Source organism: Pseudonaja textilis, chromosome 3 (genome assembly GCF_049901715.1).
Source record: "Pseudonaja textilis isolate UNSWEBS1 chromosome 3, rPseTex1.2, whole genome shotgun sequence".
Classification (NCBI taxonomy): Eukaryota; Metazoa; Chordata; class Lepidosauria; order Squamata; family Elapidae; genus Pseudonaja; species Pseudonaja textilis.
The window spans coordinates 186,805,474-187,093,831 of NC_141992.1; the positions used below are offsets into that span (position 1 = coordinate 186,805,474).

The 288,358-nt window shown below is 41.4% G+C and overlaps 5 protein-coding genes across 30 annotated transcripts; 2 read left to right on the top strand and 3 right to left on the bottom strand.

Annotated features, from left to right (window-relative positions):
* Positions 1-2,045: 2,045 nt before the first annotated feature.
* Positions 2,046-23,707, bottom strand: TMEM65 (transmembrane protein 65). 2 transcript variants are annotated; one of them, XM_087931686.1, is made up of 8 exons: positions 23,113-23,684; positions 13,007-13,087; positions 9,510-9,554; positions 8,813-8,880; positions 7,136-7,190; positions 5,294-5,336; positions 4,360-4,465; positions 2,046-3,620 (listed from the first exon to the last, which is right to left on the bottom strand). In XM_087931686.1, exons 1-8 carry the CDS (start codon positions 23,435-23,437, stop codon positions 3,522-3,524), a joined length of 822 nt encoding a protein of 273 aa, XP_087787812.1. In that variant the 5' UTR covers positions 23,438-23,684; the 3' UTR covers positions 2,046-3,521. The 2 variants fall into 2 exon arrangements, with proteins under 2 accessions (XP_087787812.1, XP_026559415.1); XM_026703630.2 differs by lacking the exon at positions 13,007-13,087 and having other exon boundaries at positions 23,113-23,707.
* A 21,859-nt stretch (positions 23,708-45,566) lies between these two features.
* On the top strand, positions 45,567-56,029 carry RNF139 (ring finger protein 139). The gene is made up of 2 exons (XM_026703647.2): positions 45,567-45,966; positions 53,956-56,029. Exons 1-2 carry the CDS (start codon positions 45,783-45,785, stop codon positions 55,770-55,772), a joined length of 2,001 nt encoding a protein of 666 aa, XP_026559432.1. The 5' UTR covers positions 45,567-45,782; the 3' UTR covers positions 55,773-56,029.
* A 517-nt stretch (positions 56,030-56,546) lies between these two features.
* On the bottom strand, positions 56,547-70,320 carry TATDN1 (TatD DNase domain containing 1). Of its 3 annotated transcripts, none has more exons than XM_087931699.1 (12): positions 70,203-70,320; positions 66,503-66,568; positions 64,684-64,733; positions 64,464-64,527; positions 63,042-63,185; positions 62,912-62,954; positions 62,642-62,727; positions 62,510-62,550; positions 60,675-60,751; positions 59,682-59,752; positions 57,377-57,503; positions 56,547-56,691 (listed from the first exon to the last, which is right to left on the bottom strand). In XM_087931699.1, exons 2-12 carry the CDS (start codon positions 66,540-66,542, stop codon positions 56,589-56,591), a joined length of 846 nt encoding a protein of 281 aa, XP_087787825.1. In that variant the 5' UTR covers positions 66,543-66,568; positions 70,203-70,320; the 3' UTR covers positions 56,547-56,588. The 3 variants fall into 3 exon arrangements, with proteins under 3 accessions (XP_087787825.1, XP_026559433.1, XP_087787826.1); XM_026703648.2 differs by lacking the exon at positions 70,203-70,320 and adding an exon at positions 68,812-68,944; XM_087931700.1 differs by lacking the exons at positions 63,042-63,185; positions 70,203-70,320 and adding an exon at positions 68,812-68,945.
* Positions 70,321-70,415: 95 nt separating this feature from the next.
* NDUFB9 (NADH:ubiquinone oxidoreductase subunit B9) lies at positions 70,416-77,949 on the top strand. Its single transcript, XM_087931702.1, has 4 exons — positions 70,416-70,550; positions 73,154-73,346; positions 74,979-75,092; positions 77,584-77,949. Exons 1-4 carry the CDS (start codon positions 70,465-70,467, stop codon positions 77,713-77,715), a joined length of 525 nt encoding a protein of 174 aa, XP_087787828.1. The 5' UTR covers positions 70,416-70,464; the 3' UTR covers positions 77,716-77,949.
* A 1,255-nt stretch (positions 77,950-79,204) lies between these two features.
* MTSS1 (MTSS I-BAR domain containing 1) lies at positions 79,205-234,326 on the bottom strand. 23 transcript variants are annotated; one of them, XM_026703639.2, is made up of 16 exons: positions 233,721-234,326; positions 212,925-212,986; positions 202,250-202,323; positions 129,376-129,460; positions 128,154-128,245; positions 124,825-124,899; positions 116,168-116,179; positions 107,746-107,903; positions 105,364-105,471; positions 102,774-102,871; positions 98,280-98,406; positions 93,329-93,451; positions 91,276-91,473; positions 86,847-87,011; positions 84,139-84,301; positions 79,205-82,623 (listed from the first exon to the last, which is right to left on the bottom strand). In XM_026703639.2, the coding sequence occupies exons 1-16, from the start codon at positions 233,790-233,792 to the stop codon at positions 81,935-81,937; spliced, it is 2,301 nt and encodes a 766-aa protein (XP_026559424.2). In that variant the 5' UTR covers positions 233,793-234,326; the 3' UTR covers positions 79,205-81,934. The 23 variants fall into 23 exon arrangements, with proteins under 23 accessions (XP_026559424.2, XP_026559419.2, XP_026559417.2 ...); XM_026703634.2 differs by having other exon boundaries at positions 98,280-98,487; XM_026703632.2 differs by having other exon boundaries at positions 93,329-93,448; positions 98,280-98,490.
* Positions 234,327-288,358: the final 54,032 nt, after the last annotated feature.

The following is a 288,358-nucleotide window of genomic DNA, read 5'->3' on the forward strand; positions in this document are numbered from 1 at the left end:
ACTTTAGCTGTTTTATGTGCCCCTGCACTGCATATTTGGGAGACCCATATCTGTTGCAGTGCCAATGAAAAGTCTGGCCCAATTTAATTGAATAGTGAATTTCTGTCAAATGAAATTTGTGACTCTGATTCTACATTCCCGTTTTGAACAATGGCACATTTTTTAATAGCACAATTCAAATTACTTAATGGACCCATCGTGATGACTGGCACTATTCATTATAATGTATGACAGCAAGGGGCACCTCATACAAGAATACATGCTGTGCAAAGGTGGGCAATTAATTTTCCCAAGATGCCATATGAGAAACAGGGATTGTTGTGGAAGGCCAAACAAATACGGACCGTGAAGGTACGTAGGCATGCATGCTAAATTGAATAAAAATTGCAGTCACCTTCAAAATAAAAGCAATGCAGTTGTATTGCATGCATGGCCCATGCTTATATTTGATTTCTAATTTCCGACTGATCTCATGTAAACCCAACAGGGACAGCCAAAGGGCTGGATGTGGCCCAAGGGCCATAAAATGCCCAAGTGTGCTGTGCAGTATCAAATAAGTAGTTCATTTCCTTTGTTAAAAATGTTTTCCATTTCAGTAAGTTGCAAAATGAAGATTTAAGTTATATGTTTCATGAACACAAAATATTGCTGCCTTGTTGGTTAGGCTTTGTTTTCTTGTGTAAAGGGTATGGGATGTTGTGTCCAATCAGTTTGTCAGCTCATATAAATGTATTATCTATCTGAAGGAGATTTCCAATGCCTTCAAAAAATATAATATAAAAAATTAAGCCAAAGGTTAGGAAAAAAGAAGCAAAATATTTCAACAGAAATCAAAATAAAAACCACTAAATGTATACATACTATTTATATGCAATTTCTTGAAACCAGAATGAAAATTCAATGTGAAACAAGGAATATATATGCAAGTATTGATGTAAAATTAATGTAGAGCTACCAAAAACAATTGTACTATTCTATGAACAACTCTTGAACATTCTGAAAACAAATGGATAATGAAAATAATATTTAACTACCATGCTCAGCTGATTAATCATGGCTTACTGAACAAACCAAACCACAGTAGCTGGTTGCTACAATTCACTAAAGAGCCATGGTTAGAATGCAGTATTGCAGACTAATTCTGCCCAATGCCAACAGTTTGATTCTCACTGGCTCAAGGTTGACTCAGCCTTCCATCCTTCTGAGGTCAGTAAAATGAAGACCCAGATTGTTGGGGGCAAGAGGCTGACTCTGTAATTCTTAGATGGGGCTGTAAAACATTATGAAACAGTATATAAGTGTTATTGCTATGTATAAGGTAGCTTTGAAGAGATGTAGTATTCTTTGGCCTCAAAGACCAAAATATATCTCAGGCCAGGCAGGAGTCTCCATGTTATCTGTCTACTAGTGTTATTTCATCATCTGTTTTTCCCTAGATTGTGCAATGACAGCCCTCAGTTGTTTCCAAAATGCTAAATGCACAGCACTCGAGCTTAGTGCTTTGCGCGTCTCAGCCAATGTACATGGTTAGAGGCAAGAGGGGAAACCAAAGGATTTCCATTTTTATTTCAAGGCAATAACCTCTTTTTCACTATCTTTACAGATTTTTTATCTAGTTTCACCCAGAAACTAAAAGTATATGCAGATGACAAGTTGTTTCACCCACTAGAAGGAACTATATGGAAGTTTAAGGTGGGGATTTATTTAGAATAAGTGGTTGTATTTTAAACATAATTTATAGAGGACTAGAATAGGTTTCAATGTTGTTTCTCTACATTTTTGTGTATGTTTAAAGCCAACCCAAATAATCTTCCCCAACTTGTTTTCCTTTTTCGGGCTTGGTTCCTTCCTCTATCAGCAATGAATTGCAGTGTTCCTCCGATGTAGTAATTTGTCAGTCATTTTAGCAGTGCAATTCTTGATATTGGCAGCTGGGAACTGCATTTGCAAAATTTCTAGATAGCAGAACACAAGGCACCTGAATTTTTGTGATCAAACAGGCTATTTAGGTCTTTCAGTATATATATTTCACTGGAAACATCAGATGAACAAATGGTCCTCTTTATTTAATGAAAACAAAATGCTTAGAATATACCCACCACATAATCAAGAAAACATAATGCTCTTTAGGAAGTTTCAGTTCGTTTGAATACTGCACATTGAAACTGCAAGCACAAGGCAAAATGAAAAGAAACCCTATTAAATGAAAAGTAAACAAGTTTATTTCTGTAAATTAAACTCTGCACAGACTAATCACTCGTCCAGGCAGGGTCAATTTTAAAGCACCTGATTACCATTCTCCCCCACGGACATTCACAGACAAGGATACAAATATCATTACTCCTGAATTGCTAAAGCGCAAATACATGCAACAGTGGCAGGAATTTGTTTTACACTAAAATCAGCGGATCTGTGGGGAGACAGCCATGTAAGTCGAGGCTTAATATTTTGCTTTGTTTTTCTTCTAAACTCTCCTTCGCTCTCATCTGTGTCAACTACTTCCCTTCACGCCACTCTTCTGTTCGGCATCATACTGGCCCAATTCTCTTCCGCATCCAACAGAAACTTTACCCCATTTCCTAATGCCTTCTGATCAGGAATGGAGTTTGGCCTGATTAATATTATGCTTGTTTCTTGTTTAGAAAGACAAACGAGGTTGGAAGTTCACGGGTCGAATGAGGAATAAAGCCCAATTTTCAGATATACTATGGCAAAACAAACATGCACACAAACAATTCGGTGAGAATATTTGGTACTGGAAATCTGAGAATGAAGATGGCCAATACTTGCTGATGAAGCAAGGTGCTTTGGACACTTTCCAGATTTGCTGCATTGCATGCTATCTACTATTGGTGATATCAACTTGTAGGGTTCACTTTGATCTAAGCTGCCACCTGGGTAATTTAGTGACACACACTGTCTAGAGTGGGGGGGGGAACCTCTGACCATAAAATGGGATCTGTACATTGGCCTCACCAAAATCTCTCTCCATCATTCCTTTCACAGTCCACATTTGTTCTAACTGGCTTTGCTCCAGTCACCTGGGTACGAATTATGGCCCAAAGACAAATAAAAGCAAGAAAGCTACAGCATGGTATTTCCTAGGGCAGCTGTCACCTAACTACATTAAAGTCTGGAGTGGAAGATTTTGTGGGTATCCAGAGGCGATTTGTGCCATGCGTTTCCGAAGGCTAAGAAAAATGCAAATCCCAACGCTGTACACCACATCAGACAGGTAATTAAAGGAACAATCCAGGTGAAGGAAACCAACAAAGAGGGAGATACAGTAAAGGTCAACCATTAGTGTTAAGGTGAGATCGCATGTCAACAATTTACATTTAAAAAAAGGAAAAACCCCTTATAAAAAAGATGTTACTAAGACACAGCCACAATAAGTTAAGTGCTTCTGTAAAATAGCATGCTGCTTCTTATTGTCTCTAAATTCCTATATACTTCGACAGCATAGTTGTATATCTGAGGTACATTAGTTTATATATGTATAGATAAACATTGTAAAAAGGTTATTTTTTTCCATCCAGTTTTTTGTCTTCTTCCTCTCCAAGGAAGAACAAGGGAAACATTCCTAAAAGGCAGCCAATGGTCACTCCAATAGCTTTACCCTAAAAAGAAAAAAAAAAAGAGGGGAAAAAACAAAGAGAATGGGATGTTGATTTAGGATCAAATCCAATACTGAACATCCAATTAACATCAAGTTATGTACAGGTGGTCCTCGACTTACGACTACAATTGAGCCCAAAATTTCTGTTGTTAAGTGAGACATTTGTTAAGTGAATTTTGCCCCATTTTACTCCCTTTCTTGCCATAGTTGTTACGTGAATCACAGCAGCTGGTAAGTTAGTAACCTGTTTGTTAAGTGAACATGGGCTCCCCATTGATTTTGCTCGTCGGAAGGTCACAAAAGGGGGTCACACGCGCCTGAACTTTGATCACATGATAATAGGGAGGCTGCAAAGGTTGCGACTTTGAAAAGCGGTCATAAAGCCACACTTGTCAGTGCTGTTGTAATTTTGAATGGTCACTAAATTAACTGTTGTAAGTCGAGGACCACCTGTGGTTCAGGCTGAAGTTTTCAGGTTAAGAGCTTATCACTTTGCACAGGAAACAACGTGCAATTGAGTAGATCAGAAATCCTCTTGTTAGAATCAGTGGTGTTCAGATTATGGTGCATAATAATCTACCCTAAAAGATTCCGTTTCTATTTTTACCCCCACAGGAATAAGAGATAATAATGCATATGTAGTTCGTATCCAAAGTCTCGTGCTTAGGCACTATTGAAAGTTGCTGTTTTTCTCTGTCTTGGTTTCCCTTGTGCTGCCACCCATCAATACACATACTCACCAAGTGTGCACTAAGACGTGTTTGCCACATATCAGCTTGTTTGGGGGTGAGATCAGGAATTGAAAGGCCTAATCTGGAGGCCACAGCTTCAACATAGCCTGCAAGACTTGGGAGAAAAAAATACAAATACATTGAGCACAGGAATCTCTGAAACATACCAATTTTGCTTAAAAAAATAGTGAGCAGTTAAAGAGTCATGTTGTATAATATTCTGCACTGACAACCCAGCACCAATAAATACAATAGAAAAGGGACCATTTTAAATCTTAAATGTAATATTTTGCATGATTCATAATTGCATAAACGTTCTAATTTAGGTATAGCAAAAATATAAGCCCGCTCCTTTCCCCTTTGGTATTTTTATCATTCTTGCCTTTTAAAAAAATAATGTGAAATATTTTTGGTTCAAATCATTGCATTCTTGTATCATGCTAAATTTATTAAACCTCCTTAAATGCCCAATTTTCCCTGGAAAAGCAGAATATAAATTTAATAAAAATACAGTTCCCTGCTAGATTATTCTTTGGGTCATACTACAATGTCAACTCCTGAAGTTCCCATTCTTCTTAACGTAAATACCGATTCTTACTTGATTTGTGAACTGGGTTAGAATTCAAAACAGAATGAGGAAATATGAACTTAAGTTAAGGCAGGTACTAATCTATGAAATTACATCTTTTGCCCCAACACCCTAACTTGAATTGTAGTTTCAAGCTTCATTACTCTATACCAGCCTATCCTCAAATCCCAATAAATATATCAAAATTTAAAAAACAAAAACAAAACATTTCCATGGTCAAATCAGATTGTTAATTACTCAAATTGTTATGGTGCTTTTCCAGCTACCATTCTGAGCTAAGGCATTTTGAGCTTCAAATGGTGGTGTTATAGAAAAATACTGCAAGTTCATGAAAAAATATATAATTAAACTTACCCCAATCCAGCTAAGTCTGAGACAAGATTTCCCAAGGCAGCAGCTAGATAGATTGAAAATTATATTATATAAATTAGTAACATTGCAGAAATACCCAAAAATGTTTTATAACCATATTATCGCTTAAAACTAAAATTCTTCTGAAGACTATTATTGGATATATTTATATACCTCATAAAAGCTGCTTTTCAACATAGTATAAAAATATAACATCAATCAGCCATCATGATTTTTTTTTAAAGTATGAAGAACACCACAAATTTAGCAGGGTAATTTACAAAATTGTTCAGTAATTGGCCATGGTTGATCCCTAGGACAGTAAGCATTTCTGGGTTATTGCTATTAAAAGTTAAGTAGCTCTCTCAGATTTTGGGGAGGTACTCAGAGAATCAGAAACACAGTCCTCAAAAGAGGAACTTGAGGGGGGAAAATTCTTTTAAATGGGCCTAAGAAGAGGTTTTAAATAAAAAAGGGACTTTGATTTGTGCCCAGGAACAAATTGAACCAAGGAAATTAATATAACAATAACAATTGTAAAATACTTTATATGTCTCACAATGATTATACCTCCGTTCTCCACTCTTTAGTATAAGTATGTGTAGATGATTAGCTCCAACTAGAAATCAAGCATCATGAAAGCTACACGTTATTTTCTGCAGGTATCCCATTGGCCTCTATAGAAAGGGAATGCTGATATGACAGATCTTTTATCTGCTCCAATAATATACTGTTTATATTCTCTAGAGCAAGATCATGGCAAACTTTGATGTACAATAAACCAACACTCAAAACTCAGTTTAAAACTAAGTACAGTAGTGTTTATTTTATTTGAAGAAAGCTTATTCTATTTCTCAAAATTATACCAAGCTTTCTAAAGTCAAACTATTAAATAATACGTAAAGACTAAACCAAATTTCTTCAAAAGCTGGAAGCAAAACGAAGAGGCCAGTTCTTCATATGGAGAATCTGGGTGTATATATTGTATCACGCTAAACCACAGACTGTTAAACCGTAACAGCAGACTTAACCAAAATCCAACATCACAAAATGGTCTTAATGCCAAGTGACTCATCCTTTAATCTGTTTTAAGAAAAGCAATCAAAAAGCTGAGTCCAAACAGAAGGACAGGTCAATAGAAGCTCCTTTCCTTCAATAATACGTATTTTTCTTTTCCTCACTTTTTCCTCTCCTCCCCCCAAAAGTGCAAGATCTGCTTCTTTTCTAATGAACTGACAGTTGATCCATTGGTTGCAATGAGAATTGATCAACTGACTTGTCACCTGAGGCTGATATTGTAGGTTGGCTCAAAATCTCCCAGCTATTTTTCATGCCTAAGACAAAACTAGAATTCACAGTCTCCTGGTTTCTAGATAGGTGCCTTAGCTACTAAACCAAACCACTGTTTCCTCCAAAGACAATAATAAATCATCCAATTATTGTTCAGACAGTATGTCATAATTGTTTCCCCTTTGCAAAAAAAAAGAATCCATACTCTTTCAATTACTTCTACAAAATAAACTACCCCATATTTTTGTATCCATATAGGGAAATGGCTGTCAGATAAAGCTATTTTTAAAAAAGAATAGAAATGCCATCTTATTTACGGATACAATTTCCCCAAAATTGTGTAGGAAGAAGTAGAAGAAAAATATCAGGAAACTTCAGACAAAGATGTAAGTGTTCCTAATTTTATCTCGTGATAAAAGTTTCCACTGATGTTAAGCACACGCTTTCCTCAAACAGCAGCAAAGGGTTCTGTGAATTTCACTGTGCACAGATACTTCAATGATAAACAAACAGCTATAAAAATCCACATAAACAGCAATGACCTTGATTACTTGCCTGCCATGGTAGAAATTCCAAGCACAATCCCTATTGATAACTCTATCTGTGTGCCCTAAAAATAACAGAGAATTTCATTATCACCCACGCATTATATGTAGACAAAGCTTCAAGAATGCGAGTGTAAAAAGGGGGAGTGGGGCACACCTGCTCACCAGTTCCTTTAGAACAGCGGTTGCCAACCGGTGGGCCGTGAGAAAATTTTGGTGGGCCGCAGAGAAATCTCACCCCCAGCGCACCCCACCCCCCAAAGCAATTAATCCAGGCTGCACAGAAACACAAGGCTGCTCCGCCCACATGGCCTGCAGGAACCCTCCCCGCCCACTCACTCCTTACCCAGCAAACTTGTCTGCTAAGTTGGTATTTTTCCTTTTTCCGACCATCATCTGTTCTGCTGTGCCGGGAGATTTAGATTAGCTAGGAAGCAGGAAATGGTTGGATTTCTTGCTTTCTAGCTAAGCACAGCCAAACCTCCCTTAGGACTGAAGGTTTGCTTGCAAGCAAATTCAGTGCAGACTCGCGGCAAGCAAATTTGAGAGACTGAGCTAGCCGATGGCAGATAGATAGATCACTGAATGATTCTGTGAGCAACTCAATCTGCCTGCTTTGCCTGATTTTGGATAAAAAGTTTCTTTTTTATAAAAAAATTCAATATTTACATACGTGTTGTGAGTTAATTTTGTGAGTTTGCTTGCAAGCAAATTTTATGTGACAAACTGAGCTAGCCAATGGCAGATAGATAGATTTCTGAATGAATCTGTGATTCTGTGAGCAACTCAATCTGCCTGCCTGCTTTGCCTGATTTTGGGTAAAAGTTGCTCTTTTTTTTTATAAAAAAGTTCAATATTTATATATTTATATTTACATACAAGCCATGCCCAGCCAGTCACATGACCAAGCCACACCCACAAATTAGGTCACACCCACAGAACCAGTTAATGGTGCCTGGGATCTAAAATTATGAATTTGGTGCTCCACGAGGTCCAAAAGGTTGGCGACCCGTGCTCTAGAACAGGCGTGTAAAACTCAAGGCCCATGGGATGCTTAAATGCTTAGAACTGGCCCGTGGAGCCTCTGCCAGTGAAAACGGAACTTGGGAGGGTCGCTCCCCCCACAAGCTCTGTTTCCACTGGCAGAAGGTTGAAGGAGGCGGTCGCAGCTGAAAATGGGGCCCGGGGGGGGCATGTGCAGCCCTCCCTGGCTCATTTTTTGCCGGCAGAGGGCTAGCAAAACAAACTAAAAACAAACCAAATGGAGAAACATTTCCCCTTTTGTAATTCATGCAAGAAGGGACAGGAAACGAGAAAGGGAAAGAGGAAAGACAGCAAGGAAGGAAAAATAAGGAAAGAGGAGTAGGAAGAAGGAAGGAAGGAAGATTATGAGAGTGAGGGAGGGTCTGACAGAAGTCCTGTCTTAGTACCTAGTCACCACAGGTGACATCAAGCTGGCCACATCCACCCTGAACACACCTCCCCCCCTCGAGGTCAAACACAACCCTGATGCGGCCCTCAATGAAATCCAGTTTGACACCCCTGCTCTAGAAGACCCCAAAGCAATATGCATGTTACTGCATTGGTATAACGGTGTGTTAAAGCAGAACTGAAACTAGCAATGCTTCATTGCTGCAATACTACAAATATTTCAGTATACATAAAGATTGGTATCAAGATGACTTACCGCAGCAATCATAATGGCATTATCAAAAAATCCAAAGCCTACAAAAGGTATTGCATTGTGGAAGAACACTAGAACAAAAGAGAGATGTATAATGCTTGAAGTACTTTAAATTGCCGTTTGCAAAATTATATTAAATAATATGACAATGTTTGTTATTTATCCAAATAAGGGTCGAAATGTGGTTAAAATCCCAGGCACAACACTGTTTCTATAAATAACCCAAACCAGGAGGGGCTTTTCCTAGTCTCTTGAATACAACTAACCTCCAGCAATCTGCACGCAGCGATCGCCAACCCCAAAATGACTATCTCTGAAAAGCCAGATCCATTCTGAATACTTTCTAGATAATTCCATCTGCAGTAGGGTGATGCAGTGGAAAAAGCAGCACATACATCGAGGAAATAGTAACAATCACTGATGGAATTGCTCTGGACACAGCTAAAAAAGTGATTTTAGCCAATCTGTAAGAGAGATAGATGAGGAAGAATTCAAAGAGATCCTCATCAGAGAAGAGACCTCTGCTATAGACCCTGAACTGGCATGGCTAATACTGTCCCCCCCCACAAAAAAGTGAAAAGTAATAGCCAAATTCTAAGAGTGGCCACACTGCAGTTCTTGGAGGCTTTCAATCCCTTAACCCACGGAAATATCTGACAAACAAACAAACAAATAACACAAAACAGACACTAGCATTTACCATGTTTCAGTTGTCCAGTGGATGGTGGTGCAACTTCCAGCTTCTCTAAATTTAAAAAAAAGGAATTTATAAGCATAGAAGTATTTGGCAAGTACACAGCAGTGTTTAAATGTGAACACATAAAATAATAATTCTGATGAAAAAATATAGGTAAGGTAGATTCTCCACAAACTTCATTGGATTTTTTTTTTAAAAAACCCTCTTCTGTTACCAAATGTGACACATTTTTACTGAACTTTGTTATCACTATAACTTTGTTGTCACTTTGTCCCACAATTTAAAATGGCTTTTTGTATTCAAGGAACAGGTAAGATGCTTTGAAAAGCACCTTCCCCATTTGAACAAAAAAAATCGTGTGTGTGTATATATATATATTTGGGGGGGGGGAATCATTTATATTTTCATTATCTAGATAAAACCCATCCTTAGCCAGGAAAGGCAGAACTACTTTTACATCTGAATTAGCACTATAAAAAATATTAAACTGCCCAGAATAATTTTGTAATGTTTGTTTATGGCTGTCAAATAGTTCCATGTCAGAAATCTTTATCAATTTCCACTGACTTCAAGGATTATTCAGAAAATAAAAATTATTTTAATTAACAATGAAAAAAATTGCTTAAGGAGTAGATCACCAAAAATTGGCAGCGTAACTAATATTTACCAGCCATAGAGAATTAAGGATGTCATGAGGAGGTATCTGGCAACCGTATGGTAAAATTTATCGTAATTTTATGAAGTTTAAGGTTTGGGGTTATTAAATAAGATTTTATTTTCTGTTTGCAATGGGTAGTATATTTCTATTTAAGCTGCTTGGATTCACTTGACTGAAAATATACAGACCTGCACCCTGAATCCGTTTTTGTGAAAAGCAACCTATGGGTAGTTGATTATGATTTAACAAAAGTACTGATCATGGTTGGCAAAGAATTACAGCAAATGGATATCATTTAATCATGTTTCAAACAAGTCAGGTGTCATGAGTAATATTAAGTTATGACTCCTGGTTTGCAAATCACAGCGGCTGCATTCACAAATCACATTCAACAACACCCACAGTCCACTGCAGTTTTGAGTAATGGGCACACACAATTATATATTGCATCGAAGTTAGCTCTTACTGGTGACTATTTAGCACAATCTAACCTGTTTCTCCATGCAAAGCTCCTGGAGTAAGAGGAGGAAACAGAAACAATACAATGCAAAATAAATACTGTATATGCCAGTTCAGAGCCTCTGAGAGAATGATGACCTGACATAAAGAAATCTACATAGACAGAATGAAGGATTTTGTCTTCCCTGAATTTAGCTTCTGTGCCTCAAATCTGATACTATTTCAGAGTATATAATATGTATTCCTTCTGCAATCTGTTTGTTAAGAAAGTTGCTTGATGGTGAAAATCTTAAAATGCTTACAAAAAGGCATTTTTTCTCCTCTTTTTACAAAGATTTTATTCAAGAATCCTTTAAAAATGGCACAGTACAATAAAAGATGTTTGCGCTGCTGGATAAGAGGCACAGGAATCAAATCAATATTTTAACCTTATTTTAATAAGTGGAATATTCTCTCAGAAACAGATTATGAGAACTAAGGCTTCAATTTAATGTTTCATTTGCAGGTTTTACATGAATATGCAGATATTTATCAAAACATACTTTTATCAGTAACTTCCTGCCTTTGGCCTCATTAACACAAAAAAGTAGTTATCAAACATGGATAAAAAAATCCCAGGAGCTCGGATATGTACTTTCCTATGTAATATTAAATATTAAAACTAACCCACATTCAAAACGTATAAACAAATGTATCATCTTCTATGTTTTCAACCTTTCTTACAAATAGTCCTAGACTTATGACCACAATTGGAATCGGAACTTTCATAGCTATATGATGCAGCCCTTAAGTGAGTCATGCTTGATTTTGTGACCTTTTTTGCTGCAGTCGTTAAGCGAACCCGGCTTCTCCCATTGATTTTTCCTGTTGGAAATTGCAATACCACTTAGACTTATACACTGCTTCACAATATTTTTATAGCACTCTATTAAGTGGTTCTAAACAGAGTCAGCACATTGCTTCCAAACAATCTGGATCCTCATTTTACTCATCTTGAAAGGATGGGAGACTGAGTCCGTCTTGAGCCAGTGAGAATTGAACTTCTGGCAATGGGCAGAGTTAGCCTGCAATGCTGCATTTTAACCACTGCACCACCCTGGCTCTATAAACCCTCCAGAAAGGTTGCAAATGGCAGTTATATGATCCCAGGACTCTGCAACCATTGTAAATACATGCCATTTGCCAAGTGTCCAAATTCTGATCACCTGAAAGTAGGGATGCTGCAATGGTCGTAAGTGTGAGGACTGGTCATAAGTCATTTGTTTTCAGCACCATCACAATTTTGAACCATTGTTAAATGAATGATGGTTAAGTCAAAGACTACCTCTATTTTCTCTTCTGTTCTGTGCTACAATCACATCAACACTTTGGTGTCACACCAGAACCTAAGAAGTATAGCATGAGTGTCGAGTTTGCTGCGTCACATTGCCATCACGTGACATTTCGCGACAGTTTTCCCATTTGTGGAGCTGAGGGCGTGGACTGCATGTGATGCATCCGGCCCATGGGCCGCCAGTTTGACATCCCTGAACTATATAACTTGCATTTGTGTTGGATCCCTAAATGGAGGGGGATGAGTAAGGACATGCTTGTGTTATCAAGTTGTAAACCAGTCGCCCACATTTGAATCATACTTTGTCTGGAACACATGCTGGAAAATGTAAGAAAATTATCAGGTGGGCAGGAATACCTTGACTGGGGGGAAAAAAGGATAAATGATGTAAGACTTTCCATTCATAAAAAAAAAAAATACATCAGAAATGAATGAAATTTCAGCCAGTGCAGAAAAAGCAGCTGTTTTAATTATTACAGTAATAATTGGAAGGCCAGCAGTAACTTTTCTCATATGAAGTGAATCACATATGCAATTAATTAGTTACAATTGCAAACAACCATTTGTTTCAAATGCAAAAGAGCACAGTAAGCGACTGGGGGGTGAGTTTCTAAATCTCATGCAAATAAACGCTGTAGCTTAACGTTAGATGTGTTCCAAAGCCAAATGCCTCTTCAAAAATATCTTTTAGAGTAACAATATTAATAAAATAAAGACAATCTTGCAAGCAAGCAAACAGCAGAAAAACACTGCTTGTTCTCACTTGATCTAAACTAAACTGCAAGCAAATTCTGGTTAAGAATTTGGCTAATGATTCTTTTAGAGCAGTTTGGCAGTTAATTGGGATAACTGTTATTTTAGAAGCAAAAAATCCTTATCTTCTTACTGTTACTCTGAAAGAAATCAAAAGCTGATACAGAAGAAATAACCAAAAGCATTTATATCAGGACATGCGAGATCATTTGATGGGGAAACATGTATGGTTATGTGACCAGCACCATTTTCTCACATCATGCCTTATTTATCAACAAATAGCAAAATTTACTGTACCCAAAGCCCTAGGTATTTCTGCTGATGCTACCTGTTTCACTGACATCTTAAATGGTACCAGCGGTTTAGGAAATCTGGATGCTAAAAAGTTTTCATACAAAAGAAACATCACGTTATTTTACTTTCAGCTGAACATTTTAAATTCTCATTTAATCTGGTCCACTGCACTTCATAAAAAACACTTGTACAAACATATGAATTCTCATGCAAAAAAAATTGAAATATTTGTGATTTACAACAGGAAATAGCTTAACTGATAGTGAAGATTTTCTGACTTGAATTGTAAGGCAGTATTACTTCATTACGAAAATAGAGCACAATCCATGGCAGTACAGTCTGTTTTTTCATGCTTCCAACCCATCTTGTTGTATTGACCAGGTGATGATGGGACATTTTCACACACCATTTTCAGTCCCACCAACTCATCATAGACGGATTCCCAATATCCTGTGGTTTTCCTTACCAATGCCATTCTTGCAATGTTATAAACAACTCGTGCAACAATCAGTCCACCATTCAACTGAGCAACAGTGTAGGAAAAAAACTGCTACCCAATAAAATCTACACTCCCAGGGTACCTTAGAGCTGCATGCTCTCACCACATCTATTCTACATGTACATGAGGCCATTGGGTAAGTCCATTGCTGGTTCAAGGTTAACTAGCACCAATATACTGTTGATACACATTTATGTATCTTGTCCTTTGACTGGACCAGCCATGCTGTTGCAATCACGTCCCAATGCTTAGACCCTGTGAAACTTTGAACATGAAAGAACAAGCTCAACTCAACCAGGCAAAATTGAGTAGCTGTGGGTGTCTGGGCCGCTTGGTGCTGGGAATCTTCCAACTTTGTTCCTGAATGGAGCTAGATTGCCTTGTTTAGGTCTTATTTGCAATCTACGGGCTCCACAGCTGCAGCTTGAAAAACAGATGGTAGCTGTGGCCAGGAGAACCTTCCCATGGAATATCTGGCACTAGCTGCACCCTTTTCTGAGTCAGAAGGCACTTCTTACAATCATTTATTTGGTCGCTTTCAGGCGCATCTTTGCAATGTGCCCTTGAAAAGCATTTGGAAGATACAGAATATAGCAACACAAGGAATAATGAAGCCTGCATCGTGCCCCTGTTATTGGTTGACTTCCAGGTGCAATTTAAGCCAGTGGCTGACATCTTTAAAGCCCTACATGACTTAGGTTATTTGGGAGACTATCTGTTTCCTTTTTTCTTTTTTTTGCCCATCTCATAAATCTGACAGTTGGCTCATTCTTTGTTCCATCAATTCAACATTGTCCCCTAGCAGGACTCAGGTAGCAGACCTTTTGTCCCCACCTTATCAATTTTAAAAGAGCCTTATAAAAACATGCCTCTTTTCCCCAGCCCTTGAATTAGGCTGACTGGAGGACTTCTTCGCCTGGGAAAAACCTTGTAGCAGTAATTTGTCAAGAAGTCCACAAGGCAAACAGGTGCTTTAGCTCCCTGCCAGCAGGCCAGCAACAACCATCAATTTTACTCTCAAACATTTGGTTCTTAAAAAGCCCAGACTACGAACTACAGAACTCTCCTCAAATATTGTCGCATCACAGTCTTTAGAGAATAGAACTTCAATTTCCAGATGGAATATGAATTCGTAAGAATTTCATGTAAATAGAGCAAGGATTATTTTTGCAAGTACTGGAAAAATGAAGATATACCGCGAGATGAAGAAATAGTCAAGAAAATACTAGATTGTGCAGAAATGGATAGATTGACATTGAAAATTAAACAGAAAGAGGATGGAGAACATTATCAAACATGGAATTTATTTTACCAATGGTTGGAAAAAAAGGGGTGGAGATTCAGAATGTGATTTGTATTGTTAAGCAAATTAACAGACAATGATGATGTTTATTAAGCACTAAGAAATGTATTTAATAGAAAACCAATAAAATTAAATAAAAATTAAATATAGAATTCCATATAAATACACACTGCATTTTATAAACTCTTAGTGCAAAGCTGTACTCAAGGTTTCTATTTCTGGTCTTATATTAAGTAAAATAATAGCCCCTGTCTCCCTATAATGCTTATGATGTGATGGGAAGTTTCCAGAAAGATTTTGGACAATAATTAGTTGCAAGATTTGTGATATGCATGTATCCTAAATGCAAAAATAATCACATAAATCACAGTTTAAGACTGGATTTAAGACTGTGGATTTCAACTTGCAGAATTCCCCAGACAACCATCCCAGGGAATTCTGGGAATTGAAGTCCACAAGTCTTAAAGTTGCCAAAGTTGGACACCTCTGAGGTAAGTTTTTGCAAGTTGGAATAGTAAAGCTCTGTAGTTTTCTACATTATTCGTTGTAATTTTTTTGTAATATTTGTAATATTATGGTATGATTCACATGTGGATTTGTGTAGCATTTAATCATGTTAATCTAGCATGATTAATATCACATTATTATAACAATTAACATAAAAAGAATTATGTCTGATTCTGCTTTGAATAGGTTTTTTTTAACCAAAGTAAGGGACACTTGTATCTGCAATCAAATTTTTTATTTCTGAGTTGCTACCATGTCTTCCCATATAACATCTTTTTCAGGAAAGCTGTTCAACTGTTCCTATTTTTATACTTTATGTTATATAAGCAATTTATTTGTTAATCCAATTTAAGTCTTCATTTCATCTATTTTAATAATTTCTGCTCTTCTTTGGGCATTATGAGAGAAAATTATGGAAACTGTTTTACATGTCCTGGTTGAAAAATGTGTGACCTACTTTGATTCCTCCATGTAAATGTACCAAAGGAATAATCGTGGTACAACATTAAAGCACAGATCACTGAATCAAATCTAGCTATAGAAAGAAATCTTTCAGCCACTACTACTCTGTTTCTAGGAACATTACTGGATTATAGTGATATTTCGGAATAATGGAAGCATAAAAGCAAATGCTACTATACAAAATTCTATCCAAAATCAGAACTGCATGATATTTGATTGATCATAAAAGTAAAGTAAGAGTTAGCATGTTTTTTGTTTCAATTATATTCAGACTGAAACTAAAATAAGGAATTAAAAAAAAAATCCTTTCCAGTAGACTTGTGTGTCATGTGCTATTCATTATCATCTTACCCCTTTGAATGGTCTGTGGCTTTCTCAATCTCAGGCCCTTTACCAGATGCGGATTATGTGCAATGCCTTATATATTCCCAACATTGGAACAGCTGGACAGAGAGCTCCAATATTGTTCCAGTGTTCTGCTGGAGCCACTTTCCCAGCTTAGGAGTCACAAGGTGGCATGGTCCTACCACCATGGGGATAATTTTGACCTTTACTTTTCCACTTCCTCTCTAATTCCTCTTTCAGGCCCTAGCATTTCTCCAGGTTTTTCATACTCCTCCTTCCCGGTGTTGCTGTTTCTTGGCATTACTACATCCATCAACAACTGCTGCCTTCTATTCTTACAGATGTCTGGTTCATTGGCCAGTACCTGGCCTGTCTGGATCCAGAAGACTCACATAGTCTTAACTCTCTTAAATCTTCACAACCTTCTGTTGAATCTCCCATCTGGAGTTGGGAAGATTTAGACCAGGGGTGTCAAACTCACATCGTTACAGCGGCGTCACGTGACATATCGAGACTTTTTCCCCCTTCAGTAAACCAGGCATGGGCGTGGGCAGCGCATGACCCACCCAGCTCGCGGCCCAGGAGTTTGACAGCATTGATCTAGACGAGGTGTCTCCAACCTTAGCAACTTTAAGACTTGCGGACTTCAACTCCCAGAATTCCTCAGCCAGCTTTGCTTAAAGTCTTAAAGCTGCTATGTTTGGAGACCATACATTGTGCAAATGTTTTTGTACACAATGCCAGAGTGTTCATTGTGCCATTCAAGTGTATGCTATGCTTGTCTGCATTTTACACCCAGCCAATATGTGTTGAGACTGTCTTTGTGGCCTCTTAGCCTAGTCTGCACACCGGATCCTGTCCACTGTGGTAGACTGGTCTTGTGTTGCTGTGAGCAGTGCTGTCTTTTAGTCCAACCCCTGGTAGGATTTCCTATCTGCCACCTCAGCTGTCTGTTGATGCAAAGGCTTTCTGGTCTTGCCATGGCACTTCCTCTGCGCGATCTTCCTCCCATGTCTGCTGCTGTCTCAGGCATTCTCTCAGCAGCTCACCTGTAGGTGCCATCTTACTCATGTACTCCTGGGATGCTTTGGGCTTCATCCAGGACAGTGGCTTTGACACTCACCAAACCCACCAGCTCTCTCTCTCCTATCTATTCCAGAACAAAGAAGGAATACACTTATAAGGGTTTTTTTTAATTTCACCTTCGTTATTTTTACTTAACTCAATGCTGTGAAGTGAATTCACAATTCTGTTGTTCTTATTCCTCTGTGAAAAAAAGCAATACCCTCTTTAATACCATATATAAGACTGAGGGCTTACTTCAGTTTCAAATTCTGACAGGCTGAAAATCCAAAACAACATTTCTAAATCACTACAAATGAAAAATATCCATTAAAAAAATAATAAATGCGGACTTTCCACCACAGGGAAGGTACAGGATTGAGGCAAAATCAGACACAATTTTTTCAGCAGAACTGATTTCTGAATACCCTAGAAGAGAGCTAGCAGTAAGAGTCTTCTTATTCTAGCACCTTTGTTGCATATTTTTTCACTAAGGAAAGTGTGAGAAAACATATAACAGAAGTGCTGAAATGAAAGCCCTCTCTGAACAAGAAATAGCAATTATAAATCACAACAACCCATTAAAAAATAGCAACATGCACATGGTAGTGCATCACAGAAATTATGCACTTGTTGCCTGGTATCTGATACAAGTTTCAATATTTGTGTCCATTGTCCCACAATCCACAAACACCAATTTAAATAGGCTTCAGACTTGCAGCATATTAGCAAAACTGGCAGGTAGGATTTTAAACTCTAGGAAAATTACTTAACGTTCTACTTAAAATAGCCTGTAATTAAGAAAATAAAACACATAAACATACATGAAAGGAGATGGAAAGTATTTGTTCTAGACTTAATAATAATACCCCAGTCTCATATCCCCCAGGCTAGGATCAGTCCAAGCATTCAGTTCCTTCAAGGATACCATTATATGGATCCAGGTCAAATGCTAGCAACATCCTAAATACATAAAATACAAAACTTAGGCGTAATAGTTTGCAGTTAATAGTCTGTAACAGATGAAAATAAAAAAAGCAAAGCAAGCAGTTTTGATATTTTCCATTTCAAAGGTTGACATAGCTGAAGAATTGCTAAAGAGTGAAAAATCAATGTGAAAATAATAGACTCATAGTTACTTTAGACTTCAGCACAATCACACGTATGCAGACTGAAACTCATAATTAGCTGTCATTTGTTTTGGAAAAAGCTGAGTAGGCATTATTTGTACTATGATGCAACTCACATATGTAACTGGCAATTTAATGCAATTGCTCATCATTAAGATTAATTCACACACCATGCCATGCCAGCCAGTATTCGCTTTAATTGACATTTGTTGATTAAGGCAGGACCCTATTTTATTTATAATCCAAACCTATAAATCACAATGATTTGATATCAATATCAGGCTATTTCAAAGTGAACCAAACTACATTAAGCAAGATTTAGCATAAAGTATGAACACAACTTAAGCACTTTGACGCTGGAAATATCTAGTCATATTCTGCAAAAATAAATTTGTTCATTTTAAGATGCTATTAGACTATCTTTGCTACGTTACACTAACACAGCTTAGAGGTATGAATTAATGTATCTTAATTAATTAAATCTGTGTCAGATTTCTTCTTTTTAGCCAGTATCTGTTAATACTAGTTGCACTTTTCTTCCCTTTTTGTTTCTCCTGATGTGAATAATATAGCTTGTAAGCAGTTAGAGATGTATATTCTATTTCTTTGTAAAATGTTATTCATAGAGGCTGAATTTATATAACATAATGTTTCAATCCAGGCAACACTGTAAGCCAAAACAAAAACTACATTATGATGTAACATATGTGAAGCCAATCTCTGCTATAAACTTTAAATAAAGCTGCCCCAAATTGCCCCAATTAAAGTCTCAATATAAGATCAATCTTCAATGAGGTATGATATTTATATTCTATTCCTTTAAAACTTAAGTGGTTGCTCTATATTCATAAGCTCTCATCCATTTTAATAGTCAAGACATTTACAAATACAGGTAGTCCTTGACATATGACATTTGAACCCAAAATTTATGTTGCTAAGCAAAACATTTGTTAAGTGAGTTTTGCCCCATTTTATAACCTTTCTTGACCCAGTTGTTCAGTGAATCTGGCTTCCCCATTGACTCTGCTTGTCAGGTGGTTTCAAAAGGTGATCACATGACCCCAGGACATGGCAACTGTCATAAATACATGCCAAGTTAAGAAGGATCCAAATTTCAATCACATGACCATGGGGATGCTGCGATGGTCGTATATGTGAAAAACAGTCGTAAGTCACTTTTTTCAGAGTTGCTGTAACTTTGAACAGTCGCCAAACAAATGGTTGCAAAGGGCAATGACATGGCTGGATGTAAGTTGAGGACTAGCTATAAAGGGCACAATCCAATGGCAGTCTTTTACTGAGATAATTGTTCTCAGCAAAACTAAAGGAATTACAGATAGTCCTTGGCTTACCACCATTCATTTGGGGATCAAAGTTACAACAGCATTGAAAAAACTGACTTAGGACTGATCCCGACACATATAACCATCACAGCAATCCCACAGCACACGATCAAAATTTGGGTGCTTATATTTTTTGTAAGCCGCCTTGGGTCACCACGTGTGAATAGGCAGCCATATAAACCTCCTAAATAAATAAATAAAACAGCATTTATTTATGATGGTTGCAGCATCACAGAGTCATGTGATTGCCATTTGCAACCTTCCCAGCTGGCTTCTGACAAGTAAAGATAATCGGAGAAGCTAGATTTGCTTAATGACCATGTGGTTCACTTAATAACTGCAATGAGTTGCTTATCAACCATGGCAAAAAGGTGATAAAATACAGTGCAACTCTCTGAAAAACTACCTGGCTTAGCGATAGAAATTTTGGACCCAACTGTGATTGTAAATCAAGGAGTACCTCCACATCACGTAATTTTTACTTGAAGGATATACAATCTTCCAGAACATCATATATGTCATATAAATGTGTAGCGTGGCAGTTCTCTTCAAGTTCCACTGAGACATGTGCATCTGTTAGCTGCTAATTACAAACTGCTAATTAGCACACACCAAAAAAAAAGAAGCTAGGAGTAACTGACTGTATCATCACAATGCAATGCAACATGGTTATTTCGTACCACTCTACAGAAGAATGCCTCCTTTCCAGTTTTGTTTATGGGGCTAAAAGTTATTGAAGAAACTTGTAGTCTACGTAGACTTTCAGAAACAAATAGTAAATAGCTCAATTGATTACATTTGAAGGAGAACCATAATCAACACTGACAATGAACATGAACACTCAGGTGTTTTGAACATACACATTATATTTCCTTTTGGGGTAGGCAACATTATGCAGAGTGCAGAAAAAAAAATAAGCCAAAGAAATCGAAGGTACACAAATCTTGGGTCAAAATACTACTTTCCCCTATATTTTTGTGCATATTTTACCAACACTTGACACAATATTCTTCAATGTCCTAGCTCACATTTTTTTAAAAATATCCCTTTGTTTGCTTTGGCTTTGATTCCTGACTGAAATTAAGCCAACTCTGTGAATGCTCTAGATGGTACCTGTTTAAGTTCCACTGCTTAAAACATCAACAAACCAATGGAGGCTTCATCGAAACATTGTTCTAGTCCCTGTATGCAAGCTGCAGTTGGACACTAACAGGCAGGGAGGATAAAAATTGATTTAAAAATAAAAAAAATCATATTTTTTATTTTTATCAAATTTATTTTAATAAAATGCTTTTGGAGTAAAAATCTATCTAAAGATAGTTTTCTATTTAAGATACATTAATAATGTTTATTCAGCATGAAATGGAGCTTAGTTATGTAGCACGAGGCTATATATTCTGCAATATTTGCCAGAAGGTACTACCTTGTTTTGCTAGTGGGCCTGGGGAACCCAGAGCACATGGAGTCCATTAAATAGCTTGTATGATCTGCTGTCATTGGGGCAAGAATTGGGGGATGATTTTGTTATATTGTATTTTATTAATTTATTTGATTCTTTGTTAGTTTTTATTGTTTTAAATCTGGTTTTATATTCTGTAAGCCACCTCAAGTTGCCATGGGCGAACAGGCGGCAATATAAATTCAATAAATAAATAAATATTGGGACTGTCTGTGAGTCAACAGAAGGTCAAAGAAGGAGCCACTGTGGGAGAGAGATGACTGTTGCTCTTTAAAAATTATGATATATATCGAGTTGATTTAAATCAAGCCTTTTTACTAGTGATTTAAACAGACTTGATTTAAATCAAATCCACTCTGCTATCAGGCACACCAATGAACCTTAAGAACCAGAACAGAGGGAGGGATATGCACATGTGCTGAAACACCAGAATTTTTTTAAAAAAATGGATGGAGACTAATCAAGGAGAGAACCAGCCCAGAACTAAGGAGAAATTTCCTGACAGAACAATTAATCAGTGGAACAACTTCCCTCCAGAAGTTGTGGGCTTTTAAGAAGAGACTGGATAATCCTTTTTTCTGAAACTATGTAAGATTTTCTCTGCTTGTTGGGGGGAGGTTGGATTAGAAGACCTCCAAGGTCACTTCCAACTCTGTCACTCTATTTAAAAAACAACAACATTCAGATTACAGATAATCAGAGTTGGAAGGGACCTTGTAGGTCATCTAGTCCAACCCCCCCAAGCGGGAGACCCTACACCATTTCTGACAAATGGGAGTCCAATCTTTTCTTGAAAGTCTCAGGCGATGAGACGCAAGTTGTCTCAAGTGATGTAGACATTCTACAGTATTGAAAACACTCTGCTCCTCTAGAAACCATTGTTTTTGTTCTTTTTAATAAAAGAGACCTGCCCAAAGAGGCAATCAAAGTTGTACACAGAGTCTCTTCTTGCACCATACTCTGAAACAGCTAAAGGAAAATATGAGAAGAGGCCCATTCAGATAACATTTAGGGCAAAGCAGCCAGCATGGTAACACTCATCTGGCACGGGATTCAGCTGGAAAAGCAAGTAGCAAGCAAAAAAAAAAAAAAAAACCTCACAACTGCACGTGCCCAGCCATCAGCTGCCACCACAGAGGATCCGCAGGGAGGAGAATATTTTCCTACAGCAAAATGCAGGCATGCACACACCTGCTCAGGATTTGGGAGCTTTGCTTGTTTCAACTGCAATTAATAAGCGGAATGACAGGCTCCCGAAGTCGGAATGGGACAACTTACCACGCCCAACTCTCGCTGCGAGACAATTTAACAATTCTATTCGTTTAAAGTAAATAATGTTAAGATTTGCATTTCATTCGTGGAATAACAAGAGTTGGAAGGGACCTTGGAGGTCATCTAGTCCAACCCCCTGCTCCAGCAGGGAGTGTCTATTCCAAGTATTAGCCTGTACCTATTCTGTCCCTTCTTTTACATCCTTTTTTTCCCCAATATGATTCGTTCCACCCCTGCATTTCTTTGATATTAGTCACTTTCGTCCTGCAGCGAGTTGTCCAGCAGCAAATTGGCTGTGGGAAGTTGTCATACACACAAACACACACATGCCCCGGACCCAGTTTGGTTAATTTGGATTTGTCCTAGGGAGAATCGCCAAAGCAGCCCTCAAGAGCCGATGCATACATTCCCAAGCCAGTCTCAGTCTCTCTCCCTCTCTCTCTCGTCTCCATCTCTGGCACCGACTGCGCGCGTACACGTGTTTTACTCGACTTCCCAAGAAAGCAAGCCTCGCACTCCGGCCCGCCTGCCCCCCAAAGCGCGCTTCACCCTCCCCTTTCCAAGAGATGCGTGTTCGCAATGACTCCTCCCCCCACCAGCCAAGCAGAGCCACAGCCAAAAGCGCGGCGCCCGGGGTCGGTTCACACGTGCACGGGGGTCATTCCTGGGTTTCTCCCCTCCCTCCCGTGGCGGTGGTTGTGGGGTACGGGGGGGTGGCCCTCCTCACCTTGTGCGATGGCGATGGACTCGAAGCGGTGCAACTCCCTCAGCAAGCAGCTCCGCTCCGTCGAGTGGAGGCTGTAGATGAAGTCGCGGGCGCCCTGCGCCGTGTTGAGCGCCTCTATGGGCTCCTTCTTGGGGTGCGTGCCCAGCGGCCGCGGGGAACCCAAGCAGGAGGCCGCGGGCGGCAGCCACAGTCCGTCTACGGGCCTGGGGGCGCGGCGGAGGGCGCTCAGGCGCCGGCGGAGGAGCAGGAGGCAGCGGCACTCGCTGAGGCGAGACGAGCCCAAGCGCAGCGCCAACCGGCAGCTCAGCCACGTCGGCGACGACATGCCGCCCGCCCGCCCGCCGGCTCGGCTACCGGCGCTGGGAAGGAGAAGGGCGGCAACGCCCGGCCGCGGGGAAGGCGGTGCTCATGAGTCTGTCCCGAGCCTTTTCTTGGCCGCGCCCTGCCTGGCGGTCCCGGCGACTCAGAGCCCGAGGACGGCTCCGGCCAGCCGCCGCATCTCCCCTCAGACAGCAACCGCAGGGGCGACGGAGACCAACCAACTCCTCCCGCCTCGCCTGTCAGGCGGGACTGAAAGGAGGGAGGTGGCCGGCCGGCATCACGCAGGCGCACTGGCTTCACTTTGCCAACGGCCGCGGCCCCGCCCCCCCCCGCCTTCCAACCAATGGGGAGAGAGAGAAGCCTTCTCTTGTCGTCTCCACCCTCTTCCCGCTACTCCTAATTAGATGCGGGGAAGGATGAGACTCCAGCCACGCCCACCTCCCTGCAGATCACCGCCCCCCCCACCTTTTGCTTCCTTTGATTATTGTAGTTGGCTGCAAAAATCCGGGTAGCCGTTGGGTGGCAGCCCAAAGCCTCCATTTGGGGGCGATCCGGATCTTTGCAACTCAAATCAGACAACCTTCCCATAGCCGGTGCCCGCTGTCTCTTGAATGCTCTCTCTTGGGTGTGGTGGTGAACTCACCTTCGCTCCTGCTGACTTCATGGAAACATCTATATTATTTTGTTGGGAGTGGCCCAGATGTTCTGCTAAAAATACAAAGGCAAAGTCTGGCATGTATGTACTGTATACATGTACATGACTATAGGGGGCAGTGCTCAGCTCTGTTTGCAGGGCATGGAGCCAGCACTGTCATTTCGGGCATGTGGCCAGCATCGCAGAGCCCTGTTATCCTCCCACCGAAGTGGTACCTATTTATCTACTCACATTTGCACGCTTTCAAACTGCTAGGTTGATAGGAGCTGCGGCAAGGACGGAGCTCATCCCATCAAGTGGCGCTCAGGTCTCAAACCTGGACAGCTGGCCGACAAGCCCAGTGCCTTAACAGCTGAGCCAACACACTGCCTATATGTAGGAAAGTGGTTTGTAATTTTTTTTTCTTTCAGAAAATTTTAATCTGGGAATGTACTAAAAAAAGCTCTGTCTTTTTTCCTATCTCCTTAAAGTTTTTTTTTTAAATATCAGTATAAATTAGTGTCTTCTTTATACTATTACATAGGGATCGTTTTTTTCTCTCTGTTGCAACCCGGGTTTAGAACAGGCTTTCTCCAATGAAGTATAGCTAAGCTATGCATCTCAGCCAAGCATTTTAATTGATACATTTCCATCTGCTTCTGTATTAAAAATCGTTAGCCCTCTATCATTAGGGCTCTTGGATAATAGTTTTAAAAGTCTGGGTTTTTAAAGTAATTGATTGTGTATGTAAGAGCCCACCCTGGTGTCCAATATGAGGAAAAGCAGAATAGAAGTATTTTGTAAATAAAGAAGGCATCACTCATGTATTATAGAATCATAGAATCATAAGGCAGGCAGGGACCTTGGAGGTCTTCTAGTCCAACCCCCTGCTCAAGGCAGGAGACTTTATTCCATCTCAGACAAGTGGCTGTCCAATCTTTTTTGAAGACGACCTTTAACGGAGCATCCACAATTCTGCTTTCTTGATAGTAAAATATGGAAGCGTGACTTGTATCCAGGGGTGGGATACAGCAGGGTTAACTACTGGTTCGGGATTTCCGAGCTTCCCTGCAGGTTGCGAACCGCGTGCCTGTAAATCGTCATCAACAGCTGCTTGCAGAGAAGCAGCCTTTGAAACAGCCCTCTTTTCTTGTTTTTTTAACTGCAGCTGTGCCTCATTCAGCAGCTGAAGGGAAATCAGGAAATAAAGATCAGGTAAAAGCTTGGGTGAACAGGTGGGCGAAAACATCAGCAGGCATAGAACCGGTTCTATGTCTGCTGCTTTTCAGAGCTACCGGTTCTACAGAGGTGGACAGAACCAGTAGAAACCCACCCCTGCTTTTATCTTCAAAATGACACCACTACGTTCTTCTTCTCTCCATTATTTCAGGGGTCCCCCACCCAGACCATGGGAGAAATGGGCAAGCTCACATTTGTGTGAGTGGAGGGCTCTTACATTTGTGTGCAAAGCTCTGCTCGTGTGTGCAAACCTCCATTCCTGTGCGAGCACAAATGCAGCTGTGCACGCACACGTGCGCCTGCCACTCACATGACACCCCCCCAATGCTAGGCTAAGCTGGAAATATTGGGGACCCCTGCATTATTTCATTGGTCCTCCTTATCCTGTCTTCTTCCCTACCTGCTATTTCCTGTGCAATGATAATTCCAGGGGTGGGATTCCGCTGGTATAACAACCGGTTCGGTGATCACGCGCTTTGCACACGCGCGCCACGTTAAAAAAAAAGAAGCTCTAACGCTTATCTTCTACAACAGTCCCTGTGAATAAAACAGCTGAAGTGTGGCAAACTGCTCTGCCGTACGTATCAGCTGTGCACTAACAAAAGGAAATAAAGCGCAGGAAAGAGCAGGGGCTGGCGGGGAGGCCCACATGATCGGTGCAGCGAACCAGTTCACTGCCAGCTGATGTTCAGAGCAAAGGATTCACCCGAACTGGTCTGAATCGGTAGAATCCCATCCCTAGATAATTCACAATTGTGTAAACAGAATTTAAAATAATTTGAGAAATGCTCCAGGAAGCAATTAACCATATTGTACAGAAATCAAGAAGATAACATGTTAATCTATGGTTGCAAAAAAAAAAAACAGATGGAGCCTGGTAGCCCCTTTTCTGACCAACAATTTATTTGGTTGGTTGGTTGGTTGGTTGGTTGGTTGGTTGGTTGGTTCCTTCCTTCCTTCCTTCCTTCCTTCCTTCCTTCCTTCCTTCCTTCCTTCCTTCCTTCCTTTGATTTATATGGCCGTCCAACTCAGGTATATGACTCTGGGCAGGTAACAATATTAAAAAACATTCCATTCTATTCTGTAATATATATATATAAAACAGCAGCTGGGGAAAAAAACTTGAAACCTTCACTTTCAAGACAGACAGGAGATGGGTTCCATCCCACACCCGAGGTTTAAGCACAGAGGTGCATTTCAAGGCTTTGTGGAAGGCCAAAAGTGATGGGGCCAATCCAGTGGTGGGATTCAATTTTTTTTTTTACTACTGGTTCTGTGGGCGTGGCTGGGTGGGCATGGTGTGGCTTGGTGGGCATGGCTTGGTGGGCGTAGCAGGGGAAGGTTACTGCAAAATCCCATTTCCTCCTGACCCCACTCACCTGTTTTCCAGCTCCCTTATTAAAGGGCATCAGCTTTTCTAAGCTGCAGCTCACTTCATTGGATCCATTAATTGGAAGAATCATTATTGCTTCTGATGAACTGAGTTGCAGCTTGTGAAAGCAGAAGCTTTTTAATTAAATGTCTTAGCTGGAAAAGAGGCTATCAGACTCCTCCTGATTTCATCAGCAAATGTTTCAGACAATAAGAGGAGACTAATTCCATACTACTGTTGATTGTTATGTTTGAATCCATCCAAAACAATCAACTGGGCCCTGCCTATCATTTTCTCTCTTAAAGCCATGCATAACCTAAAAGGTACTGGCAAAGCAAAACTACGGAATTGCAAGCAATTTAGGAAGATGAACAAGGTTAACAGAGATTCCAAAAATGCTTAGGACCCTATTGGTTTCCTTACTCTCATGAAGCAGTTTTGTGATGATTGAGCATATTCAATAATTAAACATAGTCCTTGACTTACAATCATTTGTCTAGTGTCAGAGGTGGTATTCAGCAGGTTCTGACCAGTTCTGGAGAATTGGTAGCAGAAATTTTGAGTAGTTCGTGGAGTAGCAAATGCCACCTCTGACTGGCCCTGCCCCCATCTATTCTCTGCCTCCCAAGTCCCAGCTGATCTGCTGGGTCTTCTTTGGTTGCCCTGCACAGGAGAACAGACATGGAAAGCAGGTTAGTGGGGTGGGAAGAGAATGGAGATTTTGCAGTAACCTTCCCCTGCCACGCCCACCAAGCTACATCCACCAAACCACGCTCACCAAGCCAAGCCATGCTACACCGACCAAGAAACAGAACCGGTAGTTTAAAAAAAATGTGAATCCCACCACTGGTATGGATGGAATGTCACCCATGGAACTCCAAACAGAAAATTCTTCCCATGTGGTGATGTTTTGTTGCTAGTCCTGTTTATACAATAATATTTTATATGCAATATCATCTCACTGGATGTACAGTTAATCCTCGCATAATGAGCAGTTGCTTAGCAACTGATCAAAATTATGATGGACCGCAAAAGTACTTACGATTCGTATTTGAACTTCCAAGAGCAGTCCTTCCTCCCACAGCCAGTTGTTGGAAGAAATATCCTTCTGGGTTCAGTTCCAAGTGGGGGAAAAGACACTGGAAACATGGAGGCTGTTTGGAAAGATGGTTTAATGGTAGACAGGACCACATGGCTTGGAGCTCCAAAGAAGGATGATCACATGCTCCAAGGTGAAGGAAAAGAGAAGGAAGGGCTGAGATGCTGAGAGTGCCTGGTTTTATACCCTCTATTGAGATTTGAATTGGAGCTTGTATTCTGATTGGTTGTCAGACTCCCATGCGGCCATGCAGGGGCAACTCTGTAGGCTGTCCTGAGTTCTAGGCTTGGTTGAGCCTTGCTGGATGATGATGTAATGAAAAAGGCTTTGGGGACTTCCGGGTTAAGCCCTCCTCAGCGACAGACAGGGGACCACGACTGTCTGGGGCTTCTGTGTGTTCTTTTGTTGGAGAGCCCCAATCATTGTGACTGAAGCTGTCTCAGAGGGGAGTGGAATAAGGGGAAGCACCAGCCAGGTCAAGGGGAGCCACATCTCCCCGCCCCAGGCTTGGCAATTTTTCCCCCGAAGATGACCAAGCAGTGGTCTCAAATGGCCACCCTGAAGAGGAGGACTTAGCTGGATTAAGATTTGTGCAGGAGTGAAGAAAGAGGTGAACAACCATAAGAATCGGGACAATTTGGCGCAACAACTAAATAAAAGGTATCCCAGGATTGATGTTATAAGAATCTTTAAGAGAGAAAAAGAAAGCGGCAGAATTATAAAGGGAAGGAAAAGAAAAGAAAAAATAACTTTGACAACTGAATGAGGCTTTGAACCGAGAAAGGAAGAAGCCGGAAGAAGAAACTTAAATAAATTGAATTAAAATATATTGGCAACAAACAGGCATAAATTAAAGCTGGACTTAAGAGCTATTAAAAAGAGGGGGGAATATACAAATTGGAGATTTGATTGTTTTGGAATATTGAGGCTCGGAAAACCCTGAACAATAAAATAGAGGGGGAGGGGGAAAGGTGAGGAGTTTATATAATGGAGAGTGCCATCTGTGGACAAAAAATTAAACTGAAAAATAAAAAGAAAGTTCCTGTTTCTCTATGAATCTGACTTGATACAATGGAAAGGAAATATTGAAACAATAACACAAGTAGCCCAGAAAGTTGAACTAGAATAAAAGAAAAAGTAAGAAAAGACAGATTATTGGACTAATTGGGGACTTTGGTATAAAGCCAGTGTTGGAATAATTGTGAATCTAGAAAGCCTGAAGAATAAAAAAGAAAAAGAGAAGTTGATTTGTGGATTTTAAAGACTATAAGATATAAGAGTGTGTGTAATGATGATATCTCTGCAGGAACTAAAAATGGAACTTAAAAATATGAAAGAACTGCTACATGCAAGAGGCGAATCTCTTGGCTCTGTGTTAAAAGATATGGAAATGGCGATTGAAGAACATGAAGAAGAAACCTCAGAGAAGGAGGAGTTAATTCAAGAAGAAGCCGTCTTCACAATCAACACAAAGAGCACTACAAAGAAGAGAGAAAAGAAGGGGGGGTTAAAATAGGAGATTCCAAAAAGTGACTAAAAAGGGGAATACCTGTAAAAATAGGAAAGACAGAAAGAAACAGCAGAAAAGTAAAAAGGGGAAGGAAGATAGAAAGAGGGAGAGGGACACAAATTAGAAGGAGAAAAGATTTGGAAAAATAAAAGGGAAGAGAGGTAATGAGGAACAGGAACAGGAAAGAAAGAAATATGGGAATTGTAAAATAATGGAAAAATTGTTTATTTAGAATACATAAGGATAATGGTTAATGAATTAAGAAAGGGGATTCCGCACTGATATGAGAGGTAATAAGAATGTAGTTGCAATTACAAATTATCTAGAAAATAGGGGAATATAGACCATTGAGAGGAGGGAGGGGCACTGATATTGTTTAGTAGATGAATGTATGTTCTTATTTTTATTGCTACAAGAAAGGTCAATGTTTATTATATACACTGCTCAAAAAAATAAAGGGAACACAAAAATAAGACATCCTAGATCTGAATGAATGAAATATTCTTATTAAATATTTTGTTCATTACATAGTTGAATGTGCTGACAACAAAATCACACAAAAATTATCAATGGAAATCAAATTTAGAAACCCATGGAGGTCTGGATTTGGAGTTACACTCAGAATTAAAGTGGAAAAAAACATTACAGGTTGATCCAACTTTGATGTAATATCCTTAAAACAAGTCAAAATGAGGCTTAGTAGTGTGTGTGGCCTTCACGTGCCTGTATGACCTCTCTACAATGCCTGGGCATGCTCCTGGTGAGGTTGCGGATGGTCTCCTGAGGGATCTCCTCCCACACCTGGACTAAAGCATCCCCCAACTCCTGAACAGTCTGTGGTGCAATGTGGCATTGGTGGATGGAGTGAGACATGATGTCCCAGATGTGCTCAATTGGATTCAGGTCTGGGGAACGGGCGGGCCAGTCCATAGAATCAATGCCGTCATCTTGCAGGAACTGCTGACACACTCCAGTCACATGAGGTCTAGCATTGTCTTGCATTAGGAGGAACCCAAGGTCAACCTCACCAGCATATGGTCTCACAAGGGGTCTGAGGATCTCATCTCGGTACCTAATGGCAGTCAGGCTACCTCTGGTGAGCACATGGAGGGCTGTGCAGCCCTCTAAAGAAATGCCACCCCACACCATTACTGACCCACTGCCAAACCGGTCATGCTGGAGGATGTTGCAGGCAGCAGAACGTTCTCCACGGCGTCTCCAGACTCTGTCACGTCTGTTACATGAGCTCAGTGTGAACCTACTTTCATCTGTGAAGAGCACAGGGTGCCAGTGGCGAATTTGCCAATCTTGGTGTTCTCAGGCAAATGCCAAATGTCCTGCACGGTGTTGGGCTGTATGCACAACCCCCACCTGTGGACGTCGGGCCCTCATTTCTCCCTGATGGAGTCTGTTTCTGACCGTTTGAGCAGCCACATGCACATTTGTGGCCCACTGGAGGTCTTTTGCAGGGCTCTGGCAGTGCTCCTCCTGTCCCTCCTTGCACAAAGGCAGAGGTAGCAGTCTTGATACTGGATTGTTGCCCTCCTACGGCCTCCTTCATGTCTTCTGATGTATTGGCCTGTCTCCTGGTAGCGCCTCCATGCTCTGGACACTACACTGACAGACACAGCAAACCTTCTTGCCAAAGCTCGCATTGATGTGCCATCCTGGATGAGCTGCACTACCCGAGCCACTTGTGTGGGTTGTAGACTCCGTCTCATGCTACCACTAGAGTGAAAGCACCGTCAGCATTCAAAAGTAACCAAACCATCAGCCAGAAAGCATAGGAACTGAGTAGTGGTCTGTGGTCGCCACCTGCAGAACCACTCCTTTATTGGGGATGTCTTGCTAACTGCCTATGCTTTCCACCTGTTGTCTATTCCATTTGCACAACAGCATGTGAAATTGATTGTCAATCAGTGTTGCTACCTAAGTGGACAGTTTGATTTCACAGAAGTGTGATTGACTTGGAGTTACTTTGTGTTGTTTAAATGTTCCCTTTATTTTTTTGAGCATTGTATATTGAAATAATTGAAATGAATTGTGAGAATGTTTAAAAATGAGATTAATATCAGTGACCAGGACTAGCTAAATGGATTAATTGTTTCTTTTTCTTCTATTTTTGTTTTGGTATTATAAATAAAACTCTGTGGAAGTAAAGAGGGAAAATGCACTGCGGAATCTGACTGAAAAGTACAATGTTATATAGTTCTTTTTTTAGGGAATGATTATTACTATAACTAATTAAAATAAATGTTTATTGGGAATTAAGATGAGGGAATTAAGGTATATCTAAACCACTGAAATGACACCCCCAAATTAGTAAAAGGAGAGGGGAAATTTATTTTCTATTTTATGTATAAAAGTTTGTATTAATCTAGAATCTATGGAAAGAATATGCGATGGAATTGCAAATCTGACAGATAAAAGAAGTAAAAGGTAATAAGTATGAAGATATGGGAATTATTAGTGATTTAAATGAGAAAAGAGTATCATGGAAAAGGTCATGCTTAAAAGAAACATTAATGCTTAAGAAATATATTTGAAATAAATTGAAATTAATTGAGAAGATGTTTACAATAAAAGTAATATCAGTGAACAGGATTAATTTGTTTGTTCCTTTTCTTATGTATGGAGAGGTAATAATAGAATTAAGTTAAAAATGGATAAGATAGGAAGTTGAACGTAGAAAATGAATATATAATTATTGTCATATTTGCATGTAAAAGTGGTGACCCGGAATTATATTGTACACTGAAAAGAGCTTTTTTCTTCTTTGTTTTGGAAAAATTGAATAAAACTTATTTGAAGAAAAAAGAACAAAGAGAAAAGGGCTTTGGGCAATTGCTATAGCTTTATCTGGAGATCTTTGTAATGTAAAATATTCTGGCCCAGGCTTTAATGGCCCACCCATTAACAAAGGTGGTGGTAAGCTTCTACTTCTGAGGTGAGTTTCTGCTTCTGAGTTTCTACTCTTTTTAAGGGAAATATTCTGCATTTTTAATATTCCCTGGGATATTTCAATTCTCTAGGAGAGGGATGGGTGCTGACTTCCTACACGTGTGACCGTATTTGGGGTGGTTCAGCAACTGGCCCTAATTTATGGCCATTTGCAGTTTCCCGTGAGCAATTTAGAACATTTTTGTCCGAAACTAGTGTTTCCTTCCAATTTCTGGAAAACAATAGGTTTGTTGTGTTTGTGTTGTGACTGTTTCTTTAAAGTTTTGCATCCATTTTATTATGCAATTTATTTGTTCTGTCTCCGTGCCCTATATGAGTAAGAGTTTATATATATATATGGATTTTTTTTTCTAAGTAGACAAGTGTACGATTACACTTTCAGCTTTTCGGAAACTCTCTGAAGCATTTAAAATGAGCAAGTGAATAATATATAAGACATTACTCCTTGTTAGCCTCTGGGAATTTTTTTTAAAAGCATGTAATCAAATTATTAAAGCAACTGGAGATAGAAATTCTATCAGAAATTGCAGCAAGAACACATCAATAGCAGGATTGCCTTGTTTAAAAGATGGTTTTTATTTGGTTCAGCGGGACCTGAAATATGTGCAAATTCACACATTTTCTCTTGGCAATATATTTCATTATATATGCAATAATTAAACAATTAAAAAATATTAAAATTATATATTCAATACCATAACAAAAATACTCTGGTTTAGTTGATTTCTAGATTAATATACACTAATTCATTTAGTGACCATTCATTGTTACAACAGCATTGGAAAAAGTGACTTGTGAAAAAGTGACTTTTCACACTTACGACCATTGCAACATCCCTGGATTGCCTGATCAAAATTGAAATGCCTGGCAGCTGGTTCATACTTATGACCGTTGCTGTGTCCCAAGATAATGTGACCCTCTTTTGCGTCCTCCTGGAAAACAAAATCAATGGGGAAGCCAGATTCACTTAACAACCAGGTTACTAACTTAACCACTGCAGTGATTCACTTAACAACTGAGGCAAGCAAGGTCATAAAATGGGGCAAAATTCACTTAACAGATGTCTCACTGAACAACAGCCATTTTGGGGTCAATTATGGTCATAAGTCAAGGATTGCCTGTACTTAATAATACTTTTTGTTCTAAAATGGAGGAGGCAGATGCAGATATTCACAGAAGTTAACTTCCCTTTTTTTTTTTTTGCTAGTAATACATGCTTGGAACGCTTCACAGAAGTGGCCTCTCTTACAGGTAGTCCTTGATTTACGACCACAATTGAGCCCAGAATTTTGGTTGTTAAGTGAGTTTGGCCCTGTTTTATGACCTTTCTTGCCACTGCTGTTAAGTGAATCACTGCGGTTGGTAAGTTAGTCACATGGTTGTTCAGTGAACCTGGCCTCCCCATTGACCTTGCTTGTGAGACACTGTAACCATCATAAATATGAACCAGCTGCCAGGCATCTCAATTTTGATCAGGCGATCCAAGGATGTTGCAATGGTCATAAGTGTGAAAAATGGTCACAAGTCACGTTTTCCAATGCCGTTGTAACAATGAATGGTCACTAAATGAATTAGTGAACATTAGTCTAGAAATCAATTAAACCAGAGTATTTTAATAATTAAAAACAAGTTCAAGTACAGAGAGCACAGGGAGAATCTGGAAAGCCGTTAATAAAGAATTGGACATGCAAACATTATTTCCTTTCTAGCTTTTCTGCATGGACCATGTAGGACAGAATTATTCAATAACTTTTTCTTAGAGCTTATTGGTTTTTCAGGGATTTCACCCAATAAAACAGAATAGCAAATTTGGAAGGAACCTTGTCCTTGGAGGTCTTTTAGTCCCTGTTCAAATAGAAAAATATGGCTGTCTAATCTCTTCTTAAAAGCCTCCAGTGAGGGATTTCCCACAAGTTCTGAAGGCAAAGCCGTTCCTCTGGTTAATCGTTTTCACTGTTTGGAAATTTCCCCTTAGTTCTAGGTTGCTTCTCTCCCTGATTAGCTTCCATTAATTTCTTCTTGTCCTGCCTTCATAAATTTCACTGTAATAGGGAACCATATTTATTTATGTGAATTAAATCTGCCATCTAGTGGCAAGCAAAGAAGAAAAAAGCAAGGGCACTTGAATTATGTAGAAACACCCAAACCTTGGTTTATATATTTATTCACCCAAACCTAGTTGGTGTATCAATGTTATACCCAACAGTAGTTATGGAAAATTATGGAAAATCTCAGAGCTCATTATTTGCTTTTGTTCGCTTGCTTGTTTCTTACACAATTGTTCTATACACAAGTCCTAAGTCTACATAGTTTACAGCCTCTAATAACAAGATAAAAACAGATAAAATAAAGTAAAATAGAACAATTAATCAGGGGAATGACTTACCTCCAGAAGTTGTGGGTGTTCCAAGACTGGAGATTTTTAAGAAGAGTTTGGACAAGCAACTGTCTGAAATGGTACAGGGTTTCCTGCCTGAGCAGGGGGTTGGACTAGAAGACCTCCAAGGTCCCTTCCACCTCTGTTATTCTGTTAAAATAAATACTCCAAGTGGGAGCTGATTCCTGAAAACAAGAATGTGAAACACTAAGATACAGGTGAAACTCAAAAAATTAGAATATCGTGCAAAAGTTCATTTATTTCCGTAATGCAACTTAAAAGGTCAACTTAATATATGAGATATACTCATTACATGCAAAGCAAGATAGTTCAAGCTGTGATTTGTCATAATTGAGATGATTATGGCTTACAGCTCATGAAAACCCCAAATCCACAATCTCAGAAAATTAGAATATTACATGCAATCAATAAAACAAGGATTGTAGATAGAACAATATCGGACCTCTGAATAAGCATGCATATGTACTCAGTACTTGGTCTGGGCCCTTTTTGCAGCAATTACTGCCTCAATGCGGCGTGGCATGGAAGCTATCAGCCTGTGGCACTGCTGAGGTATTATGGAAGACCAGGATGCTTCAGTGGCAGCCTTCAGCTCTTCTGCATTGGTCGGTCTCATGTCTCTCATCTTTCTCTTGGCAATGCCCTATAGATTCTCTGTGGGGTTCAGGTCAGGTGAGTTTTCTGGTCAATCGAGCACAGTAATCCCACGGTCATTGAACCAGGTTTGGGTGTTTTGGACAGTATGGGCAGGTGCCAAGTCCTGCTGGAAAATGAAGTCAGCATCCCCATAAAGCTCGTCTGCAGAAGGAAGCATGAAATGCTCCAAAATCTCCTGGTAGACAGCTGCATTAACCCTGGACGTATAAGAGAAAGAAAGGAAGACCTGCTGATGAGCACCCAAATTTTGATCAAGGGACCAATGGGGCCCCTGCAATGGTCATACATGTGAAACACGGTCCTAAATCACATTTTCTCTGCCATTGTAACTTTGAATGGTCCCTAAATGAATAGTTGTAAGTTGAGGATTACTTTTACATGATTTTGCTGATGCAAGATGGATAGAACTGCCCAATCATCGACTTTTGTTTATTTTGGCAATTGAGTAGATATTCAGGTAAGTGTCCAAGCGATCCTATTCCCAAATCAACCCCAGTATTATTGATCTACACTGAAATGACTCCAGTATGTACTGTACTTTCACATGTATTGGTAAGTATCCAAGGTGATAGAACACTTTTTCTTCTCACAAATCTTTTCCAAACTTCATTTGGATTGTTTATCCTTGCCAAATATGAATGCATTTCTTAAGATAATACTCTTCGTTATTAATGTCACCATGAGTCAGCAGCTTTGACTGAACAGAACAATGATTCCTATAATTATAGTTTATTTCCAGACAGCTAGACGTCCTGATTCATAGTAGTTTGTGTCCTTAAACTAGATATGCTCATTATTCAAGATTCACAAATCTGAGAAGAAACAAATTCCTGTCTTTAAATTAGAGAAATCCAGAGTGTTTCCAGACGGTTGAGATATGTTCTTGTTGCTAAACCTAAAACAAAAGCCATGAATAAAACTGGATATATGCACAGATGGGTACAAGAGAATTTGAAGAGGATTTGAATGTTCCGTGTATCATAGCTAGAAGAAGAGAAGGTGATGGAAGATAGCTAATTAGTAGGTTTACCGAAACTGTTCTGAAAGCCAAGTGATGTTTGGGCAGTCCAGATCACAGCAAATATAGCCTGCTAATGCATTTTCTTGGCTCACAATGATACTTTCTAAGTAATGAGAACATTGTCCAATAAGACCAAAGGACTGAAGGTCTTGGAGATACAGAAGCTAGGAGATGGAAAACCTTCCTGGAAGAGAATGGTGTGGTGGCAGGCGGTGCTCTTTGGGAATTTTTGCTGCTCTCAGACTTCCTGGTGCTTCTTCTACTCAGGTGGCTCCTGAGTCTTAAAAGATAAACAGATAATCAGAGTTGGAAGGGACCTTGTAGGTCATTTAGTCCAACCCCCTGCCCAAGCGGAAGACCCCACACCATTTCTGACAATGGCAGTCCAATCTCTTCTTGAAAGTCTCAAGTGATGGTGCTCCCACAACTTCCGAGGGCAATTTCTGTTCCGTTAGTTGATTGTTCTCACTGTCAGAAAGTTTCTCCTTATTTCCAGGTTAAATCTCTCCTTGTTCAGTTTCCATCCATTATTCCTTGTCTGCCCTACAGGCACTTTAGAAAATAGCTTGACCACTTCCTCCCTGTGGCAGCCCCTCAAACATTGGAAGACCGCTATCATATCTCCCCTGATCCTTCTCTTTACTAGACTAGCCAAGCCCAGTTCCTGCAACTGAAGCCTCCAGTCCCCTAATCATCCTGGTTGCCTGGTCTAGGGACGGGGCAGCAGAGAAGTGAGCTTTGGCTAGGGACAGTGGGCTGGGAGTCTGGGACTGCCTTTGGAAGGCAAGGAAGAGGAGCTAGTGTGGCTTCCCCACCATTAAAGTTTCTGCCTTTTAATCAAATTTCTTAGTTGGAAACAGGTGAATTCCTTTTTTGAAATGTTCAGGGAAGATTGAGAGAGATGGTGAGCAAGTAAGGAATAAGGAAGATCTCTGTGCAGGAGGGAGGGAGGGAGGGGAAAGAAGAGAAGGGAGGGAACAAGAAAGGAAGGAAGAGGGAGGGAGGGAGGGAGGAAGAAGATAAGGAAGGAGGAAGGGAGGGAGGGAAAAAGGGAGGGAGGAAGAAAAAGAAGGAAGGAAGGAAAAAGAAAGGGAGGGAGGAAAGAAGAAAAGGGAGGGAATGAGAAAGAGGGAGGAAGGGAGGAAGAAGATGAAGGAGAAAGAAAGGGAGGAAGAAAGAGAAGGGAGTGGGGGAAGGGAGGGAGGGAGGGAGGAAGGAAGGGAGGATAGATTCAGCCAACAAAAAGAGAAGAGATGCAAAAACAAAGCAGAAAAAGAGGGGAAGAGAGATTGGTGAGGAAAGTGGAAAAAGGTATAATTTAGATGGAAGTTCCAGACTATATCATCCTACATATGATCTTGAAAAAAATTATAGAACACTCCAGTGATGTAAGTGTTCTGGTTAATAAAAAATATTGCCAGCCGAGCGACCAAAGCAACATACTACTTTCACTACTCTGTCTGGGAATAAAGTTTTGAAATTATCATTTGTTTAATGACTTATCATGATACTCTTCATTTCGATCCACTAGAATTTTTTTTATTAAGATGCTTCAATGTTGCGGCTGCTTTACTGATGAACTGGAATCTCGTGGGAGACTTGTGACAGTTTAAGCACCTTAAGGTGCTCGTTTTTCTATTCCTTTGGTGGCCTACAAATTCTTTATTTTAATCTTGATCTTGATTTTTTTTAAAAAAAATCCTTTTAATTAGAAAAAGAATATGGGAAGTGGGCATGCTAGAAAGCAAAGAACAAACGTTAAGCATAATTGTTATCCATAAAAGTGCTTCTGGGCCAACAGACATTCCTGAAAAACAAATGTTGGTTGGCTGCAAACCATGTTTTGTTTGGAAATGTGCCTGCCTGTCAGAAAAAGTAAGAACTTAAAGTTGGAATATCATCAAGAGCTAGAAAGGGTGGCAGAGTAGCGTAACCATTTGCTTTCTGAACTGGCCACGGCTATCATAGCAACCATTTCTGAATAGACACTCCTGCCCAATGGCAGCTATTTTGTGAATGCTCTCAAAATGTCAGATTTATTCACTGGTATCATAAAGGATGTTTACCTAGTCAAAACATTTGACATTCTATGTCTTATAAGAAGTCATAACATTTAACTTATAAGAAGTATTTTATTACAAAAATAGATATATAGCGTTTACAAGATGCAATGTTAGTCTCTATTGGTTTTCTAACTCCACTGGAATAACCTGTATTTCTAGGAACCAGGAAGCTTAATTAACTGTTCAGATATTTGATTCTTGGATGAGATTGAGAGAACCTGACAAATCTCTACTATACAGGTAGTCCTTGACTTACAACAGTTCATTTTAGTGACTGTTCAAAGTTACCATGGCACTGAAAAAATTACTTATTACTGGTTTTTATATGATCGTTGCAGCATCCCCTTGGTCATGTGATCAAAATTCAAATGCTTGGCCACTGGTTCATTTTTATGACGGTTACACTCTCCTGGGGGGGTTCACATAATCAGCTTTTGCGACCTTCTGACAAGCAAAGTCAATGGGGGAGCACGATTCACTTAACAACCATATTACTAATTTAACAACTGCAGTGACTTCCTTAGCAACTGTGGCAAGAAAGATCATAAAATGGGGCAAAACTCACTTAACAAATAAACTCCCTTAGCAATATAAATTTCGGGCATGGTTGTAGTCATAAGTCAAGGACTACCTGTTTCACTTCATTAAGTAAGACTTCACAACTTTATCATGGAGAAACTATCTGGGGTGACTAGGCGTTGAAAACTGCATGATGGCATTTAATCAGTCAGTCAACCATTCACAGTACTTTAACCCTGATTGCTAGAGCAGCAAGTGAAAAGGCCAGATTGTTTTGTAGGAAGAAAAATCTGGTCTGGTTCCAAGCTGGGAGAAAGGTGCTGGAAATAAAATGGAGGCTGATTGGAAAGAAGGGTTCTGTTGATTGGAATCAGAATCACAACATGAATACATGAATCAATGAATACTTCAGCTTCAACCATAACAACACAAGAGCACACAACAGATACAAACTCAAGGTTAACCGCACCAAGCTTGATTGCAGGAAATACGACTTCAGCAACAGAGTGGTCAATGTCTGGAATACTCTACCCGACTCTGTAGTTTCTTCCCCAAACCCCAAAAACTTTAACCTTAGACTGTCTACTATTGACCTCACCCCTTTCCTAAGAGGTCTGTAGGGGGCGTGCATAAGTGCACCAACGTGCCTACTGTCCCTGTCCTATTGTTTCTTTTATTTTTCTTTTATTTTTCTTATATGTACCCATTTCATGTATTCATAACTATGTATACACTTATACTTATTATCTTGTAAACAATTGACAAATAAAATAAAATAAAAAATAAAATAAATAAAACATGCAGTTTTGGGACAGCTGACAAATTAGCTTGATAAGTACAAGGCTTTTTATGCTGTTTCTGAAATGCTGCGGGGGGTTATGGAATGTAGTGAGCCTGGTGGGTTTTTTGTTTTGCTATTCTAATGGTGGTGGGTTAATCCTATTGTGTACTAAAGGTGTGTTATGTCCTGTTCTTAGGATTTGGGTAGGGGGGGGTGTAGTTTTTAATCCCAACGTTTGGAGCTGAAGGTGTTTTGTTTGTGAATAGATTCTTAAAAGGCACAAAATATCCATTTCTAAAGACTTGAGGCTTCTTGCTGGGGGTTATTAAGAAAGACTGGGGTTGCTTTCTGCCTTTAAGAGCATGTTTTTTCTATTTCTCCTTTGGGGAAATATAATATTTTCCCTAATGTTCCCCAAAATATTTCATTCACTAGGACAGAGGAGGGAGGTACGTGATTACTTCTTACAGTTTGAAGAAATGCCTACCTTCCAAGTTTCTGCTCATCCAGTAAGTTAAAAATGACTTTATGCTACATAATCAATCAATCAATTGCAGTACTTTAACCCTGATTGCTGGAGGAGAAAAGTCTTGGAATATTTTATTCCTTACTGAATTCATTTTTTATCTGAAATTAAGAAAACAAGCAATTACATGAATTCTTACCTAAGAGCAAGGATAGCAAGGGTGTGAACTGAACATCTGCAAAGAACCCTTCAACCAATGCAGGTTAAATACACTAGAATTGGCCCCTCCTTTACAACACCACTAAGTGTGAAAATCTGTTGTAAGTCACTGTTTTCTGTGCCGCTGTAACTTTGAATAGTCACTAAATGAATGGTTATAATTCGAGCATTACCTGCCCCAAGTGCATATCTAAGTAAAGGGAAATATGTACAGAGTTGGTTTTATGTTATTTTTTTTAAATTCTCAGCACTCCTTTTCAGCTTAAGAATGGGACACCTAAATTCATCTAGTCATAATGTTCAACTGGCCAGTCATTATTTTTCTGCCTAACCAATATCAGAATAAAATGAGATGGTACAGACAGAACAGACATGCTATATCATAATCCTTGAAGGAAAAATGGAAGAAAAATAGAACAATAAACAGGTTCTATTGGCTCTTTTATATTTCACCTGTACATCCACCCCAAAATCCCTTCTTTTAATATATAGCGTACAAATTTTAACACACAACATATCACTTCTCACTTTATACAGAGTTGGGGAAACTGGGCTGAGGGACTCCAGATCCTGGAGAAGTACAATTCCCAGGACAGACTCAATGACAATGGCTAGTGCTGAGGGATGATGGGAAGTGTAGTTCAACAATAGCTGGAAACTGGATGCTCCCAAACTTTGGGTTAGATCTCAAGTAGTTAATGGGTGCTTTGTAGTGCTTTTGCCATAGCTGGTTTTTTAAAAGGCATTTTAATTAAAATCAAGTTGGAAACTAAAGGCTTCTGTGCAAAGTAAGAGTTCTAGCATTTTTTATTACAGTACTTTTTATTTATTAAAGAAATGTATATGGTCGCCCAACTCACTCATGATGACTCTGGATGGCTTAAAGGAATAAAACCCTATATAGAAAACCTAAAACAATCCCATCCCCTTGGTGACAATATTCAAACAAACCATTTGATGGCTCCATATCAGCCTAGGACAGCCATGTCCACTGGCAAAACCATGTCTTATGGTTTTCAGAAGAATTTCAACCTTTCAAAAGAATTTCAAGGTTGGAACCAGTCTTATCTCTGTGGGTTTGTGGTTCCACAGGGATGGAGCCATCATTGTTGTGATCACTCTGAGCCATCATTCTGCAGACACAATTTTATTTTCCTGAATGCCCCTGGATTCCACAAAGACGCCAAAACATTATCAGAAGATGAAAACAGTGAACATTTGCCAGTCTTTAGTTAGAAGACATAATGGTTCATGAGAAAGACCTTCGGAGACTGGGTGAAGAGACTCTGCCAAGGGAACACTCAGAGACAGCACAGCCTTCAGTTAGATAAAAGGTTCCTTCTTCCCTACTTTCTTGGGCTATAAAGGAGCTGGGTGAGGGGAGAATTACACTATCATACTAGCAAGACTGTCAGTTAGCTTTACAATACTGTAAGACAGTGATAGGATTCAGCCGGTTCGCACTGGTTCAATAGAACTGGTAACTAATTTTTTGTGGGGTTTCGCGAACCGGCTAAATAACATCCATTTCAATCCTTCTGGCCTGTGGTACTTTGGCCTGGCACGCAGGGCCTATGCATAAGGCAGCCAAGTGCTGCTGGAGCGCCAGAAGGTTGGGGAGGGTGCTGAAGCCAGTGGGCATTCGACCTGTAGCACCCATGCCAGCTGCCCCTTCCTGGCCAGAGCTGGAATGCCACCACCTTTAAGTGCCAGTAGATGCCAGCCTTACTTCCAGTGGGCCTGGCCAACTGTTGGAGAGGGACAGGCCTGTTTCAGCACCTGATGTCTAGATGCCCTCATTTCCCCCAAGCATTTCTTTGCCTACCTGAGTTCCAACTTTTTTCGCCGTGTTGTGCAGGGAAACAAATGTTTTTGGGACTAAAAAATAGTTCAATCAATCAATTCCAACTTCTCATGAAAAAAAAAAGATCTTGTGAAGTTGCAATCAATTGACCTGACCCTGGGCGAACCAGTTGTTAAATTATTTGAATCTCACCATTGCTGTAAGTTGGAAATAGCCTATCTGGTTATGGTCCATGTCTAATATACCCTGTGAGGCCAACAAGAGTATTTTTCTGGATATGGAATTGATTTAGAGAAATGGCAAAAATTGTGGTCTCAAAATTATAAAATGACAACGTAAACAGCATATAAAGAAAATTTGTATAAGATGTTTTACAAGTGGCATCTACTCCCCAACAAGAATAGCAAGAATGTTCAAGAACAAATCTGAAAAATGTTGGAAATGTCATCAGATACCTGGCTAATATTACCATATGTGGTGGACGTGTGCAGATGCTAAAAGATATTGCACTAAAATCCACACGTGGTTGGAAAAAATGACAAAAAACACATAGACTTGAAACCAGAGATATTTTTATTGGGAATTCTTACCCGAAATATACAGTAAGGAATTGAAATATTTGATTGTAAATGTATTAACAGTGGCTAGGATTATATTTACTAAAAACTGGAAAAATGAGAAAATACCAACGCAGGAGGAAGTTATTAAGAAAACAATGGAATGTGTTGAAATGAGTAGATTGATAAACGATTTTATAAGATTTGGGATTTAGTTTATCAATGGTTAGAGAATAAAACTTGGTAATGAAATATGTAGATTTTTAGAATATAAAGAATATATAAAGATGTATTATGATTACCATAATCATAATATAAATATAGTACAGATTTGGCATGATAATATGAATTGTCACAAAATAAATCAATTAAAGTATGGATTATCTTGCAAAACATGAATAATAGTATAGTCAAATGATTGATTAATAATGATATCAATGTATTTAGGAATAGTTAATAGATAATATGAGAATATATACAAGCAATAGTAATTGATGACTATGAAGTGGAAGCACAAAACAATTTGTAAACCAACCGACACACTGTATGTACATATTTGGAAGATGGCTTGATGTTTTACGTTGTGTTTGTCTATGTTTGTTTAAAAAAATAATAAAACTTTTTTTTTTAAAAAAGTATTTTTCTGTCTAGCTGTGATAGGACAGACCTCTTGTGGGGTGGAGAAAGGTAGCAGGAAGAGCTCTGGCTGATTAAACATCTGATAAATCATTGCATTACAGGGCTGAAAAGGATCTTAGAGGTCTTCCAGTCCAACCCCTGTCCAAGGCAAGTATAAATGGACCTAAGTGGTTATACAACATTTTCCCATACGCAAGAACTTTTCAATTTGCTTTATAGAAAATAAACATACAGATATCTGTACTGATTTCTGAGAAAACAGGAGCGCCAACATAAAATTTCAGTTATGTTGTGATTCACATGATGGACAATGATCACTACATGCTGAGTTCTGAGGGACTTCGCTAAGACCGGGCTGACTAGATGTGGTGGAAAATGAACCAGAACTCCTGTTCCTTTTTATTGTGGTGCACCAAATCACAACACAACTTGCGCTCCTGTGCCAAAATCCCAGGGTAATTTCTAAACAGGCTGTGTCTTCTAGACTTTGTTTTGGAACCATGGCAACTTCAATATGTGTGAACATCAACTCCTGGAACTCCCCAGCCAGTGGGAATTTCCAAATATGCTGCCCAGCTTCAAAGATGAGAAGGTTGTGGTTTTTTTCGAATGTATGCATTTGCTTGTAATTTTACCAGTTTGTTACTTACATGCACTCTCATGTGAATTGGGCAATAAGAGTTGCACTCTTGTTTACCACAAACAAGATTTGTGCAAGATTTCCTCTGTATTATCTATAATTGGAAATGACAGGACTTCTAAATTAGAAGACTATCTTTGCCCATCACTACACTAGATGCTGAATAAGAGTTCTGGTTGGATAACAGCAGGTTGAAGCTGTGTTTAACTATATGCTTTGCCACTGTGTGCTTGATGTTGATCCAACCACACTGCACATTAAGGCACAACAATATTGAACACTCTGGTTATATTGATTATGTAATGTTCAATTATTGCCAGTTGCCATTCTATGTTTTAAGTTATTTTTAATTACTTGTGTTTTACTTTGGTCCTATTTGTTTTAACTATTAGTAGCCCAGAGTCATGCAGATGAGATGGGCAATATGAACTAATAAAGAAAATTAAACTGACCAATCCAACTGATTTGAGATAATACATATGTGTACAAGTAGTCTTTGATTTACCACAGTTCATTTAGTGACCATACAAAGTTACAACCGCATTGAGAAAAAGTGACTTATAACCATTTTTCACTTATGACGATTGCAACATCCACATGGTCACATAATTTACATGGTTACATGTTTGACAAGTGGTTCCTACTTAGGAAGATTCCAGTGTCCCAGGATCATGTGATAATATTTTGTGATCTTCTGACAAATGGGGAAGCCAGATTCACTTAACAACCATGTTACTAATTTAACGACTGCAATGATTCACTTAACAAACGTGGCAAGAAAAGTCATAAAATGGGGCAAAATTCACTTAACAACATAAATATAATCAAGGAGAGAAGCAACTTAGAACTAAGGAGAAATTTCCTGACAGTTAGAACAAGTAATCAGTGGAATAACTTGACTCCAGAAGTTGTAAACGCTCCAACACAGGAAGTTTTTAAGAAGAGTTTGGACAACCATTTGTCAAAAGTGGTGTAGAGTTACCTGCCTAAGCAGGGGGTTGGAATAGAAGACCTCCAAGGACCCTTCCAACTCTGTTATTCTAATTCTGGGTTCAGTTATGGTTGAAAGTCGAAGAGTACATGTACAGCAGGTATGGGACAGTCCCATTAGGCTGCTTTCCAGGTGCCTTAGAGATTCACAAACAACAGAGGGAAACCTATCACTCCAGCGCCCATTGTTATCCTGCAAATGGGAAGGGGAAGCGTCAGCGCCCCCACCCGAGAGTCACCCTAAGGTCCCCTGAATAAGTGAGGAAAGTCTTCAAGGTGGGTTCAAGCGGAACCCGCGCAGCCGCAGCCGGAACGAAAAGGGGGAAAAAAAAAACCCCAACCAAACAGAATAATAATCTGTTATTCTGAAAAGTCAGCTTGGTAACCCCACCCTCCTCTTCCTCCTCCCTCCTCCTCTTGGGAAGGGGCGGGGCCTATGTTTGTGACGGAGGACGTCGAGGCCCCTCGCCCCCCGGACGCCGCCCTCGACGTCATTCGTGCCGCTGCCGCAGGTGGCGCGCACTGGCTGGTCGGCGGCGAGAGGCGGGGGCGGAGGAGGAGGAAGAGGAAGGAGAGGAGCCCGGCGCAATGGCGGCGCCGGCCACCCCACGCGCAATGGCGACCACGCGGGTGGGATCCCACGCGGCTGACGGGGAAGCGGAAGTCAGCAGCGGCCGCTAGAAAAAGCCAGCCGCCGCCCCGTCGCTGCCGTCATCCCCTTTCTCTACCTCTTCCCCGCCAGCCGCCCAGAGACGGACAGGAGGCGGCGGGGACTCGGGGATGGCGGCCCCGGGCCCCCTTCAGCCGCCGCCAGAACTGCTGGGCCCGCGGCTCCGGGTCGCCGCGGAGGTGATGCTGCGGGTGCCCACCCTCTTCCTCATCGACACCATCCTCAACTCGCCCCCGGTGTTGCCCTGGGACTCCCTCTGGGCCGCTCTCCTGGGAGGGCTCCTGCGGCTGCTGGGTGAGCTTCTCTCCGGCCCGGCTTCCTGGAAGTTGGGGTGGGGGGCGGCGGCGCGGAGAATCATGTCATCCTGAATGCCCCCCACCTGTCCTCCCCCCAAGTTCCACCGTCCCGTGTGAACGTGGGCACCCTTGCTGGCCCTTCTCCCCTTTTCCCTGGGGCAAAGGAGGGAGGGGCGAGACCCCCTTGCAGGCTTTCAGAAAGACCCCCACTTCACTTCCCGACCCACTTCAGCCCCCCACCTCAAGTTCCACCGTCCCGTGTGAATGTGGGCACCCTTGCTGGCCCTTCTCCCCTTTTCCCTGGGGCAAAGGAGGGAGGGGCGAGACCCCCTTGCAGGCTTTCAGAAAGACCCCACTTCACTTCCCGACCCACTTCAGCCCCCCACCTCAAGTTCCACCGTCCCGTGTGAATGTGGGCACCCTTGCTGGCCCTTCTCCCCTTTTCCCTGGGGCAAAGGAGGGAGGGGCGAGACCCCCTGCAGGCTTTCAGAAAGACCCCCACTTCACTTCCCGACCCACTTCAGCCCCCCACCTCAAGTTCCACCGTCCCGTGTGAACGTGGGCACCCTGCTGGCCCTTCTCCCCTTTTCCCTGGGGCAAAGGAGGGAGGGCGAGACCCCCTTGCAGGCTTTCAGAAAGACCCCCTCTCTACTTCCCGACCTCCTCCCCACTTCAACCCCCCCCACAGCTTCGGCCTGGCTGGCGGCAGCAGCACCCCCCCATTGCATTTCCCCATTCCCAGCGTCCCTATAAATAGGTGTTGAAACGGCAGTGGACAAACAAGCCTGCCAAGGGTTCATAGCCTTTTGTGATTGTGAATGTCAAGGACGCTCGGAAGATGACAACCTCAGGGGAGCCTCATCTTGGACACGTCTGGGGTGGGGCGGTGGAGGGAACGTTGTTTGCATTTAACCACCTTTTCTTAAGCAACCCGCCTTCAGGTCTCCCTATCGTGGCTTCTTGGGACGCTCCCGTTTTTTTTGTTTTTTTTTTGCCTACTAAAGAGTCATGGTTTTGGCAAAGGGCGGTTGAAGCCTTAGAAACTCTTTAACATTAGATGTGTTGTTTTTTTCCCCGAAGGAGGATTATACAGTCATAGGGCAAACTCTTTTAACATATAGAGGTGTTGTATCTCGGTTTCGGTTTTTATTAGCTGGGGAGGAAGTGGTGGAGTTATAAATCTTATCCATTATATGTCATTTGTACCATTAGGAAGCTTTGTCACAAGAGCTTCGAAATGAATTGCGGAGTAAATGAAATTTGCTTGGTCCCTTACTGGATAATCTTTGTGTTAGGAGCATGGTGGTTAAATGGTTAGTTCCCCTTGTGAACTATGGGCAGATAGTTGTTTTCTTGAAAGGATTAGGAGAGAAGTAGGGTCTATCTGTAAAGCCTTTGTAAGAGAGGGTGAGTAAGGAAAAATGGATGCAGCTTCTGTTGATAATTCAATTTAATAGGCTTCATGTAAGAGAAGAGAAGTTTCAACAGTAAATACAAAAAGCTCATTTACTCCTCTTTTTTTCCTATTTAATTTGAATTATCTGAGATTGAGTTTTTGAGAACTGATACTTGGTTTTTTTTTTAGAAGGCAAAGACTGTGGATGGTTACACAAGGAAATAGAAAGGCATAATTGTTTACGCCACAAAATATTCTTACCCTGACTTTGCTTGAGTTAGGGGATTGACTTATTCTCCAAAGCCCCAGAGGGGAGGATCAAAAGTAATGGGTGGAAGCTCCTTACATCAAACTTAGAATTAAGGAAAAATTTTCTGACAGTGAGAACTATTAATCATCGGAATAGTTTGCCTCTCGGAGTTGTGGGTGTTCCATCAATGGAGGTTTTCAAAAATAGACTGGACAACCATTTGACCCTCATATATAAAGTCTCCTGCCTTGTGTAGGGACTTGGGTCAACCTCCAAGATCCCTTTCAGCTCTACAATGTTCTAAATATGCCTTGTAGTACAAACTATCCATGTCTGTTCAGAAGTAACATCAGTTGGAATTGTCATGTAGGTAATGTGTAGAGTAGGTTGCAGCTGCGTTTGAATATAAACTATGTGTCAGTAAGAGACCTCATTGTAAAACCTCAGCATGTTTTGCTAGCTCTGAAATGAAGGGGGCAGGACTGAAGCGTGACTAGCTTTCTCTGAATTTAGATCATGATCTGTAAACTAACTTTAGCAAGTTTTGTTGCTGAAACTTCAACTTGTGGAAACGAAAGCCAGACTGCATTAGGTATTGCAGTTATGTAGTCTTCATTTGACCATTTGTTCAGTGACTGTTTGAAGGTGTGGTGGGGCTGAATAAATGGTACTAAGGGGCAGTCCCTAAACTTACAGCCATCATAGTGCCTACAAGATCACATGATCAAAATTTGGGCACTTGGAAGCCCATCCACACTTAACAATCATTGGGGTATTTCAATTCCCCCCCCCACCTATCTGACCTTCAATACTTTTGACGGCCCTGCTGTCCCCAGCTGACCTTCACTATCCTCCTCTGCTGCTGATGTGTACCTGGCTTGGCTTGGACCTTCACGAGGGAGCTGGTGGCTGCTCAAGGTTCTTGAGGCCGACACCCACAGCCTTCTCCAGGTCTCGCTAGGAAGATACCGGCAACCTCACAAGAAGGATGTGTGTGACTAGGAGAGGACATGCGAGACTTGGAGAAGGCTTCACGCTTCGTCAGGAAGAAAGGGCCAGGCTGGGCACATTGCAGCAGCAGCAACAGCAGGAAGAAGATGGAAGATGGCCAAAGTTAGCTGGGAAATGCAGGGCAGTGGAGGTGGCTGGCAATTGTACAGGCTGGAACTACCGGTGGTGTTTGTGGTGGCGGGGCTGAAGTAGAGGGTCAGTGATGGTGGCAGGTAAGACTGTTGGACTTTTACTTGAAGCCCAGCATTGCAGGCACCGCCATCCCTGCGAGGAACACCAAAAGGGCAGAGATGGCCTTACTGAGGCTCGAGGCTTGGACAGTCCAAGCTGGGAATAGGTTGGATCGGATTGGGTCTTCACCTAATGGCTGGATGGGATTCCCTGCACCACAGCAACGGGGGCTGCTGTGATTGCAATCCTGGCAGTCCCCATTGCGGTGGTTGTGTAATTGTGTAATGATGTGCTGCATGACAGCATTGCTTAGCAATGGATATTCCAGTCCCAGTTATTATTGAGGGCTACTGTATCTTAAGTATGGATGTTTCACCAGCTTTGATTTGGAAGGGTTATCCCTAGACTTCGTTAATCAATTGTGAAAGGCACTATTGAATTAAATTGGAACTTTTGGGTTCCAAGAATCTTTGACTTACAGCCATTCAAAGTTACAATGGACCCCACCCCACCCAAAAGATATTTACAACCTGGTTCTGAAGTTCCGATGGCCACCCCTCCTCAGCGATCATTTGACAGCATTTTGGGTGCTTGGTATCCGGCTCACATTTGCAGCATCCAGTGGTCACGTGCCACAATTTATAACATTTTTGTCAAAACCTGGCATTTATTCCTGACTTCTGGCTAAAAAATGCCCTTAGCAGACAATGGGTTTGCTTAACAACCATTGCAAAAAAGTTTGTAAAATCAAGTTGGTCGCACAATGATCCATTTGACAACCATTATGACTTAATTGCCAGCCTCCATTATGGTTGTAAGTTGAAGACTACCTGGGCACCACCCTCTTCTGGGAATTAATGTTCTGAAACTGACTCATGATACAAACCTGGATAAATTCCATGTACATTTTGTTCGGTCCATAATAGGTATTTGAGATTATTTCAATTGGCATTCAGAAGGCAGAAATATGGCGGAATGTAACAACACAGTACTTGGTAGTATCGGTTCACCCTTTTACCAGGAAATCAAAATTGTAGCACTTTCTATACTGTATTGTTCAAACTCTTTCTCAGGTATCTTTTTAAGAACATCAGACGTGTTCTTGTAGTTTCGATAGATACATGGAAGGCAAGTTTTAAGGCAAAAATCAGGTTGCTCTGCGAATGCTTCCTTCTGAAGCAAGATCCAGATTTTCATCTGCGGTTGTGTGTTGGGAAATCATGTTCTCTTCAAGGCTTATAGGAAATCTGAGTATGTTGCCAAGCCTTGCCCTGTTACAGCATGGTGCGTTGCAAAACGTGTAGAAATATATTCTTCCTGCTTCGGTCCTGAACAGTATAGGTTTATAATTGCCATGTTTTTCTTTCTCTTTTAGTTCTTTTTTTAGATTTGTCTTTTATGTAAAATCCTCAGTAACCATAAATAAATAAAAAATAACCATGTAAGTGAAAATTATTTTAAGTTAGAAGAGGCGCTAGCTTTTTATTTTCCAATTCTGATATTCTATGTTCTGTTGTGGTTTTATTAATGTTTAGAAATGCAAAGATAAAAGATTAATTAAAACTAAGGAAATATAAAAAGAAAGAAGTGGAAAGAGACGGAAAAAGAAACGTAAGAAAAATGTGTCTAAAAGATTGCTGCCACTTCCCTCCCTCTAGATAAGTATAAACAATTTAGTAACTTAACACCTTCTCTAATGTTTTTAAAAAAATCTCCTTTCCATATCTCATCCCTTTTCAATGGTCAAATTGTAAAAATTCATATAGTCCGTAAAAGTCCAGCTACCAGAAATAGTAACATATATATTTTAATCTTAAATAAATCCATGTTACAATCTAATTTATCACTTTCTCCAAGAAATCGTTGGAAGAATAAAAGTCCCTATGACACACACACACACACACACACACACACACACTTTTAACCAGGTCACCCAATCATCCCAACCGCCTCTGATCTACCTGCAACTTTAAATAAAGAGATGAAGAAATCTTTGTACTAGTATTGTTAGTTGGGTTACAACGGATTAAGCCTGGTCTCCAGGAAATCAGCAAGAACCAGCAAGGAAACATGAAAAGAATCCCCTCAAGATAAGGGGAATCTTTTATCACAATACTGCAGCCTGATACCAGATCCTTCATAAAATTCCAAATCAAAGAAGTAATCCAGGATCACATACCCCACAAGGCAAGAAACAACTCCTCCTCCCACCCCAATCTCGCTACTTCACACCAGATTTTTCTTCTAACAAAATAAAACAGAAGACATCTCCCTCCCCCACCCGCAATTATAAAAAGATCTTTAAAGCCGTGAGGTCCTTAATCCTCTATGATCTTGGTTGTTTTCTTGCAGACATTTCATTACCAACTTGATAATATCACTGGTGATGTTACCTGGTTTGGTAATGAAATGTCAGCAAAGAGACAACCAAGCTCAGAGCGTGCCAAGGATTCCGTAATCCTGAACTACAAATATTCTGTTCTGCTGATCTTTACAGCGTCGTCGTTTCAGTCCTGCTCAAAAACAAATTCCATTAATAACTACTAGAAAACGCAGCATATATATTTTAACCCTGGTCAAATGATTTCACAGTATAATCATTCTCTTTACTTTTAAAAAGCTTGATCTTTAATCCCATCAAATTCCAGAAATGGTTTTCTTATCATTTTCTCTTCTTCTTTCAGTAACAGCTTCAATAGTTTAACATGTCCCTTTTGTAAATCCAAGATAAGAAAGCTTTCCAAACCATTTATTATTTTTATCTTCTTTTGATTACAGTATACAAACATCAGCTGGCTTCATTTGTAAATCCCTTGTGTCATCCTTTTCCATGTCACTCTTATATTCTGGCATTTTAAAATCCATTTTTAGATCCACAGCATCTTTTTCCATGTCACTTTTGCAATCTGGCATGTTTTTAAAAGTCTAAATCCACATACAAATCAGCTCAGTCTCCGCTTATCTAATAAAATCTGTTCTTCTATATCCTCTGTTTTATGTTTTATGTATGTGTATGTATGTATGTATGCATGTATATATCAGACAAACTTGTAAGTAGTTTCTGAGTACATTGTTCCCAAACATCTTTGATTTCTTCTACAATCAAGTAATATTGCTTCGTTGTATTAATGGGTTACTTTTCCTTCAATTATACTTAATTCTCTCTGGTTCCTTCTAGTCAATCTTCAGAGTCCCCTCTTATAATCCGTTTATTTTCCAACCAGGAAAAGAAATACAGGAGTATTTCTCACAGTTAATTTCAAGACTTCATACAGTTGTTTTTTTAAAAAAAATTAAATACCCTTAAGAAAATATTCATTCAAATCCACCTAGTCCCTTAACTTTCCACATTCTAGTCCTCCTTTTCTGTTTTACAAAAATTAAAGCTGCTCTTTTTAATCTTACAGACTTGCCAAGAGCTTCTTTTATCCTGAGTAAAAGGAGATTCCCCCAACACAATAAAACTTGTCCTTTGGAACGTAGAATAAATAGGTTTGGAAACCTTGGAGGTCTTCTGGTCCAGCACCCTGCCCCATGGCAGGAGACCCTATACTGGGCCTGGCTAGTCCAGCGAAGAGAAGGACCAGGGGAGACAGGATAGCAGTCTTCCAATATTTGAGGGGCTTCCACAGAAAGGAAGGGGTCAAGCTATTCTCCAAAGCACCCGAAGGCCATACAAGCAATAATGGATGGAAACTGAGCAAGGAGAGATTTAACCTGGAAAAAAGGAGAAACTTTCTGACAGTGAGAACAATCAACCAATGGAACAGAAGTTGCCCTCGGAAGTTGTGGGAGCGCCATCACTTGAGACCTTCAAGAAGAGATTGGACTGCCATTTGTCAGAAATGGTACAGGGTCTCCCGCTTGGGCAGAGGGTTGGACTAGATGACCTATAAGGTTCCTTCCAACTCTGATTATCTGGTATCTATACATTTCTGGACAAATGGCTGATCAGTTTGTTCTTGAAAACCTCCAGCAATGGAGCTCCCACAACTTCTGGAGGCAAAGGTGTTCACTGATAAATAGTTGTCACCGTCAGGTGATTTCTTAGTTCTAGATTAGATCTCTCTTTGATAAGCTTCCACCCATTACTTTTTGTCCTGGCCTCAGGTGTTTGGAAAGTAAGTTGACCACCCCCTTCTCTGTGACAATCTCTCCAATCCTTCTCCTTGTTAGACAAAACATATCTAGTTCCTTCAGTTGTTCATCATATAACTTTCCATATCATATGGAAAGTTCTTAACCTAGTAAATCAGTAACAAACAATGTCCTAAATTAGTTAAGGAAGGAAGTAGGTGAATCCAGTATCTGAAGGCGCTGAACTGTGGCCTAGGCAAGATGTTTCCCTCCCCTGCTCCCAGAACCAAAGATAGCTATTTTACAATCACTCTGCAAGGAAATTCTGCACCGAGCAAAATTTTGGCTGATCTCTTTGATTTGGAGAGTAGTTCTAAGGTGGTTATAAGATGAAATGCTTTAGTAATTTGGCATACCCGATGGCCTACTGAATTGCATGTAAAATCAGTTATATATGTAATTTATAGACATAATCAAGCTTGGAAGCAAATATTCATATAAAATATATAGAATCCATTAAGTGTAGCAGGCAATTAACAGGATGTGATGTGAATCACAGTATAATTACTGCCTTGCATGATTCGTTCCAGTTTTCCATTTACCTTTCTGTAGAATCATGAAAGTGTCCTGTGTTTTGTATAATGCATATTATAGCAGCCTGTCATTAGATTTGTCATGGTTTTTTTTTTAAAAAAAAATCTGTTTAATATAGGCATCATCCAACTCCCAATTCACTCTGGATGGCTTAGTTTGGCCCAAGAGATGTCCCAGATTCAAACTCCTGAATTGTTTTCTTCTCATTTTTACTACAGCACTGGACTTGTTACATAGGTGTATCACAGTGGAATAGATGTATAATTACTGTACTTAAAAGCTGCCATCCATTTGTTGTTCAATCAGTATCATTGCATGCTTTTCAGTTGTTTGGAGGAAGCACATACATAATTTAAAATTCTGGTCTGTTGGGATTTGCTTCCCTGTTTGTTCAAAGTGAACTAAGTGTTCACTAACTGTATAATTACTGTTGAAAAAAGCGCACGTAAGTTTAACTACTACTTTCCTTTTTTTTTTTCCCCCTGTAGGAATCTTGGTATCCAGCGTTGTCCTGATTCTGTCACAACGATCGCTTTTCAAGTTTTATATGATCAGCTGTGCTTTCCTGCTAGCTGCAACATCAGTGTTGGTGAACTATTACGCTTTTTTGCACATAAACTTCCACAGTGCCTATTACACAACACCTTTTGGAGTTCAGCTCCTTCCTCATAAAGGACCTTCCTTATGGATGGCACTCTCTGTCCTTCAGCTTGCCTTTGGGATTGGTTATGTTGCTCTCTTAAATATCGATTCCATATATTCTCAGCTCATCATCTTGGATTTATTGCTTCCCATTGCGGGCTTGATCTTCGACTTACCTTTACACTTCAGGCAGATTTTAGTCTTAGCATCAGGTTCCATTTTGACGTTACACAGCTTGGTTATTTTATTTACTAAAATGAAATGGGTCTACTACTCTGCAAGGTACGTCTATCTTCTCATAAGGCATATGTATCGCATTTACGGATTACAGTTGTTACTAGAAGACACGTGGAAGAGGATTCGCTTTCCAGACGTGCTGCGGATTTTTTGGCTATCGAGACTGGCAATTCAAACTGCCATGCTGCTGTATGTTATTAAAGCAAGCGAAACGGACCCAAGCATGAAATTCTACGCGATTTCTTGGGACAATTTCTGGGAATTACTTTGCAGCCTTATCATCAGTGGATGCGATTCCACGTTAACCGTATTAGGCATGAGTGCTGTAATTTCATCTGTGGCTCATTATCTGGGGCTGGGTATTTTGGCCTTTATTGGGTCCACAGATGAAGACGATAGGAGGCTCGGTTTTGTGGCACCGGTCTTGTTTTTTATTTTAGCCCTCCAGACTGGCTTAAGTGGGCTAAAACCAGAGGAGAGACTGGTCCGCTTAAGTCGAAACATGTGCCTTTTGCTGACAGCAGTCCTGCATTTTATCCACGGGATGACTGACCCTGTGCTCATGTCTCTGAGTGCCTCCCATGTCTCCTCACTTCGCCGACACTTCCCTGTGCTTTTTGTCTCCGCTTGCCTCTTCCTCCTTCCAATTTTGCTTAGCTACGTCCTCTGGCATCACTATGCACTAAATACGTGGCTGTTTGCCGTGACAGCCTTCTGTGTGGAACTCTGCCTCAAGGTCATTGTCTCTATCACTGTGTATGTACTGTTCATGATCGATGGCTACTATAATGTTTTATGGGAAAAGCTGGACGATTATGTCTACTACGTTAGATCATCAGGCAATATCATTGAATTTATATTTGGAGTAATAATGTTCGGCAATGGTGCTTACACCATGGTCTTTGAATCAGGAAGCAAAATCCGGGCTTGCATGATGTGCCTGCATGCCTATTTCAACATTTACCTGCAAGCAAAGAACGGCTGGAAAACATTCATAAATCGTAGAACGGCTGTGAAGAAAATCAACTCGCTTCCTGAGGTCAAAGGGGAGCGATTGCAGGACATAGACGACGTGTGCGCCATCTGCTATCATGAGTTTACCACGTCTGCCCGCATTACTCCGTGTAACCATTACTTCCATGCGCTTTGCCTTCGGAAATGGCTCTACATCCAAGAGACATGTCCAATGTGCCATCAAAAAGTTGACATTGACGAGAAGGAGAACCCCAATCTCTCCAATAACAACGCCTTCGTGGTCCCCGATGAAAATGACCCTGATGAAAATCCCGCCTGGGGAGGAGGAGAAGGAGCAGCTGCTGCTGAAGACGAACTCAACGACGAGAATACGGAGAGCGAAGAAGAGACAGAGAGTTCGACTCAGTCAAATGCCACAGTACCCGAACAGCCCTCTGAACACCAGTCGTGACCCTGTGCTTGAGTTAAAATGGCGGATCCCCGAACCCTGCGGGTGTTTATGGAGTTCAGCATTGGAATAAAAGCGTCACTTCGTCAACTAAGCACAAGAACGCAATGTCCCAAAATCTGTGAATGAGTTGTCATTTTACTGTGATGTGCTACTGTAAATATGGCTGGTATTAATGCTGGTCTCTTTTGTGACCACTTTAAAACTTTATGTACATGATTGTACATGGAATAAAATGTTTTCACCTATTTTTTTAAGAAGTCGAACAAAACACTCCTTAATTAACATAAAATTACGGTGTGTACATTATATCCAAAACCTCTCACGTTTTGATAGTTTAAAAGCCAGGGGCTTTTAAGATAAGAATTGAATGCCATATAAAGAGGGATGTTTAAATCCCTCTTCATTTCAATCCTGGACAAAAATTTAAAATGCTCTGTTAACAACACATTATCATTTCTAGGCTTGACAGCTAAAAATGAAAGCTTAGGTTTCCTTAAAAGATACCATTCCTTCTAGTATTTATAGAAGAAAACGTAACATTGGGAAATGAAGGAAATACATTTATTTATGGAACTCTGTTATAACTTTTTTGAGCAGAAGTCTGGTTATTGTGCGGTTGCACAATTACCTGATTATCTGATTACCGGGAAGGAAAAACATTTCTAAAATATCAGAAAGTTCACAATAAAGGTGAGGATTTCCACACACACATTTTTAACTATGCCATCCTGTATGGCAAACATACTTTTAAATAATGATTTCAGAATTAGGGAGTAGACTTAGATTATTTTATTTTATGAATAGAATTAACTGGATTTACATATCTGGAAAGAAAGTTTTAATAGTGTTGTTATACAAAATATTGGCCAGTTCTAATGGCTCCTCTTCACGAACTGTTGCTAGTATTTCCAGTATCTGGCTACAATGAAACAAACAGAAATGTTACAGAAAAAAGAATAATTTATAGGAATTCATGACAACTTTTGATAAAATTGCATGAAAGATATGTAAGCCATATTTGTGATTTTTTTTAAAAAAATAGCAGTTTTGGAGTTGCATTCACTAAATGCCACACTAAATGATGATCTAACGAAACAGCAACGAATCTACCCTAATTTGTATTCTTCTTGGTGGTCTTCTTATGATTGGGAAAGGGCTGGAAGTTTGGTTATGACTGACCAGTTTTTATCATGGAAGCCTGGAATGGTGGGTAATAGTGGTTAATTTAAAAGCATGTTTTATCAAGCCGTTTGAAGCAATTAAGGTTAGCCCGAATTTGTGGGATTGATACAATAGCAGATTAATACTTCTCAGTGCCATCTTGTTCGCTGCTGTTAAATTGCAAAAATAGATGGCATCTAGATATCAACAAAATAAATCTCATGTTATGTTGCACTGAAGAGACGGAAGTTCAGAAATATGTTTTATAAAGTATTATATTCTTTTGCTGCGACCTAGATAGACTTAGATGCCATCATGTCACATTTAAAGCTTTGTAATTTGAGCCTGTCATGCCTAACTCATTAGATCAGCTTCAAGGGGACTTAATCATGACTAATCTCTGCTGGACTGAATCTCTGACAGGAACAACAAACAGTACTTACATTATATGGCAAAGTTCATTTCTGTCCTTTAGGCAGTGTCCCGCTTCCCATTTCTTTTTGGTTGGAAATGTGGTTTTTACAAATTTTGAGCCTGCGTGAGTGTTTTTCACGCCACACCAGGGAGCATCTAATCGGAGAATAATTAAAAAAACCAAACTAGTAAGTTTTATAACTAATTTCAGAAACATGAACACTTGCGTCTTACATTCCCTGCTTGTCTCATGTCCTCCATATACATAACAGTATATACTTTCACATGGCACTTTGTAAATAAATCAAAAATTCTCATTTTGATTTTTTAAAAATTGTTACAGGTGGTAAATACAGGTAGTCCTGGATTTACGACCACAATTGAGCCTAATGTTTCTGTTGATAAGCAAGACATTTGTTAAGTGAGTTTTGCTCCATTTTACAACTTTTCCTGTTAATTGAAACACTGCAGTTGTTACTAACACGGTGAAGTGGGTGTGGCCACTTTGCTTGTCAGGTCACAAAAGGTGATCATGTAACCCCAGGACACTGCATCCATTTGAATGGTCATTAAATGAATTGTTAGTTGTAAGTTGAGGATTACCTGTATACAAGTGGCTTTTACTAGTAGCTGCAAGGACAGACTGAATATAAAACAGCAACATCAGTACAATTATTCCAAAGACACTGCACTCCTCCACTTAATGAACCATTTGGGGGATGGGGAAGGATATAAATTCTCAACTTGGTGACATCCAAAGGAAAATGTGCTATTTTATCTGAAGCTCATTAAACTAAGCTTTTACTATATCTGATTTTGGTAACTGATACTGAAGATGGTTGAAATATTTCGTTAACAAGCTGCCACCGAAACTTGTCTTACTACCCAGCCCTTTTGGAACAGTCTTTAGAATTTGCTGTCACTACAACAAAAAGTAAATAATAAGGCACTCTATTTGGTTAAGCTTGCTCCATCAGCATATTCATTTAAAATGTATTACATAAATAGTCTCTGGGATTATCGAGCACAAAGTTTGATGTATTTTTCTGCTCTTACCCAGCTTACAGTCATATGTAAGAAGGGCTGCGCATTGCAAGTTGATTGATGGAAAGAATTACATCCTACCAGATCATTATGAAGCCAATAAACCTTTTGTTTCATCTACTTTGAGGAAAGAATGAGTGGCATGTAAGGGTCACCACGTCTGATGCTCTTCCTCAAAAGCAGCCTTCATAGATTGCTGTCAAAACAAGAATGGTGATGTCATGGGGCAAACTCTGCCCTCACACATTTACATCACAAAACGGAAACAAGAACTTACTGTTCTTGCAGGATGAGACAGGTTTTGCCACTTGCCTCCCCCAAGATGGTACTTTCCAGAAACCTTGGCAATGCAATCCTCAACTTCAGCCTTATTTAGGATTATGAAAGTTATGGGCCTAATACCGCCAAAGGGTATCAGCCTGGATTTTGCTGATAATAGAGAAAAAGGTATAATCCAATATTTGACAAGGATCTGGCAAAATGCAGGCTTGGGAGCACAACAGTTTGGAGTTTCTTCTATGCATCATGCTATTTTTGTCTGGGGCATATCTTTATTCACCAGACTTACTTCCAGAAATCCACCGAACTGTCCCCAGAATGGCATGATCAGAACAGGAATGGAAAATTCCAGGTTTCTTTGGAATATTTTATTCCTGAATCTATGTTTTGTACATGGCTAAATATGACCAAAGGACTGACATTTTTTAAGGGCATTTCCCCTTTTTTTATAAATGAATTAGCTCTCTGGATAATCATGGTAAGCTAACCCAAAGGTGCTTTTCCAAAAGGCAACTGAACTTTTTGGTGTTTTTTTTTTTAAGTTTTGCTTCTTATCCAAAAAGCTTCTCCCATTCTTACCCAAGAAGCTTCTTGGATGACAGGTGAAATGTTTTCAAAGAAAAAACCCAAGAGAGTCCAGTTGCCTTTTGGAAAAGTATCCTTGGGACCAGTGGTGAGATTCAATTTTTTTTTTTTTACTACTGGTTCTGTGGGTGTGGCTTGGTGGGTGTCTCAAGGGAAGGACACTGTTAAAATCTCCAACCAGAGGTGGTATTTGCCGGTTCTCCAAACTATTCAAAATTTCTGCTACCGGTTCTCTAGAACTGGTCAGAACCTGCTAAATACTACCTCTGCTTAGGACAACCATGACCTGGAGAATCTCTATATACATACTAAAGATAACTTTGCAACTGGCCTGTGATTTGGATGCACACTCAAGATTACAACCCAAATATATCTCTGATCTAAAAGTTTTTTAAATGATAAATTAATGAAAGCCAAGTGGCTTACCTGTTTCTATCATTAACCTTTCACTGGGAATTGACTTCACCGTTTCTAGGTTGGCTTCAGTTTTCAGAGAACTGGAAATAATTGTAGACGTTTGTTAGATGAAGTTGTCTATCACTTCCTATTGTTGGGGAGTTCATAAAAAAGAAGTTTCTCCCAAAATTCAACAAATAAGTTTTTGGTTTTTGAACAAAAATATTGGAATGCTCCAATATTGTGCTTCTAACCCATTGACATTAGGCTGGTTTTTTTTCGAATTAAAAACTGGGAGAGCTTTAAATTTCAATGCCTGAAATTTAAATTTAATTAAAGTTGAATTCTATTGCATCTCTGGATACGTAGAAGCTCTAGGGCTTCTAAAGCTAAATGTGGCATAGTTTTATATCCTGTTCACTCTTTTCATTTTCTGTATTTTGTAAGGTAGGATTGAGATAAAGGTGGGTGACTTTGTATTCAAAATGATTTCTGAACCTTTGGTGAATAGGAGGACTTCCCAAGCTCTTGAACTGGATAACTTATCTGAGAATTAACTTAAGTGAGTTAAGACTAGTAGTATAACTGACTGAGATTTAGATTGTTGTATATTACTGACTTAATTATTTTTATTCTTAGTTATGAGTGTAACATAATTGCAGTGGTTTCGGAAGTTAATGTGGCCCATCAATACAGGACTGCTTGCCTACGAGCATCTTTTGTTGATGTTTCCTGTTTCAGGCTTCAAAAAATAAGGAGCTTATATTTTTCATGTCTCTGGCAAGACAAACTATTTCCGGGTGAGCAACTCTGGCAACTTTACCCGTGGACTTCAACTCCCAGAATTCCTGAGCCATTTGGCTCAGGAATTCTGGGAGTTGAAGTCCACAGGTCGTAAAGTTGCCAGAATTGCCCATCTCTTCACGACATGGTTAATGATCTTTTTATTTTTTAAAAAGTCACAATACCTACCAAACTAAAAATGAATGCTTGAGGGAAGAGTTAATGTTTAAAATAACTTACCAACCATTAATCCCTATATAAAGATCCAGATCTATTAGAGCTGCCGCTTCTTCTTTGGTACCATCAAAAGAGTGAACCTATAAAAATAAGTAGAAGCATACATATACATATACATATATACATATATACATACATACAGATCTTTGGTTATTCAGGTTTTCTCCCGTGTAAAATTGGAAGTATCTAGGTGACATTTCGACGAAACTTCATTTGTCATCTTCAGACTTGTGTCTTCAGCTTTGTGCTTCTTGGAGTAATGTGAGCTTGCAGCTGCTTCTTTTAACTGCTAGTGGGGGTGTGACTTGATTGGGTGGGGGCTTGGCTGTGTTCTGATTGGCTGGGGGTGTGTTCTCATTGGTTGGGGGTTTGGCTGTGTTCTGATTGGTTGGGGGGGTGTTCTGTTCAGGTGGGGGCTTGGTTGTGCTCAGGTTAGTCTTCGTTGCCGGGGGATTTGAGCTGGTGAGCTGTGATCCTGTTGTTTGGCTTCGCGTTTGTGGTTGTGCCACATCTTCATGGTGGGCGTCCGTTCACTTCATGTATGGGTCGGAGGGGTTTGAAGCGGGTAGTGATGCAGCTGCGGTACGGCTGCGGTATGACAACTAAGACTAACCTGAGCAAAACCAAGCCCCCACCTGAACAGAACACACCCCCAGCCAATCAGAACACAACCAAACCCCCAACCAATCAGAACACCCACCCACCCAATCAAGTCACACCCCCACTAGCACTTAAAAGGAAGAAGCAGCTGCAAGCTCACATTACTCCAAGAAGCACAAAGCCGAAGACACAAGCCTGAAGATGACGAATGAGATTTCGTCGAAACGTTGCCAAGATACTTCCAATTTTACGTGGGAGAAAACCCGAATAACCAAAGATCCACATACAAATACCCACGGGTACTTACATGAATGGTATTCAGCTTTGTTCGAGTATTTTCCCACGTTAATGTGGAAAATACCCGAACAAAGCTGAATAATATATATATATATATCATAAGACAAAAGGTAAATGTATGTTAACGCGGACAATCCTCAATAAAGGACCATGATGGAAGTCTGCCAATCACAGTCATAAAGTGAGTTGCCCCTGTAACCTGATCAGATTTTAATGACTTTGTTTGTGGTAGGAGTTAAGTAAACCAATTGTTTGCTTCGGGCTGAAACCTGGAAATGCTGATCACATGACTAGGTTGCTGAGCACCTGAAATGCAGTCATGTGACTATAGGGAGAAGGGATGGCCATTAAAACTTCAGAATGTAAGTATCCCTGAGGAAGTGTGTCATAACTTTGAATGTCACTAAAGGAGCGGTCATAAGCTGAAGATTACCTGTACTCAGTCATACAATTCCCTCTAATTATTTCTGTTGATCTTTCTGGATGCCATCTGGCAGCTGTGCATGCATGAAAAATGTGAGGAAAAATTTAGCAATTCCACCTAGGAAGATGTGGCTGTTCCCTTTTTCACAGCTGTGTCATTCTTTGTGCTACCCTACCAGATTCAGGTACCCCAGTCTATCCAAGTTCAACTTCTAAACACGGCTAGCAAGGCCTAAGGTTGACCAGGACATGGAAGGACACTTGCCAAATTTAAAATAAAAAGATTCAGATCACAGAAATCCCAATTCAAAAAGAATTACAAAATACCAATAACTGAAAGAAAAACTTGGCTTGATGCTAGATCCGAAATACAATTCCTCTAGTGTTTTACAAGGGAAGGTTTGGTTGAAGAATGCAAACACAGAGAGAAATGTCTAACCTATCTGTGATGGAAATATAGCAATAGACTTTAAATCACAAAAAAGTGTTGAAAAACATTATAGCTGCATTGCACCTACCACTCCTCCTGTACACCTCTCTCTATTTCGCCTCATTATATCTGGAAAAAAAGAATTTGATTTTAGAATCTTAAGAATTTTTGTTCCCTCAAACGTACACATTTGTTCTTCTAGTTTTCTAACAAAACTCACCTAGGAATTCTGGGTGTGAATTCCTGCAGTGCAAAAACATTGGCAATTTGGTTTGCTCAGATAGATCAAACTGTTTTTCAAAATACCTGAAAGAAAATAAAAATTGTATTGATCAATCATTGAATCCATAGTATTTACAGCTTCTCAATAAGATTCTGGACGAGAAGCAAGGCAACACTGAAAAACAAATCCCTATAGAACAGTATAACAGAAGTTTAAAAGACAGGATGGCCAGTAAAACATATTTGAAACAATAAGTACATTGCTTACTTGAGTTGAATGTCTTTGGGGCAGAATTCTAATCTGTCGAAGTCTGGGAAGGGGAAAACAGACAGTGAAGAGGCCTTCAAAAAACTGCCATGAAAAAACAATGCACTTATGCCAAGGGGTTAATACCTACCCAAGCCACACTCCCCAATTGCGACAACCTTCCCTTTGTTCTTCTCTGCTAAATCTTGTAACTCTTCTAAGTACCGGTCAGGATTACCCTGACTGAATTCCCCACAGCGAGTGGGATGGCAGCCAACAGTACTGTAAAACATTTCTGAAATCAGACCACAGGAAAGTGTTGATATAACTGAGGCAGACTCTATTAAAGCAAGAGAGTCCTGGACTTACGATCATAATTTCTGTTGCTAAGAGAAACATTCATTTTGCCGCATTTTACAACTTTTCTTGCCACAGTGAAGTGAAACACTGCAGTTGTTAAGTTAATAACATGGTTGTGAGGGGACACTGGCTTCCCCACTGACTTTCTTCTCAGAAGTTTGCAAGATGTGATCATGTGACTCTGGGATACTACAAATGCCATAAATATGAACCTGCGAATGTAAATACCGTGACCGTGGGGATGCTGCAATGGAGCAAAAGATGTGAGTGTAAGTGTGAAAAATGCTCATAAGTCACTTTTTTCAGTGCTGTCATTAACTTTGAATGGTGACTAAACGAACTATTGTTAACTCAAGGACTACCTGCATTCTCTTGGATCGTGAATGTTGATTATGTTTTTTGCTAGCGATTGTATTTGTAAAAAAAGCTACTATTCCCTGTCTGCAAGGATTTGTAAACAAAAGCATAAGAATTGAAACAGATTCATTCTTGTTTTAAAGCCAGTTAGAGAATCTTTTTCTCTGTGGCTAGTGCCTGAGGTAACAATTGTCAGCTGCTTCTCAAACATTTCCTGGAGAAACTCCCCACATACAAGCATGCAACACAAATACATACATGTACAGGTAGTCCTCGACATACGACCAAAATTAAGCCCAGAATTTTTGCTGCTAAGTGAGAAATTTATTAAGTGAGTTTTGCCCCATTGTATGACTTTTCTTGCCACACTTGTTAAGTGAATCACTGCAATTGTTAAATTGGTAACACAGTCATTAAGTGAATCTGGCGTCCCCATTAATTTTGCTTGTCAGAAGGTCACATGACCCTGGGACACTGCAACCGTCCTAAGTATGTGCCAGTTGCCAAGCGTCCAAATTTTGATCATGGGAATGCTGTACTGATTGTTAAGTGTGAAAAACCAGTCATAGATCATTTTTTTCAGCGTCGTTTTAACTTTGAACGGTCACTAAACAAATGGTTGTAAGTCAAGGACTACCTGTACTTCCTATCTCCCGATTTCTTTCCTCCCGTGTCAAGCTTTTGCTTTCATCATGTGACCACTGGATCCCCCACATATTCTTTTCTCAGTGAGGGCAAGATAAACAACTTTCCTAATTTGCAGGTGGAGGAAAAGTTTTGCTTCCTTTTTAAGTAAATACAAGTGTGGGATAATTCAAGCATTCCGCTTGAGGGTGACACACGACGAAAGAAATACCATTGGTTTGGGCCAGCTGCAAGGCATCTTTGCTGTCTTGTAAATTACCACCTGTGATGATGAGCTGAAATAAAGAAAAAAACCATGTAAATGCTAGTTTCCCAACACCAAGTTTAATATGCTTTGGGAGGGACATAAATTGAAAGTCAACAGCAAGGAAAAATGGGCAGTTCAGACAATAAGAAAGAACACATCTAAAAACATTTAATTCCCAAGTTACCTTTTGAACTCCAATTTTGATTGCTCTGTCTATTACATCCAAGAAATCATCTGCAAATACACACACACACACACATACATATATAAATATGTTAAAGTTAAAACCCGTATTTTTCAAACGCAGTGATGCTCAAACTTACATTCACAATTTCTATTTGCTGGGGGAGGTATTGTTGTTCAAAGCTTCGTAACAATAAACATTGCAATCATCTTATGCCATCTTAATTAAATTGTAAACCTGAATCCAGCATTCCTCTTTTCAACTTTTTGACAAGAAAAATATTGCTGTGTACAAATGCCATATATGTGGAGCACTGATATATTTTCCAACAGAATTTCAAAGGAACAGTCTTCTCCAAAATGATGGGATCACAGCTAGCAGTGACTGATGAGGATTTGGGACAGTATTTGAAATAACGAGCAACCCCAGCTTCCTCCATTGACTTTCCTTATTGGGAACCCCTTGGGAAAACCACAAATTGTGATCACATGATCCTGGGGTGTTGCAATTGTTGTGAATACAGATATCATAGCCCTGAACTTACAACAGTAAGTTTAGTGACCTTTCGAAGTTACAAAGCACTGAAAAAAGTGACTTGTGACCATTTTTCACACTTATGACCATTGTAGCATACCCAGGGTCATGTGATTTACATTCAGATGCTTGACAACTGCCTCACATTTATGACAGTTGCAGTGTCCCAGAGTCATGTGACAAGCAAAGTCAATAGGGAAGCCAGATTTAGTTAACAACCGTGTTACTGACTTATCAACTGCAGTGATTCACTTAACAAATGTGGCAAGCAAAGTCACAAAATGGGGCAAAACTCACTTAAATTTCTCACTTAACAACATAAATTTTGGGCTCAATTGTGGTTGTAAGTTGAGGACTACCTGTACAAGCTCGTTGCCAAGCATCAGATTTTGATAATGTGACTATGGGGACACTGCATTGGTTTTAAATGTGATAACTGGTCATAAGGCTTTTTTTTTCAGTGCCATCATAACTTCAAACAATTGTTAAATAAACGGTGTAGTAAATTAAGAATTGTCTGTATTAACAGAATTTATCTTCCCATGCTCAAAAATTCAGAACAATGTTGACCTTAGACATGAAATAGATATTCTTGTTACTTGAGAGAAGGTAGACCAAAACAGAGAGAAATTACACTGACAATAAAGGTATATTTTAATCAAAGCTGTGCTTTCCCCAGCTGAGTTACATAGCTGTAACACCAGGATCACAAGGAATGCTGAACAAAGCAAAATGGATGCCCCTGAATTGTGGTATATGCCACAAAAATAGTTATGAATACTTAGAAATTCATGATTTAGTTCAGGAGTGTCCAACCTTCAATCATTCAGTTCAGATGTGTCCAAGCTTGACATCTTTAAGACGTGTGGACTTCAACCCTCCACATGTTGGCTGGAGAATTCTGTGACTTGAAGTCCACAAGTCCTAAAGTTCCCAGGTTTGGACAGCCTGATTGAATTCATGAAATAAAACAACACTATTCTCTGGAGGCACTAATTCAAAAGCTAACACTTAAATATTTTGGACGTATAATCACTCAATGGAGAAGACCATGAAGCTTGGAAAAATGGAAAGCTGTTGAAAAAGCAGTTGTACCGAAAGTGGTTTCTCTTCAGTGATCAAGTGAACGAACATCAAACAAAATACATGGAGGCCTCCATTTTAGGTTTCTTTCCTCTTCAGGGTCCAGAGAAAATACAGCATGAAAAGGTCTACTTATAGTTATTATTATGCATCTATATACCCCAACATCTGGTGTTGGGAATAAACCAATAAAAAACTTTACCTTTATGTTTTTGGGTGCCCCTGTATATACCTCTGAACATAGGATCGGTTAAGTTAACACCAATATCTAGTTAAAAGAAAAAGCAATAATTAGCTACTAATCAGGTTAAGCACAGGTATATAATTTTGCTCCCTGCAGCAAATATAATCTTTGTTTTCAGCATCTTCTCAAAGCATCCCTCACTGCAGCTCCACGTTGACAGAAGAGACACTTCATTAAAATCCTATTAGCTCAATTCCTACGATGCCCTTCAACAGGTTCAGAAAAAAAAAAAAAGGTCAAAGGTCCAACCTCCCACCCCACCTGTCAAGCAGGAGAGACCCATTTCTGGCAGATGGCAGTCCAGTCTCTTTTTGAAAGCTTCCAGGTAATGAAGCTCCCATGACAAGCTCACCTTGATTAATGCTTTTGTGTGTGTGTGTGTGTGTGTGTGTGTGTGTGTGTGTGTATGCACGCATATGCAAACCATTTCGTTTGCAGGCAGATGTGGTTCAAGGAGTTGTGCCAACCCAGAACTAACATGCATTCCCTAAACCAAAACCAGCAGATTGTATGAAGGCAGCCCCCAAAATCCAAGCTGGGACCCAAAGGTGCTTTTTTCAGGAGGCAACTGGACTTTCTGGTTTTTCTTTGAAGACATTTCGCTTCTCATCCAAAAAGCTTTTTCAGCTCTGACTGGATGGTGGGGAATGGAAAGATTTATTTTCCTTGCAGACAGCTGGTCGTTTGCATCCTTTTTAAAGTGTAGTTGAGGCCACTTGGAGGTTTATGTGTGTCCCGAGGAGTGCTCCTGGTTCCTGTAGTCTGCAAAGAAAAACTAGAAAATCCAGTAGCCCCCCAAAAAAGCACCTTTGGGACAACCATGACCTGGATGACTGAGAAGCTCTACAGATGTTTAGAATTAGAATTGTTTATTGACCAAGTATGATTAGACACACCAGGAATTTGTCTTTGGTGCATATTATGCTATATAAAAGGAAAAAAAATACATTCATCCAGAATCATAAGATACAACACTGGGTGATAGTCATAGGTTACTAATAAGCAATCAAATCATACTAGGAAACAATATAAATCGTAAGGATACAAGCAACATGGTTATATCATAAGTGGGAGGAGATAAGTAATAGGAAGGATGACAAGAAGAATAGTGATATAGTCTTAGTTCAATTCAATTCAAACCTTTATTGTCAGAGTAGAATATGTGCACAATGAGTTTGGCTGAGTCTCCCTTTGTGCACTTCCCCTGCAACACAATACAACTTCACAGTGAAAGACAGAAAATCCCTAACCCATTGAATCCTACTAACACACACACAATCCTATTGCACCATGTGAACTTATTGCACGTTGTGTCGTCCTCGTAAATAGTAAACAGTTTGAGCATTTTGTGGGAATTGTTTGGCAGAGTGATGGCATTTGGGGGAAAACTGCCCGTGTCTAGTTGTTCCGGTGTGCAGAGCCTTATAGCATCATTTTGAGGGTAGAAGTTGAAACAATTTATGTCCAGGATGTGAGGGGTCTGTAGGTATTTTCACAGCCCTCTTTTTGACTCGTGCAGTATACAGGTCTACAGGTTTAGCTATACAATTCCGGATGAGCTCCCTTTGAATGGTGTGGGAGTAGGAATGGATTTCCAGAGGGGGAAAAGAAATTGCAGACTACAGGAACCAGAAGCATTACTCAGGTGACCCTGAGGACACAGATAAACCTCCAAGTGCTTCAAGGACCCTCTAAACAGAGCTCTCCAACCGTGGCCACTTTAAGACTTGTGGACTTCAACTCCCAGCATTCCTCAGCCAGCTTTACACTGCTTTGCTGGCTGAGGAATTCTGGGAGTTGAAGTCCACAAGCCTTAAAGTGGCCAAGGTTGGAGACCCCTGCTCCAAAACAGAGGTCTCCAAACTTGGCAACTTTTAAGTCCACAAGTCTTAAAGTTGCCAAGTTTGGGGGCCCTGCTCTAAAAGGATGCAGATGACCAGCTGTCTGCAAGGAATATAAATCCTTCCAATTCCCCACCATCCAGTCAGAGCTGAAGAGGCTTCTTGGATGAGAAGCGAAACGTCTTCAAAAGAAAACAAAACAAAACAGAAAGTCCAGTTGCCTCCTGAAAAAAAGTCATGGTTGGGACAACCATGACCAGGATGACTGAGAATCTCCATAGACCAAGCTGGGACCATCAAGAGGGAAGCGAGCTCCAAGGGCTTCCCTCAGGGACTCATTCCCACAGACACCCAACCCCGTATTCTGCCCCAGGGCTGCCCCTGGACGCCGCGCTGACCCCTTGTTGCTAGGGCAACCGCTCTCACCAATGAACTTGAAGCGACTCATGACGACAACGGCAGAACCCGCGCGCACCTTTCACGCTCGCTCCAAAGAGGCAGAGGAAGAGCCGTTAAAGCACCGCCCCTCACTTCCGGCTGCCTCGGGATCTGGCGGCTGTCTCACCACCCAATCCCCCTCGCTCCCCTGAAGGAAACAAAACGTCCGGAAACGAAACGTTCCAGGGAAGGAAGTGCCCGCCTTCTGGTGCTCGGTGGCGTTCTTGCCGCCGGGATTCCAACGAGTTGGTTTTGCACAGCGCACCAAGCCTCAATGCAAAAGCAAAATAAATAAATAAAAAGAAATAGCTATCGGTGTCAAGTCAGTCTCGTTTCATAACAGCAGACTCACAGCACCCTCTTTTCCTCCTGGCCTTCTGCATGGGCCGCTCCGTTTGTATTGGCCCATGTGTGTGTGTGTGTACAATCCTATCCTAATGTTATATTTATCAGAATAGAATAGAATAGAATAGAATAGAATAGAATAGAATGCAATGCAATGCAATGCAATGCAATTCTTTATTGGCCAAATGTGATTGGACATACAAGGAATATGTATTATATTTATATAATATATATATAATTCTGATCTTGCAGACACACCTCAAGCCCACACCTCACGGCACACAAAATGCGTTCACAAAAAGGTGAAGCAAAATGACATTACATTACAATTTAATTCACTCTACTGTATTGTACTATACAGAAAGGGTCTGCAACCTTGGCAACTGCTTGAGGCTTATGGACTTCGACTCCCGGAATTCCTCAGCCGGCAAAAACGAAGTTGAAGTCCACAAATCTTAAAGTTGCTAAGATTGGAGACCCCTGGTACACTTAGACTAGAGTAGGCTAGACCAGGGGTCTCCAACCTTGGCAACTTTAAGCCTGGTGGAGCCTCGTTTTTGCTGGCTGAGGAATTCAGGGAGTCGAAGTCCACAAGCCTCAAACAGTTGCCAAGTTTGCAGGCCCTTGCTGTACAGTACAGTATAGTACAGTAGCTTTGCTGGCTGGGGAATTCTGGGAGTTGAAGTCTTCCAGCCTTATTGTTGCCAAGGTTGCAGACCCCTGAGCTAGACTACACACTACACACTATATTATGCACTACTATACTATACACTATTATATTACTGTACTATACTGCACTATACTATATGCAATGCTATGCTATACTACCGGTAGATTTAAATATATTGTAATATTAATCTTCCATAACTTAAATATTCTACTCCCGCTGGGCTCTCTACATGCCGGCAGAGCGGTCCCTCTAATTATTATCTCTATGAGTCCATATCTAGCGGATAACGTCATATCCTACCCAGGAGGAGGAGGAGGAGGAGAAGATTACTCGTAGAGATAGGAAATTGAGAATTATGCTTTACAGAAAAACCGTTATAGATTCCCGAGGGTTATAAAGAGGCGCCCTTGCTGAGACCTTCTCTCCCCAGCCTTCGATCGGGCTCTTCCGGTATCGACGCGCAGGTCGCAGGAACCCGTGACGGATGCATCGATGGCGGCGTATCACTCTTGACTTCTTTCTCTCTCTCTAGAGGCCGTGAGCTTCCCGTCAGCCCCTGCGGTTCAAGCTGTCTCCCTCGCACAAACACCCTCCCCGGCCTGAAAGTCGACCGGGGCGCAGTCAAGATGGCGGGCTACCTGTCGCATCGGCAGAAGGTGCTGCGGCTCTACAAGCGAGCCATGCGGCACCTCGAGTCCTGGTGTATCTATCGGTGAGTCCCTGGCCCCTCCGGCCCCTTCCGCAGCTCCTTAACGAGCCTCCGCTCCCTCCTGGTTTGCGGGCGGATCCCCAACCCTCGGTGTGTCTGAGCGCTTGTAGTCTATTTAACCTGGCGGACGATTTCCAAGGTCCGAAGAGCGTTTCTCCTTCGGTTTACCGGAGCCTCTGCGCGTTTCCCTCCGTTGCGCGTTTCTTGCGCGGATCCTACGCCTGAGTCAATCCTCGAGTCGGTGGCCTCTGTTAGCAGGGCAGCTCTGGGGGCTCGGTCAGAAAGGTTGGGTGAGGGCTGGGATCGGGCATCCCGCAGGCGAAGCCATGGCTGGGATAGAGCCTTGCTTCTTTGCTGGATAAGGCAGATTGCCAGGGCAGAGGAGGTAGGGATGGACGTGGCAGTGGGATTCATGCAGGAAATACAGCTTGGCAAGAGTAAGGATAGGAATAGAATATAGAATAGAATATAGTATAGAATAAAATATAGAATAAGAATAGAATATAGAATAGAAAAGAATATAGAATAGATTAGAATGTAGAATAGAGTAAAATGTAGAACAGAATATAGAATAAAATAAAATATAGAATAAAATATAGAAAAGAAAAGAAAATAGAATAGAATAAAATATAGAATAGAATATAGAATAAAATAAAATATATAATAGAATAGAATAAAATATAGAATAGAAAAGAATAGAATATAGAATAGAATAGAATATAGAAAGAAAAGAAAATATAGAATAAAATATAGAATAGAAAAGAATATAGAATAGAATATAGAAAGAAAAGAAAATATAGAAAATAGAATAGAATAAGAATAGAATATAGATTAGATTAGAATAGAATATTGAATAGAATAGAAAACAGAATAGAGTAGAATAGAAACTTTATTGTCACTTTGAATGTACCCTAATTGGCATACGTTAAAATGAAATTTCGTTGCATACTGCTCTCAGAGGGTCACTACCTCCAATATACACTACATAAACATGACAAAATAAATATAAAATTATGCATATACCCGCATCTGTGACACAACACAGTATAGTCTGGATGTATTCATGTACATGGTGAGAAGAACAAATCTTGAGAGTTTACCAGATGGATGGCATAGGGAAAAAAGCTGTTGCAGAATTGGGTAGTCCTGCTAGAAATACTTTGAAATGTGGCAGTTAAAAATAATAATAAAGGCCTGTTATCCTCATTGGGATATTAGTAAAAATACTGTCAGATGAGCCACATTTGTTTATTAAGTGTTAAATGGCCAGCCACACTTGCATATTATGTCTGGTTCTTGTTGTTGGGCTCAACATATTAATATGCAAATATATATATTGGAATGGGCAAATTAGGATGATGGGGTGAGGTAGGAGGTTGCATTTTTTTTTCTATGAAGAAAAACAAGAATTTAGCTTCAGAAATAAGTATCATAGTCATTTCAGCCTTGCATAAAATTTATTAAATTTATATGCTGGCTGTCTCATCAAAAGTGACTCTGATCCCCAGCTACAAAGTTCCAGTGGGAAAAAATCCTATAATTGGATATATAATCTATTTAAAATGGAATGTAATTAATGGATTGATTACAGCTGGGTACAAATCATGTAACTTGATTCACTATAGTGCAATATTTGACTATTAGGGCCCTCTAGTGGCCATTCAACACAATTTTTCCACTTAACAAGTTTTTAAGGAGTGTCTGCACTGCTATTACTATTAATCTTCTCATCATTCCTTATCACTTATCCCCTCCCACTTGTGATTGTATGACTGTAACTTTGTCGCTTGTATCCTTATGATTTACATGGACTGTTTCCTAATATGATTTGATTGCTTATTATATATTAAGTTTTGTACCTAATGATTTTTGACTCTCGACGAATGTATCTTTTCTTTTATGTATAGAAAGAGCATTTGCACTAAGACAGATTTCTTGTGTGCCCAGTCACACTTGGCCAATAAAAGAATTCTATTCTATCAATTCTATTCTATTCTTGCTATATTTTTATCCCACTTTTAGTTATTCCCCGCAAGAACAACCCTTTGAAATGTGTTGGGCTTGAGTGACTCGCCCAAAGTTAGCCAGCCAGCTTTGAAGAAATCCGTGGCAAGCCTCTTCCATACTCTTGACATGATAGCAGTCTTCCAATATTTGAAGGGCTGTCAAAGGGAAGTGGGGGGGGGTCCATTTATTCTCCAAAACGTCAGGGGACAGGACAGGACAAGAAGCCATGGGTGGAAGCTTGTCAGAGGGAGAGCCAACCTTGAAACCAGAACGCAGCGAGAACTCTTAGTAGTGGAACCGTTCAGTAGTGCCTTTGGGGAGTTGTGGAGGTTTTTAAGAAAAGATTGGACGGCCATTTGTCTGAAATGGCATAAGGACCCCTGCCTTGGGCAGATGATTGGACTAGAAGACCTCCAAGGTCCCTTCCAGCTCTTTAATTCTTATCAAGAAAACTGAGCTGGTGTACCCTTGTCAACACCAGAAGCAGAAACAAGGAATAAAATCCCCCACTCGTTAAGGAAAATACGAAGTATTTGTCAGTTCTAAAGATAACTATGGTTTTCCGTTCTTGGAATAAATACTATCTTTAATATTCTCAGGGATCGTTATAGATACCATGCCTGTCTGCTGAGAGCAAGATTTGATGAGCATAAGGATGAGAAAGACATGGTTAAAGCAACTAAGCTGTTGATGGCTGCTGAAGAAGAATTTTGGGAAAAGCAACATCCTCAGCCGTACATCTTTCCTGACTCTCCAGGTGGCACAAGCTATGAGAGATACGAGTGCTTTAAGGTCAGGAGGTGACATGGCCGGCGTTACAAATAATCAGTTCCTTGATAGGTTGCAGAATATTGGCCTTCTGAACCCCAAGAGGTTTCAGGAACTTTTCATTAGTGAGTAGAAGGAGATTCCCCATCAAATGCAGCATTATTCGTCTAGTTCTGAGGAAGAATCCATGAATGAAGGCCACAGGGAAGCCGTCCAGGTCTCACATTAATGAGTGGCCAGCATCAGTGACCAGCCTCTATCTGCCTTCGCAAGACCTTAAAGACACAGGAGAAAGCTCGGGGGCAGGGCATGCTTTGCTTGGAGGAACACTTCCGCTTGACCTCCAGTTTGAAGAGACTTAATAGCAGGGGATGTGAGGGAACAGAAGGTTCTAGAACAGGGGTGTCAAACTTGACTTCATTGAGGGCTGCATCAGGGATGTGTTTGACTGTGCGGGGGGGCAGGGGGATGTGGCCAGGGGGGGCGTGGCTAGCTCGACGTCTCTTGTGTTGGGATGCCTGTGGTGGCCCAAGTGCTCTGGCAGCTAAAACGGGCTCCCGAGTGCCGTTTTTGGCTGCAACAGCCTCCTGTAACCCTCTCCCAGCGAAAACAGAGCTCCGTGGGCCTTTGCTGTTTCCAAGGCAGCCTTGCGGACCAGATCTAAGCCTGATCCGGCCCGCGGGCCTTGAGTTTGACACCCCTCCTCTGGAAAGTTGTTGTTACAGTCCTGGAGAAGTTCACAGGACAGTTTGTGTATTCAGCAATGTTTGTAACTAGTGCTTTAGACATCCAGAGGCAGCAGTTTGAGCCACACATAGTGATCTGAAGATAGTACGCTCTCCACATGGCTGGGCGGTGTTTTATGCACTGAATGGTTGCTAGGGAAGGATCTAATTATTTGAGGCATTCGGTTTCTGAGGCTTGCCAATCATCCCGCCATTAAAATGTGCCTTCTACCATTCCTTGATCCCATCCACACTTTTTGGGAGGCTAAAAGAGCCACTACATTCCTGTAGCAGCACCCAACTTTTTGAAACAGCAACCTTCCTGTGAGATCAGGCTGGATCAACCCCCATGGTTGGTTTCTCAGGAAATTTTGAAGATAAAACTGTTCTGAGACTCCTCATAGGTTGTTTCTACCTTATCTTTATTTTTGGTGGTTTTACTATTGCATTATTATATTGCCATTGGGTTTTTTCCCCACCAAACCATAGATATGCCTGTGTGAGCCTCCAGTTTTTTTGTTTGACACACACATCGCTCTTTATATATATCAAATGCCCTGATTCTGCCTTACCAAGATAATCCAGTAATTTTCTGGAATTAAGTCTTCCAATGCAGGAAATAGTATCTTTGGAATCTCATCATTTTGATTTTAAACAGTGTTTCCCAACGTCAGTAACTTTAAGATGTATGGACTTCAATCCCCAGAATTCTTCAGCCAGCATATTGGCCGAAAAGTTCTGGGAGTTGAAGTCCACACATTTTAAAAGTTGCTGAGGTTGAGAAACATTGGTTTAAACAGATCAACAACCACAATCTAGCTATTATTAGATGGAGAAGATACAAAATAAATTACATGAAAGAACAAGAAGAAGACTGTTATCCCTTTGAAGACGCAGTGAATAACCTTTTGTTTATGCTTCCACCCTGTAGTCACCTGAATGGATCCTAGAAATGTGGCACCCATCAGAGAAAGCAATGTACCCAGACTACTTTGCTAAGAGAGAACAATGGAAGAAGCTGCGCCTGGAAAGTTGGGACAAGGAGGTTGGTTATCAGACAGACTATATTTTACGACTGCTTTTCCATGAAATAATTTTGAAGCAAGTCACAAATCCATGGGGTGATACTTTGGGATATGGGTCTTAAAATGTGGCCTCATGGCTTGTCACCTTCTGTTTAGCGCCCCCCGCTTCCTGAGCTTGTGAGGGAGCCAGAAGCCTTGACTCTTTTTTCAGAGTGGACAGCTAAGGAGTGAAATGGGTACCTGAGAGGAGAAAAGCAAAGCACTTTTTGCCTCTTAAAAGCCTCACCAGAATGGTTGTTTCCCAAAGGAGCTTAATATTCGGCATGCTATCAACTTCTCTTTCTTTCTTTCTTTTCTTTTTCTTTTTCTTTTTCTTTTTCTTTCTTTCCTTCCTTCCTTCCTTCCTTCCTTCCTTTTCTTTTTTCTTTCTTTTTCTTTCTTTCTCTTTCTCTCTCTCCTTCCTTCCTTCCTTTTCCTTTCTCTCCCTCCCTTCCTTCCTTCCTTCCTTCTTCCCTCCCTCCCTCCCTCCTGTTTGTATGTCTCTTTCTCCTCAAGAGAACCAGGCTTTTCTGAGGCTCCTATAGCCACAGAAGCTCAGGAAAATAATGTACTTGCATGATGATAATCATACAATGACATACTTTGGTTTCTTAACTGAAGCACAATTTTTTGCTGGGATCACATGGCTGCTTGGGAAGTTTAGAACACGGTGTGACATGTTTTAATGCCCATTATCTATTCTGAGGGATGTTTTTGCCCATAGCACTGAAGCACGTGAGATCCCTAAAATCCCAAAGATACATCGAAGTGAACTTGATCAGTTGAGCTGGTTTAGCGTTAGATGCATTCATTCCGCCTCTGTCCATTTGGAGCCATTTCTCCCAACTTAGAACAGCTCTTATTCTTTTCTGTTCGTCCCTGAATCTCCAAAGAGGCTTTTAAATGGATGGAGTGTTGGGGGGCGGGGGCGGGGCACACTTTTTATAGAAAATATCACTATTTTTTTTCTAGATCTGTTGCTGGCTGAAATTGGAAATGAACTTTTAATCAGAACACTCAAAACGTCTTAAAACAGCCCATTTCCAGATTATAGGGACACTTACCGTTGATGGTTTTTAAAAACTGGATTCAGGGTGCATTAAGTTTATGAATTGCCATAAAGGGCAGTATTAAAGGCTTTTCATGTTTGAAAGGGACGGTTGACGTTAAAAATACTTCCATTGAAGTCTCTTCTCCCCTCCCCTCTTGCGACTGCCTTACAAAACCACACACACACACACACCAAACAAATGAGAAAATCCTGTAGATGTGCTGCTGTAAGCTTCTTTTTATTACAGATAGTCCTCAATTTACAATCACAGTTGAGTCCCAAATTTTCTGCTGCTAAGCAAAACAATTGTCAAATGAGTTTTGCCCCATTTTATGTCATCGGTGTTACGTGAATCCCTCACTGCAGTTGTTAAGTTAGTAACGCTTGGGTAGTGAATAACACTGGTTGTTCAGTGAATCTGGTTGATTTTTTTTTGCTGGTCAGAAGGTTGCCAAAAAGGGAATCATGTGATCTTGGGACATTGCAACCGTCATAAAGCATAAGTCAGTTGCCAATTGTCTGATTTTTGATCATGTGACCATGGAGGTGCTGCATCGGTTGTGGGTGTGAAAAATGGTCGTGTCATTTTTTTTTTTACATGACGTTGTAACTTTGAACGGTCACTAGATGAACTGTGTGGTCGTAAGTTGAGGACTACCTGTAATGCGGAAATGCTGCTTAAGACGTGTCCTAAATCAGGGGTCGCCAACCTTTTGGACTTCAGGGACCACCAAAGTCATAATTTTAAATCCCGCGGACCAGAGACCCTGGGAAAATCCCCCACCCCATTTTCCTACCGATCGATCGTTCTTTATTTGGGATCACAGGATGCCGTCTCCAGCTCTGTTCTCAGGGGGAGAGAGAGACTTTTGGCTTCATGCAAGGAAAGCAGCAGCAGCAGCAGCAGTCTTTCTTTCTCTCCTTCAAACTCTGCCAGAAATGAGTCTTTGTGAGACTTTTTCATGCCAGTACAGACTCTTGGAGCAGGATGCCTTGCACGGTCCCAAAGACTCGTTTCTGGCGGAGTTTGGGGGAGAGAAAGAGAGACTTGCTGCTTTCCTTGCATGCAGCCAAAAGCAGAAGAAAGAAGCGGAAAGAAGCAGCCCGGTGGCCAGGCCAGGCTTGTGGAGTGAGTGGGCAAGTTCCCCCCCTCTGCCCTTTCCCCTCCTTCCCTCATTACCTCGTGTTGTTCGCAATGTAAGTGACGCAAGCCTTGTGTTTCTGCGGCCCATGTGGGCAGTGCAGCCTTGTGTCCTCGTGCAGCCTGGATTAATTGCTTTGGGGGGTGGTTTGGAATGACATTTCTCTGCGGACCACCAAAATTTTCTCACGGACCACCAGTTGTCCCTGGCCCACTGGTTGGCGACCACTGTCGTAAATTAAGTTCTGGGGTGTGGGTTAACCCTGTTTCTCATTGACAGGTCCAGCAACTTCAGGAAGAAACCCCACCCGGAGGTCCCACTACAGAAGACTTACCTCCAGCTCGTAAAGAGGGACACCTGCCTCCGCTCTGGTGGCATTTCGTAACTAAGCCTCGCAGATACCCGTTGTAAGAAGCTCCACTCTAAAAGTTCTGTCTAACCCCAGAGGTCTCCAAACTTGGCAATTTTTAAGACTTGTGGACTTCAACTCCCAGAATTTCTCAGCCAATCCACAAGTCGTAAAAGTTATCAAGTTTGGGGACCCCGATCTAACCCAACGGAATGGTCTGTGAGCTTCCTGCAGCTGGTCTCTTTGCATTACTGTACTAGCAAACCCAATAAAAGCCTGATACAAACCGCCATGAACCTGCCTGCCTGGCCATTACTATATAGCAATCTCACTCGGACCAGCAAGACGTGCGGCACCTCTGAAAAAAAAAAAATCAAAGGATACTCCCACAATGTTGGTATAGAGCAGGGGTCGGCAACCTGCAGCTCTGGAGCCACATGTGGCTCTTTCATTCCTCTGCTGCAGCTCCGTCGCTCAAAATGTGTGTCACAACCGCCAATGGGTGGCACCCACTGGCATGATTCATTGAGCTTTTCGACCCGTCGATAGGCCAACCAAGGGTAAATCCAAGAAAAGAAAAGTTTCAGAAGAAAATGTGTAATTCAACTACAGATGCTAGTTTTGTGGCCACTTGGGAAATAAATCCCGGGGAAAACTGCAATCTCATCGTAAATATGAACCACTTGCCAAGTGTATTGAATGTCGATCATGTGACCATGGGGATGCTACAGTGAGTTGTCAAGCGTGAAAAATGGCCGCAAGTCACTTTTTTTTCAGTGTCGCTGCAATGTGGATACAAAGTGTTGTAAGTTGAGGAGTGCCTCTGATCTGGCTATGAAAGCAAAGCCACTCATAGTTGGTATTGTTAGCTCAAAACTACAAGAGCCACTAAAACAAGGGTGTCAAACTCGAGGCCCACAGAGTGCTTAGATCTGGCCCACAGGGCCACCCTGGAAACAGCGAAGGATTGGCACGCGGTGCCTCTGCCAGCAAAAACGGAGCTCAGGAGGCCCTCCATTTTTGGTGGCAGGAGGCCATCCATCCTGGCCGAAAACGGAGTTCATGAGCCCCTTTTTGCTGGCAGAGTGCTCCAGCCACCACAGGTGCCCCCCCAAACAAGTGACTTCAAATACGCCACCACCACCCTGAGGTCAAACACAATTCTGATGCGGCCCTCAATGATACCGAGTTTAACACCCCTACACTAAAACCCCTTGATAGTAATAAATTTTTAAAAGGGGGTGGGTGGGGAAACTGAGGCAACTTTCATTTGCTTCCTCAATCACTTTAATCAGGAAAACTAGCAAGCTGAGGGATTGGAAATGAGATTCAGAAAGACGCCCTTTGCTACTTAAAAACGTCGTGGAATAAGCAAGGTTGGCTTGGTAGGTCTGGGTTACAAATTTAACTTCTATCAATTGCAGCCCATTCCCCTAAATTTATAGGGTGACAACTTCCCAAATCTGCAGACCATTTTGAAGCCACAACACGGGAGATTACGCCACACAAATCCTTTCTTGGCTTACAAAGGACGACACAGCCCAAAGCGGATTTTACCAGCAGGTCTTTTATTTGTAATATAGGCTTGAAGCATTCATTACAAGGTAGAAGGGAAGCACAGTTAACAGCTATTTTTTTTATTTTTAGCAGTTCGGAAGGAAAACACTTCAATGGGGAAAAGAGAGCTCAACTCTCGGTACAAACTAGCAAACTAAACCACGAGAACTTACCATTAGAAACATTTTACATTGTGACGCTGCTGTTACAATAGGCAAAGAACACCAACAAAAAAAAAAAAGATAAAAAGGAAAAGAAACCTCAAAAAACAAACCAACAGAACTATCCAAAGTGGTTTCTGCCACATGTTAATATTGAATTTTGGCAATATCGTTATTAATTTTTAACTGAGATTTAATTCTGGTGTTGAAAAGGAGGAGGCTACACTCTCAAATACAGCTTCATCCAAAATGTTTTCTTAAAACATGCTTTTTTCGGAAAATATCCCGCGTGAGCTTCACTGAAAGCAACGGGGCTGGGCATGCCTGAGCCCCTTAACAGAAACAGCTTTAAAAAATAAAAAGAGGAAAAAAGCTTAGAAAAATCAGCTTGTCAGCCTGCACCCTTTTTTTTGTTTGTTTGTTTGTTCGTTTGTCCATTTTTCTTCTCTCTTTCAAGTGGGTAAGAAAAACAAAATCTTGGAGCATCATTTGCAGAGAGCATCTGCTCCTTTTCAGGACAAGTGGGCTAGTTTGACAGCACTGCTTTTATTTTTATTTGTTTCCGAAGGAAGAAAAAAGCTTTATTATTTTTTGGATCATGCCTTTTTTTTTTTTTTTGAACTTTTCGCTTCCGACGCCATAATGAAAAAGTGTTAAGCAACCACAGCTGTGTAAATGTATATAGAACACAGTGACTATAAACAGGTTTACGATACATCTCACATCCAATGCAGTTATGTAATTAAAGCATAAGAAGTAGTAGTTTACGTAGGCAAGATGGCAGCCAATACGAATCTCCCGAGTGTCCATGGCGGAGGAGACTGTGTGCGTGCATGCACTCACAACCCAGCTCCTTCCACGATGAGTGGGGCGCATCGCTGCGACTGCAAACACACCCCTCTGAAGTCAAGAATTCTGCTAGCATCGCCCATGTAGAAATAAGGCAGACGGTATCCAGTTAGACTGCAGAATGCTTTTTTTAAAAAAACAAAACAAAACAGAAAACCACGAAACTGAAAAAGACCAGGAGGGAGGAGTGGTGCCTGAGTTATGCACATTTCTACTGACCCCATGAAACAGAAAATACCACGGCAATGCTCATGTTAAGAAAAGGAAAACCTTATTTATAAATGTATCAACAATGCTCCCCCTTCCCCAATAATTGTGGGGAGGGGAAGATTAAAAAGGAAACTAGTTGTGAATATCCCTCCCGCTATAATAAATAAAACCTAAGAGCATTCCCGTCCCTTCCCAGTCCCCAAATTTTGTACCCAAACTGCCCTTTTGGATAAACAATCCCCCCCGCCCCCTTAAAAGTAACATTTGCAGTTTTACTGGAGTTCCCAGTTAGTTGCCCATCCGTCTATGAGTTGTTGTGTCAAAAGTCCTGGGGAAGGTTTTTCCATTTATTTGCCTACCCAGCCTGCTGGGCGCAGCCACTAAAAGGTATAAAGTTATAATTAAGAGCTCCCTGGTTTTCTTTTAAATTTTTTGCTCTTTATTATTATTTTAACAACGTAGACACCCTTCTGCCTTCACAGTGTCTTGCTTTGTGTTGTGTTCTGTTTACTTCTTTCAAGGAACAACAAGGTGAAGAGAGGAATGCAAAGTTTAAGCCTGTTGCCAAGATGGTACAAAACTGATAACGAGGGTTTTACGGTGACTGGAAATGAAAGCATACAGAGGCAAGAAATCTTTTTTAACACAGTCCTTTTCACAGGGCCAACTTAGGAAAAAAAATACCTAGCAGGCAGTACCCAAGTCTTTGAAACACCTTACTTAAAATGAACACTGTGATTCATTATGGCTTATTTGGACGCATTTACAATGAAACTATCCCCCTAGGCTACATTTTTGTGCAAGAAATTAAGCCCCCCCCTCTTCCTAATCCCTAAAAATTAACCAAATACAGCCGTTCTCTCTTTTCTGTCTTCCCATTATATATTGCTTTAATCAGCTTCCGTTTCCTGCTTTTGGGGCAGGAGAACGGCTCAGCTGTATTTCAGTGAAGGAGTTGTGTGTTCTTGCTAGGAACTTTGTACAGGGAAACGAACACCCGATCTGAGACTCCCACTATGACAGACAAGGTGCTCAATAAAACCATCCAAGAAGGAGAACTGCGTTATCACGGGACTCCTCCTTCCCAGCCCTTGCTAAAATTTAACTACTTAAACATTTCTTATAACTGTCCTTTTTGTGAATGAATACACTTTACAAAGAGTTATTAAAAGGTTAAATGGGATTTTGGCACCTTTGGGGGGGGTGGGGGAGGGGGAAAAAAAAGGAGGAACTGAGAATTTGAAAAATGTGCAGAGGAAAATATAATCAGCCAGCTTTAGGAAGAAAATCATCATCATCATCATCAATAGTCAAGGAAGATGTTCCTTTAAAGAATTTCACTTGGCCAATTCTAACCTCCCCTCCCCGTTTTAGAGACCGCTGCCAGCTGTCTCCACTAGAAAAAAAATCTTGATTGTACAATAATGGACCCAGACACAAAAGATGATATCATCAGGTAGGTCGGTCTCTCTTTTTCAACTCAACTTGAGCAGTGATTCAGCCTCTAGGAAATACGGGGTGCCGAGCGATCGTTCGTGGTGGTCTTCCTCAGCTTAACGCCCCTGCGGATGGCATTCAGCATGTCTTCGCCCTGCGGGGCCTCCGCTGGGTTCTGCCCACCTGTATGGAGCACAGTGGGCTGGCATGGAGGAGCGGTGATGCTGACGTCTTCTCTTTCGTTCTCCTCTCTCTCGTTTTCAGCCGCCGCCGGCCTCTGATCCTCTGTGCTGCTTGGCTTCTGACTGACGACGGGGGGAAGGCTGGTGGGTGCTTGCCCACTCCACGAGGAGGTACACACAGTGGGGGTGCTGCCCCCTCCAGCCTCGGGACTTTGCTCGGAGCTTTCTTCTGCCCCGCTCGGGAAACCAGGAAGCCCCACCGGCACGTCTGGCACAGACGGAGTCTTAACGGGAATCACGGGGGTCTTAATGGGAATCGGTCCCGCGCCAATGGTCCCACGCCTTACCGCTGGTTTGGTGGAAGGCGTCCGTCGGATGGTGGCCACACCTGGTGTGACGATCACAGGGCCAAGGGTGGTTGGGAGGCCCGCAGTGGAAGCCGGACGCTTGGCATGGAACATGCGACGGAAGGACTGGCTGATGTCGCTGTTCCTCGGAATAGTTGAAGACTTGTCGAATTCTTGCTGCTCGGTGTCTTGATCGCCACTCACAGAAAAGTAGTCGTAATCTGAAACTAGGAAGTCACAAAAGGGGGAGTCAGAACAGCAAATCTTCAGGAGTAACTTGGCAATCTCCAGTGAATGTTTTAAATCTACGCTTCCCTTTTTTTCTTGGATACGATGTTTACTAAAACTTTTTAAAAGGAAGATTAAAAACTGATATACAGTAAGAAGGATCAAAGGAAAAGAAATCAACGAAAGATTAAAAGTGCAAGAAAGGAATAAAGGAAAACATAATAAAGTAGATAAGAAATTCTGATTTTCATTACAGTAGTTGGAATTAACATTTATCTCTTAAAGTTACAGAGGGATTCTTCTTCTTTCTATAATCTATTCTGTCGATTCCACAAAACCCTAAATTTATTTTTTCCTGTTTTACACACACACACAAAAATCCACGTAGGAATCTTATGGGTTTCTAGTCAGCAATAAATATATTGTTTTTTCTTGCGGCGGGACACGGGGGTCATACGCGCATGCGTGGAGGTGTGCAGTGCGGGGGAGTAATGCACACATGCACGGGTGGGTGGGGTCACGCACACAGGCAGAGGTGAGTGGCGCGCACATGCGCAGAGCACTGGGAGGTCACACGTGCATGTGCAGAGGGTAAGGGAGGGTCACACGTGCATTGCATTATGGATGCAGGCACGCGCATGTACTTCTGGCACACGATGACTAAAAGGTGAGCCATCACTGTCTGAGGGTGATGTGATTCCCCCTTTAAGACTTTCTTACAGGCAAAAGTCAATGGGGAAGCAGGATTCACTTAACCACCAAGCGACTCACTTAACAATTGTGACAAGGAAGATCGTAAAATGGGGCAAAACTCATTTTAACAAATATCTCACTTAGCAACAGAAATTTTGGGCTCAATTTTTGAGGACTACCTGTATACGGGAAGCAAGCCCTCAATCTGCCACCAGAATTGAGTCCAAAATTTATGTTTCCTAAGTGATGAATTTGTTAAGTGAGTTTTGCCCCATTTTATGATGGCTCTTGCCACATTTGTTAAGTGAATCACTGCAGTAGTCAAATTAGTCACAACGTTTGTTAAGGGAATCTGGTTTTCCCCACTGACTTTGCTTGCCAGAAGGTTGCAAGAGGTGATCACATGCCCCAGGGACACTGTAGCCATCATACATTGTGAATCACTTGTCAAGCATCCGAATGTAAATCACGTGACTGTGGGGACACTGCAATGGTCGTAAGTGTGAAACACGGTCATACATCAACTTTTTTCAGTGCCATTGTAACTTTGTTCTAAGCTGACGACTGCCTGCAGTTCTGCTCTTCTTGTGGTTTGCCCTCAAAGGACTGACACAAGCGGTTCTTGACTGTTAGGTATTTTTTGTGGATGGCCAACACTTCACTTCTCCCCTTTCTATAACCTTTCCAGGAACCACTTTACACCATTGAGGAAGCGGGTAGCAATCTACAGGCATCTTGACAGGTGAGGGACCTGGGTTTAGGGAAAACCAAGCAGCATGGCAAAACCAAAACCTGAGACGGAAAGGCTCCTGGTTCCTTACCTTGTGAGGGAATTGTGTCTTCAGAACAGCAAGGCGTGGTTGTCTGAGTGCTGTAGCCGCTGGAACACTGCAAGGAATCCCTGCTGCTCCTCTGAATGTCCAGCTGCAGCCCTCGGGTCAGAGCGAGCGCCAGCTCTTCGCACGCTTCCATCTCCTCTCCTTGCTAGCAACACAAGGAAGGCCCCTCATTAGATTAGGCCAGAGGTCTCCAAACTGGGCAACTTTTAAAGACTTGTGGACTTCAGCTCCCAGCATTCCCCAGACAGCCATCAGGGGCGGGATGCAAATATTTTTACTACCAGTTCTGTGAGTGGGGCTAGGTGGGAGTGGCTTCTTCTTCTCTCTTTTTTTGTGCAGCAAACACCCCCCCACACACACACACACACGCTCCAGGGTTTTTTTTTTGCCTCCTGGGAAGCCTCCCGGGAGGGGGGTGTTTTTGCTCCCAGGAGGGAGCACCACCAACCTGCGCACCCCTTTTTGCCTCCTGGGCCTCAGGGAAGCTTCCTGGGTGAAGCAGTAAGACAGCGAGGGGGATCCCGGAACAGCTGATCGTTGGAACAACTGATCGTCAGGAGGACAAAAGATATAAATATAAAAAATATCCTGATTTGCAGAAAACAACAAGCCAGAACACAAGTATAAAATTTGTAGCGGCCAAGTCCACATCTTTCACGGAGTCAAACAATCACAACAAACCACATTACGGTTTAAAAGGATATATGAATTGAGCTCAATGGGGAAAGATGTCCACTAAATTTGAAAAGTCTTATGATAATTTTCTGAATTCCACTCTCTTCTTAAACATTATGTTCGTTTTGGAGAAATAATTCCGGTTCTCCCCACTCAGGAAACCGAAGAGGGACAGAATGAGGCCTAGGCAAAAAACCCTGGAGTGCAGGGGGGGGAGGGGCCGCACAAAAAAAGAGAAGAAGTTACACCCACCTAGTATTGCAAAGTCTGGTTGTCTCTTTTCAGTTGGACTTTTATTCACAATACGAATAGGTTGGATTTAAGCACACCCCATAACTCTACACCAGCCCCTCCCTCCATCTGTTTTGGGAATATACTTTCTGTCATCCCAAGCTGTTTCAGCTAATCTGGCTTGTCGCAAAAGCATCCTGTCATTATGCTTGAAGGATACCTGGTTAAGGAAGGCCCCATAATTGGGTTAATATAATGGGCTAAAGCCATGGTTTGTTTTAACTGTGGTTATAGAGCAAACCAGTGTCGTGATTTGCAGAAAACAACAAGCCAGAACACAAGTATAAAATTTGTAGCGGCCAAGTCCACATCTTTCACGGAGTCAAACAATCACAACAAACCACATTAACGGTTTAAAAGGATATATGAATTGAGCTCAATGGGGAAAGATGTGAATAACTGAAGACCAAGCAATTCAGTAGGTCCCTGCTAACTATTAATGATTCGATTGTAATTTTATAAATTATGCATTGGTATCTTTTGCGGATTGGCTCATCCAATGTTACATAAAATCCAATACGGCACAGGGTGATCTTAAGAAATGAATGTAGAAGCGAGAGATCAATAAGCATAAAGCTACCATATCTCGGTAGCAAAAAACCAGGGCACCTGCAAGAACTTCTCGATTGGCAATTTAAAGATGTGTGTTTAACTCCCAGAATTCTCTGGCTAGCACGGCTGGCTGAGGAAATCTGGGAGTTGAAGTCCACACATTTTCAAGTTGCAATGTTGAGAATCGCTGAGCTAGAGGACTGCAAAGAGTTTTGCTGCCATTCAAAAGTTTACTCAGATTTTTACAGTCCAAATAAGTCCTTTTGATTGCCATTCTTCTATTATGGTCCAAAGTACCACATGTTATTTCCATATAACTTGATCTGCTTTTGAAATGACTTGTTTTGCTTATCAACAGAACTGGTATGTGAGAAAGCCTGTAAATTGCATAAATATCTTCTATGAATGGATTAGGGTGACTTAGGCTAGCATGCTGTACAATCTGAACAATTGTATTTGTTTGATGGCACAGTGGTTAGAGTGCTGTACTGCAGGCCACTTCTGCTGACTCCTGGTTGCCTGCAATTTGGCAGTTCAAATCCCACCAGGTTCAAGGTTGACTCAGCCTTCCATCCTTTTGAGATGGGTAAAATGAGGACCCAGATTGTTGGGGGCAATAGGCTGACTCGGTAAAACCGCTTGGAGAGGGCGGTAAAACACTATAAAGCGATATATAAGTCTAAGTGCTTATTGCTTATTGTTTATTCCCTAAAGCAGGGATATCCAACCTTGGCAACTTTTAAGACTTGTGGACTTTAACTCCCAGAATTCCCCAATCAATATGGACACCCCTGCAAGTTAAACAGACTTAGCATAATGTGTGAACTAAACTTCTATTTTCTCACTTAAAAAAAAACCAACACATCCAGAATTGTCTGTATCTATGTAACCAGGCAATCAACCAACTCTTGGCCTCTCAAACTGTTGGATTTTGAAAGATTGCAGGCCAAAAGCCAAACAAGCCACATCATGCCTTAGCCGGGATGTGAACCTAGATGGCCCCACACACTGTGCTGAGCTGTGATGATTTTAACCATGGTTTGCTTGCCCTAGCTGGCAGATCCCATCAAGCTAAAAGCCAAGGCCAAGGGAGGTTTTAGTAGCAAGGGGTGTGCCTTGAACCTTTTTAATAGGAATACATCAGCTCATATGAGTTATGCAGAGTTTCACACCTTTGGGGCAGCTGATACAGTCATGTTCCGGGCCCTCTGGGGGTCTTCTGTGGGCAGAGACGGACCACTCTGAGCCCCGCCGGGAGAGTCTGCTTCTCGTTTTTCCTTGCGACGTTGCAAAGTGTTTACCAAGGGCTGGTCGTAAGGACCAGGCTTAGCCCAATCCTAGGGAAGAAAACCTCTTATTAGTCAAAGCTTATACAGGCTTCTGTCTCTTTCCCCTGTGTAAGATGCAAGCGGCAGACCCCACAACAACCCTCTCACAAAAGAACACCCAATACAATTCAGGTAAGGGCGCCCCTTCCCCTTTCCCGAGACCCAGTGACCAGTTTAAACGCGGGCGAGATAGAATTACATTTGCAAAATTCTCAAGGGTTAGGCTTAGTATTTCACCTGTACAGGTAGTCCTCGACTTATGCCCCCAGTTCAGCTCAGCATTTCTGTCGCTAAGCGAGATCGTTGTCTTGCCCCGTTTTCATGGCTTTTCTTGCCACGGTTCTTAAGCGAATCACTGCAGCTATTTATTTATTTTTCCTTAGTTAGTAACGATTGTTAAAGGAATCTGGCTCCCGCACTGACTTTTGCTTATCAGGAAGTCCACAAAAAGGTGATCATGTGACTCCCCCTGGACGCTGCAACCGTCATTAATATGAACTGCTTGCCAAACATCTGAATTTTAATCCTGCGGTTACAGGGATGCTGCAACAGTCACACGTGTGAAAAATGGTCGTAAGTCCCCTTTTGCTCCCCCTCAATGCCCTTGTAACTCTGAATGGTCACTAAATGAACTGTTGTAAGTCGAGGACTATCTATACTACAGAAACAGCAGTGGAAGGGAAATGGGCCTGTTACGATGATCCCAACGACATCACCCTCCATCACAACTGGCCATGCAAGATTGGGCGAATGTGCGATAAGTCTTCCATAACATGTCGCCTGAAATACGTTTAGGAGACTAAAAACTAATCTCAAGACAAGTAGACCTCTTAGTTTGCTCTATTCCTTTATTCTTCAGGTCTGGATTCTGAGGTGTTTCAAATAGAAACTGATATGTCCGTGATGGTGAACCTATGGCATGTGTGCCACTAGTGGCATGCAGAGCCATTTGTGCCGGCACGCGAGCCGCAGGCACACGTACCTCACTGCGCATGTGTGTGCCTCACAGCTGATTTTCGGCTGGTTTGAGGCCTTTTTCGGCCTCCCAGAGGCTTGAAAAAAGCCTCAGCAGGCCGAATAGGCCCGTTTCGTCACTTCCTGTAACACCAGAAGTGACAAAACGGGTCTATCCGTCCTGCAGAGGCTTTTTTCAAGCCTCTGGGAGGCCGAAAAAGGCCTTAAACCAGCTGAAAATCAGCTGTGAGGTACAGTGCAGGTAAGGGGAGGCGTGGGGGGAGGGACATGGGGGATTGCGTGCGCATGTGCAGGGGGAATGGGGGTGCACATTGCCTTCTGGATGTTGGCACGTGAGCGTGCTAGCGCGCACACAATTTTTAGCACAGGAGCCCAGAAAGGTTAGCCACCACTGTGCTATGTAATATAACAGAGAATTTACTCTAATCCCACTCCCCTTCTAGCACTGATGATGTTACCTAGTTGGGTAATGAAACGTCTGCAAGAAAACAACCAAGCTCAGAGAGCACTAAGGACCCCTCATGGCAACCTTGAGCTATAAATATTATCTTCCATTAGAATACTGTCTTTATAGGGCAGTGTTACGAGTAAAATATTTTGGACCACTAAAACATGGAATGTGTTGGGGGAACTCTGCTAAATAGCTATCTCTGACCTATTAATACAAGTTTGCCATTGACAAGTATCTGTTTAATATGCGAAGGGGAAAGCAAGGGAAGAAAATGCTGACAAGCAATTACTCATTCCTGGGGCAAATATCTCCTTTGGTTTGGCCGTCAATTAGCAAAAATCAGAGTCCCTGAATCAAACCTACAACTACCTTGAAACCTGCAAACATCCAAGACTGCGTATAAATAACTGGTATATAGCAGGGGTGTCAGACTTGCGGCCCGTGGGCCAGATGCATCATGCACTGGCCCCGCCCACCCTCGTTTTAGCAAAGGGGGGGAAAGTTGCTATAAATCACGTGACAATGTGACAGTGCGAGTTTGACACCCTCTGGGGTGTAGGAAGCTTTTTAAAACCTTATTGTCAGTGAATATTTACACCATAGGTTGGTGGAGGGATTTTAAAATTCAAAAATGCGACGAGTTTCACGTTGTGAATCTCTGGTGGCCACTTCCAGGGCAGGTTTGAACCTGGAGGCAGATGTCCACATTTAAAACTTTGCCTTTTTGGAGAGGAGTGCCTTGATGTAAAAACTGATTTCCTCTTTAAAATAAACAGAATAATGGAAGAGTCAAGACAGGATCGTGGAGGATTTCTAATCCAACCCCTTTGCTGAAATACCATTTCAGACAAATGGCTGTCCAATCTCTTCTTAGAAAACTTCCAGTGTTGGAGCATTCACAACTTCTGGAGGCAAGTTGTTCCACTGGTTAATTGTTCTCACTGTCAGGAAATGTCTCCTTTGTTCTAGGTTGCTTCTCTCCTTAATTAATATGCAACCATTGCTTCTTGTCTTGCCTTCAGGTGCTCTGCAGCAGTGGTCTACAACCTTGACAACTTTTAAAACTTGTGGACTTCAACTCTCAGAATTCTGGGAGTTGAAGTCCACAAGTCTTAAAAGTTGCCAAGATTGGAGACCCCTGCCCTGGAGTGTACGTTGGCCCCCTCTTCTTTGTGGGAGCCCTTCAAATATTGTAACACTGCTATCATGTCACCCATAAGCCTTCTTTTCATTAAACTAGAAACATACCCATTTCCTGCAACCATTGGTTTCTAGCTCTCTGTTTCTTCACATTTCAGAGAAAGGGAAACACCTATGCATGCATCTCTTGTTAACTATCACAACAACTGCTTTGGGATCACAACCGGTTCCAGACTCCTGAGCCAGGTGGAGAAGGATATTATACCCAAAGCATAGGTTCTTTATGCAGCTTTCTTTCCAAACTTAAGTTTTCTCCAGATGTGTCCAAATGCGTGAAATGTTAGGTTGAAAGTGTCTCAGCCTGGAATTATCTCATTTTGACCTTATCAAGTTATGTGACTTCAAAAGAAGTTACTCCAATAGATTTTGGAGTCAGGCAAGTCCATTCCAGACTCAGAAGGTTTTGACCTCAAAAGGAATTTGCGATCTTTTAGTGGGGACTACTTTTCCCAGAATTCCTAAGCAACCTGGAAGCTAGAGTCCCAATATTCCCAGAAAATGTTGCTCCAGGGTCTCCCTGGCAGTTCCCTCTGTATTTCCTACGCCCAAGAATCATGTTGTTTTTCCTCATTATTTCTCAAAACTTTAAAGCAGAGGTCCCCAAACTTGGCCACTTTAAATCTTGTGGACTTCAACTCCCTTCAGTGCTGGGAGTTGAAGTCCACAAGTCCTAAAGTGGCCAAGTTTGGGGACCTCTGCTGTAAAGGTATGTCCAGGTACCAACTCTATTGCAAAAGTAATTAAAATGGCCGGTTTCTCGTGATATCTGAGACCAGCAAGAAGATGTTCTGAATGTGATCCCATGAAGAGTGAGATTTGTCAATAAAAAAACTCTGCACCCACAGTAATAATCTAAAAGTATCCAGGAATGAAATCATGGACAAGTTTTCAGCAGGCCTTATAAAGGATTTTACTAGTGGGATCACTGCTGAAAGAAAAGAACAAGAGATTGTGCTTTATACTATCCGTAACCCACATAGGCAGTAAAGGCACCAGGCCAGAAACTGGGAGACTGAGAGTTCTAGTCCTGCCTTAGACATGAAAGCCAGTTGGGTGATCATGGGCCAGTCATTCTTTCTCAGCCCAATCTACCTCAGGATGGTTGTTGTGGGGAACTCTTGAGTTGTTTGTAAAATTAATAAAGGTAGGATACAAAATAAATACACGAGGAATTAAATTATATATATTTCCCATCTGCAAATACCAATTGCTACTTCATACACAATCTAAAAAGTCAAAGAGTTGCATAGATTGCAAAGCTGGGAGCATGTTCATCCAAACCAGGGGCCTCCAAACTTGGTAACATTAAGACTTTGAACTTCAGTTCCCAGAATTCTCCAATCCTATGCCGGCTGGCGAATTCTGGGAGTTGAAGTCCACAAGTCTTAATGTTGTCAAGTGGAAACCCCTGATCCCCCCACCCAAATACACACACACACACACACGCACACATATATATATTTAAAAATATGATTATTGGGAAAGCAGGATAGAGAAGAAGAATTCCACCACCAGATCAAGAACTCAGAAAGGGAGCTGAAGGGAGAGGAAAAGGCCCGCCAAGAATTAAGTTAAGAGCTGAGAAGCAATTTCTTGCAAGGGGTGAGGGGATGACAAGGAGAGACTCTAACGAAAAGAAACACAAACCTTCCAACTAGGAATCTGAGGTGATGGTAACATGCCTGGCCCAATGGTGTAATAATGAACGTAGTCTGGAAGGAGGGTGGAGGAGGTGGCCCGGGTCCATGCGTGAGAGACAGACGGAATATGAGGGAAAGAACCCACACCAACTGGGGCTAAGGATGAGCCACTGGGTAAACTACAGTGATAATACCCGTTAGACAACTGGAAACAAACAAAAAGAACAATAAATAAAAAGGGAAAAAAGGAGAGAAATTAATATAAATAGGTCCAAATATGGGGAAGTACAAAGTGAAAACAGGCATGCATCGCTGGGAGAAAGGAAGGGGAATGCTCCCAATGGGTTCTAGTTCCCTTTGGCTGGTCTACACCCCTAACCCAATGCTTGCTCATGCTTTGTTAATGACACTCAACTAGGCAACCATGTTCTGGAAAAGAAAACCGGAACAAGAACAAACAAAAATCAATTTTCGGGAGCTGAATCGTTAGACAAAGCTATGCCCCAGAGGCACAAGTCCTTCTTCATAGGTTGGTCGCGAGGAGAAACTTCGCAGTAAAAGGCTGAGAACCTCCTCAAGAGCTTTATTCCACAAGAAGTTGAAAGAACTTCTGTGGTCAAATTCTTCCTGGGTTTGATAGCTCAGGATATCCAGATATTTCATTTCTTGCGGTAGCTCAGCTTCAGAAAACGACTCGTTTGCAGACAAAACAAAACAAGAAACAAAGAAACAACGATAGGAGGAATGGAAGAGGAAATTGCTCACTGGAACGGATCCCCACCAAGTCCCTCCCTCCCTCCCTCTGATCTCTAGGATGCTGGGCAGATATATGTACACCTGCCAAAAGGATCTGGATTTTCCAGGGGAATTTGGAAAAACGGACAATGGAATTTATATTCGGAGATGGAGAAAGTCTATTCTCTGGTCTCGGTCTCTCTCTTTAGAAAAGATAGATTTTTCTTACTGTTTTATTTCTCAAAGGTGGATTTGTGGGACAGAAAGCTGCTCATAACAACAGCCCTAACAGATGTCTTTTCAAGTGCCCTGGAAAAATGTCTCCCCAGCCTTAACTGTGTTTCGCTTCAGGACATGGCTGGCACTACCGGTAGTCCTCAACGTATGACCACAATGAGCCCAAAATTTACATGTTGTGAAGCCAGAAATTTGTTCAGTGAGTTTTGTCCCATTTTGTGATTTTTCTTGCCACATTCGTTAAAGTGAATCACTGCGGCTGTTAAATTAGTAACATGGTTGTTAAGTGAATCTCGGCTTGTCAGAAGGTCGTGAAAGGGGATCATCACATGATGCAGGGGCATGGCAACCGTCATAAATGTGAGTCGGTTGTCAAGCATATGAATGTATATCACGTGACTCTGGGGATGCTACAATGGACATAAGTGTGGAAAACGGTCGGCAGTCACTTTATTTCAGTGCTGTTGTAACTTTGGTCATTAAGTGGACTGTAATAAGTCAAGGACTACCTGTACTGGAGGCATCTGCAGAGCTCCTTAACTATGTCTGAACTGGGGGTAACTTCTCTGGCAAAGCTTAATTAAAAGCTGACATCAAGGTCAGCTTTTGTTAGGAATCTGTCCACCAATTAGTTGGGTTGGCAATATATAAACCAACAATGTATGTTTGTAGCTTTAAGACAAAATCACTGTATTGATTTATACTATATTCCCATTGGTTGATTATATTACAAATTACCATAAGAGGGAGCTAGAGATCATAGCTTGCTCTCTCTGACATTCTGTCTCTCTGACATTCTGTTGCTATCTAAGGTTCTCTGTTGTATTTATGCTGTGCTTATACTTTGATATTTTTGTTTACTGTAAATGACAAAGGCAACCGGTAAGAAGACTTTGTAATTGGATATTCTTTGGACTCTTAAACGTATATGACCTGGACCGTTTATTGGACTGTGCTATTTCTTAAACTTTAACTCAATTTAGTCTATCTGTGTGTGGCTGGATATATATATACAGTATATTTCTCCTGAATATTTCAGAGCCTGGAAAAACCAAATCACGAGTCTTTGAGATTTAAGTCTTTTTCACCTTTTCTGTGGAGGCCCAAGCCGCCATGGTTGAGCCTGAACTGACAGAGGTCGGGGAGCTGCACTCACTCACTGATTGGCAGGTTTCAGAAGCTTCAGAAGAGGCCGAGCTGGACGAATTCTGCTTGGGGGTTCAAAAAAAAAAAAAAAAAGCCAAAAAGGCACCACGAAGAAGAAGAAAAGGGAAGAAAGACAAGCCAATGAAACAAAAAACAAAGAAAGCAAAGGACAAATACATACATACAGAAGAAGAAGAAAAGCAGCGTGTTAGGCGTTAAACGGCAGCGGGGAAAATATACAAGCATTAAACATGATTATAAGTTTTTGAAGAGTGCAGAGGGACCAAAGCAATGGGTTCTACATGGTAGGTTCTTCGCAGCAGAGCCGATCAACTTAATGACCTCCCAAAAAGCATGGTGGACAAGTTAAGTGCCCTGGCTGCAGATTTGGGACTCGCCATCTTGTTGCAATTGGAAGGGCATCAACGTTGGGGAAAGTGCCAAATAATGTCACAAAATCATAAACAAAACAAGATAGGAGTATCTCAACCCTGCCTTCCTGCTGAAGGACTAAGAAGGATGCTTCCTTCCTTCCATGGACCAATCTTTTACTGGTGAGACTCCCTGTTTTTGAACCTTCAACAACACACCTTTTTCTAGACCACAGCATGGTTCCTGTCACCACGGAAGTGAGCAAGGAACAGGCCCAAGCCAGATGCACCCACGGAACAAGGTTCAAAGCAACTCTTTGGCACTAAGATGGCATAATTGCAGAGTGCGTATCTGCTGCTCCAGATACCAGGTGGGCATCATTTATTCCAAGGATACCATTTAGGATAGTCTGGCCTGGCAGGGGCTGAGCATGTACAGCTGATAAACACAGCTTGGACCAGGCTGAAGGTTGCCTTTAGCTTTGAAAGTCTATGCTGGGCAGAATCATAACAAGGAAGCAGGACAAGTCAAGACTAACCCTACATCAATTTACCTGATAATGGCTATTCTTGAAAGAGACTGAGGGGCGAAGTACCAGGGTAGTATAAGACAAACCTATCAATCAACATTTCTATTTCTGTAAAATCTTACTATTCACTCAGAGCACTTCTTAAAGTCTGATCAGGAGTATACCAGATTACTCTACAAATGACACTTCGAAGGATGCACCCAACACATGATCAAGCCATCTCTCAATAAAATTTTCTTCACGTTTTCAGTTCAATTCCTATTGGTCACGTGCAACTTCCATATTGTTTTTTTTTTCATAATTATATAGAAGGAGGTTGCAAATTGTCTTGGTCTTGGATTTCTTTTTCTTTTGAAACTTACCAATCTAGCCTTCAACATTTGGACTTCCTAATGGCTTCCCATTCCTGTCAGGGTTAGGGAAGGTACCTTATATATTCCTTCCCATTTTGAAACATGAGCAGATGAACCTGAGAATTCTAGGATATGAAAACCCTGTAGCTGAAGTCCTGGCAAGTAGCTACAGCTCAGCTCATGGACTGTCTTGTTTATTACAGACAGGACAAATCATGGAATCCTACTTATGCTTATTTATTTCTATTTCTAGGAGGAAGGAAGGAAGGAAGGAAGGAAGGAGGAAGGAAGGAGATAAAAGATAGTACTACTCACCTATATAGATTATGGAAGGACAGAGGGAGAAAATCTCACCTGGCCTTCTCCCATACAACTGTTTGCATTTTACAGAAATACACTAACTGATGGAAATCTTTATTTTTCTTTGATTCAACCACCCCTTCTCTCACACTCTAAACAACACACAAAAGTGTTCAATAATGTGGCATAATTTTGAAATGTAACATGAAAAAAAACCCCTTCTTATTCCACTCTTTGGAAGAGCTGCGAGACCTGTTGAATGCATTCTTTTGTCCCTCAGCAACAGAGAACAAGACATTAAAAATACATAAAAAGCATCCTAAAAGGGAGGTGGGTGGGAGGCGGTTTTCACCACAGTGTTTCTGTTAAAGACAATATTTTGCTTTCAAATATAACATATGGCATTGTATGACTATTTCTTTTGTCACACTCAGCCCTTAATACACAAACTGCAAAGTTGCTGCTTGTCAGTTGGTTATAACACAAATTGCGCACAATGAACAGCTTTCGGGGAAATCTGTCAACCAAGTTAGTTGGCACTGTCTACCTAGCAGGACTTCAAACACAACTGCTATACCAAAGGAGGAAAAATATACTTCTGTTTGCATGCTTAGATTATGCTGTCAATCTCTATAATAGGTGGGTTTTTAAAAAAACTTGTATGGAGTATGTTTATCTATTAAAATACGGCATGTAACTGCCAGAACCAGATACGCCTTAGTTTTAATATAATTTTGCATCTAAGTGAAGTTAATAAACCATTTACTACAATTACTCGCTGTTAATAATTTTCCTATTCTAATTTCCTAATTTTAAAATTTCTCTTTGGTGGCCATTTTTTAAGGACCAAGAGTTTAAAAAGATTTTAAAGGATGAAATTTCAGAGATTACACGTAGCATTAAAGGCAAACTTGGCCCATAAGAAGCAGGGCAGGGGTCTCCAACCTTGGCAACTTTAAGACCTGTGGACTTCAACTCCCAGAATTGTTTCTAGATTGTCTGGCTACATAGATACAGACAATTCTGGATGGTTTTTTTTTGTTTTTTTGAAAGTGAGAAAATAGAAGTTTAGTTTACACATTATGCTAAGTCTGTTTAACTTGCAGGGATGTCCATACTGATTGGGGAATTCTGGGAGTTGAAGTCCACAGGTCTTAAAGTTGCCAAGGTTGGAGACCCCTGTTGCAGGGGGCTGAAGGAGGAAAACAGGGACCTCCCTGCAATGACCCCAAACCCTCGCCTTTGGATATATGCATCATGATGTCACTCACACGCACACCCCAAAGAGACGGTTGTTGGTGTCAAACGCAGCTTTTTTCAACCTCTTGCAAATGGCTCATGGCTTCAGCTCACACATTTCTGAAAACGGATATTTCTCAGTATCCGCTATCAGAGATGGATAAGGCACTACAGGCAGTCATCAACTTGCGACCACACCTGAGCCCAAGGTTTTGTGTTGCTAAGTGAGACGGCTGTCAAGTGACCTTTTCTCCACTTCCTTGCCACAGTGATTTAAGTGAATCTCTGAAGCTGTTAAGTTAGTTAACACGGTTGTTAAGCGAATCCGGGGCTTCCCCAATTAACTTTGCTCCACAGAAGGTCACAAAAAGAGGATTGCGTGACCCTGGAATGCTACAACCATCATTAAATAGGAGTCAGTTGGCAAGCGTCCGAATTTTGATCACATGACCATAGGAGTGATGCAAGGGTCATGTGAAAAATGGTCACAAGTCCCTTTTTTCAGTCGCATTGTAACTTTGGTCCCTAAATGGACCAACTTTTGGGGGGCGGGGGGAGTCGGTTTTTGATTTTTTGTTTTCCCAAAGTTTGTTCTATTGTACTTTACTAATTTATTTGATTCTTTTTGTTAGTTTTTATTTTTTTTGTTTTAAATATGGTTTTACATTGTGTAAGCCGCCTCGAGTTGCCATGGGCAAATAGGCAGCAATATAAATTAAATAAATAAATAAAAATAAATAAATGAACTGTTGTAAGTCAAGGATTCCCTGATAAGCTCATACTGAGCTAGAAATCCATTTACCTTTTGTCTATGGTGGCTAGCACGGCTGAGATCTATATTTCATTCACAGGCCACAGGTTGTTCATTCCTGCCTGTAGACATTAAGTTGGCCTCAGACACAGCCAACATATTAACATAATGCTTGTTCTTGAAATCAGGGATCTTCGATTAAGACAATTATAAGAATGATTTGGATATGATATGAAATCTAAGCTTGTGTTTTGCCCCAAGAATGACGGAAATCTTGACTAGCAGCTACTATTCGTGCTGAATCTTCTCTTCTACTTGCTTGCAAATCCAATTTTGCTACCTCAATCTTCCAGGTATTACAAAATATGATATGTTATAAGACATAAAAGGGCTCTCTATTTTTAAGAGGCGTGGTGGCACAGTGGTTAGAACGCAGTAATGCAGGCTACTTCTGCTGACTGCTGACTGCCTGCAATTTGGCAGTTTGAATCTCATCAGGCTCAAGGTTGACTCAGCCTTCCATCCTTCCAAGGTGGGTAAAATGAGGACGCAGATCACTGGGGGCAATAGGCTGACTCTGTAAACTGCTGAGAGAGGGCTGTAAAGCACTCTGTGAAGTGATATGTAAGTCTAATAGCTATTGCTATTGGATGAGACAGACTTCCTATGGGAGAGAAGTCATCTTCTGGGCTTCTCTTTATCAACGACAAACTAATTTCAGCTATGCCTCCCAAACTGTTGGGAGGGTAAAGGCTATTCAGGACTTTTCTACACCTAACTTAAGATACAATTCAACAAGAATGCAGAATGCAGCAGACAGATAACCAACTAACTTTGGCTGGCATGCCTGGACACCTCCTGGGGTCACCAAAGCTAGGGTCAACTCTGAAGCTGGCCTGACTGAGGCCATCTTTGAGGCTTCAGTGTTGCCACAATGGAGATGAGGGTTAGGGAGGAGGGAACAGAGATAGTTGGGGGTTTGTAGCCAAAACAAAATACTTTCTCCTGGGAACCAAGGACATTCTGTTCAGGTGGCTGAAGAGAAGAGGAGTGATGTTACCAAACAACTGGAAAGCACCCTGATTGGACGATGTGACTGTTTGTTTGGGGAAAGGGAAAAACATTTACTTCTAATTAAGTGAAAACCACGGGAACCTTCAGAGTCGGTTTTCACCAGTCTGTGCCAATATGATATATCCAATAAAGCTGTTCGTTGAGGAATCTACCTGCTTTGGAATATCTGTAGTGCTATGGGTGTATTATTTGGAACCCTCACACTAGGCCTTCCTTTCTCCCATAGCATTACCAGATAAGTCACCATCGTCATACCGCGCGAGTTCAAGACATACCTGGTTGGGGGCTTCGGGTGGCATCGGGGACGGTGACTTGGATTGAAAAGCGTCCTGGGACATGAATCCGGAGTCATGCGAGGAGACACTGGAGAGCCTCATGGGTGCCTGCTGAGGCAGATTGGAGCTGCGGTAGCGATAGTGTGAACTGGGTGAGTGAGAATGCGAGCCACTTGACCGGGAGTCACTACTGTTTACACTGTTCAGACTGCTGTGAGATACAAAGGAAGAGAATGGGGGGAAGGGGGAAGGGGGGGGAAAGAGGAAGGGAACGAAACAGAACAAAAAAGAAAGGGGTAGGTAGGGAGAAACCGGCACAATACAATTAACGTCCCATGGATCCCCGGCTAGGCATGCGTGCAAATCATAAAATGGTGAAACCAGAAGAAGTAGTTCTGAGGCATAGGTTTGCTGCAGTATCCTTAGTAACCAGACAGAAAATGGCACATCAAGAGAGAGATGCTCAACTTCTAAACTACAACTGGACATAAAAAGTAATCCAGTTGCCTGGGGTGTTTCAGAATTTCTTCCAGAATACCCATTTTAACCCCAAAATAAGACCCTGTCTTATATTTTTTTGGCCACCAAAAAAGCACCAGGCCTTATTTGGGGGTGGGGGAATGTCATCCACTGACTCACCTCACTTATACGTGTTGCCTCCAGCCTCTTTTCCGCTATCAGAGGCCTTTAAAAACTTCTTCGTCCAGCAAGGTTTTCCCGAAGACCTCTCTAGCCCATAACAGAGCTCTGGATCGATCCAGAGCTCTGTTATCGGCTACAGGGGCCTTGCCAGCTGCAGAAAAAATGGGCCAAGGTGTACGAGGCCTGGCTGCAACTATCCAAAGGTAAGTAGTAAGGCTGCTCCATCCCCCCATCCCCACCTGAGGTTAATTTTTACCTGTGCACCCTGGAGTGGGCAGGGTCTTATTTAGGGCTTATTTGGGGGGCAGGGTTTATATTGGGCGCACATGTAAAAATCAAGCTAGGACTTACTTTCTGGGTAGGTCATATTTTCAGGGAAACAAGGTAGCTAGTGGCAAAAGGGAAGAACTTTCTTTCTGGCTCGTGGCACTCAGCATCACTTTTCAACTGCACACGCTGAGATCCACACAGCTTATAAAGGTGCTAAAGTTGAACAAATACTGCAGTACAGGTAGTCCTCGAATTACGACCACAACTGAGCCAAAAAATTTCCATCGCTAAGCAAGGCACTTGTGAAGCGAGTTTTGCCCCCATTTTACAATCTTTCTTGCCACGGTGGCTAAGTGAATCGCCGCAGTTAAGAGAGTAGCCCAGTTGGTTAAATGAATCTGGCTTCCCCATTGACTTTGCTTGTCAGAAGGTCACAAAAGGTGATCCTGGGACACTGCTACCGTCATCAGTACGAGCCAGTTGCTGAGCGGCCAAATTCTGATCATGTGATCATGGGGATGCTGTAATGGTCATAACTATAAAACAGTTGCAAGTTTTGCTTCATTTTGAATGGTCACTAAATGAACGGTTGTAAATTGAGGACGATCTGCATAGCATGGCTATTTGGTTCTTCTTCAAATTATTTTACAGGCAGGTGGAACATTCAATTGGCAGCCCTTCCAGTACACATCTGTGTCCGGAACAATCAACAGGATAGTTCTCCTATGCAAGTCCCAATAAAATCAGTGTGAACAATGGTTATACCACAAACTGCTGCTTTCTGTGGGATTTGTATAGGTGATCAAAGGTTTTTTTATTCTCATCCTCTTGCTCAGAATCCTTCACTGTCTTCCTGAACTCCTTCGTTTCAATTACTGGCCACCCAGTTCAAACAAGGAAGGCCTAGTGTGCCACTGATGATGATCTAAAACAGGGATGTCAAACTCAAGGGCTGAGGGCCAAATCCGCCCCATGGGGTGCTTAGATCTGGCCTGCAGGGTGCATAGATCTGTCCCATGGGGCTGCTCTGGAAACCACAAAGGACCGGCCTGTGGTGCCCCCTGAGCTCCATTTTTGCTGGCAGAGGGCTACAAGGAGGCAGTCGTGGCCAAAAACAGAGCCTCAACAAGTGATGTCGAGCTGGCCATACCCATCCCAGCTACACCCCCCGCTCCCAAGGTAAAACACAATGCTCTAAAAGATTTTGGTGCCCCTGGGATTCCCTCAATGAATTGGCCCAACAATTTGACAACGTTCTTAACTCCTTGACAAAACTTCAGGGATGTCTGCAAATTTCCAGAGGCCATTCTCAAAACCTTGAAGGATCACTCCTGCTTTAATCTTGTTGGTTCCAATACTCAGGTAACAGAAGTGAACGGCAGCGAAGTGGAAATTGTTATGGATTTGTTTTAAGGTGTAATAGCAGCCTCTTGGAGGTCACGTGAAGGAGCAATGTGGCTTATTTGGTCATCGCCAAGACCACATATCTCCTTGCAACACCGTCTTATGCCTATTTTGGCCCTAAGACTTCCAGTAAATGTACAGCCTGCCATTTTCCTTTTATGTTTCAGGATACTGCATTTTCAAAAGCCCGTGTTTCCCGCCATCAACGTAAATATCTATAGCTCTCTTGGATATAGATACTGTACAAAGACATGCATAGACGGCTAGCTTTGCAAGGAAATGCAAATGAACTGCTCTCTCTCATGCCGCGGATGCTGTACAGCACCTCTCCAATCTGTGTGATTTAGAAAGGCAAACATTTTAAAATAAAGTGATAACAATGCGAGAGCATCGGGGGCTAGGAAGAAATGAAAGGACAGAAAGACACAGCAGGAAGTATTTCCTTTTGCTGGAGAAAAGGAGAAAAGTAAGGTTTCAATACACCTGGGAAGAAGCAAGGAATTAGGTGTGCATGCGGTCAACTGTTTTAGCCATGAGAAAAACAGTTTCTTGGGGGAGGTTGAAAAGGCATCTCAAGAGTTCCAAGACACACAAATAAGGCTAACATGTTAAAACAGTGCTGAACAGTTCACAGCTATTGCATCTAACAACAACACAACTTCATCCCAACCGTTTGAGAGACGTTTGGTGCACTCAGACTATTTTAATCTGCTATGCGACTAAAGTTCCTTCATAATTAGTTCTGGTTTTTTAATTTCACCTTAAATTTTCAAGGCCAGGAAAGCAGCACAGAGAAGAGCAGGCTCTGAATCAGCAATCAAACGGGCAAGCCGACTCAGTTAAAAGATACCTTTTAATTTCCTCAAGCCGCTTTTTGGTAAAAATCTTTAAGCATTGGAATCCTCAACCACATGCGTTCTGAATCACTCCAATGTTGTTGGGAGCAAATCAACAGAATTTTAACGAAGGTATTAATCAGATCTGGAGACACGTCTGGATTCTAAAATGTTGAGAGGTAGGGTGACATGGCCCCTTGGGAATCCTGGTTTGGAGGGAGGGGGAGTTGGAACCGGGACCATCCGACAGGGATAGGACATCTCCCCTGGAATGTCTGGAGAGTCCAGGGCTGAGGACAATGCTGTCCCAGGCCCTTCCAGCATTGGGGGAATTGGTCAGCCGGCCTACCTTCACCAACGCAGCGTGATGAGAGGCAACAGATCCCCTCTGACAAGGAACAGCTGCCTCCCCCCACCCGATCCAAGGGCCTGGGGAATGGAGCGGTGGGAAGCTCAGAGGAGGTCTGTGAGGCTGCTCAGGAGGAGGCCGCCCCACCCCTCCTCATAAGGAACACTAGGCTTGGGCTGATTTAACCAGAGGCTGGGAGAGGGTGTCTTCGTCGGGAACAATTGTCTCAGCACTTACTCCCCTGACTTTGGGAAACCTTGACTTCTGGACTCCAAGTCATGTTTCAACCTCTGGATTTGCCTATCTTGCTTTGTGGACTCTTGACTCTGGGATTGTGACTTACGGATTTTGTTTTTGCAACCTCTGGGATTTGTGGACTTCATCTTTCTTCCTGTTTGGGGGCTTGTTATATTGACTGTGGGTGGGTGGTGGGTTTTTTTTTGGGGGGGGGGAATGGAATCGGGGATTAATAATATCCCTGAAGGGCCGTCTGTTGTGATTTAGCAGTGCAATAAAGGACTTTACTGGTGTCTGCATCTACCTACACAACCCGAGACAGGACATAAGGATTGCAACTAAATTCAACGCCACAAATGAATAATGGGAAAGTTGACAAAACTCAGCAGAAATGACGGTTCGATCAGTTCCAAAATGATTACTTCAGACTTGCTGAATGTTCTAAGCTCAAATCCAAAAACACTAAACAGTTTCTCCTTTCAGAAACAGGATTATTTCATTTTATTTACTGCATTTTATCCTGTTTTTCCATCGCCCTCTGGTTGCTGAAAGAGATGTACATGGGATTTACTCTTAATTAAATTCCCATACAATTGAAATTTATTTTTTATTCATTCATTCAATGTATATGCTGTCTATCTTCTCGATAAGCAAAGCTGAGATGCTGACAGACAATGAGTTCCCTTAAGAACAAATGCAATGTTGGGTTTTCCTGGCCCAAATTCAAAATCTTTAAACACAGTCTACCACACTTACCTGCACACGCTGGATTTTCTGGACATGGTGGTACTGGGAGAAGAAGGTGGAGTCTGATAGGACCAGCCATAATCGGAACCTTTCAAATCGAGAATTACCTGGAAAAAAAGCGAGAATCACTATGAAAGATCAAAGTTGACTTTAAAAGGCTGGTTTGGGGTCTTCTAACTCAGAGATCCCCAGCCCCCTGATCTGTGAACAGGCACTGGTCTGCGACATGTCAGAAACTGGTCCTTGCAAACAAGCGAAGCCCCATCTGCAGGATGCAGGCAGCATGCAGAACCATGCTCCCACTCTGGTCCATGGAAAAACCTCTCTCCATGGAATCAGCCCCTGGTGCCCAAAAGATTGGGGGCAGCTGTTTTAACTGGATCCAAAAATTATCCTAGTGTCTCAAAGGCATTCTTAAAAGCTAAGAGTCATATTATAGAATAGAATAAGAGTTGGAAGGGACCTTTGAGGTCTTCTATTCCAACCCCTGGCAGAAAACCCTACACCACTTTGGACAAATGGTTATCCAATATCTTTTTAAAAACTTCCAATTTGAAATTAGAGAACAAGAAGATAAACAATTTGATGAAGTTTGGGATCTTTTTTATCAATGGTTAGATAATAAAACATAATAACAGAACATTTAGAATTAGGATATAATTTTTTTTTTGGTATTATTTTTATAAAACTTTATTAAGATAGATTTGGTATGATCTTATGATTTATTGCAAAACAAATTAAGTAAATTATAGTTATCTCGTTAAAGTATGAGTTAATAAAATTATAGATAAACGATTTCTTAGTGATGATATTGGGTTATACAATTATTGATTGATAATATGAGTTATTATATCATATAATTATATTAGCGTTTAGGAAATGGATGCACAAAAAAAAGTGGTAAACCAACCGATACACTGTTTGTAAATTTATGAAGAGGGATGATGTTTTTATGTTTTATGTTGTATGTCTTATGTTGTTTTGTTTGTTGTTAAAATAAAAAAACTTTAAAAAAAAACTTCCAGTGTTGGAGCATTTGCAACTTCTGGAGGCAAGTTGTTCCACTGATTAATTGTTCTAATTGTCAGGAAATTCCTCCTTAGTTCTAAGTAGCTTCTCTCCTTGATGAGTTTCCACCCCTTGCTTCCTGTCCTGCCCTTAGAAGCAATTACTATGACATTAAGCATTTTTAATCTGAAGTGGTGACTGTGATTTTCTCAACCTTGGCAATTTGAAGACGTGTGGATTTCATATCCCAAATTCAAGGCCGACTAGGGAATTCTGGGAGTTGAAATCCACACGTCTTCAAGTTGCCAAAGTTGAGAAACTTTTTACTAATAATAATGCTCTGCTCTTCAAATAGCAATGCAATGTAACCCATAAACCAAAAGAAACTATCACTGTGTCTTGGGTGATTCCGAGAACTGTTTAATTATAAAAATAAGTCAGGGTCAGATTTTCAGGGATGAAAAATCAAGCAAACATTCTGAAAAACCTCAGAGACAATATAGCATTAAGCATATCATGGAACACTGATAATTGAGTGAACAGAATAAAAGATGCCACAACTGGCTTACAGATTATGCAGTGCAACCTTCAATTGTGCGTCCCTCAATATATATTTTAAAGTCTTCGATAAATACACCCTATGTTTAGATGAAATAAAAACCAGGTCAAATTTGTTACACGCCAGAATAACTTCCAAATTATGTGTTCACCTGTTCCAATGAAAACAATGGACTATGGGCTGAAATAAAATCTTTTTCTTATGATGCAATTTTTGTATGACTTCTTGAATTAGTTTTGATTTGTGGTGATTTGCCTGCAGTCACCCTAATCCCTGCAGTTTTCTTGGCAAGATTTTGGTTTTGGAGGTTTGCTATTGCCTCCTTCCTAGGGCTGAGTGTGTGTGACTGGCCCAAAGTCACCCAGTTGGTTTTGTGCCGAAGGTGGGACAAGAACTCATCTTCTCTTGGTTTCTAGCCTGATGCCTTAACCATTGCATCAAACTGGCTCTCTTGCATGTTATAGGAATCCTATAACACAATTCTATTTTCAAAATCAACTTATTGCATTAAAAAATATGCTCCAATATTCCAGTTCTTTGCAAAAATCAAAGGGATATTGACTGAGATTTTTGTTTCTACCTAATTCCCTAAATGAATGAAAAGAAGCACACATTATCCTCGACTTACAACTACAATTGAGCCCAAAATTCCTGTTGCTAAGCAAGACAGTTGTTAACTTACAGCTTAGCTTGCCACAGTTAAGTGAATTATTGCAGATGTAAGTTAATAACACAGGGATTAAGAGAATCTGGCTTCCTCATTGACTTTGCTTGTCAGAAGATCACAAAAGGTGATTGGTTGGTTGGTTGTCTCCGGGATACTGTAACTGTCACAAGTACATGCCAGTTGCCAAGTGTCTGATTTTGGATCATGTGACCATGGGGATACTGCGACAGTTGTTATGTTTGGAAACCGATCATAAGTCACTTTTTTCAACGCCATTGAAACTTTTCAAGGTCACTAAATGTATGGTTGTAAGCCGAGGACTGCCTTACTATTTCTGAGTCAGGAGTCCCAATAAACAAGTATACCTGTTCACTTGATGATGGCAGCTTGTGTGGGTCCATGGTGAGGCTTTTCAGATCTTCCGATATGGTCTGCAGGTGAGTTATTTCTCCCAGCATTGATATTTCTTCTTCCTGGAAGATTTTTTTTTTTAAAAAATAGAGAATCTGCTATGAGTACTCAGTTTTATTGTGTATTCAGTTCTGTGAAGAGAGGACAATCTTAGCACAACATGGAAATACAATATGGCAGATCTATTGTCAGGGCTCCAACAAATCCACCCCCATTCAAATCAAAAGTCTCTAGCTGCATCTCAGAGAAAAGTCAATTGGTTTATTAGAAGTTGCCATGTTGGCGCATGGCTGGGTGCAGCCGATACTAAATCACATCATACATTTCCCCCTTGACCCTGGTCTTTCCCTCACCCCCTGGATGTGACTTCTCCAATGGGACACATCCATCTCCTAGAGTCCTCCATCATGCTCTCCAATAACCTTCTTATGCTCCGACAACTTTGGGCTGCCGAGGTGATTATCTAGGCATTTCAAGAATGCCTTGTTTTCCGTGACTCCCTTTTTCTGGCAGCTAAAAAGACCAAAGGAGTATCTTTTTAGTTGACATCTATATTTCTTCAATAGTTTATTCTCATGACTCTCATTAAAACAAGCCAGCTGGAGTTGTAAAACCTCCTTATCTACCTCTAAGTATGAATTTGGGGAGGGATATTTCTTAAATTCATGGTTCGGGAAAAGAGGAAGGAAACAAGAGATAACTTTATTTACATATGAAGGTAAGTGTTGCCCCTGTCCAGTCGTGCCTGTCTCTAGAAGATGGTACTCATTTCCTAGCTGAAGAAGCCAGGATTATCCAAAGATACTTCCGTGATCATGAAGCCAACGTGAGTACACTTCCCACTGAAGTGGTACCTATTTATCTACTTGCATTTGCATGCTTTTGAACTGCTAGGTTGGCAGGAACTGGGCAAGGACAGGAACACACTCCATCACATGGCACTAGGATCTCAACCCTGGGCTGTCATCTTTCCAGGTTACAAACTCAGCATCTTTAACCGCTGAGCCATTGCACCCCTCTTTTTATTTATATACAGTAACTTATACAGATTTATCGTAAAGCAATCTGGAAGTTCTAAATGGGAAGGTTATCTCAGATTTTTCTATAGCCATGGAATAGCAGCACATAGCTAGTTACATCTCTTCCTTCTGCATATACATCCAGTATTGAGATCCAGTTTACAAAGAGCCTTTGACAGAATGGATTCATTCACAGAGGAGCTAGCTAAGCAAAGAGAAGAACTAAGTGGCAGTTTTCTCATTTCCGCCATGCTCAATAGCAATTCCATTTTCCTACTCCTAATTTCCCAGGACAGCTACGCACAAGGCCTCTGTCATTTTCAGCAGATATTACTTCTTAGGAATTCAATCCCAGAAGTTTTCACTGTTACCCAATTTGCAGTTATCAGAGCCAGGCAACTAATTTAAAAAATTTCCCAGCTTAAAAAATCTCTTGATGATCTGCAATTCTTAACTAGCTACTTTAATACTTTTTGTATATTTGTTACCTTGCCTGAGAATGTTTAGAATGAAAAGTTGCATAGAAAATATTGAATAAATAAATCTAAGGGTGCGCAGGGAATTTCAAGGATCAGGTAAATAAAACTAAAACTAAATGAATGAATAGAAAGGTCTTTTAAGTGTCAAACCTTCACCGCATGTCCTTAAGTCAATCTGTAAATGTAGGCCATTATCCCCCTCATACTGTACTGTGCAAGAATCTCACACACCACAATTTTGTATCTTGTTCTTTTATTGTGTACATCTATAATTTCTACTGAAGTTCCACTGAATTCAAGAAGGCCATATTCATTACTGTGCAACTGTCAGAAAAAAAATAAGGCATTTTTGAACATTGTGAGCCATTGCTTCCCAACCTTGCAAATGGTCATGTTCATTGCATCTTAATCACCAAATTCAGCCATATAATTCTTCAGAAGATCTCTGAAATGCCCCATAATGTTCTTCAGACAATCTCCTTTCATGGTATGCACAGAAGAGAGGATTTACACAATTGTGATTCTTCAGAATATGGATCACAAAGCCCTTTTAAATATTTTATAATTGAAATAATCCATGAAAGCCTTCCATTCTAGCTGCTGATGTTTATATCCAAAACAACATTTACGATATGTTGCCTATTGTTCTATGCATACCGTCTATCTTATCTTGTCACAGACCTTTTGCGCATAAGTACGCATGTGAGGAAAGGAGCATTTAGGAAGTTATGGATATTTAAACATACATAGGAATCAGAAATGCAATATGCTACTATAGAAATACTTCACTCTCCTTCAAAGACACGGGAACAATAAAAGCACTGGGAATGGGACTCACAATTACAGGACGCAGCATAGAAACAAATGAACAGAATCGGCCACGTTCTTCAATCAATGCTTTTCTAACAGCCTGTTTCTCCGTTTCTTCAAGAAGAAGGTATTTATCGTTCACATCCTGCAGGGCACTGTCCAGCTGAGGCTGGATGTCTCCTCTCCCTGTTCAGAACAGAGAAAAAACAAAAGTTGTTTCAAGCCCAAACAATTCTCAATGAAGGCTATGAATATTTGGACCATTGTCTCCCATGCAGTCAAACTTCACAACCATAGCAATGGGTGTACATATCAAAGGGTTGGCGGTCACATCAAAGTCAACCAACGTAACCTTGTCTAAATCAATATAAAACAATATATTTCACCTTTAACTTAAAGGAGAATTCTATTGCAACTGTTACACAAAGCATTCTTGTGTTTTTATTCCAAGGATGGTATATAGATTTTTTTTCAAGATTTAAAATTTGACTTTCAGACAAATAAATTACAATATTTATTTATAGCACTTTTATAACTGTCCATCTTGATGGCTCCCAATCAAACGATAAACATTTTTTTTCCTATTTTGACTTTGATGGTAGTCAGGGGTGAAGTGGTGGACTAGTTGTTTAAGGTTTTCTTAAATGAAAAAAAGTAGCGGACAAGTTTTTTTTGGGCACAATAAAATGATCAAAGACAATACAATCTTCATTAGCCAATTTTGGCTACTTTAAAATAGAATTGAAAGACGAGGAATGAGGCCCTATGACCCTCAACACTACTGAATGGAAAACAATCCCAGCAGCTGATGCTTATGGAAAAGCTCCCAAGCAGACACCGAAACTTTAGGGTGCTGGATGAGATAGGTTTTCTGGACAGACTTTTAGTTTAATTCAGAAAAATCAGATTTTTAGGTTCTTACGAAGATTGACAATAGGAATTGTCTTCTGCCATTCACAGCCACGAAAGTTTAAACTGCAACATTTCAAAGCATTGCAAATATTTGTATCTTTCATGTATGAAGAGGGTTTACCTCCTACAAAATAACATTTCAGCAATATTATAAAAGTATGGTAAGAACATACGATATTCTTCTAGTATGCTAATAGCATCTTATGAAGTTTATATTTAATTTCTAGATTTTATTTGGAAATATGGTATCTAAATCCTAGCTAAACAATACTCCTGGAAGGCAGAGGCATGAATTCAATCAAATATGTCATGAGAAGTGGAGGACACTGCAGAAGACAAACTGAAATTGTGAGGTGGTTCAGAAGGCTTAGTGTGAGGTTGGCTCTTGGATTAAAAAGCACATTTTACATGTGACTAAACAAAAATGTTCCATGAGATTTCAGCTGTAGAATAATATGGATAAAAAAAAATACAGTTGCAAGAAATGAAGGATTACAAGGATTTTGAAGCCCACATACCCCGTGTCTATATTTACAAATGTTTAACCAGGTCAAGTAAACACTCAGTAATTATATTTGCACAACAAGCTAAGTTGGTGTTAAGTTTAGTTGTGACTTTTAGAGGTTTAATATGTAAACTCACTCATTTAAACAGTACCTACAGAATGCTAAGTTACCCCAGATACCTAAAGAGATTGAAACAATGTTAGAAAGCAATATAGCGATGATGGAGTTAACTGAAGCACTCAAGAAGCAAAATAATGGAAAGGCACCAGGCCCAGATGGACTTCCGGCAGAATTTTACAAAACATTACAAGAATCGTTGAATCTTCCATTGCTAGAAGTTATGAATGAAGTTATGTTAAAGAAGAGGCTACCTAAATCATGGTCAGAAGCTTATATTACACTTGTTCCAAAAGAGGAGGCCGATCCATTACAAATCAAGAACTATAGACCCATTTCCCTACTAACCGCAGATTATAAAATTTTTGCTTCAATATTGGCAGAAACACTTAAAAAATACTTAAATAATTTTATCCATCCTGATCAAAATGGATTTCTGCCAAAGAGACAAATTAAAGACAATATGAGAATAATCTTGGACACCTTGGAATACTACGAGGCACATCCTGAAAAACAAATGGCTCTGATATTTCTACATGCACAGAAGGCATTTGATAATGTGAATTGGCGATTCATGTTGTTACTGCTGGAACAGATGGGCTTTGCTAGAAAATTTATTCAAGCAATAGAAGCTATATATCATAAGCAAACAGCAAAGGTAATGATAGAGGGAGAACTGACATACTCTATTGATATAAGAAAAGGAACAAGACAAGGGTGCCCACTGTCACCTCTGTTGTTTGTGTTAACTTTGGAAGTGCTAAATAGAAATATTAGAGATGAAAAGAATATAAAAGGGATGAAAATTAAAAAGGAAGAATTTAAGTTGCAGGCATTTGCAGATGATCTGTTTTTTTATCTTAGAAGACCCACTAGAAACAGCATCAAAATTGATAGAAAAGATAGAGACATATGGAAAGGTGGCTGGTTTGAAAATAAATAAAGATGAGACAAAGATCTTGACAAAGAATAGGCTATCAAGACAAAAGGAAGAACTGGCAGACCTATTGAAAATTCAGGTCACAAATAAGATCAAGTACTTGGGGATATACTTGACAGCAAGATGCAGTACACTAAAAGAGAATAATTATATCAAACTTAAACAGCAGATAGGGCTATATTTGGCGAAATGGGAAAATTTACAACTGTTATTAATAGGGAGAATATCAACAATCAAGATGAATCTTTTACCCAGAATTTTATATTTGTTTCAAACAATTCCAATTAGGCTTGGAAAAGACTATTTGAAGATTTAAATAAAATTGTGTTGAAATATATATGGCAAGGTAAGAAAGCGAGAACAAAGTTAAAACTTTTGCAAGATGCTAGAATAAGAGGAGGATTTTGTTTGCCTAATTGGGAGTTGTATTACCAAGCTACAAATTTGATGTGGGTTAAGGAATGGATAACATTAAGAAATAATGGATTGTTGACATTAGAAGGACATGATCTGTTGTTGGGGTGGCATGCTTTTTTATGGTATAAAGGAACTAAAAAACAGGGGTACTTTAGAAGACATTATATACGGGAGTCTCTGTGGTTAAACTGGGAGAAGATTAAAAGACAATGTTATTTGAAAATTCCAGTCTGGCTATCGACTATTGAAGCATTTTCTTATCCTATAATATACAAAAAGGAACGAACAGTTAGACAGGGTGAAATATCGAATGAAAAGGGTGAACTTAAATCTATACAAAAACTAGAGGAACAAGGTATAAAGATGAATTGGTTTTCATATGCGCAAATATATTCAAGGTATGATAAAGATTCTAAAGCAGAAGGTTTCTATGATGAACTGACTGATTTAGATAAGATTTTGTCAGGTACTGATGAAAAGGTGATTAAAAAATTGTATGGATATTTATTGGAAATTAAACTAGAAGAAGAACAAGTTAAAGAAACTATGATTGCTTGGGGGAAGAATTTTGGATATGGGATTGATCTAGAGAAATGGCAAAAATTGTGGTCTCAAAATTATAAAATGACAATGTCAACAGCATATAAAGAAAATTTGTATAAGATGTTTTACAGGTGGCACTTTCCCCCGACAAGAATAGCAAGAATGTTCAAGAATAAATCCAAAAAATGTTGGAAATGTCATCAGACACCTGGCTCATATTACCATATGTGGTGGACTTGTGTGGATGCTAAAAAATACTGGACTAAAATCCACACGTGGTTGGAAAAAATGACAAAAAAGCATATAGATTTGAAACCAGAGATATTTTTATTGGAAATTTTACCTGAAATATATAGTAAAGACTTGAAATACCTGATTGTAAATGTATTAACAGTGGCTAGGGTTGTATTTGCTAAAAACTGGAAAAATGAGAAAACACCATCACAGGAGGAAATCATTAAGAAAATATTGGAATGTGCTGAAATGAGTAGATTGACATTTGAAATTAGAGAACAAGATAATAAACAATTTTATAAAATTTGGGATCTATTCTATCAATGGTTAGACAATAAAATATAGTAATGAAATATGTAGACTTTTAGAAAATACTGAATATATAAAGATGTATTATTTTCTTATTATATCTACAAAATGATTCTAGGATAGATTTGGGATGATAATATGAACTGTCATAAAACAAATTAAGTAAAATATGATTATTTCGTAAAGCATGAATGAATAAAAGTATAGTCAAGTGATTGATTAATAATGATATTAATGTATTTAATATTTGATTGAATGTAATTGTAATTAAAGACTACAAAATGGAAGCACAAAACAATTTGTAAACCAACCGGCCCACTGTATGTATATATATGGAAGATGGCTTGATGTTTTTATGTTTTGTTTGTTATATTTGTTTTAAAAAACAATATTTTTTTAAAAAAAAATATGTAAACTCACTCAAGAAATTTCGTTAAGTTTCAGCACATTGTACAAATCTTGAAAATTAATTTATTCCATAAATACTGTGTTTAATAGGAATACAATCTCTGAAACTTCATGTGTAAATTTCACTTCCTTTATCCTAACAATTCTTTTCTCCATTCCAACTCTTCCAAGTATTACTGTTTTTGTATCTTAAACCATCACACTCTTACAACTTTATCAAGAAGCATAATATAAGAAGCTGAAGGGACAAGTAGCATTTGTTAAAGCCTCAGTTTCTACCATGGAAGCCACCAACCAAGAACCAGCTTGATTTCACCTTCAAATAAGAGGCCTTTTGATAGGCTGAATCAATCACCAATCATGTCTCAGTTCTCCGTCAAGGAATGGTTTTCATAGGTCATGGGGCTCAAAGTCACTCAGCTATCACTAACCTTCAGAACAAAAGTTGGAACCACAATTGTTCAGAGTATCACTGATGATGGGAATGCTGTTTTCTGCAGATTTATTCAATCTCTATTGAAGGTTACTTGCAATTTTTAAGACCCACCAAAGATATATCAATTGGTAGTTGAATTTCAAAGAATATAACTACTAAAATGAGTTTGGACTGGAGTTATCTGGCTAGTCAAGTGCAACTGTGCATGTCGGCATATATACCTAAAAATCAGAGCTAAAGCCTTAAATCTCGTGTTAAATACTGAGAGATGCCATATGAATGTAACTAGGAGCTTAGATGTACAGGAGTTCTAAACTGATTATGGTTCAATCAGGTTTTTTTTTTACTAGCAGGATAGAATTTAAGACATTCACTTCAGATTCTTACTTAATATTATTGTCAACTAGCTTAAAGATGAAGGTGATTTGCAGTAGTTCTTGGAAGCAAAATCCTAGCTCACAGTATCTAAGCGTTTGCTCGAAGTTCTCTTTATCAAATTTCACAATTAAATTCTTCTTTTTCATTATGCAGCATATCATTTGCATTTAATGGATCTCGTTGCATAGGTTAAGTTTAGGGCACAGCCTATATGTACATCACTTACTTTGTTTCACCAGCACACATACCCAATCACTCATACTTATCCATTACTTCTCCATGACCTCTGAGAGAAGCCATTCAGGATGCCAACAGAAGGAAGAGGAGAGATAGGTCAGATAAATTCAGGGGCAGCAGATAAGAATGCCTGGATCATAATCTAATTTGATATGCATTTTCCAGAATAAATGGATAAACTGTCTGTGGGATCCATATGCTCACAAACACACTGCATGTAATCCTCGACTTACAACTTCGATTGAGTTCAGAATTTCTGTTGTTCAGCAGTGAGTTATACCCACACGCATTTTTTTTTTTTAACCACAGTTGTTTGGCAAATTTTAAGCAAAAGTTGCTTGTTTTGTAATAAAATCAATATAATGTAGCATGTTTTACTCCTCTCAGGTTTATGAGATTATTCCATGAATTAATGTTTAAGTTTCAAGACTGGAGAAACATCAAAGCTGCCAAGAAGTAGGAGGAAAAAAATCCCAAACGGATTCAGTAGGAGCTTTTTGTGGTCTATAAAAATAACTGATTATGGAATAGGAAAATAATTCCTTAAATATTTCATCCACCAGAAAAAGCACTCCATCTAGCTACCTTGATAGAAGCATTTTAAAATTCACAACATAAGGTATTTGGTCTAATGGTGAAGTCACTGGCCTAGAAACCAGGAGACTATGAGTTCTAATCCTACCTTAAGTATGAAAGCTAAGCTGGGTGACTTTGGGCCAATCACTGGGAGATTTTGAGTTCTATCTTTAGAGAATAAAACTTCTTCAGTTCTGCTGAAACAGATGCAAGAATTTTGGAGTTACTCTCCTTTAAATTCTGGATAAATGTTGGGTGTAGTGGTTAAGGTGCCAGGCTAGAAAGCAAGAGACCATGAGTTCAAGTCCTGCCTTCACCATGAAAACCAGATGGGTATAACCTTAGGCTAGTCACTGTATCTCAGCTCAATTCACTTGTTACTGTGGGGAAAATAGGAGGACGACTTATTAGGTATGTTCTCCGCACTGATTTATTTATTAAAATAATAAAAATGTTATATAAATATATAATGATGCATTTTACTTTTTCAGCCCCATCATCATCATCTTTATTATCATCATCGTAATCAAGATGAATTATTTATACCCATTTTTAATAGAGTTCTTTTAATAATCGTGATATAACATGCAAGTGATTTAAGACAGACAAGATTTTTTTTTAAGATCAAGGGATTAGAAAAATTAATGATTTTAGGTTCTACAGACATTAAAAGGTGTCTCTTTTTCTAAACAGCTTTAAAGATCTTCAGAAATTTCTGAGTCTCCCACTGCTCCGGGTTGTCTGATACAATCCTAACTATGCAAACTAAAGCCTGCTGATTCGATCTATTATATGATCATTTTGGTTACCAAAATAGGTTGCAATCTTAGTAGCAAAAAAATCTGTATCTATTGCTAGCCACAAGTAGAAACTTAGCCCAGAAACTTGAATAATCGTATATTATGTATCTTACAATTAATGATGGTAACTATGATTTATGATCTATGACCTATCACTTTGTTGTTTGTATGTACATGAGAGCTTATGCATCGGAGACAAACTGCTTGTGTGTCCAACCATTCTTGGCCAATAAAGAATTGTGTTCTATCCTATCCTCCTTTAACATCTGATGACAGAATAAATATTTTCATGCATTACAAAATGTGCTACTGCTTTGATTTACTTCTGGACAAAGAAGATGTAGACCTTAGCATCTCCTTCCTCTTAAAGATGGCAGGTCCAACATTAGCTGTAACTGAAATCCTGCAAAGCTAGTAGATACTAGAACAATGATGGCAAACCAATGACATGTGCATCCAAGGTGACACACCATGATGTTTTGGATGACACCCCAACATTCACCTGACAGCTATTCTCAAAAGCACACCCCGTTCTCATGTGATATTTTGTGGGGAGGCTGCAGACTCACAAAGGTTGCTTGAGAATAAAGTATGCTCTTGCACAATCTCTAGATCTGCTGGAAGTTGCTTGAGAGAGATGTGCTCTCCTGTGGCCTCTGGAGCCTCCAAAAACTGTGTGACAACCAGGCAGGCTTCAGTTTTTAGAGGCTGCAGAAAAGCATTTTCTGAAGCTACTTTTAAGGGCGAAGAACTTGTGCAACCTCAGGTATGCCATAGAGACTTATGCCAGAGGTGGTATTCAACAGGTTCTGACCAGTTCTGGAGAACTGGTAATGGAAATTTTGAGTAGTTTGGAGAACCGGCAAATACTGCCTCTGACTGGCCCCGCCCCCATCTATTCTCTGCCTCCCAAGTCCCAGCTGATTGGCTGGGTCTTCTTTTGTTGTCCTGCACAGGAGAACAGAGCTGGAAAGCAGGTTAGGGGAGGGAATGGAGATTTTACAGTATCCTTCCCCCAGGAGTGGGGTGAGAATGGGATTTTATAGTATCCTTCCCCCAGGAGTGGGGTGGGAATGGGATTTTATAGTATCCTTCCCCCAGGAGTGAGGTGGGAATGGGGATTTTATAGTATTCTTCCCTCAGGAATGAGGTGGGAATGGGGATTTTATAGTATCCTTCCCCCAGGAGTGAGGTGGGAATGGGGATTTTATAGTATCCTTTCCCTGCCATGCCCACCAAGTCATGCCCACAGAACGGGTAGTAAAAATGTCTGAATCCCACCACTGGACCTATCAAGAGAAAGAGAACAATGCCTGAAGGTACACAGCGTGCAGGAAATCCTGGAGAATACTGTGAAGCGGAACAGCAGTGGTGGCTCCACTTCTGGACAAGTCTTGGTATTGCCTAGGGTCACTGTTCAGTCTGGCCAGGATGGGAAAAGGGGTGGGGAAGAGAACTGTTTTTCATTTGTTCAGAGGGTAGGTGGGTGTGATATGCCAGAAGAGTCAAAAATTAGGCATTTTCCAAACTTCTGACCCACAAAAGTTTGCCATCACTGTACTAGTACCATAAAGTGACCACCGCCAGAGTGACCCCCAACCAGCCACCGGGGGGGGGAAGTGCAAGGTGAAACTTACCGAGTGCCTCTGCTGTCAAGAAGATGAGCATGATGGGAAATAGCAGGATGCAAAAATTGACACACACAAAAAAAAGGAAAATAAAAGAAGTCAAAACCAGCACTCCAAGGGTTCAAGCATCATTCTAAGCCTGAAGAGAAACACACTGAATCCCAGCTCCATTTTTTTTTTCCAACAAAACCTTTTGTGTAAGTCTTTTCCAACACGATTCATCTTGACAAATTGGAACATCTTGACAAATTGGAAAAAAAGATCTCAGAAGAATCGTATTCTGATCCTTCAAATCATGACTCAGAAGGTCCTTTTCTGTTGACCTCCTTCCACCCCCATCCCCAAAATCCTTTGGCCAAAGCGAGCCATAAAATACCAGCAAAGCAAAGTCCAAAGAGACCCAATGCCCTAAGCTAGAATTTGAAAATGATCCCATGAAATGGATTCGCAAACGATGGGTCACAAATCGAACATTTTACCGCTTGGCACAAAGCGGTTCCTGGTTCAAAAAATTTTAGTTAAGAGGAATAGAAGTGGAGACTGGAAAGGTGACAGAGAAGGGGGGCGGGGGGGAAACAGAGGCGTATATTAAATCTTCAGTTAAGTGGCTCCTGTTGAAAAGAGCCTTCAAAAAGGGCTTTCTCAAACCTCTATCCTCTAGGAAAATTGGATTATAAATACTATTATTCAGTAAGCTTCAGTAGTTTGCCTGTGTTTTATCCCTGCTGTGACCTGCATGGGCTCCCCACTTTTATCCAGCTGCAATTCAGTACTACATTAATAGCCAGCTTACCTGTGCAGACATCACTCCCTAAAGAGATCTAGCCATCCCGTTATATTAGATATAGGGTGGGTTCCAACTCCAGGTCCCCTCTATTAAATCTGATCTTTTGTCTACCTACAAAATGGAACAACCTCTCCCTGATGTTGGGTTAAGAGTTTGAATCTTTCCTTTTTATGATTTATGCATTTTTGTTGGCCATCTAGGGTTCATGTATATAATAAGCAACCATACTTTTTTTTTAAATAAATAAGCAACAATGGCCCACAAAAGGCAACAGAAATTAAAGTAATGTACCGTGTAAACAATTTCACCCCAAAACAATTACAAAACATTAGCTATGCCTGCTGCTGTGGTTATCGTTTGCTTTCCGGGCTCAAAATTGCCATATATACTCAAAAGCAATTTTGTTCAACTTCATATATTAACACTTCATTGGCGGCAAACCAATAAAACTGGAGTTGGCCAAATACTTATCTCTGTATTGTGTAGGATTTTTTTTAAAAAATTATTTTATCCCACGTGTTTTGTATTCTTTGAACAGTTGGAATAGTTTCTGAAGCTGATAACAAACTTGCCATATCTATATTTTAACAGATCTAGGAAAAAAAATAAAAACCCAAGAGAATTTACAGTCCTCGATTTACAAGTATAATGGAGGCTGCCAATTATGTTTGTAAGCCATGTTGCTTGGTTATCATATGTCTGATCTGATTTTACAACTGTTTACAGCATCCCCCTGTCACATGACTGCAACTTAGCAAAATTGTTCCCGAAAACCAGCATTTTATTTCTGGTTTAGAAGTCGTGATGATTATAAAGTAGGTCATCCCATAACCGACCTTTTTTTTGGACAGCATTCGTTAAAGGAGCACTCCAGCTATTAAATGAAACTGTGGTTCCCTTTGGGGCGTTTTGCCAAAAACTGAAAGTACAGGAAATCCTCTATTTACAACAGTGACCATTCAAAATTATAACAGCATTGTGGGAAAAATTGTGACTTATGGCCAGTTTTTTCCCCACACTTACAACCGTTGCAGCATTCCCAACGGTCTTGTGATCATAATTCAGCCGCTTGGCAACTGGTTCATATTTGTGACAGTGGCAAGTGACCAGCTTTTGCGACCTTCTGACATTTGCAAACTCAATGGGGAATGCAGATTCACTTAACAACTGGGACAAAAAAAGTCGTAAAATGGGACAAACTCGTTTAGCAACATAAATTTTGGGCTCGATTGTGGTCATTAACTCGAGGACTTCCTGTAAATGCTGGGTTTCGGCAAACATGCTTTAAATTGCGGCCGTGTGAGTGTGGGACACTGTGAAGAGCCATAAATGGGAGTCAGCTGCCCAGCAGCCAAAATATCACATGACCAGGAAGGCAGCTGTCAGAACTTCATAATTGGGTCTTAAGTGTTTTTAGGGGTGTCCATCATAACTTTGATGGTGGCTAAGCAACTGATTATAAGCTGAGGACTACCTATATTGTACTTTCACTGTCTTTTAAGAGATTTTCCCCCCGTTCTTTTCTTTACTGAAGCTTGGGAAGAATTGGGAAAGCCACATTCAGCCTTCAAATCTTCCCTGGGATGAATTTTAACTAATTATTTCCAACTTCTTCAGAAACACACATATGTCTGCTGTTGTCCTTTTTGTTAACGCTTTTAAAACACACTACTCCTTTTCCAGGGCGTGTCACAAAATGTAGTAAAAATAATCAACACGATGGCCACAAGAGTACAATTAAAGCTTTGCCTGTTTTGTTTTGTTTTTTTTTCCTTAATTTACACATTGCACATGTGAGGAATACAGCCAGTTTGGTGGGTTAAGGCACCAAATTAGAAAACAAGAGACTGTGTATTCTAGTCCTGCTTAAGCATGAAGCCAGCTGGGTGACTTTAAGCCGGTCACTGACTCTTGGCCCAAGGAAGGAGGCAATGGCAACCCATTTCTGAAATCTTGCCAAGAAAACTGCAGGGACTTGTCCAGGCAATTGCCAGGGGTCAATACTCTCTCAAAGGCCTGTGCATGCATGAGCACGCACACAAACAAACACACACACACACACAGACACAGGTGTGATACACAGTAAAAATAGGTGGAGCTTCCATCACAATGCTGCAGCTATCTGGAGCTTATGGCCACAGCTAACTTTGCACTTTTTTTTGATTCATAGTACGATATTCAACAACTGCTTTTTAAAACTGTGATAGATGCTATACAGCAACATTCACTGCAGCGACTTACAGTAGATTCCTCCCCCTTCTTCCTTCCTTTCTCCCCCAAATTAATTTCTTCTTAAATGGGTTTTAAAAGGATTGCTCATTTTTAGCTACAAATACTTCCAGATGTTGCTTCTGAATTGCTACCAAGAAAAAGCACTCTTGCCACGGATAATATACTTTTCCAGGGAGATACTTTCTGTTGGAAGACTTTTGGAAATGCTTTGCCAGAAAGTAAAATAACTCCCCCTTATAACCTCTTTGCATCTGTCAGCAGCAACCAAAATGGTTACTCTCTTCTTTGAAAGGAGGGGATACTATAATTGCCCATCGTTAAAAAGTCTAGTTCAGCAGCTGACCTAAAAAATAATTGGGCTGGGAAAAAAATGCATAAGAGAAAAAAGAAAGGTACAACTAATCCTTTGGAAATTCTTCTCAAAATATGCTTTAAGATCTAAAGTCTTGCATACACCGGTTTTGTGCTAGTTTCAATATATTACAGGTTACATCACTCAATTTACAAGCATTTGTTTAGTAACCATCTGAAGTAAAAATGGCACTTGAAGAAGTGACTTAGTCCAGTGGTACGTTTCAAATGTTTTTACCACCGGCTTGGTACAGGGGAGGGATTCAAAATTTTTAACAACCGGTTCTGTGAACGTGGCTTAGTTAGTGGGCATGGCTTGGTGGTCATGTTATTGGCTGGGTGTGGCCAACTTAATATCACTCACATCGAGGAACGCATCTCCTCGCATGACTGTGGGGATGCTGCAACAGTCGTAAGTATGAAAAATGGTCATAAGTCACTTTTTTCAGTGCCATTGAATGGTCACTCCACACAAAGTACCAGCAAAGGAGGGAAAAAAACTCCAGAGAAGTTCCTAAGACAGGAAGTCTAGTCCTGCCAAGAAGGGTTAATGGAGAGGCAGTTTCTGTAAGCAACACCAGAATGTTTCCTTCCTGCCTTCCTTACAGGATTAGTCCAGTAATTTCTTCTAACAACCAGTTCTCCAAACTGCTTAGAATATTAACAACCGGTTCTAGTGAATAGGTGCGAACTGGTAGAATCCCCCCCTGGTTTGGTGGGTGTGGCTTGGTGGGGGCACTATGCTCACGCGCACATGCCAAACGCACATTTTGCCCAAGCGCAGACTCACCTCCTGCAAGCCTGCATTCTCCCAGTCGCTTCAGCAGCTGCCGTGCAACAATCTGCTTGCCGCGCAAAGCAGCTGCAGTTCAAAAGCAGGACATAAAGGTTAGTATGGGAGGCCGGGCAGGCGGGTGGGTGGGCCCAACAACAGAGCATCGGAGATAATCCGTTCGGTCTCCGCTGCTTATCGGCACTACCGGTTCGGGAGAACCGGGCCAAACCGGTAGAATACCACCACTGACTTAGCCCCTCTTAAAACGGTCGCATCCCCACTGTCACAGTGATCAAAATTTGGGCTCCTGGCAACTAAGATTTACTTAAAATGGTTGCAGCACCCTCAGGTCATGTGATCACCAGCCAGCTTCCAATGGCAGAAACCGCATTGGCTTAACGATCCCGTGATTCACTTAACAAGTGCAGTGATTCATTTTACAACAAAAAAGGCCATGAAATCAGATGCAACTCACTTAACCACTACCTTGCTTAGCAACAGAAACTCGGTTCCCAATTGTGGTTGTAGGCTGAGGACTATCAGGTTTGTATTGTCTGTTCAAACAAGATTTTAGAGCAGTGTTTTTTTCAAACTTGGCAACTTTAAGACATGTGGACTTCAATTCCTAGAATTCCCCAGCTAGTGAGTCTGCCTAGAGAATTCTGGGAATTGAAATCCACTCATCAAATTTGTCAAGTTTGAAAAACAATGCTCTAGGACTAATCCTACATCAGGACCCAAACAATACTGATTTTTTTTTAAAAAAAAACATAGCTTTGAACTTCACAAAATTCAACAGTGCAGTCATGTATTCACACTTTTTTGTCTTCTTAATTTCAAGCAAAAGCAAAACGGAAGAGTTAAGGATCTACTAATAAACCTTTACAGATATAACTTACTTAAAAGTTAAAGATATAACTGAAACACTTTGATAGCCGCTACAGAGGCTATTCAGTCCCGTTATTCTTTTAAAATGTAAATTATCTCAAATTTAAGCTAAAACCAAATCTAATGAATAGAGGATCCCCTTTTAATGTGAGGTTTTAAAGTTTAGGTCAAGAAAAGGGAACCTGGGTTGCAAAGGCAGAACAGTTGCAATATTTAATTTTCACTGAACAGCTGAGCTTGTTAATCTCAAGGGGTCTACAAAGGGGCCGAGCAGATTAGCAGATTAGTCCTTAAAAGCAAGATCAGCAGGAAATTCTAGTACCGTAGATCAGAAGGCAGCAATAACAAAATAATTCTGTCCTGTTGCAATAGTGATATATTTATCCAGTCACCAAAGGTCAAGCTTGGCCCAAAAGCTTTTTTACCTCAGACTTAGACCTCAGACTAACGGAGGCTTATCTGGAAAATCTACAAGATAATTCAGCTCCAAAAAGTCCTGCCCCACTGTCAGAAGGCTGGGTCAGGTAGTCCTCAACTTACAACAGTTCATTCAGTGACCCTTCAAAGTTGCAACGGCACTGGAAAATGTGACTTATGACCATTTTTCACACAAACATTCCATCATCTCCACAGTCGCGTGATCAAAAATTTTTGTTTGTCAAAAGGTCGCAAAAGGTGATCGCATGACTCCAGGTCACTGCAATGGTCATAAGTATGAGGCCGCTGCCGTGCATCTGAATTTTGATCACATGATCATGGGGATGCTACAAAGGTTGTAAATGTGAAACAGGGCTGTTGTAACTTTGAACGGTCACTAAATGCTGAAAGTCAAGGGTTTACCTATATATTAACAGGTTCCCAGCATACTATCTGGCAGTCAGCATGATTGTTGCATTTCAATAATCTTCCTACTTCCTACACAGTGATTTTCAATAGATCGATAATTTTGCAAAAAGAAGCTGTTATTTGTTTAGATATTATTACACACCCTCTTCACAGGAAGATTCTCAGCAGTTATATCAGTACACTAAAAGCCCGTTGATCTAGTCTCCAACGCACCTGAGGGTGGGACAAGAAGCAACAGAACGGAAACTAATCAAGGAGAGATTTCCTATCAGTGAGAGTAATTGATCAGTAGAACAGCTTGTCTCCAGAAATGGTGGGTGCTCAATCACTGGAGGCTTTTAAGAAGAGGTCAGACAGGAATAGCAAGAGCAAGAGCACTTATATATCTCTTTACAATACTTCACAGCCCTCTCTAAGCAGTTTACAGAGTCATCCTATTGCCCCCAACAATCTGGGTCCTCATTTTACCCACCTCGGAAGGATGGAAGGCTGAGTCAACCTTGAGCCTGGTGAGATTCGAACTGCCAAATAGCCGGCAGCCGGCAGTCAGCAGAAGTAGCTGCAGTATTGCATTCTAACCTCTGCGCCACCTCAGCTCAGTATAGGATGGTATAGGGCCGTGATGGCGAACCTATGCCACACATGCCAAAGCCATTTCTGCCGACAGGTGAGCCGTTGCCCGGAACAGATCCCCTGCGCATGTATGCCTGCCTCCCACCAGCCAGCTGATTGTTGGGCCACGTGGGGAGCGGGAGGCACGCACAGGGGGTGTTGCGTGTGCATGCGCAGGGGGATGGAGAGGTGTCACACGCGCATTGCATTATGGGTGCAGGCACGCGACGGCAAAAAGGTTAGCCATCACTGGTATGGGGTCTTCTGATTGAGATGGGGGCGGGATTAGAAGACCTCCAAGGTCTCTTCCAACCCTTGATATTCTGTAACTTCAGTTAAAACTTGTATGCCAACCATTTTTGGGCTCCAAGTGGGAGCGTTTAAATACTAAAAAGTGTGTGTTACTTGAAGAATAGAAATCTTTCCTTTCCTTGTGACTAAAATGTTGTGGCCCCGTTTCCCCAATATTTCCCCAATTTCTTGAAATAAAAGGCAAGGATTCTCTAACCGAAGTGATTCACTTGGAGAAGGGGGACATTTCCCCATAATTTTCTAACTGATTATTTCTCAGTAGCATGTCTGTTCTAATTAAGAAAATATAATATACAAATGCAGCTTTCAATTCTGAATTTTGAAAAAACATGCCTTGGACAATGCAAGAAACACTCCTATACCACAGAATTGCAGGTGAAAAGTAAATTGGTATGAACAAATATTTATGTGCTTGTTTTTTGGCCTCCAACAGTCCTAGACCTTCAATGTCTCTGGAGCAGAAAACTTTACTTTTATTTGTGTTGTTTATTTTCATTTCTGAGAAGACATGCACATCTGTAACCTAATTCCATTAAATCACAAATGTACCAAGAGGCTCTTGTGGGCTTTGGAATTACCGTATATACTCGAGTATAAGCCGAGTTTTTCAGCACATTTTTTGTATACTCGAGTCAGCACATTTTGCTTATACTCGAGTCAGATTCCCTCTGAAAAAAAAATGGTGTGGAGCTCCGGAGCTGGGCAGCCGCTTCCCTGCTTCCGTGTTTCCTTTGCAACTTGTAAGCATGGGGGTAATCGGAAGCAGAAAAATTCTTGCATGAGGATATATTGTTTTTTCTTTATTTAACTGTTCTTTTTTTTGGGGTGGGGTGGAATCCCACCGTCATGTGAGAATGCTCAGACACGAAATCTATCCGCCTGAAAATAAGTGTGTGTGTGTGTGTGTGTGTGGGATTTTAACAGAGGGAAGACATAGGGAGAAGGCAAAAGCGACGGAAGATCCTTCAGCCCCAGCTGCTTTCAGTCCGCTCGGGAGGAGGAGGGGGAGGAAAAGTTGGTGAGAGCGGCTCGCGTTGTTTTCTGAGATCGCAGAAACCAACGCGAGCCGAGGTGGCTTCGTTTCCTCAGCCCTAGCTGCATTCAGTCTGCTCGGGAGGAGGAGGGGGAGGAGTAGGCCACCTCCTCCTCCCCCTCCTCCTCCCGAGCGGACTGAAAGCAGCTAGGGCTGAAGGATCTTCCGTCGCTTTTGCCTTCTCCCTATGTCTTCCCTCTGTTAAAATCCCCCACACACACACTGATTTTCAGGCGGATAGATTTCGTGTCTGAGCATTCTCACATGATGGTGGGTCTTTCCCCCCCCCCTAAAAACAGTTAAATAAAGAAAAAACAATACATCCTCATGCAAGAACTTTTCTGCTTCCGATTACCCCCATGCTTACAAGTTGCAAAGGAAACACGGACGCAGGGAAGCGGCTGCCCAGATCCGGAGCTCCACACCATTTTTTTTTCCCAGAGGGAATCTCACTTGAGTATAAGCCGAGGGGGTTTTTTTCAGCACAAAAAATGTGCTGAAAAACTCGGCTTATACTCGAGTCAATAAGTTTTCCCAGTTTTTTGAGGCAAAATTAGGTGCCTCGGCTTATATTCGGGTCGACTTATACTCGAGTACATAAGGAAGTGAAATCTGCTTTTTGTCCAATGTTGCATTCCACTCAGAAGCAGTAGTTTGCTCTAGCAAGTTCAACAAAAGATGTCTCTCAGGGTTTCCACAGAGGAGGAACTGAAAGCCCGCTAAACAGCAGTATGTAGTGATACGTTTGCAACTTTTCATTTTTGGATAAAAGTGGAACCTTCTGATCAGGTCTCTATCAAGAAAGGAAAGAAAAAACGAGAGAACCGTACCTTTCTTTGCCTTCTTCTGAAGCTTCAGGGTGTCTGAAGATTTCTTCTTTATTTCCTGGCGTGCTTTTTTATATTCTACCAAGAGAGTGAGAAAGAGATCGTACATAAACATATTTGATAGGCAGTGGGGCTAGAAGCTCAAGTTAGACAAGCAATGTTGGAGATGAATTTTAATAGTAATATTGAGTAAGTGAAGGCTCTGCTGAAATTCAGTGGGGCTTATATGCCAAGGTAAGCTTATATGAGATTGAAGCTTAAGCACTTTTCATTTTAATGGCTTGGTGCATTTAACATTTTGCACAAACGAAGGTCAAGAAAGACTAGGAAAACATAATCAACGGAAGTTGTAAAGGCCATAAGTAATAACAGAAGGGATTCTTAGCAATTGCAACGGATTGCCATGGCTTCCTTTTTTTTTACATAGAAAAATAAGGTCACCAGACGAATCAATTTATGATCTGGAACAAGCAGGATCATTTTTGATCAGCAGTTTGAATGACATACATATCCTCCCGTAGCCAAAGCCAAAATATAGGACAAACCAAGCAATATTTTTGGGCCACCTTTAGACACCGACAAATTTATCACAACGTGGACTTGAGACCTCATTCATATCAGCAGATGCTTAAAAATCTATCTCTGTGTGCGTGTGTGTGTGTGTGTACAGCATGTGCGTAAACGCAACATATGGAAGAGAAGCTAAATTGTAAACTGTGGGATCAGAGCAAAACCTGGGGGAAAAAAAGGCCATCACATTATCAATAGAAGCTACTGTGCATTATCATACTGTTGAAAATGTAAGACCATGGAGCATAACTCACTGCTCAGTGCAGGAATCCAGGTTAAAGCACCTTCAACATCTATCCAAATTTTAAATGAAGACATCAGCAATGGAAAACTTACCGTTTCCCTGCTCAGAAATGGGTATCTTCTGGTGACTGACCCTTTGTGTCTTATAACATCCATCCATCCACTTACCTCCCTACCCACCCATCCATCCTATATCATCTAATTATTTATTTAATTTATAGACTGCTTATCTTACCTCAAGGCAACCCTGGGCGGCTTACAATCGTAGTCTTAAGCTACGATATCTGGGCTAAAGAGAGAGATGGTGGACTAACTATTGTGATCATAAAGGCCACAATGTGGGTGAGTTATGTGAGTGGGATGTATTTTTAGGGAAATTCTGAAAGGTTTATTATTTAAAATATGGTAGGCTTACAGGGTATATTTTATTTACAACTACAATGTAATTTTTTTACATTGCTTCCCATCTTAAATGTCACCCAAAAAGTACCTTTGATTTCCTACTACAAAAAGAAGATCTGTGGACAAGTATCAGGGATTTAAGTTCTCCTGCCCAGCAGCAACCAGGCAACTGGCTGGATTGTTGAATAGTTTCCGTTGTTAGGAAATTTTTCTTAATATCTGCAGCAATGTGCCCTCTTGTATATAAAGACTATTGTTTCACGTCCTGAGACAACTGAAGTCTTGCATCAGCAATAATTGTTTGGGGAATGTTACTGTTAATATTGTAAGAGCCATTGTCTGAAAGGAAGGAACCCGTCAGCAGGCAGATTTTTAACAACCTGTCGGGGAAACAGCGAGTGACCTTGAAGGACACAGGAAGAAGAGCTGTTCCCAAGGCATGGGGCAGATCCACGAGGCTAGAGCCCAGGCCAAGAAAATAACTTGAGAAAATGTATTAAACGAGCCCCTCCCTCGTTCTCAGAAGAAGAGAAGGACATTTAGACTTGCAAAATTCTGTTGTCATAGCCGTTCTAAGTAGCTGTTCTGACATCTATCTACAAGTGGTCCTCAACTTACAACCATTCGTTTTAGTGGCCGTTCAGCAATGGTGCTGAAAAAAGTGACTTATGACTGTTTTTCACGCTTAATGACAGTTGCAGCACCTGTGTGGTCCTGTAATCAAAATTCAGACGCTTGGCAACTGGTTCATATTTATGGGAGTTGTAGTGTCTGGTGATCATGGGATGAGTTTTTGCAACCTTCTGACAAGGGCAAGCCAGATTCACTTATGTTTTGTTTAGCCGGCAGCAGGTGCGGACGTCTGAGGAGAGCGAGGACTCAGATGAGGGGCCAGGACCATTAGGGAGTGGACTGCTGCCTTCAAAGATTGTGGGGGCTGGCAGCAGTGATGAGGAGGTTCCCAAGGAGCCTGTGCCAAGCGCGCAGGATTGCTCAGAGGAAAGAGCAGCTACAACAGCACGGGCGACTCGGGAGTAAGGCTGCAAGGTAAGGGCCCCTCCTTCAAGAAGATAAAAGCCAGCTGTGAATCAGACATTCTTTTGCAGAAGGCAAAGTCGTTTTGAAACCACAGCCTCATGGACATTCCAGTATCCTGAGTTTGTATTTGAAAATTTTTGTCTTGCAAATTATTTCTTGTCTGTTATCTTTTGGCAAGCCTCGCAGAGTTTGGCAAGGCTTGTGCTTATCACATAAAGCATTACAAGGTTTTTGTTCCTTTTGGATTGTGTTTGATTTGTCAGAAAAGGGCGTGGATCAGAACAACTTAACCATGTTACTAATTTTACAACTGCAGTGATTCACTTAACAACTGTGGCAAGGAAAGCTGTAAAGGGAGGCAAAACTCACTTAACAACTATCTGGCTTAGCAGCATAAATTTTGGGCTCAGTTATGGTTACAGGTCAAGGACTACTTTTGTCTATCTGTCTGTCTAGCTATCCAGATACCTAGCTACCTATCTTAAATGTTGCCCATCTCGACAAAGGAGACTCTAGGAGGCTTATAGACATTGAATAAAATACAAAATAAAACAATAAAGACTTAAAATTTTAAATTTAAATTTAAAAAAAACTAAGCAGGATGGAGACAGAGGGAGTAAAGCGTGCACCAAGAGGAAGAGATGAGGGTGTTCTCTATTCAATGAGCCACCTCCAAGGTACCACACCCCCATTGGGGTCCCAGGTGAGTTGGCACAACCATGTTTTCAGGCCTTTCAGAAAGCCAGTAGGATGGGAACAGATCTGACCTCAAGGGGCAGAATGTTTCCAAGGGAGCCATGGTTTGGACTCTGCCAGCCTAAATTCCTTGGCTGATGGTTACCGCAGCATGCCCCTTCTGTTGATATGAACGGGTGGGCTAATCCCATCTGGTGAACCGGTTTCTCAGAGAGATTATGCTGTTGGTTTCTAATCTGGTCTATTTCATTGGGCTGACATCAATTTTCCTTCTGTTCTTTTAAGGCTGTTCTCTATTGTCTCCACCCATATTATTCTATCATTTCTGCTGTGTGCCCCACACACCAACCCAGCCCCCTGCAGTCCCACTGCCATGTAGCTACCTTTTGCATGGTCTTTGTCCAGCTGATTGGCCACTTTCTTCCATTCTTCCATCTGTTCTTGAAGTGGGTTTATCAGACAGTCAATTAAAGCACTAGTTTTGTTGAGAAAACACAAAGAGGAATCAAATCCTGCAGGAAAAGGACCAATCTGAATCCACCTCTAAACCTTTTAAAGGCACACTTTTCCCACACAGGAACCAAAATCCAGAACTTAGAAAGTCTGTTTCAATCACAAGCACCATAAATCGGGTTTAGCAATCCTGTAAGAAAGGATTCATGTATTGCCTCAAGGCTGCCTTATAGAGTAAACAGCAGGCTGTTTGAGATTGAGAGGCTGGGGAATTCTGGGAGTTGAAGTCCCGGCGTCTTAAAGTTGCCACGGTTGAGAAATACTGGTTTAGCCCAAGGCCACTCAATGCAAGAGTGGCAAGAAAGGGCTACACTTAATCCCTTCAGTGGTGGGTTTGCAAACCCACCACTGGAATGGAATGCTCAGGACAAAGAAATTACCAGGACAAATCACATGCTAAATCTGATTTAATTACACAGGCATGTAATCTAAGTTCAATTACTTACAGTTAATATGATGATTTGCCATTATCTGATAATTTCCCCCATCTGCTACGTTAAGAAAAAAATGACAGTTTTGTGGCATCTCTGCAAAAAGGCTACAAGCCAAATCCAAAACTCTAGGGAAGCTCAATCTGTGCATCCTTGCTTTTGTGACTACGAAGCACAATTTAGATTTGCAGCAACACTTCCTTAATTTCTGTCTCAATCTCTTAATCATCACGCAAGAACAACTCCCCAATTTGTTCAAGAGTTACCAGAAATAGGCCCGCAAGGGAAAAACTGTTTTTTGCAACACTAATCAATGTTCTCAAAAAATTGGAAATCACGCGTTTTGCCATTCTTCACCCACTGCTGAGTTAGAGCAATGTCTGAAACAAGAATTCCTATTTTGAAAATACAGAGCCGGAATGTGACTTGTGACTTCTCACGTTGAGTTTTCCCCTTTGCAAAGCCCAATTTGTAGAGTGGGAGAAAAATGAAAGGATGTTCCCAGCAACAAAAAGTCGAGGTTAGCTGGAACTCAGCCCCAGTAAACAGCTTAATATGGTCCTGAATGAAAAAGCCTGAGTACCAATTAAATTCTGAACGCCATCCAATATCTAGTGAAACTCTGTTCCCAGACTGTCAGCTGGCAACATGCATAACTCACCTTGAAAACTGTCTCAGCTTGGACTCAATGCTTCGATGTCGCATGCACATTCTGGTTAAAGCAGAGCCAATTTCTCTGGTAGCACCTGAAAAGGAAGTAAAAATAGAAATGGACTTAACATATCGAAACTGGCACCACAAGTTCATTCTGGCAAAGAAAATAAGCATGTAAAACCCAGATTAGACTGAGGGTATGAAGCATTGGAGTTCAAGAACCTGATCAAACCTTATGAGAGGCTCCTACAGAAATCCGTAACGTTATTATACACATTTTTGGATCCTGCTGAGACTGATAACTGGGTAACACATTTCCATATAGATTTTGATGTATATGGAATTTGAAATAAAGTATAAAACTTTTGAGAGCCAATTTGGTGTAGTAGTGGTTAAAGATCAGGCTAGAAATTGAGTGACTGTGAGTTTTACTCATGCCTTAGGCCCAAAGCCAGTTGGGTGACTTGGGGCCAGTCACTTTCTCTCAACCCTAGGAAGGAGGCAATGGCAAACCACTTCTGGAAAAACCTTGCCAGGAAAAATACAGGCATTCTTAGAGAATCGGACATGGCTGAATGGTAGAAGGAAAAAATAGAAACAGATCTGGAATGAGATTGTATTTTTGAAAGTTATCCTCCCTCCAAATTATTTGAGTGTGATGCAATAAGCGTGGAAATATTTTTTTTTAAAAAAATAATGAAATAGCTTACAAATAAAATTTTATCCAGCACTTCAGTGTTACTAGAGGAAGGAAGTCAGCTGATTTCAATGGTCAGACTTCCTCAAACTAATGCTTCTCATATGGCTGGATTTCATTTGCCATCATGATCATTTAGCTTGCTCTTGCAAGCTGGGAACTATAAGAACTGAAGTCCAGAACATTTGGAAGATAATGCTAACCCTAGCCCATCTTTGTAACCCACATAAAAAAAAAAAATGAAGCATGCTAAGAATTCTAAAGTTGTCAAGTATCAGGAACATAAAACAGAAATAGGAAATGAGACAAATTAAGATTGGATTTTATAGAGCTGCAATGTATCTAATTATTTCATTGCTCCTTGCTTATGAGATGGATGCAAAGTGTGGTCCCCTTCTCATTCAGAAACCAATTCACAAGAATCCTACACAGCCAAAAAAACCTGTATATTTGATTGCACATAACATAGACATGAACAATAGATGGCGCTGTTTCTAAAGGACATGAGAACTTAGCTAAAACTGTCTTGCTGAATCAGTGGGAAAAGATAGACTTCCTTGAGGAAGATCATAGCATAACCAAGACAATCCAACCCTTGTTTATTATAAGCACCAGTCAAGAAATATGACTATGAGTGAATATAGATCTCATCCAGTCACTGATATTTTTTTTCCCTGAATCTGTTTTATAGCATTCCATTTTTACTCTGCCTCTCCTTCCCTTCATGTTAACTATGAAAGATTGCAAAGCCATTAAAGTTAATGCAGTGCCATTAAAGAATGCCACAGAGATATCATAAATTCCTTCCTACCTAGGCAGGTAGGGTCCTCCTTCTGAGAATTTCTAGAAATTTTATATGCTTATTCTTTTCACTCTCACAGTCCTATTCTCATTTTTCACCAATGGGTGATTTCAAACTCTAGGACGGATCGCCAACCTTTTGGACCTCAGGGACCACCAAACTCATAATATTAAATCCCACGGACCACTAATATGAATTTTGACTGATGGTGGCTTGCTGACGTTGGTGGGCCAATCGGTCCCATATTCCAGAGCTGCAATAGCCACAGGACTGGCCCTTTGGTCATCCTGGAGCAGCTGCTTCTCCATCCGGGTACATCGGCCTGCCATTGGACTGGAGGAGCAGCTCCGGATGACCAAAGGGCCAGTCCTGCGACTACTGCAGCTCTGGAATATGGGACTGACTTTCCCACCAATGTTAGCAAGCCACCCCGAGGCGGATTTCCCTCCCCTGCTGTTGGTCTTTCCTTCCAGTTCGAGCTCGCGTAGCTCTATACTTAAGGTAAGACTTGTGCTCGGCCAAAGAGTGGGGCCAGCGGATGGGCGGGCCATGTGGGCGGCACATCCTTGTCTTTCCGCGCAGCTTGGATTAATTGCTTTGGAGGGAGTGCTTTAGGGGGGACATTTCTCTGCAGACCACCAAAATTTTCTCACGGACCACCAGTGGTCCCCAGCCCACTGGTGGGCGACCATTGCTCCAGGAGACTGAGGAATCATTGCTGTTTTCTCTAAACAGTTTGGGTTTTCAATTAAGCTGAATCCAGTCTATGGGTTGAAAAGGCAGGATTCTACAGCAAACTGAAAATAGCATTCACAATTCAGTTAATTTAAAATGGATAATGGAAGATCAGAAGGAAGAATGATGACATTGGTGAGTTAGCAAAATTCAGAAGCTTTGGGCATTAAGGGGCTGCCCCCCCCCCCCCAAAAGGAGAGGGTCAACCTATTCTCCAAAGCATCTGAAGGCAGGAAAAGAAGCAATGGACGGAAATTAATCAGAGAACGAAACAACCCAGAACTACGGAGAAAATTCCTGACAGAACAATTAATCAGTAGAACAACTTCCCTCCAGAATGTTTATTTTGGATTGGGACAATATAAGCACAGCTTCTCATTCAAAATATAGTTTTCAAAAGGGGACAAAATAAATGTATATTTACACATCTATCAGCTGAATCTCTGATCACTTTATTGCATTGTCAAACTAACCACATATGATTTAAGACAAGCAACAAACCCAAATGATTTCAGAGGGTAGAAGTTTGAACGTGACAAGATGGATGGATGGATGGATGGATGGAAGGAAGGAAGGAAGGAAGCAAGGAAGGAAGGAAGGAAGGAAGGAAGGAAGGAAGGAAGGAAGGAAGGAAGGAAGGAAGGAAGGAAGGAAGGAATAGGACTGCTGCAAAACAAGCCATTTGGTTCTAGCATCACATTTTAATAGAGGAATGTCCCTGAGGACCTCAATGGATGGTAGGAGTACCTCTTGAGGCAAGGAAAAGATTAGTCCACCAGACTAGCAAATGCTTTCTGATTGGTTACATTCACCCCGGCACCCATTTTATGAATTTGCAGATTTTCTAAAGCACTGCAAATGTCTTCATTAACCATCTACCCTCACCCTTCTACTTATGTTCGAAAGCCCAAATATTTAGATACTCCCGTGATGCAGTTTGATGCATTTTCACATAGGGGAATTGGTAATTGATGAGAAATGGTTGTTGTTTACTGAAATGAGCGGCTATGGAAATCAGATGGACAGACAGATAAAATACTTCTAGTGTTAAAGCATCCTGCAAAATTGCCCTCATTCCTGACTAATCATCAAACATTCTTTAACCTGCCCTAATGACCACACTAAAAGAGTAGTTCTACGTCTATGTGCTTAAAGAACAACCCCAGTGAGTTCAAAAGAGTCGTATTTTCAGGATATGTGCATACAAGAATGTAGGCCGAGTCAACTGCATTTTCAAACAAAGTATGGTATTCTTTCACTTTGCTGTTTTAGTTATTTACAGCTTAACACCAGAAGCTTCAAATAGTTAAGCAATAAAAGTAAAATAAAGGATTTCAATCTGCCTCTCCATCCTTTACCATTCATTCTCTTTCTCTTTCTCTTCCTCTTCCCGCCCTCTCTTTCTCTCTCCCCCATCTGCTCAGGAGGTTAAGTGCAGTCAAAAAATTCAGAGAATAAGAAGAGAAACAGAATGCAAACACAAAATAAATACCCTCCGAAAACATGCAGACTCAACAGGGAAAAAAAGATTGCAGCGAATACCACCTTTCCTTCCTTCTCTCCCACTTACGTTATTACTGGATCCCTAAACATTTTTCCAACGCTTGACATTTCTACCCGTGAGTGTGTTTCAAACACAAGCACTTTGTTTAACCAGGCATGCCCCAGTGTACACTAACTCTTCCTTATAAATATTGCATCGAGATAAAAGACAATGTTAAACAGCTTAAATTCTCTGTATCTATGGCTGGACAGCTTTGCTATGAAATGGATTTCCTCCCATTAAAATGGACACAGGATTTGGGGAAGCCCAAGTCTATGAAAGGGATAAGAGATCCAGCAGGAAGGGAGAGTTTCCCACCCCCCTTTTCAAGTTTCAGTGCCTTTAAAAAAAAAATGTTTAAAATAGTTGCAAAGGGCTGATGTAAATTTCCTTCAATTCTTTTGCCACTACTAATATGGCAAGGCCAAGAGAGAATAGCTGCAGACATTATACGGTGACAGGGAATGTACCGGATTACCAACCTCCAGATGAAGCATCAACTTTGTCAGATAACAGATAATCAGAGTTGGAAGGGACCTTGTAGGTCATCTAGTCCAACCCCCCCCTCGCCGCCCAAGTGGGAGACCCTACACCATTTCTGACGTTGTCTGCTTGTAGGATGTTCAACGGGAAGAAACTCAACCAAGATTCCTTTCTTTGGTGTCCTGGATGCTCTCTGAGCTTGGCAGTTTTCTTGCAGAGGTTTCACTACCAAACTAGGTACCATCATCTGTGCTAGAAACCATGGTACTCTCTGAGCTGGGTGGTTTTCTTGTGGACATTTCATTAACAAAGTAGTAAGCTATCATTGATGATGTTACCTAGTTTGGGAATGAAACATCTGCAAGAAAACTACCAAGCTCAGAAAGCCACCAAGGACCCCATGGAATCCTGAGCTACAAATCTCACTATTCTTCATAGGGAAAATCAGGATCGTATCATCTCAGTATTTAATGATGGATGACTTTCTTTTTCTCTGTGCATATTAAAGCCAGCTAGTTGTAATTTGGGAACATTCTATGTCAAGATGACCTAAAATTTGCTCCAGCCAATTAATGATTCAGGAAACAAATTCATCACAAGAAAAAGGGGAAAAAAGCTAAGCTTCTATCTTTTGGCACATGCTTAACAGACCTCCTAAACCATTTTCTGGGAGATTTATACAATGGCTTGTTACCTCTTGCCAATAAACTGTCCATTACCGTAATAAAAGGAACTTCCAACCAACAGTTAAGGGGATTTTGATCTTGGCACTAAGAGAAGGGTACTCAAAATTCAGGCTGCAGAACTGAAGGAAATGAATTTGAAGGATGCACCTGCTGTTTAGAATTAGCTAACTATTATTATGGAGAACTCTTTGCTTTGGCACTAACCCTCAATCTGGTCCAGTGCATCTTTAAATTTCTATTCTTGCTTAAGATCTACTTCATGTGGAAGACCACCATTTATTTCTTAATTTATTAAAGATGAGGAATCAAATAAAACACAAATTGTCCTTGACTTTGATGATAAATAGGACCAGAATTTCCACTGCTAAGCAAGGCAGTTAAAGTGAGTCCTGCTTGATTTCATAACCTTTTTTTAATCATGATTATTAAGCAAATCACAGTTGTTTTTGCTGTGATTTGTTGTTAAGTGAATCATGCAATCATTAAGTGAATCCGGCTTCCCCTCACTGATTTTGCTTGTCAAAAGCCAGCTGGGAAGGTCACAAAGGTTGAGGACCTTGTCCCTACCATCATAAATACATGCCAGTTGCCATGTCACTTTCTCCAGTGTCACTATAACTCCAAGCAATCGCAAAATAGATGGTTGTTAAGTCCAGGTCTACCTGTAACTACCTGTACCTACTTGGGGGAGAAAAAGAGCACCTGCAGGCATGAAATGCATTTATCTCAATGAAATGCAACATCCTCGTGCTAAAAATTAAGGAAGGTTTTTTAAAAAAGCTTTCAAGAAACTAATTGGGGATATGCAAAATGTTTGGGTTTTTTTTTTAAGTTTGGAAAATTCTGACTGTTCCAAGCTAAGAACCTAGAAACCAACTCAAATTGCAGCATTTCAAATCTTCACAAAAGCATAACTGGCTTTTTTAAAATTCCTGGCTGGCCTATGCGTTGTGCCTTTTTCAAGGCATTCTCTGCCACTTAGCCAGCAAAAGAGTAAACGCTGGATTCATCCCTGCTGCTTCTGGCTGGGGACAAGCAAAACGAGATGGGGGAAAGTGGCAGTTATAAAACCACACGTTCGGACTACGAGGCACCATTTTGGATTCTACTGCTGTGAAGGACAGACCCAGACATGACATCAGCGATACACGCCTGCTGGGTGCATCACATAAAATCACTAATCAGACTCTTTTTCAGGTTCCATTCCATAAAAAAAAATGCAAAAATCCAAGCTGCTTTGTCGGTTGAGCGTCACAGAGTATACACTCTTCGCATCTCCTCCTGGTTATGATAAATGCAGGGTTGGGATCCTACCGGTTTGGTCCGGTATGATAGAACCGGTAGCTCCGAAGGGAAGCTGACAACGAACTGGTTCACTGGGACGAGGTTTTGGTTTGCTGCTTGGCCTGCCCACCCAGGCTCTAGGCTGTCCTTTAGTGGCTGAGTTTTCCTCTTCAGCTGCTTTGCGCGGCACATCTGAGTGCCACTCGTCAGCTGGAGAAGGTAAATGCTTGCTGGAGCCAGTAGGGCGCATGTGCGTGCAGTGTGCATTTGATATGTGTGCGGCATGCATTTGACACACATGCGCACGGTCCCCAATCCGGTTGTTATGCCGGTCGGATCCCACCCCTGGATAAATGAAATAAAAACTAGGTTGCCTCACTTTATTGAGGCCTCCTGTCTAAATGATGGTCACTTGCAGCATGCTTCTTCGTTAGGAAGTGGAAAAACCAGTTCACAACAAAAAGGGGCTATTTCTTCATGGACTGCGTTGTATGAACCGATGCTGTGCAGGCAGTCCTCAATTTACAACCATTCATTTGGTGGCCGTTCAGAGTGTTGCGGTGGCCTAAAGGCGAAGCTCTCGCCTCACAATCAGGAGGCTGTGAGTTCAATCCTAGGTAGAGGCATATATTTCTCTCTCTGGGCACAGTGAGAATTCATCTGCTGAATAAAACTCAGCACTGGCGACAGGAAGGGCATCCGGCCAGTAAATACTCTGCTCCATTCAGTTGCCCAGACTACACTCCACAAGGGATTATGGAGTCATTAAAAGGAGATGATGGTTTAGTGACCGTTCAAACAGCACATTTGGTGCTCACATTTGCAACCATCGCAGCATTCCCCACAGTCATATGATCAAAATTCAGGCATTTGGCAACTGGCATGTATCTATGACAGTTGGAGTATCCTGGATGACATGTGATCGCTATTTGCGACCTTCTGATAAGCCAGATCAATGGGGGAAGCTGGATTTGCTAAACAACCACATGATTTATTTAACAACTGTAGTGATTCACTTACCAACCAGGGCAAAAAAGATCATAAAATCAGGTGTGACTCACTGCCTTGCTTAGCAATGTTAATTCTGGTTGTAAGGCGAGGTAGCAATAGCAATAGCACTTAAGACTTATATATCGCTTTACAGTACTTTACAGTCCTCAAGTGGTTTATAGAGTCAGCCTGTTGCCCCAACAATCTGGCTCCTCATTTTACTGACCTCGGAAGGATGGAAGGCTGAGTCAACCTTGAGCCTGGTGAAATTTGAATTGCTAAATTGCAGGCAACCGGCAGTCAGCAGAAGTAGCCTGCAGTACTGCGCTCTAACCACTGAGCCAACGTGACTCATATCCTACCTGTACTAGGACCTAAAGGTTTCGTTGTAATAATACTGTTCATTATTTATACCTACCCAAAGTGTGTATATAGGAGCTCATTCAAAACTAGTGAAAGGATCCACCAAAGTACATCACGCAACATGATCAAAGTGTCCCTGCAACAATCTTTCCCATTCTTTGAGACAGCCTGGATTACAGGTGATGGTTCTGCAGGCTGGGAATGAAAAGAGCAAGCTACTGGATTGGTTGGCTTAGATTTTGCCTTGGCATAATTTTTATACATCATCCGGCAGCACACTTTGCCTACAAGAATCTGAAGGCTTTCTCTAGCGAGAGGAAGGTGCACCATGCTCAACCCATTTCAACGGGAATTTTCTCCATGCTTCAGGAACTAAATACTGTATGTAAGGGGTGTCAAACTCGACTTCATTGAGGACTGCATCAGGGTTGTATTTGACCTTGGAGAGCTTGGATGGGCATGGCTAGTGTGGGCATGGCCAACTCGGTGTCGCCTCATATTGTGGAGTCCCAAGCGCTCTGCCAACAAGCTCCCCAGCTCCGTTTTTGGTTGTGATGGCCTCCTGCAACCCTCTCTGCCAGCGAAAACAGAGCTCGGGAGGGCTCCATTTTCGCTGGCAGAGGGGCTGCAGGCCGGTCCTTCACTGTTTCCAGGGCAGCCCTGTGGGCCAGATCTAAGCACCCCATGGGCTGGATCCAGCCCTCGGGCCTTGAGTTTGTTGTATGTTATGTGGCAGTAGAGAAAGAATTTCTACTACAGCGTTTCAGTGTCATAGCCGAGTTGTGTACTCTTGTGCACTCTTCCAGCCTGCAAGTCCAAGCGATTGATAAATTGTTCCCCTAAAGGAGGCTCTTAGGAGAAGAGGAGAAAGAAGTAATGAACAGGCTCTTGAGATATATATATTTTTTAAGGACATGTGCACTAAATCAGGATTTGGATGGATTCCTGAAGTAATTAAGTACAATCATTCCTCTACCAACCTCAGCATCAAAAAGAAACGTTAGCTGTTTACATGGTCTGGTGTCATCAGGACTAATTTAAGCCCAGACAATAGCAGGTTATTAAAGGGATCACAGAGGCCTCTGATGTTCAGTGAAGGCATCTCAAAAGCAAGGGTTACGTCAAAAGAAAACAACAGAATAATAGAATCAGAAAGGACCTTGGAAGTCTTCAAATCCAATCCCCTGAACCAGCAGAAGACCCTATCCCATTCTAGACAAATGGGTGTCCAATCTCTTCTTAAAAACCTCCAGCGTCAGAGCATTTACGACTCCTGAAGGCAAGCCATTCCACGGGCGGATTGTTCTCACTGTTAGGAAATTTCTCCTTAGTTCTAGCTTGCTTCTCTTCTTGATTAGTTTCCATCCGTTGCTTCTTGTCCTGCCTTCTGGTGCTTTGGAAAACAGTGTGACTGTGTCGTCTATGTGGCAGCCCCTCAAATATTGGAACACTGCTATCACGTCATCCCTGGTCCTGGTCTTGCCCGTGCATTGACCCACATTGATAAAAAAGAAGCATCTTTGTTTACGGAAGGAAGAATTTCCTTCAGAAACACCTCTAGCCCTAAGACGTGCCACATAATTGACTCTCAAGACTTTACGGTCCTAGTGTTTACATTCCAACATGGTTGAAAAAGAGTGACACTACCTTACAGGTGCTGCCAATAAATTGTATCACCTGCTCCCTAATTGAGGGACCTCATTCTAAAGCAATATTAATGGTTTTGTCCATCATGGTACACAGGGACTGTAATTCCTATGCTATTGAAGCAATTGTAATACATCTAGAGTGCCCCAGGGAAGGTTGCATTGCTCCTGAAGCAAATTCACTGAATTTATTCCATGCCTTATTAATTTAAATGCACAACCCCCAAGTGAGAGCAGAAAGTTCATTGCTGACCCATCAATTTCTTTTGGATTAGGTTCGTACCTATGAGAGTCACTTGCTGCCTCTACAGAAGCCTGCATCTTTCTAACAAAAATAACCAAGATCAAGACTTGAGGCATTCAATTTCAGAGATAAAAGGGAAGCTTGGAGAACAACTGCTTTAGTGGAGAAACTGCAATAGAGAAGGCAACCACAGGATGAATAACTTACAAAGTTCTCCCAAGCCCTATTTTGGTGGCCTCCATAGATCAAAATCAGCAGCAAACTGATGGTTTTCCGCCAAAAAATTTTCTCTACTTGTTTCAATTAAGGTAAAGGTAAAGGTTCCCCTCGCACATACATGCTAGTCATTTCTGGTTCTAGGGGGCGGTGCTCATCTCCGTTACAAAGCCAAAGAACCAGCACTATCCAAGACGTCTCTGTGGTCATGTAGCCGGCATGACTAAACGCCGAAGGCGCACAGAACACTGTTACCTTCCTACCAAAGGTGGTACCTATTTTTCTACTTGCATTTTTACATGCTTTCAAATTGCTAGGTTGGCAGAAGCTGAGACAAGTCACAGGAGCTCACTCCATTATGCAGCGCTAGGGATTCGAACCACTGTCCTTTCTGATCGACAAGCTCAGCGTCTTAGCCACTGAGCCCTTTTTGTTTCAATTAGTCCTTTCTGATCGACAAGCTCAGCATCTTAGCCACTGAGCCCTTTTTGTTTCAATTAGTTAAGCCCAAAATATGTACTAAACTTGTGTAAACTCAAGACCTATAAATCTTCCAAAATGCAGGGAGGAGGCATCTCAAAGAGATTTCTTCTGCAACCTGCTTCTCTTCTTCTATTGGTCCTCTTCACAAAATAGAAGAATGATGGCAGTTTAAACCAGCAGGTCCTGTCCAATCTCTAGACCAGGTTTCCAAACTTTGCAATTTTTAAGACTTGGGGACTTCAACTCCTAGAATTCTTGGAGCTGAAGTCCACAAGTCTTAAAGTTGCTAAATTTGAGGACCCCTACTCTAGACAACCATCTAAGTGGTTGTCAACTTAAAAGAAAAATAAAAAACAGACCAACCAGAGTTCTATGTAAGAACTGTTAACATTACAGCTTATGTAACAAAATAGTTCTACTAGCCGTAAGTCCTTGACGTCTGACCGTAATTGATCCCCAAATTTATATTGCTAAGTGAGAAACTGGTTCAGTGAGATCTGCCCCATTTTACAACTTTTCTTGCCACGTTTGTTAAGAGAATCACTGCGGTTATTAAATGAGTAACACCGTTGTTAAGTCAATCTGGCTTCCCAATCGACTCTGCTTGTCAGAAGGTCACAAAAGGGGATTACATGACCCCCAGGGCACTGCAACCGTCATAAATGTGAGTCACTTCTCAACCATCTGGATGTAAATCATGTGACCATGAGGCTGCTTAAATGATCATAAATCATTTTTTTCAGTGCCATTGTAACTTTGAATGGTCACTAAATGAACTGTTGTAAGTCAAGGGTTACCCCGTACTGTAAAATGCTAAAAAGGTTTGACCTATTCTTGCAGGACACCTTTAAAGACCAAACTAGGGAGCCTACCAGATATTCCTAACAACATCCTTAAGCTCACGACTCTTATTATTGTGGCCAAAAACTGAGCAGGTGGATATGCCACCCTCTGAATCACCATATCTCTGCAATGCAACAATTCAATTAGACACTTCTAATATGCTTCCATTTGTCACTGCCACGGGGATCTCGGGTGGCCTTGCAAAACTTAACAAGGTCAGTTTCTGACAGTTGGATTAGGAGACTTCTTCTGGGAAGAGCCGAGTGATAACAAGCAGCTCCATAAGTGATTCAACAAGGCCAAATCTGGCTGAGCTCAGTTCCGCCGTTGGACTTGAAGAAAATTTAACTTCGCCGTGTCTTTCAAACAATCAAGCAAAGCAATCTGAATTCTAATAAAGCAGAACACAGGTAGTCCTTGACCACAATGGAACCCACATTTTCTGTTGTTAAGTTGAGGCAGTTGTTAAGTGAATTTTGCCCCATTTTACAACCTTTCTTGCCACAGTCGTTAAATCACTGCAGCTGCTAAGTGAGGAACGTGGCTGTTAAGTGAATCTGGCTTCCCTTCTGACTTGGCTTGGCTTGGCTCCAAAGGTGACCATAGGACACTGCAACCATCATAAATGTGAGTTAGTTACCAACAGTCTGAATTTTGATCATGTGACCATGGGGATGCTGCAGCGGTCATAAGTGTGGGAAAAAACAGCCATGAGTCACTTTTTTTAGTGCGTTGTAACTTTGAATGGTCACTAAATAACTGTTGTAAGACAAAGACTACATGTATTTATAACTCGGGGTTGAAATGAGGAGATCATGGTACTCTCTGAGTTTGGCTATTTCCCAGCAGAGGTTTCACTACCAAACTAGATAACATCATCAGTGCTAGATGTTACCTAATTTGGGTAATGAAATGTCTGCAACAAAACAGCCAAGCTCAGAGAGTACCAAAGATCCTCAATCTGAATTCTCTTTCTGAATTCTCCACCCTCAAAAGCCAACCAACTCAACACTCCTAATTCAAGTCAAATCAAATCCTAGAATTTATATAACAGGACCCATGACTGAACTTTGGCTCAACTCCAAATCTTATACAAGGAAGCTCCACCCTTGTCAGCTAAAGTTCACCCCAAAATGAGAAGTTCAGTTCCCTTCCTGTACAAAAATACTAAACAGCTGCTTCCCAACAAAGTCCACAAAAATCCAGCCAGGGGAAAAAAAAAGCATATATAAAGCTCCAGATACTTCCTTTTCTAGAGGCTTCTGCTAGGGGGCTTAAGGGTGGGCAAGAAGCAAACTCAAGATATATCTGATGAACTCCGCCTTAAAAAGGCATCAGACAGAAGCTACTTGGAACTAGACTGAGTGATTGAAAAAAAAATGGTTCTAGCCATTAATTTTCTATTGCATTTATGAAATATTCTTATAACTGAATTTGAGTATTAGTGCATCTTTTTAAACACCATCTACAACTCCTGTTTATGGACAACAAAATTTCTCTTGCTTCATCCTGAGCCCTTTCTATATTCCCCAAAACTTTCCAAATATGAATAAACATTAGAATCTTCCATGTTTCAAAGCACTGTTTTGTCATCCAGCAACTGGTCAATTCACAATAAGAATGAAAATTACCTTAAATAATCCCTTCCAGAGAAAAATACATTCCTGCCTACTATCACAACATATTAAAATTATTTTTAACACTCCTTAGCACTGAGAGCAGCTTTTTAATGGCCTGTCAGCCACTTGATGGAATTGTTAAACTTAATATAACTACTCATTCTTTTTTTTCCCTATAATAACAAAAGGGAAAGAAAAAGGAACACAAAACCATGATAGAGAAACCATGGCAGTATCTTGGAAGCATCTACCAGGAAAAGAGTAAGCCAGATAATAGTTTTAAACACAGGGTTCCTTTCTTTTAGTCTCCTTGGTGCAGAAAGTTCACAATATGAATACACATTAGGGAGTTCATCTACATAATTATCTTCTGTTTAATAATAACCAACAAATTCACAAGTCAACACATTTTTCCTAGGCTACATCTATACTATACTGTATTTAGCTCTCGAACTCTCCATTCACAATATAAAACACTACCCTTGAGAGCTGGCTTAGTCTAATGGTTAGGACATCACGCTAGAAAGCAAGAGGTTGTGAGTTCAAGTTCCACCTTTGCCATGAAAGCCAGCTGGGTGACTTTGGGCCAATAATTGTCTTTTACGCCAACCCACCTTACATGGTTGATGTTGTGGGAAAATAGGAGGAAGATGGTATGTTGGGTATGTTCGTTGGTCTTGAATTATTTGTAAAAATAATAAAGGCGGGATACATACATACATACATACATACATACATACATACATATAAAAATTTAAAACAATCTAAGCAGGTTAAATCTCTGGAAACCTGGAACTAAAGTCTCAACAATCCTGGACAGGCCTGATTGGGAAAAGTTAGTGTATTTCAACTTGATTTCACCTTATGCATATTTCCAGGTATTTCCTTCACCCAAAAATCCAATGTTACCATTGCAGTGACATAGTTCTTCACGGACCAACCCTCCCTTCTTACTCTGCTTTTGATCCTACATTTTGCTCCTAGAAAATCCTCAAGCTCCTTCTTGTATTCCATCCCTTTTCCCTCAGGTTTTAAAGTATATCTTTTTTCTATTTTCCAAAGCACCAGAAGGCAGGACAAGAAACAATGAATGGAAATTAATCAAGGAGAGAGACAAACTAGAACTAAGGAGAAATTTCCTGACAGTGAGAACAATAAACCAGTGAAACAATTTGCCTCCAGAAAATGTGGGTGGCTCCATCACTGCAGGTTTTTAAGAAGAGATTGGACAACTATTGGTCTGAAATGGTATAAGGTTTCCTGCTTGGGCAGAGGGGGTTGGGTTAGAAGATCTCCAAGGTCCCTTCTAACTCTATTATTCTGTTAAATTCAGATACTTCAGATCAAAGTAAGACAACTTACACCACTGCTTTGCTTGCATTCCTAACCCATTTTATATCTTGGAAGTCCTCTGAATACAATTCTTGAAAATCAGTAGAACGTTTCTGGCAATTTTCAGGCAGAAAATACAAGAAAAACTAGTGTTTAGTCTTAAAATAGATTAAACAGATGTAGACGCAAAGAACCCTCTCGCCCACTAGGGAAAAAAAAAGGTAAATGCTCTAAAGCTTGTTTCTCAAGCATCTCCACCCAGCAAAAAAAAATGGTCCACAATTTTGGTCCCAACCACTAAAAATATCCTAGCGTGACTTCAGTACGTACTGAATACATATAATATAGTATTTTAAAAAACAAACAAACACACAGCTCTGTTTTTCATCTGCAAATCATCAAGGCAAGATAATAAGCATGGAATCTGCTTCCCATACAAGAAGCTGCTAATTTGCTAAGTGGAGGCTTTTAAGAAGAGACTTGTCCAAAATGGTATAGGGTCTCCTGCTTGAGCAGGGGAGTTGGACTAGAAGACCTCCAGGGTACCTTCCAATTCTGTTCTTTTCTTCTTCATAGTTAATCTCTGTTTGGCAATAGTTCATGAATCATCTAAGGTCACAGAGCACAACTCTTTCCCAGTTTATCTGTTTGGGAAATAGAACCAAATCAAGAAGGAATATGAACGCTCCAGCTTCATCAAGCTAGGTCCTCCATTATGAAAAATTGCATTGTTATGTAAACGGAGAAGCCTCTTTAACAGCCCATTAGAATCCACTGGTGACAACGTAAGTAATAAATAATAGGAGGAAAAAAGTCCTTGTAGGGTGGTTATGCTCACATTAGTGCTGATGGGTTTACACACACAATTTTAAACAGGAAAGATGCATAGGCTCTCAAGGGAAATTAAACTAGAGAACAATCCATACAGGAAAATTCGAGTAAGACACCTTCACTTAAAAATAAGGGGCTCTGGACAGCTTCAATCAATCAATAAGTGAAATGACTCAGAGTTTTAATCTGAGATTAAAGCCCCTTCCTTACGACTAACGTTATCTCATCGTGTTAGATTTACGTCCTGTTTTTCCTTCAGGAGCTCAAATCAGCTTACAAGGGATCACTTTCTCAGCAAATCATTATTTAAAAGTAAGAATGCATATCAAACATGATTTAGTTCAGCAATTCAAAACTATTTCAAAAAAATAACCCAGTTTCATCTGGAAAGGATCAGAAGTTATCCAGCTCAAGTCAGACATCAAATCAAAAGAGATTTTGGAAGCTGACCATGCACGCTCCCAACTTACTAGTGTGGTAAAATAGTGTTAATTTTTGCAAGCATAGTTGACCTTTTTTTTTTTAAAGAGAATGAAGCCTTTTCAATTTCGCTGTAATAGATGCAGGAATTTTGGAGCTGCTCTCCTTTAAATTCTGGATAAATTGATTTTAAAGCCAATGTCTGTTCTTTGGATCTGGTTTAAATGATATTTGTAGCAAAAGGTAAAATAATAATCCTTTCTCCAAAGCCCTGCAAACAGAAAATGCAAGATGAATATCTCCCTGTGGTTAGAAATGTTGTTAATCTCTCTCATTCCATTCTTTCTACGGCATTCTACAGAAAAACTAAAAGTAACAAATTGTGAGGATCTGCCTCTCCATAGTAGGGGACAACGCTCATCTCCATTACAAAGCCGAAGAGCCAGCACTGTCCAAAGATGTCCCCGTGGTCATGTGGCCGGCATGACTAAACCCGGAAGGCACATGGAACGCTGTTATCTTCCCACCAGAGTGGTCCCTATTTTTCTACTTGCATTTTTACATGCTTTCGAATTGCTAGGTTGACAGAAGCTGGGACAAGTAACAGGGGCACACTCCGTTACGCAGCACCAGGGATTTGAACTGCCAAACTGCCGACCTTTCTTTAAAAAAAAAAATTAATTGGTTTTTAAAACAAACATAAACAAACAAAACATCAAAACATCAAATCATCTTCCATATACAGTGTGCTGGTTGGGTTACAAATTGTTTTGTGCTTCCATTTCATAGTCTTCAATTATAATTACATTGTATATAATCTCATATTTTCAATCAATATATTAAATACATTAATATCATTATTAATCAGTCATTTGATTATACTTTTATTCATTCATCTTTTCCAAAATGATCATATTTTACTTTATGATCATATTCTACTTTACATTTACTCCAAAATGATCATATTTTACTTAATTTGTTTTATGACAATTCGTATTATCATCCCAGATCTATCCTAGAATCATTTTGTAGATATAATAAGAAAAGAGTACATCTTTATATATTTATTATTTTCTAAAAGTCTACATATTTCATTACTATATTTTATTGTCTAACTATTGATAGAATAGATCCCAAATTTTATAAAATTGTTTATCATCTTGTTCTCTAATTTCAAATGTCAATCTACTCATTTCAGCACATTCCAATATTTTCTTAATGAAACTGCCGACCTTTCTGATCGACAAGCTCAGTGTCTTAGCCACTGAGCATATATATAATAATCCCACAACTGGCCCAGAGCAATTAGACAATTGACAGACAAAAGAGTTCAACTGTGAAATAATGGCTCCGTTTTCTTTTTCATGGCCATATAGGCCCGTGAATTTCCAAGTAACAACAAAACAAGAGGTAATATTCTGGTCATAATACAAATTAAAAAGGGGAGGAGTTTATGCTAGTATGTTTTAATCATTCTTCCAAGATCATGATTAGGAGCAGACATCTATAGTTGTTCTTCACCTGAAAAGGTGAGTCTCCAATGAAACTGAATGAGTTAAGTGTTTGGAGAACGTCTTCTTGAAAGCAGTAAATGATATGGAGACCTAACAGGCGACCTGCTCTGAGGGAAAATAATTTAGTTGCCTCTTATTGCAATGTCCAGATTATTAAGGCAGCAAGCGTTGCTAGGACATGCAGAAGATGACTGAAAAAACACAATGGCAGAACAATGATTTAGATTCTATCACAAAGTTTCCTTTCTGGATGGCATTCTGGTTTACTTCTCAAAGCTAAATAACCATGCCTTCAAAAAAAGAAGTGTTTAGGGGAATTAAAAAAGCACTGAGCAGCGAGCGAGAGCATAGCCTAAAAACGCCCAAAGTGCAAAGTTTAATTCTCCATTCCACCAAAGAGAACTCGTGGTTTTCAGAATCTTCTGGGTCGAGTAGGTCAGCCAATCCTGCAAAATAAGCCTGGTATAATCTCTTGTCATTCCTGAACAAAACAGCTATGAATTATGGGAGACACAAACACCTGAAATATGCTAAATCCATTAATTAAAGCTAAGGCAGCCTTGGGAACTAAAAAGTCAACTGTTGACTTCCTTTCCGCGGATCTTCCTAAGAAGCTGTTTTGTTTACATAGTTAAATGACTTTCAGTCCAGTGCAAAGTTTCCCAGTGGAATCTGAAGCAACCAGACAGCATTTAAACAGCTGTTGGCAGTAGCCCATGATCATATGACTGTGTTTCATTTTTGCCAAAACCTGGCATTTACTTCCTGTTTTCAACAAAATCATGCCATAGTGAACCATTGGCTTTCTTGACAAGCACGGATTTGCTGAACAGCTGTGGATTCACATGACCGATCTGCTTTTAAGACTGTTACAAGCTATGAATGTGTTGGGCAGACTCCATTACAGTCGTAACTTGAGGACTACCTGGTACAGAGCTATATAGCAGATTTCTTGAACTCTGTTGTCGTGATTTGAAAACTCTTTGTTTATGGATCTATCTGTTCTCTGAAACCCAGTCAAAACAAAAATAAATAACATCTGTACTTTATTAGAAGGTATCTTGGTTTCCTATTCAGGAGATTTATTCAGCCTTGTGTGATCTAGTGTTAGAAATGTCCTGGGGAATCCTTTTGTCCCCTGATGAAAAAAAATGGTGGACAAAACCCCTCACCCTTCTACAATTAGAAGAGGCCAATGACTGTTTGCATTTACTAAGCTCTGGCGGTATGCAGTTGTGCAGCCTATTAAATCCACGGGCACACACGAACAGAGCAAGCAATTAGGGGAAGGGGAAAGAAGGGGAAGCTGCCCCCAATACAAATCGTGGGCTCAGCAAATATTCCATCTCAATAAATCTTAACAGGGTTTCCAGTCAATGACTCCTGAAGGCATCCAACTGACATGATCGCCCCGACAGCTGTGACAAATTAGGTTCAGCCTGCTGAGAGCCATCCGGCCCGTGTTCATTTAGCTACAATTACTGGGACATCATCACTTCCCCCCCACACCTCCTGCCCCTTTGCAGAAAATGCTCCCACCCAGCAAAGCTAGAAGCCATTCTGCGTGTATCGACAAATTTCAATTACTCCCCACTATTACCATGTCAAAAAGAACACGTGGGGAGGGGACACAGAGACATTCTAGTAATGTCTCCCCGCAAGGGTTTGGAAAATCCTGCTTATTCTACTTACACAGTAGTGAAGAAAAACACTTTGATTTAGCCATACCTTTCTTGGGACATGGAATCAACTCCAAGGTACGGTTAAGGTTCCCCTCACACACATGTGCTAGTCGTTTCCGGCTCTAGGGGCAATGCTCATCTCCATTGTAAAGCCAAAGAGCCAGCGCTGTCCGAAGACGTCTCCGTGGTCATGTGACCGGCATGACTAAATGCCGAAGGCGCATGAAACGCTATTACCTTCCCACCAAAGTGGTCCCTGTTTTTCTACTTGCATTTTTACATGCTTTCAAACTGCTAGGTTGGCAGAAGCTGGGACAAGGAACGGGACTCCCTCCGTTACGCGGCGCTAGGGATTCGAACCGACTGCCAACCTTTGTGATCGACAAGCTCAGCGTCTTAGCCACTGAACCACCGCGTCCCACTAAGACTATAGGATGAGTCCAAGAATGCTTCCTTCAAGATGACGTCCTCCAATATTGCTGGACTTTATGGCCACGTTGGCTGGAAATTTATAGAGATGGTGACCTGGAGGTCGCCAGCCAGGGGAATGTGCTTTAAGAGCATTTTCAAATACTATTTTTTTTTCTACTTAAGATACATCTTCACTACGGAAACACAGTTTCTAAATTCATTGTTTACATCAGAGCCATATCATTCCAGGATTACTAGCAGGCCAAACGTTCTCCAGTGTAACTTGTAACCCCAGAGACTTCCAAACATTGCTTGCAAATTGTAAGCTGTTACCCCAGTCAGCTGGTTTTTTTTTGGGGGGGGGGGAGCTCATCCATCCTTAAAAAATGCACAGCCCTTGATTTACAGAAATTCAACGCAAGTAAAAATTTTATTTCAGAAAGCCACATATCAAAATAAAAGATAAATGGCAGAAAGGACACTCTGCTCTAGACAAATCAGGAAGACCATATGGGGCAAATAAATAAAAGAATTTAATAAACAAACAAACAGACAGGCATGCGCACACACACACACACACACACACACACACAGAGTCCTTGGCTGATATCCTTGAATGAAGCCTGCTCATTATGGTCAATAAGCAATGGTGGTCAATAAAGCGAGATATCATCTTTTGGACTCAATTTTACAACTTTCGCAGTAATTTTTAAGCAAATCACCAGGGTTATTAAGTGAAAATGTGGTCATTAAGGGAACACAATGTTCACAATGATAATCATTAAGAGTTGTACCTTATGATTCTTGACAAATATCTTTTTCTTTTTATGTACACTTACAGTATATGCACAAATTCCTTGTGTGTCCAATCACACTTGGCCAATAGAGCATTCATTCATTCATTGATTCATTCATTCAAATGGAACTCTTCTGCTGGGAAAGAAATGGAAATAAACACCAATTTTTGGCAAAATCATAATAAACTGCTATGTGATCACTATACAGGTAGTCCTCAACTTACAACAGTTCATTTAGTGACTGTTCTAAGTTACAACATCCCTGAAAAAAAGTAACTTCTGACCGTTTTTCACAGTTACAACCTCTGCAGCATCCCCATGAAGATGTGACCAAAATTCAGAGGCTTGGCAACTGGTTCATATTTATGACGGTTGCAGCATCCCAGGGTCAATGTGATTTTCTGACCTTCTGACAAGCAAAGTCAATGGGGAGAGCCGGATTCGCTTAACAACTGGGTTCCTAACTTATTAACTTCAGTGATTCATTTAACAACTGTGGCAAGAAAGGTCGTAAAATGGAGCAAAATTCATTTAACAAATGCCTCACTGAACAACAGAAATTTTGGGCTCAATTCTGGTCATAAGTCAAGGACTACCTTTACGCTGCAAGGATGCACAAAATGTAGGTCAGTTGCCAAGTGCCCTAAATATACTCATGGGATCATGGGAGAGGGGCTGTTGGCACTTGATCGTAAGTCTCTTCTGGGAGATCTACCATAATGTGAACAGTTGCTAGGCAACCAGTTGTTAAGCCGAGGACTACCTGTAGCAATAGCACTTAGACTTATATACCACTTTACAGTGCTTTTACAGCCCTCTCTAAGCAGTTTACAGAGTCAGCCTATTGCCCCCCCAACAATCTGGGTCCTCATTTTAATCACCTCGGAAGGATGGAAGGTTGAGTCAGTCTGGAGTCTGGTGAGATTTGAACTTCCAAATTGCAGGCAGCCAGCAGGCAGCAGAAGTAGCCTGCAGTACTGCATTCTAACCACTGCGCCAGGCAGCAGAAAGCCTTAGCTATCACATTACTGTACTCAATTTTGCACAATGCTGCTAGAAAGAAACCATGTAATACTAGGAGATAATTGACACCCATCATGGCTTCCTTTTAAACAAGCTCTTATCTCTTTTTCTCTTCTACACCAATCAGCAATAAGTCTCTAGGCCTGAGATTCCTCACTTTAATTTTTCATTGTGTCCTGGACCTTCTTACCCTGTATTAAAAATTAAACTGTACTTCCTATAGAAGAATACATGCTGCCATTTCAATGTACCACAATTTGTTGGGAAATTGCTCTCAGGACAGTGTGTGTACACAAACTAACAAACACACACACACATACACACACACAGAGGGAGAGAGGGAGGGGGGGGAGAGAGAGAGACTGACTATTAAAGGGTTTTTGGAGGGAGTGTACCTTCAAACCAATCTTGATTCTTGGCACCTATATGACAAGCCTGCGCAACATTTTTTGGAAGTGGCTTGCCATTGTCTTTTTCCCAGGGCTAATAATGTGTGACCGGCTCAAAGTCACCCATCCAGCCTTTAGATCATCTAAGGGAAACTATAATTTACGGTCTCCTAATTTCTTGCCCTGTACCATTTCAAAACACCACAAACTCACTCTCATTAAAAGATGCACGTTGGCAAAAAAAAAAAAAACGGGGAGGGGGGGTAAGATTCCCATTATTTTAAAGTCCTGGAAATTCCACTGATACAGGTTTGTTTACTTGGGATTTTTCTGGAAATAACGCTGTATCAACAGCGTTACACAACATAAAGTCAGTTCTAACAGGCTTCCTGAAAAAAAAAAAACTATCATATTTTTCAGAGTATAAGATGCTTTGAAGTATAAGATTAGCTTTTGGGGGAAGGAAAACAAGAAAAAAAATCTGCCTCCCAGCAATTTGTCTCCTAGCAGCAAACAGCCTGGTCAGCTTCAGCACAGCCTGATTAGCACAAGCAGCTGATTGTTGGTTGGATCGGCCTCCCGATGATCAGCTGCTTCAGGCTGCAGAGATTGCCATAGCCTATTGCACGACCCATTTTCAACCTGTTCAGGGTGGCGGGAATCGGAACGGGCGGAAAATGGGGCGCATGGAGCCCAAAAATGGGATGCAAAGGATGAAAATGGGGCGCCCGGAGGCGGCCATGGCAATCCCTGCAGTCTGAAACAGCTGATTGTCGGGAAGCCTATCCTACCGACAATCAGCTGCTTGTGCTCATCAGGCTGTGCTGAAACTGACCGGGCTGTTTGCTTTTTGCTGCAAGGAGGCAGATTGCTGGGAGGCAGTGGCCAAAGGGTGGGGGCTGGTAGGCAGGGCTTCAGTAACATTCACTGTATAAGACACACAGACCACTTTATAAGACACCCCCCTCTACTTTTGGGGATGGAAAAAGTGCATCTTATACTCCGAAAAATACAGTATATATTTTATCAGTCCTTCTTATCATTGTAAAAACAGCAGGTGGATACCGGAGAGGAACTCTTGCTGCAAAACCCTGCAATTTGTAAACAGGAATGCAGAGACCATCTGCTGTGCAGACTTGTGGCCTTCTAAACAGGTGGCTTTCCACCAGTCACATTCCTCACCTAATGAAACACAAAAGCCATATTAGTTTTGCTACATGATGCCTTCAGACAGCAAATCCTTGAACAGATCTTTGACATCTTGTTCAATTTTTCCTTGCCTTTGAACCACCCAAGTTTCATTTTCCCTTTCATTTAAAACACATATTAGGACATAGGTTGATTAAAGAGAAGCCTTTCTCAAATTGTGGACAAGACACAACTCACATCAGCCCCAGCCAGCACAGCCAATTATTATGCTGGCTGAGATGAGGGAACTTGCAATCAGATACATCTGAACTTAACAGGATGTTAGAAGGCTTTGACAGAGGTACAGAGCTTATTTGGGGAGGGCCTTTCTCAACCTTAGAAAATTTAAGATATATGGACTTCAACTCCCAGAATTCCCCAGCCAGCTTGACACGGATATGCAACAAAACACATAGGTCAAAATATTGCAGGCACTTTGAGCTATGCGGAGTGCATGTCGCAAATTCAAACAAATCTCGTTCAATAAAGAGAGAACGATCAAAACAACAGCTAGTCCTTGCTTAATGATTGGTCTCTTAGTGACCATTGAAAGTTATGGTGAACCCCCCCGCCCAAAAAAAAGATATTTAGGACCTAATTTTGAAGTTCCAGTGACCACACACCCTTCATGATCATGTCACTGCATTTTGGGTGCTTGGAAATGGGCATTCCAAATCAGAATAACCTCTACATGGGAAACTGAACAAGGAGAGATTTAATCTGGAAATAAGGAGAAACTTTCTGACAGTGAGAACAATCAACCAATGGAACAGCTTGTCCTCGAGATTGTGGGAGCGCCGTCACTTGAGACTTTCAAGAAGAGACTGGACTGCCATTTGTCAGAAATGGTGTAGGGTCTCCTGCTTGGGCAGGGGGTTGGACTAGATGACCTACAAGGTCCCTTCCAACTCTGATTATCTGTTAGCTATTAGCAGTTTGCAGCATCCAACAATCACATGGTTGTGATTTTTGCCAGTTTTTGTCCATTTCCAGCATTTACTTCTGATTTCCTGTAAAAAGTGCCAATTGGAGTCATTTGGTGAGTAACTGCTATGTTTGTTTAAGACTGGCACAAAAAAGGTTTAAAATCAGGTTCAACCACATGATGACCCACTTAATTAACGCCAACAACTTATGACTGGGTTCGGTTACAGTCATAAGTAGAAACTAACTGGAATTGTAGCAACAAAAAAAAAAACCCTGATCCAAAATTACAACCTTAAATCAATGAAGGCTCCACCTTTAAAATGAGATTCCTGTCTAGGACAAACACCATCTATAGATGCTTCCAAACACAAATGCGTTAGTTGTCTTAATTACTAATTTGTATTGGCTTTTTAAAAAGGAGAAGAACGATCAATGTTCTTATGCCATACTATTTCAGTCAACTCATACTGTGTCATACAGGAGTCAAAGCAAGCAAGAAATTCATAAATACCTTAAACCGTGAACTCTGCATTAACAATCATCTTTGACTTTGAGATAACTCCTTTCATACATTCAACCCAGTACCATATCAACAGAAATGTCCGATTCAAGCATTGTTTATGTTGTGAAAACAATGAGATGATTCTGAACCCATCACAAAGATTCCACAAACTCAATATACAACAGAGAATTCAAGACCTTAGTAATCAGAACTTCTCAAGTCCTATGAAGTTTTCTTGCTTTTAAAATGTGGAGGATTACTAGTATACAACATGGAGGATGGAGCTGATAGGAAAGAGTTAACTACACCTCTTTTATGCTGAAACCAGAGCTTAAGATTTCTTCCTGTTTTGTCAAGGAAGTCCTTCCTTTCACTTGCTTGTACTGACCTCAGCTGGGTGTGGCTGCTCTCTTCCTTCATTGTACATATTCCATTGTGACAACCAATGTCTAACTGGGGACGGAAAAACAATGCGCAAAATAATTTGCACCTCAATCTTGAAACATTTGGATGTCCTCTTAACCTGCTGTCTCCTTTTGCACTACCATTTAGAAGTGGGATAAGTCAAGTGATAGTGGTGTTAACCCATTCATCCCAGAGATCAAGGGGGGGGGGGGGAAATGGTCTAATTGCCAAAGACAGAACATTTTTAAACAAGTAGATCAAGGGTGTCAATTCCATTTCCTTGAGGGCCGCATCAGGGTTGTGTTTGATTGGGGGAGAGGGGCATGGCCAGGGTGTGTGTGGCCAACTCAACGTCACTCCTGTCACCTGTGGAAAATGGGCTCCTGAGCTCTATTTCCGGCTGCAACGGCCTCCTATAAGCCTCTGCCAGCGAAAACAGAGCTGGGGGCCACTCGTGGCCCTCCCAAGCTCCATTTTTGCTGGCAGAGGCACCACGGGCCGGTCCTTCGCTGTTTCCAGGGCAGCCCTGAGGGCCACATAGGCCGGAACAGGCCCGTAGGCCTTGAGTTTGACACCCCTGAAGTAGATAGTCATTTCACCTATTGCATGGAGTCATTTGTCCCTTACAGAACATTCAAGAGTTTTAAGAAACAAAATCTTTTTCCCTAAACAAAAAAAGGAAGCACAGCTTACTCATTTTTTTCTGTCCTCTCTGTAATTTCTATCAAGGCAAATAAATAAATAAATCTGTTCAAAATTATAATAGACCTTCCTGAGGGTATGTACAACCCGCTTCCAAAGGTCCAGTGACTCCACACATCGCCCATAGCCATGTGCCTGTAATTGATGGGAGTACAGACATCCTTCAAGGTTTATTATATCTATGTCATAAACATCCACTATATTTATTTTGGCTATCCATTATAGTTTCTAAATTATAAGCTTTAAATACCCTTTATTTTTTTGTCAAACAGTGGACCATAATAATAAATTGAGAAACTAAATCTAGTATAGTGCCCTTAATATTCTTTCCAATGAATAACTTACCAAGTACTTTTCTGTTCTCATTACCAACATTTGGAAATTGATGCACGTGCGTAGCTTTCACAGAGTAAGGGTTCTCTCATGTAGAACTGAATTGAATTAGACAATAAACCCAAACATTGTGGACATACAAGTGGGTTCTAAGCAGCCAAACTACTTTTTCACGATCAAATATTTTTTATGTCATCTCAATAGAACCCATTCCATGAAGGTTCTTTTGGAAACAGTTACTAGGAGATATAAGGCAGGTATGAAACTTCCTGAAGCTCTTTGAGGCACTTTCTTAATAAGAAATACCTCAGAGCAAAAAATGCAACTCATTTCTCCCTTCATCTTGCTCATCACAGTGTTTGTAATGAGGCTATGTATCCCTACGAGGCAGAATAAAAATGGGTCACATATCTAATTATCACCACTAGAGCGTAAAAGTCAAACATCCATGAAATTTTTGCACAGGCTTTAAAAAGAAATCTATTTTCTTAGAATATTTCAGTCAGCTGGACATACTCAAAACTGCTTAAGAGTGCACTCCATCAACACTGCTGCAAAAGCAGAAATTATTGTGCTGAAACAAAAATAAATATATTTGAATTTCTTTGTGTTCCAGAGTCCTCAGGTTCCATTCTTCTGGTAATGCTCCAAACAGGAAATGTAAAACTTGAATTTTCATGCACAAATTATGCAGGCAAGTGCAATAAAGATGATTAGGGACTGGAGGCTAAACATATGAAGAAGGGTTGCAGGAACTGGGTATGTCTAGTCTAATAAAAAGAAGGACTAGGGGAGACATGATAACAGTGTTTCAATATCTCAGGGGCTGCCACAAAGAAAAGGGAGTCAAGCTATTCTCCAAAGCACCTAAGCAGCAATGGATGGAAAATAATCAAGGAGAGAAGCAACCAGAACTAAGGAGAAATTTCCCAACAGTGAGAACAATAAACCAGTGAAACAATTTGCCTCCAGAAAATGTGGGTGGCTCCATCACTGCAGGTTTTTAAGAAGAGATTGGACAACTATTGGTCTGAAATGGTATACGGTTTCCTGCTTGGGCAGAAGGGGTCGGATTAGAAGATCTCCAAGGTCCCTTCTAACTCTATTATTCTGTTAAATTCAGATACTTCAGAACAAAGTAAGACAACTTATACCACTGCTTTGCTTGCATTCCTAACCTATTTTATATCTTGGAGGTCCTCTGAATACAATTCTTGAAAATCAGTAGAACGTTTCTGGCAATTTTCAGGCAGAAAATACAAGAAAAACTAGTGTTAAGTCTTAAAATAGATTAAACAGATGTAGAAGCAAAGAACCCTCTCGCCCACTAGGAAAAAAAAAAGGTAAATGCTCTAAAGCTTGTTTCTCAAGCATCTCCACCCAGCAAAAAAAATGGTCCACAATTTTGGTCCCAACCACTAAAAATATCATAGTGTGACTTCAATATGTACTGAATACATATAATATAGTTTTTTTAAAAAAAAAACCCACCACAGCTCGTTTTTTCCTGTGGAAATCATCAAGGCAAAGTAAATATGGAGTTTGCCTCCCATACAAGAAGCCGCTAATTCGTTTCAAAAGTAGTCCCAAAAGTAGTCCTACAGTCCCACTAAGAATATGAACAATGCTTTTAGAAATGGATTTGTGATCTATATGTACAGCACCACAGAGCAAAGCAGTGCTTCAGCCTTCCACATATGATTTTTGCTGCTAGGATTGTTTCAAGTGCTGCAGTAGGAATAGAAAGGTGACTTGCCTTTCGTTTCAGAATTCATTTACTTTTAATTATTTAGTACAGTTTTTAAGTCACTTGTGTTTTTTTCTTTTGAACTGAGTGGCATATAAGTCAACACAATCAATTCAACAGGTCTGACATTGTAATCCCAGTACTTCCAAGAAGCATTAAAGGTATTTCAAATTGAGGCAGAAAACAGAGTAATCATTTGTTTCAAACTGTCATATTCTTCCTCTCACTCCCTTAAAATGGGCACCATTTTGTTTCTCAAGCAAAATACATTTCTGTAGGAAATTTGTTCCATTGTATTTCCTTCCAAGTTTCATTTGACGTTAAATCTTGGATGAAGAGAGAACAGAAATTGAAAATCACTGGCAGCATTATTTTTACTATTAAAAAATGTGCCAACATTATAAAGCAATTATTCACAACATATCAGAAAAATGCCTACGGCTGTGTTCAAGTTTCTGTTTTAAAACAAAATTAAACCAGCTTTTAAAATTAAAATTCAATCAGCTTGTAGCTGATTGAATTTGGATATTCTAAGGAAATGACTCAGGGATAGTTTCTTGTTATTTCAACCTTAATCTTTCTAGAGCACAGAATAATTGGTTTGGAAGGGATCTTGGAGGTTATCAAATTATCAAATCCTTTTTTCTAGAAAGAATGGAATAACTGGGAATTTACACAATGGTACTTTTTTAAAAAGCACTCCGGAATCGTAGCTTTGGAAAAAAATTAAAAATACAAGATAGGCAGTGTCTTATATATAGCACCAGGGCATATAATTCTGACAAGACTCTGAATGAACCTACATATTCCACATCCTCACAAACAAAAGACTTCTGTTGAAAAATTGCTTGTTTTAAAGAGGATATTGTGTTTGCGGGATGGATCCTTAAAGAGAAAGAAGAAAGGGAGAAATCAAATCTTGTATACCACATTTCATTCTTCCTGTCTTCTTTACAAAATGACAGCTGCTGCTGGAAAGGTTTTGCTCAAGAAAAATACAAGGATGTTAACAAGCAGCAGCACAAACAACAAAAGATCAGTATTAATGTTGACGTACAGTTCAGTAGCTACACAACTGCCCTGTGGGCCTTTGTGCAAGGCAGACTGCTGTACCCAACAAAGTTCTCCTCTATTTACCATTTCCTCCTCTTTCTGTAACAGAAGAAGACTTACAATTGCTGATTTATGGGAATCCCCTGTGTGTGTGTGTGTGTGTGTGTGTGTGTGTATGAAAGCTGGGTAATGAAAAATAAATCATACCGATTTTAATATAGAGTCACAGGAATAAAATAGAGAAAGCTAAAATGAATGTTTAATTGTTGGGAATGGTACACCAAAAAAACCTGTACTGCTTTAAGGAAAAAGCCTGCTGGATTAAAAAGACCATTTCAAACATGTTTTGAAATGTTTTCCCACTATAATATGAATAACCCATTATAAGACTTGGACGTGCCATTCTTTCTCTTCCTCTTTCATATCTCCAAAGAGGAAGTCACTGACTCTTGTTCCAATTTTAAATAAATTTAAAAAAAAGATTCCTGTAATGTCAAAGGACTGTGTCCTGGTTCAGGTATAATAAAAACAAGACAGATTCAATTTGCCATTTCATGCCCCAGAGATTGTTCTGAATCCATGGTTTAACCAGCTCGTAGCTGCCTGAATTTTGACACTTGAAGGAAATGATTATGGGATGTCTGCTTGCTTTTCAACCAGAATCTATTCTAGACCATAGAGTAACAGGACTGGAAGGAACCTTGTAGGTCTTTTAGTCCAACACACTATCTATGACAGGAGATCCTATGCCAAAGGGTCTTCAAACTTGACAGCTTTAAGACTTGTGGACTTCAACTCCCAGAATTCCTCCTCCACTCATGTTAGCTCAGGAATTCTGGGAGTTGAAGTCCACAAGTCTTAAACTTGCCAAGTTTGAAGATCCTTGTCCTATATACCATTCTGGACAAATGTTATGTGATGAAGCCTATCAGTTATGTGCTGTGCTTTATAGACCAGAAGACATCTGTATTCCAAAGAGTTAAAATCTAAAATTTAATACAGGGAAACAATTGGAATTGTTTTTAAAGAGTTCTTCAGAAACCTGCACGTGGGAGGGGGGAGAAGAGACAGGTTTCTGAAGAACTGTTTAAAACCATTCCAGTTTTTCAAGCTCAGGTCTTTTCAAATGAATACTTAATTCATTCCTGTTTTTCAGCCAAGTCATCTGGGGGCTAGAAGCATTTATCAGTCTTTGCAAAGTAGGTAATAGCCTCAAAATGCTGTATTTTGTCGATTTTTAGGGGAGGGAGGGAGGGAGAAAGGAAGGGAAGAAGGAAGGAAGGGAGGATCTCTAAAAAAAATTGCAATAAGTCTGATAATAATCCCCCACCTGGGTCTGGCCCAAATAAGAATCCATGCCCTTTAACTTTCAAATCTCAGCTCTTTATAAAGAACTGACCACATATTATAGGGCAAAACAGATCAGATTTATTTTTTCATTTGGGAAAAAAAACCCAAAACACAGTGAATGAAAACACAGTGAATGAAAACTAAGGGAGCAGCAGTCACAATCAGCACATCTCGTGGACAGTTTCCTTTTTAATGAGATAAATAGAGGACACTTTCAAGGCATCCATGGCTTGGAGCTGAGGCAAGAATGCACTACCCATGTGCATGCTACAGCCAAATCTTTCTTTAAAGCATTTCAAAGCAGAGAACACAGCCTCATTTCTCTTCTTTCACATTTGTGCCGGTGGAAAAAGAGGGGCTTCTTCCCAAAAATGGATTAACAGGGGATGTTTTGTCAGAAGAAATTAAATGGGTACAGAGGGGAAAAAAATACAGCACACAAGACTTGTGTTTGTGCAAAGGGATAGATCAGGGACTGCAGTTGTCGTCTTTTAAATACACATACACAAACACACACAGAGAGAGATATCCCACAAAGTATTCCCTTTCATACATTCAGAGAGAGCTTCAGCACAAATATTTGTATTTTAAGTTAAAGCTTGGGGAAAATGGTTAGATTGATGAAAAATATGCCACACTCAACATCAAAATAGGAAAGGACATACCATTATTTAAAGCAATTTAAAAAGTTTAACAGAAGCTTGACAAGGACAATTCTGGAGGGTCCTTTGTGCTCCCTGAGCTTGGCTGTTTTCTTACAAGCATTTCATTATCCAAACTAGGTAACACCATCAGTGCTAGAGAGTGCACCATTTCAATAAAAAAAAAAAATTCTGATTCAGGGTTGAACTGCCCCAATTTCACAAGTTTTGCATGGTTGTAAAGCAGTCATTGCAAGAATCCATTGTACACAATGGCAGTTCTTTTTGCCAGAAGTAAATGGCAATTTCCAACAAAAAGGTTGCAAGCTATAGTCATGGACCAGTGATCGCCAATTGGTGGGCCGGGGACCACTGGTGATCTGTGATAAAATTTTGGTGGTCCACAAAGAAATATCTCCCCCCAAAGCAATTAATCCAGGCTGTGCAGGAACACAAGGCTGCGCCACCCACATGGCCCACCCATCTGCTGGCCCTCACCCTTCGGCCGAGCGCAAACCTTACCTTGAGTAGAGCCATGCGAGCTGGAAATTGGAAGGTAAGACCAACGGCGGGGGAGGGAAATCCACCCCAGAAGTGGCTTGCTGACGTTGGTGGGAATGTTGGTCCCATATTCCAGAGCTGAAGCAGTCACAAGACTGGCCTTTTGGTCATCCTGGAGCAGCTCCTCCAGGCCAGTGCACCCAGGTGGAGGAGCAGCTGCTCCGGGATGACCAAAGGGCCAGTCCTGTGACTGCTGCAGCTCTGGAATATGGGAGCAACTTTCCCACCAATGTCAGCAAGCCGCCGTCAAGTCAAAATTCATATTAGTGATCCGCAGGATTTAAAATTATGAGTTTGGTGGTCCCTAAGGTCCAAAAAGTTGGCGATCCCTGGTCATGTCCACAAGATGCTTCAAATGGTCGGCAGCTGAACATCCAAAATGCAATTACATGATGTGGTGGGAGGGAGCAGCCTTCATTAATAGCAATTGCAATAGCACTTTGCAGTCCTCTCTAAGTTGTGAGTTGCACCCCATTTTACCAACTTTCTTGCCACTGATGTTAAGCGAATTTGACTTCTCCCTGTGACTTTGCTTGTCCAAAGAAAGATTACAAATGAGGATCATATGATCCCAGGACACGGCAACTGTCATAAATACATGCCAGTTGCCAAGCTTTTGATCATGTGACCGTGGAGATGTTGCAACAGTCCTAAAAGTGTGAAAAACTGTCATAAGTCACTTTTTTCAGTGTCGTAACTTCAAATGGTCACTAAACAAATGGTTGTAAGTCGAGGACTACCTGTACATCATACTAGTGTGCCAAAACAAAAATTCACTGTTTTAAATAAAGACTGAACAACAAAGTGTGATATAACACAAAGTATTATTACATTACTAATGCACCTTCCTGGTAAATACATATGCATTTGGTGATTAAAGAGTCACAATGAGTTTTTCCTTAGCAAGAATGGAGTCGCATCTGCTTTGTAGCCAAATGGCACTGGCTATCCATATAGAAAAGTTCTAGACACTTTATAATTAAAAAAAATTAAAAAGTGAACATTCAGGTTGGAGCACTTCCGCTTCCCATATGTGGTGATTCCAAAGGTGTTAGGTCAAGTTCCATAATTCCCAATCAGCTGTGAGGTGTGAGACCTGAGACTTCTCAGTAACAGTAATGCCAATATAACTGGAGGGAATTAGCTTACAGACACCTGGAATCAACCAAGATTTACATGGTTATACTGCTGTGTCATGTTGACATTAAATAAAAGCCGACTTTAATTAAATAGCAGCTACACTGGTACCTCCCAACCCTAGAGAACTTATACTGATTTGACATCAAGGGTATCTGCCCATATGCCATAAAATGGTGACTGTACACTATGAAGAAGCATTTGAATTGCATTCTATAATAATTTTTTTAAAAAAATTCTATGGCATAGATTAAGTGAAATATTATTCTAAAGCTACCTTCGCACGGGGATAGTTGCACATGAAAGAGAAGGTGCAGACAAGAACACACAAAAAGAAATATTGCACTAAGTTCATGACCCATAGTGCCTCCAGTTAACAGGGCCCTGCATTCCACCTTGTATGGATTTCTTAAACGGAGGCCACAGCAATCAACCTCTAGACCAGGGGTCGCCAACCTTTTGGACCTCAGGGACCACCAAACTCATCATTTTAAATCCTGCGGACCGCTAATATTAATTTTGACTGATGGTGACTTGCTGACATTGGTGGGAAAGTTGGTCCCATATTCCAGAGCTGCAGCAGTCAAAGGACTGGCCCTTTGGTCATGCCGGAGCAGCTGCTCCACCACCTGGGTGCAACCGCCTGCCATGGACTGGAGGAGCTGCTCCAGATGACCAAAAGGCCAGTCTTGTGACTACTGCAGCTCTGGAATATGGGACTGACTTTTCCACAAACGTCAGCAAGACACCCTGGAGCGGATTTCTCTTCCCAGTTCCAGCTCGCGTGGCTCTACTCAAGGTAAGGTTTGCACTCGGCCGAAGGGTGGGGGTGAGCGGATGGGTGGGCCATGTGGGCGGCGCAGCCTTGTGTTCCCACACAGCCTGGATTGATTGCTTTGGGGGGGACATTTCTCTGCGGACCTCCAAAATTTTCTCGCTGATCACCAGTGGTCCCCAGCCCACTGGTTGGCAACCACTGCTCTAGAGCAGGGATGCGCAACTATGGCCCCTTTTGTGACCTGCAGACTTCAACTCCCACAATTCCTGAGCCAGCTGGCTCAGGAATTCTGGGACTTGAAGTCCACCAATTGTAAAGGGGCCACAGCTGCCCACCTCTGCTGTAGAGAAAGGTGGTATTTAACATTTTGGGATAACCAAAGAGACAATGTTTTCCACAGGAGTTTTTGTTTTTCTATGATATGCTTGTTTTAAAACTGACATTACATCTGTTGCTCACTGCAAAATAGCAGAAAATTAGGTCACTGATGTGTAGCCATCAGGATAGAAGGATGCTCAGATGGTCACAAAAAAAAATGAGGTCAGGGGGCTTTAAACTGCTCATCTCTACCATACGGATGACCAAAAGTGGTCAATGGTAACACTAATTAAATTCTTGGAAGATTTGAGCGCTACTGTGCTGTTGATAAAGGAAACCCTACAATGCTCTTTATTATCCCAAGAGAGATGACACTCCAATGGCTGTTTAGATTCCACCACTAAACAGCTTCTCTGTGGAAAAGGAAACCAGCAATATGCAACTTTACTGATAAAGCACAGGAATCATATGGCCCAAAAGGATTATTGCTAATTCTACCATGAAGGAGAGTCGGAAGAAGATTTGGAGAACAAAACAGAAGCCTTTAAAAAAATATCCAAAGCATAGAGGCATTATATAAATATATATTTAAATATAAATATAAAGCCTCAGCATGTTCATGCCACTATAAATTTAACAACATGTTACCAAATTAAAGTGCCTGTTTGAAGTAATGTGCTTTTGACCTAGTTTGCACATGATGCTATTGATCTGGTTTTTGGTCTAAGAGGTATGAACTCAAATGTTATGGACTATAAAACATAGAGATTACGGCTTAATGGAATACAAGACTCCAGGTAATTATGGTTAGCACAACAAAGCACTAGTTACTGTAAAATGTGAATTCGCTTGCCAAAAACTAAATTGAATAGTTGAAAACCAAGCCAAAACCCTTTCCCTGCAACCCAAAATACTGCATAAAAAGTATCTACAATGAATACACGTAAGACAGATCCTACACTTGCTAGTGTTATTTGGTTTGTCAGTACACAAATTATTATTTATATTGACTACTTTCTCGTATGATTTGATTGCCTATTTGTACCCTATGAGTGTATTAAGCGTTATGATTCTTAACAAATGTATCTTTTCTTTTTATGTATACCGAGCACATGCACCAAGACAAATTTCTTGTGTGTCTAATCATACTTGGCCAATAAAAAAAAATCATTCATCATCATCAAAAAAACAAACAAACACACACACAAATGTCATCTAAGAAGATTTGGGGTTTATTCTCCTTTTGGGGATAAACATGGCAATTTTCCTATTTTTACAAAAATGTACAGCATCTAAAGCATCAGAGAAAGATTACCATATTCAAATGAGAGTTGAAGAAGCCTTCCCCACACAGGTATGTTTATATATCTTATGGTTATTTTTAATCAATATGACTTGACACCACTTTTAGAGACAGTCCTCCCTTAATGACACTTGGGACTGACTACCCTATTGCTGAGCGCTGCAGTTAAGGCATCACGTAACCATGACAGGCTTAGAAATTCACTTTTGCTGTGGTCATTGAGTGAATTAATCATTGAGTGAATTGATCACAGACATTAATCACCACATCTTGCAATTTTATTGCCACCTTCTCCATTGATTCTGCTAGTTGGAAGCTGGCTCTGAAACCCACGAATGATCATCTGAGTGTGGGGAAGATGTGGCAGTCATAAGTTTGAGGACAGATCATAAAGGTATTCTCAGCAAACACATTGAACTTTAATACAGGTAGTCCTCAATATACAGCAGTTCATTTAGAGGCCCGTTCTAAGTTACAACTTCTCTGAAAAAAAGTGACTTATGACCATTTTTCATACTTACAATCATTGCAACATCCTGTTTTTAAAATTTGGATGATTGACAACTGACCTTCTGATCAACACAGTCAATGGGGAAGCCAGATTCACTTAACAGCCATGTTACTAACTTAACAACTGCAGTGATTCGCTTAACAACTGTGGCAAGCAAGGTCGTTAAGATGGGCAAAATTCACTTAACAAATGTCTCACATAGCAAGATAAAATTTGGGCTTAATTGTGGTCATAAGTTGAGTCACAAAGCCGGAGGTTTTGTAAAGGCCACTAAGAATAAGGGAACCATCTTTAAGGGTCGAGCAGTTACTGTACATCAGGGAATGCCTCTTGTTCCAGAATGGTTGCGTAGGTGGCCTATGGCTCACTACCAGACCACGGCCTGTTTGCAACCGGGCCCCACTTGCATGAGCGTCACAGGGGCTTAAAGCCCCACTTGCACGGGTGCCACAGTGGCTCACGGCCTCACTCACACAAGTGTTGCGGGGGCTCATGGCCCCATTCACGTGATTGTCGCGCAAATAATGGCTGCTCGCCTGTCCCTCCCACAAAATCACCCCCACTTTCCCTCCTCCCCAGGCCGTCAACCAAGAAAGGTTGGGGGGGAACTCTGGCATAGGTAACGTTTTTGGCAGGGGTCGCTCAAACAATAACGCACAGAACAGGAAGTCAGATCAACCAATCAGCACGCAGAATGTGCACTTTCATAGAATGCTCACTTGGGATTTGGGAAGTGTGAGCTGTTGTGGTTCGCCAGCAGCCTGTGCAGATTGCAGCAGAATTGGACAGTGGGGAAGAAAGGGGACCAGCCCGGGAGTCTGGGGAGGACTTAGACCTCAGACCTGGGGAGTGGGGTGCTGGAGTCTGGCAGCAGCGAGGCAGAGGAACAAGGGGAGCCTGTTCCCAGTGCGCGTGTGCGCAGAGCTGCTAGAAGGCAAGAGCAGCTGGGACAAAAGGGACGACATAGGAGTAAGGCCAGGTGAAGAAACCTTTGCAGGAAGCAAAGTCATTTACTCTGTTCAGATTAAACCCTGAAGCTCTGTGTGGACTTTGTACTTCAGTTGCTTTTTATAATTCATTTGGCAGTTTTGTTGTTGGCAGCAATTCAAAGGAGAGAATGATGGATGTTTATCTCGAAGGACTGTTTGGGACTCATTACAGGCTGGGAATGAATATAATTCCCAGTGTTGAAATAAAAGAAGAGTTGTTTTAATTAAGCATGTGCTTAATTACGGTCTCGGAAGCCTTGGTCAGAACATGAGTGTCGTCCCGTCTGCAGCCATCTGCAACCTACATTTGCCCATCTACCCTTCTACAGTGTAGGTATGTGGCAACGGCTACAAACATTGTAGGTAATTATGAATCAGCCTTTGTCCATCTTCTGCATTTCATTCCTCCAAGGCAGAATTTTCCTATTACAATTTCTAACAATCTCTCCAATAATGCAGCCCACATTCAAAAATACATTTTGTGTAAAAAAATGTATTGTTGATCTCATGGGATTCCGATCATTTCTAAGGTGGTTAAATTTTAATGTCATGTTTTGGTTAAGATTTGCAATTGCCAGATAGGCATATCTTGCTACAACTAGATACAATATTGTTGACCCCTGGGTTATAAGTTGTCCTTTTTATTTGGAAAAATTGATGCAGGGGCTCTCTAGAGTGGCCTTTTTTTTAAAAAAACAAAAACAAAACCTCAGCACCTGGTAATTTGAGCATCGTATTACAGTCTTCCATTTGTAGGCTTAGAGCATTTGTTTCTTTCTACTACACAACACACAATAAAAAAAGATTGAAAAGGCAGAATTGCCAGACAAAGTCCCCTGATTGCTGGTGTCAACAGCTCTCGGTCTGCAATGGGCCCAAATCAATCTTCAAGGCAGCCCCCTCTCAAAAGGGATTTAATCTGCAGAGAAGAAATGCTGTTCTGATTGGATTTGCTGAATATGAATATTGCCCTATATACAGAGTTTCTTTTTAACTCCTGCTAAGCATAAAAGTGCAGATGGTGTGGGAATAATATCTAGCAATAGAGCAAGAGTTGCCTTTCCTACCAAGGGTATTGTTAATCCTCGCCAACACGCAGCTCTCTGGTAGTTCATATGCAAAAAAAAAAAAAAAAACTGGAATGGTGCAGAGAAGATTAGCATGACCTCTGCACAGGATGAATTCATGCGCAGACACGCCGCTCGTGCATGTGTGAACCCCACTGAGCAAATTCCGAAGCAAATTGTTAAGGCTAACTTTGTAAGTAGAAGTACAGTAGCCCCCAACTTACGACTGCAACTGAGACCAAAGTTGCGGTTGTTAAGTGAGACAATGGTTAAAGTGAATTTTGCCCCATTTTACAACCTGTCTTGCCATCACTGTTAAGTGAATCGCTGCAGTTGTTAAATTAGTAACATGGGTTGTTAAGTGACCCTGGCTTCCCTATTGACTTTGCTTGTCAGAAGGTCCCAAAAGGGGATCCCATGACCCCCCCGGGACACTGCAATCATCTTAAATATGAGCCAGTTGCCAAGCGTCTGAATTTTGATCATGTGACCATGGGGATTCTGCAATGGTCGTAAGTATTAGAAACGTAAGTCTCTTTTTTCTGTGCCATTGTAGCTTCAAACAGACACCAAACAAGTGGTTGTTAAGTCAAGGACTATCCGTAGTCCTTGCCCACCACTCAGTCAGAGACTGTTCAAAGTTACAACTGCGCTGGAGAAGACTAACTACTGATTCTCAAAGTTACAGCTACTGCAATATCCCCACAGTCACCACGCAAGGGCTTGGAAACGGGGGCACATTTACAGCAGTCACAGTATCCCTGTTCTGATCTAGGCTTCCTTAGAAAGCATAAAACACAATCTTCGTTCCAGCAAAACCTCTTTTATTTCCACGGCTGTGAATTATGTTCATTCACAGCCTGCAAGGCTTCACAAACAGTCTTTCAGGGGAATGTTTATAAACACCCACCTTATCGCACTTGGAATGCTGCCAGAGAACTAATTGCCAAACGCAGGGCAAGGCCAAAATTGATACAGAATCAAAGAGAACTTTTCAAAGCTTGAATCGACCAGACGAACTAATTGCTTCCTGCAAAAGCTCACGTCCCTTCGCCCCTCTTTTTTATGTCCTGTGGGAGGGGCCAATCATCTCTGAGGTGTGGCCTTACTCTCAAGTCGACTCTGCTTTCTCAATTGTTCTTGTCTTCTGGTAGCCCTGAGCATGCGCAAGATGGGAACTGGTTCTAGAAACTCCCCCACCTCACTGCTGTCTGATCTGAAGGCAGCTGATGACTGCCAGCCTGTCCTGGCCCCATCTCTGCCTCCGATGCAGAGCCCTCACCAGTCTCCAAGACTGGCCCAGGTTCCTCCCCAACCTCCTTACCACTGTCTGACTCTGTTGCCAACTCCGTTAGCCACCAGCGAGCCACAACAGTCCCTCAGTCACTTGATCACCATCTATGAGCCTCATAGTCAGCTTCCTTTTTTTTTAAAGTAGCAATTTTGTTAAAAATTATTGTTACAATAAAAACTAAAAGAAAAAAAAAAAAAAAGAGAAGATGTAGTTCCAGCGTGGCCATGGCAAGCTAGATTTTCTTGTCTAAGTGGAACAATGTTTAAAACAGAGATTGCAGGCAAATCCTGGCTGATGAAATCCGTCTGGAGAAAGGATATAGTGTGAAATAAATACCCCACATGTACTCTGGGCAACCACGCCTCATGAGTAGGCCATAGAAACTGAAGTTTTTGCTGTTCTGAGTCCAGTGGTTGGGAATTGAGGGATACCATATTTTAGCTCATAGTCGTAATACAGCCTTTTTTATGGACCAAAAGCTGAATTGAGCCTCATTTCTTAATCACCTTTGGAATTTTTACTGCTTTTAAAATATTGAGAACTTTTGGAATGGCAAGTTTTTATTGCATTCACTGGAGGAGTCGCCTCTTCTCCTTGACAAAGCTTTAAGTAGGAGTTTAAAGATGTAGAAGAATAGCATTTTTAAATAAGCAAAAGAACGTTTAAAGGGTTGATTTTGTAAAATTAAAAATGAAATATGGGTCCAGGTATATTTGAAAGGAGAATATGTAGTTAAATGTAAGAATCCTTCCTATGGGAAACTGTGGTTAGTTTTTTGGAAAAATAACATGGTAAGGTGGGACCTTGTAAGTTTGACAGTAGAGGAAACCAGAAGAAACTAAAGATTACAATTAAAAGAAGACTCAAATTAAACAAGTTAGTACAGAATGGAGCAAAACATTTTAACACTGGATGTTTTTATGGAGATTTGTGAACTATGGACTGAAAAAGAAAGTATGTCTCACATTATAGCTAGAAGCTATGCAAATGCTATTTCAGAAGAACAAGCCATACCAAAATTAAAGTGACATCGATTTGAATATGTATTTAAATATGGCAAGCTACAAGAATAATATGCAAAAGATGATACACTGAATATACAAATGAAATAGACTGATGTCTTGATATTTGAAAATATGCATATAGACATGCAAGAATTAAATTAGAAGAGTGGTTTGGATAACTTTCTTTTAAACTGGATTTAAAAAATAGATTTGTAAAATTTTGAAGCATCTGCTGAGAGGAGAGAAAGACAAGAGGAAAAGAAATCGAAGTTGTGAATATTGTTAGAAGGCACTGAAAGAGATGAAATATGGGAAGATAGCGTTTGTTGTCAGTGGTAGGATTCAACCATTTTTACTACCAGTTCTGTGGGAATGGCTTGGTGGGCGTGGCAGGGGAAGGATACTGTAAAATCTCCAGTCAGAGGTGGGATTTGCTCGTTTTCCGAACTACTCAAAATTTCCACGACTAGTTCTCCAGACCTGCTGAATACCACCTCTGTTTGTTGCATCGTATCTTAATGGATGGTGGTAAGTTGCCAAAATTGTTTGTAAATGTTGTGATGAAAGAGGGCTGTTATTTTTTTTTCTTCTATTTTTTTTCTTTTTCTGCACTTTTCATTTTTCTTTTTAGTCGTATATTTTCTGTAGCTTTTCCCTTTTAAATTGTAATCTTAACAAAAATTATTTTTAAAAAAGAAAAAAAAAGGTAGGTCCAAATATTTTTAAAAACCCAGAAAAATTGGGGAGGGAGGGGGGAGACACTAATAATAAAGTAAAAAAAATTATGTAAAGAAATCACAACAAGTATAAACAGTTTCAGTAACTTATCACCTTCTCTTAATATACAACAAATGACCTCTTCTTCCATAGCCCATCTCTTCTCTCTATAAACACATTTCTGGCGACTTTAATGGAATTTTGCTGACTTCAGAAATAATGAAGCTTCCTAGTCCGCTTTCAACAAGCAAAGTCAGTGGGAAACCCAGCAGAAAGTCGAAAGTTGCAGCCACAGAACTCTCAGTTAGCAACCTACAGTAATTTGCTTAATGATTGCAGAACTGACATAAGTTGGTTGCATCACATGACATTCCACTTATGACCACGCTGCTTACTGACAAAGTTGCCATCCCAATTGCAGTTGGTGAATGAGGACTACCTGGGTTGCTAAGCTTGTTTACCAATGATTCGAATAAACCTCCAGAAGTCTGCCAATTCTGGCATTATAGCATATTTGCCTCATCATAGGGCTATGGTTTCTTTGAAGAACATGGCCACAATCTGAGGGCCCTCACGACTTCATGGTTCCTACAAGTTGAGCATGTGACTAGGCATGGATCTGCCCAGTTCCAAATGTGTGATGGATTCCCGTTTAGGTGCACCAGTATAAAACACTGAATTAGAACTTTTTTATGTCCACACTTGTTCAAACATACCAGTTTTCAGAAATATACTTCAGGGTCACTACATTCCAACATACAATGGTTCATATTAATCCAGAGTAGTTTTGTCACATGTTAAAATGCCACAGTAGGAGTCCTATGAAAAATACAGGTTCTGTGTTGACTCATAAAAATAAATTTCAAAATTCACATTCTAAATTGTTATCCCTTTGCTTCTGCTTTATCCCTCTTTGTAAAATCTTGCATAGTGAAGGGTTCGGGAAAACTCAAATATTTGCAGATCCTTTTATGCTGCTTGATTAATTCTAAGAAAGACATTATCCAGCCATAAATTTTGCACTTAGATATCTACATGTAACACCTCCAAACAACTTAAAGGTGTCTGAGGCTAATGTACTGTGATGATTAGCTCTCTGGTGAAACCCAAAGTCAAATTTAAAGTTGACTTTCAGCTTAATGGTAACCTTGAACCAGTCAGTTCTCTTTACACATCATTTATCTTTCAAGACTGTTTATTGTGGAGATAACATGGGGAGGGATCTGTCTTGAGTGCCTAGAGGAAAGGCAGGATATAAATTTAATTACAAAGATGGAACTTGGCATCCAGATACAATATTATGACACAAATCAGTAATAATATCTTCTGGCTGTTAATTAGGCAAAGAGATCTCTTTAATCCTCAATTAACCCAATTCCACTGCAGCTTCAGCAGAAAGGAAGTTTACCACCATCTGCTCTCCAGAGGGTGTGGTAAGATCTCTCATGACAATTCCTTGAATATCCCCTACCAAATTCAAAGCAGACATGCCAAAAACAGATCCACCTGTTCCCAGGTGGTTAACTACCTGAACAGTTCTACAACATAAATGATAAAGGTGCTCATTCTCTATCTTGATATTTACCAATTATCTTGATTGTTGGTTTCTAGAGAAGATCCTTCTAGCAAGTTATATCTCTAATAACTTGGTGCCCTCTAAATGTGTTGGCACCATAATTCCCAGAATTGCCCATAATGGAATATTTTGGATATTGTAAAAAGTTAAGTCTTTTCATCTTTCTACCTACCTACCTACCTACCTACCTACCTACCTACCTACCTATATCTATCTATCTTATCTTATCTTATCTTATCCTATCTATCTATCTATCTATCTATCTATCTATCTATCTATCTATCTATCTATCTATCTATCTATCTATCTATCTATCTATCTATCTATCCCCCGCTCCCTCCTCTCTCCCCCCCCCACACACAAAACTAGAATTGTGCAATCAAAGTTTAGCAGCAGACTTCCATACAACAGTGTTGTATTCTCTGATTTTTATGGGGAAATGAAATAAAACAAGGTGTTAGACCACGGGTGTCATATTCAAGGCCCAGGGGCCAGATCCAGCCCATGGGGTGCTTAGATCTGGCCACGGGGCTGCCCTGTGAACAGTAAAGGACTGGCCCATGGTGCCTCTGCCAGCGAAAACCGGCAGCCCATCCAAAATCCGTTTTCGCTGCCAGAGAGCTCAGGCCACCACAAGCGCCCCCAACACGAGTGACGTCCAGCTGGCCACGCCCATCTTGCCTCCCCCAATTCCCCCCACTGAGTTCAAACATAACCCTAATGCAACCTTCAATGAAATTGAGTTTGACACCCCTGTGTTAGACTCTACAAACTTAGAAACCACCCCAAAAAATCCAATAAAGAAGTAAAGGAAATATCTACTAAATCAGCCCCCCCATAAGATTCTAAGATCACCTGCCCACTCTCTGTGACCACCAAAGGACAAAAGAACAACAGCAGCATCGGTTCCCATCAGAAAAAAAAATATTGTGCCGCTGAAGTAAACCAACAAAAGGGTATATCACAGAGAAGATCCCATGGATGCAGATGCAAAAACAAAAAAGAAATTTATAAATGCCATAGGATTCTGAAGCATTGATAACCTGAACAAATCAGAAAGGCCTAAAGAATTTTGGGGTATGTTGCTATACCAGAGGCTTGGAAACTCAATCTTTTGGAAGAATGGATGGTAAAGTCGATGGAGCTGGCTGAGATGGTGAAATTGAGTGTTTTGATTAAGGAAAGACACTGACTGATTTTAATGCTGACTGGAAACCCCTTTTTATGACAGAAAAAAAATGAAATGATGACATATGGAGGTGACAATCAGAAAAAAATAGTAGAAAAAAATAAAGTTATGTTGTAAGCTTAGAATAAGAGCTTAATTTTATCTATTTTCACATTTCTGAATGTGAAATTTTAAAATTTTATCTATTTTCACATTTCTGAATGTGAAATTTTTAATGTGAATTTATATTTATATCTGCAGTGAGGGAAAATCACAACCATTTTCTTTGTATTTTTTTTTCTTTTTTCTTATTTGCTACATTATGTGTTTACTGTAAGACTTTGGAAACAAAATGGTTTCAGAGAATTTATAGAGAACAAAATAATTCTGTTAAAAGCTTATTACTTTTATTGCTGCTTTATTTTACTTCAACATTCTAATTTTATACTGTGGGAATTCTATTGGTTACTGCCATATTCCAGTTGTAGTAATGAATAAGTAGCTTGTGGATAAAGCATATGGCCACTAAAGCTTAATTTAACTCCACCAGTTAAAGTAGCAATTGATTAGCTATGAGATGAGAGCCTGTTGCTGTTTTAAGTACTATTTTTGGTATTCCCACAACCATTTTGTCCATAGTTTTTTTGTGGGTCATCAATGCTTAGAGTAGAATAAGCATTGGTGACCTATGAGAATACCACAAGGGGCCTACTGGCCTCCTTCAGCTGTTATTTGTCAAGTATGCAACAGCTGTTTATTCTTGTCCAGAAAGACACCCCCAATCTTACTCCAACAGTTAAATATAGATTATGTCCAAGGAATCCCCATTCATTAAAAGGGAGATTATTTTAAGCTTTAATCACCTGCTCAAATTCCTGTTAAACGAGACAAAACAAAGAATGCAGCTCAATTCCCCCTCTGATAGAGCAGCCATATTGAACAACCATGATACAAATGTCCATAAACGGGCATGAAAATGAAATGTGCACAGAATGAATCTTGTTCTGTCCAATGAACTATCTGAAAGCTACAGGTAGTCCTCAACTTGCGACCACAATGGACCCAAGGTGTCTGTTGCTCAGCGAGGCAGTTGTACATGGTTATAAAGTGAATCTGGCTTCCCCATTGACTTTGCTTGTCAGAAAGTTGCAAAAGGGGATCACATGACCCGGGGAACACGGCCACGGTCATAAATACGAGACAGCTGCGAAGCATCTAAATTCTGATCACGGGACCATGGGGATGCTGCAATGGACATCAGTGTGAAAACCAGCCCTAAGTCACTTTTCTCAGTCCTGTTGTAAGTTCAAACGGTCACTAAATGAATTGTTGTAAGCCGAGGGTTACCTATATAATTGTCCATAAAGGGTATAGCCCCACTGGTTCCTATTTGTCCTTGTTTCAGAATGCAGCTGGAATCATAAAGATAGGATAGATAGCAAGTAGTCCTCAAGTTACAACTGTAACTGAGCCCAGTTGTAGATTGGTACGGTCGTTAAGCAGCTCATCATGTGACCAGACCAGACTTGATGGGCTTTTTTTGCACTTCGTTAAGTAAACACCATGACTGTTAAGTGAACACGGCAGCTATTCAGTACACACTTCAGCTGTTACATTCAATCAATTTTACCCCAATGGGTACAATAAAATAATAAGTAGCAATAGTGCAAACTTATATACCGCTTCACAGCCCTCTCTAAGCAGTGTACACAGAGTCAGCCTATTGCCACCAACAATCTGGGTCCTCATTTTATCTACCTCAGAAGGATGGAAGGCTGAACCAACCTTAAGCCAGGTGAGAATTGAACTGCAAAAAGATGGCAGTCAGCAGAAGTAGCCTGCAATACTGCATTCTAACCACTGAGCCACCATAAACTCTGGAATCTGGCAAAAAAAAAAATGTCAAAAATCGCACTCATGTAACTATGAGGTGCTGTAAACGGCCTCACAGTAAGCTAGCTGCCAACTGCCCAAAATGTGATCACGTGATGTGTGTGCTTGTGTGTGTGCGTGCAGCCAATGTAACTTCAAAATTGGAACGTGTAAGTAGCTTTTGGTAGGTCTGTCGTAACTTCAAGTGGTTGCTAAGCAACTGGTCGTAAGTCGAGGACTATCTGTATCAAAAAAAGTATTAAATTCAGTATAAGCTTAGATTTGTCCTATTTGCTTTTTATCCACCTAATTTTTAACTGAAATTTAGACTGCACGAGGCAACAAAAAGCAGGCAGATGGGAACAGGCCAATCATGCTGCTTACAAACTCTACATTAAAGTCTGTACAGTTTAAGAACAGGCCACAGCTAAGTAGATCTGTTTTGTAGTCTCCGATGGAGGAATCACAGAGAAATTTGGTTCTTTATTTGTAGTTCTGTCTTTCGTTTTTTAAACACAAGATCAAAACTGTTATTCCCTCCATCTAATCAGATTTTAGTCTCAGTACTGGCTTTTCTTTCCAGACTATGTTGGAGACACTTGAAAAATAGAAGGTTCAGTTCAGAGCGCTAATTACAGCTTCATCTTGGCACATGTACCTATTCATCTGCACAATAGTGTGTTAATTTAAACAACAGATTACCATTTTTCCTTGTCATTTCCAAAATTGTTCACCAGGTATAATTTAACATGATAGCTGAATTATTAGTTGCATGCAGTCTTCCTGGCTCCTCACTCACTTACCAATTCCACTTATTTATCTGGAGAGGCCCTTATGTCTCCTGATAATGTTACCCATCACTTTACTAAAAAGCAGGAACACATAAAAGCTTGGAGTGATGTCGCAAAGCACACCTTGTTAGTACACTTCCCAGATGTGACAAGAGGTCAATTGCTTCCTGGAAGGAAGCATGAACTAAAGTTGGGGTGTCAAACTCAAGGCCCGCAGGCCTGGATATGGCCCGCGAAGTGCTTAGATCTAGCCCGCGGGGCCGGTCTGGAAACCGCAAGGGACCAGCCCATGGTACCTCGGCCCCCCACGCTCCATTTTCGCTAGCAGAGGAATTGCAAAACAAACTAAATGCAACACAAAACAAAAGGAGAAACGTTTCCCCTTTTGCATTTGAGCATGCAAGAAAGGACAGGAAAAGAGAAAGGGAAAAAGGAAAGACAAAGGAAAAGAAGGGAAGAGAGCAAGGAAGGAAAAATAAGGAAGGAGGGGAAGGAAGAAGAAAGGAGAAGGGAGAAGGAACAAAAAAGGAAGGGAAGGGAAGGGAAGGGAAGGGGAAGGAAGGAAGGAAGGAAGGAAGGAAGGAAGGAAGGAAGGAAGGAAGGAAGGATATTATGAGGGAGGGAGGGTCTCAGAGACGTCCTGCCTTAGCACTTGACTGCCACAGTGCCCCCAATACAAGTCCTGTGTCACGCCTACCATGGCCACCTCCACCCTTGGCCCTCTGAGATCAAGCACAACCCTCATGTGGCCCTTAATGAAATCGAGTTTGACACATGTGAACTAAAGCATGCACACAGAAGTGTCAGGTTGCTCTAACTTTGTCCTCTCCAGAAGTTCAATAAATGGGAGAGGAAAAGCCTATCTTCCAACTGCAGAACAAAGGATAGGAGCTAGACTAGCTATGGACAAAGAAGACTTTACTCAAAGGAAGCAAAATTCGCGAGTTTTGTCCAGTCTGTGGTGCGTCAGTATTTCTTTGCAGCTGGTGGCAGGCTAATGCAGAGAATGTGTAGATAATCCTTGACTTAACGACCAAAATTTCCATTGCTAAGCAAGATACTTGTTCAGTGAGTTTTGTCCCATTTTATGACCTTTCTTGCCAAGTGAATCACTGCAACTGTTAAGTTAGTAACACGGTTGTTAAATCAATCTGGCATCCCCATTGACTTTGTGGCACATGATTCTGGGACCCTGCAACCATCACAAATACATGCCATTTGCCAAGTGTCTCAATTTTGATCATGCAAATTGGTTGCAAGCATGAAAAACTGTCCTAAATCACTTTTTTCAGTGCCGTTGTAACTTCAAACAGGCACTAAACTCTGAACTCCCAAGATAATGCAAAAATTGGCAATGAAATCTTTTTAATGCATGGACACCGGCAGACAACTCAATATGACCAAGCATATGAATCCACTTAAAATCCACTTCTAGTTTTGGATATTATTTTATTTTTAAAATGTTTCAATGCATTTTGAAAACCATTCCTGTTCCAACAGAGATGAAGAAGAATTGTAGAATCGTAAGAGTTATTTATAAGTTATCATCTGCACTCCTTGATTCAAAGCAAGCAAGTAAATTTCTTACACCAAATATTCAATATAAAACTCTATTTAACAGAGCTTTGCTTTACACACCATCCTCTCCTTCTCCCCTGATGTCTGATTTACAACACAGTTCCAAGCTTTTATGAGCAATTCGCCTAGGGCAGGACTATAAAGTCCAGTTCTTCTTCGCTATCTATTCTCCCCTCCATCCCTTTCATGTTTTTTTAACTAACTATGCAAAGCACCAATAAGGAGACAAAAGCAAAGCCTGCATCCACACCCACGACCCACCCTTCCTGGTAGAGCACTAATGACAGGAAGGGAAGGAGTTGTTTAAGGAAGGACGAAGGGAGCCAGCAGCTCATCCTATTTCTCTTCCTGCCCTTGACTACCAAAAAAAACTAACTGCCTTGGCTTCTCCGTGGCAAAAATGAATTGATATTGGCTGATCTCAAAAAGTTCAACGGAAGTAGACCTTGTGGCAACAGGATGGGAGTCATCGAGAAATCCCAGCTCTGCATTCTAAAATGAGAAATTGAATCACTTTTGAAGAGAGGCCATTGACAAGCTCCCTGCAAGAAGAACACACACAAAGTCATCAGAAATTGAGAATTCAGATCCGCCATTTTAAGGCTGATGTTGCCATAGTTCTCTGGCACTCTAGTAGACAACTATGGAAACTTGGTGATCTGCTGTTTCAGGAATTCTGGGAGTTGAAGTCCATCGGCTGTAAATTAGCCATGGCTGCCCAGCCCTGACCAAGTTTGTTTTCACACACATCTCCCTAACATAAATACCTGAAAGTGACATAGAATAAAAGCACAATATATACAGCGACAGAGAAGGAAAGGCAAGACAGAAAAGAATGCCCAAGAGAAGAAAAAGTCATTCTCCCACTTTCAAGGGATCCTGAATCATTTAAAAAACAAAACAAAAATCATGAGCACTGCAGGACTGGAAAAGGAAACCCAGCATTATAGGTAGCCCCCAACTTATGACACTAACAGAGCCCAGTCGTAAGTCAAAGCTCCATGTGAACAGACTCAACTATACAACTGTTTTTGCGATGGTCAAAAAACAAGTCATCATGCTCATTAAGTGAATCATGTAGCCGTTAAGCAAAGCAACGTAGTTAAGTAAATCCGGCCTATCCAATAGGTGTTTTTTGCAGTTTTCTGCAAAAGTGTCGCAAATTGTGGTTACATGACTCTGGGATGTTGTAAAATGTGAGCTAGTTGCTAAGAGCTCGAAATACAATCACATGACCAAGAGGAGGTATATGTGCGTGCAGCAATTGTAACTTCACGGACAGTTATGATATACGATGTATGATATGCCATACGCTAAATAAATAAACCTCACAGGTGGATCACAAGTAGCTTTTTAAAAAATCCATCGTAACTTTAAATGATCACTAAGTGGCCGGTTGTAAGTCAAGGACCACCTATGTATATTCTGTTCCAGAAGATGTTCAAGAAACAGTTCTAAATGTTCTGCATATAAAAAACAATTTTCAAGTATTGTCCATTCATTGCTATTTTAAAGAACTTCATGCTCTCAAAAGATTGAAAAATACAGATTTAATTGCTTCTAATACGTTGTTAAAAAAATTAATGCCCCCCCCCCCTTCTTGACAGGCAGGAAGATTACTTTCCTATTCTGTAAAATAACAGGAAAACTGGGGTTTCTATTTGGTGCTAAATCAGTATGTTCAGCACAGTCCAGATCTTTCCTTTACAATATACCAAATTGTTTGCATTCATCCTTACACAACGTTTAAACTGTTTTCTTAAGGAAGCTTCACAATTGCAAAATTGACCAGGCAGTTCAAGAGCAAAATCTCTCTTCCACATCCAACTTTACCTCTGAGAATTCTTGGGAGAAGTAACTGCAATTCAGTTCCAATGAATTTCTTTTTAAAGGATAAACATGCTGTATTTGGTGTCTGAATGATTACAAATACTAAGAGATGCCAAAAAAGTCTCCAAGGCTAAGACTATACCACGTCATCTTTTTTGTAGTAGATAACTAAGTAGTAGGCACCTAGAAGCTTCACAATGCCACACAGGAGAAAAGCACTGTTGTGCCAACACACTGCAGTAGCAGTTCTAGTTGAAATACTTTTATAGCAGGAATTCTGAAAATCAGATGTGCCAAGGCAAAGACTTAATGGGCGTTCAAACTGTAAATTTAGAAATTGTTAAAATTCTCAGAAGCGAACTAATTACACAGGCATGCAAACAGCTTCCCTACAAATTTTATTACAAGAATAGAAATACTTGTGTTCACTCACACCGTCTAATATTCTCCCTATATGAATTCTTAAATAGTTGTTTTGCATTTTGGTGACAATACCGAACTAATTATGATTCTATGCACAGGTGCCAGATTCTACAATAGGCGTGAACTTCAATTCCCAGAATTCCCCAAACTAGCTAGGAAACTCGGGGAATTAAAGTTGATACACTGTAAGATCAGACATCCAGCCCTTGGAGACTGAGTAGAGCAAGTGGCCAGTTTTAAGTTTCTGGGTGTTACCATAAAAGAGGACCTGACCTGGGGTGCTCACATTGCAGTCCTGGTCAAAAGGGCCCAGCAGAGATTATACTACCTGAGACTTCTCAGGAAACAACAACTGAATGAGAAACTGCTGGTGACCTTCTACCGCTGCATCATAGAGAGCATTTTAACTTACTGCACCTGTGTATGGTTTGCCAATTGCACAGTGGCAGAAAGGAAAGCGCTCCAGAGGGTTAACCTCTTTGCCCAGAAGATCATTGGTTGCCCTCTCCTCTCTTTGGAAGAGCTTTACAGCTCCTGCTACCTTAAGAAAGTTTAAAACATTCTCAAAGATCCACCTCATCCTGGGAACCCTTTTTTTGAACTATTACCATCTGGCAGACGGTACAGGCTAATAAAAACAAGAACAAATAGGCTGAAAAACAGCTTCCATCCCAGGGCAGTAGCTCTTTTGAATTCTGCTGTATATAATACAGTGTTGGTGCGCGGTCGGGTGGGTCGGTTCAATGTGTGGAGGGTGAAGGATGTGTGTTTGTGTTTATTTTCATGGTCATGGTCACGATGTGCACTGAAGATGGTGTTTGATTTCGTTGTACGAGGTGCAATGACAATAAAGTAAACTAACTAACCTAACCTAACTAAAAGATGCCAAAACCTTGAGAAACAATGGTTTACAACCATCCCGTGGGCCGGCTATGCCCATCCCAGCTCCGCAAAGACAAAAAATATGTCACATGCAGTGGTGGGATTAAAATTTTTTTACTATTGGTTCTGTGGGCATGGCTTAGTGGGCATGGCGTGACTTGATGGGTGTGGCAGGGGAAGGATACTGTAAAATCTCCATTCCCACCTGACTCCAGGGGAAGGATAGTATAAAATCCCCATTCTCTTACCACCCCACTAACCTGCTTTCCAGTTCCGTTCTCCTATGCAGGACAACAAAAGAAGACCCACCACCGACCTGTCGGGACTCGGGAGGCAGAGAATAGATGGGGGCGGGACCAGTCAGAGGTGGTATTCCAAACTACTCCAAATTTCTACTACCGGTTCTCCAGAACTGGTCAGAACCTGCTGAATACCACCTCTGGTCACGTGACACAATCAAGTTTGACACCCATGGTCTATGATTGGGTCCATGCATCCAATCATTAATCTGGAAAGAGCTCACCTGGAAGTTATAATTTGGTGGCTCATTCCGTGTTTTTTTCCACCAAATCATAACTTCCATGTGATAACATGACAAGCAAGGGAGAATTATTAAATAAATGGGAGGGTCTGTGCTTCATTTAGCTTAATTTTATTTTTAATTCCATCTAATAAATTTAATTTGTCTTTGGCCTTCACTCGGATGGTAGCCCTTGACATGTTATCCAAAAGATGACTGAGGACTCTACCTTACCATCTCTTTTAAGAGATGCACAAATATATTAATTACGGAAGTAACCACATGCCGTCAACCAGCTACTTAGCAACTCAACAGCGCACTGTAATTTGTGCTAAAGATGTTAAAATCAGTTACTGCATTATGCAGTTTCAGCTGCATTACTAGGGCTGCCTTTGTGCTATCTTCTCTCTTCTTTGTGCTGCTGATATATTTTATTTTGTGATACTGCAGTGTTCTCTGATTAATGACCGCATGCCTCAACTGACTCAGGGAAAAACAAAGACAACTTAACAATAAAAACAGCACTCTCTTCTCAACCATTCACATTCCTAACTGCAAAAATAAAGTACCTTGGGAATACAAAACACCACCTGCATTTTTAAACCACTGCTTGTTGACTAAACCATAAATGGCTGGGTTCCCGCACCGCATTAGTTTCCCGTAGCTTACATCTAGGTGCAGCCAATATGCTAAGTAAGCCTGTAGCTTCTCTGGCTTAATATGATGGTTGAATGCTGTTACAAGTGATATTTGCTAAGAGAAAGCGAATTAATAATTTCAGAATACAGTGACTTATGATCACAATGGAGCTCAAAATTTATGTTGCTAAGTGAGAAATTCCTTCACAAATTTCTCACTTAGCAACCTAAGTTTTGCCCCACGTTACAACTTTTCTTGCCACATTTGTTATGATCACCATTTGCAACCTTTCCAGCTGACTTCTGATCATCAAAGTCGGGGTGCGGGGGGAATGCTGAATTTGTTTAATGACCCCACGATTCACTTAACAACTGTAATGATTTGCTTAACAATTGTGGAAAAACAACCCTCATAAAGTCATGCTTCCCCTAAGAACTTCCTCGCGTCACAACTCTGGCCCCAATTATGGCTATAAGCTGGGGTCCACTTGTAAAATTTCAACCTAAACTTGATTTAGGTTTTGCATGTCATGGAAAGAACTACAGGGTGTTTTTGTTTTTTTTTTAAAGGATAAAATATAAATACTAGATTCCATCCATCCATATCCACTATTAAAAAGAGAATGCACCTACTCTATTAGGTTGGAAACAAATAACATTGAAGAGTTCAAACGGCGTGGCTGAAGCAGTGTTTTCAATAGTTCTACTCTCTGAATAGGATTTAGAGATAGTCCTCAGCTTGCAACTATTAGTTTAGTGTCCGTTCGAAGTTACAATGGCACTGGAAAAAGGGACTTATGACATTTTCCACACGGTATTTGTGGAAGTGCTTATGTCACCTTCATTGAAACTGGCCTTCAGATTTCATGTCATTTCTGAATAGGTCGGGTGTGTCTGTTTTCCACAACTTCACCTTCATCCAGGCAACACGCCCTGTTTAATGACCCCACGATTCACTTAACAATTGTAATGATTTGCTTAACAATTGTGGAAAAAAAACCCTCATAAAGCCGCTGATCAGTTTTTTTTGTTTTGTTTTTTTTCAAACATACGGAGGACTCACTCAATGTTTTCTGCTGATAACTGAAATTACATTTTATGAGCTGCCAAATGGATTTGCTAAAGCGTTCTGGTGGTTTCTGAAGGGATGAGAGGGAACAACAAAGTAAAGAACCGTATTTTGTTAGCCACCCACGGAATCCATGTGGTGGAACTTAAATGCATCAAAAATAAACAGAGCAAATTAATAGGTTGCCCAACCTGCTTTCTCAAAAGAAAAAGAAATAAACCCTTCAATTTATTGTCTAGACAAAATATACACACACCATGCAACTGGGCTATCTTTTAGTAATGTATTCATCGTGATGGGTTTTGTTTCATTTTCAGCATGTTGTGCGAAGTCAATCCTTTTGGTTTACTCAACAAAGCATGATTAAAACAAACTATGGTTTAGTGTTATGTGTTAACTGAGCCACTGGGTTCCACATTCAAAGACTTAAGACTTACAAGAGATTATTACCATGTTAAATATTTCTGTTAACGTGGATCATGCAACAATTTAAGCAGACCTTCTGTTATTTATAGTTATTTAAACAGCAAGAACCACACAATTTTTATGAAATCGAGCAACTGGTTTGCAAGTAATCTTTGACTCACAGCCATTCATTTAGCAACCATCCAAAGTTACAACAGCACTGAAAAAAAGTGACTTATTCGCACCGTATGACCACTCTAGCATCCCCACAGTCACATGATCGAAGTCTGGGCACTTGGCATGTATTTACAACAATTGCACCGTCCCAGGTTCATGTGATTGCCATGTGTGACCTTCCCAGCCAGCTTCCGACAAGCAAAATCATTGGGCATTAATAATTGTGTGGTTCACTTATAACAACTGCAGTGATTTGCTTAACAATCATGACGGAAAAGTCGTAAAATTGAGTGCAGCTCACTTGCTTAGTAACAAACATTCTGGTAGTAAATTGAGGATTACCTGTTAAGCAGCATCTTAGATTCTATTTCGGCTATTGGGGTATTTAAAAGGCCATTACTAAAAGCAGACTGGAAAAAAACCCAGAGACCCCAACTATCTTCCAAGCTTGGGAAGAACAAACCAAAATAACTTTTTGTAACAACCTGTCAAGTTAAGTAGCATTCTTATCTCTTCATCTGTTAACTGCTTAAAAAAGACTTCTCCTCACTAGAAAGCCAACAGCAAGATGTGCTTTTAGTATTATAAGTCTTCCTATTGCAAGAATCATGGTGGCATCAAATCTACTGGCACAGACAACATCTAAGCCTCAATTATCTGCTGACAGATTCACTGAACGATCCCCCCCCCATAGGATTATTAGTCTTACAACTGGTAATTGCAATGTGTAAGGATACTTCATGCACATTCTTTCATGTGCAGCTGGAAAGTCCACCCTTACACAAAATGCCTCCAGCTATCCTCGCCTTATCCCCAGTCTATGGTTACCTGTGTCATCCACCTGTTTCTTATGCACGATCTTTTAAAATTCATTTTCAGTTGGCCTAATGTCAACAGTATACTCTCAGAGGCGTGCCAGTGCCAATTGTGAAATAAAGGACGCAGAACGCAGAACTCTTCCATAAGGCATCTGAATTCAATTTGATGGAATAAACACCTTTTCTACTGTACAGGTGAAACTCGAAAAATTAGAATATCGTGCAAAAGTTCATTTATTTCAGTAATGCAACTTAAAAGGTGAAGCTAATATATGAGATAGACTCATTACATGCAAAGCAAGATAGTTCAAGCCGTGATTTGTCATAATTGTGATGATTATGACTTACAGCTCATGAAAACCCCAAATCCACAATCTCAGAAAATTAGAATATTACATGCAATCAATAAAACAAGGATTGTACATAGAACAATATTGGACCTCTGAAAACTATAAGCATGCATATGTACTCAGTACTCAGTTGGGGCCCCTTTTGCAGCAATTACTGCCTCAATGCGGCGTGGCATGAAAGCTAGCAGCCTGTGGCACTGCTGAGGTGTTATGGAAGACCAGGATGCTTCAGAAGCGGCCTTCAGCTCTTCTGCATTGTTCTGTCTCATGTTTCTCATCTTTCTCTTGGCAATGCCCCACAGATTCTCTATGGGATTCAGGTCAGGCGAGTTTGCTGGCCAATCAAGCACAGTAACCCAGTCATTGAACCAGGTTTTGGTGCTTTTGGAAGTGTGGGCAGGTGTCAAGTCCTGCTGGAAAATGAAGTCAGCATCCCCATAAAGCTTGTCTGCAGAAGGAAGCATGAAATGCTCCAAAATCTCCTGGTAGACAGCTGCATTGACCCTGGACTTAATTAGGCACAGTGGACCAACACCAGCAGATGACATGGCTCCCCTAATCAACACAGACTGTGGAAACTTCACACTGGACTTCAAGCATCTTTCAGTGTGTGCCTCTCCATTGTTCCTCCAGACTCTGGGTCTTTGGTTTCCAAATGAGATGGGAAAGTTGCTCTCATTAGAACAGAGGACTTTGGACCACTGAGCAACAGACCAGTTCTGTTTTTCTTTAGCTCAGGTAAGACGCTTCTGATGTTGTTTGTTGTTCAGGAGTGGTTTGACAAGAGGAATACGACATTTGAAGCCCATGTCCAGGATCCCTCTGTGTGTGGTGGCTCTTGATGCACTGACTCCAGCCTCAGTCCACTCCTTGTGAAAGTCCCCAACACTTTTGAATGGCCTTTTCCTGACAATCCTCTCCAGGCTGCGGTCATCCCTGCTGCTTGTGCACCTTTTTCTTCCACACTTTTCCCTTCCACATAACTTTCTAGTAATGTGTTTTGATACAGCACTTTGGGAACATCCAACTTCTTTTGCAATTACCTTTTGAGGCTTTCCCTCCTTATGGAGGGTGTGTCAATGATGGTTTTCTGCACAACTGTCAGGTCAGCAGTCTTTCCCATGATTGTGATTCCTACTGAACCAGACTGAGAGACCATTTAAAGGCTCAGGAACCCTTTGCAGGTGTTATGGCTTAATTAGCTGATTAGAGTGGGACACTTTGAGCCTAGAATATTGAACCTTTTCACAATATTCTAATTTTCTGAGATTGCGGATTTGGGGTTTTCATGAGCTGTAAGCCATAATCATCTCAATTATGACACATCATGGCTTGAACTATCTTGCTTTGCATGTAATGAGTCTACCTCATATATTAGTTTCACCTTTTAAGTTGCATTACTGAAATAAATGAACTTTTGCACGATATTCTAATTTTTTGAGTTTCACCTGTATTTTAAGACGACACTGCAACAACGAATTCACACCCATAGCTTTAGTACAGTGGTACCGTGATACTCAAATATTTTGAAACTCATCCAATTTGGTACTCGATGCATTTTTGATGCAAATATTTTGTCCCGGTACTCAACACACAAGCTAGAACTTGCTATCTTGTGACTCACTATATTATTCCTTAAAAAACTGTTTGGTACTCATCATTTTGGTACCACCCAGAACCAATGAGTACCGAGGTACGACTGTAGTAGGAACTGCAGATGGTGAAATGCATGAACTCTTCACCTATAAAATCAGGGTCGGTTTCAAACTTTCAATTATCCTTCACTATACCAAAACGCAACCAGAAAACAGGGAGAAAAGGATTTCTTTTTACCATAACGAATTTCAATCAAGATACCCAAATAAACCAAGAGTCACTCCCCAAATCCCCAGACTAAAAAACTTACCCATTTGCAAAACCTTTATGTTTTAATGTATTTATAGTTCATTCATAATCAACCAAAGCTTTTACTTATATAAAAAATAATCATCAGCACACAAAATCAAGTTAACGGCACTCAGTTTGCTGCTTGTGAGCAAAACAGAGGCTTGGACAGTGCCCTTTCTATGCTGTTCTGAATGACCCAAATACGGAGAATATGTAGTGTAAATATCAATGGCAGCATTGTTTAAGTTCGATATAACTTCCTGGGGGGAACAGGGAGGGCCAATTCACTCCATTTTGTTCTCTTTCCCAGACATATATCACTTACATCATTTATTGCGATGTCACAAGGCAAGAAAATGCAAACCCACTGGGCCAGCCCTCAATCAGTAATGAAGATAATACAGCAGGATTACATAGCACTTAGCAATAGCACTTATATACCGCTTTAGTGCTTTACAACCCTCTCTAAGTGATTTATAGAGTCGGCAAACTGCCCCCAACAATCTGGGTCCTCATTTTACCGACCTCAGAAGGATGGAAAGCTGAGTTGAGCTTGAGCCGGTCAGGATCAAACTCCTGGCAGTGGGCAGTGGGCAGAGTCAGTCTGCAATACTGTATTCTAACCACTGTGCCACCACCGCTCATCTACTGTCTTGTCACATAGGAATACTGTTTTTATGTCCCATCTGTTCTTCTTTTCCACTGAGGGCAAGAATCAGAAAAGGGGTGGGTAACACAAACCCCACCCTCAAATTCACAGAGGATTCACAACTTTTTCAGTGAAGCCCACTTGCCCAGGGATTTGTATCAATCTACTTCACACCAAAATTACGATATATCTTAATCAAAGGGCTGCCATTCACTTGTCTTGGCATCCCTTCTTTCCCACCAGCAATCTCTTTTGGTGCCTCTATCGCGAAAGTCAAATACCGTGTTGTTTTTCCTTCCTGTGAGGAAAAGAAACGAGGGTGGGCAGGAATCACAACACGCCGGATTGCACCATACTGTGAAATCAGCACAAACTCAGAGGATGAACTCCCAGTCATTTCTTCAACATTAGTTTCTATAGTAACCAGTCCCTAAGCCCAGACACTCGCAGCAGGGAATAATGCAAATTTTTCCCCCATTTTGCTTAGAAAGAAGTGTTATGATAGGAGCTGAGGAAAACCTTTCCAAGCGCCGCCATTGCAAAGAGAAGCAGTTTCTACTGTGCCCACTGCCAGTTACCCAGGGAGATACCAGCTGGTTACATATTAATGCCCTTTCATTTTTAAAAGGACGTTGGCCTTACCGTTGAAAACAGGCACTCATCAATCAGTATTCATTGACAATTGCAAATATTTTACATAATCTTCATTAATCAATGGGATTTGGGTCTCATAAAATGGGAATTTTATGTGGCTGACCTACATAAATGGAAAGCTAACTTTCCATTAAGCTAACTTGCATAACTTATCTGTTGCTGCAGTGTACCGCTTTAAAATTAATGAAGAGCTGATTTCACACAGATGAAATCAAAAAATCAAAATCTATTGAAATTTAAACTAGATCCCTTAGCTCTCTCATTTAGCCTTCTCATAATGGAGCTTTGGGCAAACATGAAGTCTATGATCTTCCAATACAGAGTCAGTATAGATATTCTGATTACATGAAACAACCGAGGCCTTGCACGCTGATCACTGCAAAGATCAATACAGAGGTAAAGTGTACCAAAAATCATTTCCCTAAGTCATGAACCTCAAAGCCTGGCTTATTTGTTTCATGTGGAAATAATTGTGGGGTTCTTTTTCAAAAAATATATATATATATTTTTAACAATGCAAAAGATAGCAATGTTTGTACTGAACTTTTCAAGCAACAGTTCAATCAAAATATTTGGGTTGCCCATGCACCAAATCCATGACACCGGAATAAAAACATTCCTCAACAAAATAACTTTTATAATCTAATCCTCATTAATCGGAGATAGCATTTGGAAATGGAATGGGGTTAGCATTTATAATAGAGCCTTAACAACCTGTTCTTTCAAAGAAAAAGAAAAAAGAACCACAATCTCAAAAAAAATCTTGAGATTTGGCTCAGAGAAAAAGCCAGTTTTGCCTGTGAAAATGAAAAAAAAAAAGGCTTGTTTTATATACACTCTGCAATCCATTTTGAACTATATGATATTTGGTGAGCTTCCCTCTATTGAAAATGCTCCATTCATCAGAGTACAGGTAATACAGGAACCAAGAGCAAGGAAAGGAGGAGGCGAGGAAGAATAAGAGAGGGAGAGAGAAAGGAGGGGAAGAATGAAAGGAAGGAAGAGAGAAGGGGAGGAGGAGGAGGGAGGAAGGACAAGAGAGGGAGAGAGAATGAAAGGAAGGAAGAGAAAAGGGGAGGAGGAAGGAGGGGCGGGAAGGGAGGGAGGGGAGGGAGGAAGGAAGGACAAAAGAGGGAGAGAGAAAGGAGGGGAGGAATGAAAGGAAGGAAGAGAGAAGGGGAGGAAGGAGGGAGGGAGGAAGGAAGGACAAGAGAGAGAGAGAGAATGAAAGGAAGGAAGAGAGAAGGGGAGGAAGGAGGGAGGGAGGAAGGAAGGACAAGAGAGGGAGAGAGAATGAAAGGAAGGAAGAGAGAAGGGGAAGAGGAAGGAGGGAGGGAGGGAGGAAGGACAAGAGAGGGAGAATGAAAGGAAGGAAGAGAGAAGGGGAGGAGGGAGGGAAGGAAGGAGGGAGGAAGGAAGGAAGGACAAAAGAGGGAGAGAGAAAGGAGGGGAGGAATGAAAGGAAGGAAGAGAGAAGGGGAGGAGGAAGGAGGGAGGGAAGGAGGGAGGGAGGAAGGAAGGACAAGAGAGGGAGAGAGAAAGGAGGGGAAGAATGAAAGGAAGGAAGAGGGAGCGGGAACGAGGAGGAAAAAAAGGCAGGTGCAGAGGGGGAAGCCTTGTTGTGACAAGTTGATTCTTGGCACAAAACAGCAAGATAAATAACTGGCTTGTGAAAAACCTGGTGCACAGAAAGAAAAAACAGAGATAGATTATGTGAAGGGCGTACGATGCAGCTGAGCATACAAATAAGGAGCACATCATGAGTAAAAGTGTTCCACAGTGATCAACCTTGCCCATGCACAAAACAAACCTCCGCTAATGAGCAAGACTTTCTGTACAACAGGAATGTGTGAAAATACACAGAGGCCTTAATCCTCCAGGGATGAAGGGGACATCAGAGAGCAGGGCTCAGGAGCAGCTTTGGAAGGAAGATTGCATCATAAGAGAAGGAAATGCCTAAGCAAGAAAATCAGCGCCACTGGCCATTGTGTTCAAGGATTAAATAAAGCTGCTTTTGATGTGCCAACCCTTAATTTCCCAAACCCGTCATCTTAGGACTTCTTATACCCCTGACCTTGTTTTGTACACAAATAACGCAGGCAGAAGGGCGCAAAACGGGTTTGCCCATCCGATTTCAATTTTTAGGGTATAATTTGCATCACAAACCAGAGGCTTGTGCCAAGAATCTTTTTCAAAAAAAAAGAAGAAGAAGAAGAGGAGAATTTCTTTAAAAGAGGGAATTTTGTGTGCTTATGTGAATGAAATCTGGGCGGCCTTTATGCTTCGTTTGGCTGTATCTTTTTCCTGCCTCAGGCTTTGCCCAATTCCTTGAAATATTTGCTTCTTCCTTATGAAATTGTTGATTCAAATCCTTGACCTAAAACCAGCGATGAAGCTTGATGCAAGGTTATTAAAAAGAAAGACCCAGGGGAAAAAAAAAAACCCAGAAAAGTTGGGAAAGGTACAGGCAGTCCTCGACTTACGACTACAATTGACCCCAACATTTATGTTGCTAAGCGAGACAGTTAAGCGCGTTTTGCCCCTTTTTATGACCTTTCTTGACACGATGGCTAAGTGAATCACTAGAGTTGTTAAGTTAGGAACATGGCTGATGAGTGGCTTCCCGATTGACTTTGCTTGTCAGAAGGTTGCTAAAGGTGACCACAAGACCCTGGACACTGCAACCGTCATAAAGACAAGCCAGTTGCCAAGCAACCATTATAAATACAAGCCAGCGTTTTGATCCCATGACTGAGGGAATGCTACGATGATCGTAAGCGTGAAAAACAGCCATAAGAGTTCCTTTTTTTTCAGTGCCATTGTAACTTCAAACGGTCACTAAACGAAGGACTACCGGTATAAAGAAGGATAGCCAAAATCTTTATGTAGCCACAATAGTTCGCTTATCCAAAAACCTCTAGAATGATTGTGGGGATTTGTAGCCTGGAATGGAGGTAGATTCTTGTCAGAGGTATGTGAAATGCAGAGTATTTTCCTAACCTTATTGTAGCAAGGCTATAACTCTATGGTATCTGTTAGGGATATACCCTAGCAAGATCTGCAGGGCAGTCAGGCAGGCAGGCAAAATATGTGAGATAAGTGTTGTGTAGCTTACACTCAGTAAGCCATACACAGTGCCAATTAAAGTAGTTTTATTCCAGCAAGAGTTAAAGCATAGTCAAAACAGTCCATATATCATTCACTTAGTTCAGTCCGTCCAGGGATTATTCATTTGCAAATTCCAATGTCCAAAATGAGAGGTCGGTACACTTACAAAATAACAGTCCGGTGATTTATCTCCTCGCAGTAGAGAGAGATATGCAACAAACTCAGAAAACTCCTCTCTTCCGTTTGCAACTCCAGTAATTGCCAGCAAAGCGTCAGGGAATCGTCAGCGTCTCTTGCTCCCTCTTATGGTGGTTTCACACCACACCCAAAATACATGCTTTGCATTTAAAGTGACACACACTTTAAACTAAGAATCATAGCTTATATATATATTATCTTACCCAAACTAGTTAGGTGACCAATGTTATACCTAACAGTATCCATTAAAGTTAATGCAGGGATCTTGTCAAGCACCAGGGAAATCAGGAGATTCCGGCAGTTCAAATGAGCATAAAGATTTACCGGAAGCTTAAGCTCTCTACGAAAATCTGAACTACTAACAGTCAAGGGAAATGAGTGGGAGATAAGAAAGGAATTCAAGGTGGGCTGGACTTAAGCTCTCCTGTGGGAGCGCAGGGACTCATGACTGATGATACGTTTGATCCCTCCCTCGGGCTCAGCCTGTTTATCTCCTACAGAACCCAAAATCAATAAAAAGAAGAACACGGCATTCATCACCACCAGATGCCCAAATGAGTAATGCGTTTGGCTATGAAATCAAGAGCTATTTAATATCTGTATACCACCTTAAGAATCACGGACAACATGAATACTAGCTGCTGAGAAGTAATAATGAAACTAAACGAACATGCTGCTTTCCTTTAATAATTAGCAGCAAGTACATGTTTTTGGCAACCGTTGCCATCCCATGCGTCAGATTTATGAAAAGAAAACCTTCTCCTGTTTGGTTGCATCAATTACTGTTGCCATGGCACCCATTACCTGATTTCTAACGCATCAAAAATTGATGGGGAAACAAGACTTGAAAGTAACAAAAGCCCTGCTTTCTCTGGGGAAAATAGCCCTAATTATAAATATTTTAGAAATTGAGATTTGCCCCCCTACCCAATCTTTTTTTCTTTTTTTTTTTAAGATCAGAAGTAAAATTCAAGCATTTGAAAAAGCTGGGCATGTTACACTTTCCAAAAATGCAGGTTTTGCTCTCTCCTTTGAACTTCCATCTTCGTCCCTTGTTTTAGATTTGTTTTAGGTAAGTAGAAAACCTCCCGCCTTGGAAAAAAAAAAAAAGGAAGGTAAGCAAGATTTTAAAATATTAGCTGCAAAAAAAGTTCCTGAAATGTAAGCCTCAAACCAAAGGAGGCATGAGCGAGGAAAAAGAAACACACAGAAAGCTGCTTTTAATCACAATTTATTTATTTTTATCTTTAAATGCAAGGTTTTATCTTTAAATGCAAGGCCTGACCCACTGCGTAGCTTGCATCCTTCTGAAAATGACTGTTAATGGTGCCATCGCCATCAAAGGAATTGAAAACAGCTCAACTGGGCTCATGCTAAGCCCCATTTATGCAAATGGATATCTAGGGAATGTTGCAATGGGTCCCAGAGGGGGGAGGAGAATATCCTAAACCAGAGATCATAAGATCTCATTTCCAAACAGAAGTCTGATGCAATTTAGAAAGTGCTGGGCAGATTTCCTCTTTTTCAGTGTCCCGTCCAAAGAATGCTGACAAAGCTTAGCTCTTTCTATTTTCCTTACATAAACAAGGGCTTGAGTCTATCGTAAACATTTTCTTTAAGAAATCTGAAAAAGGGCACAGTTCAGGATTAAAGAGATTAGAAGAAATTAGATAATTCAGGCAGCTTCAATTGGATAACTCTCCAAATTCAAATAAACACCACGCTTTACAGGCCAAAAATGTACCCTATCACCTTCAACTTAAGAAAAAAGATTAGATAGGATATACTTCTGGCCATGAATGACTAGATTATCCAATTGCTGTATCTATTCTTGTTAGTCATCATCATAAAGGTAAAGGTTCCCCTCACACATACGTGCTAGTTGTTTCCGGCTCTAGGGGACGGTGCTCATCTCCGTTACAAAGCCGAAGAGCCAGCGCTGTCTGAAGATCCCTCTCCGTGGTCATGTGGCCGGCATGACTAAACGCCAAAGGCGCACGGAACGCTGTTACCTTCCCAACCAAAGTGGTCCCAATTTTTCTACTTGCATCTTTACATGCTTTTGAACTGCTAGGTTGGCAGAAGCTGGGACAAGTAACGGGAGCTCACTCCATTACGTGGTGCTAGGGATTAGGGATGTATCATCATTGCTATGCCTTGTTTACATATACTAGTAATCTGCTCTGCACCTTCTCTTCATTTCCACTGGCATAAATATGCATCCTATTGCTTGAAGACAAAATAGTATTTTCCAAGTCACTTTAGATTTAGTTTCCACAATGTACACCTTTTTTACGTGATATAATCTTTTCAAAGAATCCAAGGCTTCCAAAGAAGGAAGGAAAGTCTGTTGGAGTTTATGTATTATGTTTTTAAAGGTCCACAGGGGGAAAAAAATGCATCCATGCTGGTTACCATAGCGACCATTTAACCTATTGAACTGGAAATATCCTCCCAGGAAAAGCTCCTGGGCCGTATTAATTGGGACTGTGTGAACTCTCAGCTAGCTCTAGTCTTAATTTAAAAAAAAATAATAATCAATGAATAAGAATAGACAGGGTATCTGTAATGTTGTGGGCAGCTTCCTCCACCACTAATTAAGATTAATACAAGGTTCTTTCAGCCAAGAACAAAACAATGCAAAGTCACTGGATTCCAACTGTAACTAAAGATTAAACACGCTGATTTCTTTCATTCTTTAATTCCTCCTCTTACAAGAGGATCGAATTAAACAGTCATTGTCAGCAAACAAAGAAAAAAGAAAAGCTGGATGGGGTTTTATAAACTGCTCATTCATTGAACCAAACCTTTTCCAGTGCAGAAATACACATTGTTTAAGATCGTTCAGTTTTTTTTAATTATTAGGTTATGTTAAGTAATGCTTTCCAGCGATGTGTTTCCATGCTACTTTTTTAGGTGGGCGTGGGAACCTCATCTAAGATACTGTCAAAAGACTTTTTTTTATTAAATGTAGGTAAATGCACATTACTGGACAATCTAACACCTTGTAGGAAAGATTAGCCATTAAAACTATGTAAGGGGAACCAGGCCACAATGTTAACCTAAAATATAATTTAATTTAATTGGGAAAGAGTTAGTTTTTCCCTAAGCCATTCAACCACACACAAGGTTAAGTTTCCAAATTATGCTTTGTACAAACCAGTATCTGCAGAGTCCTTGATGCTCTCTAAGCCTGCTTGTTTTCATGCAGACGTTTCATTACCAAACTGCACAACATCATCAGTGCCACCCCAGCAAAGATGCTTTACCTAGTTTGATAATGAAATGTCTGCAAGAAAACAACCAAAGTCGGAGAGCACCAAGGACCCTGCGGTTTCATCCTGAGCTACAAATAGTCTCTTCTATTGAAACCAGTCGCTTTAATTCCGAAAAGCCCAAGCAGAGCCAAAAAGAAACAAAAGTTATGCCCCCCCAAAGCATCTGGTTGGCCCTTGCACGGAAGAATATAATAATATAAACTTAATTAATTAATTAAAGGAGCCTCTGTGGCGCAGTGGTAAGTGTGCAGTACGGCAAGCTACTTCTGCTGCAGCCAGCTGCCTACAATTCGGCAGTTCAAATCCCACCAGGCTCAAGGTTGACTCAGCCTTCCATCCTTCCGAGGTGGATAAAATGAGGACGCAAATTGTTTGGGGTCAATAGGCTGACTCTGTAAACCGCTTAGAGAGGGCTGTAAAACACTATAAAGCAGTATATAAGTCTAAGTGCTATTGCTATTGCTAATTAATTAATTTATTTATTTATTAATAAGAAAATGGTCCAAAAAGCACATTGTTTGGGGTCAATAGGCTGACTCTGTAAACCTCTTAGAGAGGGCTGTAAAACACTATAAAGCGGTATATAAGTCTAAGTGCTATTGCTAATTAATTAATTAATTAATTAATAAGAAAATGGTCCAAAAGGCACATTGTCCAGGCCCATCAAAGCTATTTTTTATAGCTGCTGCTCCTGCTTCTCCATAAATTTTTAACATTAAAATATCTTCTTAAAGGATTGATTGATTGATTGACTTGCACTTTCCCTGAAATTTAGAGATACTGCAGATTCTATATATAGGGGAAAAAGTCAAGCTGGCATGCGGTACAAATCCATGCACCCTAATTCATAACTTTCAGCACCATCGTAATTCTGAAATCGTTTTCAAATTCAATTTTATACCAGATTTACTTTTTAGAGGTGAAGTTGCTTGCTCTCGACATCGAAGTTCACTCTCATAATTTGATTAGTCATTCATCCAAGACCGGAATCAAAGGTCCTTTCCCCCTAAAAGGTATATAAACTCCTTGCAACAATTAACATGTACAATGCAAAATTAGTTCAGCATATTTTGAAGAAGTGCAAGGCCCATTAAATAGTTAAGTACCCACACACCTTGGCCATCCTCTTCTGAGTCCAGTTGTCTATTTTTAGGGTGGGCGGGGGGAAGGTGATTCAGAGAGAGGTTAAAACCCTTTCTAATTCTACTTCTCAATAAGACAGAATAAAAAGCCAAAGAAAATAAAGGCATGCTGTATTGAGAAACAGGGAGGAAAAATACAAACATCAAAGGGAGTATCAAAGGATTTGTTAACAATTGTACTTTGAAGCTCAATTGTCCATCCTGGAGGAAGTACTCGGCTTTCAAATAATCTCCCCATCAGTCTCATAAATGCAAACTCCTGGAAAGAGAGGAAGGGGGCAAAACGGAAGTAGAAGAGGGAACAATGGTACTTAAAACGCATCTTCCAAGCTTCTTCTACATGAATATTTAATACAGGCAATCAAAAGAATTATCAATTTCAATTCACCTCCTGCTGACTGAACCAAGGCCTAAACTAAACGGAACGTAAGGCGTTGTACTTTGCTCTGCCCCAACAATCCCAGACATAATACAATGGTTCATGGAACATGGGTTCAATCCTTTTCAATGCTCACATGATCAGATGTAAAGGTCTTCATTGGGTAGGTGAGAAACACTTGGGGCAGGGGGAAGAATAATAGGAATAAGTCATAAACATTTTATGCAGGGACTTAAGGCAGGTTCTTTGGAAGGATAGATACTGAAAGCTGAAGCTCAAATACTTTGGCCACCTAAGGAGAAGAGAGGACTCCTTGGAAAAGGCCCCCGTGTTGGGAAAGACTGAAGGGAAAAGGAGAAGGGGACAGCAATGGATGAGATGGTTAGATAGTGTCTGTTCTGACCCAACCCTGTTACCAGCAAGGAAATCTCAAACAAATGCAGCAACTCAAAACTTCACAGCTTTAATCTACAAATAAACTTCTTTGTAGATAAAAGATGGCTTGCAGCCAATTAGTCCAACCAGAAAAGCCTTGACAGAATTCTTCAGATAAGCCGGAGTGTCTACACATGATGCTGGGTCCATAGAGCTTTTTCGCCTTCTGCAAAGGCAAAAACCTTTTGAAACTAGGCTTATATTCCTGAGGGGGCGACGACACGAACGACACCATTACGTTGCATCCTTACTCCCGAGTCACCTGTGCTGCTCCAACTGTTCTCTTCTACAAATCATCCTGCGCTCACGCACACTTGGCACAGGCTCCTCGGGAACTTCCTCATCACTGCTTCCAGCCCCCATAATCCCTGAAGGCAGCAGTCCACTCCCTGATGGTCCCGGACCCTCATCTGAGTCCTCGTTCTCCTCTACCGTCCGCACCTGCGGCCGGCTAACCACAACTGCGTCATCGATGCAATGAACATGAATTTGAGCAAACTCCAAGGGACAGTGGAGAACGGGGGAAGTTGCTGTGCTGTGGTCCATGGAGTCACAAAGCATCAGACACAAATTTGCAACTCAACCACAACAAGATTCTCCAGCACTATGCAGAGAGGTACTGGTCAATGAAATGAGCTGGTGGCCCATCATGTATTCAGGATATAGGGTGAAGGCAGATTTAATCTATAAGTTACCTCTATGGTCACTGTTTATCCCCTTTACAATAGAAATAAAGCTTGAAGGGGTGATAATTTAACAACCGGTTCTCTACTCGGTTGCTGGGTGGGCGTGGCCTAGTCAACCTTCTGTACCACCCTGGAAGGGAAAACAGGCCATTGTGGGGGGGGAGTTGTTTTCACCCTTACTGGGCTCCAGCAACTCTCTGGAGACCGGAAACGGAACCTGCAGGAAGCCCAATTTTCCCCCTCCCTGAGCTTCCGCATGGGCCCTACACTTACCTGTGACCCAAAATTGGCTGCGTGGGGACTCCTGGGAGGGGCGGGGTGGGAAGAGCCAGCAGGGATGGGATTTGCCGGTTAGCTGAACTGGCCATAAAATTAACAACCGGTTTGCCTGAACCAGTGTGAACCAGTAGCAACCCACCCGAAAACTCATAGACTAAAATGGGCTGCTAACCCAAGTCCTGACATCGTGACTTGATTAAACTTGGAAAAGTATCCCCAAAGAAAGGTTACTGATATTTCTCTTTACATTACCTTGTTCTCCTTCACAAATCCTAAGAAACAAAACCCACTGGATAAATTGAACCCTCCCAAAAAAGATATGGTTGGAATGGAGAAGAATTCATCAAATCAGAAATTCTATTGCACACACATTTCCAAAACTTCGTTGTGTCTATGAGGAAATTAAGAGAAGAGAGATAGGACTTGTTTTGTTGAGTCCACCAAGTCAGATTTTGAACTCACAAAGGTTTTATTGCCGTGCCACGTAACTTCAGATGTGGTGAAGACATAAAACACGGATCATAACAGTAGTTTAGACCTGTTTAATAATAAGTGTACACAGGATTATTGTATACAGCCCTTTTTTGTCTTGCAAATCTAGTGCTCATAAAGGCTGATGAACAGCTCATGTGGTCTCCTGCTGACTTTTCAAGGATAAAACGCTTTTCTCAGCAGGATTGGCTGGGCCCTAAAATAGATTGCAACTTCCAGTAACTACAATAAGCACCGTTCAAGAGAGCTTTCAGCTCATTAGGGTTTCAAAATAAAATTTGCAATGTAACCCTCATTTTTGCATTAGGCAAGAGTAAGTCAGCATTTTTGTTTCAACTACCCACAGAAAAGGAATGCTTCCATGCAAGTCAAGTACACCACACCTTGTAACACATACAGTATTTCCATGTCATTTTGTGGATGTACCTTCTCATTGCTCATTGTGGATGAGTGCCAAGGGATGTTCCTTAGAACAAATTAACAACTTGGAAATTAAGTATTATTTAAGGCAGGAATAGGTCATTACCAAGCTGATTATGGTACCCGTCACCACTTTAGAACCTGGAGGTAAGGAAAGTAAGACGAGACAATATGATATAGTTGTTAATGCCTTATGACTTTGGACTGCTTCAAATCCCACTCCACTATGGAATTAGCTGGAGGAGTGTGGGTCAACTGTTCACACTCACTGCAAGTTACTCACAGATTTTTGTAATGGAGATAAAATGAGAGAACCCCTTGCCCCTAATAGAGATGGATATAAATCCAATTAAAAATTGAGTCACGGTAAAGCGAGTGCCTTAACTTTTTAAACAAAAAAAAAACAAACTGATTTTTGGGTTTATTAACGAGGTTTTAAAGCCTCTGTAAGATTAGGGGCACCAATTTATCATTTCATAAACCTCCATCTAGATCAGTTTTTTTTTCAATCTTGGCAAGTTTAATATTTGTAGACTTCCACTCCCACAATTGCCCAGCCAGCATGGCTAGCTGCAGAATTCTGGGACTTGAAGTTCACGCATCTTATGCATGCATCTTAAACTTGCCAATGGTGGGAAACCCTGATCTAGAAATTCCAAAACTGAATTCTCAAAACTTCAAAACTGATCCCACCAGTTTCTTCAGGCTGGACAGAAAACGACAAAATGGTGCCTAGGTCAAAAGGCTGTCTTTTTCCAGGGCTGGGCTGCTATGGGTTCGCCTGGGTTCAGGAGGACCCGTTGCTAATGTTATGGCTGATTGAGAGAACCACCAAATCCCACCCCTGGCTGGCCCTGCCCACCCCATCTCAGGAGTCTCCATGCAGCCCATTTTGGATGTGAGGTAAGTGCAAGGCCTGCCCGGAGGCTCAGGGAGGGGGGAAAACAGGCCTCCCAGAAGTTCCAGAAGTCCGGAAACAAGCCCATTTCTGGCCTCCAGAGAAGGTCATTTTTGCCCTTCCAGGGGCTTGAGGAAAGCCTCTGGAGTCTGGGGAAAGCGAAAACACCCCCCCCACCACGGTGCAGGAGGCCAACTAGGCCACGCCCACCATGGCCACTCCCACCCAGCAACCCGGCAGAAAACCCATTGCTGAAATTTTTGAAGCCCACCCCGTGACTTCTAATATAAAACCACCATATCTGAGTAGATGGCTAAAGCATTTTGAAGAGAGGACTGAAAGAGGAAGTTTTATGTTTGTATAAACCCCAAATTCCACCGAAGCTCAAGAGCCTGTCCAAAAATTTGCACTCGCAGCAACTATGCCTTCCTTAAAGTCATTATATTTGGGAAAAGATGACAGCCTAATTTATTTGTCTAGTCCAGCGATACAAACAGAATCTTGGTACTTAAGGTTGTGTCATGCGTAACATAATGTATTTCCTCCAGGAATAACCTTAATAAAAAGCAGCATATATGAGATTAAAATCATTACACCCAATTATCTTAATGATAACTTATTCCTAGACAGTCATCACTATAGGAACCATAATCCTATGTGAAGAAATTCACTGAAAATAAGCCATGCTACAGAACTCTAAAGAAATGAAACGCAGGCATAAACTTCATAGTCAAATTGTATCTGGACCTCACTTTGTGAAGCACTCATAGACAAATGGTTATGGAAACCAAGACCCTACATAGGACGTATATGAAAGCTAAAACCCAGGGTAGGTTTTTTAACTTGTTTCTAACAGAAGGCAGATATACATAACACAGAGAAGTTCTCAATGGCAACTGCAAAATATTAAGGAAAAAAAAATAAACATGACTTGGGAAGAAACTTTCAGAAACTCAAACAAACAGAAACAAACTGAAACATCAGCATGTGAGGAACTGCAGTATAGAATCTAAGGCTACTCCTTTGGATTTTTTTTTTTTAACTTTGCCCTTTGTAGTTTTTAGTATTTTGGAGGGGCCAATGTACTGTTGATCATATTATGGCATCAGTATGAAGCAGAATCTAGTTATAAAAAAAGAATGTTACAAATTTAATAAACACATATAGGTCCTTGATGTAAGACCAGTCACTTAGTAACAGTTCAAAATTATGACTTATCTACCTTGGGGCTACTTATGACTCAGATTCAGAATTTCAAGGGATTGAGGGGACTGTCACATGTCCAAATGTCAGGCACAGTGGAACCTCAGGTCGCAAATGCTCCTGTTCGCGACCAAATCGGGTGGCGAACAAAATCGGCACGGAAAGATTCCCTTTTCACGCTGATTTCCCCTTTGCTGCCCATTTTTTTTTTATTGCGCATATATGCAGTCTCTCATACTTCTGGACACGACCAAATCGGGTCACGACCGGAATCCAGGATTCAATTTTTTTTACTACCGGTTCTGTAGCCATGGCTTGGTGGGCGTGGCAGGGGGAGGATACTGTAAAATCTCCAGTCAGAGGTGGTATGTGCCAGTTCTCCGAACTACTCAAAATTTGCACTACTGGTTCTCCAGAACTGGTCAGAACCTGCTGAATACCACCTCTGGACTCAAGGCTCCACTGGCAATACAGACACATTTACGGCTGTGTTCCACCCCTGGTCATGTGACTGCATTGTGACAGCATTGCTTTACAACAATTTTGCTAAAAAGCCAGCACTTCCAGTTTTGAGCCAAACTGTCCCCAGTCAATCATGCTTAACTTTTTTGTTTTGGAAGGTGGGGAGAGAAGGTTGTGATCCATCCATTTTATGACTGTCACAATTTACTACCGTGCTGGGCAGGTTCCATTACGATTGTAAGTCAAGGACTGCCTGTATATGAAAATGCAATGGGGTGCCTGGTTTAACAGATGAACGAAACGGAAGGATGTCTATTATTCAAGAAAGTTCTTCAAATCAAAGAACAGATGGCACGTACATTATTTGCTTGACAAGGAAGGAAACTGATGCAAATAATATAATTTGTGTTATTGGCGGAATGGCATTGTTATATCCATGACACAAGTTGCAGAGGATATTTAAGCTGCAGCATGTAATCCGTTGCATCAAATTCTGGTAAAACATGGTTTTATAGTACACACAATTTGACTTGGCTAAATTTTCCTCAGTGTGTCTATCCACAACCCCAAAAATACTGAAGTACCCGTACATCATACATAGTATAAGTCAGTAATGGCTAGCCTTTTTGTCGTTGCGTGCCAAAAGTGCATGCACATGCGTGCTTGCACCCATAATACGACCCCCGTGCTCCTCCCGCCCCCTGCGCATGCGTGCACAACCCCCACCCCCCTGCACATGCGCATCTCCCACAGGTGCTCCGCCCCATGCATGCATGGCAGATACCCGAAAATTAGCTGGCTGGCAGGAGTCGTGCGCACATGAGTAGTAGAACTGAGCTGGGGCGACAGCTCATGTGCCAGCAGAAATAGCTCTGCATGCCACTTCCAGCACACCTGCCATAGGTTCGCCATCATGGGTATAAGTCATATAGAAATCATTTACTAGATGACAACATGTAGCTAACACCAAATGACTTTTAAAAGCTGAGCAAGAGGGATCTGACTGTTACTTGAATGGGAGATCAATGTGATAATATGACATTCTTTTTACAAGAGAAACAGACAAGCATGTTACATCACTGAAAACTTGAAATTTGCTGCTGGTAATATGCATGAAATGTGCAGCAATTACTGCGCAATGTAACAAGGGGATACATCACCCTATTAAGCCAGATATGTTTTAACCGTAGCTGCTGGCTAAGCACATTCAGCTTGGGTTATGTCACACCAAGCCCCAAACCACAGTTTTTAAACCACAGAAATTGGGTTCTCATATTATGTTAAGCCAAAAATCCAAGAATGTTACAGCTGCACAAAATGATGGCTGTTTTTAACTGCTTCGAATGAGACCTCTTTTTCTACAAAAAAAACAAAAAAAAATAACTCTGAAAGAAAATGACTAAAGTTACCTGTGCACTTCTTTTAAGGTGAAACTTGAACCTGGTTGACACTCCCAGAATTATTATCAATTGTGTATTATTTACATTTTCCAGAAAATGCATATTTGCATATTTGGAAAGGGAGAATCTATGAGATGAAGTCTTTTATATATTTCTAAAATATATTTTTAGAATGCTTATCTGTGAAGGCCAACCAATCTTCAAAAGGGCAAGTAAACCAATGGTAGCGCTAAATAGCAATTCTATCAACCTTAGAAAGAACTTGGTAAAACAAACAGAATTTTGTAAAGCAAACGTAACACACAGGTTTGAAATATAGCACCTTAAGATAAACAAAAAACGCATGCTTTGTTAATTAGCAATGGAATGCACCCAGGTCAGCCACAACCTTTTCTTGCTAATGAAGACACACATAATCCTTCCTTCACATTTCCCCAATGGGTACAAGCTTCAAATCTTCCGGAGTTCCTAGTCAGTTTGGAATTTGGGGAGGTGAAGTCTCAAAACAACTGCAAGGCACTAGAAGGATTGGAGGAACCACCCTACCCACAATAAAAGCCAGGTAATAGGACTGCAGTGAATATGCATTTTCAGTGGGTCTCGTATTGGATGGGATCCATTAAGAAGTGCTGACGAGTCAGCTTCAAATGCACTTACTCATTTGGAAACATAAGCAGGTGAACCTAAGAGTTCTACTATATGAAAAGCCTGTAGCTAAAGTCTTAGAAAGTAGCTACATCTCAGCTCATGGACTGTCTTGTATATTACAGGGAGGACACCTTACATCAGGGGTGTCAAACTCAAAGCCGGCGGGCCAGATTCGGCCTGCGGGGTGCTTAGATTTGGCCTGCGGGTCTGCCCTGGAAACAGTGAAGGACCGGCCCGTGGGGCCTCTGCCAGCAAAAGTGGAGCTCTGTTTTTGTTGGTAGAAGATTGCAGGAGGCCATTGTGGCCAAAAATAAGAGCCGGGGGGGGGGCACATGCAGCCCTACCGCGGGCTCTATTTTTGCTGGCAGAGGGCTGCAATAGGCTCTCGTGGCCGAAAATGGAGCCTCGATGAGTGAAGTCGAGATGGCCATGTCCCCTGCCCCCCCGGCGAGGTCAAACACAACACTGATGAAGCCCTCAATGAAATCTAATTTGACACCCCTGCTTGATCCAACTTGTGCTTATTTTCCTCTACTTCTGGGAGGGAGGAGGGAGGAAAAATATATATTTACACTGCATCTCATTTAATGCATTTGTGGCTTTCCTTCCCACTCTTTCCAAAACTCAAGACCGTAGACTTAATCTGGCCCAATAAATTTCTCTTCCAATAAAACGAAGCAGCCCTTTTGTTTCAAAGCCACAATAGCACATTCAGATGGCCAATGAAACCACACATGCCCGTTATTCACACCAAGCAGGTTTCAGTGACAGGTTTCTGGCTTACATTCTTTGAAGCCACGGGCAGAGATTCACACTCGGGGAGGGGAAAACGGAATACTCACAGATGTCTTTAACAGATATGCCATGGGTCCCAATAGCCAATTAACAAAAAAAAAAAAGAAAAAAAAAAGAGAAGAGGGAGACAGCACCTACAGGTTTTGCAGTCCACATACCAAACTGCTAAAGTTAAAGACAAAAAACCCCCCAAACTGACACATCTGCTTACCACGCGTATTGGTTGCCATGTCTGCTACTTTCTGAAAAGCGTCCAGGAAGGCAGCTGCGGCTACAACCGTCGTCCTAGAATACAAGCAGACAGCATAATATTAGAAACAGATTGTTGCAGTCTGTTTGGGTCACTTACACAAAAAGAAGAAAAAATACTATTAGACGGTAAAAAAAGAAGCTAATAAGACGGCTGTATATAGAACAAAGAAATGGTAATGGTCTTTTCGATCTCATTTGCTCCCTACCTTCTGACAAGCAAAAGTCAAGGGGGAAGCCAGATTCATTTAAGAGCATTTAGACCAGGGGTCCCCAAACTTGGCACCTTTAAGACTTGTGGACTTTGGAGACCTCTGATTTAGACTTATATACCACTTTACAGCTCCCTTCAAGTGGTTTACAGAGTCAGCATATTGCCCCCAACAATCTGTGTCCTCGTTTTACCCACCTCGGAAGGATAGAAGGCTGAGTCAACCTGGAGCCGGTCAGAATCGAACTCCTGGCATTGAGCACCGTTAACCTGCAATGCTGCATTCTAACCACTGCGCCACCATGGCTCTTAATAACCATGTTACTAATTTAACCACTGCAGTGATTTACTTAACAAACGTGGCAAGAAAAAAATCGTAAAATGGCGGGGGGGGGAACTCACAACAAATGTCTCGCTTACCAAGAGAAATGTTGGGCTCCATGGTGGTCATAAGTTAAGTACTTCTTTGTTGTCCAAAACGTAGCAGTAAGAGGTATATTAATAAAGGTAGTCTTCGAATTATGACCATTTGTTTAATGATGGTTCGAAGTTACAACAGTCTTGGAAAAAGTGACATACAAAACCTTGTCCTCGAAGCCATGATTGTCGCGCACATCTCCACAGTCACATGATCACAATTCAGGCACTTGGAAAACAAGCTCTTTTATGACAACTAGAACATAGAATAATGAGGTTGGAAGGGAACCTTAGAGGCCTTTTAGTCCAACCCACTGTCCAAGCAGGAAAACCCTATACATGCATACACACACATATATACCGTGACCAGCAGTCACATAATTTGTAACCTTCCCAGTAATCTTTTGACAAACAAAGTCAATTGGGGAAGCCAGATTCGTTTAATGACTGTGATTCCCTTAACGACTGCAGTAAAAAATGATTGGAAAACCAGAGCCAGTCATGGGATGTCTCATTTAACACCCACACTGCTTAGCAACTGAAAATCCACTCCCAACTGTAGTTATAAGTCAAGGATTACCACAGTATATAATTAAAAAAGAATAGTCAGGATGCTCAAAAATGCATATTTTATTGACTGAATTTGCAGATTGCACTGAAATACATGATTCATTTTTTTTTTTGACTTGCCCTGTTGTGCAAAACCCCATTGGCGCAATTAGTAAAGCATGCTTCACCGCTTAGCATTATGAACCTATCTAGCTATGTGGGATTTATTCAACAAGCTAAGTTAAGTCCAGCAAAACCTAAGGGGCCTTACAAAGGGTAGCCTATGCCGATGTGAGCCCAGTGTGTGTCAGGAGAACCCAACCTTTCTGGTTGATAAACCATAGTTGGGGCTCAGCATTGTGTAAACTCTGCCTACTGAGGCTAATTTAGGAAACCATGGCTTAGCGTACATTATCCCATCCAAAGAAGAGCTGAGATATAATTTTTTTAGCAGCAGGAAATACGATATCGCCAGAGATTAGCCAAGACCTGATCTTGTCATTCCACAGAGAATGACATAAAATCATGGCTTTAAATGATTAAAAACTAGAACGCTAACATCAAATGCCCTGACCCAAAAGGCACCCCTTTACTGAATGTGCTCCACTGGAAGATAAGATAACCATTGGTTGCAGATGCTTCCGTTTGGATTCTGGAGTGGCCGGGACTCTTCATGTCCTAAATGGCCTCTTCCAACTCCATCCATCTAAGATCCATAAGTCCGTTTCCCTTCTGGAAGCAAAGTTATTCTGTATTCAGGGTATATCTTTGCCTTATCAAAATCTTGCTACTACATAAAGGATAAACTAGTGGCTTATTTTAGACAAAAGCAAGGTAACAGAAACATGCAAACATCTACCTGTTTCAGTCAAACAAATGGCAGACACCTGATCTAAAAGGATTTAGGATCAACCCAAAAGACTATTTAGAACAGAGAACAATAGGGTTGCAAGGGACATAAAAGGTCTTCTAGTCCAACCTGCTGCCGATGGAAGGAGACCAGAGGTGGTATTCAGCAGGTTCGGACCAGTTCTGGAGAACCAGTAGCGGAAAAGTTGAGTAGTTCAGAGAACCAGGAAATATCACCTCTGACTGGCCCTATACAATCCTAGAGAAATAACCGTCTTCTTGAAAATCTCCAACCCACAACTTATGGGAGCAAGTCATTCCATGGATTAATTGTTCTCACTGTCAGCAAACTTCTCCTGAGTTCTCAATTGGATCTCTGTTTAATGAGCTTACATTTCAAATGGAAATTTAACATTTACATTGAGTTTATCCAGGCTTGTCTCATGAGTCAGTCACAGAACATTTCACCTTTGCAAGACATTTACATCTTCGATGACCAATCTGACAGAGCAAGCAATCTTTTGGTCAAGAAGCTTCATATTCTGCGGGGAGGACTTCCTTTCATTTAAGTTAAGAGCGCTTTAGATCAGGGGTCTCCGGCCTTGGCAACTTTAAGCCTGACAGACTTCAAAACTCCCACAATTCCCCAGCCAGCTTTGCTGGGAATTCTGGGAGTTGAAGTCCGCCAGGCTTAAAGTTGCTGAGACCCCTGCTTTAGATGTCCTCTACAGTAAATGTCAAGATGAAATGGCTTCCTGAGGTAACACCCATGGAATGTCATGAGGGACATCGAAATGCAAAATTAATTCCACAGAACTACCCATCGTGAAACTGTTTCGCAAAACTCCTTCTGGAATAAATGGAAGTCATAAGGGAAACAGGATGTCCATAAAACTTCTGAATCATGCATCTGTCCGAGAAAGCCTGTGTCAAAGGACGTGTTGATGTATTACAACGATGCTGATGAGCAGGAAAAATAAGTCATCACTGACATGTTCGAGTTAAGTGTTTTAAGATGAGTTAAACATCTGAGTTAACTATCTTAACTCAGGCTGTGTTCCGTTTGCGATAAGCCACAGCATGTAGAAACTCAGAGCGGCCTGATTCAGATGTAAAATTAGGATTCAGTAGTCTACTAGGCCAGAATTCCCCAACATTTCTGGCTTGCAGACCAGCCCGGGGAGGGGGCGGGAATGGCCCGGTTACAAACCCCTGGCAGTCCATAGCTTGGAGACCCCTGCACTAGGCACACCAGCAGAGACAAAGAAGGAGCTACGCCAGCTTCTCTCCCAAACTTGATACAATATAGTGACATACACTATAAAAAGGTAAAGGTTCCCCTCACACATACGTGCTAGTTGTTTCTGCCTCTAGAGGGCGGTGCTCTTCTCCGTTACAAAGCCGAAGATCCAACGCTGCCCAAAGACGTTGTCTCCATGGTCATGACTAAACGCCAAAGGCGCACGGAACGCTGTTACCTTCCCGTCAAAGTGGTCCCTATTTTTCTACTTGCATGTTTACATGCTATCGAACTGCTAGGTTGGCAGAAGTTGGGACAAGTAACAGGAGCTCACTCAGCACTAGGGATTTGAACCGCCGAACTGCCGACCTTTCTGATCGACAAGCTCAGCGTCTTAGCCACTGAGCCCCCAAAGTCCCCTGACGTACACTATACATTATGACTAACATGTGCACTTAAAAGACTTTTCTTTGGTTTAAGTATAGGATGTTCAAATTGTTATCTCCCCATTCAATGCTTCAAGAAATATACAGGTAGCCCTTGACTTACGACCACAATTTGAGCCCAAATGTTCTGTTGTTAAGTAAGACATTTGTTAAGTGAATTTTACCCCACTTAACCAACTTTCTTGCCACAGTTGTTAAGTGAAGCACTGCAGTTGTTAAATTAGTAAATCGGTTGTTCAGTGAATCTGGCTTTCCCCTTTGACTATGGTTGTCAGAAGGTTGCAAAAGGGGATCGTGTGGCCCTGGGACCCTGCAACCGTCATAAATATTAATCAGTTGCCAAGTGTCTGGATTTTGATCACATGACCATGGGGATGCTGTAACGGTCATAAGTGCGAAAAATGGTCGTAAGTCACTTTTTTTCAGTGCCATTGTAATTTCGAATGGTCACTAAGTGAACTGTTGTAAATTGAGGACTACCTGTGGTCCGGAATCAGTGGGATTTGGTTCTCAATTGAAATGTCTGCCGAATAAAAATCAAAGGTAGCCATGCCAAATTTTCAGCACCTATTCCCAAACACTCTATCGGTCCTCAATTTATGACCACAATTGAGCCCAAATTTTTCTGTTAACTGAGTTCTGCCTCACGTTATGACCTTTCTTGCCACCGTTGTTCAGTGAATCATTGCAGTTATTAAGTTAGTGACACAGTTGTTAAGGGAATCCAGCTTCCTCATTGAATTTGCTTGTCAGAAGGTCACAAAATGAGATTACAACCTCGAGACACTGCAATCGTCATGAATATGAACCAGCTGCCAAGCATTTGAATTTTGATCATGTGACCGTGGGAATGCAGCAAAGATGTGAAAAATGGTCATAAGTCACTTTTTAAAGTGCCTGTGATGACCCAGGGTATAACACAAACGTAACAAAATCCAGAACATAAATAAATGTCCTTGAATGCCTCCAATTTGGCCCCACTGTTCAATAATACTCAATTGGAGATAAAACGTACTCAAAAATAGTCTTCAAAAGAAAGCAATACAGTCCGAACTTAATGAGCAGATAGAGGTGAAATAAAAAACCAAACAAACTACAATGATGAAATTTCCACAATGGAACAAGAGAAGTATTTACCAAATTCAAGGAGATAACAAGGCACTGTCTGTTGGAAGGACGCCAACCAAGATAACTTCAGACCAAAAGAAAACACGCTTTGTTTCCAGCGTTTGCCAGTACGCAGATCCAAACTCTTATTCAGTTCTCACACCTGCAGCCCATGAAGAGGATCAAGGCCCTCTCCTCCCGAGTAGACCACATCTCTCTCTTATCCTCTCCTCCCTGCGTGCCCTAGGAAGGAGAGGTGATGGGCCTGGGTCCTCCTCTGACTGCTTAGCCGGCCTCTGCCCTTCCCCAGCCTCCTCCACAACCTCTGGAGCCACACTTCCACTCCCTGTCGGTTGTTCCTCCTCTCCCTCAGAGTCAGTCTCCATCAGGGGCATGACAGTGCCGTTGTAATTTTGAACAGTTACCATACAAATGGCTATAAGTTGAGGATGATCTGTATAGACATTTAGCTTCATTTCAAAACTAATCCGAGTGGCAAAAGCTCCCCAGATTCTCCCTTCAGTCAAATATAAGACATTCCCTAAATAGAGTAGGCATTTTGTGAATAAGTAGGTCTTAAAAGACACTGTTCGCTTTAAAAATTTAAAAACACTGAACTGTTCCTTCTCTTTGTCTTAATTGCATGTTCGAATTTAAATTTTAAGGAATCTGGGGCATGACTTTGGGGATGAACTAAAAAAAAGGGCACATAGCAGGTGGAAGCAAAAATAATAATAATAATCCAAAATCCTGAAATCAGAGGGGAAAAAACCTAAAGATTTTACAGCTGCTAGCAAGCTTAACTCTGGTGCTATTTTAAGTGCCTTATCTCCAAGCTGAGGAACAAAGACAAGATAACAGTATCTTGACTTCCTCATTCTACAGCTTACATCAGTTTATGAGTGACAGTAAACCATGATTTTATTGTGGGTGCTTTTTTAAAAATGAGCTATTATAGGCAAATGCAAATAAATAAATTTGCACTTGCCTATTATAGTTCATTTATAGTTCTCTCTGTTCAAGCATCGGGTGCTTTGGAAAATAGCTTGACCCCCTCCTCTCTGTGGCAGCCCCTCAAATATTGGAAGACTGCTATCATGTCTCCCCTGATCCTTCTCTTCACTAGTCTAGCCATGCCCAGTTCCTGTAACTGTTCTTTGTATGTTTAGCCTCCAGTCCCCTAATCATCCTAATTGCTTCTGAAAATCTTTTCAGCAAGTATGATGTGTGTGCCCTACACACATATACACAGTCACATTTTCTCCTTTGACCATGGATCTTTGCTCAGCCCAAGAACACACCAACCCCAAACCTAACAAGCCCATGATAGCTCAGAACAGTAATAGCAGTAGCACTTAAGACTTATAAACCACTTCATAGTGTTTTATAGGACTTTCTGTTTACAGTCAGCATATTGTCCCCAACAATCAATGATATGTGAACCAGCACAGGTAGTCCTCGACTTACAACAGGGTTGCAGTGTCCCAGGGTCATGTGATCACCTTTTGATGAGCAAAATCAATGGGGAAGCCAGATTCACTTAACAGTGGTGGTACTAACTTACCAACCACAGTGATTCAGTTAACAACTATGGCAAGAAAGGTCGTAAAATGGGACTAAACCAATGTCTCACTTAAGGCAACAGAAATGTTGGGCTCAATTGTAGTTGTAACTCGAGGAGTAGCTGTTAACACCTCATGCCATTCTAGATACAGCCAGGTGCTTCACAAAGTTAGTGAGATCCAATTGCTATCAAATCATCCTGAAACAAGCAAAAAATAGTGCTTGTTGCTTCATACGTGTTAAGGACTTTCAGTTCTCATTTTACACTGGTTCCCTTATTTTCATATTTGCCACCAAAAGCAAACCTACAAGTATACTAATTACTTTTTTTTTTTTTTTTAGCAAAGAGCACACCCGAACCAAGTAACTCTTTCCAGTAAAACCACAGTTTTTTTATTGTATTTTCTTGACAGCTTTGCTTCTCCTTCTCTTAGTCCTCTTTTCTCATAGCCATGTGTGTTCTTTTTCCTCTGTAGTACAAGTTTACAAAAAGGAGAGCCAATTTGGTGGTGTGGTTAAAGAATTGGCTAGAAACCAGGAGACTGTGAGTTCTAGCCCTGCCTTAGGCACAAAGCCAGTCAGTCGGTGACTTCAGGTCAATTACTCCGTTGTAGTTCCAAGAAGAAGGCAAGGATAAACCAATTCCAAAAATGTTGCCAAGAATTACATGGTTTGGAAACTAACTTGAAAGGGGAAAAAAATAGGTATAGAAAGAAACATACAATCTTCTTGTCCCAGAGGTGCTTTTTCCAAAAGGCAACTGGACTTTCTTGGTTTTCTTTCTTTGAAAACATTTCACTTCTTATCCAAGAAGCTTCTTCAGTTCTGAAGAACAGTTCTGAAGCTTCTTGGATGAGAAGCGAAATATTTTCAAAGGAAAAAATGTCCAGTTGCCTTTTGGAAAAAGCACCTTTGGGACAACCATGTCCAGGATGTTTGAGAATCTCCATAGACATGCAATCTTCTTGGTCCTCCTCCATTTCCAAGCTTCCCCGAATGAGCTAAAGAGACCTCTTCTTCTCTACAATAATTCTGCGAGGTTGAGCTAAAGGTCTAGTTCAAAGTTTCCAAGATTGATGATGTACTAGAACTATGGTAGAGCAGGGGTCTTCCAACCTTGGAAACTTGAGGAGTTGTGGACTTCAACTCCCAGAGTCCCTCAGCCAGTTTTGCTGGCTGAGGAACTCTGGGAGCTGAAGTCCACAACTCTTCAAGTTCCCAAGTTGGAGACCCCTGTGGTAGAGTATCTTAACTATGATACATTAGCTTTCATGTTCTTTCCCTTCCTCTAAAATAACTGCCAATCCATAACTACTTTTCATATGCAATCCTTTATTAGTAGAAACAATTGGCTTCTCACACCAATTAAAATTCCTCCATTAGCATTCCCGGCCACTAGTTAGTTCTAAATAAAGTTACACTTTTCCAGACAGAATTAACAGTTTTTCCAACTTAAAAAAAAAAAAATTCTTTTAAGAGTAATTCAACAGTAGCTTCTCTTCACTAGAGGCTGGTAAGTCATATGTCTGGGAGTTTTCCATTCTGATTCCTGAACTGAGCAGAATCTGCATTTGCTATCCTGCATAGCTCCATCCAACTCTTTGGTTCTTTGATTTTTTGGCGAGGGAAAATAAATTCCAAGCAGCAAGTAATATTCCAGATTTTGCTAACCGATTTATTTTCCTTTCCTTTTTTGGTGCTAATGCTTTTGAATCCTCACAAAAACAGGACATAAGACGGATCTGCCTATTATTCACTAGTTGCATAATTCATTCCTCTCTTAATTTTCAGTTCCTGCTGGCCAGCTGGGAAAAAGATCAGTTTTACTGACAATTAAGATACAAAAAGCTTCTTTTTGTAAGGCAGTAAATGCATCAGACAAGGATTAAAACCATTCAGTATGCCTTGAAGCATTATCACTGTGGAATTTTTGGTACCCTCTGAGCTATTTTTCTTGCAGATGTTTCAGTACTCAACAAGATAACATCATCAGTGCACTGATGATATTGCCTAGCTGGGTAATGAAATGTCTGCAAAAAACGATCAGGCTCAGAAAGTACCCTCTACCCCTCAGTTCAATCCTGAGGTACAAATATTTTCTTCTATTAGCTTTATTGCACTTTCCCTTTAACTCAGACTGTAAATTTAATTACCTTTAATTTTAAACCCAACCAGCCAGCATTGCTCAAATGTAAAATCTTGTAAGTTCCCCTTCTGGGGTTTTTGCCTGCTCAGCTTTTGAAAATGCTTTCATATGTTAAATGCAATGTAGTTAATAAACTACAAGGACTGAATGAGTGTCTTAGACAATGACAATGAATGTCTTAGCATGTAACTCTGCTTTCTTCAGCAAGCCATGGTTAAACAATCCATGCTTAATTGGTTAAACCCTGCTAATGCAACAGATTAAAGAAAATTAACAGGGCCTTCTTAAGAGGAAGCCTGATAATCAAAAATTAAAAATGTTCAAACACTGATACATGATATGAATGATCAATTTTGTGGCTATATTCAGTCCCCAAATATCTGCTTTGTTGCATCTGGAGCATGCTACCAGAATGCAATAGCGAATAACATTTATTTATTAAATCTATACGCTGCCCATCTCACTATCAAGGGCAGCTTACAACATCATAAAATGACAATATAAAACAGAATGTTCAATCAATCAATCAATCAGAATAGAGCTGAAAGGCTCTATTCTGATTGATTCAGGAGACCCAATACTTCCACATTAAATCTACTGTATATATTAAAAAATATTAAAAGGCCCTCTACATTAAAAATATTAAAAACAATTAACATTAAAAGTCAAAAGAAAACTGGGCAAATCCATTCATAGTAGCCTTATTTGGCTACCACCTCTCCCGTTTTCCCTAAAACAAGGGCCCAAAATGAATGCTTCGATTTTTTGTGGTATTTAAGGAGCCTACTTCAGGGGTCCCCAACCACCGGTCCGCGGACCGGTACCGGTCCGTGGGTCATTTGGGACCGGGCCGCCTACTTTGCTTCGGCGCCATCTTGTTCCAACATGCTGGATCGAGCGCTGGTTTTGACGTGGTCCCTCAGCCTCTCTCGACCAAAAACGTCAGCTCCACGCTGTGCGTGGCTAGAGAAAAGGGAAACGTGGTAGCCGTGGAGAAGCTGCTCTCCCTAAGAAGGAGGCTCCTGATTCGCCAGGCTTACGGCAGGAGTTCTGTGAAGGGAGGCTACGCTGCTGCCGATTACCTCGATCCCAGCCTGCACGAACTCCCTTGCCCTCTTTGGAAGCGGCCGGCGACCTGGTCAAGACTCATGAGAAGCTCTTCAATCACCTCACCAACACGCGGCTACAGGCCACTCAGGTGAGCGGCAGGAAATGGGAATTGGGCAGCCATAGACCAGCCGTCTCTCTGTCTGACGGCCTCGGCCGAATCTCTGCCTCCCAGCGCGCTTGGTCCTCCGCCCGCAGGCTTCCCCGGCCCCTTGCCAAGCGGGTTTTCCACCCCAGCCCGGCAGGGCCCTCGCTGCCTTCCCCTCGCCTGGCCGGCCGGGCTCCTTGGGCAACCCGGCTGCCTAGTGCCGAGAAGCACGCTGCCAGGCGGGGGCCACGTGGCGCAGGGCAACACGCCACCGCCCGGCCCTGGCGAGGGAAAGCAGCGGGTGCTCCCTGGGCGGCAGCCATGGCCCTGCCACCAGGGAAGCGGCAGCCCAGCTCCGGAGCTGATCCACACCTGACTGGCTGGAAAGGAAGGGTGTGTAGCGTTGGTGTTGTGTGTGCAATTTCTTGGCATGTGGCGGGGCTCTTTTGGCCAGCCCCGATTTTTTTTTTTCAGAGGGGAATATCATGCCTGCATTAACCATGATTATTAAATCCAATCCAACTTTGATTATAATTAAATTAAGTCATAACTAGCTTTTCAATGAGTGGAATACATAATAAAATAAATAAATAAGTAAAAAATAATAAATAAATAAATAAATAATAAATAATAATAAAAAAAACCTAGCCGGTCCTTGAAAAAGTGTTTCTGCGTGAAACCGGTCCCTGGTACAAAAAAGGTTGGGGACCACTGGCCTACTTCATTGTTTAACGTGTCTCTTCCTTACTGCTCCGAAATTAACCTTGCACAGCCAATAATTCCACTGCTTTGCTTGAAAATGAATGCCCGCAAACAGTCTACAACTCTTGAAGACCCTTTTTCTTTAAAAAAAGCAAGGTATGTCCTGCTACCACATGGAACTGCCCAGGCCAATATATAGAAGAATAGCTTACCTAAGTTGAGACTGGAGTTTTCCCGCTTTATTTATGAAATCTTCCCAAATTGGATAACTTCCCTGGAAGAGAAAAAGCACAAAACTTTGATCAATGCAAATCTTTCCCCATGTCTAAAAATATTAAAACAAACCTACAAAAAAGAAAAATTCACAGTGGCAATAAACAAACACATGGGTAATGCTGATCAATGTTCTTCCTTAAAGACTCAGGATGGGGGGAAAATTCATCTTATAATAATGCCCAGTTCCTGTAACCAATAATTTCTTCCAATCAAATCCGTAAACTAACCTTGATTGTATGTAGACAAAAATGGAGGCTACTTTGGAATAACCGTTACTCTTAACTTTACAAAGGAGTTGGGGAAAACAAACAACCTGTTCACACAATCAGCCCACAACCAACTGAAGATTGTTAAAATTCATTTCAACCAAGATAGAACCTGGTTACACAGAATTTTAAATCCATCATCAGCCATAATGGAAAGACATTCAACTCTCAAACGTATAGATACAGATTATTGTGAATTTATGACTGGTTGCTTTGCAATCTCGAAAAACCTCACCCCATTCCTAAGAGGTCTGTAAGGGGAGTGCATAAGTGCACCATCGTGCCTTCCGTCCCTGTCCTATTGTCCCCATTTATTTGTACCTATTCCTGTATTCGTACTCATGTTTATACCTATTATCTTGTAAGTGATTGACAAATGAAATCAAATCAAATAAATAAAAAATACTTACAACCCAGACTCGAAATTTCATGAGGGCCTCCCCCTGCAGTCACATGACTGAATTTAGGTATTTGGCAACTTGAGTACATTTACGACTACTTGCAGCAGTCCTGCAGTCACATGATTTATGATATGTTTAGGGGAAGCCAATAGTTACTACCAGTTTCTGGCAAAAAAAAACAACTCCCTACCCATAGAAAACAATGGGTTCACCTAATGATTGCTGTGTTCACTTTACAACCGGCCCTCAAAAGGCCACAACATTTGGTACTGTCATGTGGTGACTTGCTTTATGACTATCACAATTTATGAGCAAAACTGTGGGGTTTATTTATGGTCGAAAGTCGAGGAATCCCATACATTTTTACTAATGGCATTTTTAAAATTTGTTTAAACTGACCCAAAGAGCAACCTAGGAATAAGGATATAGTATGTATCAGTGATTGCTAAACTCTTTGATTCAATTACCCCATTTTCCCAGTCTCAAATAATTTTATTCCAGTATACCCACAAAAAACCAGACTTTGTTGTTTTACACAAGTGTCTCAACAGCAGCAGCAGTCCCAAACGGGATGCTGAACGAATAATGACAAATTGTTTCTAGTTGAAGAACCACTGGCCTGCGTACATACACGTTTACTTTCTAGTACACAGGGATATGAAATTTGCAGAAATTATAAAAACCGTGTGAGGGGAAAAATATCACACCAGGAGCAGGGGAAGCAGAGTGAAAATTTTGGAAAAAGTGCAACACTTTCTTTTATTTGGTGAATTATTTTTTTTATTTTTACAACAAAGACAAACAAGTAAAACCATCTTTCAATTCAACAATGTGTCAGTTGGGTATATATATCCTGTGCACATAATAATATCATACATTTCTTATTTGTTTATATACAGTATATAACCATTCTAATCAATATTTTATCTCACATTAATCAGCTACTATGTTATGTTAAAAAGTGCAACATTTTCTACCAAGCTTCATTTGATTGCACTGACAAATTGAAAAACATTATTTGAAACAAGGTTCGGGAAGAGCACCTGCCTCAAAAATCTGATTAGTCCTCAGATATTGTCTTGTAGGCTGGGTGACATCATTGAGTAGTAGCAAAATTCTGCCTTTTTGCAGAGAGAATTTATTACAGAGTGCAAGGAGCAGCCTGAAATAACTCCTTTGTAGGCATGATGACTTGAAGGCCTTCCTAAGACTTCCTCCATCTGGGTAAGTCTTCCCCTGAAGCTCCAGATCTCTGATGACAGAGCAAAAGATTCCAGGAAAGAGACAAGTCCATGCCAACTAATTATAGAGGTCTGGTTCAAGACTTATGTTTGTTTATACGTTAACCAAACTTGTTATATGTTAACCAACAGATAAAATAAAATTATTTGGTGTATTTGAGACATAAAGAATAACAGTTTGGTTTAGTATTAACACAATGGGCCTAGGAACCAAAATATTGAGTTCTTTAGGCATAAAAACTGGCTGGATTACTTTGGGCTAATTACACCAGGAGGGTGTGTGAGTTCTAGTCCCACTTTAGGCATGAAAACCCTGGAAGACTTTGACCAATCACCAGGAGAGAGTTCTAATCCTGCCCTAAGCACAAGAAAGCCAGCTGAGTGACTTTGGGCCAATCACCAGGAGAAAGTGGCTTCTAGTTTTTAGGCATGAAAGCTGGCTGGGTGTCTTTGGGCCAATCATTTTCTTTTGGCTCAACCCACTTCACCGGTGGGGAAAATAGGTGGAAGGAATATTACCCACGTTCTCCATCCTGAGCTATTTGCAAACAATAACAAAGGCAAGATAAAAATCAAATAAATAAAATGATGCATCCTTCTAAGTATGAACTGCAATTCTCTTCTTCCCCACGTCCAAATTTTGAACCACAAAGTCTGGAGGGAATGCAATGAGGCAAGTCAATTCCTAACTCTACTCCCAGCCTGCTTAATCCCCTTTCCCCTTAAACTCAGCCCAAACTCTGATTTGGTTTTGACAAGAGGGCTGCCATTGCTCTGGGGCAATTCAACAACTCCAGAATCATCCCACTTTCCCCAGGAGACACCGCAAAAGACCCATGAAATAAAGACACCATTCTGTCAAGAATCAGTCACTTCTCGGTAATCATGAAACCAGATTGGAGCAGCTCTAGGCTGAGCAAAAGATCTGTCAACTGTTGATGATTTTGAAGTACCAAGAAATAGGTAAGACTCCCACTCTGGCCTCAGCCTCACCTGTTACAGCACAAGCTCCAAACAAAACAGCAATTCATTCAGGCATTCTCAGATTTCTTGTCTCTCTGGTTCATTTTCGCCAAGCTTCAAAACCATCCACTTCATTTGTCAGGGATTTTTTTCCCGAGAAGTGTTTTGTTTCTTAACACAACATGAAGTGTTTTGCCTATGTTTTCATTGTATGAGATTTCATAACATTTAGCCTAATCCTTTACTGAATTATTTATTTAGTCCCCAGATAACTATAACAGGCCTTTCTTCTAGACTAGGGGTCTTCAAACTTTAAGACTTGTAGACTTCAACTCTCAGAATTCCTCCTTCAATCATGTTAGCTCAGGAATTCTGGGAGTTGAAGTCCACAAGCCTTAAACTTGCCAAGTTTGAAGACTAGTGGTGGTATTCTATTGGTTCGGCCCGGTTCTGTCAAGCCGGTAGCACCGATGAGCAGTGGAGACTGAATCAGTTCTCTCCGCCACTCTGCTGTTGGGCCCACCTGCCTGCCTGGGCTACCATACTCACCTCTATTCCCTGCTCTTGAAGCACAGCTGCTTTGCGCGGCACAGCAGAGTGCAGTGCGCTAGCTGCTGACGCAACTGAGAGTGCAGGCTTGCAGGAGGTGGGTTGGAATGCCTCTGTGCCTGCACAAAGTGCGCGTTTGGTGTGTGCGCACATGCAAAGTGTGTCCATGCATGCAAAATGCACCCACTGAACTGGTGGTAGACAATTTTGAAACACACCACTGTTGAAGACCCTTGTTCCAGACAGTCAAGGCCTAACATAGACTTCTCCAACCTTGCTTCATATCAACTCATCAAGTTGAACTGAATGGTTGATCATGATCACCCACTGAGTTTCATGATGGGAGGTAAACTAAGACTTGACCAGGCCTGCCGTAGTCCAAGAGCTTAACCAATGTACCATATGTACAGCAACATCAGGGTCACATTAAGGGCACCAATGGCATCCTTATGTGCTCTGCGGCTCATAAACTGGGCAGCTGTGTGGCCCACTTGATAAAGAAGGGGATTTGTAGATATCGATGTATGTGTACAGATTTTTTTTTTTCAAGGAGAAAAGATAAAACCTTGATTCTTTCATCCTGAGAAATCTATTGAACATCATCCCATTCATTTAACAACATCATCCAGTACTTTAGGGGTTGTCACAGAGAAGAAGGGATTGACTTACTCTCCAAGGCCCCAGAGGGCAGGACAAAAAGTAATGGGTGGAAGCTTGTTAAAGAGAGATCCAACTTAGAACTAAGGAGAAATTTATCTGACAGTGACAATAATTAATCAATGGGACAGCTTATCTCCCAGAGTTGTGGGTGCTTCCTCACTGGAGGTTTTCAAAAATAAACCGGACCACCTTTTGAGCAGGATGGTGTAAGGCTCCTGCCTTGAGCAAGGGGTTGGACTAGAAGACCTCCAAAGTCCCTTCTAGCCTTATGATTCTATGTTCTATCCTCTTCACTTAACAAGTGCCAACTGGCTGCGGTAACTCTTCCAATCTATCAAACAGAAGATGAATCTCTTATTATTTGTTACACTTCAATGCAATTTTCTGCCTCTCTTCATGGTTAATATATATTTTCATTATGTTCACTAGGGAGAGAAAATCCAGGAGGGAATAACACATGCAACCTAATACAGCAATTATTCTCCCTCAAACCAAAATAAGATGATACAAATGTCAGGTGATTCAAAACTCTAATTCCAGGCAACCTCGAACAGATTAACAAATGAAAAGGGCAACGCTATAGGTATAGCCCCAAAACACAGGCACAGAATTTTCACCACTACCCTGTATTTTGAGAAAGGGTCACTCAAATCGTCTTCCTCTGGCACAAGAAGACACATGTCTTAAACCAAAGGAACATTGTCATTTGTCATTAAGAAAACAAGCATATCCAAATAGGCTAAATGATAACTTTCTGGAGAACAACAGGTGGAAAATGGTTGCATTCTAGCATAATCCTAATGTCAAGGACTGCTATCATTGTGTTTTAAGTACCAAGATTTAAAAACTCACCATCCTTAATTAGCTTGAAAGAAAGCTCTTATTTTAGCTAGTTTACTGTTCATGTGTGTAGATTGTTGCTTTTTTCCCACATTTTCAGTTTTCTAAACCTATCAGCTATGTTACACACCTCACCACAATCTTTTACTCCAAATATATTGCCCTACAATACTTTACGTATTTTCTATCCCTCAGTACTAAATTAAAAAATTAAAAAATTCATATTACCCATAAGCTACTAAGCAACAGAAGAGGTTAAAAGGGGGATGAATCCATCCAGCATAATGATTGAAGAGATCATTAATTCAGGTTAATTGCTATAATTCAATTAGTGTTGAATTTACACAACCTTGATTAAATTAAATCAATTGTACTTAGCTGATTTACAATTGGGTGGTTCAGCTATATCTCCTGAGATACAGTTGCCCTAAATGTATTTTTCTGCCTTGTTTGTCCTAACTGTGGAATAAAAGAGATTTAGAGGAAAACTTTTATGACTCAAAACAACATGATCACTAATCTCATGTCTGGCCTTTTCTGACCCAAAATTTCTCGCACATTCTTTCATGAGCACAGAAGAAAATTGCTTAGCTATCTGAGAGTAGCATGAATGCACAAAATTAGAAAAATAAATGCTTCTCACAGCCGAATTATGCCTACCTCACTAAAATGTGGCTTTTATTTAGAGATGCTATAGGGTCCTTGAAGGTGATCTTTCAGCTTGCTTGTTTTCTTGCAGACATTTCATTACCCAAACTAACACCATCAGTACTACCCTGTTTCCCTGAAAATACAACCTACCGCGAATGTAAATTCTAGCTTTTTACATGTGCACCCAATATAAGCCCTACCCCCAAAATAAGCCCTAATTAAGACCCCACCCATTCCAGAGTGCATGGGTAAAAATTAAGCTAGGGTGGGGATGGGGGAGGTGGAGCTGCCCTACTAACTTACCTTTGGACAGTTGTAGCCAGGCCTTGCACACCCCAACACCTGCCTTGCCGGCCCATTTCTTCTGCAACCGGCAAGCCTTTCCTGAAGGCCTCTGTAGCTGATAACAAAGCTCCAGATCGATCCGGAACTCTGTTATCGGCTGCAGAGGCCTTCAGGGAAGCCTTGCCGGCCGCAGAAGAAATAATTTCTGAAGACCTCTGACAGCAAAAAGAAGGCTGGAGGTGATGCACGCAAGTGGGTGGTCAGTGGATGACATCCCCCTCAAAATAAGACCTGGTGCCTTTTTTGGTGGCAAAAAAAATATAAGACAGAGTCTTATTCTCGGGAAAACATGGTACCATAGTAAGGAGTGCAGTTTGCTGTTAGTTTATAGATATTGCAGTAGCTTGCCCTGTCCGTGTTAGGGAGGGTGGTCTTAAGAGATTCTTTGGTAGATCAGTTCATTGTTGGTCTTTGGCAGTTTCTTGACTGGGGTATTGTTTACTTGATTGTTGGTCTGATGTTAACCTTGGAATTAATCTATGCCAGCAGTCCCCGATCTTTGGGGCTTGGCGGCCTGGCTGGGGGGAAAGGGGAATTCAGCCGCCCAAGTGGTGGGCTGGCACATGCACCTGTGCCCATACAGCCCTTGCGTGAAAGGTGAGCTGGCCTGCACGCAGCTCAACTTGAGCAATGGGCTGACACGCACATGTGAGTGTCCACCAGCCCGCCGCTCAAGCGAGTTGCGTGCATGGGCGCATGCTACAGCCAGCCACTCGCGCAGCCCAATTCTGAATAGACCGTGGTAGTGGGTCGCAGCCCAGGGGTTCGGGATCCCTGATCTATGTGGATCTGGAATGATGAAACATTTGCAGGCAAACAAGCAAGCTCAGAGAGCACCAAGGATTCCTCCTGTCAACCCTGAGCTACAAATATTCTCCTTTATTAGAGATGCTAATAATTACACTTTTGCCAGCTATTCTTAGTGGGACATTAGAATTGCATACGTTGGTAATAATATTTTGGGAATTGCAGCTGTAGAAATAATTATCTTAAGCAGGTATCTGCTCTAGGTGGGGTAGAAATCACATATCAAGACAGCATCTCAGGACAAATCTGCCCATGTAATTCACTGAGCAGGGAGGGGGTGCCCTTCCAATTTTGGCAAGGTCCTATGACGAGAAAATTACAGTCATTTAACACATGATTATTTGCAATTCTTCCCTACTCCTCCAATGTTATTGCAAGTAGTCCTTGACTTATAGCCATAATGTGGGCTGCCCATTACGGTCGTATGTTATGTTGGTTGTAAATGTGGCCACCCACAAAGCAACCCAATTTTATGACTTTTTGCAGTGGTTGTTAAGCAAACCCACAGAGTCATTAAGCAAATCCACTGTTTACTAGGGGACATTTTTGCTGAAAACTAGGCATAAATGCCACTTTAGGGCAAAAACCTCATAAATTACGATCATGCGACCCTAGGATGCTACAAACAGTCATAAAGATGGTCATATAATGGGGGTCAGCTGTCAGAACTTCAGAATTAGGTTGTAAGTATCTTTATGGGGTATCCGTCATAACTTCAGACATTCACTAAGCAACCGGTCACATGTCAAGGACACACTCTGTACAGGTACTCAACTTACAACAGTTCATTTAGTGACTGTTCAAAGTTACGAGACTGAAAACAAGTGACTTCTGACTTTTTCCCCCCCATACTTATGAACATTTCACCATCCCCATGGTCACATGATCAAAATCTGGCTGCTTGGCATGTATTTATGACGGATGCAGTGTCCTCGAACCATGTGATCATCTTTCGTGATAATCTGATAAGCAAAGTCAATGAGGAAGGAAGATTCACTTAACAACCCTGTTACTAACTTAACAACTGCAGTGATTCACTTAACAACTGAACCCAGAAAGGTCCTAAAATGGGGAAAAAATCACTTAACAAATGACTCAGCAACAGAAATGTTGGGCTGCACTGCAGTCACAAGTCAAGGACTACCTGTACTTTAAGTGAGGTGGGATTCAAAATTTTTTACTACCGGTTCTGTGGGCGTGGCTTGGTGGGCGGGGCCAGTTAGGCATGGAGCAGCCCCTCCCCCCATTTTTTGAGTCTTCTGGGCCTCAAGCAAGCCTCCTGGGGGGGCATTTTTGCTCCCAGGAAGCTTCCCTGGGGCTCAGGAAGGAAAAAAAAAACGGGGCCTGGAGGGGGTGTGCAGCACACCCCCATGCTTCATTTTGGGACCTTCCGTGCCTCCTGGGCGAAGCAGTAAGACAGCGAGGGGAATTCCGGTACAGCTGATCGTAGTAGGAACAGCTGATTATCGGGAGGGGGAAAAAATAAATACCTTAAGGAGTCACTAGGCGGGTGAGCGTCAGGCAGGTGGGGTGAGCGAGCGACCTACGACCGGGTCAGGGGTGTGGCCAGCCAGAAGTTACTACTGGTTCGGCGATGCATGCCAAATCCTTGCTACCAGTTTGCCCAAACCAGGACGAACTGGCTGAATACCACCACTGCTTTAAGTCCCTAGACCAGTGTTCCTCAAACTCAGCTTTAAAATGTGGACTTCAACTCCCCAGCCAGTATGAAATCGGCCAAACACTTTGCTGTTCAAATGCTGTCAAATCTACCATACAGGATGATCTGAGCATTTGTAGACCTGCTAACCTAAACTGAACATGTCAAAATGCTGCATGAAAGAACTTTGCCCATACGGATACGTCAACTCGTGCATTGCTCGCCGATTAAGAAATGGGTTTACTAAGCCAAAGTAACATTTGTTACATAAATATTTCGTTCAATCAATGAGGGAAAAGGCCACTTGCAAAACAGAAAGCAAAGAGCAAATTCCATCCTGGAAAAGATTTGCAGCTCTTGCTGTTCTTCTACACACCAGCGGCTCCCAACTGTTGCGGCTTGGCTGGGGGGCGGGGGGGAGGCGCATGGAGCCCTTGTGCAAGTGGCGGGCCAGCGGCATGCAGATAGCTTGATTTTCGCAAGTGGCAGGCACACCCACCCAAGTGCCGCTGGACTGCGCAAGTTGAGCTGCATTTGCACACACGCTTCAGCCAGCCACTTGCACAGTCTAATTGATGACAAATGCTGTAGTTGCTAAGTGGAATATCACAGGACCCATGACTGGCTTACAACCTCACTTTTCTTCTACTTGCTCAACGAAACATCCCATGACTGTAACTCATAGGGTTGATGTTAGGAGAAACTAGGAAAAAGAAACACCAGGTATGCTCAAGCTGAGCTCCTGAATGAAAGGCAAAATATCAAATTAATAGATACATCTGTCCTTCTTCCTTGATAAGGCAAATTACTTTCCTTAACAGACGTCATGCTGACATGATCCAGCTGTGATGAAGAGATGCCAAAATTCTCAGCATTGTTGCCATAGCTGATATTATTGCTGTATCAGCTATAATTTTAAGCCACTAAACTTGGTCATCCTTCTGCTATAAAAAAAGAAGCAGAGCGAAAAAACTCTGAACTTCTCATGCCATGGTAGAGAAGTTGTTTTAGAGCGCTCGAGAGCCAGAACTCAACACCACTTGGCAACATTTAAAAATGTTATGTCTGACCCAGCATCCTTATCATCCCTTAATTTCTCTATTGCGTTCAACTACACAAACATATCAAAGGTCTAAAGGCTAATATATTCCCACAGCAATTGACGGAATTCCTTGCAAAAGACTCATTCTGTAAAACTCTTGTGGGATTGGGACTCGACAGCAAAGAAAATTCTCTAAGAACATTTGGGCTTGGACAACCTAGAACTACACCACCTTACAGTTGGGACTTAAAGCATAGTACACAAAATTATCTGCTACAATGTCCTATTAGACAATGACTACTTCAGCTTCAACTGCAATGATACAAGAGCACACAACAGACACAATCTCCATGTAAACCGCTCCAAACCTGATTGCAGAAAGCACGACTTCAGCAACAGAGTGGTCAATGCCTGGAATGCACGACCTGACTCTGTTGTTACATCCTCAAACCCTCAAAACTTTAACCTTGAACTATCCACTACTGACCTCACCCCATTCCTAAAAGGTCTGTAAGAGGCGTGCATAAGTACACAATCGTGCCTACTGTTCCTGTCCTAATGTCCCCATTTATTCGTACATATTTCCTGCATTCTGACTCATGTTTATACTTATTCCTATTATCTTGTAAGCAACTGAAAAATCTAATAAATAAATAAAACAAATAACTAAATAAAACAGTATCTCCAATAACGTTAAAATCTTCCCAGCCAATCTCTGACAAGCAAAGCCAATGGGGAAAACTGTTGTGGTTCGTTGGCAACCGGTGTGGACGGCTGAGGTCTCTGAGAACGAGGACTCCGATGAGGGCCCTGCGTGTGATGCAGGGATGGGGCCAGGACTATCAGGGAGTGGGGTGCTGCCTTTGGAGCTTGTGGAGTCTGGCAGCAGTGATGAAGAGGTCCCTGAGGAGCCTGTGTCCAGTGCGCATGCACATAGGGCTGCTCAAAGGCAAGAGCAGCAGCAGCACGGGCGACTAGGGAGTAAGGCTGCAAGGTGATGGCCCCTCCCAGCCCTCAGGGGCTGGGTTATTTGCAGGAAGGTTATTTGCTTGGAGTTCTTTCAACTCCAAGTCCTGTCTATTCTGGTTTGTTTTTGGAGACTTTTGGTTTTGGATATTTCTCTGCAATTAATCTTGTGCTCTTGGCAGCCTTTCGTAACCTTGAAAGGGCTTGCTCTTATCTGGGACAATCAGTTTTAATGACTCCTTGCTGTGAATGAACAGAATTCACAGAGGCACATTAAAAAGGGTTTGCTTTTCTATATACTTGGTGTTTATTTGATTTGAACGAGGCTTGGGTCAGAACAGAAACTGGATTCACTGAACAACTGTGTGAATCACTTAACAAGTGCAGTAATTCGCTTAACAACTGTAGCACAAAAGGTCATAAAATCTGGCACGATTCACTTAACAACCACCTTACTTGGCAGCGGAAATTCTTATCCTAATTGTGGTCGTAATGAAAGCTATCGCAGTGGCCTGAGCTGCTAACAATGACCATGGAATAGCACCTGAGTTGAACCCAAATTTCTAGAACAACTAGTGGGCAACTACTGGCAACTTTACAAGAATTCCCAGAATTCCTCAGCCAGCACCCCTAGCAGGATTCCCAGGAATTCTGAGAGTTGAAATCCACAGGTCGTAAAATCGCCGTAGTAGCCCACTCCTCTTCTAGAACATGATGCAAAGGAAGAGAAGATTTTGCTCTGGAAGTCATCTCCCCTTCTTTAGGGACTATGCCTCCTCCATCCAGAGCAACTGCCCGAACATCTAAAAATAGCCAACCATTTACTCAGCAATGCCATTGGTTTAAAGAAACCCTGATGTGTGACAGCTGTTCAGTTGACTGTTTCCAAGATCAACACTCAAGATCAGAGGAGAGAAATCAGAAGGGTGTTTTTTTTCCAAGCCTGAAAAGAAACATACTGCAGTGTTTATAATGGCGAGGAAATGCAGAACAAGGAAGACCAGTTGGTTGCACATAATTACAAACAAACAAGTGAACAATCAGCTGTATTTTGAATCGGTACAATGTGTTGGCAGAAAAAAAGAAGAAAGAAAATCTCCGGGAGGAGGGAGGAACTGCAGAATAAAGACAGATCAGTATAAAGTGACACATTCAAGTGTGAATTGTTAAAATATAGCTCTGTGTGTGTATGTTTTATTAAAAATTAAATGGTATATGTGCTGAGCCCTACTCACAACACATCCACTATTATAAGTGTCATCGTTATACCAACATGATGAAAGGTGTGTGAAAAATCACGAGTCGCAGATTCAAATTACAACTATAGGTGGTCCTTGACTTACAACTCTAATTGAGCTCAGAACTGCGGTCATAACTTGTGCCAGCCCTTAACTAGGTCATCGAGGGACAGGCCCGATTTTACAACATTATTTTTTGCAGCAATCATTAAGTAATGGCAGCGGTCGTAAAACAAATGCGGTGGTCACCATGCAAATGCCAGAGTCATTAAGCGAACCCATTGTTCACTTAAGGGACATTTTCTGCCAGAAATTGGAAGTAAACGATGGTTTGTGGCAAGAAAACCCCCCTATAAATCTTGGTTGGTGATTATGGGATGCTGCAAACAGCGGTAAATGCAGGTTGATTGCCAAGCACCAAGAATGAGTTTCGGTGACTGCAAGTGGGGGGGGGGGGCAGCCATTGGAACTTCAAATCCTGATTGTTAACCATCTTTGGGGCATCCGTTGAATGGTCGCTAAGTGACCAGTTGTAAATCAAGGACTACCTGCAATGCAGCAAAGCCTGAATGTTTCATACCAAGTGCTGTGTGTTCAGAGTAGCTTTTTTCCAAAGTAAGCATTATGGTAACTCAAAAAAAAAAAAATGGCCTCGAGAAGGGAATAACTGTGAAATAACAACTCTGTGAAAAGGTTATTTGCCCTCTTTCAGGATTTTGCTTATCTCTCTGCCACAAATGTTATCAGAGGTTAACCAGAGGAACAAAGATTCTGTTTGTGGCTCCTCTTCCCTTTAAACGAAGTCATCCAGCATGTAGCGTGTTAGTGTGAACGAGTAATAATCCCTTTTAAATTCAGGCTGACTTCACCACCTTTTGCTGCACTAACTATATAACACTTTTTGTAATTGGGAGGATTCCCATCTCTGGGTTGAATTTTAATCAATTCCTCTACGGGGATTCATATTTGAATTCTGACATGAAGGGGCCCCTACTCCAATCCTTTCGTGGGGGTCTAAATTACAAGCATTGATATGGCTGTTTCAAAATATCAAAGTCGTATTCCCTTCTTATGGATTGCTTTTATGTTGAGATCATTGTCCTGCCGATGACCCACTTCATGTGGACAGACAGATGGCCCAATACGCTGTCCTGCAGAAACCCATATTTCTCTCAATATGGGTTAAGTAGTCCCTGGCTTATGATCACAATTGACCTCCACGTTTCTATTGCTATTTCGTTAAGTGAGTTTTGCTCCATTTTGTGTCATTCCTAGCCACAGCTGTTAAGTGAATTACTGCAGTTGTGAGGTTAGTAACACGGTTGTTAAGTGAATCTGGCTTCCCCTATTGACTTTGCTTGGCAGAAGATCGTAAAAGGGGATCACAGGACCCTGGCACACTTCAACCGTCATAAATATGAACCAGTTGCCAAGCATCCAAGTTTTGATCAGGTGACCAGGCGGATGCTGCAACGGTCATAAAGGTGAAAAACGGTCATCAATCACTTTTTTTTCACTGGCGTTGTAACTTTGAACCATCACTAAATGAACCGTTGTAAGCCAAGGACTACCTGACACAGAAAAGGTCTTTCTGCATCATCCCTAGCAGTCAACGTGAGTATGTGAAGAACTGTGTTTTGTTTTCTGGAAAATAAGTGCAACATTCATAAAGCATAAACAGTTCTACTTTCAATTCACAAAATTCAGTTCTGTGGACTATTCATCCAGACATCTGGAGAATCATCCAGTGCTTAAGATAAGCATTAATATTCTTCTAAGGGAGAAATAGATTTTGTCCAGCTATGCCCCATGGACCCCTATTTGATCCAGTGCTTTCCTGATATTGAGATCACAAATGCCAACGTTGGGTTTACCGATGACTGTTGTTCTGGAATGCTTTGTGGGATTTCATGCTCAGGCTCCTGGAGTGATTTTGACCGCGTGGCTATTCTTGGGAAGACTCACTACTGCCATAAATTTTCTCTCTCTCCAGAATTTTTAGAAATCATTTTGTCATCCATCCAGGGAGATAAGCATTAATGATCCCACCTTTCTAAAGAAGGCTCCATAAATTTCTGCTGAGTGGCTCAAGATGTGCCTTTACGATCCCTGAGGTAAGAACTTCACTGTGATGAGGATGGGTGCCAAAATTTAGATGGCAGTGCTGGCCCTCTATGCCTCTTTAATAAATGAAATCAGAACTTCACTTTGGAATTAGTGGTGTGTTCATCTACTGTCTGTCTGTCTGTCTGTCTGTCTGCCTGCCTGCCTGCCTGCCTGCCTGCCTGCCTATCTATCTATCTATCTATCTATCTATCTATCTATCTATCTATCTATCTATCTATCTATCTATCTATCTATCTATCTATCCATCCATCCATCCATCCATCCATCCATGTGAAATACCACTCACGCATCATCACAAAATCTCCAGAAGCTTACAAACTTGAAATTTGGCAAGTATGTTCCTCTTGGCTTCTAGAAAATCACTAAGAAAGGATTTTTCAAAATGACCCTCAGAGCACTAGTATTTCCGATATTATTATTAACATGCTCTGATGCTACTAATAAGTTCTACTCCCACTCCCCACCTGAAAAGAAATCTGTTCCAAAGGCAAAACACAAGCAGAGGAGTTTCGTTTTCAGATTCAAAGAAGCAACCAACTTTAGTACAGAACAGTTGAGCTCAGCTCCTTGCTGTCTCCTTGCTCACACAACAAATACTGTTTCACTTTCCATGTTTCAGTTTCCAAACAGCCCTCAACTCTCTCACACACTGTCAGGACACTAGCTAAATGAATATTGATGGATGCTAGTAGGCAGAAGCACAGTTCCCCCTCCCTATTTTCCTCCCAAAAAACTAAGCCCGATATTTACAGATTCCTCGCATCCCGGACATAAACAGTTTCAACTCCTTCCCTCAAAATGATGCTATAGAGCACTGCACACCAGAACGACTAGACACAAGGACATTTTTTTCCCGAACGCCATCACTCTGCTAAACAAATAATTCCCTCAACACTGTCCAACTATTCACAGAATTTGCACTACTATTACTATTAATCTTGTCATCACTCCTCATTGCCCATCTCCTCCCACTTGTGACTGTATGACTGTAACTTTGTCACTTGTATCCTTACAATTTATATGGACTGTTTCCTAGTATGATTTGATTGCTTATTTGTATCCTATGACTATTAGTGTTGTACCTTATGATTCTTGACTCTTGACGAACGTATCTTTTCTTTTATGTATACAGAGAGCATTTGCACCAAGACAAATCGCCATGGGCGAATAGGCGGCAGTATAAATCAAATAAATAAATAAATAAATTTGTGCCAAGACAAATTCCTTGTGTGTCCAATCACACTCGGCCAATAAAATAATTCTATTCTATTCCTTTAACTATAGGCTACAATCCTAACATAATGTTAAGTACACAAGATGGCCAATAAAATACCGTATTAACCATATTTTAATATGGTGATACCATAAGACATAACAAGGTAACAGTGAAAAGTTATCTTGCCTTTCAATGAATGTAGGAATGGACACAAATCAGTTTTATCTATATAGTACATTATTACTGGTTACCCCCTCAGGCTAAACCCTTTTTCCCATTTCTTAAAATAGCCTTTGGAAGAAAAGATGTTTAAAACACATTGGGCTATAAAACATCCCTTATTTGGTGATTTTGCATATGTTGGGGAGAATTGTTTTGACCCTGATCCAACATAAACTTGGGAGAATGAGACTAAGTTGAGTTTAAAACATTAAAAGCAGCATTTTTTCACACACTTAAAAAAAGTTGCTGTGGGATCCAACTACTAGAGTGCAGAAGAGGTCAGCAAAGTGACAATTTGTACAACTTTACACCATATGGCATGTATATTTCTATGTTCAGGGGATCCCAGTTCAATGTACTGCAACTTCTTGAATTATTTCAAGGTTTGTTTGTTTGTTTGTTTTAAAAAGGAAGAGTATAAAATTTCTGCTAGGCCAAATTTTAAGGCAGTAGCTACTCTGAATTTTCTTCAGATTGTATAAATCCATAATCAATGCAGTTCTTCAGCTGCCACTCAGAATGTTGCTGGCTAAGCTTGCACAACACATTCAACCATGTTCTATCATGGCTTCTTGAACAAATCACATCTTGATGGTTCACTCAACACAGTACATATGTGGATGTAGTTGACACTTTTAATCCTGGAAATGCCATTTGCTATTACAAAGCTGGTGAAAACAGGGAATGTTTAATTTAATTTAAACTAAGAACTACTTTAAGAACTGTAACATCTGAAATTATGTTTAAAGTTTCCAAACTTTTTGTTTCAATAAAATTAAAATATTCAAGTTCTTTACTTAAAAGGTTACCCCGCATTTTCTTAGGCATCCTAAAACAGTTAAATTCAATGCTTCTCAAATTTAGCAATTTTAAGATATTGTTGTTGTTAGTTACAAAGTCGTGTCCGACCCGTAGTGGCCCCATGGACGGTGTTTCTCCAGGCCCCCCTGTCCTCTATCATCCTCTGGAGTCCACTTAAGCTCACGCCTACTGCTTCAGTGACTCCTTCCAGCCACCTCATTCTCTGCCATCCCCTTCTTCTTCTATTGCCCTCAACCGGCTCTTCTCCGGTGAGTCCTTCCTTCTCGTGAGGTGGCCAAAGTGCTTGAGTTTCATCTTCAGCATCTGGCCTTCTAAAGAGCAAGTCAGGGTTGATCAGATTGATGGCCTTGCAGTCCAAGGAACCCGCAGGAGTCTTCTCCAGCATCAGAGATCAAAGATTTAAGAGGTGCGTACCTACTCCCAGAATGGCCCCAGCCAATAAGGCTGGGAATTGAATTCTGGGAATTGATGTCCATATTTCTTAAAATTGCCAAGGTTGAAAAGCACTGGCTTAACCTCTCCGGTATTTAGGATCAGTAGGGAAGGTTAAAATGAGATCTGAAGAATGTAACCAAGACAGAAGTCTTACAATGTGGACAGCTGGTAGATTTTAGTACCAGGAAAAAGATAAAAAGCATCTGTCATACCCAAATCAATACTTCAGCTAAAAAAGGACAGTGTAACAAATCAGAATTGTTAAGACACTGAACTCTTTTGAAGGCCTAATTAACATGCTGCTGCCATTTAAAGTTGGAGGCCTCTGTTCTGAACAAAGGTTAATTTATCCACTATTTCGCAAAGGTGGTAACTCAACTGGAGCATTTAAAACCATGTCCAACAAGCTTAGACAGGACAGGGTGTTCAACAGGATTTGTCCTTGCCTTAACTTGTCAGAGCTACACCCCCAGGTATCCCGTGACAGGTAATACTAGAGGTTCTTTGGTTTTCAACCCGTCAGGCGGAACGGATCCCTGCAAATATTTAAAGCTACCTTCTGAAATATTTAAAATGCATCTGAGAGGTTCTTGGAGGTTTTTTTTCCCCAGCAACCAATGCCCCAGTGCAAACAGATAAGAGTCAAGTAGTTGGCTTGAGGGGAAGAAGGGAGCCCCCTGTTAACTCTGCCTGACAGTAGAAAGCCAAATATGCTAGGTTTTTGTTAAAATTGCACAACTCCATACAGCCATTTAATTAAAACAAAGCAATGCTGATACTGCCATGGAAAAAAACCCACATCATTGTGCTTATCTTAAATTTACTCATCAATTCAAGCATGCATCCTAGTGAGTCTGCATTTTATTTCTTCCTTTTGGCCTGCTAATAATCTATCGCCAGACACACAAGCCAGTTCAAAATACTTTTTGCATGGTTATCTGCCCCATTACCCATGCACTGTTTTTTTTGCTGTGTCTGGAAAAAAGGTCAGGTCCTTCACTCCTGTGTCACATTTACTGATAAGCAAACCCCACTGGATTTCATGACTCTTACTCTCAAATAAATGTGCAAGGGATCACAGCCAGAATAAGCCCTCCTCATGTCCCCAATTAGCAAAGCCAGTAGCAGCAACAGGGAAAACATCCTCCTGCTTCATTTAAGGGTTTGGCTCTGGAAATAGGCCGCTTTAGCCAAAGGGCTGCGCATTTGAGAAGGCAACTTCCAGTCCAGGAAAGCTTATATGGGGGGGTGGCAAATTTGCTTGTCTTAAAGGAGTCACAGGATTCTTCAGATCTGCAATTGCTAAGAGCCTGACACAGCTCCCTCTTCTGGAGTTTGTCAGCAAAGATTGTGGTCTAAAAAATGACATCACAAGATTGAAAACAGATCAAAAATCTTTAGACTTCTCCGTGAATTCCCCCCCCCCTTTAACAAATGCAGACAAAAATGGCACTCTGATATTAGAGCTCCAGTTTATTTCTGTTATCTAGCCCCAGCAATTAAATACAGGCTACGATGTGCAGAGGCGTTCCAGGTGTACACACACCCTCCATCGCAAGTAGCCACAAAACAAGGTTTTCCCAAACTGATGTTTCCTTCCTGTTTTAAGAGTGGGAATAAAAGCTCTCGGGCTTTTAGCAATGCCTACTTATAGAGTCCATCTGGTGGAAGAAGGCATCTGTTAAAGCATTTAAAATGGACTTAATGAAAATGATTACAGGTTTTGCTCCGGACCTCCTTCCCCAGAGATTTTGCACGCTGTTCAACAAAGGGAGAGCTGAGATTCAGCCACATCACAAAGAGTTCATTATGACAAGATTCCTGACATGCTATTTTCCCTCCCATTTACATGGGAGCAAGCGGGCCCCGTTAACATCTGCAGAGTCCTGCTCAGATGGCAGTACAAAAGAATCCAGTTTTAAAGGTTCTTTTTTTAAAAAAGAAAACAGTGGAATTAGGCCCACTGTCCGATTAACACTGTTCATGGGGACTGTTCCCACTCTACCAATTGATGCACTTCCAAAATCCTGGGGTGTTTTTTTTTGCCAAAAGAAAGAGAGGAGAGGGAGGGAGGGGAGGAGAGAGAGAGAGAGAGAGAGAGAGAGAGAGAGAGAGAGAGAAAAGAATCCATCTTCCATGCTATTAAAGCTGTATTTCTTAAGGGTTCAAAAAATGCCACCATCAGTTGAATTTTGACCATTCGTTTCTTCACCCACACAGCTTCATGCTTCCTTTTTTTTTTTTTTTTTTAAAGACTCCACATTTTCTCCATCTGCAATCTCGGCTTCCAATTGTGCAATTCAGCTGAAGTAACTGGGAATTATTTGTGCAACCCCACCTCAATGGATGCAAGATAGTTCTAAATAGCAAGAATCTGCAGGATGGCGAACAAAACCTTGCAAACTCAATGGGGTTTGGAGGAAAGAAACCAGGGCCAACCCTGAAGATGCGCACAAGTGATATAGTAAGCCATAGGGATTTGAACAAGCAGCTGGCACTATCATGGACTACGTACTGCCACATATACATGATCATATGGAGTTGTTTTATATCATAATTATTTGTCCCTTCTTGCTTCCTACAAGTTTATTTGGGCTGGCACGGCTTGCCAAGTGCTCAAAGATCTTTTATGTGAGAAATGCACAAAAGTTTGGATGCATAACACACCTCACCTATGCGATTCTTTCTCCCTTCCCAACAAAAAGCCAGACAAGCTTTTTGAGCCTATCCTGACTAGGCTTCACTGTGGACACCATTGGGAACAAGTCACACTAAGGGACTACCTTAACTGCAATTCTGGGCTCAGTCCAGTTGTGTCTTAAGTTCTTGCCAAAAGCAACAAAAGGATTTTGTTTAGGTGAGTGGACAAATAGGACAGCATAAAGGATGAGGGGTACTGAAGATGTCCATTAGTCAAGCAAAATTGGGAGAGGAAAGGCCACAGACCTTGTTCCAAGTAGCCTTTTGGGGGGGGTGGGGGGGAAGATTTTTTTAAAAAAGGAAACTGGGTTTTTATTTTTTTTTGATTCGTTAGCTTTTTAATATCCTGCCTTTCATTCCACAGTGTACTCACTGTGCCCTCCTTTCATTTTTCTCCACAATCACAACCCAGGCGGAGAGAAAACAAGTGGTTCAAAGTCACTCCAGAGACTTTTCCTGTTGCTGAGAGTGGATTTGAACCGCTTCACCAGACTTCTCACTATCTGCGAAAACTATTTCCACCAATAATTTCTCAGCCAGACACTTAACACAGAAAAAAACAGGGCAGTATCTTTTATACAAAACCAGCATATCCCATGAAAGGACAGCCACTCAAATCAGGTCAAATGCTTTTTTTCCACCCTCAAACATTTGAATTCTGGCTTGATTTATCCCAGCAGACCTCATCCCAATTCTTTTTTTACAGGACTCCCAAAGGTTGAAAAGGGAGGCATAAAACCAACGGCCCACGATTGATTCTCAAAGGTAGCTTGCCACTGAATATGGAAGTTCCATTTCAGCAAACTAGCTGGGAATGTTAAAAGCCTTGGCAACCCGGATATACTATTAGATAGATCTATTGGTGACATATGTCTTTTTAAAAAAAAATTATCTCCCATATCTTGACACCAGGAAAGGCAAGTGTGAGCATTGAAACAAGGGCAAGCCTTTGCGTTGTACGAAGTTAATATGCTACGCTGACGGATCTTCCCTCCGATCGAGAGATTAAAAGCAAGAGCTACGGAGAGGTGCAACTCTACACAACGACCGACCTAGATGAAGTCCACCAGGCTTTGAAGTCGCCAAGGTTGGAGACCCCTGATATAGACCCTTCCTTCCATCCACAGAAATGCTTTTCCTTTGGATGCCATAGAGGAAAGGCTGCGCCCTTTCGGCTCCAAAAAGCACATTTATTCATTCATTCACCACTCCAGGGATGATCAACCCGGGCCCGGGGAGGGGGGGAATTCGTGGACCCCGAAGGGAAACCCCTTGGGGGAGAGACCTGGACCCCAAAAGCAAGGCCCCGATCTCGGGAAGAAGGGAAGGCAAAGCAAGGCAGGGCTCCCTCCGTGCCCTGGGAATTCGCCTTTGGGTGCTTCGCTGCCTGCTTTAAAGCGACCCACCTCCCCACCCACCCACCGCCAGGAGTCAGGTGGGACGGAGGTAGAGTCCCCTTCTCCCTGCGCAGGTTTGCAAAAGGCGAACGCGGGGGGGTCTCTTCTTCCCGCCCCACCCCATCCCCTAGCGTCTCCCCTCATCCAGAAAGACCCCACCGCCGCCCCACGAGGCCCCCCTTACCTTCATGTCACTGATGGTGGTCTGGAAGAGCCCTCCAAGGGCGCTGCATTCCTTCTCGATCACCGCCTCCATGTTTCTTTCCTTTGCCCACCCCCCCACCAGCTTCTGAGGAGAACCCCCCTCCCCAAAGCAACGACGGGGGGGGCGATCTTCTCTTCTTACCCCTCTCCCCTATCAAGAGCCTCGTCGCCTTTGGGATCCCGACCGGACGGGCTCTATTATAAAAGGAAGGCGGGAGAAAAGGAGGATGAGGAGAAATAATAATCCCGAGGTTGGCTCTCGTTTTTTTGTTTCCCCCCCCCCGCCTTCACGATGCAAAGGCGGCAAGGCTGGCAATTCAAGGCAAGGCTGTGGCTGGCTTGTTGTAGCCCGCGGCCCCCCCAACTACTCCCTCTCTTCTCTTCGCTTGCCCGGTGGATCCCGCGACTTGGAAGCGGCAGCACCTTTAGGAAACCCCCCCGAGGAAGCTCCCACGGACGCGGGCGGTGGAGAGGCTCGATCAAGGTGCTTGCAAGCCCCCCGCGCCAGGGCAGAGAGCAACCACCACCCCACGAATAGCCATCCCGGCTCCTGCCCCGTGCAAAGCAGCCACTCCGTTTCTAGACTACGGGGAGGTGGGGGGGGCGGAGGAGGAGGAGGAGGAGGAGTGTGAGGGGTGGTTTCAACAGGAAAGAGGCGAGCGGGTGAACAACGCCTCGGATGCACCAGCCGGGCTTCTGCCGCCCACAGCAGCAACCCCCCCCGCCACCCCTCCCTCGCCAGCCACTATTCATGGGGAGCAGCTGCGGATCCGGTTTTTGCCAAAAAAAGAAAAGACATATATACACATATATATATATACCCGGAGATTTGGGAAGAAAAAAAGGGAGGGAGAGAGAGAGAGCTATGTCTTGCACTAAAAAAAGGCGCGTTCCAGTTTTTCCTTTAAAAAAAAAAACCGAAAACCACGTCGCCTATTTATTTATTTTTTGCAAAAAGAAATCCCAAAGCTCTATTTTTTAAATCAAATAAAATAAAAATAAAAGCAAGATTGCGCGGAATACATTGAGTTGGTAGAAAGGGAAGGGGATCGCCGGTGCTTTTTTTTTTTTTTTTAATTCACAGAAACATCAGATTAACTGGGGGGGGGGTTCCCCCCCCTTTTCTTTTCTTTCCCACATCATAAAAACATCCATTCCTTCCTCCAAAAGGGAGGGAAGCCAAATACAAAAGAAAACCCACCCACCCCCGCAGCAAAGCCCTCCGGCCGCGCTGATTCCACAGCTAACACCCCTCCTTCCTCCTTCTCCTCCTCCCCGCCACCCCTTCTCCCCTCTTCCACCGAGGCGCGACCGGCTGCACGCAAGCGCGAGGCTGGAGCAGCTCCTCCGGCTGCACAGATTCCCCGGGAAGATACGTCACGGACGCCAATTGCCCGGGCCGCCGCTTCTGATTGGTGGAAAGGCTGCGAGAAGGCGGGAATCAGTCGCTGCCTTTTTGCCAGCTCTACCTGAGAGACTGGGAGTTACTTGCCCCTTGGATGCTTTTATTTTGTGAGGATTTGGCCGCGGCTGAAGGGCTTCCCTCCCTCCGTGCGTTCTGCGGGGTCCAAGGCTTTTATTTCAGCTTGGTTTGTTAGCTGAATTCTCCCAATGTGTCTCCCTGAAGATATTTACCCATGTAGTAGAGCTGTATTGATATCAGCCTTCTTACCTTCGCATCTTTCCTACTACCAATCTCCTATTGGTATCTATTATTTATTTTTTATTCATACATACACACATACAAAAGCGAAAGACCACTCACACATCACAAAATCTCCAGAACCATAAAGCCTACAAACTTGAAATTTGGCACATCTCTTGGCTTCTAGTGCTCACTAAGAAAGGATTTTTCAAAATGACCATCAGAACATTAGTCTTTCATATATTGTTATTAACACGCTCTGATGCTAAGGAGTTCTACTCCTCCCCACCTGAAAAGAAATCTGTTCCAAAGGCAAAACACAAGCAGAGGAGAGGAGTTTTCAGTTTTAATTTCACAGCAGCAACCAGCTTTAGTACAGAACAATTGAGCTAAGCCACACCCAGGCTCCTTGCTGTCTCTTTGCTCACACAGCAAACACTGTTTCAGTTTCCAAACAGCCCTCAACTCTCACATGCTGACAGGACACTAGCCAGATGAATACTGATGGATGCTGGTAGACAGGCAGAATTCCCCCCCCCCTTATTTTCTTCCCCCAAAACTAAGCCCGACTGCATAGTTTCGTAGCAAACCACGGTTATCGAGCTAGTCACCTGCATATTATGATTGATTATAAGTATGGTCTATGACATACGACCTATCACTTTGTTGTTTGTATGCACACCAAGAGCTTGTGCACTAGAGACAAATTTCTTGTGTGTCCAAAATAAAGAATTCTATTCAAATTCAAATTCCATTCCTATTCCTATCCTATTCTAGCTTATAACATGCCTGTGAACAAGCAGCAAGAGACATCTTCCTGCAACACAAGAAAAAATGGCCTTGTGAGAATCATCCAGAGGTGGGTATTCAGCAGGTTCTGACCAGTTCAGAACCAGTAGTGGAGATTTTGAGTAGTTTGGAGAACCAGCAAATACCACCTCTGACTGGAGATTTTACAGTATCCTTCCCCTGCCATGTCCACCAAGCCATGCTCACAAAACCAGTAGTAAAAAAATTTGAATCCCACCACTGGAATCAACCAATTGTAATCCCTCAAAAACACATGTACCTGAATGCAAATCACTTGAACACACTAAACAAGCCACAAGAGCTTTAAAGGGGACAACCAGCACCTTAAAATCCACTCAGAAACTCATTGGCAATCAATGCAGCCCTGAAGCAGTGGTGTTATATGTGCCAAAAAACCAAAACCATTTGCAACTCTTGCAGCTGCATTCTACACCAGCTAAAGCTGTAGAGTAGAGTAGAGTAGAGTAGAGTAGAGTAGAGTAGAGTAGAACAGAACAGAACAGAACAGAACAGAACAGAACAGAACAGAACAGAACAGAACAGAGTTCTATATTGGCCAAGGGTGATTGGACACATAAAGAATTTGTCTTTGGTGCATAAGCTCTCAGTGTACATACAAACAACAAAGAAATATAAGAAACCAATAGGAGAAGATAGTAGAAAAGATAAGAAGGGTAATAGTAATGCAGCCCTACTACATGGGTAAACCTCCTTAGACATAAGACAGTGATGTGGGAACTAGGTATTCAGCAGAGGAATGGCATGAGGGGAAAAAACTCTGCCTAGTTATTTTGGCATGCAATGCCCTATAGCAGCACTCTGAGAGAAGTTGAAACACTTTATGTCCAGGATATGAGTCCCTGTACATGCAGAACTTGGGCCCAAAGAAATGACAAAAGCCTGTATCTCCTCATATGAATGGAGCCACTTCTTCCTACCTCAGTTGTCTTTGTGTTGATTTGGCATTATCTGTTACAGAAAGGCACATCAGCAACTTATCAGATCTTGGAAAAGCTATGCAGGATTATGCTCAGTATTTGAGCGAGAGACTACAAGTAGTCCTTGACTTATGACCACCATTGGGACTGGAATCTCTGTCAGTGATGCAGTTGTTAAGTGAGTCGCATCCAATTTCCTAACCTTTTTGCTGTAGTGGTTAAACAGTACAATTACACCGTCATTAAGTGAATCTGGCTTCACCCATTGACTGCTTGTCGGAAGCCAAATGGCAAACATGTGGCCCTGTTTGCTGGTTGCCAACTGCCCAAATTTTGATCACATGACCTGTGGAGATGCTGCAACAGTCATAAATGCAAGGACCAGGCATAAGACAGTTTTTTCAGTGCCGTTGTAACTTCCAACATAATATAATAATTAGCATTTGCATTTACGTAGCAAAAATAATTAGTTGCAAGTGGAGGACTGCTTGTATGAAGAAATCCAACATTCTGCACACAGGAACAGAATGGAAAGTTAGGTCCCATGGGCCAATCATCATATCTTTTAATTTTCATTTCAGATAAATTGTTATTGGAATGATACTTAGGAATGTTCAAAAGTCATGGGTCACATAAATAAGGAAGTGTTCAGAAGGAAATAACCACCAGTTTGAGTATTTAAATGTAATTTATATGATAAATTGTCTGTTACAGCCTGCAAGAAGAAATATGTCCAGATTCTGTTTGAAATAAGAAAGTCAGAATGGCTTCTGCATATGTATCTCTTTCCCATCAATTATTTTTATCTCTGTCAACTGCTAAGCAGGAGTGGTATAACCAGACAGACAAAACAGGAACAGATACCTCCAAGCCACAAGGTAAACAAACAAAAGATAGTCTTGTTCCTTACTTGATCAAGAAATATATGTGGGTATTAAAACCGAAGAATTTAAATTAGAGTTGAAGTCCACCCATCTTAAAGTAGCCAAGGCTGAAAAGCATTGCTTTTAGAACTTGTTCTATCTTAAGTTTCAGCTTCATTGGCTGAATTTGCATTTGTATTTGTGTTTACGTAGCAAAACAAGTTAAACAAATTCCATTTAGCCCAGTTACTTATGCAAACCCAGAAAATGCTTTTGATAGAGCAAACCATGGCTCCAGCACAGCTAAAGCTACCTGTAATGCAACATAATATCTCTGTATCCCATTATTTATTGAATAAATCTTATCTTCTGAGTTTACGCACCATACTGATCTACAAATTAACCACCAGTCTGTTTTCACATAGTACACTGTGCTAAATTAATTGGCTGTTTAATGGTTCCATGGTTGATTCAAACACTCACTACTTAACTTACATCACAGGTAGACAGAATCCAGGTACGGTACTTTAAACTTGCATGGAAAAAGTGAGCTAAAAATTAAAATTAATTATGAGATGATACTAAGTTTCCAGAAATTATTCTTTGAATAAAAATATAGGGTCATCTGGAAGCTCTTGATCTTATGGTATTCTTTAAACACTCATTAAATGTAGACTAGATTTTTTTTTTAAGTAACAAATAATTGAAATTCTATTACTCCTATTGCTGTTGTATGTCCCAATTCTATGCAGAATAAATCAGAGTTTAAAAAAGGATAGTATTACAGACTGCAGGTAATCCCCAACTTATGACCATCACAATTGAGCCCAAAATTCCTATTGGTAAGCAAGACAGTTGTTAAATGGGTTTTGCTCTATTTTACAAACATTTTTGGCCATAGTTGTTAAGTGAGTCACCGCAGTTATTAAAGTAGTAACACGGTTCTTAAGTGAATCAGGGTTCCCCACTGACTTTGCTTGTCAGAAGGTTGCAAAAGGGAATCACATGACCCCTGGACACGTCAACCGTCATAAATATGAGCCAGTTGCCAAGAGGCTGAATTTTGATCATGTGACCATTTGGATGATGCAATGATTATTAAGTGTGAAAAACGGTCATAAATCACTTTTTTCAGTGCTTTGAACAGTCGCTAAATGAAGTGTTGTAAGCTGAGAACTACCTGTACTACATTGCAGCCATGTGTCTCTCTCATGGGTTATTCCTTCAATCTGAAGAAATGTTTCCATAAGCAGATTTACTGATCCAGAATTTATATTCCTGGGGAAGGGGGTTCCCATTAAGGAAAAATTGCCTAATGATAAGAAAGGAAATTGAGGAGTAGCTGAAAGAAATAATTCATGGCAATAAATTAGCCCAGTACAGAACATTTTTCTACTGGAAAATCATTACGGTTTCATTCTGAGGACACCTGTTGCATGTTATGTTTACCTGGGCAAAACTCCCAGGGACATTAATTGAACTTCCTTGTGAATAAACTTGTATGACATTGGTCTAATAATCCTCAATGACCTGCACGTAAGCATAGATTTCTTTCTTCCCTTTTGAAATAAGGTTACAATCCTTTCATTTTTCAACTCTGGATGTTTATTAATGAAATTTATAGAGGTTCTGGGCAGAGTACAAAAATCCAATAAAACAAAATATATAATGAATCATTACCTAAAACCATTATATAATTATGATTTTTTTTAAAAAAAATCCAACTGTAAAAGCAGAAGAAAGGCAGAAAAGACAATAAGAGATGGAGAAACGTTAATAATAATGGAATCACCTCACAGGTTCAGATCAAGACTCTTCAGATCTTCTGGCATAATCTTGAGGGAATTTTGAAAGCTCAGCATTGATGGCACCAAGCCCCTCTCTGTGTCTTAATATCTTCATTAATAATATGTAGCCAATATTATTTTAATATTGATGTTTTAATATACAGATACAGATACGAGCCCAGAATTTCTAAGCAAAGCAGTTGTTAAGTGAGGTCTGTTCCATTTTATGACCTTTTTGGCCAAAGGTTTTAAGCAAATCACTGCAGCTATTAAGTGAATCATGTGGTCGTTAAGTGAATAACATGGCCGTTAAGTGAATCCATTAAGTGAATCCACCCTCGAGCTAAAGTCCTTTTATCTTGCAGATAGACTGGCCCAGTCCTGCTGGGGCTATTAAGAAAGATGGAGGCTGCTTTCCAAGAGAAGTTTTCTGCTTTAGGGAAATATAATATTCTGCCTTTTTTTAATATTTCCCAAAATATTTCATTCTTCTAAGGGAGGGTTGGGTGCCAACTTTGTACAGCTATGTGCTCTGAGTTTGCACAAGTCACTTGGCAGCAGTGAACGAATGCAAAGACAAAACTCCAACATTATGCTTCTGTGTATACTTTTACCTATTCTTTGCTGTAGGCTCTTAGATGGCCCTGATAGCTTCCTAATTCCCACACCTGGGCTTGAGCAAAGTTAGGCAACGAATAATAAGAAGGCTGATCTCGCTCTGATACCGCTAAACCAGAAAGCAACAACCTGCTAAATAAACTTAAGCTTCCCCGTCTAATTTATATATGTGATTATCCGCACATGCTGGGTTGCATTGACAATATTTTCCACTACTGTAAGACTATTAGTAGTAGTGTGCAGCTGTTTCCTCGGGGGTCCCGCTGTGAGTTCTTGACCCATAATTGAAGTGGACTCCCAACTGAGATTTCTATGCTACATGAATATGCTGGTTTTTCCCAGGAATGACTCCATTCGGACATGTTAGGACGGCCCCTCCCAAAACTTCTCACTCAGCAGGTTTCAGATAGCAACTCACATGGTTGACCAGATCCAATACTTTTGCAAGATGCCATCCTGGGGAAAGTAGATAGACAGGATTATAGCTTGCATCACCACCACCCAACTGGTGGTGTTGGAAGAATTATCCTTCTGGGTTCAGTTCCAAGTGGGGAAAAAGACCCTGGAAACATGGAGGCTGTTTGGAAGGTTTAATGGTGGACAGGACCTCATGGCCTGGAGCTCCAGAGTGAAAAAGGAAGGATGATCACATGCTTCAAGGTGAAGGAAGAGATCAAGAAAGGTCTGTGGTGCTGAGAGTGCCTGGGTTTTATAACCTTTGTTGGGATTTGAATTGGAGCTTGTATTCTGATTGGTTGCCAGACTCCCATGAGGCCATGCAGGGGCAACTCTGTCGGCTGTCCTGAGTTCCAGGCTTGGTTGAGCCTTGCTGGATGGTGATGATGATGATGCACTGAAAAGGGCTTTGGGCAATTGCTATAGCTTTACCTGGAGTTCTTTGTTATGTAAAGTATTCAGGACCAGGCCTTAATGGCCCACCCATTATCAAAGGTGGAGGTGAGTTTCTGCTTCTGAGGTGAGTTTCTGCTCTTGAGTTTCTACTCTTTTTAGGGGAAATATTCTTCCGTTTTAATATTTTCTAGGATATTTCAATTTTCTAGGAGAGGGGTGGGTGCTAACTTCCTACAATACTTTTGCAAGATGCCATCCTGGGGAAAGTAGACAGACAGGATTATGGCTTGCATCACCACCACCCAACTGTGGTAGTGATGGAAGCCATGCAAAGATACAGTGGCTGTGGGTAAGGAAAGCAAACACGCAGGTGAATAGGAATAGGAAGGGCTTTCGTGACAAGCAACTAACCACACACATGGTTTGTTGAAATCCACACCCTCTTTTTCTGGATTCATTTCTGCCCAAGAACAAATTTCTCTCATATCACACCCTTCCGTTATATAACAACCATTGCACAATTTAGGAGACTTCTTAAGAAGTGCTTTGTATCTTTCCTGGGTTGGCTCCAAACCTGATTGTGGTCTGTTTTCAGGACACAATCCTATTTCTCTTTGACTTCACTCCTGTTTACAGGTAGTTCTTGACTTACAACCACAACCATGCCCAAAATTCCCGCTGCTAAGCAAGAGAGTTGTTAATATGGTTAGCAAGTTTAATAAAGGAATAAAAAGAATATAGAAGTGAGTTTTAACCCATTTTACAACTTTTTTTTGCCCCAGTTGTTAATCCTTGCAGTTAAGTGAATGGTGCAGTCATTAAGTGAACCTGATTTCCCCATGGATTTTGCTGGTCAGAAACTAGCTGGGAAGGTTACAAATGATGATCACATGACTTCGGGATACTACAATTGTCTTAAATACATGACAGTTGCCAAGGGCCTAATTTTGATCATGTGACCATGGGGATGCTGCAAAGGTTGTAAGTGTGAAAAATGATCATAGGTCGCTTTTTTTCAGTGCCATTGTAACTTTGAACGGTCACTAAATGAACTGTTGTAAGTCAAGGACTACCTGTATATAAATAGGTTTCTAGCATACTGTTGGAAGAATTATCCTTCTGGGTTCAGTTCCAAGTGGGGAAAAAGTCACTGGAAACATGGAGGCTGTTTGGAAAGGTGGTTTAATGGTGGACAGGACCACATGGCTTGGAGCTCCAAAGTGAAAGGGATGATCACATGCTTCAAGATGTTGGGTGAAGGAAAAGAAGGGTGAAGATGCTGAGAGACCCTTAGTTATATACCTTCTGTTGGGCCCCACCTTACTGTTTCCTGTTCCTGTGTAAGAAATGTATCCCATTGGCTGTCAGACTCCCAGGGGCGGGGGTCTTAGATAACTTTGGCTGGACCATATGGCTTCACCTGAGTGCTGGCTGATGCAATCTTCCCAGGCCAGGTGGTGAGATGGGTAGAGGCCTTTGTTATGTAGAATATTCTGGCCCAGACCTTAACGGCCTGCCCATTAACAATGGTGGGGTGAGCCTCTGCTTCTGAGGTGAGTTTCTGCTTCTTAGTTTCTATTTCTCTTTTTAGGGGAAATATTCTGCCTTTTTAATATCCATAGGATATTTCATTTTTCTAGCAGAAAAATGGCGGGTGCTAACTTCCTACAATACTATATGGCAGTCAGCCTGACTCTGGCATTCCAGTAATTTTCCTACTGCTGTCCAACACTGTGATTTTCAATACGTTGATAATTTTCCAAAAAGAAGCTGTTGTTTGTTTAGGTATTACATTTAGATCTCTCTGCAATCACAGGAAGATTCTCAGCAGTTACATCAGTAAACTAAAAGAAGAGCTCATTGACCTAATCTCCAAAGCACTTGAGGGCAGGACAAGAAGCGAGGAGAAATTTCCTATCAGAAGAATTGATCAGTAAAATAGCTCGCCTCTAAAACTATGGATGCTCCATCACTGGAGGTTTTTAAAAAGAGGTTGGACAGGAATGAGTTGTGAGTTGAGGACTCGCTGTACTGGAAACTGCAGCAAGGCTAGATTTTCCTTCTTTGAATCACTGAGAAAATGTCTGTTTCCTCATCTAACGCCTGGCTCCTAGGTTCATTGTGTTGTTTTCCTCCTAACTTCATCAGAATAGCAGTTCCTCTATTCCCAAAGCTTGTTTTTTTCCTGAAAACATCAGTCAGAACTTAAATAACTTCCTCGTAATCAGCCTTAGTGTGTTGCTAAACATACAGTCTTACAAGAAGTGTTCAGTTCCCAAATTGCAAGCATGGCAGTTTTTACCTTCATAGCTCATGGGGCTTTTAAATGTAACAGAGGAATAGCAGCCATGCAGCCAGGAAACCTTTGGAGCAGAGGTGGTATTCAGCAAGTTCTGACCAGAACCGGTAGCGGAAATTTTGAGTAGTTTGGACAACCAGAAAATACTACCTCTGACTGGCCCCGCCCCCATCTATTCTCTGCCGCCTGAGTCCCAGCTGATTGGCTGGGTCTTCTTTTGTTGCCCTGCACAGGAAAACGGAGCTGGAAAGCAGGTTAGTGGGGTGGGGAGGGAATGGAGATTTGACAGTATCCTTCCCCTGCCACGCCCACCAAGCCACACCCACAGAACCTGTAGTAAAAAATGTTGAATCCCACCACTGCTTCGGAGGATTTCAATGTTTTTGTTGACATCTTTACAATTGACCTTCCTCGATCCAGTTTCCTCTCTTAGAAACTGTTCACGTTCTTTTGGAAGCCAGCAAAGAAACGCAGACAAGCACATGTCCTGAAAAATGACTTGAGGGAATAGTAGCCATTTATTGTATGTTCTTTTTATACAGAGGGAGAGTGAGGAGAGTACTGGACTGGCGAGAGCTAAGAGGGCAGGATCCAGACAATAATTTTGCTCAGTGGTCAGCTGGAGTGTTGGCTTCTTGCGTCTTCTATCTGTGCATTTGAGGCTGGAAGAAATGAGAGCAATTACAGATCAGATGTAAACTGCTTTGTAAGGGATTAGTGGGAGTAAACAGAAGGTGCAGAAATAGCCTTAAATTGTCAGCAAACCAATTTTATATACCTAAATGGGGAATCAGAGGAAATATTTCAAATTCTTGTCGGTTCTATGCAATTCACATACATTTATATATGTGATATTTTTAGTATTGTGTGTCATATTTATCTATATCTATAAATATATGGACATAAAGTAAGATGGATGATGTGACCATCTGAAATCCCTGAATTTTGACTCAAAAGATGTTTTTCTTTCTTTCTTTTTCTTTAAGATAACAAAGCATAATTAGTATGGTATGGTATGGTATGGTATGGTATGGTATGGTATGGTATAGTATAGTATAGTATAGTATAGTATAGTATAGTATAGTATAGTATAGTATAGTATAGTAATTGAATTGTATAGTATAGTATAGTATTGTAGTGTGTATTATATTATATTGTTTCATACACACACAATGCTTCGTTATTCTATAGAAAAAAAGAAAAGCATATTTTGAACCAAAATCCAGAGACTTCAGATGGATGTATTCACATCTATGTTAACCCAGTAAAAAGAGGGGGTAGGGCTGCAATGTTTTGACTACTTCAAAGCCATTTGTGAACTCCAAACTGCAGACTTGTAATGTAATGTGTGGATGATCTTGAGCATCAAGGGGGTAGAGATACTACCTAGGAAACAATCAGATAAGAGTGGCAGGAGCCCCCAGTCACTTAACAGTCAGGTAAACTTAGGAAGGATCTGTCCTAATGGATCAAGTAGTTAAAAGTGACGGTTAAAAGTTTGTGCTTTCAGACTTGCAGTTTACTTTAATGTAGGCTTACAACTAAGTAGAATCAGTTCATCTAGTCATGTCTCCTGTCTGGTGTATCTGGAAGGCCTGACAAAACTTCAGAAAAAGTAGACTTTCTATTGTATGTACATGTTTTTGTTAGCCAAAATAACTTCTGAATTCTATCAGTGTATCTTTGTGCTCCAGGTCCAGCAACAGGCCAGAGGTTCTCAGGTCCACTAGGTAGACCAGACCAAGAGATCAATTCTAAGGGCATGCTAAAAAGACTTTTATTGAGACTGGCTATAATAAGAGAGCAAGATTCAGTTTACAGTGGCAATGAGTACACTCTTGGAAGATGGGAATGACCATGTTAGGGACAGACTGAATGCAGACACATTCACATGTTTATGAGGGAGCACTTATCCAGGTACTTTCCTTGCCAATTCAAGTTACCACCAGGCTATTTCTAGTGGTTTCTCCTTCAAATCTTAGGCAGGGTATATCTCCTTTAGTTTCTGAACGCAGTCAAGAGACATGTTGCCATCTCTTCTCTTCTCTTTTCTCTTCTCTTTTCTCTTCTCTTCCCCTCTCTTCCACTCCCTATAGGTTGGCCCTTGGTACGAAATATCAAAGTTTCAGATAGCCAGAAACCCATGGCTGCTGTGTTACCTTCTGATCCACTGAGAAGTTGCAAAGAACACCAAACCTCTGAATGGATCTTGACTTGATTCAATAAAATTTGTCATGTACCCTTTGTCAACTATAAAACGTGAATCCTGACACCCTTAAACAACCTTTCGCATCCTGGTGCTCTCCAAATTTGTGGGTTTCAACTCTTATAACCCAGGCTGAGTTCTAGGAATAATAGGATTCAATCTAATGAATCAGGAAGACAGCTGATTGGAGAAAATGGTCGTTAAGCAAGACTGCAGATCTAGGATTATTTCTAAGATGTCATTATGCTTCCAGTTTTAAGCAGCCTGTCCAATAAGTATATTCTTGCATATTTTAGCATACAATTATATCATAGAGTATCTCACGAGAGGTATTTCACGAGAAGAGTACTCTACTCGTCAGCCTGCAATAGAATCTCGTCTACCACCTGGCTTGAAATTTTGGACCTAGACAACTTAGAAGTATGCCACCAACGGTCTGACCTAAGCTTAGTACACAGAATTGTCTGCTACAGCGTCCTACCTATCAATGACTACTTCAGCTTCAACCACAATAACCCACAGGCAAACCATAGATACAAACTCAAAGCAAACCACTCCAAACTCGATTGCAGAAAATACGACTTCAGCAACAGAATGGTCAATGCCTGGAACTCACTACCTGACTCGGTTGTTACCTCTTCTAACCCCCAAAACTTTAAACCTCAAACTGTCTACCGTGGACCTCACTTCATTCCTAAGAGGTCTGTAAGGGGGAGTGCATAAGCGCACCAGCGTGCCTACCGTCCCTGTCCTACTATCCCCATTTATTCCCATTTATCTATTCTAGATTAAAAAGAAAAGTGTAGTTGATTAAGCAATATCAAAGTCTTCCCACCCATAGACAAGAAGGTATACCCATCCTATGCTTTCCTGAAGCTTTCTGGTTTTAGTCCATCATGCTCTAACCACCACCACATGAAACTGTCAACCAGATCACGGAGGAGCCTTCTGCTGATCGGTCATCTGAAGATCACGTTGCTATAGGCGAGTGGCTTCCTGCAAACATTACTTGTGAAACATTCTCAAACCCTCAAGGCGGTTTCAGAAGTTATTATCATCAAATTACCACTCGCTCACAGATACACGCACACAGCAACTCTGCCTTTATAAGAAGAGGGGTGTTGGAATAAAAACCTGTCCGATTCCATGGCAACATAATCTTGCTCTTATCTCATAATATCTAAGAGCAGCTCTGTTCGCACAACATATTTACTCCATGACTAATGCGGTTTCTGAACTAGCCCAGTTGCTTGGATGTGTACAACATACTAAGTCAGAATGTAGGCCATAGGTAGACTATGGTGTGTTTGAGACATTTGAAAATTTAATAGCTGGAGCAGTGAAGGGTTGGACAATGAGTAAGAGCACTCAGTTATAGCTAATGGGTTAAAGAGAGCTGGCCATTGCATGGGGGAATCTGAGCTGTAATTTGTTGCTGTGAGGATAAAGGATGAGTTTTCCTGATTCCCTGTCTCCTTTCTCTGAGTGTTGTGTGTGCTCTCTGTGATTTAGCTGGTGATGTTCCTGCTGCGTTAATAACAGATAATCAGAGTTGGAAGGGACCTTATAGGTCATCTAGTCCAACCCCCCACCCAAGCAGGAGACCCTACCCCATTTCTGACAAATGGCAGTCCAACCTCTTCTTGGAGGTCTCAAGTGATGGCAGTCCCACAACTTCCGAGGACAAGCTGTTCCATTGGTTGATTGTTCTCACTGTCACAAAGTTTTTCCTTATTTTCAGGTTAAATCTCTCCTTGTTCAGTTTCCATCCATTATTCCTTGTCATTGATTTACCTGATGATGCTCCTGTTTGCCTCTCTTATTTACTGTAAATATATTTATTTATATAAAACCACAAGTCCTTGTCAGCCTTTCCTGACAGTTAGAACAATTAATCAGTGGAACAACTTGCCTCCAGAAATTGTAAACGCTCCAACATTGGAAGTTTTAAAGAAGAGATTAGATAACCATTTGTCTGAAGTGGTGTAGGGTTTCCTGCCTAGGCAGGGGGTTGGACTAGAAGACCTCCAAGGTCCCTTCCAACTCTGTTATTCTATTCTTCTATTCTGTGTCTCTGACTCCATTTGGACACTGGCTGCACGATTCCCTGACAGGGTGTCATTGGCTAGTTTATAGTTTAAGGCATCCTGTGAAGTCAGCCAATACCGAACTGGATCTGATTTATGTGAAGTCATTTTGGGGCAGTGTTTTTTTGAGCCAACTTCGCCTTGCAGTGTGCAACAGGAAGTTTTTAGCGATTCACCTGGCAGCTGAACAAAATTTAATACAAAGAGAAAAATGTAGCATATAATAAACCAGTGTCATGCCCCTGGTGGAGAATGACTCTGAGGAAGAGGAAGAACAGCCAACAGGGAGTGGGAGTGTGGCTCCAGAGGTGGTGGAGGAGGCTGGGGAAGGGCAGAGGCCGGCTGAGCAGTCAGAGGAGGATCCAGGCCCATCCCCGATCCATCCTAGGGCACGCAGGGAGGAGAGGATCAGGGAAAAGCGAGGTCTACTCAGGAGGAGATTACTGTGATCCTCCTCGTGGCTTGCAGCTGGGAGCTATGTATATAAGTTTGTAACTCCGCAGTCAGAATTGCTGGAGTCAAAGTTTAGTGTTTACTTTGAAAGCGGTTTATCTTTGCTGGCGTTCTTCCCATGGACTCTCCTCGGTTATTTTCCTGGAGTTTATGATTAGTTATCTTGGCTTGTTTCGGAACTCTCGTCAATGCGGTTTGTTTTGGTTTTCTTTTTGCCTCATTATTTACTTTTGTGACTTTAAACTGCACCTAATAAAACAGTGAAGTTAAGTTGAAGACATTACCGGACTTTAATGTACGTTTTGGGTTTTGAGTTATTTTGAGAGACTAAGGGTCATCACAACCAGGGGGCCTGGCCTGATGAAACACTGAACATATACATGAAGATCAGTTGGCCTCAGGACATCATAAACAGCCTTAAAATGCAGGCTAATTATCAAGCAGCTGACTTGATCCCATGACCATGGGGGAGAAGGGATTTTAAAACCAGGTCGTAAGAAGTTCTGGGGAGATCTGTCGAATCTTCAAATGGTCTCTAAGTGACCATTCATAAATCAAGAAGTACCTGTGTTGTCAGCAATGAAGAGGTGCTTAACCACCTCTGGAGAACTATAGTAAATACCTTAGACTTTCAGGTGGACAAAAATTCTTCGTCGTTTTGCTGTTACAAAGTAAAACCGCTACTGTACCACTGTGGAAAGGGATGATTTATTGTTCTACCATCATCGTCTCTATTTCCAGCATTCCGTTTCCGAGTGTTGGCTGCATTTGTGGCCTCAATATGTCACTCAAATATGAGAGGGAAGTTAGGGGCACAAGGTTTTGCCGAAGTGTATACCCCACTGCCAGAAAGTGTTAGGAAAAAGGAAACGCATCTAGAGAGGGACTTGTCAGAAAACATTTAGATGAGAATCAAGGAGGCTCCGTGGAAGGTGAAAATGTCGGAAGGGGGAGAACAAAATAGCTAGAATCTGGGACAGCTGTAAAGTCACATCTTTTTGCTTTGGGAAACTTCCATGAAAAAATAGTCACGTAACCTCTCGCTTTCTGCACAAAATGTTAGAGGAGGGTCTAACTTTTCATTTATCTATCCTTTCCTGCCTTCTCTTGCCCTCCTCCCCCCCCACCCCAAATTACATGGATAAATAATTACAGGTAGTCTACAGCTTACAATCATGCAGCATTATCCAGAAAATGTTAGAGGAGGCCCTAACTTTTCATTTATCTATCCTTTCCTGCCTTCTCTCTCCTCCTTTCCCCCCTAATTACATGGGTAAAGAATTACAGGTAGTCTACGGCTTCCAGGTAGCAAACAGCCTACCCACAGCCACTAGATGAGGCTGCAAAAGTATCAGGTTCCAAGTAATGCAATCATCATAAAACGAACTCAGAGGCATGGTAAGTCCTCAAAGAGCTATTTTATTTCATTACACATATTGGCACTAACTGATGGAAGCCAGTACTGAAAGTTTCCCCAGGCTTCCCCATCACTATACTCAAAAGTTTCTCCTTTTTCCAAAACAATAAGTCACATTTAGTGACCATCCGCAGTTACAACAGCATTGGAAAAGGTGACTTATGAGTGTTTTTCACACTTAAGACACTTGCAGCATCCCCAGGGTCACGTGACCAAAATTTGGACGCTTGACAACTGGCATGGATTTATGACAGTTGCACTGTCCCAGGGTCATGTGACCATTTTTGGTGACCTTCTCCCAAGCAACATCAATGGGGAGTCCAGATTCACTTAACAACCGTGTTCTTAACAACTGTGGTGATTCACTTAACAATTGTGGCAAGAAAGGTTGTAAACTAGAGTGCAACTCGCTCAAAAACTATCTCACTTAGCAACAGAAATTTTGGGCTCGGTTGTGGCCGTAAGTCGACAACTACCTATAGGTGTGGAATTCATTTTTTGGGGGATGATGCTAGACTGTTCTGACTCAAACCTGATTCCAAGAGAGCAAACACAAGACAAAGGTAATAGCACAACCTTTTAATGTTCCATTTACGAATCCCAGTCCTTCACAGATAAAAGGCTGCTTCCAACTAATTAGCTCCGATAAGAAAGAGCCTTGCCAAGTTTTTGCAAGGCTGCCAAGAACACCAGATAAAATTACTAAACAATAAATCAAAGCAACCAACTAAACACCAACTCAGATATTCCTAATGCCCACCAGGCTTTAGTATCAAACTTCTTAGCCTTCTGCAAAGAACTGCAGTTTCTCAGCAGGCTTTTATCTTCTCAGGGAGGGGACATTACCTTGCAGCCTTACTCCCGAGTTGCCCGGACTGCTGCAGCTGCTCTTTCCTTCGAGCAGCCCTGCACGTATGTGCACTGGGCATGGGCTCCTCGGGGGCCTCTTCATCACTACTGTCAGCCTCCACAATCTCCAAAGGTAGCATTCCACACCCTGATGGTCCTGGCCCCATCCCTGCATCACACACAAGCCCCTCATCTGAGTTCTCACTCTCTGAGACCTCAGCCGTCTGCACCTGCTGCTGGTGAACCACAACATAGACCCTACACAAATTTCTGGATTGCTTTATTTCCTTTAGTGTTTGATCTGTAGCTAAATTGTTGTTGTTGTTAGTTGCGAAGTCTTGTCCAACCCATCACAACCCCAGGCCTTCCTGTCCGCTATCATCTTCTGGAGTCCATTTAAGCTCACGCTGACTGCTTCAGTGACTCCATCCAGCCACCTCATTCTCTGTCGTCCCCTTCTTCTATTGCCCTCAATCGTTCCCAGCATTAGGCTCTTCTCCAGCGAGTCCTTCCTTTTCATGAGGTGGCCAATGTATTTGAATTTCATCTTCAGGATCTGGCCTTCTAAAGAGCAGCCAGGGTTGATCTTCTCTAGGACTGACCGGTTTGATCGCCTTGCAGTCCAAGGGACTCGCAGGAGTCTTCTCCAGCACCATAGTTCAAAGCAGCGGTGAGATTTAAAAAATCTTTTCTACCGGTTCTGTGGGTGTGCCTTGGTGGGCGTGGCAGGGAAAAGTTACTGCAAAATTCCCTCCCCACCCCACTAACCTGATTTCCAGCTCCGTTCTCCTGTGCAGGACAGCAAAAGGAGACCCCGCCGATCAGCTGGGACTCGGGAGGCAGAGAATAGATGGGGCGGGGCCAGTCAGAGGTGGGATTTGCTGGTTCTCTGAACTACTCAAACTTTCCACTACTGGTTCTCCAGAACTGGTCAGAACCTGCTGAATACCACCTCTGGTTCAAAGGCCTCAATTCTTTGGCGCTCAGCCTTTCTTATGGTCCAACTTTCACAGCCATGCATTGCAACTGGGAAAACCAGTTTTCCTAGTTGTAGTGAAATCAAGTATAGTAAATAAACTGGTGGACAATAAATAAATTTAACGAGGAGTCCCTTCTTCCTGGCTGGGAAGGTCGCAAATAGTGATCCATGTGATCCTGGGATGCCCAGCCATCACAAATCTCTTAAACACTATCAGCTGGTGCTCCATTCAAAATCCAAGAAAGAAATACTTAGACTCCTTTAATCAGAGAAAATATATCTTTTACTGGAAATCAAGTGGTAGCACCAAAAGAATTCTGAATGAGATAAAATGGGCGCGTAAATCACATATACAAAGTGATGGCAACGTTCCCACCCCCAATAGTTCAATTGGCTCATCCAATTAAAAGTTGTGTATATCATCATGTGGGCATCTCCAGTTGCTGATGAGGCTTCTGTCCATTGACCTTGACATACTTTGATAAAGGGTTGCAGCTGCGCATAGCATAGGATAGAAACCTAAGCAAGAATGTAACCCCCCCCCAGCTCACTTCCCATAACCATTCCCCCCCTCCTCCCCCCGTTACTTATGACAGCCGAAAGATGCAAAGCAAAGGGAGAAAAATCTTGAAGGTTGACAAACACAATCACAATCACTTCACATACATATGGAAATATATGACTAGTTGGTTCCCCCCCCCGCCCCAATTACTTGCATAGGGATCATTCTCTAGACCAGGGGTCTGAACCTTAAACACTCAAAGAGTCATTTGGACCAGTTTCCCACAGAAAAGAAAACCCTGGGAGCCAATAATTTAACAAATGGTGTGACTGGGTGGGCGTGGCCAACTCCAAGTCACTCACTCCCACCCAATCCCCTCCTGCTCTGGAATATGGAGCGAGTCTCCATCCCCCGTCATCACCTTTACCTTCTCAGGCCAGGTGAGGAGGGGCGGGGCGGGGAGGGGCCAGCCAGGGGTGGGATCAGCCAATATGGAGCCACAGGAGAGGGCCAAAAGAGCCGCACGTGGCTCTAGAGCCACAGGTTGGAGACCACTGATCTATACTCTTCATCATGTCTTGTATTTTCTTTTTTGGATTCCACCAGAAAGGCTAAACCAATTTTGTTGTATACATGATGTACAATGACAATAAAGTTTAAACTTAACCTCAGACTTAAATGTTTGCTAGTGGTGAAGCACCTGAATTTTGATCATGTAACCAAGGGGGTGCAATTATCATAAGTGCGAGGACCCGCCATAAGTCACTTTTTTTCAGTGCTGTTGTAACTTTGGTCACTAAACAAAATATTGTAAGTCGAGGATTACCTGTATATCTTGTGGCCGTGAGCTCCATTTTTAAATATGCACTGTGTGAAGAGTTCTTTCTTTTGTCAAAAAATCTCTTGCTACTCAGTTTTATTAGGTGATTTTAAGGTGATCTTCTAAGTTTGTAAAGGCCAAAAACCCCTTTGCCCTGCTTACTGTGTCTTCATTCTCTCTTTCTCTCCCTCCCTCTCTCCCTTCCTGCCCCTCTCTCTTCCTCTCCCTCTCCCTCTGTGTGTATGTGTGTGTGTGTGTGTGTTATGTTTCTAAACTACAAAGCCTTGAACATTGCAACCAGGAGAGCTTCACTCGCTCTTGTAGGAACTTTTTGAAGTTCACAATATTTACATTCCACCTTTTGAGATATAAAACCCTCCCCCAGAGCAAAGTCAAATTAAACTGTGAAATTACAATAAACGAACTACCCCACGTTGATGATTTTAATCTCTTGTGTTTGATCCTTGCTGGACCCAATGCTTCCCAACGCTGCCATTGAAAGCAAAGGAAATCTCCTGGAATCTGACTTCTTAGAAAGCATCAAGCAGGCTGTAAGATTTACAGTATGTTTGGACGGTTAGGAAGCCGAAGGCTGCTTATCTTTAAACAGCCCCTCTGTCTTTTGCTGCTTCTATATCTGTAAATAAACAATGTTAGAGGAACCCATTAAATCTCCAGGGCTATCTGTTCTTCAATAAACAAAACCTTCAAAACAGAAGAAGCACGCCTAGAGAAAGGTCAGAGGCCATCCTTGCAGTCTCCTGATCTTCCGCAGGGCTGCCATCTGTCAAAAATGGTCTAGCCAGGGGCGGGGTTGGACTAGATGACCTACGAGGTCCTTTCCAACTCTGTTAATCTGTATGTGGATCTGGTGAGGTTTTCACATTACTGGCACAGGCAGGGCTCATATATTTCAACGGGTTTTTTATTTTGCTTTCATTTGCTTTTGGGGTGGGTGGAGATGGGAACAGGAGGAATCTAAAAGATCTTCGTTCCCACTTTTAAAAACCACGCCCAATAGAAATCAGAATAACAGAGTTGGAAGGGACCTTTGAGGTCTTTTAGTCCAACCCCTTGGTATTGTAAGACACGGACCCTATACCATTTCAGACAAATGGTTGTCCAATACCTTCTTTAAAATCTCCAGGGATGGTGCACCCAACAGCTTCTGGATGCAAGCAGTTTCACTGGTTAGTTGGTTAATGAATTTGTCCTTAGTTCTAGGTTGGTTTTCTCCCTGATTAGTTTCCACCCATTGTTTCTTGTTTTGCCTTCTGGTGCTTTGGAAAATAGGTTGATGCATCTTTGGGGCTGCCCCTCAAATATTGGAACGTTGCTATCATGTCACTCCTGGTCCTTCTTGTCACTAGACTAGACATACCCAATTCCCGCAACCATTCTTCATATGTTTTAGCTTCCCTTTCTCTAATCATCATCGTTGCTCTTTTCTGCACTCTTTCCAGAATCTCAATATCTTTTTTTATAATATGGGGACCAAAACTGGATGCAGTACTTTTAAGTGTAGTCTGATTAAGGGTTTATAAAGAGGCAATAATACTTTATGTGATCCTCTGTTAAGGTGACCTAGGATTGCATTGGATTTTTTTTATTTTTTTTGGCTGCTGACGCACACAAAATTTCAATTGTTCCTATGTTGTCCTCAACTGTTGGTGGTCCAATCTCAGTTTGTTCTCCTGGGGAACTGACCGTAAATCTGAGAACAACACCAAGTAACTTGGCTTGGAGGGTTGGATAAGATGACCTACAAGGCCCCTTCCAAATATTCTTCTGTAATTCTTTTAGCTAGTGGAACAGAAGTTGCCTCCAGAAGTCATTGACGCTCCATCACTGGAAGTTTTTAAGAAGAGCCTGTCTCAAATAGTATAAGCTTGAGCAGGGGGTTGGACTAGAAGACCTCCAAGGTCCTTTCCAACTTCATTATTCTGTTATTCTGACTTTGTACAGCTGCTAGGGTGAGGGTAAGTCTTCTGTAAACGACAACCAGCTGATTAAGAAGTTCCATCTGTTATTTCATCCTTCCTAAGGCTCGTAAAGGCGAAAACCTAAAAATTGCTGAAGTTTCTGAATAGGCTGCAGCACCTAATATAGCTGAATAAAGCAAAAAAAAATTGAATGTGGAAAAAACACTCACGAGTTCTAGTAGCATTTTGTAAATGCATGCATCACTTCCACCATTTTTGACATCAAAGCTGAGGTTTTGGGAGGATCCTGAGCTTGAGAGTTCAAGTTGCTTCCTTTTGTCCCTAAGTAACCTCTGATATGGCCTGAGAGGCTTCAGTCATGTGAACAGAAAGTATTTCTCAAGGCTGGCAGCTGTGTGTGCAACTTCTTGTGTTTTTGTGCAAAGACAACTTGTGTTCTTATTTTCCAGAATATTTATTTTATTTTTTATTTATTTGATTCGTCAATCGCTTATAAGATAATAGGTATAAGTATATACATAGTTATGAATACATGCAATGGGTACATATAAGAAAAATAAAAGAAACAATAGGACAGGGACGGTAGGCACATTGGTGCGCTTATGCACGCACCCTACAGGCCTCTTAGGAAAGGGTTGAGGTCAATAGTAGACAGTCTCAGGTTAAAGTTTTTGGGGTTTGGGGAAGAAACCACAGAGTCACTACTGCCCATCATTGAGAATGGTGGGATGCGAAGGTAGCAAATAAATTCAAAAGGTTTCAAACCAATTTCATTTCGAACCAATCGTGACTTAACAATGATTCCAGATTCAATCTTTAGGGAATTTTTCAATTGTTCAGCAATTTTTTAAAGAAATATATACTAAGAAAGTCTGTACACAATTTCAGATACTCCTTGACCTACAACCTTTCCTTTAGTTACCGTTTGAAGTTACAAAAGCACTGAAAAAAGTAACTGATAACCATGTTTCATACTTAATGACCTTTGCAACATCCCCATGGTTGCATGAACAAAATCTGAATCCTTGGCAACTGACTCATATTTATGACGGTTGAAGTATCCTGTGATCACCTTTTGCAAGTTTCTGGCAAGAAAAGTCAATGGGGAAGCGTCTCATCTCAGGCAATATTTATCTATTTATTTATATTTATTTATATTTCTGTTGAGATTCATCTAATTAATGTCCAATCTTTGCATTGTCGTCTTCATAGTGTGAAAAGACAGTTATCTTCATCCCATAATGATACAGCAAGGGGAGACTCCAGCACGTTGCTGGGTCCAGGTAATAATGACCAAAACTGTCCCCAACCGAGCCAGAGGTCAATTCAGTAACCAATCAGGAGTACAGATGTGACCACATGACATGAACTACATCTCCCATGAGGCATTGACTACATTTCCCATGAGGCATTCCATTAAGGGGGCAGCTCTCATTCCAAAACTAACTTATATACTGTTTAACCAGCACAGGAAGCCAGTTTCACTTAACAACTGTGTTACTAACTGAATAACTGCAGCGATTCACTTAGCAACTGTGGCAAGAAAGGTGGTAAAATGGAACAAAATTCACTTAACAAAGGTTCACATTTGTGGATTGCATTAAACTACCCTTTGCTTTTTGACAAGTACCTCAATAAATCATAGTGACCGGGGTGCGCTTCAAACATTCTAGCGAAGGGTTTCCTGGTTGCTGGGTGGGTGTGGCCATGGTGGGCGTGGCCTAGTTGACCTCCTGCACCATAGCGAAGTGGTGGTGGTTTTGCTCCGGAGGCTTTCCTCGAGCCTCCAGGAGGGTGAAAATGTCTTCCCCGGGATCCGGAGGCTCTCTGGAAGCTGGAAACGGGCCCATTTCCGGCCTTTCCGAACTTCCGGGAGGGCCATTTTTCAGCCTCCCCGAGCCTCTGCGCATGCTCTGCACTTACCTGCATCCAAAATGGGCCACGTGGGGACTCCTGGGAGGGGAGGGCTAGGGTGGGTGGGGCCAGCCAGGAGTGGGATTTGGGGGTTCTCTGAACTGCACAGAATCTTAGCTAGGGGCTCTCCCTATGAACCCCTATCATCCCACTCCTGATAGTGACTAACTTCACTCTCAGGACAAAACCAAAGTAACTGAAGGATGATTTTAGTTTTATTAACTTAACCAATTTAACTGGATTAGTGATAAAAAGCCTTATCACATTTGAACAATGTATATTAAGCTTGGCCAGTCTTAATTTGGGTTAGATTCTGAGAAAGAAGCCAAAGAAGCCTTAGCATTTTGTGTGAACCCAAACCATATACATAGTCCTCAACTTATAACACTTCATTTAGTGACCGTTCAAAGTGACTTATGACCGCTTTTTCACAACATACGACTACTGCAGCATCCCCCTGGTCACGTGATCAAAACTCAGATGCTTGGCAACTGACTCATATTTATGACGGTTGCAGTGTCCCGAGATCCTTTTGCAACCTTCACAAGCAAAGTCAACGGAGAGGCAAAGTCAATGGAGAAGCCAGATTCACTTAACAACCGTGTTACTTACTTAATAACTGCAGTGATTCACTTAACAATGGTCTTGCTTAGCAACATAAATTTTGCACTCAATTGTGGATTGTGGAGGTGAGAGCCACCTGTACATATGTTGAAAGCCTGTGGGATATAGTAGTTAAGGTATTAAATTAGGGACAAATACACCCCCATGTTGGTGTTCACCTTTAGCCACAAATGTTAACCAGGTGATATGGCTCTAATCTCTCTCTCCCTCCCTCCCTCCATCTCTTTCTCTTTCTCTTTCCCCAACCTATCTCACAGGGTTGTTCTAGAGATAAATTGTAGAGATAAAAATATATGTTGCCTTGATTTCACCTGAAGGAAAAACAAGTTATAAACCTCGCAAATAAAACCAGATTGATTTAGTACATTCACAAAAAATAATACACAAGAATGTATGTATTACCTCAGGAAAATTATGCAGATATCTATATCCATAAATAGAATAGAATAGAATAGAACAGAACAGAACAGAACAGAACAGAACAGAACAGAACAGAACAGAACAGAACAGAATAGAATAGAATAGAATAGAATAGAATAGAATACTTTATTGGCCAAGTGTGATTGGACACACAAGGAATTTGTCTTGGTGTAAATACTCTCAGTATACATAAAGAAAAGATTGTTAAGATTACACTTGTTAAGAATCAAGAATCATAACGTACAACACTTAATGATAGTCATAGGGTACAATCAACAATCAAATCATACTAGGAAACAGTCAATATAAATCGTAAGGATACAAGCGACAAGTTACAGTCCTACAATCACAAGTGGGAGGGGATGGGTGATAAGAAGTGAGGAGAAGATTAACAGTAATAGTAGTGCACACTTTGTAAATAGTTGAACAGTGTTGAGGGAATTATTTGTTTAGCGGAGTGATGGCGTTCGGGGAAAAAAAACTGTCCTTGTGTCTAGTTATTCTGGGGTGCAGTGCTCATTTTGAGGGTAGGAATTGAAACAGTTTATGTCCAGGATGTGAGGGGTCTGTAGATATTTTCACAGCCCTCTTTTTGACTTGTGCAGTATACAGGTCCTCGATTGAAGGCAGGTGGGTAGTAATTGTTTTTTTCTGCAGTCCTAATTGCTCTCTGGAGTCTGTGTCTGTCCTGTTGGGTTGCAGAACCAAACCAGACAGTTATAGAGGTGCAGATGACAAACTCAATAATTCCTCTGTAGAACTGGATCAGCAGCTCCTTGGGCAGTTTGAGCTTCCTGAGTTGGCGCAGAAAGAACATTCTTTGTTGTGCTTTTTTGATGACGTTTTTGATGTTAGGTGTCCATTTTAAGTCATGTGATATAGTAGAACCTAGAAATTTGAAGGTCTCTACTGTTGATACTATGTTGTATAGTATTTTAAGAGGTGGTAGTATGGGAGGGTTTCTTCTAAAGTCTACCATCATTTCTACGGTTTTGAGTGTGTTTAGTTCCAGATTGTTCCGGTTACACCACGAGGCAAGTTCTACAACCTCCTGTCTGTATGCAGATTCATCGTTGTCTCGAATGAGACCAATTACTGTTGTGTCATCAATTGAGGAAATGTATGTGAAAACCAATTCACATTTCAAGGAAATGAAAACTGACCATCCAAACTCGACAAATCCACATTTGAAAAAATGAGAAGAAGAAAAAAAAGACACGCATGAGAAGCTGACCCAATCTTTAGTGGGTCAAGACAATTGGAGCTGATGGGAACACCCTTCGTAGGAGAATTACAGTTCCCCACGGAGACACCGCTGAGGATAGCTGGGAAGTTCTCATGTCTTATTTTAGAAAACAAAATGTATTTGGGAGGAAGCATAATTGTAGGGCTGACTTAGAACTGGGTAGGCTTGAGAAAGTCTGGGAAAAGTAGAAGAATAATCTTTATTTGTTTCAGAGAAACAAAGCAAGGATAGCAATCTGAAATGATGTTTGCCAACCAGCTATTTATTTACTATTCAGCCTTCTTCTTCTTCTTCTTCTTCTTCTTCTTCTTCTTCTTCTTCTTCTTCTTCTTCTTCTTCTTCTTCTTCTTCTTCTTCTTCTTCTTCTTCTTCTTCTTCTTCTTCTCCTCCTCCTCCTCTTCCTCTTCCTCTTCCTCTTCTTCTTCTTCTTCTTCTTCTCCTCCTCCTTCTCCTCCTTCTTCTTCTTCCTCCTCCTCCTCCTCCTCCTCTTCTTCTTCTCCTCCTCCTCCTTCCTCCTCTCCTTCTCCTCCTTCTTCTTCCTCCTCCCTCTCCTTCTCTTCCTCCTTCCTCCTCTCCTCCTCCTTCCTCCTCCTCCTCTTCTTCTCCTCCTCCTCCTCCTCCTCCTTCTCCCCCCTCTTTCTTTTTAAGCAACCAATACACACTAGAGAACCATCCATTGTGAATCTGTTCAGGGGATAGTTATACAGAGATGAGATGTAATTTAAAGAGCGGTCTGGATGGGTCATCAATTATTTTAGAACACAGTAAAATGGGCCAGTGGATTTCACATCCCTCTCATTATCTCACGTGCAATTTTGTCCCCACTGGTAAGCCGCCAGTATGCTACAATTGCTTAATTATGTACCATCAAGTTAACCAATTGTCATTGTTAACTGAAGACACTCTGTACCGGTAGTCCTTAACTTACAGCAGTTCATTTAGTGACCATTCAAAGATACAACATCACCGAAAGAAGTGACACATGATCATTTTTCACACTTACAACCGTTGCAGCATTTTCAATGTACCAACTGTGATGATTTTCCCATAGCAATTCTGGCAAGAAAAAGCTTGCTTAACAAATGTTTCACTTAACAACAAAAATATTGGGCTCAGTTATGGTAGTAAGTTGAGGACTACCTGTATACTGCATAATACAGGAAGCAATACGTATATAGCTAGGAAGAGGGAAGGAAGGATTGAATATTCATACAGGTGCAGGTCACACAATATGCTATCTAAGAACACAAATGTAACATATTGAGCCTTGGTGGCGCAGTGGTTAGAGTGCAGTACTGCAGGCTACTTCTGCTGACTGCCATCTGTCTGCACTTTGGCAATTCGAGTCTCACCAGGCTCAAGGTTGACTCAGCCTTCCATCCTTCTGAGGTGGGTAAAATGAGGACCCAGATTGTTGAAGCAATATGCTGACTCTGTAAACCACTTAGAGAGGGTTGTAAAGTATTGTGAAGCGGTATATAAGTCTAAGTGCTATTGCTGTATGATTAGGCATGTTGTAGAAACCCAGGTCATCACATTAGTTCATAATTTCCCTTAATTGGGCATGGCATATTCTGTTAACCCAAGATTTACAGGCAGTCCTTTTGACTTAAAATCATTTGTTTAGTGAATGGCACTTAAAAATGTGACTAAGCTATGACCATTTTTCACACTTATAATCATTGCAGCATCCAAATGGTCCCATGATCAAAATTCAACCGCTTGGCAACTGGCTCATATTTATGATGCTTGAGGTGTCCCCCGAGGTCATGTGGTTCCCTTTTGCGGCCTTCTGACAAGCAGAATCAATGGGGAAGCCAGATTCACTTTGCCGACATGCTCCTAACTTCACAACTGGAGGGATTCATTTAGCAACTGTCACGCCCCTGTCGGAGTCTGAATCCGAGAAGGAAGACAACAGCTGACACAGGGACTGGGAATGTGACTCTGTTGGCTGTGGAGGAAACTGGTGAAGGGCAAAGTCTGGCTGGGCAGAGCAGGGAAGAGGTAGAACAAATGAGAGGGAGTTCAGAGGAAGACCCAGGCCCGCCCCCTCTTCATTCTAGGGAACACAGGAAGGAATGGAGAAGAGAGCAACATGGGTTGCATGACTTATGGGGGAGGAAAGGGCCCTGATTCCCTTCATTAGGCATCTGGGAAGAGAATTTAAAAGAGATGCATACTGAGTGTGGCAGCTGCTGGAAGCAAATTTGAGTTTATCTTGTGTTGGCTTTGATTATCTGTGTTCCTGGCATCCTCCCAACCATGTTGCCGTGCCTTCACATCTGGAATTCTTTCTCTTGCCCTGCCAGACTAATTATCTCATTTTGTCTTGATTGGACTTATAGTTACAGTTTTTGTTGACCACGTTTTGGACTTGATTCTCTGCAGTCAGTGGCTGTTCCTGGGAGAGTTTTTCTCCAGCCAGAAGGTAACCAGGACATTGGGGGCAAAGTTGGAGCTAATAAAGAGACTCCTACTGATTATCTGACTGTGTTGCCTTTGTGCCACACCCCGGGTCATCGCAGCAACTATGCAAGGAAGTTCACAAATGGGACAAAACCCATTAACAACTGCCTCACTTACCAACGGCAATATTGGGCCCAATTGTGATTGTAATCAAGGACTACCTGTATATGTCCTTGGCTGGAGAAGAAAATAAGAATACAAAATGGTACTTTTTGGAAAATAAATATCCAACTTGCTTTTGGATCAAGCGTTACAATAGGCGGTTGGGTTTCGGTAGGGGGAAAAAAAAAGTTTTTATAGTGAGAATAAAATGAAATGTCTGTTGTAACGCGGAGACTGACAAGCAGCAAATGCACACACACCCCCTCCTTTCCTTTTGTAGCAGAGACCGTGATGTAGACAGCTCTGCATAGAATGGAATCTGGGCTTTGAACCAAACTGAATGGGCATGAGGTCAAACTGCAGCCAGAGACAAATATAGCGGTGACTGGATGCTATTATGTACTCCTTTAATTAGTTTTCCTTTTTTTTCTGTAGAAGCCAATGTACTAATTTACCACATTCCACAAATAAACGGGAAAGGAAAAGCTGGTCTTTTAATTTTAGACGTGGAGAACGAAGTTGAGTTGTAGCCCCGCTGTAAATGTGAGTAGCTTTTGCAGTTTGGCAGATAACTTCAGGACTGGAGTTCTGGAACTGAGATCAGGATTTCTGTTGCTAACCAAGATCAGTTGTTAAGTGAGCCAGCCTGGTTTTGCGACTCTTTCCGGCACGATTGTTAAGTGAATCATTCAGTTCTTAAGCGAACCCAGCTTTCCAAATTGATTTTCAGAAGCCGTATGGGAAGGACGGAAACAGCGACACCTCATAAATACATGCTAGTTGCCAAGAGCCCAATTTCGATCACTTGGCTGTGAGGATATTGAGATGATTGTGAACCAGTGGTGGGATTCAGCCAGTTTGCACCAATTCAGGAGATCTGGTTGTTAACTTTCTGAGCAGTTTGGTGAACTGGTTGTTGGAAGAAATCATTAGGGCAGAGAACCGGTTGTTAAATTATTTGAATCCTACCACTGCTGTAAACCCAAGGACTGGTTGTAAGTCACTGTTTATCCAGTGCCATTGTAATTTTGAATGATGGCCAAACCAATGGTTGCATGTGGAGGACGAGCTGTATATGAAGCACAAATTCTAGGACAAGGATGCCAGATTTTAGGCTGCCAGACTACACACAACCACTAGATGGCAGTAAAGAGATACTCAAGCACTTTGTTTCCATCTAATGGTCCTTTAGACTTTTGCAGGTTAGATTTAACAGGAACAGAGGAACAGAATAAGCAATTGAAGGGATCTTGGAGGTGATAGCGAACCTTTTTGTTGTGGTGTGCTGAAAGTGTATGCATGTGCCGGCACCCACAATGCAATGTGCCCTGCCGCCCTGTGCATGCAAGCGCAACAACTCCCCTTACCTGCACTGCACATGCGCACGCCTCCCAGGTGATTTTTGGCCCATTTGAGGCCATTTTTACACACCCCCGAGGCTCGTGGGAAATACCGGAAGTGCCCATTTTCAGCCTACGGAGGGCTTCTGGAACCCGGGGGAGGCCATTTTCGCCCTCATGGAGGCTCGAACAAAGCCTCTGCAACCTCGGGAAGCTGAAAACGAGCCCATTTGGGCACTTCCAGTATTTCTGAAAGGTCTTTTTTTCGCCCCCCCAAGGCTGCAGAGGCAACTCCAGAGAAGTTCCAGAGACAGGAAGTCTAGTCCTGCCAAGAATGTAATAAGGGTTAATGGAGAGCCAGTTTCTGCAAGCAACACCAGAATGTTTCCTTCTTGCCTTCCTTACAGGATTAGGCCAGTAATTTCTTCTAACAACCAGTTCTCCGAACTGCTTAGAATGGTTAACAACCGGTTCTAGCGAATAGGTGCGAACTGGTAGAATCCCACCCCTGTGCGCACACACACTGCATTTTGGGGATGTGCGCGTGTGTGCTCTGGGCATTTGGTTTCGAAAAGTTTCGCCATCACTGTCCTATACCATTTCAGGCAAATGGTGGTCCAATCTCTTCTTAAAAAACTTCTAGTGTTGTAGTACACACAATTTCTCTACTCTAATAGTTAACAAACAGCATTCTATTGACTGGAAATTGGGGTAACTAAATAACAAGAGTTGTATTTTTGAAAGAAATGGAACCTTTTCTCTCCATATGACAATCAGATTTTCCTCACCCAAAGATTGGTTTGCACGCATGATCCATTGACTGGCTCTGTTCTTATTTTAATAAGCATTTTGATTTGAAGCATTCATTATTTCAATTTGAATCCTCACATTTTGAAATGTCAGTATGCTTTAATTTAAAATACTGTTTCAAATTGTCAAATCAAGTTGTTGTTTTTTAAATTGGTTCACAGACATGGTAAGAATTCTTCTTGATTCAAACTGAATAAATTCTATTTGTCATTTCAATTAATCTTTCCGATTTGACTTAGAAAGTTGATTTGTTTTGGAGTTTTGACTGAACATCCTTAAATGAAATATCTCTGTGATCCTGAGACATGCTGAATCTTAATGTGTTTTATTTTGATTTTTAGTTCTATGGAAGTTAGTTCTCACACGATCAAAAATAAACATTCTGATATGAGATCAGTAGCAAAATGAAGAAGAGAAGTATGACTTCTGGTCCTTCAAGTAGAATCAGTAGAAGAAAAAGGCATCAGATGTTTGATTATACACCATTGCTGACATTTCTTCCTAGAGCATAGCAGTTGCTATGGGGCTCTTTCATAACAGCTTCATGGGTTTTGGTTTTTTTTTCAATAAATGTACTTATTTGAGCCTTTAAGCAGCGGTAGGATTCAAATTATTTTACTACCGGTTCTTTGGGCGTGTCTTATTTGGTGGGCATGGCTTGGTGGTCATGTGACTAAGTGGGTATGCTGGGTGGTCATGTGATTGGGTAGGCGTGGCCAACTTGACACCACTCACGTCAAAGGGTGCCTTGCCTGGCCTCTTCTCACCTCAGAGATACAATTTCCCTCTCTATTTATTTACTACTATTGAACATCCAAAATACACTATTTAATCCTATTTAATCCTATGTATATATGCCATATACATATACATATTACATAGTACAGTGTGTGTATAGGCACACAAAAAGATACATTATCTACTATATACACTGTATGTCTGTACTGTACACACACACACACACACACACACACACACACACAACCACACACAGAGCTCTTCTAAAACTATACACATTCAACCTCACTGCATTTGGAAAAACACACCTATAGTCCACTTTCTGCCACACATTTAACTGTAATTTAAATAATAGAAAATATATTCTTGCAGTTGTTTTCTCTGCCAAATTCAGAACATTTCTAGATCAACACTGGGGTTTGCAAACCATTGTTTGTGGCAGTGATTTTCAAAATTGGTCTGTGGGCCATGAATGATCCATGGAGGTTTATTAGCTAGTCAATCGTCCTTGACTTACGATCATTTGCTTAGTCACATTTCAAAGTTACAACAGCGCTGAAAAAAGTAAATGACCGTTTTCACACTTTACAACCATTGCAGCTTCCCCATGTGATCAAAATTTGGATACTTGGCAACTGGCATGTATTTATGACGGTTGCAGTGTCCTGGGGTCATGTGATCCCCTTTTGCAACCTTCTGACAAACAAGACAATGGGGAAGCCAGATTCACCTAACAACCACGTTACTAACATAACAATCGCATCGTTTCACTGAACAACTATGGCAAGAAAGATTAAGAAAATGGAGCAAAACTCACTTAACAACTGTCTTGCTTAACGACAGAAATTTTGAGTTTAAATCAGTGGTGGGATTCAATTTTTTTTTATATGGCTTGGTGGGTGTCGCTTGGTGGACATGGCTTGGTAGACGTGGCAGGGGAAGGATACTGTAAAATCCCCATTCCCTCCCCACCCCACTAACCTGCTTTCCAGCTCTGTTCTCCTGTGCAGGGCAACCAAAGACCCAGCCGATCAGCTGGGACTCGGGAGGCAGAGAATAGATGGGGGTGGGGCCAGTCAGAGGTGGGATTTGCCGGTTCTCCGAACTACTCAAAATGGCTGCTACCGGTTCTCCAGAACTGGTCAGAACCTGCTGAATACCACCTCTGGTTTAAATGTAGTCATACATTGAGGTCTACCTGTACTAAGATATTTTTCTCAAACATCATTCTCAACCAACAACAATCTGTTACAAGTTCTTGCTGTTTTGGCATAGGTTATGGAAAACATTTGAAAGAGGAAATAAATACTTTATTTTAGACGTATTTAGTTATTATATAAATTTTAGTTTTAAAATGCAATCCTAGCCATATCTTCTCCCCTAAAATGTGAACTTTAGTGCTTTTAAAGAAGAAAACATAGGGAAGAAGGTGTTCATTTAATGGTGCCAACATATTTTAAATCTTTATTGAATAATCCACCACTGCATAAGTTTTGAGAAATACTCTGGTTTATGGCTCTTATGTAAACCCAGGTATCAAAGGTTTATTTAATTAACCATGGTTAAAAATGGTTAAAAGTTACCGTAGCCCGTAGATGTCAAACTTGATTTAATTGAGGGCCGCATCAGGGTTGTGTTTGACCCTCGGGGAGCCAGGGGTGGGTGTGGCCAGCTTGAAATCACTTGTGTCGGGGGTACCTGTGGATTGAGCTCTCTGCCCATGAAAATGGGCTCCCAAGCTTTGTTTTCGGCTGGGACAATCTCCTGCAGCCTTTTGCCAGCAAAAACGGAGCCTCCTCAAGCTCCATTTTTCCTGGCAGAGGGCTTCAGGAGGCCAGATTTCGCTGGCAGAGGCACCGCATGCCAGACTTTCGCTGTTTCCAGGGTGGTCCCTTGGGCCAGATCTAAGCACCCGATCCAACCCCTAGGCCTTGAGTTTGACACCACTGCCATAGTCAGTGACCTTATGCAAATCAGATATAGGAATTATCACCACATTTGCATTCCCTTCTGTTTCTTCTGTTCCTTCACAATCACCAAGTTTGAATTGAATTGAATTCTTTATTGTCGTTGTATGTATATACACAGTATACATACAACAAAATTCACATAACAACCAGAGACCAGACTCAACACGCACACACACATGACAATCCCCAAACACCTCCCCACCCACCAAAATTCCCCGCTTCCTAAAAACACACAAGCATACACACAACAGACCAAGTAATACTGTCCAACCGCTCACTGATGGTGCTCCTTAAGTTTATTGTTAAGTGCAATTATAGCTCTGGGATAAAAACAATTCAGAAAATGTGCGGTCCGAGTTTTAATTTTTCTGTAACTTCTGCCAGAAGGCAACAATTCATAAAGATTGTAAGCAGGATGGGAAGAGTCTCTGAGAATGTTGTGCAACTTCCTTAAACAGCGAGATGCGAAGTTATTGGTTATCAAAGCAGTGATGATCAGATAATGCTACGTCCCACAAACCATAGTAGTTGCATCACACACTCCAAGGGAACTCCTTTGGCGGATTTTAGGTGGAGCTTCATTCTGGGTTTTCAGAAATCTCTATAGGAGTAGAAGGTAATATTTGTAGCTCAGGGCTGAACTGTGGGACCTTTGATGTTCCCTGAGCTCGATTGTTTTCTTGCAGACATTTTATTACCCAACTAGGTAACCCAATCAGTTCTAGATGCTAAGCACTGATGATGTTATCTAGTTGGGTAATGAAACGATTGCAAGAAAGCAACCAAGCTCAGAGAGTAACAGGGATCCCACAGTCTCTGTACATTTAAAAGTACAGTCTAAAAACAAGAACAGCAAAAAGTACGCCCAAAACATACACTCCAGTAGAGAGAAGTTCCCTGAGGATGGACTCCAACATGAGTCTGAACGCTGAGAAGACTAAAACTCAGATCCCCATGACAGTCCCAGATTGGATCCGGCTACATAATCCTGTTGAGCCGTGGTGTCACAGTGGTTAGAGTGCAGTACTGCAGGCTACTTCTGCTGACTGCCGGCAGTTCAAATCCCACCAGGCTCAAGGTTGACTCAGCCTTCCATCCTTCCGAGGTGGGTAAAATGAGGACCCAGATTGTTGGGGGTAAGAGGCTGACTCTCCGCTTAGAGAGGGCTGGAAAGGCACTGTAAAGCGGTGTATGAGTAAGTGCTATTGCTATTGCTATCTTGGGACTCGTATATTTGCTTTCATTCGTGAGTAAAAAGTACATCTAGACATTAACATCCACGCTGATCTCGTACTCAACTGTTTTACAATGTGTGTTAAATGAATAAATAAATAGATTTCTAGCAAGGTCTCCTAGCAAAGAAAATAGATTTTCCATAGGGAATCTCCGTATTTTCTGTTTCAGATATTTTCTCTCTCTATCTCCATAGTTCTTGAATAGATTTGGAAACGATCTGGTAATCCTTTTCCTCTGACTCTTCCCCCACCCCACTGCCCCCAATGTGACTGCCAACACAGAAGTCAACAGGATGATGAGAAATTAATGCTTCTGGTTTGGAAAATGTGAACTGGAGTCTTGGCTACATACGCGCAGAAATGTCTCTTATTATTTCTCTGGCAAATCTAGACATTAGCTTGGGGGAAATACTGTTTTCACTACGACAAGCTTTGTTTTTGTTTTAATAATAACGTTCATCCTCTACCCTGCAAATTAAAAAGCTGCTTCCATGCAATATGTTAAGCATCGTTATTTTTGAGATGTTTGTGACTGTAAGAGCTCAGCCTGTTCACTCAATACACTGACCCATTAAAAATGAGCTAAGTCAGTAACTTATAAATGCAACTTTGCAGTGTATGTTTTATTTTGTTTGTAATAGCAGGGATGCAGAATATACGGCTCCCTGGGCCCAAGGCATTCTTCAAAGAAGATTACTCTAAAGGCTGAGCTAGCTGGTGTTTTTGTTTTGCAGCTTGCCACCTTTCCTTTTTTATAATATAGATTGCAATTTTTTTATGTGAAAATTAGAGGCCCAGGGCAGAGGTGTCTAAAAGGTATGGTTAAAAACAACAACAACAAACAAGATGGATCCATGAAGATGTGATCAAACATCTTTGCCTCTGCACGTAAGAGGGGACGAGCTTTGGTCACATCATCAGGGTAGATGTTGAAAATTCGAATCTAGGTCATAAGTAGTTTTGGGGATGTCTGTTATAACTTTGAATCAAGGGTGGGATTCAAATTTTTAAACAACCGGTTCGGTGGGCGTGGCTAAGTAGGCATGGCTAGGTGGGTGTGGCCATGTGACTTGGTGGGCGTGGCTTCTTCTTTTTTTGCAGCCCCCCCCCTTTTTTTTGCCTCCTGGGCCTCAGGGAAGCCTTGGGGGGGGGATTTTTGCTCCGAGAAGGTTTCCCTTCGGCTCAGGAAGGCAGAAAATGGAGGATGGGGGGTGGGGTACGCAGCACTCCCCTGTGCTCCATTTTGGGGCATTCTGAGCCTCAGAGAAGCCTCCTGGGGGGCTTTTTTTGCTCCCAGACGGCTTTTCTGCGGCCCAGGAAGGCAAAACATGGAGCACAAGGGTGTGTGTGTGTGTGTGTGTGTTGCTTTTAGCCTCCTGAGTGAAGCAGTAAGAGAGCAAGGGGGATCCCAGCACAGATGATCATTGGAACAGCTGATTATCAGGAGGGGGCAGGGGAGAAATACCTTAAGGAGTGACTGGGTGGGGGACAATGCAGTCAGCGATGTCACGCATGCGCGATAAGGACTGACTGGGAGGGGAGGGATGGGCAGAGAGGGGCAGGGTCAGCCAGGGTCACGATTTGCCAATTCCCCGAACTGTGCAGAATCATAACAACCGATTCTATAGAACCAATCCGAACCGGTAGAATTCCACCCCTGCTTTGAATGTTTACTAAGTGACTGGTCCTCTAAGTCGAGGTCTTACCTGTAGTTCATTTAGTGGTCATTCAAAGTTACAACGGCACCAAAAAAAGTGACTTGTGACCATTTTACACATTTAGGATCGTTGCAGCATCCCCATGGTCACGTGACCAAAATTCAGCTGCTTGGCAACTGAACTCATATTTATGACGGTTGTTCTGGGGTCGTGCGATCACCTAGTGTGACCTTCAGACAAGCAAAGTCAAAGGGGAAGCCAGATGCACTTAACGCCAGTGTTACCAATTTAACTGCAATGATTCACTTTACAACGGTGGTGTGAAAGGTCATAAAATGGGGGCAAAACTCAGTTAACTGTCTCAAAATTTTCATCATAAGTCAAGGGTTATCTATACCTATATAATAGGGAGATAGAGAGAGAAGTTACAAGAAAAGGTATAGGCGATGACCAGGCTGAGCCTGAAGAAGGAGTCAAATGCATCATCAGTCTCGAATCCCTTTCACACCCACAAGAGAGCTAAGTCATCTCTACCCACACTGACACCAAATAGCACCAGTTCAATTGGAACAACACAAAAACGTTCAGGCAAGCTACCGGCCACCACACACATGAATTCATCAAAGCCTCCACACAAGCTATTTCATCAGACACATGGACCTACAACCAGCCTATGAACCCCTCAGAATCAAATCAACCACAGTCAATCAGAGACAGCACTGACCCTCAACTAACTCATACAATTCCCCACACACACACATATTAGGGGTTGACCTCCCAACAACCAAGACCTGAGACAATCTATTTATCAAATTCCCATCACAAGACTCACAGACGACTCACCGATGACTCATCACAAGCTCTGTCACAAGACACACCCATACCTGAAGCCCTTATAAACAGAACACTGACACTGACATCCCCTAAATTTTGCTGAAGATGTTTACCTAGCCTGGTAATGAAACATTCAGAAAATAAACTCACAAACCCGCACTGTATATCGGACATTAACATGATTGAGCAGGTTCAGAGGTATTTCTTGAGAAGAGTATTTCACTCCTCCACTCACAATAGAATTCCCTATGCCTCCAGGCTTGCAATTCTGGGCCTAGACAATCTGGAACTGTACCGCCTGTGGTCCAATCTAAGCATAGTACACAAAATTGTCTGCTATAACATCTTGCCTGTCAACGACTTCTTCAACCACAATAATACACAGGCAAACAACCAATACAAACTCAAGGTAAACTGCTCCAAACTCAATTACAGAAAATATAACTTTAGCAACAGAGTGGTCAATGCCTGGAACATCCTATTAGACTCCGTTGTTACAGCCTCAACCTCTCACAGCTTCAACCTCAAACTGTCTACCGTGGACCTCACCCCATTCCAGTTCTGTGGGCGTGGCTTGGTGGGTGTTGCATGGCTTGGTGGTGTGGCAGGGGAAGGATACTGAAAAATCTCCATTTCCACCCCACTCCAGCGGGAAGGTTACCGCAAAATCCCCATTCCCTCCCACATCCACTAACCTGCTTTCCAGCTCCGTTCTTGTGTGTAGGGCAACCAAAGAAGACCCAGCCGATCAGCTGGGACTCGGAAGGCAGAGAATAGATGGGGACGGGGCCAGTCAGAGGTGGCATTTGCCAGTTCTCTGAACTACTCAAAATTTCTGCTACCAGTTCTCCAGAACTGGTTAGAACCTGCTGAATACCACCTCTGAACCTGTTGATGATTTAGTTATATTTGGAACAGTTGATGCAAATATCAATCACTAAAATCTCTAGTGCCAGTAGGGTTTCATGATGAAAATTTTAACTTTATATTCTTTCCTAGCTTCCTCTAGGGTTTTACTTCTTTTTTAAAAAAAAATAAACTTTATTGAATTTTATTACATTAAAAACATAAAAAATATATAATTCAATAACAGCTGTTTGTGTTTTACTTCTTATTGTAGCTCAAAAGTATTCAGTTCAGAGATTTGAACTGAGCTGAGTGACACAAAGATTTGGAATAGGACCGTCATTGGCAGAAGAATAATTGTAATTAAAATGGCGACTGTAGATGAGCAATGACTGAGGATTAAAAGTGAATATGTCACGTGTTCATATCCCGTATAATTCCATTTGCCAATAGAATAATGCAAAATCTGAGCTATTTTCACATTGCTTGGTTAACTTTTGTAGAAATTTTATAACATTAACACAAAAATAACAGCAGAATGGAAGGGACCTTGGAGGTCTTCTAGTCCAGGGGTCACCAACCTTTTGGACCTCAGGGACCACCAAACTCATAATTTTGAATCCCGCAGACCAGAGACCCTGGGAAAATCTCCAAAAAAAGCCTGCAAGAAAGTCCCCCGCCCCATTTTCTTACCGATTGATCATTCTTTATTTGGGATCGCAGGATACCATCTCCAGCTCTGTTCTCAGGGGGAGAGAGAGAGAGAGACTTTTGGCTTCATGCAAGGAAAGCAGCAGAAGCAGCAGAAGTCTTTCTTTCTCTCCCCCAAACTCCGCCACAAATGAGTCTTTGTGAGACTTGTCGTCCCAGGGTCCCAAAGACTCATTTCTGATGGAGTTTGGGGGAGAGAAAGAAAGACTTTGGCTGCTTTCCTTGTGTGCAGCCAAAAGCAGAAGAAGAAAGAAGCGGAAAGAAGCAGCCTGGTAGCCAGGCCAGGCATGTGGTGTGAGTGGGGCAAGTTCCCCCACCTTTCCCCCCCTCTCCTCACGACCTCATGTTGTTTGCAATGCAAGCAACATAAGCCTCATGTTCCCACGGGCCATGTCAGTGGCAAGTCTTGTATTCCCACACAGCCTGCATTAATTGCTTTGGGGGGGGGACATTTCTCAGCGGGCCATCTAAATTTTCTCATGGACCACCAGTTGGCGACCACTGTTCTAGTTCAACCCACCTGGTCTTCTGTTCGAGCAGGGGATTTTGGACTAGAAGACTTCCAAGGTCCCTTACAACCCGTGCTATTCTACGTTCTACACCACGGGTCTCCAAACTTGGCAAGTTTAAAACTTGTGGACTCGAACTCCCAGAATGCCTCCTCCAGTCATGTTAGCTCAGGAATTCTGGGAGTTGAAGTCCACAAGTCTTAAACTTGTCAAGTTTGAAGAGCCTTGCCATAGACCCTTCCTTTGCAGTATAGATGAAGAAAATGAAGTCTAATTCCTAGGAGGTGGGAGAGAGGCCAAGTGCAGGAGTTCTTGACAATAAGAAGCTGTTCGCTGTGCAAGTTCAAGGAAAACTTTGAAAGGTTTTAATTGGGAAATCTTATGCAAGATCTACACTGTCATGGGGATAGTTTTGACTTCAGTTCAGTCGTACTGTCCCTTCTGAAGAGGGAAAATATCCTCAATTGCACTAAAACCATTTCTGAAAATTCATCTTTCCATTCTAGAAATGTTCCTCTATCTTGCTGCTTTCCTCCCCTCTGTATGAATTACTCAGACTCAACAGATTATGGAACATTTGATGTGTAGCATGTTGGAAATTTAATATTGCTCATCCTTTTGCACAAGGAGGAATTATTTTGTGATTAATAGCAAGTGCTCAACCAAGATATTTTTAGAAAATGTCTCACAATGATCCTGGTAGATTCATTCCCAGCTTAATGATCATGACTTCACCACCAGAAATAAGATTTGCTTGAGAAATGAAAACTAGAGCATCCATAGTGGGTGGATAATTCACACATACCTAGATTGGAGATTTGCAATCAAAAGTCAATGTACCAGTTGCGCAGTGGTGGGATTCAACTTTTTTTTACTACCGGTTTTGTGGGCATGGCTTAGTGGGGGTGGAGTGACTTGGTAGGCATGGCAGGTGAAGGATACTGCAAAATCCCCATTCCCTCCCCACCCCACTAACCTGCTTTCCAGCTCCGTTCTCCTGAGCAGGGCAACAAAAGAAGACCCAGCCGATCAGCTGGGACTCGGGAGGCAGAGAATAGATGATGGTGGGGCTATTCAGAGGTGGTATGTTATGTCTTTGGGACTGGTTGGAGTCCCAACCAGGTCCGCTGTTTGAGTGGGAGCACCAGCCGCTCCCATTGGCTGGCACAGTTTGACAGCCGGCTATAAAAGGCGGCTGTCGAGCAGTGTCAGCCCCATTGCCGCCAGCTAACCTGCCAAGTTAGAAGGCAGACGCGGCAACCCTTTATTCTTGCAATAAAGCCTTTAACGTTTTCACTCTGGCTCAGCCTCGTTTCCTCCGCCGCTCTACAACACTGGCGACGAGGGCGGGATGCGATCGGAGGCTGCCAGAAGTGCGATTCTGAAGAGCTGAAGCCACAAAGAGCGAAGCCACGGGCGCTGAAGCCGCAGCCGCCGGCGCTCACAAAAGCACGAAATTCAAAAGCCTCTCAACCAGGAAGACAGGCACCGCCTGATAGGCGCAACAGCCATAAACGCTCTTCTAAGAGCGCGAATTTGATTCACAACTACTAAGGTGAAGGGCACTGCCGCCCGAGATGAATGCCAATCCGACATTCCCACCCTTCAAGCCAGCCAAGAAACGTGGGATTAGTATAAAAACTGTTTCATCTACTTCCTCGACGCGATTGGTCTAGCAGATGCTGCTGAACACAGGAAAAAATCCTTCTTCCTCAGCTACTGTGGGTCTGCGGTTTTTGACACCGCTACAGCACTAGTTGCCCCTCGCGCTATCAGGAGCATACCTTGGGATGAACTCCAAGAGATCCTCTCCAACCACTACTCCCCTAAACCATCCCAGAGATATCCAGGAGATATGCTTTCGAACCAGAAGACAGGCTGAGGGAGAGTCAATTAATGAGTATATGGCAGCTCTGAGGACAGCTGCCTTACAGTGTGGGTTCAGAGACTACCTAGAGGACATGCTATTAGACCAGATCGTATGTGGGGTTAGAGACCTTAGGCTTCAAAGACGTTTGCTAGCAAAAAAGGACTTAAACCTAGCTTTAGCCGTTGAAGAAGCCCAAGCTGCTAAGCTCTCTGCCAAATCAGCAGCTGAGATTCAAGGAACTCCTTTAAAACCCAGCAGCTCCACTATTCATTCAGAGGAAGTTTCCTTGAAGAAGACCCCATAGACTCAACAGGCATTAACCGCCTTAAGCAACAAAAGCCTTCACAGGAAGGAGCAGGGCAGAGAAACAACTTCACCCCCAAGCAACCTCCCATTTGCCTAGCTTGCGGGGTTCCCACTCTAGGGCATCCTGCAGGTTTAGGAATGCCATCTGTCTGAATTGTCAAAAGAAAAGCCACCTCGCCAGAATCTGCCAAGCAGGGCGAACCTTTCCTCAAAGACCTCCACCACCCGCTAATTTCCAAAGGCGAGTGGAGGACTGCTATACTTGCTACCACGCTAACCATACTTCCCAGACTCCTAATAAAATCAGTATTTCTGTTTCTTTAGAAGGAAAGCCCTGCAGAATGGAGGTAGACACGGGATCTGCACTTTCGATCATCTCCTGGGAAACCCTAAAGAAGATTCATCCCAGATTTTCAAAGAAGAAGCTGCAGAGATGCCACCTGACACTGCGGGACTACCAGGGCAAGAACATCCCTGTCCTCGGGAAAGGCAAGTTTTTAGTTCAGTTCCAAGCTTTTAAAGGCCATTTGCCTTTGGTGGTTGTTAACGGTGCCCTCCCAGTCTGTTGGGACTAGATTGGTTCCCTTCTCTCGCCTTAGTGTAACTGGAATCCATGCTGTCTCAACTTCTGACGTAGACGCCCTATTCTCAGACTACTCTGATGTTTTTAGCAGCGAGCTGGGCTGTTATTCTGGCACCCCCATCTCCTTCACTGTGGACCCCCAGGCAATTCCCCTTCGCCTTAAACCATGCAGAGTACCTTTTGCCATCCGTCCAAAGTTAGATTTAGAATTAGATAAGTTACTGAAGCAAGGGGTGTTAGAGCCAACTGACTTTGCCAAATGGGAGACCCCCATAGTCACCCCACTCAAGAAAGATGGCAGCATAAGAATCTGCGCAGACTATAAAACCACCCTCAATCGTTATCTACAGGTCAGCGCCTACCCTGTCCCGTTATTCAACACCTGTTACACACCTTGAACCCGGCACCATCTTTGCCAAATTAGATATGTCCCAGGCATACCAACAGTTCCCTGTTGATGATCAGACAGCGGAATTACAAACCATAGTCACACATAGAGGGGCATTCAAGTGCAAACGCCTCCAATTCGGTGTAAGTGTAGCCCCAGGTATATTCCAATCCCTCATGGAAAGGATCCTCCAAGGTCTCCCAGGGGTTGTCCCTTACTTCGATGACATTTTAGTCTCAGCAGTTGACAGACCTCAGCTCATACAAAGGGTCAGAGCAGTCCTAGAGAAGTTTAGGCAGCATGGCCTTAAACTTAAAAGGGAGAAGTGCGCTATCGCCACTAGGCAAGTGGACTTTCTGGGGTATAGGATAGATGTCTCTGGCATTCACCCGGTCGAATCCAAAGTAAAGGCTATCCATGAGGCGCCCACACCAACTAACAAGACGGAGCTCCAAGCTTTTCTGGGACTACTAAACTTTTACGCTTCATTTCTTCCGCACAAAGCATCCATTGCTGAACCTTTACACAGACTGTTAGACAGAGATTCCCCCTGGCACTGGGGACCCAAAGAAGCCCATGCCTTCAAGTCAGTCAAATCATTACTCACATCTGATGCAGTTTTAGTGCAATATGATCAACGACTTCCCCTGGTCCTAGCTGCTGATGCATCCCCCTTTGGGATTGGGGCTGTTCTCAGCCACAGGCTTCCCAACGGTTCCGAGGCACCAATTGCCTTCTTCTCTAGGACCTTCTCTACTGCAGAAAGGAACTACAGTCAAATAGATAAGGAGGCCTTGGCTGCAGTAGCTGCAGTAAAAAAGTTTCATGAATTTTTGTTTGGGCACCATTTTGAACTTATAACTGACCATAAACCACTCCTGGGGCTGTTATCAGGGGATAAGCAAACCCCACAGGTACTATCACCTAGAATGACCAGGTGGACCTTGTTCCTGGCCGCTTATTCATTCAAGTTGGTGCATCGCCCTGGAAAAAACTTGAGTCACGCTGATGCCCTTAGTCGCTGCCCCCTACCAGTCCCAGTCGAAGACCCAGCACCGGTTCATGCCATCTTTGAAGTTAATGAACTTAAGTTGCCGGTTACAGCCGAGGACATTGCTGTGCACTCAAAAAAAGACAGAATAATTGCCCAAGTTATGGACTGGGTGGGAAGGGGGTGGCCTGAAACACAATACACTGCTGACTTTGCTCCTTTCAAAACCCGTAAGCAGGAATTGTCGAAACTACAAGGATGTCTGTTGTGGAGGACAAGGGTAGTCATCCCAGCCACTCTTCGTGTACCTATCCTGAAGGTACTTCACGAGGGCCACCCGGGCATCGTAAGGATGAAGGCTCTGGCCCGCAGCTACGTTTGGTGGCCCGGCATGGATGCCCAAATCTCCAGCTGGGTAAGCTCATGCCAACCTTGCCAAGAAACCAGGGCTGCCCCTCCAGCGGCCACGCCTACCAAGTGGGAAAGTGCTAGTGGTCCTTGGTCTTGCCTGCACATCGACCTGGCTGGACCAGTACATGGTAGGACCTTCTTGGTTGTAGTAGACTCTTATTCCAAATGGATAGACTTGGCCCTACTACCTTCGACAAACACTCAAGCAATTGTTAAGGCTCTGACCCGTTTCTTCATTACCCATGGGCTCTCTGATACGCTGGTGTCTGACAATGGCCCCCAGTTCACGTCTTGTGAGTTTAGCATGTACGTTGCCAACTTGGGCATCAGACACATCCTTACAGCCCCCTTTCACCCCGCTAGCAACGGGATGGCTGAGAGGGCAGTCAGGTCAGCAAAAGAGGCACTTGCCAGGTTTGGCCAGGAAAACTGGCACTCCAAACTGTCACGTTACCTCCTGAGCCAACATACGACGCCATGCACCGCTACAAATAAGTCCCCAGCAGAGCTCTTGATGGGGAGACGCCTTAGGACCACCCTGGACAGGTTGCACCCCCACTACTGCCCAGACACCCCTTTAGGATCTGACAGTTTGGTCAGGGACTTTGCCCTGCATGACCTGATGTACGCCAGAAATTATGCAGGGGATCCTCTGTGGGTACCAGGTCAAGTTGTGTCAGTCACAGGTCCTAGATCCTACAGGGTCCTCCTGGAAGATGGACGCCTGTGGTGTAGACACGTGGACCAGCTCAGAAGGCGATGGAGAAGCACAGCTGATACCTACCCAGCCCAATCTCCTAGCACCGAGGACTCCTGCCGGAACCAGTCTACCCAGACGGAAGCTCCCTGCAGGACCCGATCTACCCCATCGACCAAGAGAGTTTGCTGGAGGGCCGGGCTACCAACAAGGGACCCGAACCAACAGCCAAGCAAGCCTGTCTGCCGGCCGGACCAAGCGACTCACCAAGGTCAGCCCGAACAGGGGGACTTACCTAATTCACAGAGCACCACACCTGACGAGCCCATCCCCCAACAACCTCCGAGACGATTCCTGGGGGTGAGGACTTGACGCCAGCCAGCAGCTTGCCCGGGCTGCGACGTTCCTGCCGCCAGCGCAGACAACCAACTTACCTGAAGGACTACGCATGCTCCCAGCTGGGGGAAAGGAGTGTTATGTCTTTGGGACTGGTTGAAGTCCCCAACCAGGTCCGCTGTTTGAGCGGGAGCACCAGCCGCTCCCATTGGCTGGCACTGTTTGACAGCCGGCTATAAAAGGCGGCTGTCGAGCAGTGTCAGCCCCGTTGCCGCCAGCTAACCTGCCAAGTTAGAAGGCAGACGCGGCAACCCTTTATTCTTGCAATAAAGCCTTTAACGTTTTCACTCTGGCTCAGCCTCGTTTCCTCCGCCGCTCTACAACATGGTATTTGCTGGTTCTCCAAACTGCTCAATATTTCCGCTACTGGTTCTCTAGAACTGATCAGAACCTGCTGAATACCACCTCTGCAATTGTGTCAGTTTGGGTACCCAGCTGCAGAGAGAGAGTATGCAATACGCCAGACCTTAGAGTTCAAGTAGTTTATTATAAATTAGACTGTGCGCTCCATTTAAACGATGCCAGCAAGAGTTGAAAGAGAGAGATGTGGAGGGGAGTAGAGACAGAAGGGACTCTTGACAGGTGATAAAGTGATGTAGGAAGAAGAGAGATGGTGCGATTGTGTGGGTGACTATAGAAGAGCAAGCAGAGCTGGTGGGCGGAGTTAAGAACATCATTAGCTTAGAGTTGTTACGTTCCTATAAATGGTCCAAGTCCAACCCCTCTTGAATTCCATTGGCCTTTAGCCGACACCAATTTAACATTGAACTCAAATCACCTGTTTTCTATCCTGACGCCTTAACCACTAGATGAAACTGGCTGCAAATTCCTGAACCACGTGTGTGTGTGAGGGGGTGATAATAGACAGATAGAAGTTATGTGGATTGAACCCCACACAGGCAATCCATTGCGTGTATAGAAGCTCCCAGACAAAGCAAGAAAAGAAAACTGCCATCCGTCCCCTTTAATTTCATGCCTCAAGTTTTGACAGAGAACTAAACCTATTGCCAGAACTATCTGTTAAAACTCGCCTCTTTCTGTAGCCTCTGCCCAGCTGACATTAGGGAAAACAGTTGGTGGATATTTCCTCCCACTGGCTGGGAAATCCACCAATCCCTGCACCTTAATTTACCCTGCAGTAAACTGTAATAACAGCACCACTGAGTGACCCTGTCAACAATTTTAATTAATTAGAAAGAACTCGTTTCTTTTGGCCTGCTTTATGCTAACCCCTCAGGCTAGCTGATGGTTGTGCCCTTAGAAAAGTATTCAGTTCTGCTGCTCCTGCTCTGGATTTTCCATCTCTTCCTCCCCCTGACCTGAGGCTTATGGGAAAGAGGACTGGAAAAAGAGGAAATAATGAGGCTTTTTTTTAAGGGCCTGAAAGACTGCAGTGGTCATCTGAATGGAGCTTGCATTAGTAGCTACAGGAGCAAATGGAGCAATTGAAGCCTTTCTTATTCAACTAGGCCTTCTTAAGAAATCAGCCTGCTGCCTAGGGGCTTGTGTATACTTGTAGTCCCATTAAGCGCGTAGTAGACGCATAGTAGGTCAGCTATAAATGCATTTGCTTTGCTGTTATTGAGAGACAGTCAGAGGGAAACAACCATGATGCTGGATTCTGTGCTTTTGTAAAGCTTGGTGGAGGGATTTTTTAAAAAAGGTCCTCTAATATTACAAGAAATTGTAAAATGGGGTATAATTATAGCCTCCCAGAGTTCTCAGCCTTTTGCCTCCGGCTAGGGTAATTAATAGAATACAACATTTCCTTGATAAGCCCAACAGGATAATATGAAAGCATCCCTTTTCAGCTTTTGATTTCTACAAGAGAGACAGTTTAAACTAGAAAGAAAGATCAATTGTCTTTATATTTCATTAGGGTAAATTAGCAAAAGAAAAACCTTTTGTGCTGACAAGGAAGATCTAAGTGCTTAAAAGAGACATCTGTTACAGCCACCAAAGAGAGTATTTATTCATCAGAGGTCTAGGAAGTTACAAAGGGGAACCGATTTTAAGAATTGGTTCTGACCTCTATGCCTCCAATATGGCCACTATACATCTCTTGAAATGTACGCATAGCTTTTATTATTGTTTCAAAGGCTACAGGTTTATTTTTGTCTTCTATTGGTATTATATCTATCTATCTATCTATCTATCTATCTATCTATCTATCTATCTATCTATCTATCTATCTATCTATCTATCATCTCTATCTCTGTCTATCATCTCTATCTGTCTATCTGTCTCTATATCTATGGACCACATTTTGGGTGCTCTGCAACCTGCCTGCATTTACATTCATTTGCAATGTCCTGCAATGTTTTTGCTGGAAACCGGCCTCTACTTGTGTGGTTTCTGGCAAAACCTGGCCTGTCGTGCACAATGGGTTCATTTAATGACCATAGCATTCACTTAACGACCGTGGTATTTTCTTAACTGCTGCCATGTTTACTTAATGACTGAGGGTGAAGGTTTGTTCTCCGAGCTTGTGGTTGGTTTCCAAATGTTTCATTACCAGGCTAGGTAATGTACTTAATGACTGCTAAAAAAAAAAAAAAAGTTTTGGGCATGTGATGACTGGCTTTACACCCTTAATTGCCAGGCTCAATTCCAATTGTAAGTTGAAGACTAGTTGTATACAAAAATAATAATAACAATCAGCGTACAACTTACTTTATGCAGCTGACAGGGGCACAGCTTTTTTCTAATAATTTCTTATTTGAGGGTGGGCGAATCAAACACGGTGTCTCTTTTCTTGGAAGAAATGTGGCACCCACTTTACCCAGAAGCTCACAATCATTTTTCTAAAGCAGTGTTTCTCAACGCTGACCATTTTAGGATGTGTGAATTTCAATGCACAGCTCGCTAGAAATCAGGGGTCTCCAACCTTGGCCACTTTGAGACTTATGGACTTCCACTCCCAGAGTTCCTCAGCCAGCTTTGCTGGGAGCCATTGATCAGCATTGATGGCTAAGGAACTCTGGGAGTTGAAGTCCACAAGTCTTAACGTGGCCAATGTTGGAGACCCTGTGCTAGATTATTTTCTCTGTATCACTAGCTTTTCTGGAATTTGCTCACTGCTCGAGATGGTTGACAGGATAAGAAGATCTTCTCATCTCTGTGCCATTGATCTCCTTAGTTCTAGTTTTTAAATAGTATTTTCAAATGTTAATTGATTTTATATTTATACATTGGTTTTATAGTGTTATTCTTGGTTAAGCTGCCCAGAGTCACCTTATCGAGGGGATAGGTGGCCTATAAATTTCATAAATAAATAAATGGATAAAAACTCCCAGAATTCCCCAGCTGGTCATGCCAGCTGGAGAATTCTGGGAGTTGAAGTCCATACACCTTAAAGTGATAAAGATTTGAGAAACAGCAGTCTAGAGTCTTCCTCCTTGATAGGCCCTTCTCCAATTCAGCTGAAACAAATGTAATGCATTGGTGTACAGGTAGTCCTCAATTTACGATCACAATTGAGCCCAACATTTCTGTTGTTAAGTGAGTTTTGCCCCTATTTTACAACCTTTCTTGCTGTGGTTGTTAAGGGAATCAGTGCAGTTGGTAAGTTGGTCAGACGGTCATTAAGTGGATCTGGCTTCCCCATGGATTTCGCTTGTGGTTGTAAAAGGGGATCCCATGACCTTGGGACATAACAAACGGTCATAAGTATGAACCAGTTGCCAAGCATCTGAATTTTGATCACAGGATCATGGGGATGCTCCAAAGGTCATAAGTGTGAAAAATGGTCATGTCACTTTTGTCAAGGCTGTCGTAACTTTGAACGGTCACTAAATGAACTGTTGCAAGTTGAGGACTCACCTGTACTTTTAACAAAGCATTTTCGAAGCTGGGCCCAAGGACAGAATCTGCAACTTAACATAGTCTGGGAAGATAGGAACTTGTAAAAAGGAACTCTCTAGAAAATCAATGAAGACAATCAATGACTGTGCTTAATTATGCTAATTCCTGACGGCTCCCTCTTCACCTGATTCTTCATGATCCCACATCATTTCTGACTCAAAATGAGAAAGGCACAACCTACCATGTCATTTCCTGCTGTATCACTGGCTTTCCTGGAATTTGCTCAGTCAGCATAAGAAATCACACAAGATCAGAAATAGATTGGAAAGAGCCCAGGTGTGCCGTTATAAGGCTTAAGTGGATGATCTGACACAGGCAAAAACAAAAAAAAGGTGAATGAATGCTAAACTACAGGAAATACCAGAGAAAGGTTTACCAGAATGAGGGGGAAAGCTGCAACGGCTGATCAAACATAATTGGTATTTTTTTAAAAGATTCTCTGAGTAAGCTGGGATCAAAGCCAATGAACCCTAAGCCTGGCCCAGAGATTTATTTAGCGCTCAGGCCAAGATATATATTTTTTTCCAGTTTAAGCCTTCTAATGTCAAGGCAGAGCACAGAACCTGCCAGGAATTGAAAGATAAAATGGAAAATAGGCAGGGGAGGATGCCATAATTTGGTATTCATCCCTCACCTGCGATGACCCAGGGTGGGATACAAAATAAACACAATCACAAAAAACAGGTGAAGCCCCTTTTATTCCTTCACTTTGCTTCCTAGCTCCAAATATCCTTGACCACAGACAAAAAATTCCCACACAAGCAGTTACAAGAAGGAGGAAATGTCATTTAAATTATAAAGAGTAAAAAAACCAACACAAGCCAGGCAAGATAAGGGCTTGAAGACGTCCACAGATATCAGAACACACACTGGGAAGGCCGCCAAACTCAGAGAGGAACAATATACTAGAGATTGTTCCTCCTTTCCCTCAGAGTCAGTCTCCACCAGGAGCATGACACACCTTTTCCATAATAGCAATAGCACCTACACAAACACACTGTTTCACAGTGCTTTATAACCCTCTTTAGGTGATTTACAGAGTCAGCATATTGCCCCTAAACAATCTGAGTCCTCATTTTCCCGACCTCGGAAAGATGGAAGGCTGATTAAAACCTGAACTTGTCAGGATCGAACTCCTGGCAGTGAGCAGAGTCAGCCTGCAATACTGCACTCTAACCACTGCGCCACTATAGAGCGTTTATTACATCATCTTGCATGTCTGTTAGCCCTTTGAGGTAGTCCAGGAGAGACATGTGACCAGGAGTATTCAGTCTATCTTTATTGTAAGTTTACCCTAACAGAATTTTGCCACACCGAAAGTATTTCTCTCCTCCTTTCCTTTTATTTCTGGAAAAATAGGGAGGTCCCTTCTGAAGTGTTTCCCATGCCTTCCTTCCTCCTGTGGGTTGAGGTATCTTTTACATGATGGTTGTCTGGTCTGCAACTCTTCTTCTTGTCTCCCACTGGCTATTACACTATCAGAAGTGTTTACAAGAGGTACCAAAACATGCAAAACCATCAATTAAATCTCCAGATTTTTTATCCATACTGATGAACCCATGGTCCGATCCAGATGTGGTATTTAGCAGGTTCTGACCAGTTCTGAAGAACCGGTAGCAGAATTGTTGAGTAGTTCGGAGAACTGGCAAATACCACCTCTGACCGGCCCCGCCCCCATATATTCTCTGCCTCCGGAATCCCAGCTGATTGTCTGGGTCTTCTTCAGTTGCCCTGCACAGGAGAACAGAGCTGGAAAGTAGGTTAGTGGAGTGGGGAAGGAATGGGGATTTTGCAGTATCCTTCCCCTGTTGTGCCCACCAAGCCATGCCATGCCCAACAAGCCACACCCACAGAATCAGTAGTAAAAAAAATTGAATCCCACCACTTGTCCGATCCCTTCAGAACTCTTCTTAGATTCTTAAATCTGTTGGATATATCATATCTGTTCTGCCAAATTGTTTCTGTCATGGTGTAGAATCAAGGAGGGATCACCTGGTGTCCTACTTTCCATCTCTGGTCTGCTGGTCATGATGCACATGAAAGGATTAAATCTGGAATAAGCAAAGGCCATGGCCTTTGGAACTATCTATGCTAATTTTCCACAATAGTGTTTCTAATGGCCCCAAAAAGTCCTGCGCCTTTAGTTACAGAGCTATCTACGTATAGATAAATAATCTAAATTGTTGACATGAAAACCTCTGCCCTTACCTCTTGCCTATTACTCGTGACTCTTTTCTTCTCTGCCTGTTTTTAATCCCATTTTTTCTGCCAGTTAACTGTTTTTGAAGTTTGCCATTGTTTAATATCTAAACATTGAACAATATATAGATATTGCTGGCTGGACTGAGCGATGTGTGTAGTGATCCTGCCAGCATAGATTTTAGCTGGCTTTAATTGTAGTGTTCCAGCAAGGTCAGACATGATATGTCTGGGTAATGTTTTATCAGCTGCGAAACCTTCAGTTTTTGGCTCCGTAACTTTTGTCGGACAGCCAGCTAAGCATCATTCTTCTCCTTCTTCAATCATGTCTTTCACATGCCTTAAATACTCTACAGCAGAAGACCATCACACCTGTGCCTGTTGTTTGTAGATGCAGTAGACACTGGGATTTGCAAAGTTGTGTTTACGTTCCCTTGTTCACACTTTCTTCCCATTTTCAGGAGCAATTATGCAATTCTGTTCATGCAGTGCATCATTTTAGAAATACTAGAGCATTTTAGTAAGAACAGATAAGAGGAAATGTTTGACAGAGAATATCAAAGCCAATATTTTTACTGCTTCATATCTTGTAGAAAAGGGTTTGTTTATGTGACACCAAACTTCACATGCCCTTATTATGATATTTTCAGGCAAAAATGACGCCTGGGGACATGAAGGAATCCATACAGCCAGCTTAACAAACAACTGTGTTTTAATTAAAAAATGTTAACAAGGAAAATGTAAATGTTTTTCTGTTTTCTGAACTGTATTGACAGGATACTAACTTACTCAAACGGTTCATCCTAGAACTGTCACATAAACCTGGTACTTCGTTATCATTTTATGTAAAAAAGAAATCATTTTTGTGAGGTAGCTACTTTAGGTAAATTGTTCATAAGATTTAGTATCTGCTGCAGTCCCAGGCCTCTTCGTGGTCTACACAAGTAAACATAAAAATAAAATACCCCCACAGTAAAAAAAAAATTAAATGGTAAAATCTAAAGAACATTGTACAACTAGCCCTCAACTTAGAACCACTCATTTAATAACAGTTCAAAGTTACTATGGCCCTTACACTTATGACTGTTACAAGGTCCCCATGGTCATGTGATCAAAATTTGGTTGCCTAGCAACCAGCAGGTATTTATGGTGGTTGCAGTGTCCAGAAGTCACATGATAATCATTTGCAATCTTCCCAGGTAGGCTGGGTCTTCTTTTGTTGCCTTGCACAGGAGAACGGAGCTGGAAAGCAGGTTAGTGGGGTGGGGAGGGAATGGGATTTTGCGGTATATCCTTCCCCTACCACGCCCACCAAGCCACTCCAGGCCCACCAAGCCACGCCCACAGAACTGATAGCAATTTTTTTTGAATCCCACCACTGAACCAGATTCATTTAACAACCAGGTGATTCACTTAGCAACAATGACAATTCACTTAACAATTCTGGCAAAAAAGATCCTAAAATTGAGTATAACTCACGTAACAACCATCTTGCTTTGCAATGGAAGCTCCAGTCCCAGGTATGGTCGTGATAACTCAAGGATCACCTGTATAATAATTAATTCTGCATAGCCTGGATACAACTCTCTTTGCAGTGTTTTTACTCTACAGTATTTTATGAGCTCTGGTGGGGCAATGGTTAGAATGCAGCATTGCAGGCTGACTCTGCCCATTGCCAGCAGTTCGATCCTGACCGGTTCAAGGTTGACTCAGCCTTCCATCCTTCTGAAGTTGGTAAAACGAGGACCCAGATTGTTGGAGGCAAGATGCTGACTCTGTAACCCGCTTAGAGAAGGGCTGTAAAGCATTGTGAAGCGGTATGTAAGTCTAAGTGCTATTGCTATTATTGTTTTTTGAAAGGCCCAGACTGTAAGGGTTCATCATCTCAGTTCACATGGTGCTGCATCAGAGGTGGTATATTCAGCAGGTTCTGACCAGTTCTGGAGAACCGATAGTGGAAATATTGAGTAGTTTGGAGAACCGTCAAATACCACCTTCTGACTGGAGATTTTACTGTATCCTTCCCCTGCCATGCCCACCAAGCCACATTCACAGAACCGGTAGTAAAAAATTTGAATCCCACCACTGTGCTGCATCTATATAGCAAAGCATAGATGGAGCACCAAACAATGTCTTGTGGAAATCGGGAGTTACCAGGTGTTTCTCTATTTAAATGCTGCTAGTTCATAAGGAAGTGTTTTGGAGCAGGAATGTCCACTCACATAGCAAAAACAGTCAAAACAATAGCTGAGATGATGCCATCAAAGCTCCACCTGTTTTCTAATGTGACTCAAAACACACATACAATTTGTTTGACCTTTGATCACACCATGTCTGCTACCTTGAGTTTTCTTTACTGTATCCCTTGGACTCTCCGCTTTGGAGAGTTCTGCCCGAAACCTAGGCTGTCTTTATCAAACTGAAACTTAGTTTTGTCACAGGGGGCATCTCTCATATCATAGGTCCATGCCACTGATGCTCTTTTAAAATGGCTGTACTGGGTTTAATCATACAGCATTGCAATAAGCTGGGTTTACATAAAGAGTGTTTGCGTATTAAGAACAATACACGGGGTTATTTTAATACACATTTACGTGATCTATTTGTGAGCTTCATTAGTACTTTGGTGGTTTGGGCGGTCGTTGTACATTTTACGAGATTTCTTTTTTTTAATTGGAGCCTTCAAAACACTGGAATACAAAATAACTAGTACAACGAAAATAGTAATAATAAAACTGGAGAAGATAAAAAATAGAAATAGAATGACTGGGGCAAAAACAGCAATGGTGGCAATACGCACTTTGGGGGCCATCACTTGAACACCATCGGCATTGACATTTTCTATACACATTTTATAGTTGGCATTGACCCTCAGTCAATTGCAAAGGGCAGCCTTACTTAGAACAGCTTACATAAGATAAGATAACCTTGATGGTCATTTTTTACTGTGAGCAACAAACTGGCCCACGTTAAAAAGGAAATTCGGTTGTCTGCTCATAACATAAAGTATATATCTACCCACACACATGCATAACACATGTATACATGTGCTACACACACACACACACACACACACTATATATATATATATATATATATATATATATATATATATATTATATATATATATATATATACATACATATATATACATATATATATATATATATATATATATATGATATATATATATATATATATATATATATTTGTTTTCTGAGATTCGAGTAGTATTATATGTAGCATCTTGGTTGATCGGTTTCTCATTCATCATCTTGACAGTTTAAGTGGCAGTTAAAGGAGGAAGCAGCTGCAATCTCATTACTCTGAGAAGCACAGAGCTGAGACAGAAGCCTGAAGATGATGAATGAGACTTCATCGAAACGTTGCCTAGATACTCAAATCTTACGCGGGAGAAAACACAAATCTTTATATATATATATATATATAATATATATATATATATATATATATATATACACATGCATACAAATATTAAACATTGTCCATTTTGAATACATAGCGGAAAGAGGAAACTTGATAATTCACAAAGTTGATGCAATATGGAACAATACTGTGGTTGAATCTGGATGTTCTGTTTCGGGAATTATGAATCCTCCCAGAAAGTAACAAGGAAAACAAATAGTGAAGAGGATGTGTAGCATCCCAGACAATCCTGAGGACAGAAGGAAATGAACTACCAATCATCTTTTCTGCCATCCTCACCACCCTCTGCACTGCCTTCCTGCCTGGACAATAATGCAATACGACAGGATGCTCTTGATCGTCCCTGTATAGAAAGTGGTAAGGACAGGGGAAGGAAGATGTACTTCTGCAAAGATGTCTATAACACTATCACACATCAAAAACATCTACCTATACCAGGTTCTCAGAAAGGACTCATTAGGTGGATAAAAATGCCACATCCAGTCTGAACATCTGGCTGACTGTGTGACAAACAGCAATAAAAATAAAAATAATAACAGGCAGAGCATCCTGTTGTCCCCAGGAAGATTTCCGGAGGCACCTGAGACATCACTTTATCACTCACAGGACTCCACCCACATATATGATAGAATTGCCAGTAGCAAAGTTTCAAAATTATCGTATTACTTTCCTGTTGTGACAAAAAAGCAGTTAGTCATTTAGTTTAACATTATTATTTTTTAAATAAAATAAAATTACAGAAATGTCTGTGTAAATTTTCCCAAACTGAAGTCAGTTGTGCCTTCTGATGCTAGCCTAGGCTGTTTTATTTTTCTGGGTATTTTAGTTCATAAAATAATATAGGTGCGAATCTCGCAAGAGGTGCAGTGGCTCAATGACACTGGAGATCGTCTCTGCTCCAGCAGTTCAAGTCCTAGCATTGCATACCAGGGGTGAGCTCCCATCACTTGCCTCAGCTTCTGTCCACTTAGC

Coding starts and splice junctions, on each gene's coding strand:
- RNF139 (XM_026703647.2), top strand. CDS start 45,783: ATGGCGGCCCCGGGCCCCCTTCAGCCGCCGCCAGAACTGCTGGGCCCG. Junction 45,967..53,955: donor AGGGCTCCTGCGGCTGCTGG/GTGAGCTTCTCT, acceptor TTCCCCCTGTAG/GAATCTTGGTATCCAGCGTT.
- NDUFB9 (XM_087931702.1), top strand. CDS start 70,465: ATGGCGGGCTACCTGTCGCATCGGCAGAAGGTGCTGCGGCTCTACAAG. Junction 73,347..74,978: donor AGAGATACGAGTGCTTTAAG/GTCAGGAGGTGA, acceptor TCCACCCTGTAG/TCACCTGAATGGATCCTAGA. Junction 75,093..77,583: donor TGGAAAGTTGGGACAAGGAG/GTTGGTTATCAG, acceptor TCTCATTGACAG/GTCCAGCAACTTCAGGAAGA.
- MTSS1 (XM_026703631.2), bottom strand. CDS start 233,792: ATGGAGGCGGTGATCGAGAAGGAATGCAGCGCCCTTGGAGGGCTCTTC. Junction 105,472..107,745: donor CTATGCTGCGTCCTGTAATT/GTGAGTCCCATT, acceptor AAAATCTTCCAG/GAAGAAGAAATATCAATGCT. Junction 87,012..91,275: donor CTCAGATTCCTAGTTGGAAG/GTTTGTGTTTCT, acceptor TTTCTTCCCTAG/GATTGGGCTAAGCCTGGTCC.
- TMEM65 (XM_087931686.1), bottom strand. CDS start 23,437: ATGTCGTCGCCGACGTGGCTGAGCTGCCGGTTGGCGCTGCGCTTGGGC. Junction 9,555..13,006: donor AGAAATACCTAGGGCTTTGG/GTACAGTAAATT, acceptor TTTTAAATTTAG/AGAAGCTGGAAGTTGCACCA. Junction 7,191..8,812: donor ATGCCATTATGATTGCTGCG/GTAAGTCATCTT, acceptor TGTTATTTTTAG/GGCACACAGATAGAGTTATC.
- TATDN1 (XM_026703648.2), bottom strand. CDS start 68,833: ATGAGTCGCTTCAAGTTCATTG. Junction 62,955..63,041: donor AATTGGGGAGTGTGGCTTGG/GTAGGTATTAAC, acceptor TCCCCTTCCCAG/ACTTCGACAGATTAGAATTC. Junction 57,504..59,681: donor AAGGTTAATGATAGAAACAG/GTAAGCCACTTG, acceptor TTCTCCGATTAG/ATGCTCCCTGGTGTGGCGTG.